The sequence below is a fragment of the Lemur catta genome, chromosome 3 (genome assembly GCF_020740605.2).
Source record: "Lemur catta isolate mLemCat1 chromosome 3, mLemCat1.pri, whole genome shotgun sequence".
NCBI classification, from domain to species: Eukaryota; Metazoa; Chordata; class Mammalia; order Primates; family Lemuridae; genus Lemur; species Lemur catta.
This window is the reverse complement of record NC_059130.1, coordinates 85125191-85413548: the sequence shown is the minus strand read 5'-3', so window position 1 is coordinate 85413548 and position 288358 is coordinate 85125191. Positions and strand designations below refer to the sequence as shown.

Sequence of the window (288358 nt, the reverse complement as noted above, 5' to 3'; positions counted from 1 at the left end):
CTTTTTTTTTTTTTTTGGAGACAGAGTCTCACTCTGTTGCCCTGGCTAGAGTGAGTGCCGTGGCATCAGCCTAGCTCACAGCAACCTCAAACTCCTGGGCTCAAGCGATCCTACTGCCTCAGCCTCCCGAGTAGCTGGGACTACAGGCATGCACCACCATGCCCGGCTAATTTTTTCTATATATATATTTTTTAGTTGACCAGATAATTTCTTTCTATTTTTAGTAGAGACGGGATCTCGCTCTTGCTTAGGCTGGTCTCGAACTCCTGACCTCGAGCGATCCACCCGCCTCGGCCTCCCAGAGTGCTAGGATTACAGGCGTGAACCACCACGCCCGGCCTTTCATGACATTTCTTTTAGGCATGTTTCTAGGCCCATATGCACATTTGCATATGATTTTACAAAATAAGACCAACTCTACATGGACTTTTTAAAATTTGCTTTTTAAAAATTTAACAATATGTTATAGACATCTTTAATGGTTTCTTTGTATTCCATTGTGTGCTTGTACATATGTATATAGGTGTGTGTGCACAATTATACATGTATAGCTTAATTCATTCAATCAGTCTATTATTGAAGGGTATTTAAGTTGTTTCCGAAGTTTTGTTGTGATGAGCAAAGTTTCAGTGAATTTTTCTTATCATCCTTATTTTCAAACTGTCAGCCTAAATAATAAACAGAGAGAGGCTCTCTAAAAAAAAAATTAAGGTTATTAAGTATGAATTGTCTGATTTCCTTAAGTACTAAGTTTGACAGTTCATATCCCAGACACTTTACTTTGACACTCTTGTTTTATTTTTATTATGAAGGTGCATCCTCAGTCTTTCAAACACATGGTCTGGCTTGTGATAATCTTTCAAACTGTTCTAGAGAAATTTTTGTGAAACCATGAATAAGTCAAAAATTCATGTTATTTTTGAATATGAGTTCTGTCATGGAACAAATGCAGCACAGACAGCTCGAAATATCAACGAAGTGTTTGGGAAGGATGTGGCTAATGAATGCACAGTATACTGATGGTTGAGAAGTTCCATTCTGTTGATTTTAATCTTGAAAATGAGCCACGTGGGTGACCTAGACCAAGATAGATAATGATGAGCTGAAAGCTGTAGTGGAAGTGAATCCATCTCAGCCTACACGGGAATTAGCAGCAAGGTTTGATATTACTATTCCAACAATATTGGACCATTTGAAACACATTGGCAAGGTAAAGAGGCTGGATAGATGTGTTCTGCATGAATTAAATGAACATCAGAAGAGAAATCATCTCAAAGCTTGCCTTTCTTTGCTGTCACGACATAAAGGCAAACCATTTCTACACTGCATTGTTGCATGTGATGAAAAATGGATTCTTTTTAACAATCACAAGTGTTCGGCACAATGGTTGGACAAAGATGAAGAGCTGAAACAGTCCAAAACCAAATATTCATCAGAAAAAGCTAATGATGTCTGTTTGGTGGTCTGGTGCTGGTATTATCCACTACAGCTTCATGAAACCTGGTTAGTCGATAACAGCAGATGTCTACTGCAACCAACTGAACAAAATGATGAGGACGCTTGTGATTAAGCAGCTGAGATTGGTCAATAGAGATAGGCCAATCCTCTTGCAAGACAATGCTCTACCACATGTCATACAAACAATGCTACTTAAACCACAGAGGCTGGACTTGGAAACAAACTGTCATCCACTGTATTCACCACACCTTGCACCAACTGACTATCACTTCTTCCAGGCTTTGGACCACTTCTTGGAAGGAAACATACTCAATTTGCAAGAAGCTGTGAAAAACACCTTTCGCAATTTCATAGCCACTTGCTTTCCAGGCTTCTTTGCTGCTGGCATTAAACAATCTACCGTTAAGATGGCAAAACTGTGCCAATAGTTTAGGTGCATACTTTGGTTAATTGTACCGCTTCTTGTTTGAGATATAATAAACTACACTCTTGATTGGAAATCGGACATTTCGTATTTAATGATCTGTAACACTTATTTGGGAACAGAGCATTGCAATGGGAATATGTGTGTCATAGCAAAGTTTGTGTGTATTCAGGGAGATAAAGGAAGACAAATGTTTTTAAAGGAAAAAATGAGGAGGATTACATAAATGTTTTGAAATAATTATCCTTGGCTATCAAGTTCAACAACAAGGGTAACACCAATCCAAGGTTGGACAGGCAGCGCTCGTCAGATGTCCTTGCAGAGGTATTTCATATGGAAGGCTGTGATGGCCTTTGTGCAAGGTTATGATTTCTGTAGAGTGTTTTTTGTTATCAATCACACAAGCATGAAGACCCTCTCTCCATGCCCTTGCCAGTCTCTATGTGTCAGGATTTTCTTAACATTAGTGACTCCATTTTGATTCTGACAACTTTCAAAAAACTTAGAAAATTTTCTTGAAATAAACTTTTTGTATTTTAAAACCTATTGCCAAATCAATCTCTGAAAACACTACCCACAGGATATAAGAATACCAATGTTTCCATAGCCTTACCACCATTATGTTGTCTCATTGTTTAAGTGGCAGGAATTTCAGGTACTATAGCTGGTTGCTCCATCTGGCCTTCCAGTATCTCTCATATCACACATGTAAGAAGTTGGCGTATGAACAGCCCACCACAAAGGAAATTCAGCCACAAATCTTCTTTTCCAGCCCACCATAATGTCCAGTTCTCAGTGCTTTCTAGACAAGAGAGGCTGAAGTGAATGTCCCAGGCTGACCACCCTTGGCGATCGAAAGGCAGTCAGCAGAAATCAGTGGCATTGCCATCTCTGTCCTCGGCGCTGCAGTGGGCCAGAGTGTTTCAACACTTACTATCATCCCCAAGGACGGTTCGGTTCTCGCAGTTTCTTTGTAGCTACAATCTTCTTTGTGCTGAGGTCAGCGACAAACTTTCTGACCAATCTTCTTGAGTGTAGCACTCATTCATTTCAGAAATCAATCAATAAATCATTGACTGTCTATTAAACATCTACAGAATAGTCATAAAGTCCCTGTGCATTAGTTTGCATCCCTGTTATTTATTGGGTTTTTTTTTTTGTGTAGAACTTTATGATTTTAGGAACTCTTTTCATACCCCCCAGCCTTTATCATGGAAGGAAATGTGCAGAACATGGAGACATTTACAACTGGGATGGACAATGGAGGACACCATGCTTAGGGACTTGTGGCTATGCTGTGCTATGAGCCAGGCTCTCTGCCAGACTCTGGGGATAAAATAGAAAATAAGACATTCTAGTTCCTACCCTCATGGAGCAGACTTTCACAACCTCAGCATTATTGATATTTTTGGCCAGTTAATTCTTTGCTGGGGGGGGGTGTCTTGTGTATTATAGGATGTTTTATAGCTAGAAGCCAGCAGCACCCTACCCCAAGCTGTGACAACCAGAAATGTCTGCAGGTGTTGCCAAATGTCTACTGGGTGGCAAACTCTTCCCTGGCTGAGAACCACTTGTGTAAGGGGAAGACAGCTGGAAAAAGCTATCACAAATGTAATTCTCAAGTTGCACAGTAGAGAAACGCAGGGTAGTAAAGCAAGGACTTGCTGAAGTCTAGGGCCTGGATACTCAGAATGTGGTCCTTGGACAGGCAGCATCCCCATCACCTGTGTCTTAGTCCGTTTGAGCTGCTGTAACAGAATACCATAGACTGGGGGGCTTGTCAACAGAATTGTATTTCTCACAATTCTGGAGGCTGGGAAGTCCAACATCAAGGTGCTGGCAGATTTGATGTCTGGTGAGGGCTCACTTCCTGGCCATCTTCTCTTTGTGTCCTCACATGGTGGAAGAGACAAGGGAGCTCTCCTGAGTTTTCAAAATAAGGGCACGAATCCCATTCATAAAGGCCCCTCCCTCATGACCTAGTCACCTACCAAAGTCCCCACCTCCTAATACCATACATTGTAGATTAGGATTTCAACAAATGAATTTTGGGGGGTACAAACATTCAGTCCATAGCAACTTGGGAGCTTGGTGGAAATGTCGAATCTCAGGTACCACCCTAGACCTACTGAATCAGAATCTTCGTTTTCACATGATCTTGTCTAGAGTAGGAGGGATGGTTTGTCCTAAAAAACAATATTTAATCTGCATCCTAAAAAGTGAATAGACATTAGTCAGGCAACAACTAGGGGTAAGAATTGGTCAAGACGGAGGAAACAGCCCCCCTCAAAGGAAGGCCTTGGGCCTGGGAGGAACCACAGGAAAGAGGGCTAGGGAGCGGGTGCTTCAGGCTTGGGGAAGAGCAGTGGCGAGACAGGCAGGGGCCAGGCCATGGGAGTGATTCTGAAGTTTATTTTGAGGCAAGGAGAGCTATTAAAAGTTGTGGAGTGATATAATCAGATTTTCATTTAAAAAATCAGTATCAACAAAGCCATTTCCAGGTTTTATGGAGCCTAAGATTTATACAATTTCGGATGCCCTCTTAAAGGAAAAGAAGACAACATTATGAGGCATTTGATTACTTGTTTGATTTGATTTGATTACTTATTTTGAATAAGAAAAAACACAACTAATTACAAATTTTCAAAAGTTGACAGACATCACAAATATCACAAAATCTAGAATAACATGATATTTTTATCAAATTGCCAGATATACTTCTCTAACACTTTTTTCCTACATTTTGGGGCTACATTCTCTTTTATCATTTCTTCATGTTACAACAATTTTATAATAATAATATTATTTTTAATTTTGAGACAGAGTCATGCTCTGTAACTCAGGCTAGAGTGCAGTGGCATGATCACAGCTCACCGCTGTTCAGCCTTGAACTCCTGGGCTCAAGTGATCCTCCCACCTCAGCCTCCCAAGCAGCTGGGACTACAGGCACACACCATCATGCCTGGCTACATTTGTAATTTTTTGTAGAAATGGAGTCTTGCACAGGCTGGTATCAAACTCCTGGCCACAAGTCATCCTCCTGCCTTGGCCTCCGAAAGTGCTGGGATTACAGGTGCGAGCCACCATGCCTAACCTGTAATATTATTTTATACAGAGAGAATAAAATGATAATTCAGTTTTCCCAACATAGCTGATTAAAATTTGTTTTTTTACTATTGATAGTTTGGAACAGATTTAGGTATACAAATAGTTATTATTAATGCCATTTAAATCTTCTTAGGATTGTTGTTAATTTGGAATAACCTCTTTTCAGTGTCTTTCAATTATGAGCTACAAGGTTTCAAAGCATTTCAAATTTTCTCATGTAGTGAATGATTTCTATTAATACTCTCTGAATTGAGTACACTAATTAACCTGGGCTCTGAGAGGTATTCTTTTCAAGTGAGTATCCCTGAAGCTTAGGCATCTTTAATTTCATGTAAATGCTTTCTGCACACCCAGCTTCAACTACATGCAACAAACGGATATGGGTTTAGAGGATGGAGACTCAGTCCTTGCTGATAGGATGGTCATGGACCAACAGGGGAGACATGAAAACAGCTAACTATAAAGCAGGGCAGTTTATGAGCACTAACAAACTTCATAACAAATCCAACCTTCACTAAAAATGCTTGGAATTTCACATACATGTTCATAATTAAGTAAGATAGGCAATGATCCTTTCCACACAATTTGTCAAGTGACTACTATGTGCCTAGCACTGCGGGGCACAGGTTGTAGAGGAAATACGAATACATCCAGCAGGACCTCTGTCCCATGGATCTTAATTTAGTAGGTAAGATGCATATGCAGAAAAAGCAGTGCCACTCCTGAAAATGATAACAGTTAATATTTACTGAGCATATATAATTTATCAGGCATGGTGATAGTTAATTTTAGGTGTCAAATCGACTGGGTTAAGGGATCCCCAGAGAGCTGGTAAAGCATTATTTCTGGGTATGTCAGTGAAGGTGTTTCCAGAAGAGGATTGGCATTTGAATCAATAGACTGAGTGAGGAAGATCCTCTCTCACTAGTGTGGGTGGGCACCACCCAGTTGGTTGAGGACCCAGGATAGACCAAAAAGGCAGAGGGAAGGCAACTTTGTTCTCTCTTCTGGAGCTGTGACATTCTTCTTCTCCTACCCTTGGTCCTCAGAACTTTAGGTTCTCCATCTTTCAGACTGTGGGGCTTGCACCAGGGCACCTCTCCACAAGTTTCTCAGGCCTTCAGCCTCAAACTGAAAGTTACACCGTGGCTCTCAGGCTTTCAGACTTAGACTCGGACTGAGCCACGCCAGGTTGCAAACAGCATATCGTGGGACTTCACAGCCTCCGCAATTGCATGAGCCTACTCCCACAATAGATCCCTTCTTATCTATCTATCTACCTGCCTGTTCATCCATCCTATTGCTTGTTTCTCTGGAGAGTTGTAACTAATACAGGCACAGTTCTAATTATATTCACATTTAAATATAATACAATAATATAATTAAATGCAATGTAACAGTACATAGTAGAATGTGCTAATTACCTTGGGAGTGGTCCAATACTGTGGAAGTACTGAAAAAGGAGGGAAAATCTTCAGACTTAATAATAATAATAAGTATTGAGCACCTGTTGTGTACTAGGCATGACATACCCATCATCTCAGTATAACCCTCGAAACAACTCTACAAAGGGGACATGCCCTTGATATGTCAATGTTCAAAGAAGTTAAGGAGCTGGTCTAAGGAGAATAAGTGGTGGAACCAGGGGCTGGACGTTTGACCTCTTAGGAAAGATGTCACAAATCAGGCACCCACAGACGGAATGGGTCTTGGCTTTGTTCAACTTTAATAAAAGATACAGCATGTAGTCCAACAGGCCAAAAAAGAGTAAAAGGATTTTAACAAAAATGGCAACGTCCTGCTCCTCCCTTCTACACCCCAGTCCTCCTTTTTTCTCTGGCGGCTGGTTCCATTAGGCTGGGAGCTCCCTGGGGGCAAGGGCTGTCTCCTAACCTCTGTGTGCTCAGTGCCCAACATAGGCCGAGTGTCCTGAAGTCAACTTGTCCCCAGCTTGATTCTTGACTAACGGTCATTTCAGTTTCTGTGGGGAGTTGGCTACGCTCCCCGCAGAGAGGTTTTTTCTTCCGATCAGGCCTTTCAGGCAGGGGTCATCGCAAAAGGATGAAAAAATAGTAGGAAACAGAAATAAAAATAAAATAATGATAATAATACACAGAGCCAAAGATATAGTTTATAAAGTAAAGGTTTATGAAAATAGATGAAAGGAGGGTGTCTGGATGGATATATTTCTTCCTGCAAAAAGTATGTCAAAGACTGAAACTCCACACAGGTATTTTATAGGGTAGATACAGGCTCCTGTTGCCAAGGGCAACGGGATTTACATACTAACAGGCAGTTTGGTTTAGGGGCAAAGTCTTCTAAAAGGCTACTACAGATCCTTTCACTAACTTTATCTAGGGGAACAATGAGTTACAAAATCTTCTTGGGGCAAACTTCTAAGTTTTATGATAAGGCTCTGGTGATTGTGTTCTTGGAGACAGAGAGGATCTCAGAAGTCAACATGAGCTGTGCTTTGTGTTAATTACTCTAACCCCATGGTTCTTTCTGGGCTGGGCTTGGGCATTAGCATATCTATTTGATCAGCTCTCATCTCCGGAGATCTTTGTCGGTTAGCTCTGGCAACCTTTTGGTCCTAGGTGAGGCCTGTCTTGTCTTTCAAAACAGGTGAAAACCATAGGCCCAGTTTACGGCTGTCTCTTTGAAATGCAGCTGTCACTGACCAATGAGACGCCCTCCTGAGACGAGGCAGCTTTTGAACTAACACATTTATTTTTTCTTTAAGGCAAAGCCTTATTTGACTTCTGAAATCAAATCTTGTCTCCAGAAATACAGGGGGCATTTCTATAACTCAATATTCTTAGGCTCAACAAGTTTCTTCTAACAAAGTCAGAACACACCTTATAAAAAAAATAATCTATTAGCAAATAAGCATAACATACATATAATATCTATCTATCTCCACTTAGTTAGTGGTCAGACTTCTGGCAGCCCACTATTGAAAACACCAGCCAGGCCAGGTGGAGTGGTTAGCCGTCGAATTTCACCCACAGAGTTCCTGGTTTGAATCCTGGCTCTTCCCTTTATTACCCTTGGGCAAGTTACTCAACTGCTCCGGACAAGTTCTGACATGTATCTGTCATGAATATCTGTCCATGAATACCTGTCATTACTATTTCCTGACAGAAGGGAGTCAATCTCTTTGCTCATTTACGGAGCCTATGCTCTCATTCCTTGGCAGAGGTAAATGGTCCCAAAGTCACGGACTATTGACTTACATTGATGTACAAAATGAAAGCACTGATTTAATAACCTTGATGGCCTGAAGTTCTTGGAATGTGGGTGGAGGAAGAAGCCCACTCTAGGAGAAGAGGCGCTAATGGCGTGACAGTGAACCGCAGAGGCAGCCGGGTAGCTGCACATGAACAGAAACGCAGCCTGGTGTTTAACGAGAAACAAACAGTCCTCCTTTCTGAAGGAGCCTCCTGGAGGGCATGCCCGTGGGTCTGACAGCTCTTTATAGTAATAGGTGGACATAATGACCACTCACAACATCGCTAAAAGGTCAGATATGTTCAGAGAAAGAATTCAACCAGGCAAAAATGGTGTGTAAGGCTTTTTTAAAAGATACCAGAGAACCCTCGGTTTGACCTGGAAGAGCTTTTTTAAAGAAACCACTCAGTCCAAACTCTTACACGCTGACATGCAGTGTTTCCTAGATTTTAGAAATTCATGGCTTGCAAAGATTATTTTTTTTTAAAATTAAGCCCCACCACAGGGTTGCCAACTTGTTATTTTGGCACATAAAGACACTAAGAAACAAACCACCAGAAAAATCACCATCTACTGTTGTCATCTTTCCATAACAGAAAGGAAATTTTAATGTCAGAAAGAGTAGGAAGATCCCAATCTTGGAATAAAAGATAATTCTTCCAGTTGAATCCATTGAGCATTATTAAAAGCTTGCTGCATGTCATAATTTTTCTGACTTTGCCACAATTTCTGGAAGCATTGTCACGGACAAACCAAATGGACCCTGCGTTTGGAAACTGCTAAGCTCTAGGTTTTCAAAGTGTAGGCTATGGGCCACCAGTGTCAGCATCGCCTGGGAACCAGTTAGGGTTACAAATTCTCAGGCCCCACCGCGGGCAGAATGAAGCAAAGATTCTGGAAGTGGGCCCAGCAACCTCTGTTTTAACAAGATTTCCAGGTAATTCTGACACATCCAGATTTGAGAACTACCACTGTGGTTCCTTCCTTCTAGATGACTTGCATGGGTCTTCTCAGGGGAACCTCCAGCAACAGGATCCCAACACCACCTCCAAACCCTGCTTCCATGTGAGTTACCTGCTGTGGTTGGAAACTCCCAGACTAGCATCCTCGGTCCAAGTTCTGCGCTTGTGAGCCACACAGAGTGCGTCTTCTCTGTCTTCCTGACTTGGCAACACTATAGAGTTGAAGATGACTATTACATCTCCGTTCGTCAGGTAGGCACTGCCAGGGATCTTACATGGTCCTCACGTGGCTTGACCTCTAGTCCTCTTGTCAGCGTGGTCTGGACACCCTTTTACGGTTATTATTAACAACTACCACTTACTGAACATTTGTTACTATGTGCCTTGCACTGCCTAGGAATTTTCTGTATGTTCTCACTTTCAATCTTCACAGCAGCCCTGGGAAGTAGGCTGCTCTCTCCATTTTACAGAAAGGAAATCAGCTCAGGGAGGCCACGGCGTAACCTGCCCAACACCACTTGGCTCATGAGATACGGAGCCAGGTCCCACACTCAGGTCTGTGTGGCACTCAGGAGCTCATACTATTTCCACCAAGCGGCCCTGAAATTTCCATCAACATATTGTTAATTTGGAGAGGCCCGAGCCGGGAAGAGGTGGCCTTCAGGGCTGAATAGGTAGCGTGGTAGGTATGACATGGACTTTGGAGTCAAACAAATCTGGATTGAGCCCCATCTATGCAATTACTAATTGTATGACCTTGGGTGTATTTCTACTCTCGCTAAATCTCAATTTCCTCATCTGTACAATGGGGATAATAATAACATCCACCTCGTAAGGGTGCTATGAGTAGAAAATGAATTAGTGCTCATAAAGCACTTAGCAAAGTGCCCGGTACAGCAAGTACCCAATAAATATCTCTGTTATTGCTACTAAATGTATGTGCTCAGCAATTATATAATTATAATGTGGATGGGTCATATCTAGACACATATACGATGTAGCCATATAAGTAAGCCATCGTCTCCTTTCCAGTCCCACTGGACTCCCACCTATTTCCGGCCCTGGACTACTTTAGCAACCTCCTGACTGATTCCTTCCCTCCAATTCCTCTCTCTTTTGCAGGCCAACCTATATATGTGGACAGGGCAATCTTCCTAACACCAGCTCTGATTATGTTGCATCAGCCCCTGCTGAAATACCACCTTCAAGTTAAGTCAAGGTTTCTCTTCTTGGCTTTCAAGCGTTGGTATATGACATGGCCCCAAATTCCTACTCCCACCTTTTCCCCACTCTTGTTCCCTTTGTGCACTCTGCTTCCAGCTGAACTGAGTTATGGGCCCTTTTTCATATACACAATTTCTCCTGCTTTTTTCCCCACCCAAATGGTGACACATCTCCACACATCTGCCCTCAGATTGGCTTTCTATCAAGAAATTTTCGGTGATCTAGTACTACTTCTCTCATGAAACTTTTCCTACCACCCCCAAAGAGAAGTGAGCAACTTCTTCCTTGGAACTCATGTGGCCTTTATTTCTTGAATTATAATGGTGTTGTGAAAAGAGCTTAGATTTTGCCACCCGATAGGCCTAGGTTCCAATTCTGAATCTTCCTCCTATTGGTGTATCATGTCCCTGAGATTAAATTCCTTGTCTGTAAATTGGGGATAGTAAAATCCTCTTGATATGGTGTCCGCAAAGACTAAATAAGACTAAGGCAGTTAAAAGGTCCCCTGCTCTGAGCCTAATTCATACCGAATTTTTCAGTTTCTGTCCCCATTCCTCTCCCCTGTGTGGGCAACATTATTTATTTCCCCTGTTTGTCGAGAGCAGGGACTCCATCTTCATCACTTGTGTATGTCTCACAGAGCTTAGAATAGTACTTTATACATGATGCTCAGTAAATACATGTTGAACTGAACTCACTGCCACTTACCAGCTAAGTGATCTCAGTTTGCTTAACCTCTCTCAACATCTTCTTGTCCTTAAAGTTAGTGATATTAAAAACAAATCTTTATGTTCCTTCCAGATGTGTCATTCTTTCATTTATTGAACAAACTTTCTATTCAGCACCTACCATGTGTTAGGTGGTCTCCTAGGTGCTGAGGATGGCTGGTGAGTAAGTCAGGTCCTCTATAACTAGAACTCTGCTCCGTGGTAACAAACACTCAGCCTAGCGCTGCTCCTGCAGCGTGGACCAGCAGGGCTAGTCCATGCAGATGTTGGCGTTAGTGGGGATGTGTGTAGGCAGCTCGGAAGAGTTGGACCCTCTAGGAATGAAGGGCTCTTTTATTATAGGGGAAAAACCTATCGTTTCCCTTGGCCTGCTGCTGGTAGGAGGCTGCACATTAGTTGGGTACAAGATATTTTTTAACAGCTTTTTTGAGATAGAATTTACATGTCACAGATTTCACCTGTTCAAAATGTATGAATCAATGGCTTTTAAGTTGTGCATATCTAATATCTAATTTTAGGACATTTTCATCTCCCAAAGAAATCAGCACATTTTATCTTTGTAAAATAGGCTGAGTTTGTGCTTTTGCCCCAGTCGGTCCTGCTTGTCATCACTGGCACAGCAATGTTGCTCAACTACTTATGGAGATGACAGGGTTCAGTAATCGTGGTGTGGAAATACATCTTAATTAGATCGTTGATATTGACTTGGTAAGTCAGCTTGAAACTTACTGTCATCTCCAGAGATCACCTGGGGAGATTTGGTTAAAGGCAAATGCCAGCTAATTCAGTCCTCTCCAGGTACAGCCACGATCCTATCAGCCCCTGGCCCGACCAGCCTCAGTGCCCTCTGCTGTCTAAGGAGCTTCCTTCAGCGGGTAGTCACCAGGTGACCAGGTGACCTCACTGGGGCCCGACCCACTCTTCCTGTTTGTCTCCCTCTCCTGCCACCACATTTGCCCTCAGCCCTTACTTCCTCCCTCATTCAGGATGATCCTCCCTTCTCTGTCCTATCTTCAAAAGTGCCCTTGTGACCACAAAACCCTCTCTGGATCCTGCCTTCCTCCCCACACCCACCACTGCCGCCAGCTCTCACGGTCTCTGAGCACACAAGCTCCGTTGCCCAGTCAATGCCTTTGCCCGAGTAGGGTCATACTTTCCTCACCAGCACGGTCGGGTTGGTCAGCCAGTTTTTGAAGATGAGAAATCATTTTAATTGACCTTTGATATTCATTTGGTAAGTTGGCTTGAAAGGTGAGTGCTCCAGAGACGCCCTGGGGAGACGTGGCTATGGGCTAGCGCCCCAGCTACATCCGTCTCCTGCAGGTGCAGCGACGATCCCATCAGCCCCATGCCCAGCCAGCTTCTCCCACCTCCTCTCACACACAGGCCCCGTGGCTAAGCTGGCCGTGCCGGCTGCCCCCACTTCCTGGCCCCTATCCCCACGGCAACCTCGCTTCGGCTGCTGTGACCCTCTCCTAATCACTGGCTTCTAGACCACCAATGGCTTTAGAATTGCCACATCCAGTGGGCCCTTGACAGTCCTTCTGCTTGCTCTCTCAGTCCCCTCTCTCCTCCTGAAACCTTGTCCTCCCCTGGCTCTGTGACCAGCCACCAGTCTGACCTCCTGCCACCAGTCTGACCCCTCAGCCTCACACCTGGCTCTACCCTCCCCCACCCCAGCCTTGGTGTGGCTCAGGGACCTCTCCTTGGCCCATCACTCTCTGAATGCTCAAACCCTCCGCCCCATGTGACCTCACACAACGCCTGCATGCAAAGGCCCCCACACCTTTCTAGGCAACAGCAGTCTGGCAGGCAGAAATGCGGTTTTCAAGCAAGACGACTTTGATACTCATCTAGATTCTGCACAGGGGCTCTGGAGTCGACCACATTGTTCTGGGAGAAGAGGGTCTTAGCCAACGCTGCCTATCCCCATGATGAGTAGAGGATCTTGGGGGAGCACGGGCCAATTTATAGAACAGTCCCAGCACCCCTGGGCAGACTTCACACTCCTGGGAAGAGGAGGGCCTGAGAGCTGAAGCAGGTGGACCACCATGCATGATCTTGTCTGTGGTCCCAGAGCTGCTGGAAAGGGCATCAAAGGCCTCAAAGGACAGCACACCACAGCGGTCTGGTGGATGAGCCGCCATACAGGATTAGCCGGGGAGGACTGGTGCCTGGGCTGTGCTTAGCTAAGGCCGACAGGCCATTCTGTTTGGGGGATGGAAGGAGTGGATTGGCATTTGAGAGCAGCAGCAGGAATGGTGTTGAACAGTAACACCTTCTGACAGTGGTAAGTAATTGCAGTAGTGAATTGAGGACTTTTCAGTTCTTGGAGCTCTCAGAGTTCTTGAATAGCTGGGGAGGAGACAGGTCTTTTAAGATGAAGATACTGGAATTTCTCTTAACTTCTGTTAAGAGCAGGTAGGGGCTTGAACCATTAATTTGAAAAACAAGGATGTGACCATATTTGTACACTGAGTGGGTAAAGTGGGACTTACCTGGCACACATATACGAACATACTCTGTTCTTATGCTGTATAAGCAATGTCTGCTAGATATCTCCACGTGGAGTCCTACGTGAACCTCAAACTCGGCACACCCAAAGGTTCCTGCCACAAGCTAGTTCATCCTCCTGAAGGTCCTAGACTGGATCATGGCACAATCAGTACACAGGCCTCCAAGCCAGAAGCACTGGAGTCATTCTTCAAATAACCACTACACAAACACCTTTTCATCACATAAGTGACGTTCACTGTGGAAAGATCACAAAACAGTCGCATTAGATAGATGTGAACACTGAGGCCAGCGGAAGAGTTACAATGACCTCCAGGTCACATGACCAATACAAAGCAGTTCAAGAATCATGCCCTTTTTATTGCACTGCCTGTTCAATGTTTTAAAATATTTGACATTTAAAAAAAGTTCCTTCAGATTCCATTCTCTTTGGCGTGTGATGTGTCTGTTCATGCCCTGTGAATTCTTTGAGATCCAGCTTCAGTTTTGCTCCCCGGAAGCCTGCCCTGATTGTCCTGACCCACTCTGATCCTACAGTGGTCTACACGGCACCCTTGTGCCCCTGCTGGTGCTGGGAATATTTGCATACTTCCTTCATTTCGTCCTTACCACAATCCTGTGCGTTTCGTGTAAACTCCCTTCCCCCTTTTTTTCCCTGATGAGATTGAAGCTGAGAGATGCTAAGTGTTGCAGCCCAATTGCAGAACGGGGGATGAACACAGAAAGAAACACATAGACACACAAAGACGGTACAAGACTGCAGTGCCGAAAGCACCAGTCGTTTTATTTTTATACTCTTTTTGTCCAGCAGCTACTTCCTGGTACGTGACTATCTTTAGAGCCCTGAGGCAACATGTTCCATTCCTTCTTTGCTCAAGGAAGGCAGATGTTTGCATCTTAACCTTTGCTCTCATTACCTTTGTGCAGGACAGTGAGACGTCTTGGCTTGTGTGCAAGATCTTACTTAGGCCCTTGGCTATTTGCCATAGGGAACAGTTTGTTTATTCAACAGGCCATTGACCTCTAGCTCCAGGAAGCATTCAACAGGCCGTGTCTGGACCTATTGACTTCTGGCCTCAAGGAGCGTTCAACTGGCCAATCTGGACCTATTGACCTTTGGCCCCAAGAAGCATGTCCAGCTTCGCTGATTCTGGGCTCAAGCCAATTCTTGCCCAGGGATGGTCCCTACACTAAGCAACTTGCCCAGGCTCCCAGGGTGGAACGAGGATTCAAGACAGATCTGTCTGACTACAAACCCCATGTCTTCCTGCCCCATCGCTGAGCTCACCTGGCAGGGCCTGGCTAGGCAGAGCCCCAGGAGCAGGGCTTCTCAAATGCGACTGTACCTGGGCATTTCGCTAAGATGCAGGTTCTGCTGTAGGACATCTGGGTGGGGCCTGAGATTCTGCATTTCTAACAAGCGCCCAAGTGATTCCAGTGCTGCTGCTCTTGTTACCGCACCCACAGGGGCTTCTGGCCTAGGTCCAATAGCTCGCCACGCAGAAAGCCAATTACTGAGACAACAAGGACTGCCAAGGAAGAAAAATGACTTACTGTAGATGACATAACCTGGGAGATGGGAGAACTGCCTCAAATCCGTCTCCCTGACCCGCTGAGGGTAGGAGTTTTTATAGGGGGTTCAGGAAAGTGGCAGCTTGTGTTGGGGCAGGTTGTGTTGAAAACAACGTGTGCAGGAGGTCTAATGCAGAAGTCACAGGTTAGTGACAGATGTGAGCCTCAGCGTGCAGGAGGTCTTATTCAGAAGTCACAGGATGGTGATGGATGGTGAGTTTTGGTGTTTTTATCCTGCAAAGATACTGCCATTTCTGGGAGACAACTCAAAAGGTAAAAGGGTTAGTTAAACAGAAACATTATAATGTTCTGATCATTGAGCCCTACTGGCTTGGGAATCCAAAGCATAAGAAAGCTACAGGGAAAACATATATGGGGGAGAGTGTCATTTTGTGATTCTTCATGGAGCCTATAGCAGTCTGAGAACCGCAACATGAGAAGCAGGAATTTAGGGTATCTGTCTCATTTTGCAGAAGAAATTGAGGCTAAGAGAAGTAAAGTGACTTACTTCAAGCCACATGGCAGGTTAGTGGAAGAGGCAGCATAAGGACTCAGGAGCCCTGGTTTCCAGCCCAGAGCCTCGCCTTTTACCTTGTGTGCCAGGTATTAGGCTGTGGTCCCTCAGCTCCAACCCACCCTACTACAACAGCTTTGGATGCTGGGGCTGTGTGTGGACTAAATGCTTATGTCTTCCCGCCACCCCACCCCCCAATCCATATGCTAAAGCCTAATCCCCAGGAATTAGTGTAGAACAGGACTGAAACAATATTTTAGTTAATTCTGTGATGGCTTGCTTAACTTATAGCTAACAGCCAGAGTCTGCTTTTGTATACAAGGCTTGCTTGCTTAACTTATAGCTAACAGCCAAAGTCCGCTTTTGTATACAAGGCTTGCTTGCTTAACTTATAGCTAATAGCCAAAGTCCGCTTTTGTATACAAGGCTTGCTTGCTTAATTTATAGCTAATAGCCAAAGTCCGCTTTTGTATACAAGGCTTGCTTGCTTAATTTATAGCTAATAGCCAAAGTCCGCTTTTGTATACAAGGCTTGCTTGCTTAATTTATAGCTAATAGCCAAAGTCCGCTTTTGTATACAAGGCCTGCTTGCTTAACTTATAGCTAACAGCCAAAGTCCGCTTTTGTATACAAGGCTTGCTTGCTTAACGCTTGGTTGCGATAAAGAGCTAAAAAAAAAAAAAAAAAAAAAAAAATATAAAAGACCTGTACTCCCGCTGCGCGGGGTCCCTGCCCATAGAAAGAGACCACTGCGTTGGTGCTCGGGGCTTGGACCCTAGTTCGAACTAGTCAATAAACTCCTTTGCCTTTTACAGCCTCAGTGACTCTGTCATTCTGTTCCCGGGGCCGAGGAAATCTGGCTCTAACATTAGGAGGTGGGACCTTTGGGAGGTGGTTAGGTCAGGAGGGTGGAGCCCTCACGAACGGGATTAGGGCCATTATAAAAGACAAGTGAGAGCTTGCTTCCTTTTGCCCTGCAATCTGCCATGTGAGGACAAGCAGATGGCCGTCTGCAAACCGGGACAGTGACCTCACCAGACACTGGATTGACTGACACCTTGATTTTAGACTTCTCAGCCTCCAGAACTGTGAGAAATAAATGTTTTAAGCCACCCAGTCTGTGGTATTTTGTTATAGTAGCCTATAGACTAAAACAGACTGGGATTGTACAAACCACATTTTTCTTTTTTGCCCATGTTAGGATCTGTGCGTGCACTCAAGAGACAGAAGAGAGAGAGGCAGAGAGAGGGAGAAGGCGAGAGGCCACTCAGCTACCAGCCGGATGGGGGAAGAAGGGACCTACCTGCTCCCTCCTGTTTGCTTCCTGAGGACTTCTGTCTAATGTCCTCTTCCTGTGAGCATCACCCAGCACTGCTTCTATTGCAGTGACATTGCCTTTCTGTGCAGCAGCTGGATCCAGTTTGCAGTTTTCTCAGAACTGGCAGAACCAACCTCATCACCCTCAGCCTCAGAGCCAGCCAGGACCCCTTCCCCAGGACTTGGGTCCCAGGCCCACAGGGCCCTCCTCTGGCATTTACTTTTAATAATTCCAACCTCTTCCTTTTGTTCCCCCAACCCTAGGAGTGGAGCAGTTTCTTGCACTTGCTACCTCCATGATATTTAAGTGTTTTCTTCTGGACTTTTCAGCTGCTGAGACATTTTTAACCTAGTTTGCATTCTCTATACTAAATTATCTGTGTTAAAACAACTGGACTTTGACTAAATAGTCTATGACATGTTAATTTGAAAATAAGCAAAACATTCCGCACTAGACTGTGAATTCCTAGAGGGCAGCCACTATGTCATCGTGATGAGCCCAGCATGTATTAAGGTGAGAGCCAGGAGCACGGGAGCAAATACACACACACACACACACACACACAGTGTAGATGAAGCTGTTACATACTTTTCCCTTAATGCTAGAGCCATAGAGAGGCCTGATTATTAAATATTTTCTGGTTGAGTTGAAAATACATTTTTAGCTTCTAGAGGTTGGGAGGAATGAAAAAAGAGTCCAGGTTTTAGAATAAATAGGACTTGGGCTTCTAATCATAGCTCTTGCACTTACTAGGCCAGTTGCTTACACTTTCTCTCCATTTCCCCTCTGGAAGATGGAGATAATAATACCTCCCTTTGGGTTATTGTTGGAATTAGAAGTAACGTTGGGGAAAGGCTGACTACCGTGCTTGGAGCCTGCTTGGGAAAGCTGCCAGCGCACAGTGTGTTAGGAGGAGATTAAGTCGGTGTTCTAAATCAGGTTCCAGGGGAGAGGAACAAGAAGCACATCATAGAACTAGGATGGTTAAATTGTCCATGCAGATGAGATAAATGGGAAGTAATTTTTTGATGAAATAACGACAAAGAGGGAGTAGGGGCCTAAAGGAAAAGGTTTGGGGTTTATGAGGAGCCTGGTGTCCACAGAGGGGCCGTTCAGCTCACAAACACGAGGGCCCTCTATATGCCAGGCCCTTTTCTGGGCACCAGGGGGGCAGAGATGAATGGGACATGGTTGTTGCTCTTGGAAGCGCATAGTACATTCAATCGATTCATTCAACTCTCATTCACTGAGGGACTACTGAGAACCAGGCCCTGGCCAGGGTCTGGAGCTACAAAGATGAATTAAAGTAGGCTCTGACCTCAGGAATTCAGAGTTCAATAAGGAGCAAGTGAGACCAAAAGAATAGCAGGCACCTAAAGCTTGGAGGACACCCTGCTGTTTAAACCACTGCCTCCTGTCTCTCTCTCTCCAACTTATCCTGCTGACTCACTGCCGTCACCATTCATTGCCCTAAAGCTCAGCTCTGCCGTGAAAAAGAGCTTAGCAGTTTAGAACTCTGGTTCAGGGCACAGACGTGTCTGGGTTTGAATCCTAGTTCTTCACTTGTTACCTGTGTGGTCTTGAGCAAGTCCAAGGCTGATTTCATCATCCGATTTCAACTGGCTATCCTATAACCTCACAGGGCCGTGGTGAGGACCCGTGCCGCTTAATGCTCGCTGTGGGCATGACGTTCCTGGCTGTTCCACGCGCTCCTCAGAGACACAGAGCTGTTTATCACCCATGCCACATTCTGTGGGTAGCCACGGAAAGTCCTGTGCGAAACCCACCAAGGCTGTAAGGCTGGCCACCAGAAAAAGATTTACAGTGACAGGTCTGGGGACTCACTGTATTGGGAAAGCTTGTTTCTTTAACAACTGGACACAAGTCTGGAAGGTGGAGAGGGGTCTATGGGCATTCTAACACTTTTGGAATGAACATGAGGTGCAGAGAGATGATGACTGTGGTGGCAGTGGAGGCAGAACTGAGGGAGGCGGTGACGCCGGTGTGCTGGTGATGGTAGCAGCGGGGGTGACTGAGGCGGTGGTAGAGGTGGTGCTGGCGCTGCTGATGAAGCTGGTGCTGATGCTGGTAGTGTTGGTGGGTGACAGTGGTGGTGGTGGTGGCGATTGGTGGCGATGACAGTGCTGTGACGATGGTGGCAGCAGTGGTGGTGGTGCTGATGGGAATAACGGCAGTAGTGACACTCGTGGTGCTGAGGGTAGGGGGGGTGGTGGCGGTGATGGTGACAGTTGAGGGGTGGTGGTGGTGACGTTGATGCCGGTGGTGCCGGTTGTTGGTGGTGTTGGTGGTGATGACAGTGGTCATGATGGCAGCGTGATGGTGGCGTGAGGGTGGTGGAGGTGGTGAGAATATTTTGGTGATTACGATCATGGTGAGGCCACAGGCACGGAAGGTGCGTAAGACTCTGGATTCAGGCAGACTTCAGCCCGGGTCCCAGCTCCACCACTTACTTGCTCTATCGTCTGGAGCAACTTACCTACTCCTTTCTTTGACCCCCAGTTTCCTTGTGTTTCAAATGAGAGGACTGAGCTAAAACTGCTCATTTATTCAATCATCAAACATTTACTGATCAGCATTAGGTGACCAGTACTGTGTAGCTGCCAGGAATTCAATGAAACTGTAGTTCAGTAAAACTCTCAGATGGTATAGAAATGATCGTGTGCATCATCAGTATGAAAAATACTGACGCAGAACACAAGGGTGAGTGATACATATTAGTTCTGGAGTTGGGGGTGGGTGGTGTTTCACAGGGGTGACCTGGGCCTTTCAAAGGGCAAGACCCCTTCAGGCAGAGGAGGGAAAAGGCTTCCGGGGAGCCCTACCTGAGCACACGCACAGAGGTGTGAAGGGCACGGCGAGCTGGGGAGCTTCCCAGAGCGAGTGGAGAGGGCTGAGGCAGGAGAGGGCCCTGAGAGCCCCGACTGGCCCCCAGCAATAGATCGGGTGCTTCTCCCCGTTGAGCAATCTGCGCTAGTGTCAGTCTCAGCCAGTTGAGTTCCTGATGTCCTGAAGGCATACATATAGCGTGCACCTGAAAATAGAATGTCGTCCACTATTAGATGACACACCTGGGGAGAGAGTGCATGTGTGTGCTCCACCTTTCAACTTTACATCTGGCCTGAGATTTTAATCACAGGCATTCAACAGCAAATTCAATTCAGCTGTGCCTGTCAGGTTTTTATTATTTTTTTTTCCTAACTCAGATATGGGTTCTGGCTAAACCCAGGGGAAAAGGAACCTACTAGGAGGATATCAGAAAGCTCCTAGACGTCATGAGTTGGCTTGGGAGCAAGAGCTCAACAGAAAGTAAGAGAAGCCAGGAAGAGCCCACACAGTGTCTGCTTAGGAAGGAAACCATTCTGGCATTGCCACCTGGACAAGACCCAGTCTTCCATAACCCCTGGTGACCAGGCATCTTTTTGTCACTCTTTCAAGGGTCAAAGCCAAGAGAGGCAGCCCGTGGGCTCCACTTGGGATGTATGCTCACACCCGAGCTGCCAAGGCTGCAGGGGCACTCACTCTCTGCCTCGGGTTTCCTTCCCCTGTCCCCTGCTTGGGGCTTCCCACACTATAGGGAGGCTGTTCAGGTGCTGGACAGCTGTTGGGTTTTTAACCTACAGCTTTATTAATTTTACGCTGAATGCACACACAAGGCAGTCTAGGTCAGGTGGATCATAATTATTCAATTAAAAAGCAAAAGATAATCACTTATCTCCCTACACCCCAATTCTTAGCCCTGAGGTGACACGAGAAAGCCAGAAAAATCTCCTATGCATACAAAGTCTGTGTCATAGGTGAGAAATGAACTACAAAAGAACTTTCTCTGCTTATAAAGAGGAAGGAGGCAGCTGTCCCCTGACCCTCCTGGAAGGGTCTCCTTGGAAACCAAGGGGCCTGAGACCTTATTGCAACCCTTTGGCATGTAAATCAGTCTTTCCAGGGGCTAGGTAAACTGAGTCTCTGGTCACCCTTGAAATGTAAACACATTCCTCTAGGATTAGGTGACTCTTTCCAGAGTTCTCTCACTATCCATACAACTGTAAATAACTTTGAGATTTGCTCTTAAGGGAGTCCCAGCTTTCAGGCAAATCTGCCCAGAAAGCCCTAACTGTACAGAAACACAAAAATATTTTATCTACACTCTAGAACCACCAAAGTGACAAATGTTCGCTACATCCCTAAACATTCATGGCACCAGCATTGTGTCAAGCTTTGTGCTGAGCACTAGGAATAGCCAAGGAATGGGGATCCCTGCCTCAACGAGTGGTCACGAGGGGAGCGACAGACCTTGTTCTAGACCCAGCTGTATCCGCTCAGCCCGCTGGCCTTGCTGCCTGGACACTGTGACAAGAGCATCCTGGCTTTAAGACCACTGTCAGGCTGGAGCTGTCACTGAGGTCACTGTGTCCTCTCCTGGGCTCAAGCCATCCTCCAGCCTTAGTCCCACGCTTAGCTGGGACTACAGGTGTGTGCCACCATGCCCGGCTAATTTCTTTCCTTTTAGTAGAGACGGAGGTCTCGCTCTTGCTGAGGCTGGTCTCGAACTCTTGACCTCAATCAATCAATCCTTCAGCCTCAGCCTCCCTGAGTGCTAGGATTACAGGCGTGAGCCATCACACCCAGCCAAGGTTGTTCTTTTTTAAGCATAAAAAAAGGCAAGAAAATCTTCGTCTTTCTCTGCTGCCCCCCCTTTTAATAAAAGGATTTGTTATATAAAATTTGGATTCAGTTCAAAGGCCGCACTTTAAGGACCTAGAAGGCCACAAGTTGCCTTAAGGCCACAGTTTCCCTAATCCTGTGTGGGGGACTGAGGACATGCCCATGTGGAGGTCCCTGGAGCTCTTACTTTTCCCCTGTGGCTCCTGTGGCCTGAAAACCACAATGTAACGTGTCCTCAGATGTTGAAGCGCCACAGTGAGACATGTGATGGTGGAGCTCACCACAAGGTGGCGCTCGTAGGCTTCCTGTATTTTTAATTTCCATCCTTCCAAGACGAGTTTGGGATTGTTGCCGTGCTGCCGAACAAATAGAACCCTGACCTAGTCTTCACCAGTTATGACGCTGACTCCAAGTGCTACACTTTTTCTAGTCTACCATGCTGCGACTACCCCTCAGCTTGGGAAATACAGGCTGGAATTTAAAGGTCCTTATTCCACAATCCAGTGTGGATGGCAACCACCAATGGCAACATAGCGCAATGCTCTGACCAGCTGTGTGGCCTTGGGCAAGTCATTCAAGCTTTTTGGATTCTCAGTTTTCCTCAAATGGAAAATGGGGATAACAATCATTCCTCATAGTGTCCTTGGTGGAAGCGAGAACAAACAGAAGCAGTACTGCGCTTTTTTTTTTTTTTTTATCAGAGCCTCCCAGAATGCAGCCCTGCAGGGCCCCCTCAGCTGGTTCTCCCAGCCCACGTGTACAGAGTCCCGCTCCCTACCTGGTCCTGTGCTGGCTGCTGGGGGTGGGGGCAAAGGTAAGTATGATGCGGTGGCTGCCCTAGGAGCCTGGGGGAGCCTCTGTTGAGGAGGGGTGCTTCCTGGGCCCTGGACTGTGAGCGGCGTCCCTTAGGTGTGGGCCATCCAGGGCTGTACCCTGCGTGTCCTTACCACCAGCCCAAGGTGATGGGAATTCAGCTTTCCAAGGCAGAACAAGGCTCCCTCTGATACCTGCCCAGCATCTGTTAACACATTGGCATTAGGTCTGCTGGTCCTGGTGAATGGAGGCTACAGGGTGCACTCCAACATAGGAATTTACAAGCAAGCAGAGTCCCATTGCTTCCAGAAATCATGCGGTTTCTTGCAGGTCCCGGCCTTTGCAAGACCACAATAGGAGTCATTGTCCACTCAGTGACTCAGGGCCTCCTGGACAGGGGAGCTTGTGATGTATTTCTTCTTTAATAAAGTTCCCAGGAACATCTTGCCTCTGTGCACAAGGTTTGGTCTGATTTCTCTTTTTAGGAAAGTGATACCAAGTGAGGCTGGCTTTTCCCTGGTGTCTGCCCAGTCAGAGAACGGCTGGAAGTTTGATTTGGCTGTGGGAGTTCTCAGATGTACAGTATCATCAGCTCTTCCTGTTTGTTTTCAACTGGCTCTGTCCCATCAGAAATATAGCACTGTGGTTACGAGTGTGTACTCTGGAGACACATTGTTGGGGTTCGAATCCCACCTCTACTACTTGCTAGCTATGTAAGCTTAGTTAAAGGACTTTCCTGTGGCTCAGTTCCCCATCTATGGTTGGGTTTCTGTGAAAATTAAAGGAGTCTATTTTGTAGAGTGCTTACAACAGTGCCTGTCATATGATAACTGCTGTGTAAGTATAAGCTCTTCTGTTTCTTCTCCATGTGCCTTACTTCGCCCTCTTCATGGAGATGCAACAGGGACACAGACATTTATAAAGCAGCATTATATCTGAAGCACTTTACATACGGAATTTGTAAAGCTCTTAATATTTACACAAGGTAGGAATTTGGCCAATGAGGAAACAGAGTCTCGTTGAGGGGGAAGTGCTAGTGCCAGGTCACCACTGCTGCAGAGAAACAACCAAGTCCTCAGCTCCTGGGGTGGGGCATTGTCTTCTGACCCCTGTCTCCTGGCCCCAGCTCCCTAGGCCCTCAGCAATTTCTCGGTCCACTCCTCGCTCTAATCTATCTGGTCTGTCACTGGGAGTATTAGAGTAAATGAGGCTGACTGCTCTGAAAGATAACCTCAGCTCTCAGCACGACACACTGGAGATTTCTCACTCGCATCGCAGTTTAATGAAAGTCAGGTATGGGGTGTGTGCCTGTCAGGGGGGATCCTGCTCCACACAGTTACTCAGGGACCCAGGATCCCTCCATCCAGTGACCTTGCCACCCTCCAAGGGCTTGGAGTACCCCTACCCCAAGATCCTCTGCATGTAGCCAGCCAACAAAGGAAGAGTGAGGGCGTGGAGGCTGTGGGGGGAGGGAGTTATGAGTAGAGACTGTCAGCTTCATCTGAATGTCACCCCTGCTCAGGACACATCAAATGCATGCTTGCTGAACTGAGGGGCTCATCACGGGGCAGCTTGGAGGACACCCAACTCTGCCTGGGAAAGGGGCTGAGTGTTCCACCAAAAAGGGAACATCTGAGTCAGGTCTTGAAGAGTGAGTAGGAGTTCTCTGGACAAGGAGGAGAGGAAGGGCATTCTGGGCAGGAGAAACAGCATGTGCAAAGACACATCAGGAAAGTGCCAGGCATGGACAGGAAAGGCAAGGACCCAGCACGGCAGGGTCACAAAGTGTGAGGTGGGAGGTGGGGGTGGGGGAGCTGTGGAGAAGAGGCTGCAGATGTAACCAGGGCTGGAGTTTGAAGCTTCCTGTTCCTCATTGTTCCCTATCCTTCTAGTCCCAGCCCCAGGTCTCTTCCTCAGGATGCTGAGATGTGGGGGTCCCTCTCTTCTGCCCTCAGAAGCACTGATGTTCAGGCCATTTTACCCTGGAATGATCCCACCTGACCCTCACAGCAGTCTGGTGAGGTGGAAGGGTATAGGTAATTATGGCCCCCATTACTTTTATTGTCTAATTGTTTATTGCCAGTTTATAAAAAAAAGTTGACCTTTGTTTATTGAAGTTGCATATAGTAAACTTGCTAAATTCACCTGTAGATTCTTTTGGATTTGCTATGTAGACAATCATATCACGTGCACATAATGACAGTTTATTTCTTCCTGTTTTCATTTCTTTTCCTTACGTTATTGCACTGGCTAGTATCTCCAGTAAAGTGTGATAGAATCAGTAATAGCAGACATCCTTGCCTCTTTCCTGATCTCAAGTGGAAAACTTTTGGTATTTTGCCATTAAGTATAACGTATAATTATCATAAATTTTTAAAAGTAGGTACTTTTTATTAGATTAAAGAAGTTTTTTTCCATTCTAGATTGCTATTTTTTTTAAATCATGAATTGGTATTGAATTTTATCAAATGCTTTTCCTACATCTGTTAAGATAATCTTATGGATTTTTCTACTTATTCTGCTAATGAGATGATTTCATCAGTGGTTCTCAATTGAGGGTGATTTTTCTCCCTAGGGCATATTTGGCAATGTCTGGAGACATTGTTGATTGATTCAGCTGTGTGTGTGAGTACTACTGGCACCCAGTGGGTAGAAGCCAAGGGTGTTGTTAAACCTTCTACAATGCACAGAACTGCCCCTCGCCCCAACAAATAATTATCCAACCAAAAATGTCAGTAGTGCCAAGGTTGAGAAACTCTGATTTACGTTGCTTAAATTTTTGAGTGGTAAATCAACCTTTTACATTTTGGAAATAAAACCAACTTGGCTGTGATTTAATATTCTTTTTATATATCACTGTCTCTGATTTTCTAATATTTTGTTTAGGATTTGTATCTATGTTCATGAGAGAGATTGGCCTATAATTTTCCTTGCATGTGACGTCCTGTCAGGTTTTGGAATTAAGGATGTTTTGGCCTCATAAGATGAATTGGGAAGTGTCCCCTCTTTTTCAGTTCTCTGGAAGGGTTTGTGTAAGATAGATGTGCTCTCTGCCTTCCTTTACAATCAGATCTGCCTCTGCTCATGTCTTCAATCCTCTAAGCCGTTAATGTCCTTTGTGTGAGTTGAGACGTTTAACTGGACCAGGTTATACCGCTAAGCAGGATTACCGTTTGGTAAAGGTCAGAACTCACCCAAGCCGACAGGACCCCTGCAAGGCCCAGGGCAGGTAGAAAGGCTCACTTTGGCCTCAAACCTAAGTTTTATGATCTATCTCAGACTTTTATGACTCTGGCAGTTACTGGGCACTGACTCAAATCGAAGTGGGCTAGTGATTCCATTTGGCCATTGTTCCTTGTCTCCAGCGCCCTTGGGCAGGAACACTAGGAGAAGAGCAGGGCAGGGCCAAGACAATCCTGGGACTCGCCATAACACTAATCACATGAGCTCCAAAATCTTACCCTCTACCACTATCTCCGTGGTGTCTCTATTGTTAACTAAACTTTTAACTCTTTTCCAGGGTGGAAAACCTTTTAGTTTCTTCTACCCTTTGCCTGTCATGGGGGGTGGGGAGGGCAGAGAGAACACAGGTTTTTGCATCAGACAGACCTGGTTTGAATTCTAGTTGTGCTACTATTAATTTTAACAGTATTACCTGAAATAAGACATTTAGCTTTTCCAGTGAGGCCTCTGTTTACTCATCTGTGAAGTGGGACTTATCATGCCTACTTCCGTGGGTTAAGAAGAAAGGGATTTATTGAGGAGTCTAGATGATTCACAGCCTCAGAGGGCTGAAGACAAGACACTAGGCTGAATTTCCAGCAATGGCTCTCAACACTAGCACAGAGCTGGTCCATCAAGGGACCTGTTGCTTCATCCGCAATCAGGAAGCACCAAATTGGAAGACTGTGCTTACAGTGAGGAAGCCAGTGCTGGACCCAAGCCCACAAAATAACCTCATCCTGCCTGCCTCGTTACTGGACTCAAAATCCCATTCACATGCAGCTGATTGGAGAAACCAAAACCACGTTTGTAGCTCTAGTTGCAAGCAAGCCTGGAAAACACGGTATTTGCTTTCCAGCCTTTGCATGCAGGAAAGGGGCTGGAACTGGTGGTGAGCAAGCCTACCCACCGTGTGCACTGCAACTGGCCATCATATTTTCATTCTTGTTTCCTTGCATGGTTGTTTCGGGCATCTGTGCATGGTGGGGCTTCAGAAAGCCTGGGTTAGAAGGCCCGGGATTCCGGAAGGGCCTCCAGACACCTGTAAGGAAAGCACTGACTCAACAAAGTCCAGAATTTCTGTTAGGTTTGGGTGGAAACTGGTGGATTAGTGAGTTCCGTTCAGAAGAGGAGGGAGGAGAGGAAGGAGAATAAACCCCCAGCTTTTTAAGGATATTGGGAAGTTGAGGGAACAGGGACTTGGCCAGAAGTCACAACTGGGACCAGAACCAGCCCCTCTCGTCCAGCTCTCTTCCCGCCCACCGGACTTTAGTATGTTGAGAAGAATTCTCAACACTGGCAGCAGGGCTTGTGTATCTTTCTAGACACTTTGTCAACAGAGGGAGCAGCTGGCTCTTTCACAGAATCTGAGCCCTTTTGTGCGTCTGCCTGAGCTCCTCGCAGTCACCCGTGGAGTCAAGGCTGTCACCAGCTCTCCATCCACAGATGCTCCAGGCCCTCAGCCCTTCGTCTTGGTTCCCAGACAAGATCCTCCCCACCCCCACTCCCATTGGCACACACCTTCCCCAAGCTCGGGGCTGCCATTCGAGTCTCACCCCGGAGCCCTCCCAGAACAGCCCTGGATGATTCACTCGGGCAAATCACGTCTTCCAAGGAAGCCAAGGCCTTGAGGTTCCTAATCCTTTCCTTACCCATAGACTGCAGTTTCATTTTTTTGAACACGAACTTGGAGGATGCAGCTACTTGCCTCTCCATGAGTAGACGGTCTCCCAGGCACAGAATTCCGGGACCTGGGCCACTAGAGACAACAGCCTCGAGCCTTTCAATGTTGGTGTTGTGGGAAGATTACATCCCTTGCGGGATGGCTGGAGCCAGATCCAAGAGTCTGCAAAATTCGTCCTGGCCCCAAGTCTGACTTGACTCTGAACCCAGCAGGAATCTGGGGGGTTCCCCCCACACCTGCTCACCCAGCTGCATGTCATCCGCACGGACTCAGTCTTTCCTTCCTTAACAGGCACTACTGAGCACCCACTGTGTGACAAGTCTGTCCAGGCACTAGAACTTTTTGGATATAGCAGACCAAACAGACAAAGATCCTGCTCTCAAGAAATGAATATTTTAAGAGGAGAACTGTTAAGAGATCTCTGTACTATTTTATACATACCTCCAGGCAGGAGGTTTTAGAGCTTTGGCGTTAGATGGACCTGAATTGAAACCTGCTCTGTTCTGTGATCTTGGGCAGCTATTTTAACCTCTCTGAGCCTCAGTTTCCTCATTCCTAACATATGGCCACACTATACCTAATTGCCAAAAAGTAGACACAGCTCAAATGTCTGTCAAATAATGAATAAGTAAACAAAATGTGTTCTGTCCATACAATGGAACATTTTCCAGCAATAGAAAGGAATGAAGTACTGCAACATGCCACACATGCATAACCTTGCAAACATTATGCTAAGTGAAAGAAGCCAGACCACATATTGTATATTTCCATTTATACAAAAGGTTTACAATAGGCAAATCCATCGAGATGGAAAGTAGATTAGTGGTTGCTTAGGGCTGGGGGGAAAGGAGGAATTAGGGTGTGATGGTTAAAGCGGGGTGGGATTTCTTTTTGGGGTAATGGAAATGTCCTAAAATTGATTATGGTGGTGGATGCATGACTCTGTGAATATACTGAAAGCTACTACATTGTACACTTGAAATGAGTGAGTTTTATAGTATATGAATTATATCTCAAAATAACTGTAAAAGGACAAAAGTCCTACCAGTAGGGCTCTTTGAGGATTAAATGAACTGAGAATACAAAGTACCTAGCATAGTGTCTGGTATCTGGCAGACAATCAGTAGATGCTGACTTTTATTCTGTTGCTAATCCTTATCAGGCCAGTTTATACAGAAGCTTACAGTTACGTCTGCTGTCCATGTAAGAATGACGTGATCTTTGGTAATCAGTGCTGTCCCCTGAGCAGATGGTCCTTCCTTACCCTCGGTCCCCACCCTTTCTTTGTGGGTTGAAATCCTATGTGTATCAGATGCCACCTCTGTGAAGCCTCCTTGTTGGCCCAGCTGAAAATCCTGGGGCATTCTCTATAGTGTCCCCAACAGGGGGTATTCAGAGGCAAGCTCTTGCCACCATCTGGCTTGTTTACAAATTCTCTGTGAATGCACCATCTGTCCATGTGTCCTGCCCTCTGTGTCTTGCATGGCAGCACCTGGCACAGAGGGGGTGATTCTGGAATGAAAGTGTTCACAACACACACAGCACCTGTGTTGGGAAGAACTCTAAGACAGCCCTCATGACCGTTGCAATCTGGTATTAATCCTGTGATTATGTGATGTTACAGGACAAGAGGAATTTCATAGATGTAATTAAAGTTAACTGATCAGCAGACCTTAAGCTAGGGAGATGGGTGGGCCTAACCTAATCACAGGAGCCCTTTCAAAGCAGAGTTTTCTTTGGCTAGGAGCAGAAAAGGCAGCCAGAGAGGTTCAGAGTGTGAGGGGCCAGAGCAACCCCCCACTGCACAGCCCACACAGGCCACAACGTATATTCCTGGTGGGGCTAATGTGTGCCGCTCGGAGATGGCGCTGTGGGTGGGGACAGGGCACGAGATGTCCAGACCTGCCCTCAAGATGCTGTCAATAGGGGAGCCAGATTTGTAAGCAAGTAATTAGCATGCATGAGCTATGGAAAGGTATTCATGATACATTGTGTTAAATAAAAAACGGTATGCAATGCATGAGCAGAGTTTTGTAAAATATACATGTTTGGAAAGAGTTGTTCAAAATGTTACAGTGATAGGTTGTCTCTGGGTAGTGGTGAGTCTTATGTCCCTGGAAAAGGACACTGGACCCCTGTCCTGGAGGCAGGAAGTGGGGGAGAGAGAGGGTGCTCTTCTAAGAAGGTCATGGGTTCTCTCATAGCTGCTCTTCTACTTACAGATAATAAATAATAATAGCTAATATTATTAAGCACTTACTATGAGCCAAGCGCTGTTGCTAAGCACATTATACAATATAACAACTCATTTAATCCTCACAGCAACCTGCCAGGCCTATCTGATTCCAGCACTTATTTCCTACTGTTTCTCCAAGTACAGCTGCATTTAGGGAAATGTTTTTCCTCCTTCATAGGGTTGGAGACTGTCCTTTATCTGTGAAGAAGGATACTCTGGTTTCTTTTCACTTGTTGATATTTTTTAATTTTTCTGCAACATCCAACCATTTCTTTTCACTGGAAAAAAAAGAAAGCAGGCGCATGGTTTTATTTTTGCCAGCATGCTCAGGGCTGACGGATGACTGATAAAAGCTCTGTGGAAGCCTGGAAGGGAACCAGATCATTCTGCTTTGGCACACAGAGGAGAAGTCACCCAGAGAAGGTGAGCTGTGACCTGAGTTTTAAGGGAAGTGTGTGAACCCACCAGGTGAAGAAAGGACCTCTGTGGCCAAAGTGTGGCATTGTACCGGGAACATGGTGACTGGTGAGTTCAGGAGTGACACTGTGGGGAGTGCAGGAAGTAAGGCTGAGATGGCCAGGGACCTGGTCACAAGGGTGTGGATGCTTAGGAGCCGGGGTCATTATTCTGAGGGCAATGGGGAGCCACTGAAAGGTTCAGGCAGGTGAGGGACTGAGTGGGATGCTGGTTTGGAAGCTCAAGCTGGTGTCTCATGAAGGGGTGGGGGTGGCAGCTTTGGGGCAGAGAGGCCAGTGAGAGGCAGTGGCAGCAGCCCAGGCTGCAGCTGAGGAGGGGACAATGTGACACAAATAGAGATGTGGAAGATTCAGACCGATGTGGATTTCAGCACCTCCTCTCCCCACTCCCCACTTATTAGCTGCAAACCCTGGGCCAGGCACTTCTCTCTGAGCCTCCATGATTTAGCTGAGGGGACAGCTGAATAGAAAAGGCACCTGGCTGGTGACATGTCATAAGTGGGTGCGAGTAGTGGCCCTACCCCCTTGAAGCAGAAACTGGTGACCAGTTTTCCCCTCTGAGTCACCCAGCTGGTGCCAGGGAAAGTCTGAGGCTGCTTGTTCAGAGAGGGTCACCAGCATGGCAGCATGGCAGTATGGCAGGCCTGACGGCTGGGACCAGGCTCTGATGGGTGGAGAAGCGGAAGACAGAGCTAGGAGAACTGGAGCAGATCCCTGGGGTCCAGTCAGCATCCAGGCTTAGCCCCCTCTGGTCCCAGTTTTGCTGTGTCTGGCTGGGTCCTGAGCCAAGTGACACCTAGTTCCTGCCCTCAGAGAGGTCCCCACAGATCAGGGGAGACTCAGGAATAGAGCCCATGTGTAATGTGAGAGCAGACCCCAGCCAGCTCCTCAGGGCCAAGGTCTTATTAAACGCCGATGACGACCCCAGGAAGGAGGCGCCATTCTCCCCATGTTATACATAAGGAAACTGCACCTTAAAGAGAAGGATGTGGCCAGAGTCTTCTGGCCTGGGAGTGGCTGAGGCAGGACAGAAATTGTGACTTGTCCTACTCCGGGGCCTGAGTTTCCAGCCTGGACAGAGGAGTCGGGTTTAAGCAGGGCCTGAGAGGTACGCTAGTGACATTGCCCTGCCCAGGCCTGGACCCCAACCTCACCAACCTGTGACTCACCTCTGTGATGTGGGGAGGAGGGTCCCTCTCGGCCAATGAGGGGCCTGTGCCACACATGGCTACCTCCCCCTGGAATTGAGTGGAGGCAGAATCCTTGTGGCCTCCAGCTTCCCATTCCTATCTCCGCTGAGCCCACAGGGCACTAAGAGGGCTGCTGGTGGCTGGTGTGGTGGCTCACACCTGTAATCCCAGCACTTTGGGAGGCTGAGGTGGGAGGATTGCTTGAGGTCAGAAGTTCAAGACCAGCCTAAGCAACATAGTGAGACCTGTCTCTACAAAAAATAAAAAAATTAGTTGGATGCAACGGTGTGTGCCTGTAGTCCCAGCTACTTGGGAGGCTGAGGCAGGAGGATCGCTTGAAGCCAGGAGTTTGGGGCTACAGTGAGCTATGACCATCCCACTGCACTCCAGCTTGGGTGACAAAGCAAGCCTTGTCTCAAAAAAAAAAAAAAAAGAGGGCTGCTGCTGGCCTTTGGTCCCCGGGTGGATTGTCCCCATTTCCAGAGTGAGCACAGCAAAGTCAAAGAAGGTCTGCCTGGTCTTTGTTGCAGCCCAGCCACTTCTGAGCTCTGCAGCCTTGCACAAGCCTTTGCCCCACTCTGAGCCTAGTTTCTTGCTGTAAAATGGGGGCATTTACACAAATCACACACAGAATGATGAAAAGAGATAATGTGTAAAAGGACTTCTCCTGCTGGAGGAGTCAGTGCTCAGAGAGCTCTAATGCTCTTGGGTGGACTATTTCCTCAGGGACAAAGAGCTCGGGGATCGGGAACCTGGGCCCTGCTACTGACCTGCTCTGTGACTCTGAGACAGTGGCTTCCCGTCTCTGAGCTTCAGATCCCCACTGGACAGGCTGCTCCGACCTTCTGTGTGTCTGAGTGGGAATGGAGTTAGTCATTCCCAGCTCACTGGGAAATCCTTGGCCAGGGCTGAGGGCGGCCTGGCCCCAGTGCCCTAGCTTGCTGGAGCAGCAGGAACAGGCAAAACCAAAACCCAGACCCCAGCTGGTCCGGGATCCCGTCCCCTTAGATCCACATAAGTTTGTCAAGATCTAAGCAGCCTGTGACTTTGTCCAACCTTTGCACACGCTGCTCCTTCTGTCCCAACGCTGTTTTCCATTCTCACTCTTCTAAGATAACTCAGGTGTCCTGCCATAGGAATTCTTAGAAGAATTCATAGAAGAATTTTCACACACACACACACCCCTAACCCTTCCTTGCAGGCTCCCAAATCACCAGTCTACAAAAATTGCCTTTAGCGGACACTTAACTTGTTTGCTTAATTTATGAAATCCTCACAGACCTGTGAGCTAGGGATTCTCAGCCCTTCCTGACACCTGCAGAGGAAGGTTCAGAGGGGGTAGGTCACATCTCCACCCCCTCCAGGCCTCTCGCAGGCTGGGGCAGTGACCTCCGCAGGGGAAGAACTTAAAAGCTGGTCATTATTGCTGAGAACGCCTTCCTTGCCAGGAAGTGGGTACCTGGAGGGCCCGGAGGGCTGGCTCTCTGACCGCTGGGAACAACTCCTTTACGTGGGTACACTATGCGACAAATACGTAGGCAAGTGACTGTCCCCTCTCTGGGCCTCAGTTTCTCTTTCTGTAAAATGGGGTGAGGCGGCCTGGGCCCAGGACTCCTAGAGCCCTCTCCAGCAGAGCGCTGATGGCTGTCAGGGCTGTTTCCATTCCCAAGCCGGCCCCAGAGTGTTCACGGGATGGGACAGAAGGGCCCCCAAGGACCGAGGGTTTCGGACAGTTCCGGGGCAGCTGGGTGAAGAGCAGGCCGGCCGCTGCCCCCCGCCGCACCCCACCCCCGTACCGCCCTGCGCTGGGAAGCCCAAATCCCCGCCAGCCCACTCGCGCTGTCGCTTTAAGGTCAGGCGGGGCGGGCTGGGTGACCGGCGCGGCACCTGGAGCCACCCCGCCCCAGCCAGCCGGGCCACCCCACTCGGGAGTCTCCAGTCTCGGTGGACCCGGCGGCGGACGGTGAGGACGCGGACCCAGGAGAGGTGGGGCGGGCCGCGCCCCTGAGCCCGGGCCTGAGCCCGGGGGCTGCCACATTTGGCCAGAATGGGTCCGTGTGGTCGCCACGGGGGTCAAGGGCGGGCGAAGCCCGGGCTCCACGTGTCCCGGGGCGCCCCGCGGGAGCCGCAGAGCCCCGGGGGCAGCGAGCAGCGCTCAGACCCCGCGGGCGCCGCTCGGCGACCCTCGCACGGGGTGGGGCGGCGGGCGCAGACCCCACTGACCCGACTGACGACGCGGCGGGCGGGCCAGCGCCCTGGACCCCACCCGAGCCCGACCTCACGGTGCTCCTTCGGGCTCAGAGTCGGGCTGGGGGCGGCGCCAGGGCCTCCCCCCAACGGCGCCCCTGCAGACCCCAGGGACGGCAGGTTCGCTCAGCCCCTCACCCCGCGGCCACCAAGCCTTTATCCCCGCCGGGCTCCCCGCCCCCGACCGCGCCCGAGGTGCGTGGAAACGCCCCCCGCCCCTCCCCTTGCGGGAGCGCCCGGCTCCCACCGCCAGCCCCGCCTGAACCCTTCCCGTGACACTGACCGCGGGCTCGGTGCGTGCGATGTGGACACCCGGCTCCACCTGTGTTTTGCTTCGCTGGGTTTTTGGGCACGGCACTTGGTGCCTCAGTTTCCCCGGAGGTGAGATGGGGATGATCTGGGCCACTTCTTGTTCAGATGGATTCTTCTTTGCAGAAAGGGCCACCTAAATAAAGTGCCCTCACTGGTAGCCTGAGGCAGGGCGCCGGCACAGCACTCCTGTCCAGGCCCTGCGGGAAACGAATGCGGGAGGGCGGCCGTCCCCTCCCCGCTCTCCTAACCGGAGCAGGGCCTTTCCCCCAACAGACTTTTACTGCAGACGCTGCCCCCTGGCCAGGGGCAGAAAACAGACCCAGGCTGGCCTTGCTATTGTGGGCAGGTAAGGTAAGATGGAGGGTGGGGGCAGGTACTAAGGGATACTGTGGAAATAAAAATCGTAATAATAAGAGAATAAATGGTTTTCACATATTTTAATTCTTACAAGCAATATGGTGTTATTGTGCCCATTTTACAGAGGAGGGCACTACGGCATGGAGAGGCCAATAACTTGCCCGTGTCAGAGCCAGGGTTTATCCTCTGTCCTGCCCTGTGTCACCGTGTCACAGCTTGCCTTCTCACCATCTCATCTTCAAACCTGGGAGGCAGGGGTTTGAGCTCAGAGATGTTGAGCAGCCTGCCAAGGTCACAGAGGGAGTGACAGGTGGAGCAATGTGCTCAGGGGAGCAGATTGGCAGCAGCAGACATGCTTCTGGAAGGGGTGAAATGAAGTCCCCAGGTGGGAGCAGAGGGCTCCCAGGTGCAGGGAGTACAGGGCTAGGAGAGGCTCTCAGGTGACACGAGTTTGGGTGAGGGTGGGGAGGGATCTGGGGGAGGTGGGGCCAGCCTGGCAGGCCCCGATTGAGTGCCAGGTTGGGGATGGGACTTCTCGAGATTAGGGGAGTCTCCTGCCTGCCCTGGGGCTGGGGTTGATGCCCTCCAGGGTGGGGGCCCTTCCTTCTTCTCCTATCAGGATACAGGGTCTGGAGGTGCACAAGTGTGAAGAGCCAGCAAACTGCCTAAATATTATCTCTCTGCAATGAGTCAGGGAAGTCTTGGGGTAGGACAACCTGCTGGTTGACTCCTCATTGGTAAAATGGGAATTTTTCCCTGCCCTGCCCACCCACCTCAGGGCGGGGAGGCAGACGAGGTGCTGGATGTGACGGGGAGCTGTCAGTGCCACAACTACAGGCAAGGGCTTACTGTCCTGCGTTTGCTTGTGGGGTCACCCCCAAAGCAGATTTCTCCTCTTGACAGGCTCTCCTAGCGGGGGAGAAGGGGTGGGCAGGTTGTTTTTCTCCCTCCACAAAAAATCCTTGAGCTGGAGACAGGAGGCACTTTGCCTCTAAGACTGATTCACAGGTAATTTACAAATGGCATTTCTCTGTGTGTGTCCAGTAGTTTGGGGGGTTGTAAATATTGGGGTCCACTCCCAGAGCACCCCTTTTACATGCATACATTCTCTTTCGCTCTCTTGCACACACGTATTTTTCAAACACATTTGGGAACATGCCCTTTTGAAATCTGAAGTTTTTATGTTGTCAAACTATTTGTAGAAAAAAAAATGAAATCTGAAGTTTTACCTACTATATCTGGAACATTTGCTGTCCCCTTCACCTCACGTAGGAACATGCCTTTGAGTGGCTGCACAGCACAGTGTCATTGGGATGCGCCACGTTTGGCTGGGCAAGCCCCATGTGGAAGGATTTCTGATCACTGCCATCTCCCTTAAGCTCTGTGGCTCCCTGAGCCCCTGCTTCACTTCCCTGGCTCAGCCTTTGGAAGAGAAGACGGTCCCTCCACGAATCCTCCCAGCAGCCTGCTAGACAGCCTGCCCTTTACGATGAGGAAACAGGCCCAGAGCAGTTGAGAGGCTTTTCCCAGGACACAGCTGCAGAGGGGGCCCAAAGCCAGGACTGTTCTCCCAGGCCCTGTGCTGCAGCAGCTGGAACCTTGCGGTCCCTCCTCTCTCCCAGCTCTTCACAACTGCGAGGGAGGATTTTCGCTCAATGAGCATTTATTTACCCAGCAACTCTCCATCATTTCAGAGGATTTATTCAACCAGTGTTTACTGAGCAGCTGTCATGTGCTAGGCACTGGGTAGATACAGCCACAAACAGGGCCAACCTGGACCCTGCCCTCAGGGAGCACACAGTCTGGGAATGGGGACAGGAAGTTAAACACAGAGAATAAGTGCTGTGGTCCAAGAAGGCCCAGGAGATGTGGGAATTTAGAGTGTCATCAGAGAAAGCTTCTTGGTGAGGGCTGAGCTGAGCCTGGAGGGGAGGTAATGGGAAGTTACCAGACAGAGGGGACAGAAGAGACAACAGACTGCCTCGAGGTTGGCTTTGGGGACACCTTGGACCTAGGTTTCAGCCTCTTACTGTCCATGTGGTCTGGGGCCAGGCTTCCTTCCAGGTATTTTTTTCTCTCCCTTGCGTTGATTTCTTAGCCTAATTGGGATAATACTGCATGTATAATTCGGTATACTAAGTTGGAAAAAAGTAAGATATCATAAGTGTTTCCCCCTGTTGTTAAACCTTCATGCTGAGCTTGGTATTTTTTTTAAATGGGTTAATATCAATTATTTAATCTAGAGGTTATGCCATAGTTTATCACCATTTCTGTATAGTTGGACATTGAGGCACTTTCCAAATTATGACCATTGTAAACAAGGTCAAGGTGAACATCTTTTTGCACAAAGTTTTGCTCCATGCCATAAATTTCAACTTGAGACTCTTCAGTGCTTTTTTGCACGCTTGTCCTGGGTCTCAGTGTCTTCGAGTGTGCAATGGAGGTAGCGCTGATCTCATGGGATGTGGGCATGCATAACCCATATGCGTAACCCAGGCATGATGGCCGTGCACACCCAGCAAGCCCCCGTCCTGGCAGGCCTGCCGGACCCAACAAATGTTCACTCCCCTCCCTGAGGACCCTGAGGCCTGGAAAGAGGCCCAGAGTGAACATAGCCACACCTGCTAAGCACCTACTGTGTCCCGGGCACGGTGCTGATGCACTGTGTAGCTGTGACCTTCAGAATAGCCCTGCAACGTCAGGGGCATGGCCTCCATCTCACAGATGAGAGGCGTCAAGTGACCTCTGTAAGGTTGCACAGTGACCTCAGGCAGAGGAGGACTAACCCCAGGTCTCCAGTATCTTTCATTTCCTCTTCTCTCTCCTTCTCCACGTCCAGATGTGTGACAGGGGCTGCGTGGCCTCCACCCTCCGCTATTGCATGACGGTCAGCGGCACCGTGGTTCTGGTGGCCGGGACGCTCTGCTTCGCTTGGTGGAGCGAAGAGAATGCGGGTGCCCAGGCTGGCCCGCGGGCCCCACCCACCGAGCATCCCGGTGCTGAGGCCCGCAGGCCCCTACTCAGGTCGGTCAGCTTCTTCTGCTGCGGCACAGGCGGCCTGCTGCTGCTCTTCGGCCTGCTGTGGTCTATCAAGGCCAGCACCCGGGGGCCGCCCCAGTGGGACCTGTACCATTTCTCCAGAGACCTGTACTATCTCAGTGTGGAGCCCTCGCAGAAGGAGAGATGCAGGTCAGCCGGGCCCGGTGGGGCAGTGGGTGGGGACCACAGGTGGGGGCCCAGTCATACCATCCGGCATTTGCTCAGCGAACGCTCATGGGGTTCCTGCTCTGGACCAGGCCTTGCCCTGTGCCCTGGGGACCTGGAATCTGACCAGTGCCTTCCTAAAGAAGTTTAAAGCCCCAGGACAGAGGCAGATGATGACAAACCAGAGGAATTGGAGCTGTGAGAGAGACACACACATGGTCTGTGGAGACATGGAGAAATCTGGGAAGGTTTCCTGGAGGAGGTGGCAGCTATGCTCAGCATGCTATGGGGCAGAATAGCAGAGAGGTTAAAAGCCTAGGCACAGGAGTCAGACCCACTGGGATCCTGTCCTGGTTCTATCACAGACTGGCAGTGAGACTTCAAGTAGGTCATGCAACCCTACTAAGCCTCAGCTTCCTCATCTGAAATAAAATGGGAACGATAGGAACAGCAGTAATAGCAAACACCTGTATGGTACTTGCCACGTGCCAGGCACCATTCTAAGTGCTTCATACATTGACTCATTCAATCCTTACAGCAGCCCTCTGAAGTGGGTACTGTTACTGACTCTGTTTATAGAAGAAGAAATGGAGGCATGGGGACGTTAAGTAGCTTGCCCAAGGACATCAGCTAATATGTGTCACTCTGGGACCTGAACCCAGGCGGTCTGGCCCTGGAGTCCATGCTGTCACCCATTTTCCACCCCTTTTCCTGGGAAATTTAAATGGATGATGTGTATGTAGAGCCTAGCCCAGGGCCTAGCACACAGTAGGTGCACAGGAAATGTCAACTTTCTTCAAGTGGACATGGAAACGGGCAATTGAGGCGGTGGAAGAGCAAGTGCAAAGGCATGGGTGGGTGGGATGGGGCAATGTGGAGCGTTAAGGAAGCATTTCTTGGCCGGGTATGAGGGCTCACGCCTGCAACACCAGCACTTTGGCAGGCTTGCTTGAGGCAAGGAGTTGGAGACCAGCCTGGGCAACATTACAAGACTTATCTCTACAAAAAATTTAAAGATTAGCTGGCATGGCAATGTGGCCTGCAGTCCTAGCTACTCGGGAGGCTGAGGCGGGAGATTCACTTGTGAAATCCTCACTCATGAAATTTTAAAACCACAGATATACCGTGTATCTGTTTATGTTTTGTATGTGTATCTGTGCTTTGTACATAAAAAAGTATCAACCCTCCCCAAGAATGAGTTTTTATTTTACCTGTGAGCATGTTGAGGATGCATGCGTTACCCACGCCCTTACTATGTACTCATTTATTCAACAAAGTGTGGAGTGTGCCTACATGCCAGGGGCCTGCATACACCATCTCCTATCGCCTCCTATTACTCTACTGCCTCCAAGGTAAGGGTCACTGTTGCCTCTGCAGAAGGGGAAAGTTTATGGCATGGAGCAAAACTTTGTGCAAAAAGATGTTCACCATGGCCTTGTTTACGATGGTCATAATTTGGAAAGTGCCTCAATGTCCAACTATACAGAAATGGTGATAAACTATGGCATAACCTCTAGATTAAATAATTGATATTAACCCATTTAAAAAAAAATACCAGCTGGAAGGTGACAGGTGCCTGCCACGTGCAAAGCTTGCATTCTTCTTCCTGTCCACTCTCTAAGTACTGTATCCAGGGCTGTTAGGGGCTAATCCAGACTTCCCTGAGCTGGCCAGGGACCTGGATATTCCTGTTGTTAGAAGGAAAATGCATTCCCAGTTAAAGAATGCAAGAGTATTCCCACCACTGGCCTCGACTGCCTGAGGACAGAGAAGTTACAGTATTCGACAGAGGCCACTTAGTCCAGTAGTCAAACCTCGGTTTGAATCGACTGTTAGAGGGAAGGGCAGGGCCTCGGGGACTATCCAGCCAAACCCTCACTTCTCAGATGAGAAACCTGGTGACCTGCCTGGTCACACAGTGAGTTAGTGGTCAGTTGGAACCAGGCCAGGCCTCAGGATGCTCTCGACTAGAGCCTGTTTGTCCCCGCCCAGCCTGGCACAAGTGCAGGGGGTGGGTGTTGTCTGTACACACAGCCATGTTGATGCAACAGGGGCCAGGCCACAGCTGCGCCTGTCAGGTGGGGCCCCATGGCCTTTGTTCCCAGTGGGCCAGGGAGGAAGCCACCCAGGAGGCGCAGGGCGCTCCTAGCCCGTCAGGCTCTGAGACCCAAGTCCTAGATTCAGAAACTGGGGTGGCTGTGTGTGGAGGAGGCTGCTCTTTCCTGTCCCTGAGGCTGACCCAGCCCAGCTCTGCGGCCTGTGGGGCCCAGCATCTGGCCCCCCTGGGGGTCTGCTCTGCTGTGCCTGCTCCCAGGCGCCCCACCCTCTGGGATGCCTGCTGTGGGGGACTTCTGGTCCTTTCCCCTCTTGGGCCCCAGTTCCCCAATTTATTCATTTACTTATTATTTCATGCATTTTACTAATATTTAATGAGCACCTACTCTGTGCTGGGTCCTATTCAGAGTACTGACAAGGCAGCAGAGGACAAAACAGACAGAGCCCCTGCCCTCAGGAGCTCCCATCTGACATGTAACCCCCCTAAATGAGGAGGTTGGATGTGAGGCCTCCGGGGGGCGCCACCCTCAGTGAGTGCAGCAGTCTCTGTCGTTCGTAGCTGTGTGTCACTGGGCACACCGCTTACATCCTCCGAGCCATGTCTGACGCCTCCTCTGTCAGCTGGGGTGACACGCCTTTCCCCGCGATCGCGGTCCAGCTCAGATGGGACGATAGATAGGGAAGTGCATGCACCGTAAAGTCTGCGCACACATCAGCTTTCTCTGCTGTTAAGCACTTTACAGTTTACAGGGCACTCCCGTGCCCGCTAACTGATTTGAGCCTCAGTTGCTTATGAGGTTAGTGTAAGGATCAGGCCCATTTTACAGATGAGAAAACTGCAGTGAGGAGAGATGGGTGGCTTGGGGGAGAGGGGTGATGGGTGGAGCGAGCTTGAGCTCTGCAGTCAGACAAGGTTGGGGCTTTGCCACTTAGTTGACACGTGACCTTTACTCATCTGTAAAATGGGTGAGAGCCACTGTCCCCCAGAGTTATCATGAATATGAAATGAGATTAGAGAACTTAAGTGTTGGGCAAATAGTATTTCACCCCTTCTCCCTTCCCCTCTCCCGCTGTGTTTGTCTGACTCAGCTGAAGGGCAGTGGAGCAGGGGCCGGGCCCGGGTCTCCTGCCCTGAGCAGGCTCTGAAGAGTGGGGTGAGCCCCTGGCCCGGTGGAGCTTCCTGTGCATGGAGACACAGTGGCAGGGCTGCCCCCGCAGCTGCAGGGGTGCGTGTGCGGAAAACACCGTGAGCGGAGCCCGCTCCCCAGAAGCGTGCGGCGGGCTGCCCTGCGTGCCCAGTGCCTGGCATTCTGGACCATGACCCTGGAGACTTGGGGTGGGGTGGGCCCAGCTGGCCACTAAGGCAACAGTAGGTGGTGTGAGGCTGTTCCATGTCCACCCTATAAGCAAACTTCCTGCTGCAGACTGGGCTCACCTGGCACCTGTGCCTGCCCTGCCAGCTGTCACCTGCTGGGGTGGCCCAGGCCTACACAAAACCTGTCTTGTGTCCCCAGGGCTCCAAGAGGCTGGGGAGGGCAGGGGCGTAGCTGGGAGGTGAGCAAGCAGGAGATGTGGGGGTCTGGAAGCCTTATTACCCATATTTTTCTGGGTGTTGTCAAAACTTTTTCCATTTTTCCTTCTCCTGAATCTGTGAAAGGGGAATTATTATCCCCATTTTACAGATGAGGAGAAAGAGGCTCAGGGAAGGTGTGAACATGGCCCAGGTCACACAGCAGTAGAACCCAACTTGCCTGCCTCCAGGGGCAATGGTCTTTGCCCTGCTGTCACCTGGGAGGATGTTAGGAGTTCGAGGAGGGTGAGGCCCTGTTGCCTTCCTCAGCTGTGGGGCTCCCGGGCTGTCTCCAGGGAGGGAAGGAAGGTTTGTGAGAGTTCACAGGAGCACTGGACAGGGAGCCCCAAATCTGGCTCCTGGCTGGTGCCCTGCATCAGACTGGCCTACAGGCTGGGGTTCAGATCCAGGATCCCCATCAACCTGTCTTGTCGCCCTGGTCTGTGAGTGGGAGCAGTGAGCCTGCCTCCCCAGTGGGCCGCTCTGGGGGCTGCAGTGGTCCTGGGCTGAGAAGACACAACACACTGCCACAGAAGGGCCCTGTCCCCAATGGGTGTCGGGTGTTCATCTGAGGGGCAGCAGCAGGTTCCCAGTATCCCCCACCCCAGCGGCCCTGGAGCTAAGTCCCATCCACTACTTCTCTGTCTTCCAGCTGGCCTCCACCATTGGCACCCTCCCCGGTCTACACAGCAAGACCACTGGTATGGATTAAACTGCTTCCCCAGCAGCTCTAAACCGCCCACCCTGGGCGAGTGACTCAGTCTTTGGGGGCCTGTGTGGGGCCTGCCATATCGGAGACCTGCGATGAGCTTTGTGTCCCCCACCCCTTCCTTACGGGAGACCTTCGGGATTCTGTTACGGCTCCCACTGGTCTAGCATGCAAGTGGTGCTTCCCTGCGCTACGTCATTTAATCTTCACTCTGGCCTGTGAGGTAGTGCCGTTATTGTTACCCACTTTATAGATGGGGAAACTGAGGCTCTGACTGATGGAGTTACTGACCCATGACCACCCACCAACATGGGTGAACAGGGAATGGAACCAGCCAGTGCCCAGACTCTTAAGCAGCCCTTGAGTGACTCAGTGTCAGAGGGGACCTTCAAGATCACCTAGTCAGCTCCGTATCTGGCAGGACCACCACCAAAGCAGTGGCAGACCCGACCTGGGATCAGGGACTCTCTCACCCAACAGGGTCCCAAGAGGGGTAGGGGCACTGACTCCCTGGAGATGGTCCACCAGGGATCTGAGAGGGCTGAGGGCCAGTCTCACTCCCAACAGCCTTGGTGGAGCTGGGATGTAGGTGGCCTGTCTTGGAATCTGCAGAGCCTGGTCAGTGGATCCTCAGAGGATCTGGTCTCTGCCTCAAGTCCCTGCAGGGCAGTTCAGTTGGCCAGTGTTGGGGGTGGGGGAAAAGTCACAGGAAAGCCAAACTGTCCAGAGACAGAAGTGGTTGACTTGGTAGGTAGTGAGTTCTCCATCCCTGGAGGTATGCAAGTAGAGGTAATCACTTAACAGACTTACTGAAATGTCCGATTTCCTTAAGTACTATGTTTGACAGTTGATATCTCTGATATTCAAAAACTGAACATATATCAAAAAAAGCTAGTGGTATCTGTTTGGTGGTCCAGTGCTGGTATTATCCACTACAGTTTCATGAAGCCTGGTCAGTCGATTACAGCGGATGTCTACTGCAACCAACTGGATGGAATGATGAGGATGCTTGTGATTAAGCAGCTGAGATTGGTCAACAGAGATAGGCCAATCCTCTTGCAAGACACCACTTGACCACATGTCACACAAACAATGCTGCTCAAACTACAGCAGCTGGACTTGGAAACTCTCTGTCATCCACCATATTCACCAGACCTTGCACCAACTGACTAGCACTTCCTCCAGGCTTTGGATCACTTCTTGCAAGGAAAACTATTCAATTCCCAACAACCTGTGGAAAACGCCTGTGGCGATTTCATCACCATTTGCCCTCCAGGCTTCTTCGCTGCTGGCATAAACAGGCTACTGTTAAGATGGCAAAACTGTGTCTACACTTTAGGCGCATACTTTGATTCATTGCACTGCTTCTTGTTTGAGATATAATAAACTACACGGTTGACTCAAAGTCAGACATTTCATATTTAATGTCCTAACTGAAGGAGAATTGATGTCTCCATCTTGCCCTGACTATCACGACTCTGATCTTGTAAAGGATGTTTCAGTAAGCTGGGGATGTTTCTGTCCATGGACCATCACTCAGTCTTTCAACAAACATCACCAAGCACCTGCCCTCTGCCCCTGGACACTCAGAGTCAGTCCCTGCCCTGGAGAAGACTAGGCAGGGTCAGTGTGGTGACAGAGAAGAGCACTGTGGGAGCCCAGAGCAGGGAGTGGGGATTTTGCTGGGGAGAGACGGGTCAGGAAAGCTGCCCAGGGGAGTCTCAAAGAACAAGCGGGGAGTGACCAGCAGGGAAGGGGTGAGGGAGGGGGCTGGCACCCGGAGGTGTGGTGGGGGCCCTGGGACTGACTGTATGGGGCAGGGAGAGGGCTGGGAGAGCAGGCAGTAGGCTTTTGCCTTAGCCCCTGCTAACAGCCTCTCTCCTGTTCCTGTAGGACCCCAACGGTGGCTGCCATCCCCACTTATGAGGAGGCCACGCGCTGCCCTCTGACTGAGGGGCCCCCGACGCCACCTGCACGCCCCACGGAGGAAGACCCGGAGTGCGGTGCCTCAGGGGATGCCCTGCTTGGGACCCAGCCCCCCTTCCCCCCACCCGGCTACGAGAGCATCGCCCTTGCTCTTGGAGCCGTTTCTGGGGAGACAGCAGCTGGCGCTGTGTTCTCCTGCCCAGGCCTGGTCCGGACGGCAGCGGGGGAGAGGTGAAGGCTCCTGGCAGGCCCCGAAGTGAGAGACGGAAGTGATGAGCCCCTTCCAGCGGCTCCTGCAGCGCCTGGTGCACAGGAGGCACTCAACAAATGTTTGCTGCTGAATGCTGTTTTATTTTTCTATTGCTGCATAACAAACCACCCCAAAATTTAGTGGTTTCAAATAAATCCCATTTTATTACATCTCATGATTCTGTGGGCTGCCTGGGCCCAGCTGGGGGGTGGTTCTGCCCTATCTGATGTTGGCGAGACTGCAGTCGTCAGGCCAGAACACCCAAGACGGCACACTCGCATGGCTGGCCATCGGCGCTGGCTGTCAGCCAGGAGACTGTGTGTAGGTGAGAAAATTGGGGCCCCCAGAGGCAGAGGCAGAACTGGCTCAAGTTCACACATCAGGTTCATAACCGAAAGAACATGGACTCTGAATTCAGACCACCTGTGCATGGCTTCCACCCTGTACCATCTCAGTGACCTTGGACAAGTGGCTTTCCCTCTCTACAACTCAGTTTCCTCATCTGTAAAATGGGAATTGGGGACTATGGTGACACCAGCACCTCCCTCACAGAGCTGAGTTGTGAGGATTGAATCGGACGATAGCAGTTGACATTGTGAGTTCACTGGACCCTACAGTCTCAGTGCTGACGCATCAAATAATAAAAGCAGGTTTCTTAGCCCTGAGCCAGGAGCCCAGTGAGTATGCAGTGATTGTCAGGCAACTTTCCTCCACCAAGAGCAAATCTGGCCTCTGCTTCCACACCTCCCGTGACAGGGAGCTTCTACCTTCCCTTGCTTTCCAGATGTGGCAGAAATGTCTGCTTTCTGTCCAACTACATTCTACACCCCTACATCTCCATCCCACCCTGTTTCAGAAGAGAAAATCAGCTCCATGAGGTTAAGTAACCTTCCCAGGGTCACAGCAAGCAGGGGGTCACAGGCCTGGGCCTCAGTCAGCTGGATGAAGGTGGCACCCCCAAAACCTACTGTGTGCTGGGCCAGGCCCCGTGCCATCATCTCAGCCTCAAAGCCGCTCTGACCAGGTGGTCGTGTCCCCATCTAACAGGTGAGGAAACAGCCTGGGAAGGGAACAATCCTAGGAAATGAAGTCAGAGCCAGTGTGCGATCCTCGCAGCCGGGCCTGCAGCATCACAGTAGCCGCCCGCTCCCTGTTCCTCCCTGAGGCCCCTGAACTCTCTTCTCAGCCCAGCAGCCGGCGTGAGCCTGCTCAAACCCAGGTCAGATCATGCCAACCCTGGGGCGCACCCTGTGTGGCCCCCAGCTCTCTTGAATCAGGAAAGCCCTTGCACTGGCCTGGGGTGGGGCTCCAGGGTCTGGTCTGGGTCGGTCCCCCCATCACTCCCATCTCCTACTGCGCCCCCTGCATTGCTCTCCACTCTGGCCCATCTCACTGGGGCCTTTGCACTGGCTGTTCCCTCCTCACCAACCTGCGGGCTGGACACACACAGATTTATCAGACTGTGCAATTCCTAAAGGGGTTAACGGTGGGACCTCCTAGGTGGGAATGCCCAAGGTGAGGCATTTCCTCCTGGGCAGGGGGGCTGATGAGTTGCAGGTGTGGGCAGGGACAGGTGCTGAAGGGAGTGGGGAGGGCTGCAAGACCAGAAAGACTCATCTGTGTCCTAACCAAAAGCCCTCAGGAGGGGCAGTGACTGGCTCAAGGTCATCTGCACCTTGGAGGAGGCCAACTCAGAGCCACGGAGGGAGACAGTCTCCTGACCAAGGCTAGTCGCTGTCCCCTTCCGAGCTGCAGGGCCCTCGCTGGGAACTGGGGCTCCTGACCAGGGAGCTGCATGCAGGCCAGCCCTGCCCCTCTGCGGCCCCGAGGAGGCACCGGTTTGCTCCCTGGTCTCTCTCCTCCCGGGCCCAGCTGTCCAGGTTCTTCACCCGCTATTTACCCATCTCGTGCTGGCTGCCAGCGTCTCAGATGTCAGGGATCCTCAGAGCTCAGGCCTCTCCTGTGCTTTCCTTGGGCCCTCCCAGGTCTCTGTCCCCTCTGGGTGGCTGGTGACCCCTTCCCTGGAGCTCTCCACCTTCCATCAGCCCATCCCCGTCAGGAATCTCGCCGGCTACCCCCCCAGCTGCTGATTACTGCTCAGTTGACCCTTTCTCTCCCTACTTGAAAAATTAAAGCCTGATTCACACCTCTCCCCTGCATAACCTCAGGAGATGCTCCTCCCGGGAGGTTTCCTGCCTGTACTTCCCTCCCCGGGCACCTGTAATGCCATCCCTCCATCCACACACATGTATCGATGCCACCCCTCCCTTCACACACATGTATCGATGCCATCCCTCCATCCACACACATGTATCGATGCCATCCCTCCATCCACACACATGTATCGATGCCATCTCTCCATCCACACACATGTATCGATGCCATCCCTCCATCCACACACATGTATCGACGCCATCCCTCCATCCACACACCTGTATCGACGCCATCCCTCCATCCACACACATGTATCGACGCCATCCCTCCATCCACACACATGTATCGACGCCATCCCTCCATCCACACACCTGTATCGACGCCATCCCTCCATCCACACACATGTATCGACGCCATCCCTCCATCCACACACATGTATCGACGCCATCCCTCCATCCACACACATGTATCGATGCCATCCCTCCATCCACACACCAGTATCGATGCCATCCCTCCATCCACACACATGTATCGATGCCATCCCTCTATCCACACACATGTATCGATGCCATCCCTCTGTCCACACACATGTATCGATGCCATCCCTCCATCCACACACCTGTATCGATGCCATCCCTCCATCCACACACCTGTATTGATGCCATCCCTCCATTCACACACATGTATCGATGCCATCCTTCCATTCACACACATGTATCGATGCCATCCCTCCATCCACACACATGTATTAATGCCATCCTTCCATTCACACACACGTATGCAGAGCCACCTGTTCTGGCCCCTGGGACACAGCAGCAAAGAGAATAGAGTCCCCACCCTGCGGAGGCTTGAGTGCTAGATAGGGGAGACAGACAAGAGTCAAGAACGAATAATGTGTGTAGTACGATAGATGGTGATGAGTGCTGTGGAGAAAAAGAAGCTGGGATAGGAAGACCCGGAGCCCCTGGGGCAGGAGGTCATATAGTTTTAGGGTAGGGTCAGGGGCAACCTCCCTGCGAAGGTGCCATTGGGGCAAAGGTTTGAAGGAGGGGAGGGAGGGAGCCATGCAGGCATCTGGAGGGAGAGCACTCCAGGCAGAAGGAACAGCAGGTGCCAAGGCCCTGGGGGCCCATGAGCTCCTGGAGCGGCCTGCGGCCAGGGCAGCTGGAGAGGAGTGGGTGAGAGGAGGAGGGGTGACGGGCAAGCAGCATGGACAAATTATCGAGGGCCTTGCGGGTCACCTCAAAGCCTTTGGCTTTACTCTGATGAGACAGGGAGCCATGCCAGTCTTCTGCGGAGGAGTGACATGATCTCACTCAGGATGGGGGTTGCAAAGAGACTTCAGGGGTCAAGGGTGGAAGCAGAGAGCACTTGGGCGGGGAGGGATGCTGGGGGCTCAGATCGGGCGACGAGCAGCGTTGGATTCTAACATGGTGGAGGGAGGGCCTGCAGGAAGTGGTGAGAGGGGAGGGGTATGGCAGCTTGGATAACTGCCCGAGGGAGGGGTGGAGGCGGGCGGGCCAGGGTTGGGGAGGAGCATGCAACGCGGACCAGCCCGTGCGCAGCGTTGGGAGCTTCACCTGCAGCCACCTGGCGGTGGGCACTCGGCTCCGTGCCCGTGCACGCGCCGGCCTTGCCTGGAAGGCATTTCCTGCCCATCAGGACCCCACTGCCTTCTCGAGGATCATGTCTCCGCCCCCGTCGCCCGGCCCCCTCTGCCTGGCGCACATGCCGGACCTCACACGGCTCGCAGAGCCTTTGCCACATGTGCCATCCGTCCCTGCCGCCCGGCGTTCCCAGAGCGCTCACACCCCTGCGTGTCGGGCACACAGTAGGGGCTCAAGCAGAGACCGGCTGCGGACCTGGTTTGGCTCCCAGCTCTGCTAGTCACAGGTTCTGCCACCTGGGGTCGCTCACCGTGCCCCCGGGCCTCAGTTTCCCCATCTGTCCAGAGGGTGAGGTCCGTCACCGGCACGCCCGGGAGGGCGAGCATCCCCCGCGGTGTGAGCGCGCCCCCTGCTGGGGACGCCAGGCGGGACCCGCCGGCGGAGTCCGGGCGAGAGGACCCGGGGGGCGCGAGCCGCGCGCGGCCGAACCCCGTTCTCTCCTCACCGCTCCATGCAGGAGGTCGGAGTAGACCCCTGTACTGGGCACCTGCTTGTCCCAGAGCTGCTTGCTCGTTGTCGCTCCTGTTTGACCGCGAGGCCTCTCGGGAACGGCTGAAGACCAGATCCCTCTGCGCCGGGGCTGGGGTGCGGCGGCCCCGGTCCCGCTCGGCCGCCCGCTCGCTGTGGGAAGCTCTCGGCCAGCCCCTGCCACGCCAGCGGTTCGGGGCCCGGTCTGTGCGGTGGGGTGAGCGCCGCCCGCGCGCCTCGCGGGGCTGCCGAGCGGAGGCCCCGCCCGTGGGCTGTGACGGCCACGACGGCCACCAGGGGGCGAGAGGCGCCTGCTGGAAATACTCCAGGGCTCCAGGACCAGTCTGAGGTCCTTCTGGGCCTCCGTCTCCTTTTCTGCGAGGGCCACCAGCTAGGTGACCCCGGACTCCTCGCTTCCCTTCTCTGAGCCTCTATAAGATGACGACAATAATGTTTCCTTGGAGGGTCCTGCCCTGTTAATAAGCACTTTCTCCTCCATTCTGTCCCTTCCCTGCACAGTGCCTGGGAGGTGGCCTAATAACCACCCCGATCCACAGGTGACAAAGCTCCAGCCCAGAGCAGAGCCACCTAAGTTCACCCTGAGAATCACACCTGGACAAGACCTGGTGACTCAGCCTTTTCCTGACCCCTCAGCAATCTCTCACTCAGGGTCCCCTGAGCTCTGTTCCAGGGCAGGTGTGAATGAAGAAGCCACTGCCAGAGAAAGGGCCAGTGGGAATGACTACCAGGCAGAGGGTATGGTGTGCGCATGGGCAGGGTGTCCAGGCATGGTGTGCGCACGGGCATGGTGTCCAGGTATGGTGTCCCCAGAGGCATGGTGTCCAGGTATGGTGTGCGCACGGGCATGGCGTCCGGGCATGGTGTACACATGGGCGTGGTGTCCAGGCATGGTGTGCGCACGGGCATGGCGTCCGGGCATGGTGTACACATGGGCGTGGTGTCCAGGCATGGTGTGCGCACGGGCATGGCGTCCGGGCATGGTGTACACATGGGCGTGGTGTCCAGGCATGGTGTGCGCACGGGCGTGGTGTCCAGGTATGGTGTGCTCACAGACATGGTGTCCAGGGATGGTGTCCACATGGGCGTGGTGTCTGAGTATGGAGTGAGCACAGGCATGGTGCCGGGTATGGTGTGCGCATGGGCATGGTGTCTGAGTATGGAGTGAGCATGGGCGTGGTGCCGGGTATGGTGTGCGCATGGGCAGGGTGTTATGGGGCAAGCACAGCTGTGCTGGGGAGGAGGCAGAGGGTGATGACCACGAAGAGGAAAATCTCCAGCCAAGCAAGTCAGGAAGCTAAGTGAGAGCCTTTATTCTGCATCAGCGATTTAACCCATAAAAACTCCAAGTGAATGTTCTCTGTTAGAGACACCGATGGTCCTCGTTTTCCTGTAATCCTGTAAAAGAGTCTGATTTCAGCTCATCACAAATGGGTCCAGATGGTGCACAGAGGAACTCAAGGAGGCCAGGCTTGGAGACAGTTGCCTTCCTGGGAGGTGCTATTACTATCCCCATTTTACAGAGGGGGAAACTGAGGCACAGGCAGGTAACTTGATCAAGACCATGCTGCCCCACAGTAGAGGACCAGATTCCAAACCCAGGCGGTCTGCCTTGCCGTCAGAACTTGCACCTTTAACCCTCATGGTACGGTCGAGCAGTATTGCACTGTGGCTAGGTGCATGGCCTCTGGGTTCAAATCCCAGCCACTCTGACATTTCTAGCTGTGTGACCTTGGGCGAGTTACATGTCTGTGCCTCAGTGTCCTCATCTGCAAAATGGGGATAGTAGTACCTGCCTCGTGGCATTCCCCTTAAATGAGTTAGTAGCTGTAACATGTTTAGAACGGTGCCATGCATGTAGTCACCGACCAGTAAATATGGACTAGTATACCTGAACCCCAGATGGTCACATGTCCTTGAAGAGTCTAGAATTCTTCAGGATTCTGAAATGCCAGCGTATGGGATCCTCTAATCCTCTGGCGACATTCTAACGTCTTGTGGCTGCAGAATTACACCCTGCTTCCCAGGGTAGATGGTGTGGGGCCGCCTGTCCAGCCAGCTCAGCCCCACAGTAGGCAAATGAGGTGATGTCAAAGCCTTGGCTGGGGCCCAGCCCCGTAGCCTCCCCCTCTCCCTCCCCTGCACGTTCCCTCCCTCAGATTCTCACACACTCCAGGCCTGCAGGGCCCAGAGGGAAGGTGACAGGGCCAGGAGTGGAGGTGGCTGGCAGGTGCTTGGGTCCACTGAAGCGTGCCGCCTCTAGCCGTGTTGAACGGGTGGGCCCAGGGACTACAGCTGGGCCCGAGGGATCCTGCTCTCCCTTTAACCCTGAACCTCGATTTGCAGCGATCCCAGAGCTTCATCCCTCCCTGTGAAAGCCTGCTGGGTGTTCACACTGGACTGCCCGTGTCCCCTCTGCCGGGGTGCACAGGCTGGCAGCCATGGCTGATGAGAAGACCTTCCGCATTGGCTTCATTGTGCTGGGGCTTTTCCTGCTGGCCCTCGGCACGTTCCTCATGAGCCACGATCGGCCCCAGGTCTACGGCACCTTCTACGCCATGGGCAGCGTCATGGTGATCGGGGGTGTCATCTGGAGCATGTGCCAGTGCTACCCCAAGGTAGGTGGTGGTGGGGCCGGGTGGGGCCGGGTGGGGCCGGGTGGGGCCAGAGGGCTGGAGATGGTGCCTTTGCTCCACACAGCAGCCAGTCCCTATCCTGCAACCGTCTTCATTCTTCTCACGTTGACTCCCTGTTTTCTTCTCTCTGCTCTCCTGAACATCCATCCATCCATCCATCACTTAGCGTAAGGGTTGATCCGAAACCCTCTGGGTCTGGAGCCTTGAACCAGGCACCATGGGGGAGACACGGTGAAACACATGATCCATGAGCTTGAAACAAAAGTTAACGCGCGCTTACCCCCTGCTGGGCACGCCTGCGCTCAGGGTGCAGTTCGGCTCTCGTCCTGAGCTTTTTGCACAACTCTCACCTGTGCTCTCATTTTGTAGTGGAGAAACCTGAGGCTCAGCAAGGTGAAGTGACAGAGCTTGGATTGGAGCTCAGACCACGTGTGTGACCTAAGCATAACCCTCCACCCTGGGTCCTCCCTGCTCCTGGGCTCCCAGAGCTGCTGAGAGTCCCGGGGAGGTCACGTCTAACCGCGGTGGCATGCATTGGGCGGTGCTCTGTCTTTCCAAGTCTTAATGTATTTCTACCTTATGTGTGATTTAGTGAAGAGCACCTGGGTTCTAGTTCTAGTTCTGTCCCAAATTCTTGTGTGAACTTTGTCTTTCTGAGCCTCAGTTTTTTCATCTGCAAAATGGAGTCGAAAGTCCCTATTTTTTAGAGCCTTATGGGGTTATTATAAAGATCAGAGAAGAGATGGGATATAGCACTATTTTGGAATCTCAGTGGTGTTATATGTAGGGGAAGCCTTGCCAGTCTTACTGTTATTGATCCTCCCAGCAACCCTGTGAAGGAGGTATAAACCTTCAAAGCCCAGAGAGATTGTGTGACTCTTCCATAGTTGCACAGCTGGTCAGAGACAGACCAAGGGAGACGAGGAGAGAAACATGGATTCTAATTTGGGCTCTGTCTCTACTGTCTGGGAGATTTTGCTCAAGCCCCTGCTCTCTCTCAGCCTCAGTTTCCTCATTTGTACAATGTGTGAGTCAGGAGGAGGGGGTGGGGAAGGGGGTTCATCCAGGGGCTCTGTTGGACTGACATCTAGGTCTCCAGGCCCAGGCAGCCCCCACCACCCCCAGGACCTTCCTGTCCCCCACTGGGTGGCTGTGGCCAGGGTTCAAGGGAGGCGTGGCCCGGGGGCCTGGGCCAGGCTCTCCCCAGCCCTGCCCCCTCCGTGGGCCAGCCCCGGGCTGTCGGCGTGTGTTCAGTGTTGGGGCGGTCTGGGCTGGTTTGCAGTCATTTACCGAGCAGTTTACAGTCAACTCGCCTCTGTCTGTGCCATGTTCTGAGCGGAGGTCACTGGGAGACAAGGTCCTTGGGTCCAGAGCCACCCATGTCACCACCACCATCGTAATCCTCCTCCTAGCGAGGAGGCTGGACGCTGGCGGATGGCAGGGGGACATCAGGGTGTGGAGGGGAACGTCCTTCCTGCCCTCCCCCTCAACCAGAAGTGGCTCTGGGGCGGTGGGCAGTGACCGGAGTGGCAGTGGGGGTTGAAGAGGGAGGGAATATTGCTGGGCATTAATGAGTAACTGTTGATAGATTCACGTGTTCATGCGGAGGCAGCGTGGTGGGGTGGAAACAGTACACACTTTGGTGGCCTCCAGGCCCAGCTTCAAATCCCTGCCCCCTCGTGCCCTACTTCTGTGACCTTGGCAGAGGGAGTCCCCCAGCTCTGAGCCTTGCATGGCGTGCTGGAGGTGGGGGGCGTGGCATTACACCCGACGCAGGGCGAAGGCATTGCTCTCAGGGTTGGTGTGTGTGGCACTGGGTGGGTCCCCGCATGCGTGTGCAGGTGTGTGTGCTCTGGTGTGGGTCTGCGTGAGCGAGTGCTGCGCTTCAGGATGTCACTGTTGGAACCAGCACAGGTTGACGCCGCAGAGGGGAGGGAGGAACGTGTGCTGTGCACCGGGGAGACCTGGGGCTCCCTGAGTCCCACGTGGTCTCCTCGGTGCCTGGGCCATCGTGGCTTCCGGCGCTCATGCCTGTGCCCCCCTCAGGCTCCTCCCTGGCCCTCACTACCTGACCTATGGAAGCTTCAGTAAATGGAACAGTTTTGGATTGGAAGAAATATAAATATGAGGGAAGAGAATTGGCTGATGAGGATACAAGGTGAGAGGTAGCCAGGACCATCATGGGTTAAGGCGTCCCTGTTTCTGAGGGGCTGGATGTCTAGTGGGAGAGACCGTTTGCTGCCTGATGAGGGGGACGTAGGCTTCGCAGAGAAGGTGAGCTGGGCTTTGCAGGTTAGATAGAAGTTCACCAGGCAGAGAAGACAGGGAAAGACCCTGCAGGCAGAAGAGCGGCGTGATCAAAGATCAAAGACACGTGGTGGATCTAAGGAGTGAGCGGAGGGCGGGGAAGGTGGAGAGGGGGTGCAGTCAGCTGCTCGGGGCCGGGGATGCTATGCTAAGGAGCTGCGACCTTGCTCTCTAGTTGACAGGACGAGAGAGGGACATGACCAGCTTTGCAGTCTGAGAAAGTTATCAGGCTGACCTAGGAGGGAGGAAGGTCCCGGAGCAGCCAGACCAGCAGGGAGGCTCCTTCTCTGTCCAGGTGAGAGGTGATGGTGCTCTGGGCTGAGGTGGAGTTGGGACCCAAGGCTGTGGGCACTGAGAAGTCACTGCCCGTTCACCAGAGCACCCACTGCGGCTGGCATGTGCAGCACGTCCACCTGGGTTATCACGTCAGATCTCTGAAGGAGACCTGGCCTATTTGGCACCTAACTGGGCCTCAGGTGCAGGAGAGGAAGAGGCATCTGTGCACCTGTAGTGAGTGGGGCAGCTGGGCATGCTGAGCCCATTCTCTGAGATGCTACAGGGGAGCTGGGAGCGGGGCCTCCCCAGCTGGCTACGGCCTCTGCCCACGAGTCCCCCCGCCCTCACTCCTGCCTGCTCTGCTGGAGCCCAGGGCCAGGACCCCGACTGGGGGTTGCAGGCTCTATCCTCTCCATTGGCCTCCCTCCCTCTGCTTCCTCTCTCTGGGGACTGCTCAATGTTCTGCCTGAACACAAAGCTGTGTACTCTGCTACCCAGAACTCCCCCGGGACCCCCACTGCTTCTAGAGAAAGGCTGAGCTTCTTCATTTGATGTTTTGGGAGTTTCCATGGTCTGATATCCCCTCCCCAGCCTCAACTCTGCCTGTGCCTCTCGCCAAAGAGCTTGTATTTTAAGATGCTATGTCCCCTCCTTCTCCTTCAGGCTTTTCATGATGATGATGTTGCTGTTGATGGTGAGGATGGTGATGATGAAGATGGTGATGGTGATGATGATAGTGATGAGGATGAGGCTAAGGATGATGGTGATGATATTAATGGTAATGAGGAGAATGGTGATGGTGAGGATTGTGATGGTGATGCTGATGGTGATGATGATGATGGTGATGATGATGATGGTGATGATGAGGATTGTGATGGTGGTGGTGATGCTGATGGTGATGATGATGATGGTGATGATGAGGATTGTGATGGTAGTGGTGATGACGATGGTGATGATGATGATGGTGATGATGAGGATTGTAATTGTGGTGGTGATGATGATGTTGATGGTGATGTTGATGGTGACGATGATGATGGTGATGATGATGATGATGGTGATGATGATGATGATGACGGTGATGATGATGTTGATGGTGATGATGATGATGATGACGGTGATGATGACGTTGATGGTGATGCTGGTGATGACGATGGTGATGGTGATGGTTATAATGGTGGTGATGATGATGATGATGGCACTAACTGGGCCATGAGGTGGAGGCAGCTTCTAGGAAGTACAGAGCCAGCTGGGAAGTGCAGGGCATCCTTAGCGGGAGTGGAAGATGCCCGGGCCCTTGCCTTATTTCTAGACAACTGGAGGGAGCTCACCCCTCACAGAAGTTCTAGAACTCCTCCATCCATCATTCCCTTCTTTCTCCCCATCAGGACGGAGATTTTTGTTGCATATAAGTGTCTTCTACTCACTGCACTCTACGGGAAAGGGAAAGGGGGGTGCTATTTATGAACCTGGTATAATACAGTAGCGTCTCATCAAATGTTTATGGGAAAACTTTTAGCTGAGGAGAGCAAGACTCAGAGAAGTCAGGTATCAAGTTATGACTTACTGAGCAGTAACTATATGTCAGCCACCTTGCGAGGTGATTCCTTATATATTATCTCATGAAATCCTCACAGCGACCCCAGGAGACGGGCATAACTAGTCCCATTTTTAAAAATTGTGGATACATAGAACATAAAATTCACTGTTGTAACCATGTTTAAGTGTACCGCTCAGTGGCGTTAAGTACATTCATAGTGTTGTGCATCCAATCTCCAGAATGCTTTTTATCTTATAAAACTAAAACTCTGCACCTGTTGAGAACGACTCCCCTTTCCCCTCTCCCCAGCCGCTGGCAAGCACCATTCTACTTTCTGTCTCCATGGGTTTTACTACTCTAGGTAGCTCAGAGAAGTGAAATCATACAGTATTTGTTTTTTGTGTCTGGCTTATTTTGCTTGGAGCAATGTCCTTCCTCAGGGTTCATCCATGTCACAGCATGTGTTAGAATTTCCTCCCTTTTTAAGGCTGAATAGTACTGCATTGTATGGATGGACTGCATTTTGCGTATCCATTTCCCATCAATGGACACTTGGGGTGCTCCCACATTTTGGCTCTCGAGAACAATGTAGCTCTGAACACGGCTGTGTGGCATCTCCCCAGGGCAGCCCCATTAAATGAAGAGCACAGAGAGGCTCTGGGAGGGGGCTGAGCTTCCCAGGGCCCTCAGCAAGGACCTGGCAGAGGCAGGATCCTCACCCACCTCCCAGACCCCAGAGGCAGGGCTCCTCCCACCCCATCCCACTGCCTCCTTTATGCCCTGCCTCCCCACCACCACGCAGCGCCCAGCCCCGGTGCTGCACCTGCAGAGACCTCCTGATCCCTGAAAGCTCGGGGACAGGGACTGGTGGGTGCAGCCACAGCCATCTATCTCCCCCACTGCAGCCTCTGTGCCGGGAAACACATGGACACTCACTACCAGATGTGGATGAAGTGCCTACTACGTGCCAGGCGTGTGCTGGGCACTGGACGGAGGGAGACCTCTGGGAGATGACGAGATGTGCCCTCCCCGAGGGCAGGGTTGTCTCTCATTCGCTGCTGCCCCCTAGTGCTAGAAGAGTGCCTGTATACAGCAAGTGCTCAATAAATGTTTGCTGGGTGAATGAAGATCCCAGAGGTCTGTCCCTCCCTGGAGCTGTGCCCTGAGCAGGCCCCTCCCCTGTCAAGCAGGGAGGCCCCGTGGTGCAGCCTCTCTCCCAGGGTGTGAGAGGTTTACTGACGCCCCGGGGAGAGCAGCGGCCGAGGGCATGTGGGGGCAGCCGCCTACCCCGGCCAGCTGCAGAGAGGCTGTCTCCCTTTGCCCTGCAGGTCACCTTCGTGCCTGCTGACTCTGACTTCCAGGGCATCCTGTCCCCGAAGGCCCTGGGCCTGCTGGAGAATGGACTTGCTGCAGACGTGAGGAGGTGGGTGCTGGGCCCTTGTGGGGGGGGGGTGGCGGTGGTGGGGCGGGGGCCGGGAAGCCCCTCAGGCCAATCCGCCCTTGCCCAGGAGAGGGAGGGAGAGAGTGGGAGGCGTGGGCGGTGTTTCCTCGTCTTGACCAGGTGCCCGCTTTGCCCTCCCACTTACTGAGAAGGAACTACTAGAAATCACGGATTGTTTTGAACTCTCAGTTCTGTGAGTTAGGTATTATTATTCCCATTTGATAGGTGAGGAAACTGAGGCTGAGGGACAAGATGAAGTCTTACAGTGAATACAGGTCTCAGTGACACAGGAACCATACAGTGAAACATACTGTGGAAAACACAGTGAAACAGAGTCACGGAGGGACTGCCACGGCTGCTACGGACAAGCAACAAGAGGCACAGCCCTGGGGCTCTGTCACTCACTAGCTGCGTGCCTTTGGGCAAGCAGCTGACCTCTGTTTGCCCCGTCTGTGAAATGGGGTTACTAATGGGACTGTCCCCTAGGTTTCAGGTAAGGGAGATAATATACGCGGAATGCTAAGAACAGGCCCTGGCACCCCGTAGGTCTTCTGTGTTTGTCACCATTAGCAAGTGCCTTCAGTGTGCCAGAGGCTGGGCACGCACTGTGCACCCATCACACCTTCAGTCCTCACAGAAGCCCTGTGAGGTGGGGCTGTTAGGCCCTTTATACAGAGGGGGAGACTGAGGCTCAGAGATCAGGGCGTCAAGTGGTTTGACCGGCCACTCCCTGGGGGTGTCAAGCCCCGGCCCGACAGGGCACTCACTGCCAAGGGCCGGGCTGCGGGTCTAGCGTCTGTCAGCTGGGCCAAGGATTCTCTCTGTTTTGCTTGGGGAAGGAACTGATGGTGGCATCTTCTGCTCCTGGCACACAGGGTGAACAAATGTCCCAGTGGGCCTTAAGTGGGTGGACTCCAGAAGGCGTGGGGCAGCCCAAGCTCTGTTACATGCTGCCATGACAGGGTGGGGGCTCAGGCCACCCCGGGTTCTGGGCTCTTCCCTGTCACTTCCCAGCTGTGTGACCTTGGGCAAGGGACTTAGTTTCTGAACCGCACTTCCCAGGGGGACCGTAGCACAGTGATAGAGAACATGACACCTGGAGCCCCAGTGCTACCACCTAGCGTCCATGTCACCTTGCGTACAAGCCAGGCAGAGGCCCTGTGCCTCAGTTTCTTCCCAGACTCTCCTGGAATTGCGGTGAGGCTCGGCTGGGCTGACTGCAGAGCCTGGCAGGAAAGGAGCGTTCAACAGCTGCGGCTGTTACCGCTGTCCTCACCTGCGGAACGGGATGATAGTCCCTGCTTCAAGGCGTTGCTGGGAACGATAGGATGACTGGCCCACCGCCCGGGGCCCAGCAAACTCTCGGTGTTAACCGGTCTTCATTTTGCAATTGCACCCTGTGGGTAACTTCGGAGACATCAAGTGAGGAGGACACACTGGACTGAGAGCCAGACTGGGGGCCAGGCCCGAGCTTTGCCACTTGGTGTATTCACCTTGCTGGGCCTCAGCCTGCTCATCCCTGAAATGGTACAGCGACATCCCCAAAGTCTTGTGAGATCAGGGAAGAACACATGCCCAGGGCAAACAGGGCCAGGGGAAAATACTGGTGTTTGTTGAATGACTCGTTGACCACCTGCCTGTTCTCCCTCCCACTCTGCCTGCTGTGCCCCTGCCAGCCCCCAGCCCCCCTACGTCAGGCTGTGGGAGGAAGCCGCCTACGACCAGAGCCTGCCCGACTTCAGCCACATCCAGATGAAGGTCATGAGCTACAGTGAGGACCCCCGCCCCCTCCTGGGCCCCAAGCTGGGAACCAGTGGTGGAGAAGGTGGCCCTCGGGACGTTCAGGCCTGGGCGGAGGCTACTGTCGTCGTCCACAGGGGCTCCGACGAGAATGAGGGGGAGAGAGACCCGACTCAGAGCAGGCCCAGGTGAGTGTGCAGAGAGTGGGACTGGGGATGCTGCCCAGTTCCCGGATAAAGGAGGAGCGGGTGGGGGGCCACCGAGGGGTGGCTGGGGACATTTGGGAGTGAGGAGAGGGCAGTGGAAGGTGCAGGCCACCCTGAGAGGCCAGCCAGGTGAATATGGGCTTAGGAGTCGGGTGGGCCCGGGGTCAAATCCCAGCCCCTCTGCTGGGTAACTTTGGCACGTTCCTCACTCTCCTGGGCCTCAGTTTCCCCACATGGGAATGATCATTCCCGCTACACAGGATGTGGTGAGGATTGGGACAGTGTATTTAGGTGCCGTCTCTGAATCTCTCTGTGAGTAGCGGAGGGCTGGGAGCCAGAGGGACCCGAGTGCAAATCTTGGCTCTGCTGATGACCTACTCCGTGACCTTGAGCAAGTCACTCCCCAGCCCACACCTGTCCCTATCTGTCTGTGAGCTGAGTTCCTCGTCCATCCGTTTATTTATTCATTCCATCAGCATTACTGGGCACCTACTCCCTGCCTGGCCTGGACTGGCCTCCACCCTGAGGAGCTCCCAGTCCAATGGGGCAGGCAGACAAGGAAACCGAAGGTGGCCCCAGTGTGACTGGGCCCATGAGAGACCAGAGGAGGACCCTGAATGACTGGAGAAGTGCACGCGTGACCTGGTTGGGATAATAACATAATAATAGCCCTGTTTCTTGAGCACCTACCAGGTGCCAGGCATTGTGCAAAGTGCTTTGTGCATATTATCTGCTGTAAACCTCAGAAACAGCTGCAGGAGTGAATACTGGTATTTCCCCCACTTTACAGGGGAGGAAACTGAGGCCCACAGAGGTGAACTAGCCTATCCCAGGCCTTGCAGCTAGAGGCTGGGTTTGGGACCCAGGCAGTCTGACTCAGAGCTACCCTCACCCTTGTGGTCTTTCCCTGCAGCCCCCCAGCCTGTCCCCAGGGCCCTGCACCCTTGGCCTCCTTCCAAGATGACCTGGACGTGGGCTCCAGCGACGACAGCAGCCCTGATCCGTCTCCACCTGACAGGGAGGAACCTCGCCCCCCTCCACAGGAGCCCCAGGCCTGCTGGTGCCCGCTGGACCGCTATGGCGACTTTGCCCTGATCGACGCCCCCACAGGGCAGGATGTGCCCCAAGCGGGGCAGCAGCAGGAGGTGGTCCCGCCCAGCAACTGGCAACGGTCCCCAGGGACAAAGGAGGAGGAAAAGGAGGCTTCGGACACAGGCACGGAGGAGCCTGAGGAGGAAGAGGAAGACTTGTACTATGGGCTGCCAGACAGCCCCGGGGACCCCCTTCCAGACAAGGAACTGGGCTTTGAGCTCAATGCCCAGGGCTGAGATGGAACTGGAACCACTGCTAACCCCATGTGACCTCATAGGCCTCAGTTTCCCTATCTGTAAAATGGGATTCCATAGAGGTTCAAATGAGACAATGGACCTGAGAGCATTTTGAGAACTGTAAAGAAATGCACAAGGGACCGGTGGTGGCTCACACCAGTAATCCCAGCACTTTGGGAGGCCGAGGTGGGAGGATCGCTTGAGCCCAGGAGAGTTGGAGGCTGCAGTGAGCTACAATCGTGCCACTGCACTGTAGCCTGGGAGACAGAGTGAGACCCTGTCTCTAAAAATAGAAAAAGCACAGGGAGGGGATGATGCCTACCCATGGCCCAGTGCTCTCCCAATTGGTAGTTCCCTTTGGCAAACCTTTGAAGGTAAAATATGACTCAATGAGAAGGTTTGCAGCTGCTGAGATCCTCAAAAGTTCTTTCCACCTCCCCTCACAGTTGGCCTCTGACAGGGACCCTCCTTGGTGCTACCCCTGGGCCCTGATCTTGCGAAGGCCTCTCGGGGCTCCCATTCCTGTGGTCTTGTAGTCCACCTGGTAGGTGGGGTGACTGTCTTCCCTCAGAGCTCACCACACCTCTTCCTGCCCACGTCCTCCTGCAGCTCCCATTGCCCCTCCACTGGGATCCCAAACCTCCGTGGCTGACCCCTGCTATCCTCCCAACTTTATCCCTGGACGGCCCCCCTCATTCTCTCTGCTCCTCCAGTTCCAGCCCCGCCATCCTGCTGCTCATGCTCTTGCCCAAGCTGCCCTCCTCCACCAGGCTGCCCCCGGCTCCCTTGCCAGCTTGGCAAACTCCTGCTCATCCTTCAAACCCCTGCACAGTTGACCCTCCTCTGAAGGCTTTTCCTGATGTCACACTCCTGGAATAAAGCAGCCTTGCTCTGCTGCGCTACCTCTGGGCCTTGTACGTTTATCACTGGCATTGCCCCTGCTCCTGCCCAAGGGTGGCCACATGACCTTGACCCTTACCTCGGCATCTCCTGTGCCCAGCCAGGACTCTGACCTGGCCCGGAGCCCTGGTCATTGAGGGTAGACAGAACTCACCAGGACCCAGGAACTTCTGCAGACGACGTCACCCTCTCCCACTTCCCCAACTTTTAGACTCACAGCCCTTTCCCTCTCTGGCATTCAGACTTCTAAGTGGCCTGTATACAGTCACAAGGCCGGGCAGAAAGGCCCTGCAGGAACATTGCCCTGCCCCCACCTGCGGAATACATTTGCATTGATTTAGGATTGCGGGTGAAATTCAGCTTCCCGCCTTAATTCAGCTTGAATCAGGTGGCATTTACTGAGCACCTGCCATGTGCCAGACACCAAGCTGGGGTCTCCAGGGGGAGAGAGAATGAACCACTGATACGGTCCCCGTCCCAAAGGGCTCACGATCTAGCGAGCTTGATTTCTTGCAAGTTGGAGATGGAGCGCAGAGCAGAAGCTGAGGCTGAGGTGGGAGCAGAGAAGTGAAAAACTGACACAGCAGAGGCAGCGGAGTGACAGCCACACGGCCATCTGGGGCACATAGCTCAGGCCATCTCAGCGGCCCCTGGAGAGGTCACTGTATCTGTAGCATCTCAGAGTGACACTTGTCTTACACTGATCTCTGCAGAGCCCCTGTGTGCCCTGCCCCAGCTGCAGAGAAAAGGGCAGTGATGCCACCTTAGACCAGGAGCACACACTCACAGCTTGCACCCTGGAGACCGTCACCAGGTGGGTGGGCCTCTGGGTCGCGGCTGGGGTCGTGGCTGGAGGAAGGAGATGCCCCCTGTGCTGTGTCAGAAGGGCATGTCCTCGGAGCACACTCCCTCTTCTTCTGGGTCACTTCTGCCTCTGGAGCAAAGGGTGCGCCCGGGCACATCCTCCCTGCTGGTGTGACTCAGGGACAGGTGTTCCTGCTCATAGCCCGAGTCCTGCATGAGGTGAGGTGTAGCGAGCTCCTGTGCTCTGCGGACCAAGGCAGGGAAGCCTGTGACCTGCATCAGAAGGAACGCCAGCGCCAATGGCTAAAATAAACCAGTTTTCAACTTTACAGTGGTCACCTTCATTCACCTGCACATTCTTTCCTGTCCCCCCTCAGGGCAGGATAAATGAGGTGTCATGCCCGCAGGCCCCAGGGGGCCCCCTCTAGGAAGCGAGCACCCACCGCAGTGGCCAGACCACGGGGGCAGGATCTCAGGAGTGGCCCCCGTGCCCCCGAGCCACACCTGCAGGGCCTTCGACGTGAACAAGAGCCTCTGGATGCCGGGCCTGTCCCGGAGGGGCCTGCAGGGGGTCGGGGCAGTGAGAGAGATGGTGAGCGAGGTCCAGGCTTGGTCGCCCCCCACCTCGCTGCGTGTCGGGGAGACCGCACGGCTGACCTGCCGGGAAGGTCCTGGGCGTTGCCGCCGCCTCTGCTTGGTTAGGAGCGGCGCCCCGTCTGCCCGTCAGAGCTTTCCCGTCCGGACAGCCCACTGCGTGTTCACCGTCCCTGCTCCGTGACCGGGCAGGTCCGGGTGCCTGTGTGGACCTCAATCTCCTCCTGTGCAAACGGGACACGATGTGCCCTGTCTCTGAGTCTCGCAGGGTTGTGCGGTGGGGTATGTCACAGGCTCCGTCTGTCAACGTCCTGCAGCACAAGGGCGCCAGGCGCACCTGCACTCAGCAGGGTCCCTTGTTGCAGCGAGGGGGAACGGGAGCTGCGGGGAACCACGGGTGTCTCTGAAAGAGGGTGTCAGAAAGGACCTGCTACAGGCTTCGGGCTGGCGTCAGGTGGTTTCGGGGCGGTTTGAGGAAGCGGGCCTTGGCTCCAGACGGCACGACGTCAGGAGGTGGGGCTGATTCTAGGACTGGGCATCTTCCTCAGTGCATCCAGAAGGAAGGAAGACCAGACCACTGCTAAAGCTGTCATTGGCGGGAAGTAGCGGTCACCCTATAGGCAGGACGGGGATGTTTGGTCACTTCTGTTCGTGTTTTGCCGGCGCTCAGCCCTGGTAACTACCGAGTGGTCTTGCTTTGTGTTGACCCATCATGGTCGGAGTGGCCGTGTCTGATGATGCTGGCATTCTGTGACATTCACATCCAGCGGGAGAGCACCAAGGACTGCCGAGAGGGCCAGGCCAGCGCCCGCTGGCAGGTGCTGTGTCCCTGCCATCTCACCGCTCGGCAGCTCCTCCTCTGAGCCTCCCACCAACGGTGGGCAGACGGGGACTGTGCTGTGGGTTTTGTTTGCAGCTGCAGCTTTTTAGAAGCTGGGGCTTCGAAGATGGGACAGGGGACACTGACCCTTTTAGCTCTGGCCACCATGAGCGCTATGACTTGTCCCCTTAACTTCCCACACCACCTGCCATCCCACTGTGGCTCCTCACTCCCTTCTAAGAATACCAGTGCCTCTGGGGTGTCCCCTCTCATTGGTTGGTTGGCTGGGAGGAGGCAAGGTGCTCGTGAAGGACCCCGGGGGGTGGGGGCGCTGAGAGGGCCTGGGGGGGACTGCCTTGGGTGGCAAAACCTGGGATTCCAGCTTTCAGTCCCCTGGCTCTGGATTCGTGTGCCAGGGTGGAAATTCCTGCTCTTGTTCACTCTCCGGTCAGGTCAGAGGAACTCTGGAAGTTTCCACTCTCTGGGGAGGAAAGGCCCTGGAGGGGCAGCGCCTGTCCTTAACTGGGAAGGGGTAGGCAAGGGAAGACAACGGTCCTGGGCTCTGCCGACTGCTTGCCGTGACCTTGGGCGCATCACAGCCCTCCCTGGGCTTCTGTTTTCCCGGTAAGATTATGTGGAGGTGGACAAGGACAAGAATCCACTTCTACTACCAGTCCTCAGGCCCTGTGTGCCAGACGCCATCACACCTATCACCCCATCTGTCCTGGGAACAGCCCTGGGGGACAGATCTGTCCACCCCACATTGCAAATGTTTGTTCTAAATCCTGGACTCTGGAAGCAAAAATGCCTGGCTTACCCTCGTCCTCTGCCAGATACTTGCTGGGTGACCTTGGACAAGTCAATGCCCCTCTCTGAACCTGAACATCCACATTTATGCAGTGAGGAGGATAAAAGCTCCCTCTTGGGCTGTTGAGAAGAACGAATGGGTATAATGTCTCTGGTACATGTTTGGCACTCAAACAGTGTCAATTTCCTTCTTTCCCTCTCTGGGTCTCTGTGTCCTCATCTACACGATAAATATGGCAATAGGTGAATGCAGTCACCAGGAGGAAGATGCAGGTAAAAGCTCCTTGCAGGGGGTAAAGGATGTTGACTGGGTGCCAGGTGCTGAGGGCAGGTAAGCTGACAGCAAGCAAAGGGACTGTGGTGTCTAAAATGCTGAGCAAGGGGCAGCAGCATCCCAGGAGCTTGGAGGGGGAACAGGTGGGGACCAGGTTCTCAGGCACCTGCTGAGTGTTGGGTGCTTCTCGTGTCCCATCTCACAGAATTTAATCCTTCCATCAGCCCTGAGAGATGGGCTTCACCGGGGGTGAAACTGGGATTCCAGCATAGGTCCTCTGAGCCTGTGCTCTTTCCACGATGCCATCTGGTCCACACGTGACAATGTGACTCAGTAACACACCTGCTATGCTGTGCACACCTGACTTCATTTCATCCTCACAACCTGCAAGGTTGGTGTATTGTCAAATGACGAAACTGAGGCTCCAAGAGCCTGAATAATTTGACCATCCTCCTGGGGAAGGGCCAAATGGAGGAGAGGAGGTATAGCTGTAGGGCTTCAATTCCTGGCAGGAATGTTCCAGTGGCTCCAGGCCATTCCCACCCTAGCGTGGACGGGAGAAAGACACACATTGACAAGTCAGGCAGCAAGGTCCACTGAGCACCCACCTGTGCTGTTCCCTGTGCTGGTGCTGAGGGAAACACACCCCTGCTCCCACACCTTCCATGACTCCCTACGGCCCACAGCATAAAAGTCAGGTTCCTCAGGCTGGCATATGGGGTCCTTTCCAGCTGAATCATCCACCACGTCCCCCAGCGCAGCAGCACGGGACACCTGACCTTTCATGCCATGCTGCCTTTGCCCAGGCTGTTCCCTCCACCTGGATGCCCTTCATACCCTTCTCTGTCACCCCTCCAGGCCTGGCTCAAATTCTCTCTGCTCCCTGGAGCCTGAACTGGCCCTGCTCTCCCCTCCCAGGGCAGAACCCTCCCCACTCCACCCTGTCCTCTGAGTCTACCCCAAACTGTGCGCCCCCCTGTTCCCAGGAGTTCTTACATTACCAGTCTCCCACCTGGACCAGGAGGCCTTTCGAGGACAGGGGCCCCTTCCTACCCATGCTTCTATCTCTAGCACTTAGCAAAAGCAAGGAATAGTAATGCTGGGGAGACAGAATGGAATTGAACTGAACCAGGTGCTTGCTCTGAAGGCTCGCTGGCCCCGGGGCACAGACTGCTAAGCCCAGGGATGAGGAGCACTGGGTTTGGAGTAATCCGTCCTGGCTTTGAGAGGCTTCCCTGCTGGGCAGTTCTGTGACTTTACCCAAGAGACTTAGCCTTTCTGGCCCTCCATTTGATCAATAAATTGGGGTTAATAATATCTACCCAATAGCCATGTTGTGAAGATGAGATGAGACAATGCACACTGAGTGTGCAGCACATGCCTGGCGCCTGGTGAGCCCTCAGTCAATGGTAGTTATCATGAATATTATTATCATTTGCAGAGATGATGGGAACAAGGCATAGACATCAGGAGCCAGTGCAGACGTGGGGCTGTCCAAGTCTACAAGCACTGTGTCATCCCAGCACTTTTACGGTCCAAAGCCTGCATCATCAGCGCTTCCCAAATGCAGTTAAATGGACCTGGCTGGGCTGGTGGCACCAGACTCTCCTGGGAAGCTTTAAAATTTCACTGAACCAACCTCGGGAGAGGTCTGGGATGGTCTGGATTTTGAATAAGCAAACTCGATGATTTTAAAATGCAGAAGGGCTTTGGCTTAGTTTTTTGTTTTTTTCTATGTGGATTATCAAGAATTGGAATAGCTGGAAAGCAACCCAGGGGAGGTGGGAGTTGCAGGCCAGGATTTGAAAAAGTAGAATGAAAGGGCGAGGGTATCTCAGGCGGAGGGCATGGCATAGGCCCAAGGAGAGAAGGAGGAATGGGTGCTCCCCCAAACCTGGAGACTGGCCTGGCTGGAGAGGTAGAGGACAAGGTGAGAGAGGGAGGCCACAGCTTGGTCATGAGGCTTCTTGAATTCCTACCAAGAAGCTCAGATTTGATCTGAGGGGCAAGAGGGATCCACTGATGGTTCTTGAGCAGATGAATGACTTGAAGAAAGAAATGTTTAGGGCATACACTGCTTAATAGATATAAAAGGGAATGAGGGAACGTATTGGTGGCAAGGAGGCTGCCTTGTGCCCTGCGCAGGGATTCAGATCTAAACCTGCCCTGCAAAAAGATTTTACCCCCCACCCCGTGGCACTGAGTGGATGCAGGTGGGGACTGAAGCTGCAGCCAGTGTCCTGGGCTCCTCATTGCTGACCACGAGCCCAGCAGAGCGGGGCAGGGAACTCTGTGGCAGAGGCTGGAGCCTCCCTCCAAGATACCAGAGCCCTGGCCAAGGCGGTAAGCAGTTCAGAGGCAACCCAGGGCCAGGGCAAGTGAGGACCCCAGTGACCCAGAAAATTGGTCAGACCACAGGTCCCACTGGTTGATTGTGCAGACGGTCGGAGTTCTCAAGCCCCTGCACATCCCAGAGAAGAACAGACCTGGGGTGCTGGGTAGGTGGGCATTAGCAGGCTTTGGAGGCCTGGTCAGCCAGCCCAGGGGCAGGGAGGGTTAGATTTCATTCATTTACTTGTTCCTCTGTTTATTCATTTATTCTATGATAGCTACAAACACTCTCTCAGCACCTGCTTGGTGCCACTCCCTGTGCTAGGCACTGGGGACAGAGAGATGCATCTGACCTAGGCTGTTTTGGGTGGGGGGTGAGTCCCCTCCCTGGAATAACTGCAAAATGAGCAGTGATGGGTCAGTGTGGTCAGTGCTGAGTGTGGGAGGGTGGGGGGGGAAGCACAGCAGGGATCTGACCCACCTGGGCAGTCAGCAAGAGCTTCTCAGAGAGGTGACAGCCACCAAGCTTGTCCTGGAGGATTCTCTGAGAAAGAACAGGGAGAGAGGTCAGCTTGGGTGAAGGTTAGGGGCTCCAAGTCACCCCACCATATTTGAGGGTTGATCCAGGGGTAGATGTGAACGTTGTTTAGGATAGGTGAGGAGAGGGATGGAGAGGACACGGACAGACAGGTGGGGACAGACCAGGGAGGCTGTGGATGCTGCCCTGGAGCACATGGGAAGGCCCCAGTGGGGTGGGTAGAAAAGGACACAGCTGTAGTTTCCATGGTAGGAGGATTTTGTAACATGCAGAGCTGCCCAAAGAATGGGCAGGAACATATATGACAGAGGGAGGTTACAGATCTTAATGGAGACAGAGAAAGGAAAAGAAAGAAAAGGAGTTCAGCCGTAAAGAAGACAAACGAAATCATAGTCAACCTCAGGAATAATCAGAGGAACGCAAATAAGGCATGTGCTTCACATGTAACACTGACAGCATTTTGTAAAGATGAGAATAATAAAGATCGTAATAGGTGGTTTTGGCAGAATGGGGAGGAACAGGGCTCTTCCTTACGTTGCTGGTGGGAATAGAAATGTTCCCGGAAGCTGTTAGGAAAGCAGTGTGGCAGTGTGCACAACAGCCTTCACATGTGGGCCACTCTGGTTCAGTACGTCCACATCTAGGAATTGCTAATTTATCCAAGGAATTTATCCTAAAGAAAAAAATCACACAAGTTTGCCAATATGTACTTACAGAAGGGTGTTTATTACTGCATTGATAATGGTAGTTAAGATGTGAAAAGACTCTAAATGCCCAATAATAGAAGATTGGCTAAATAATTATGCTACAACTATGCAAGGGGCTACCATAGTGGGCATTCAAAATGGCACCCCCAGCCAGGAGTGGTCGTGCACACCTCTAGTCCCAGCGATGTGGGGAGGCTGAGGCAGGAGGATCACTTGAGCCCAGGAGTTCAAGAGCAGCTTGGGCAACATAGTGAGACCTCCTCTCTAAAAAAAAAATCTCCTATCACTGCTCTCGCAGCGCCGTGTACCTTTCCTTTGTACACATGTTATCATCATAATTTCACATTTCTTTCTGAATTTCTTTATAAATTTCTGAATCTCTCATTACATGCTAAGCTCCATGAAGGAGCTATTAGGTTCATTATTGTGTCCTCAGTGACTAGTAAAGTACCTGGAACACAGTACACTCTCACTAAGTTGTTAAATGAATGACTGAGTCTCTTCTTTCTTTTTTTTCTTTCCTTTGAGACAAGGTCTATCACTCAGGCTGGAGTGCAGCAGTGCAATCATATGGGTCATTAAATATGAAATGTCCAATTCTGAATCAAAAGTTTATTATATCTCAAACAAGAAGTAGTACAATGAATCAAAGTATGTGCCTAAACTATCGACACAGTGTTGCCATCTTAACGGTGGCTTGTTTACGCCAGCAGCGAAGAAGCCTGGAAAGCGATGAAATCATGAAAGATGTTTTCCACAGCTTGTTGAGAATTGAATAATTTTCCTTGCAAGAAGTGGTCCAAAGCCTGGAAGAAGTGGGAGTCAGGTGGTGCAAGGTCTGGTGAATACGGTGGATGACAGAGAGTTTCCAAGTCCAGCTTCTATAGTTTGAGCAGCGTTATTTTTTGTGACATGTGGTCTTGCAAGAGGGTTGGCCTGTCTCTGTTAATCTTATTCACAAGCATCATTTTGTCCAGTTGGTTGCAGTAGACATCTGCTGTAATCGATTGGCCAGGTTTCATGAAGCTGTAGTGGATAATACCAGCCCCGGACCACCAAACAGACACCATTAGCTTTTTTCTCACAACTATTCAGTTTTGGACTGTGTTTCAGCACTTTGTGTTTATCCAACTGTTGGCCAAACACTTGAGATTGTCAAAAAGAATCCACTTTTCATCATACATAACAATACGGTGTAGAAATGGTTGCCTTTATGTCGTGACAGCAAAGAAAGGCAAGCTTTGAGATGATTTCTCTTCTGACGCTCGTTTAATTCATGCAGAACCCATCTATCCAGCTTCCTTACTTTGCCTGTTTGTTGCAAATGGTCCAATGTTGGAATAGTAACCTCAAACCTTGCTGCTAATTCACACATAGGTTGAGATGGATTCGATCCACTACGCTTTCAGCTCATCATTATCCACCTTGGTCACTCACATGGCTCATTTTCAAGATTAAAATCACCAGAATGGAACTTCTCAAACCATCGACATACGGTGGGTTCATTAGCCACATCCTTCCCAAACACTTTGTTGATATTTGGAGGTGTCTGTGCTGCATTGGTTCCATGACAGAACTCATATTCAAAAATAACATGAATTTTTGACTTATTCATGGTTTCACAAAAATTGTTCTAAAAAATATTTGAAAGATAATCATAAGCCACGATATGCATTTGAAAGACTGAGGATGTACCTTCATCCTCACAATAAAAAAACAGTGTCAAAGTGAAATGTCAGAGATATCAACTGTGAAACTTAGTGCTTAGGGAAATTGGGCCTTTCATACTTAATAATCTAATAGCTCACTCTAGCCTTGAACTCCTGGGCTCAAGAGATCCTTCTACCTCAGCTTTCTGAGTAGCTGGGACTACATGTGTGTGCCACCATGCCTGGCTAATTTTTTATGTTTTGTAGAGACAGGGTTTTTACCTTGCCCAGGCTGGTCTCAAAGTCCTGGCTTCAAGGGATCCTCCCATCTGAGCCTCCCAAAATGCTGGGATTATAGGTATGAACCACCATGCCAGGCTGAGTTTATATTTCTTGATGTGGAAAGATGTTTGTAATTTATAATTACGAGAAAGAGAAGATTATAAAACAGCATGCATGCTGTTGCAGCCTTCGTTAATTCCCTCCTTCCTTGATTTTGTTTCAGGGGTACCACATGCTCACACTCAGTTGATAAATTATGATTGATCTGGGGTAAAAAAAAATATTATTGATCCAAAGCCAATCAGGAAAGTCCTATTCACTGATGCTAAGAATGGCCATGAGATCCAGTTCTGGCCAATGAAACCTAAAGAAAAATCGGTTGGGGGTCACTTCTAAAGTTTTTGCTTTTCTAATAAAAATGCAGAAGTGGCTGCCTTTGCTGGCCTTGACAATAGATGTAGTGCCTGGAGCTGCAGCAGCCACCTTGCAACCATGAGGGAAATTCCAAGAGACTCAGAGATGCTGGACCTAACATTGTTGAACCAGTGAACCACAGCCAGCAACCACAGGTACTCTAGCTATGTCAGAAAAATGAGCTTCTATTTGTTTAAGATGAATGCACTCTCAACAGATACAGAGCATGATCCCCCATAATCTGTATGTGCAAATATGAATAGAAAAAAATTAAAGTGATTATCTCTGGGTGAGTGGTGGAATTCTCCTTCACATATTTTATTTTATGAAGTTTTTACAATAAGCATGTAAATAATGATCAGAAAAATAATATTTTACATTCAGAAAATAGACAATGATGCTACTTCTATTTTTTAAGAAATAAAATATTGGGTCCTTAGGAAGAAGTTCACTCCCATCTGATGAGTGAATTCAAAGGAAGCTAGGTGACCACCGGTGGGCCTCCTGGAGAACAGATTCAGGCACCCGTGACAGGCTGGACTTGACTTTTGAAGGTCACCTCCAAACAGTGTGCGGGAGGCAGGCAGTTGGAAGCCAAGGCTCTGAGAAAAGGGGTGATGTCCCTCAGCTCCCACAAGGACACCAGGCCTTCTCCGCTGGCCAGCCTGCCTGGCAGGTTCTCAGTAGCACCAGGGCGATGGCCAGGCGGAAGGGGACACCCTGCCAGTGAGGTCCCAGGAAGCAGGGGCAGCTGTGGGGTCTGCAGGTGGGGCTGAGTTGGCAGCACCTGTGTTGGCTATAAACACAGATTTACAGGAAGTGGTGGCTGCCGTCTCTTCCCACAACAAACCCAGATTATCTGTGTGAAAGTGACCCTAGGGAAAAGCAGAGGAAAGAAAAAAAAGTGCCAGCAAAGAACAAAAGGGAAAATGCACCCCAGGGCTGCCATGACAACAGCAGCCGGCGTCCACTGCCAGCAGCGCCATGCTCAGCCGTGTGCACACGGCAGCGAGTTTGAGCCTCACTCGGTGAGGCAGGTGCTATCAGAGGTGAATCCCGCACGACACTGCTCTGCGGGAGAAGCAGGGGTCAGAGGCGAGCACAGGTGACAAGGATCACCTAAGGGCAGTAATTTTTCTTCTGGGGGGAGTAGGCTGGACCATGAGGGATGTTTTTACAGCAGCATCTGCTCCAGTGAGGAATCGGGGACTTAGCTGGGGTGCCCTCACCCTTTCCTGTCGTTTAGAATGGGATAGGCCAGTCTGGAGCAGCCAGAGGTCCCGTAATGACTCCAGTTTGCTTATCTTCCTTCCCCCTGCCCTCTGCCTCCTCTGCCTCCTTCACCCTCTCAATCAGGAAGCTCAAGTCATCTGCCTGAGCCTCGGGTTTCTCATCTAAATACGGGGTGCTGGTCAGTGCCTCCCTACCCGTCCCTGGGGAGCAACTTCGATCTTCCCTGCCTGGGCTGGGGGGTCTAGACCCTGCCCCTTACTCCCTAGGGGTTCCTCCCCAGCCCCGGTTTCCTCACCCCTATAATGGGTAGCAGTCCTGCCTGCCTGCCTGCCTCGTAGGGCTGATGCAAGGCCTGGGAACCCGGTGGGGACCTAGGTCGCTACTGCTGTGCTGGATTGCAGAGCTCCTCCTTGCAGGCTCAGACGGCTGACTTCCCTGCACCATTAACACCCTGACCACGAGGTGATGGAAATATTTCAGCCTGGGGGTGAGGGCTAGTGGACCCCTGAAGCTGCCCATGGCACATTCCTCCTTGCCCTGGGGCCCAGGGTTGCTGGGATTTCCTTTCACCCTAGACCCCGGAGTGCTTGATGAAAAACGTGGAGTGCAAGCCCTGGGGCCTTTGGTTGCAGCTCATCAGTCTGGGCGACACAGTTGGGTGCCTGTTTGTGTGGACGGGTTAGGCTGCCACCTGACCGTCTACAGACCCGCTGCTTCCTCTCCCCCACGCTTGCCTAACATGAATCCCTCTCCTGTCTTTGTGCCATGAAACACACAGCATTTTCAGATCTGTCGTTTCATTTGGCCTCACATCTCCTTGCTGAGGTTGGAGTTATTGTCACCATTTTACTGATGAATAAATGGAGGCTCAGAGAGCAGCAGGTTGTTGCCCAGGGTTGCACCATGGGTTTAGTAGCAGAGCTGGGATTAGAACTGGTGTTCTGGATCCCAGCTGGGCTCCGTCCCACCTGCTGCCAAGGCCTGACTGGCTGCTCCACAAGGCCCCCTTCCCCACTCCTTCCCTCCCCGCACAGCCACTGTCACCACCGCTTTGGCCGTGTGCTCACCATCACATGGGCCCTCGCTGGCCCCTGTCTCCAGCTCGACCATCAGGGGAGCCCCCTACCTGGTAGTTGGGCTCTGAAGCCACCCTCTCCAGATCGACACAAATTGGACTGAAGGTAGCTTTGGCTGCAGGAGCTCCTGCTCCCAGGGGGGAGATGGTCACACAGAAATGTCTGCATCCCTTGGCAAAGAGGACAGAGGGAACACCAGGGAAAGTTCAGGGAGTGCTGCCTGGAGGAGGCAACCCTTGAGGTGGATCTTGAAGGATATGTAAGAGTTATCAGGAGAAGAAAGCTGGGAAGGGCATTCCAGGAGGAGGGAACAGCATGCACCAAGGCTGGGACCCACATGGTGACTGCAGAGTGGGGCTGGGCATCCTGGGCTATTTGAGGCAAAGCTACATTTTCAGGGAGCAAATCTGTGGTTCCCACACTTTGGGCTGCCTCAGAGTCTCCTGAGGAGCTTCTGAATGCAGACTCCTGGGCCCAGTTCCTAGAAATTCGAGGCCAGAGGAATCTGCACTTCTCCCAGGCTGGCGCTGTGACCTCACCCGTTTGTGATGCAAGGGGGGGTCCCTGGACCACTCTTGGAGAGACACAGGCAGGACCAAAGCGGCTTTGGCCAGAGCACGGAGGAGGCTGGGGTGGGGGTGGAGGTGGAACAAGCGTAGGAACTGCTGTAGGGGCTGGGCCTGCTGAGACCACCCTGTCTAAAGTTGTAGCCTCCCTTCCCTTCCCCTCTGGCACACTTTATCCTCCTTCCCTTTCCACTTCTCTCCCGTGCTCTTACCACCATGTCACTTGCTGAGCGTTTACTAGTTTGTGTATTACCCGTTTCCCTCTGTCGGAGTGAGGTCTGCACAGGAAAGGGATTTGGTCTATCCTGTCTGCTGCGGTAACCCAGCACATAAAGTGACAGAGGGAACTTTTGCTCTGTTTGGTTTTTTTTTTTTTTTTTTAAGGTGGAAGAGACCTGAGTGTGCTCAGAGGCTGGCAGGAAAACGAGAGAGCAAGCCTTGGTGTGCACAGAGACAGAGAGACCAAGGATGAGACATGTCAGAGAACAGTTCCTGAAGGAGGTGAGGGAAAGGTGGGGTGGCTGGGAGGGGTCCCCTCAACCTGCTGCACATCTCGTCCCTGTGAGCCGGCAGGGAGGGAGGAGGAGGACGGTGGGGAGGGGGTGCATGAGACGGGTGCCAGGAAGACCCCGTTGGCTCCTGCTTTCTCTACAAGGCAGGCAATGGGCTTTTGGGGAAGAGAGGGGAGGGCAGGAGGGGGCCTGGAGCAGCTCCCGAGGGGGTGTGAAAACATTACTAAGGCTGTCGCTCTGGTCCGGCCCTCTTTTGTTCAGAATCTCCCAGAACCCTCTACCTTCAGGACAGGGCCATACCTTGCCTTGGCCTCAAGAGGCCTCAAAACCAGCCTCCAGTCCCAACATCCCCAGCTGGGCCACGTGCTGCTCCCTAGATATGCCACCTTTACAACTAGACCACAGATCCAGAGTTGCCTCCTCCAGGAAGCCTGCCCGGATCCAGTGCCCATCTGACTAGGCTCCCGCAGCACCTAGCTGGTCCCTTCCTGAATGACTTGCCTGCCCCTGCCTCTTATCACGGACACCTGTGCTCTTACCTGCTTCCCTGTGGGCTCCTGAGGGCGGGGCCGAGGCTGATTGAGCTCAGGTGACAGAGATTGTTGGGCTCTGCCCCACCTGGTGGCATCTGGCCATGGGTTCCCATGACGGGCACCAGGCGCCCTCTGCTGGCAGAACTGAGTATGGCCACTGCTTCCAGGTAGCCAGAAGCTTCTGGGCAGAGGCCTGTCTCTCCCCTTCCCTCCTGCCTTTCCTGACACCCTTCACCGTGTCCTCGGAAATCCTGGTCCTGCAACCCCCTGGTCCTCGACAGCCTCTGGCCACATTTCCTTCCCTTTCCGGCTCTGCCTAAAGTCTCCTGTCCTCTAAGGACACGGCGTCCTTGGTTCCTCTCCCCCAGCCCTTGACGGGGGCCTGAGGTAGGGTGGGGCCTCCTCCCCTCTCGGCGCCTTGCTCTTCCGGATCACGGCCCTTCTGTCCTGCACAAACACAGCCGTGCGCCTCGTAACCACGTTTGTGTCCGTGACAGACCACAGGTACGAAGGTGGCCCCTAAGATCGTGACGGAGCTGAAAAATTCTGGTCACCTAGCCTAGTGACGTTGTAGCTGTCGTAACGGCTTAGCACAATTACTTGTTTACAATCAGTTAGTGTGGCCCAAGTGTACAGTGTTTCTACAGTCTACAGGAATGTCCTCAGCCTTCACAGTCACTCACCGCTCCCTGCCTCACCAGAGCAGCTTCCGATCCTGCAAGCTCCATTCACAGTCATCGCCCTGTGCAGGTGCACTGTTTTTTAATCTTTTACTGTACCTTTTCTATGTTTAGATGTGTTGAGATACACAAATACTTACCACTGCGTTACAGTTGCCTACAGTGTTCAGTACAGCAACATGCTGTGCAGCCTGGGTGTGTAGCAGGCTATACCCTCTAGGTTAGTGTAAGCTCACTCTGATGTTTGCACAACAACGGCATCGCCTAATGGCGCATTCACGCATGGCTGTTCTCAACGTTGAAGCCCCTGTCATCAGATTGTACCCAAAGCCACACCCCTTATGCACCGAAGACTTAGCTGCTGGCACACGATCACTTTCTCCTGGTGGGGGGACTCCAGCACGCATGTGGAGAGCCCGCCTCTTGCTCTGGCCTCTCAGTCCCTCTGCCCTCCTGCAGCCACCCACTCCCACCGGCATACTCTTGCCCTTGGTGCTACGGGGACTGGAGCTCCTGCAGAACTTCAATTTTAAGCATCCTTTTTCTGACCACCGTTTCCATTCTTCCAGCTGCCTCCCAACTCCGACACTCCCCATTGACACCAGCTTAGATGTCAGGGTGCAGCCTTCTATCCACCCCAGGTACACCTCTGACTCCCTTGCCCCACTGTTTATTCCACTCACAGGGCAAAACCCCTCTCTGCTCAGACCCAGCCGTCCGCCCGCTCTGCTCTCACACCCAGGAGGCTGAATGCAGCCGGAGAGAAACGCATGAGCTTCCTGGTCTCACTTCATCAGCAACGGCAAACTCCCAGGGGCCCTGGAGGCTGTCCTACCGGCCCACTTGTTTCCTGAGTCCATAGCTCTGCCCAACTTATTTACTGTATTTTTTATCTTTTTTTAAAATTCCAAAATATTAAGGGGGTCCAAATGTTTTTGTCACATCGATAGTTTTTATAACGCTTGAGTCAGAGCTCTTAGTGTGCCCCTCACCCAAATAGTGTCCATCGAACCCATTATATTCTTTATCTTAACAAAAACTTGGATAATCATTATACTTTGCAGGCAGTATTCCAAGCATGTTATGAATATCAACTCATTTAATTTTCATGAAAGTCTGTGAATCTATAATTACTGCCATTTAAAGATGAGGCAATGCTGAGTGACTGGCCCCGGAGCCCCCTACCCCTGTGCAATGCTGCCTGGCCCCGACAGCTCCCTCATGCCTTCTCCTTCCTTTTCAACCCCCCAAACTTTCCCCGTCCTTCCTTACAGCCGACGCCTTGCTTCCTGTCTCAGTGAGAAATCCAGGCAATGGAGACAGAGGCTCCACTGGCTCCACCCCCACATCTACCCAGCGACCTGCCTCCTCCTCCACCTCCCCGTCTGTCATGGCTGAAGCTCTGTGCCCCTGTCTGAAGGCTGAAGCCTCCACACAAGCACTGGGAAACACCCCTTCTCGCCTTCCTGGGAGATTCTCTCCTCTCCAACACCGCCAGCTCTGCCCTCTCTACTGCATTGTCCCCACCAGCCACCACCCATTTTCCTCTTCCTTTCATAGGGAAATTCCTTGAAGGAGATGTCTGTACCGCCTGTTTGTCTTCGTTCCTCTTCCTGCGTTCTCTCTGAATCGGGCCATTCTGGTGATTCCCACATCGCTAAACCTGAGCACCAGACCCCATCGTCTGACCAGTCTTCTGTCCTCACCTTACTCGCCCTATGGGCCACATTTGACCCAGTTGGTCACTTTCTCCTGCTGGACTCACTCCCTGGGTGATCTCCCGTCTTTGAATACGGTCGATGTGCCGACAACTTCCAGCCCAGCGTCTCCCCTGAGCTCGGCGTGGCGCCTGGGGACATTATGGTGAGTGACTCAAACAGGTGCAAGCAGAGCCCTCAGCTCCCTGCTAAGCCTCTTCTCCCTGGGCTTCCCCAGCTCTGTAAGTGACAACTCTGTCCTTACAGTCGCACAGGCCGAAACACTCTCATGTCTCACGCCTCAACTGTGGGCAAATCTCACTGCCCCTCGGCTGCCCACCGCCACCCCTGGTCTGAGCCGCTGCCGGTGTGGCTCACAGTCTCCCGCTGGCTCCTCTGCCTCCCCGCCCCTCCCCCCGCACACTGCCGTCTATTTGCTAAACAGCAGGCCCAGCAGCCCTTTAAAAATACAGGTCAGATCCTATGACTCATCTGCTTAAAACCCGCCCTCAGCTCCCCAGAGAAGGGGTTCCCAGAACGTGGACAAGCTCCCTCCAAGTCTGCCCCACACTGGCCTCCCGCCGGCTCTTCCCTGAGGCTCCCTCCGGCCCTGGCACAGCCCCTGCCTGGCGCTGCTCCTCTGCTTCCTCAGGTGCCCCCTTCGGAAGGTGCAGCTCGCCCTCTGTGCCCCGTTCATTCTCTCCACAGCGCTGTCGCCCTCCCACATGCCGCACGTTTGAGCGACATTGTCTGTTCTGCTCCGCAAGAGCCAGGGCTGCACAGGGGCAAGTCTGTCTGTCTCGCTCACTGCGGGACCCAGCACTAGAACAGCTCTCGGTGCATAGTAGGTGCTCAATAATTATGTCGGTCATTAAATATACCTGTCAGCTCTGGCCTGGTGCTGGGGACATCTGGTGACTCAGACAGGATCTCTGCTTATACGGAGGTCACAGTCCCACAGGGGAGACAGACGCATTACCCTACAGATTTGCAGTCAGCCATTTATATTTGTCACTTTCCGAGGCAGCCTTTATTGTACCAGGGAGGACAGGTGCTCAAGCCAAGAGCTGCAGCCCACCTGCCCCTCCCACTCCACCCTTCCCCACTTGCCCACCACCTTTCCAGAGCAAAGCAGGAGTGGGAGCCCTGGGCTCTCGGAGGCAGCCTGCCATAGACTCCGCCCTCCCCCTCCCGTGTCCGGGGGCTCCCTGGACTTTAGGAAGCAGTTGGAAAGGGAGTCTGGGTCCACTCTGACTCACAGCTGTGTGATGTCAACAAGGTGCTCCCCCTCTCTGGCCTCCAGTTCCCTTGTCTGTTAAACAGAAATGACAGGCCCAGCTCAGCACGCCCCGCGGGGGTTGGCGCAAATGAGACAGGAGGGTGAAAATGCCTTGGGAACAAAGGCGAGGAGTTCCAAGTGGCTGTGGGAAAGGAGGCATCACGTTTATTTTACAATTCCAAACACAATAGAACTGTAGCACGCAGGCATCAAGACTGCCCTATAATTCAGTTTGGGGTCTATTCCTTAGATTTTGCCTTGTCTATGCAGAGGCAAACATTCTATTACAATTGTGGGCACTTTGTTGAAGTGGGATCATAACATGCTGTTTAAAAGTTACTGCTGTTGGCCATTGTTCCATATCAATGTATAAAAATCTATTTCCTTCTTTTCAACAGCTGCAGAATATTCCAACGTATGAATAGACCAAAATCTGTCCCAATCTGGCTATGTGGATTGCTGAACTGCTGGAAGAATTCGGTGAGAGCAAATAGACATATGTGACACCCTGGCAGAGCAAAGTGAGGGTTTTGTCACAGTGATGCTAGAAAGGGAGGAGGCTAAATGAACCAGCAGGTTATAATCGAAGCCCAGAATCCCACCCCGTGCTGGCAGAGCCCCCGTGTTCCTGGCAGCAGGGCCAGAGGCAAACTCCCCACCCAGACACCCAGCTTCTTGTACCCTCACAGTCCTTACTGCGTCAGAGGCTGTTTTAGGAGCTAAGCACACCCTTCATACAGCAGAGTTTCCTATAAGTGAGTACACACCTGTCCTCGACCTCTCAGCGTCCCGTGGGGCCATTGGCCAACTCAGGCTTTTGAAGGTCAATGAACATCACTGGGGTCCTTGCTAGATTATGTTGAGGCCTCCACACACCTCAGTGACTTTCAATTTTGCACAATGATCATTTTTGTACCATTAGTACCTCTTTGTCCACTTGCCTAATTTATTTCCTTAGGATAAATTCCTAAGAAATAAAATCGCTAGGTCAGTACATATACACATTTTCACAGTTTAGTACTGAGGAAAGATACTAAAGGAACAAAACAGAGAGCCAGAAATAGATGCAAAGCCATAGGGAATTGAGTTACTAAGACATCATTTCTAATCAGTGGAGAAAAGATGAGTTATTGAATAAATGGGATTGGAGAAATAGGCTAGCCATCTGGAAAAAATAACCTCATTTCTTGTACAAAAATAAATTCCAGCTGAAGTCAAAATGTTAAAAAAAAGTTTAAAAGAGAGAATTTTTATATGATCTTGATTAGAGAAGGCCTCTCTAAGCACAGCACAAAATCCAGAAATCATGAAGTAAAAGACTGATAAATTTGACTCCATAAAAATTAAAATTTTCTATGGGAAAAAATACCATGAAGTCAAAAATTAATCAACAAACTGGAAAATAGATCTGCAACATACATAAGAGATAGCAGGCTAATTTTGATACTACATATAAAAAGCAATTACAAATCATTCAACAAAAGACCCTCAGCCAAATTGAAAAAATGGGCAAAGGACATGAAGAGACAATTGAAAGAGAAACAAATGTAGATAGTTTTTTAACCCAATAAAAGATCAAAATGTTCGGCAACTCTCTGTGTTGGCCTGGGTCTGGCCGCGAGTGGAATTCACTAATATTCCTGTTTTCCTCCTTCCGGGCACTTAGTGTGACCGCGGGTCCCCGCCTTTGAACCTGGGTGTGGTCGCGCAGCGTGTTTGGGAGGAGGAAATGCGAGTGGAGGTGGGGCGGGCCGCTTCCGGGTGGGAGGCCCCTGTGATTCATCTCGTTGGCTCCCCTTCTGCCCTCCATGTCCGGCCATGTTCTGAATGACAGTTGCTTCCTGTGCCTGGTTCCGGGCTGAGGACAACGATGCGGTGAAGCAAAGCCCTCGATGGACATGTGGTGTGAGAAAGAAATGAACCTTTGTCATGTTAGGCCCCTGAGACTTTATGGGGGGCCGTGAGGGAAGCAGAACCTAGCCTGTTCTAATGGATTCCTCGAGCACTGCTGGTGGGCCACCATCAGTCTAAAGCATCCATGCGCCTTCTATCTCGAGATTTTACTGCTGGGAATTTATGAAACAGATATGCTCACGTACGCAGAGAGGTGTGGATGAGGATAGCCACTGCAGCTTTGATTGCAACGACACAGGACAGCGAAAACCTACACGCCCCGATCAGTAGGAAATTGGTGGAAGACGTTGTGGAACATGTGTAGGATGCAATAATCTGCAACCAGAAAAATCAGGAAGCAGATGCAGATGTGCCCATGTGGTCTTTATCCCAAGATTAGGGCTGGGTTAAGATGTTAGAGTCCTGGGATTTGAAAAGATTAAGGTGTCCCCGTCCTCACCTCAGCAATATAAATAAAACATTAAAAATAAATCATAAATAGATATTAAAAAGCCCATTTTAGATATTTTTATAAAAATAGGGTATCTCTGAAAAGGTACCCAATAAGTGGGTGTATTTGTTTTCTAGGGCTGCTGTTAGCAAATTACTACAAATTTGGTGGCTTCAAACAATAAAATTGTATTGTCTTGCAGTTTTAGAGGCCAGAAGCTGAAATCAGGTGTCTGTAGGGCCACGCTCTCTCCAGAGCTCTAGGGGAGAAAACTTCCTTGCCTGTTCCAGGGACTGTTGGCTCCTGGCTTCCTTGGAGTGGGGTCCTCCCACCTGTGCCTCCATCCTCACCTGCCTTTGTCTTCTCTGGGTCTCTCTGTGTCTGAAATCTCCTGCTCCTTTCTCTGGGGACACCAGTCATTGGATTTAGGGCCTACGCTGAACCCAGGAAGCTCTAATCACGAGATCCTTAGGTGAATCACATCGGCAAAGACCTTATTTCCAAGCGAGATCACCTCCACGGGTACCAGCGGTTGGGACTGGACTTATCTTTTGGGGCAGACACTAACCAACCCACTACAATGGGTAACAGTTGTTTCCCCTGGGAAGGTCCCCACGTTCCCAGATGAACTTTTCACTGTATATTCTTTTGAACTATACACATTTTAAAAAATATTTTCTTGCAAAAAAAATTTTTAATTGAGTATATGTGCAAAAGATGGCTTCCCTTACCCCCTAAAAGGGTATGTACGTTCAAAATGCACATACTGCTAAATTGCCCAAATTTATATGCACACCAATGGTAGCTGCAGAGACCAAGCTTCTGAGGTGGGAGAAGGTGGTCAGGGAGCATTAACGGTGAGCTCAGTCTACTCATTCAGGCTGTGAATGCAAGTCAGGGGCTAGAAGACCATTTTGAGGGAGTGCCAATGTGAGGGAGGGCATTTGTAGAGTGGGGAAGACTTGAGGATGCTTGGGGGGTGAGGGGAAGGAAGAATGGGGGACAGGCATTTGGAGATAGGGCAGGGAGAGGAGAGAGTGGAGGGAGGCAGGTGATCCCTGGGAAGGTCAGCTAGGAGCAGGGGAGGGTCAGCCTAGGGCACAGAATGGTCCCCTTTGCCATAAAAGAGAAAGGAAGGCGGGGGAAGGATGGGTGTTGACCCAGAAAGCACTTGGGGAGGGGAGGCCCTGGAGGGGGCTTCTGACTTACCCTGACCACCTTTACCCCTGGAGGGAGCAGGCTGGTTACCAGCTGGCCAGGATGTGGGGGACCAAAGCCCTGGCAAGTGGCAAGGGGCCCAGATGGGGCTGCCTCCACCCAGGAATGCAGTGGAGGATGTGGGATGAGAAGTGACTGCCCCTCTGGTTCCATCTGTCACAGCACCCAGGGTGCCTGCAGGGCTTCTTTTCTCCCCCAACTCCCTCCAAAAACACCCACTGCATGCTGGACAGCAGCCCCTTTCCTTAGCCTGGGGACAGCCCTGTCCCTCATCCCCTGGGAACATGTTAAGAAGCCCTGGTAGGTGGAAAGCCTAAGACTCCAAAGGGGAGCATCAGGGAAAGTTTGCTCCCAGCTAGTCTCTTTGCAAGAGTTACCTGTCAGCGAACAATTAATGAGCTCCCACTTTGTGCCAGGTTGGTGGGCTATTCACTGGGGGACCAAAGAACAAAGGGTGGCTCTGACTTTACCTCACGAAGGTCACTGTCAACCCACAGGTTGCTCAGTCTTTGCTCACTCAGCTCTCTGGAGTGAGGTCTTGGCAAACGATGTGGAGAGGGCAGCAACTTTGGACTCCAAGGCCTAGATGCAGACAGAGCAGGTCATCTCACCGAGTCTGCTGCGCTTCTGCAAGGCAGGCACACAAAGCCTCCTTTGTGTCTTCCCTGGGTGGCCCTTCCAGGAAGAGTGAGCCTCAGGTTATGCCACATACACACCACACACACACTCACACAACACACACACACACAGACACACGTACATACACACACAAATACACGTAAACACACACGATCTGAGGCAGGGAGCTGCCTTCCCCTTTGGATCCTGCCTGGCACACAGTAGGTGTTTACTGGATTCTTGTCCAGTTGAGTTCTTGGACGTGGTGTGTAAAAGGAATCTTTGCAAACTGAATCATTTGGAACACTGGGCTTGCACCTAGAGTGGAATTCTGAATGTACCTACATTACATCTTCGCAGATTTAAAGCCCGAGTCTTTGTGGAATAAATCCCTTGAAATACAGGTAGGCTATAAATCAAAAGCAGGCAGTATCTTCAAGGAAGGACTAGTTGGCGGTAAGGTGGGTGTGCAGGGTGCGTTAAGGGCAGAGGCCGAGGAGGGGGCCGGGCTGGGTGTAGAAAGATGCCAAGTTAGGGCCGGTGGAGAGAGTTCGGTGGGCAGCTAGGAGTCCGCGGTCGGATTGATTAGGGTCACCGGTCGCGGGGAGGAGGCGGGCCGGGAGGAGGTGGTTTAACATCATTCGAGCGGGAGGAGGGGGTGGCTGGCAGGTGGCAAGACAGACAGACCCCAGACACACTGACGAGGTGGGCCCAGTTGAATTCCGAGTTTGACGTCCCACGCGGGGCTGAGGGTGAAAGGCGGAGAGGAGGCGCCTCCGGAGCGCTGGGCCGCTTTCCAGCCCAGTTAGGATTTGGGTTGGTGTTTTCTCTCTCTGAGCTAATGTGACGCTGTTTGGGGAGGGCGAGGCCAAAACCTGATCCTCCAGTCGGGGGCTCCGTTAATGTTTAATCAGATAGGATCGTCCGATGGAGCTCCGGTGGCGTGATCGCGCCCAGAGTCAAGCACCCACACCCTAGGTTTCCCCCGCGGCGTCGGGGCGCTCACGGCCGCAGGCGGGAGCCGCGCCGCTCAGCTCGAGGTCGGATCCTGGAGGACTGAGCCAGGCAGAGCCTGTCGGGCCGACCCGGCGCCCCTTCGCGCGCCTTGTCCCCGTCGGGGCCGAGCTCCCGCGCACGCACCCTCCCGCTCTGCAAGGCACAGGGCGTCGCCAGCGTGGAGCGCGCGCGACCCCAGGTCTCCCCGCCGGGACGCCGACCTCCGCTCTCGCCCCGATGGGCCCCGGCAGTTCCAGGCGGCCGTGGGGGCCGCTGCTGCTGCTGCTGCTGCTCCTGGGTCCCGCCGGCGCCCGCGCGCAGGAGGACGAGGACGGCGACTACGAGGAGCTGGTGCTCTCCTTCCGTTCAGAGGAGTACGGCCCGGCCGACCCGGCCCAGCACACGCTCACCGCCACCTTCCACCGCTGCGCCAAGGTGCGGGCGTGAGGGTGCGGGGCGGGGGACCCATGCGGTTGCCGCCCCCTCCCCGGCCTCAGTTTCCTCCCTGTGAAGGAGGAGCTGGAGTGAAGGTCTCCCTCTGCTCACCTGACGACCGGCTTGGCGCGATCTAGGGGACTGCAGGCACGGGGCGGGAGCCATGGGGACGGCCGGCGCTTTGGGGACGCGCTGGGGCGCGCAGCTGCCCTGTGCGGTGGGAAGGTTCTCGGGGTGGGAGACCCGGGGGCACGAGGTGGAGCGAGCAGAGCACGGCCGGACCGCCCGCCCAGGTCCCGCACGTCCTGCACCACTGGGGGCCGGTGGGCGAAGGAGCTAAAGCCTGGAACGCGCTCGGAGCCCACCGCGCACAGAGGAAGCAGGCTTGCGGCCGCCGTGCGGTGGGAGCACGGCCTGAGACGCGGTGTGGTGGCAGGGACCAGGGACGCCAGACAAGGCAATTTCTTCCTGCCACGGAACTCACACTGTAGCATTGCATTTTTTCAGCTGCAGAAAAGAACAAACTAAGGGGAAGGGGCGGAGTTATTCTCGAGGCCCGTCTCGGTGTCCTTGGGAGCTCAGGCAGGGAAGGCCCTTGGTGCTTGGGGCCCGAGGCTGGCGCTCCTGGTAGCCGGGACCCCAGGCTGAGCCTGGTCTGGGTCTGGCGAGGCAGAGAGGGACGAGTTTCCCGAACAACTCCCGCCAGCACCTGGCCCTCCCGCCCGGCCCGACCTCTGGTTTTCTCCAATTACCACCTTTCCGCCGCCCCAGCCTGGAGTCAGACCTGGGTTGAATTCTGGCTTCCTCTCACCAGCTGTGTGGTGCCTGGCAAGTCACTTAAACTGGAGCCTCCATTGCTTTATCTTTACAAGGGAGGTGACACTCCCTCCTCTAGGTTTCTGTGAAGATTCAGTGACAGCAAATGGAGAGGATGAAGGGAAAGGACCTTTGTTGAACACATGAGTGATCTCACGGTGTAAACCCGGGAAGAGATCACTTGTAGAAAGTAGTTATGTCCCTGGCTTCAGTGTGACCTGCTGGTGACACCCTCTTTGGTCCACACTGCAGCTCTTGGGACAGAGGGGAAATTTCTGCCACTAACAGCTGCTCATCTGCTCTTCTGCTGGAGTGTGTTGGGGCCGCAGGCAGTCAGGCCCTGGCTCAGCTCAGAGCAGCCTCTTCCTTGTTCCCTGAGCCTCTCACCTCCTAGAGAAATGTGGTAAGAAAGGGCATTTCAGGTCACCACTGCCCCAGAACAATGGTTCTGAAAGTCGTGAGTAAGCAGAGGCTGGACAACCACCTGAACCAAGCGCTTGAGGGTGTTTCTTCTCTGGTGGAGGTTTAGAAGCTTATGTATTCATTCATTCAATGGATACTTTGTGGAAATCTAATTTAGAATAATTTTTTTTTTTGCAAGCAGAAAAGGATTCTAGTCTAGTCCTTTTATTTTAGTCGTGAGAAACTGAGACCTAGTGAGAGGAAACTGAGACCTAGGCTTTCAGAACTCTCATTCCACTGTACAGAATACCCTCCCAATTCATTAGATTTTCATTTAGCAGAGGGCATTTTAGATGGGTCTTGAAGTATAAATAGGAGTTCAGCAAATGAAGGTGGCAGGAGAATTTTATTCTAGGCATATGGGGTGGCATAAGCAAAGGTACAGAGCTGGGGAAGCCAGAGGTGGAGAATAAGGAGCACAAAGTTCTTATCCATCTTCTGACATGTAGAATGTTCCGAAAAGCAAAAGGCTTTTTTGTAATTTATTTGATGGTAGCACCTGACCTGACCTGAGGTTATTTATAGTCTACTTATTCCACTTGCGAGAACGTGCATATTCATGTTTTGCTGCATAGGTTACAGTGTTCAGCGCCAGACTTCTGAGTATACTCCCCGATGGCCCATTCCTGCCTTTCTAAGAACCAGACACGTTCTGAATTTTAAAACCCATTTGGCCCTAGGATAAAGGGTGTGGACTCCATCTACTCTAGCTGGGGTTCGAGGTGCACATACAGAGATGTGGAAGATGAGGCAGCAGAGGTAGGTTGAGGAGCGGCCAAAGAGGAACCTGGAGTTTGGATTTTATCCATTAGTGACCAGGCCTGTAAGTCTCACGTTGGAATTTGATCCCCAAATTGAAGGTGGGGCCTAATGGGAGGTGTTCGGGTCATGGGCATGGATCCCTCATGAATGGCTTGGTGCTGTCTTTGTGATAACGAGGAAGTTCTCAGTATTTCCCATGAGGGCTGGTTGTTCAAAAGAGCCCGGGGCCTTGGCCCTCTCTCTCTTGCTTCCTCTCTTACTATGTGATCTCTGCACACACCAGCTCCCCTTCCCCTCTGCCAAGCAGCTGGAGGCCCTCATCAGAAGCAAATGTTGGCACCACGCTTCTTGTACATCCTGCAGAACGGGGAGCCAAATAAACCTCTTTTCTTTATAAATTACCCAGCCTCAGGTGTTCCTTTAGAGAAACACAAAAGGACTAAGACAGTGACCTTCACTCTTTTCTCCCTGTTTGAGAAGTGTTGCCTTTGCTCATTCAGTCAGCCCTTCCACCTGCATTTGTGCAGATCCAGCTGGGAGCTTTACACAACCCTCTGTCTTGGCCTTCCTAGCAGGTCTGTGCCATAGGTATTGCGGTCGCTCTAATACAGAGGAAACATCTGAGGCTCAGAGAGGTTGAGTGACTTGCTCACAGCCACACAGCCAGTAGATATTTGAGTTGGGATTCAGGTCCACATTTTTTGGCTCCAAAGGCCCTGCATGTTCCCCTCTGGACTGCCTCTGGAGGGGACTCATGGAGGTCCTAGAGTGGGGAGGGAGAGATTTATCCTGATTTGGGGATGTGGAGGGGGTGGCTTTGGGCAGGGCCTCCAGGGGCGACCAGGCCTCGGTTGGGCCCACAGAGAGCAAGATGCAGGTTCAGAGCAGAGCCTGTTGCTGAGTGCAGCCCGTAGTTCCCATTTTTGCCTGCCTGCCAAATTTGAAAGTATTATATAAACTATGTTAATACTTAGAGTTGACCTATTTGTGGCGTTTTGATTGCTTTTGGGTCCTCATTTGGTAACTTCTCGTTATAGTTTACTATGCTCTATTGCGTCTCTTTTCTTGTAATTCTAATTTGTAAATAGAGATGAGATAAGGGCACGCTGGATTTGTCGGGCTTTTTCCATGTCATCATGTGCCTCCTTTTTTGGAGCCAGGACGCCTGGAGGTTGCCGGGCACGTACGTGGTGGTGCTGAAGGAGGACAGCCACCGCTCGCAGCCCGAGCGCACTGCCCGCCGCCTGCGGGCCCAGGCCGCCCGCCGGGGCTACCTCACCAGGGTCCTGCATGTCTTCCACGACCTCTTTCCTGGCTTCCTGGTGAAGATGAGCAGCGACCTGTTGGACCTGGTGAGAGCACCCTCCCTGGGCCTGGCACTTCCTGATAGGGCCGGGCCACCCCATACACGCTGGGGGTGTCCTTAGTGTGCCCACTGCTGAAAATCAGAAGGAGATAGCAAACATTTATTGAGCACTTATTAAGTTCCAAGCACAGTGACTACTGGCTTTATGTATAGAATACCTTTTAAGCCTGGCCATGCCCCAGTGGCACATCCACCTTCATTTGAAAGATGAGGAGACTGAGGTTCAGAAGGGACCACACAGACAGACAGTTAAGGGCAGAGCCAAGATCAAACCCATGGTCTGCCTGCCGGCCATTCCTGTGCTGATGCATCTGCTATCTCTGGACACTTGTAGGAACAAGGCCCTGGGACATTCAGTGGAGCCTGAGTATTTTATATAAGCAGGACTCAAGGGTCCAAAATTCCTTTAAGGCTGATGCTATACTGAGTAAGGTTCCTCCTCTAGGATAGGGTGACTTTTCTCCCTCCTGGATGTCACATCTTTGGTGTAAGGGCAGAAAGGGGACTGGGTAGTTGAGGACTTACCCTGGCCCTTGGGCTTCAAATGCAAATCTTAAAAACCTTTTTTATCTTTGTCTCTGCCCTCACCTCCCAGCCCACCCCCTTCCCTGTCCCCTAACTTGCTGAGAACACATGGTTCTCATTTTCACACTGATTCTCTACGTGGCTGGGGTGCTTCTCAGCTTCCTGCAGATGTTGAGGCCCAGAGTGGGACAGGGTCTTGCCTGAGGTCACACAGCATGTAACTAGCAGAGTCAGAGTTTGGATCCAGGTCCCCTAGCTCTGCCACACTTTTCTGCCCCATGAGTGGATCAGTTCAGCAACCAGTGGCCGAGCAACTACTGTGTGCCAAGTCCAGGGGGGCAATGACAGGGATTGACAGAGCCTGCCCTTGGGTAGGGGAGACCAACGAGTAAATGCCTCCCATCAGTCAGCTCAACACACACTTGACCAGGCCTACTGTGTGGTACAGAGGTGAAGATGAGGCAGCCCCAGGCTGTTCTCTTGAGCTGACAGCTGGGGAGGAGACTGACCAGTGATAGCCAGGACAGTTGACGTGGGACAACATGCTCAGCACGGGGAGGGACGGGGAAGTGCACTGGATGGCAAGCAGGAGCCCCACAGGCAGCTTCTCAGAGGAGGGGAGGCTGAGTAGAAGGCTGAGACATTTGCCATGGAGAGCAGGGCTCTGGGGTCGCACCAGCGTGGGTTTGAGTCCCGCTCACCCCTTACTACTTTGTCTGACCTTGGGCAAATTCCTTCACTTCTCTGAGCCTCAATACCCTCCCTGCAAACCAGACACAATAACGGGAACAGTCAGTGAAGGACCAAATGAGATCATGAAGTATTTCAGCAGATGCTAAGTACAGAAACTCACTGAGGTGTGGGTAGGTTAAGGAGCCCCTGGGAACCCTGAGGCAGCCAGAGACTAGTTGTGGCGAAAAGATGTTACCATCTCTAGGTTAGAAGGGCGAGGAGAGGGAGTAGTTTTTCCTCTGCCCAGTGGGAGCTGGCAGCGTGGAGGAGGGGCCGCCCACAGGCGCCACCCAAGGGTGTAGCCACTGCTGGAACCCTGCGCAGAAGCAGGGAGTGGAGCAGACACTCTCGTCCCCAAACTGCTGCTGGTGCCTCCTGTGGGCCGAGCCCAGCTGGCAGCTGCTGCGAGGGGCCTGGCGCGCAGGCCGCAGGGTCAGCCTCCTGGCACAGCCTGGGGCAGAGGAGGCGGGGCATGGATCTGGGGACAAACGGAATTGCTGGTGCTGTTATGCCAGGATTTGGACGTGAAATCTAGGACCTGAGTTTCACTCCCTGTCCAGCCTGCCAGCCCCTTGGCGCTATCTGCTTCCACCGACGAGATGTCAAATTCAGAATCCTTCCTGGAAGGACTTCGCACTGGGAGTGTGGGACGCGGCTGCAGAGACCTGCGAGTGCTGGGCTCCCAGCCTGATGGGGCGTGGGGAGGCCCCGGCTCCTAGTCTGTCATCCAGGGCACCAGGAGGGAGTGCACTGGGCCAAGGTGGGGGGTCCTGGGCTGGGATGTGGGCATGGGCTTGGTCAGGTGGGGCCACAGGGCTGTGGCTGTGTTTGCTGCTGGCCAAATGGCTCAAGCAGAGTCCCCTGGCCTCTCTGGCGTCTGCAGGCCCTGAAGTTGCCCCACATCGAGTACATCGAGGAGGACTCCTCTGTCTTTGCCCAGAGCGTCCCATGGAACCTGGACCGGATCACCCCTGCGCGGTACCAGGAGGATGAATACCACCCCCCCAGTAAGACCCCGGTGCCTGCCCCTCACCATCGCAGCCGGATCCACCTGCCTCCTCCCCGCGATGCCGCTCACCTCGAGGGGGCTTTGGGGCTCAGCATACTCCACTGACCACTTCTCAGTCCTACCGTCCCCCCTTCCTGCCTTCCTGATGCTCCATGGAGAACTCAGGGGTCTTTCCTTAAATGATCTTCCACCTTCTAAAAGCTCTTGTTCGCCTCTCCTCTCTGTCTGGGGGACCCAGCAGGTTGCACTTACCTTGGGGGAGGGTAAATCTTACTGTGACTCTCCCCGAGGGCCCTGCAGACAGGATGAGGTCCGTTAATGGGACAGACACAGTCCTGCCCAGACTGCCCCACCTGTGTCTCTCACTTCCTGTCTCACTCTGTTCCACCTGCTCTGGCACGTTGGCTTCCCAGGGCCCCCTGCATGGGCCACGCTGTGTGTCCCCTCCAGGCCTTTCCTCTGCCTGGCGTGGCCTGGCTATGGGCCAGGAGGGAGGAGGAGGAGAAGCCAAGGAGAATGACCTGGGTTCTAGCAGGGCCTCACAGGTGGCATTCATTGAGTTGGAGAGACTGTAAGCACACCTGCTGTGAGGAGAAGATGGGGGTTCTAGGTGGACCACGTTGAGGTTGGGGTGCCCATGGCCTGGGGCCTGGCGCTCAGGGGAGAGACGAGGCACGTGGCTCCGGGACTCAGATCCTGGGGTAAGCTCAGCCTCCATCCCTTACTGGTTCCTGTGGGGTCTTGGGAAGCCACTTTCCTCTTTGAGCCTCACCTTTCTCATCTGTAAAATGGGGACAATAACCCCGTCCCTGTCCTCCCTGTAGGTTGTTGTGAGACTCCAATGAGGTGAGGGATATGGAAATGCTTTTGGAACTGGAAGGTCGGGTGGCTTCTGAGCCGCTGTCATTGTGACAGTTAAGATCTGGCCGCCAGGGTGTGGAGATAGGGGCGTGGTGCAGTATCCGTCAAGGGTGGCAGCGGCAGAGGTGAGGGGCCCAGTCAGGTAGCGTGTGCTGACCTGGTCTGGCAGCCTGTGCCCAGGGAGAGGACACATGTCCTCTGCAGGAAGAGCCTGCCCTCCCCACCCCAGGCCGGGCCTCTCCACGTGGAGGCCTAGAGCCCCCGCATCCCACGTCGGTGCCTCAGGGACCCCAGGCTAATGTCAGGAATGGGAGGGACACTGGGCAGGGGGTCAGAGAGACCCCAAACCAAGCAGGAGAGTGTGAAGATCATAGCCTCGGAATTATTTTCCAAGCATTGCTATAACAAAGTATTAATATACAAACTCAGTGTCATAGAACAACAGGAGTTTATTCTTCCCAGTTCTGGAGGCCAGAAGTCTCAAATCAAAGTGTCACAGGACCACACTGTCCCGGGGGTTTCCAGGGGAGAACCCTCCCTTGCCTATTCCACCTGGTGGAAATGCCCGTGGCGGCAATAGTCCCATCTGTGTGTGTGGCGCCCTCCTCTTCTCTCTCTTAAAAGGACGTTTCTTGGATTCAGGGCTCCCGGGGTAATCCGGGACGATCTCTGGAGAGCCTTCACTGATCACATCCGCAGGGACCCTGTTTCCAGATAAGGGCACAGTCACAGGTTTGGGGCTTAGGATGGGAACGGATCTCCCCGGCAGCCGCCACTCGACCCACTACACTCCCCCAGGCCAGAAGCAGACTCGGGGCCCGACCCCCCACCCCCACGGGGATGCCCGTGGGTTGCCTGACCCCTCACTCACTCCCGCGGGGTGTGGAAGGCAGGGGCGTGGAGCCCCTTCTGGAGTCACATCAAAGGCTTGGCTGAGGAGTCCCGCCCAGAGCTGCTGGGCTGGGGTGGGGCAGGTGGGCCCGTGCAGGCGGGCACAGGCCCAGCAGCAGCCTCTGCGCTTGTGGGGAGGCCACGTGGCGCAGGGTGACTAGCACGGGCTCTGGAGCCATTCCCAGGTCCTTTTGCCTCTGAGAGTGATGGTGCTTCTTCAGGCTGCTTTGCCTGTCTGTGACAGGGGACAGCAATAGTCCCCACCTCACACAGGGGTTTGTGTCCCATCCGAGCTGGGTCCCTGGCCTTTCCGGCATTTCACCGGAAGCCCACGGATTTTCCTGCAGGTGCCTTTGGCTTGTGATTTGCTCAAGCAGTGGCGGGCATGGCAGGAGCTCCATGCTGGGAGCCTCTCTCCTGGCAGCTGTCCTTCGCCAGGGCTACCTGCTCCTCTGTGGGCCATGCTCGCAGCCTCTTGTCCCTGTCCCGCAGGACAGCAGGCGGGGTGAGCTGGAAGGAACTGCCTGTATTTAGAAGGGGAGAGCTGCCTCCCGGGCCACAGACCACTGCTGGGGCCACACCCCAGGCCCCTGGATGTGCAACGTCACTTCACCTTGCAGTGGGCCCCAGGAGCGAGGTGGTCCCAAGTGAGGCGGAGGAAGAACTCTCACCTGGGTTAGCACAGCAGCATCCTCACCCACACCGAGGGGCACGGACGAAGCTGTCCTGCATGCGCCCCCACCAGCTGTGCGTTCCGTGTGGGCTGTGTCTGGGGAGAGAAACAGCCTCCATGCCGGCCTCCACCAGCTGGGCTGGTTGCTTCTGTATCCATCTGTCCCGCCAGCCTGGAAGCTCGGGCAGACCCTGGCCTGATTCCTGAGCGGGCAGCCTGGGGCCTCTGCTCGGAGCACACTGACCGTGGCTCACCGGCCCTGCACCATGTGGCCTCTGCCCACCTTGCTGGCCTTGTCACGTATCTGCTCCTTTGACGTTCCACAGCCCAGCTCAATATCTAGTGGGTTCCTCCAGGGCAGCCAGCACCCTTTGGTCTCCAAATGTCTTCAGATCTGGGTTCAGAGCCCTCTCAGCCCTTCCCAGCATGGCACCAGGCACGTGGTAGGTGCCTACTGACAACGAAAACTGCAACATGCTTGGAGGAGGGGCCTGGGGCGCAGCGAGGGGAGGCAGACCATCGGGCACCTGCCCCAACTGGACACAGAGTAAACACAGTGCTCACGGCCCTGACCAGCCCAGAGTGGGGCTGAGGGCAGTGTGGGCAACGTGTGGCAGGTGGGGGCCGACAGCCTGGGCCCAGCCCAGCCCTGCGGGCATGGTGGCTGGGAGGATGCAGGACTCGGGGCCGACCTTGCCTGAAATTAGCGTGGGGTCTCAGAGCAGCCACTGAGCCACTCCGAGAAGGCTGAACAGAGGCCCCTCGGATGTGTCCACCCAGAGCCCGCACATGTGTCCTGATCTATAGATGTAACTAAGGATCTCTGCATCATCCTGGGTCTTCTGCGGGTTATGAATCCAGTGACGTGTCCTATGGGAGAAATTCTGGGGAGGTGTGAGACAGAGGAGGAGGCCGCGTGCAGACAGGGGTGGAGACTGCAGTGATGAGGCCATGAGCCGAGGGACCTCAGTAGCCACCAGAAGCTGGAAGAGGTGAGGGAGGATCCGCCCCTGGAGCCTTCACAGCTGGGTTTGTGGCAATTTGTTACAGCAATGAATACACGCCCTGGGCCTCCACTCCCTCCTCTGTCCTGAGATGGGAATCTCTGCAGTGCAGGACTGTCTCTCACTGCTGCGCCTCAGGGTGGTGTTCAGATGCAGAGAACCTGCCCCAGGCGCAGGCTGACTGACAGCCCCCAGGGCTGCCCTTCGGTCCTGCTTCTTTCTCCAGGGCTGCTCCCAGACAGTGCCAGAGCACAGCAGGGGCGCCAGAGCCGGGCCATGCTGCTTGTGCAGGGCAGCCTGGGGTCCTCCCTCGGCCTGGAGGAGTTTCTGAGAACAGAACCGAAGCCCGAGGCTCCTCCTTCCTCCTCCCCTCTTCCTAGCGGGGCCAGCCCTGCTTGGCATCTGCAGGCTCTCCCTCCTGCTCCTGCTCCCCCCGCCTTTGCCCTGCACGGGCATCTCCCCCAGGAGCCTCTTGCAGCTCTCGTCCCATCCTGGTGCCTGCTTCATGGAGAACCCAGACCGATCCAATTGGAAATGGTGAAGTCTAGGGTAGGCTGTCAGGGAACTTCCAACGCAGCTCTTTTCTCCGAGGCTGCAGCTCCTGTCAGGTGGAAACAGCCCCTGTGAGCCTTCCTGGCACCTTGGGGAGTGGAGAACACTTGGACTTGGAGCCGGGAGGCCCAGACTCACGTGTCCCCTCTGAGCCTCGGTTTCCCGTCTGTGACATGCACTGGCCAGCTTGGATGCCAGACAAATCCTGTTCTGTCTCCCTCTCAGGTTTGGTGAGATGTGAAAGGCTATAATAGGGACTTGGTTTATTTTACACTGTAGAATTTATTATTTTTTGAATGTTCATGTTGTTAGTTTATATTGATGTTAATATTACAAGCCCGACACTTGGTTCGCTTTCTGGCTCTGTTGTTTTCCAGCTGTGTGGCTTTGGACAGTTACCCACCCTCTCTGTGCCTCCTTTTCCTTGTCTGTAAAATGAAGATATAATAGCCTGTAGCTCTCGAGGGTTTTTTGAAGATTAAATGAGTTAATATATCTAAGGGGCTCACAAGAATGCCTGGAATGTGTTGCACTGTCCCTGTGTTGACTACGATGTTAACCTCATGGTTTTTCTGTCCCCTCCTGCAAATGTCACCTTGGAAAGATGGAGGCAGCCCTGTGGAGGTGTATCTCTTAGACACCAGCATCCAGAGCGGCCACCGGGAAATTGAGGGCAGGGTCACAGTCACCGACTTTGAGAGTGTGCCCGAGGAGGACGGGACCCGCTTCCACAGGCAGGTAAGCCCGACCCCAGATGGGAGGAGTCCCCAGCCCTCATCCCTGTCCTGGAGGTGGGTGGGGACTGCTGGTCTGGCCCCCCAGTTGTCACTCTCCTGTCCCTGCCATCAGTTGTGGGGTGGGGGTGTCCATTCAGCCGGCCACCTGCAGATGTATTATGGGATGGGTGGGCTTGCCCACATGGCACTTGTGTTGGTCGAGCAGGCGAGCAAGTGTGACAGCCACGGCACCCACCTGGCAGGGGTGGTCAGCGGCCGGGATGCTGGCGTGGCCAAGGGCACCAGCCTGCGCAGCCTGCGCGTGCTCAACTGCCAAGGGAAGGGCACGGTCAGCGGCACCCTCATAGGTGAGTGGTGGCTCCAGGTGGCACTGGTCTCTCTCCGTCTGGACTTGCTATGGGAGGTGGCTGGAGTCCAGGGAGGAATAAGGTCTCCTAACTGAGGTCTCCTAACTGAGACAGCCTCTGCCCTGAAGCCAGAGAGTCCCAGAGTGTCAGAGCTGGCAGGACCCCGGAGGCCCCCAAAGTCACACGGCTTTGACCCTGGGTCAGTGGTCTTTCCACAGTTCTACACTGCTCCCCTTTTCCAACCCGTTAACGTGTTTATGCCTTTTGTCATGCTTTCTTAGATTCGGGTGGCCCCTTGCAGTGATCTAAGCAAACTTTTTCCACCTTCTGCTTGCCTACCTCTAAGACTAGGGGACTCACTCGCTTGCATGACTGATGGGACTTGCAGGTCACCCAGGCCAGGCAGCCTTGGTGGAGGAACTGACAGAGGACCTTTCCTAGACTTTTGCAGGTTGCTCTATCCAGCCCACTCGGTGGGCCTCCTGTGAGGTCCAGCTGAGAGCCGGGCCTCTGGTGGCCTGTGGACAGAGAAGAGAGAGAGTACCGACTTCTTCCCGTGCCCACACATTGAGCAAAGGGCTTTATATACCATGCCCTGGAGCTGGCATTGTGTTATCGGCTAAACAGTTGATAAAACCAGCACAGAGAGGGGAGGTGACTTGCTCAGGGTTACACAGCGAGAGCTAGTGACCGCAGTGGGAAGGTGCCGGTGGCTTGACTTTCACTGGCTCTGGAGCCGGCCCAGGCGGCCCACAGGCCTGTCTGAAAAGCCCAGAAGGCTGGGAGCCTGCCTGCTGCCCCACGGGCTCTGCCCTAAGGCTTTCCTGTCGAGCACGGGCTTTGATGTTTGGTTTTAAAGGCAAGAATCAATAACCTCCTGCCCCATCAGGTGACCCCTGGTGCCTGTCCCACTCCGTTATTGACTGCCCCGGGCTCAGGAAGGCCAGTTCCCGAAGGTCAGTGTGTGTGGGAGGAGGCTGCTCGTTCTCCGAAAGGCCCTCCCAGGCCTGGCGCTCTGGCCTCGGGAGGGCTTCCTGGGGAGACCCCTCTTTGGTTCTTGTGGGGGCTGCAAGTCTGAAATCTGCAGGCCAGGCGGGCTGGACGTTCCGGCAGGATTTGAGGTTGCAGCGTTGAGTCTGAAGGCAGTCTGGGGGCAGAATTCCTCCTTCCTCGGGCCCTCAGTCTCAGCCTTTTGTCTTGAGGCCTTCAACCGATTGCACGAGGCCCACCCACATGACAGCAGGCAGTCTGCTTTACTCAGTCTGATTTAAATGTTGGTCACATCTAAAAAATATTATCACTCAGCATTTTGACTGGTGTTTGACCAAACGTCGGGGCACCGAGCTGACACACAGAATTAACCGTCACACCGTGCCTCTGAGGGAAGAGGGGGGAAGGAGCATGTTTCCGTAGAGGTGACCTTGGCTTTGTCCTCCCAGGCCTGGAGTTTATCTGGAAGAGCCAGCTGGTCCAGCCCGTGCGGCCGCTGGTCGTGCTGTTGCCCCTGGCGGGTGGGTACAGCCGGGTCCTCAATGCCGCCTGCCAGCGCCTGGCGAGGACTGGGGTGGTGCTGGTCGCAGCTGCCGGCAACTTCCGGGACGATGCCTGCCTCTACTCCCCAGCCTCCGCTCCCGAGGTAGGTGCTGGTGCCGGTGCCCCCAGAATGGCGGGGAGGGGGCAGGTGGGCCCCCTGTGGCTGCGCATGGTGTTCCCCAGGCTGGGCCGGCCGGGCTCTGGGAGAAGCTTGAGCTTCGAGTCTGACCCACAGCGAGTTCCAGGTGGGGGTGGCGGGAACACAGAGACGGAGCCTCTGCCCTGGAGGAGCCGGCAGTCCAGCGGGCTGTGTCTGTCCTTCGTCTGACTACTATCCTCAGGGCACCTACTGCGTGTGGGGCTGTCTGGGCACTGGGGGTCCTGAGAGGAAGGAATCTTGTCCCACTTCTGGTCTGTCTGTGTAGGGGGTGCGGGGTGGGGATGCGTACCTGACAGTGACAACCCAGGCCCTCCTGGCCATCAGAGGCTCCCCTGGCTGAGCTGACAGGTGCCTAAAGCAAAGCCCGCAAGTCTCTGCCTTGCCCTCTCTTGTTTGCTCCCTAGCGATTACAACCACCTGGTATACCACGTAGTTTCCTGTTTACCTGTTTATTGTCTGTCCCCTACTAGAATGTAAACTCCACAGGGCACTGGGCATGGTGCCTGGCACTTGGCAGAGGGGAGCACCAAGGTGGGGCAGGGGGTCCCAGAGTGCCGCCTGGAGAGTCGGATTTCCCCCAGGAGGGGACATTGGAGGGGACCCTAACAGGTGTATAGGAGTCGGTCAGCCCAGCTGGCAAAGCCTCAGTCTGTCCCCGCAGCCCCTCTCCTCAGCTCCGTTCTCTGCCACTCACCTCACCTTTCCAGGTCATCACGGTTGGAGCCACCAATGCTCAGGACCAGCCAATGACCCTGGGGACCTTGGGGACCAACTTTGGCCGCTGTGTGGACCTCTTTGCCCCAGGGGAAGACATCATTGGTGCCTCAAGTGACTGTAGCACCTGCTTTGTGTCACAGAGTGGGACATCACAGGCTGCCGCCCATGTGGCTGGTGAGTCACTGCCCACGGCCTTGGCCACCACGCAGCTAACGGCCCCTTTGTCAGGCAGGGTCTGTGCCAGAACCTCCCTGTGCCAGGCTCTGTGCTGGGCACAGGGACCAGGGATAAGGCAGACCTGACAGAGCCCTCGGGGACACCCAGTCTGATGCGGGAGGCAGGTGCACACACAGAGGGAACACAGGTAGTCAGGGCTGCGTCAGAAGGGACCCAGAGGAGCCAGCTGCCCAGCCTGAGGGTCAGTGAAGGCTTCTCGGAGGAGGGACATTTGATCTGGGCTTGGTGGATGAGTAGGAGTTCACCTGGCAAACAAAACAGCAAATTCCCATGGTGTGGAGGTGTGAGAGCGGGACGTCTTACTATCTGGCTTTTGCTTAGCAAGGCGCCGTACCCGGCTTACCTTCGGGAACAGAAACTTGGTGTCCTTGCGTGTGTGCATGTGCCCCGGCAGGACCCCCTGGTGGGGAGGAGGGCCGGGCCGCCCCAGCTCTCCCCCCTCGCCCTAGGCATTGCCGCGGTGATGCTGAGCGCCGAGCCGGAGCTCACCCTGGCCGAGCTGAGGCAGAGGCTGCTCCGTTTCTCTGCCAAAGACGTCATCAACGAGGCCTGGTTTCCCGAGAACCAGCGGGTGCTGACCCCCAACCTGGTGGCCGCCCTGCCCCCCAGCGCCCACGGAGCAGGTGAGGAGGATGATGGGATGGGGGGCAAGTCCAGGCTGGGGCTGGGGGGGCCTCTGTGGCCTTGGCAGTCTCCCCCCTCTCCCTCGTCTGTCCAGGAGGATTGTGCCGCCTTTAACAGGATTAAACGAGAATGGGGCTCTGACAGGGCTTCGCAACACTTTATAACATGTTTTTATGGAAAAAGTTGAGTGTGTTCTTTAAGCCTCCCTACCACGGACTAAAGATTTTTCTAGAGTTCTTGGTGGAGGGTCCCCCTCTGCCCTGCACCCGTCCTCAGCCCGGGCTTGTTGCAGGTGGGCAGCTGCTCTGCAGGAGCGTGTGGTCGGCGCCCTCGGGGCCTACGCGGATGGCCACGGCTGCGGCCCGCTGCGCCCCGCAGGAGGAGCTGCTGAGCTGCTCCGGCTTCTCCAGGAGCGGGAAGCGGCGGGGCGAGAGCCTTGAGGTGACTGCACCCCCCCGCCATGTGTGTGTCGGTGCACGGAGCAGGAGTCGCCCTTCTGAGCCCTCAGTGACCCCCAGCAAGCCCCTCCGTCCTCTGGACTCCGGTCCCCTTAAAGGGTCGGCCAGAGCAGGAGTCGGGCACAGTTCGTGGCACCAGGCTGGGCGCTGTGCAGAGCCACGCGGGGAAGGGCTTCCTGGAGACTGCAGGGCGGTGCTGGGTCCACTCGCGCTCGGGGCTTTGCTGCTCCTGGACTCAGCCGTCCCTAGGGCCCTTTTTGCTCTGATGTTTCCTGGTCCTGGGCGCTGAGAAATCTCAAAGCAGCAAAAAAGGGGCTTGATGTTAATGCTGCAGGTGGCATTTGGCAGAAGGGCAGTGCCTAGCCGGGCGGGGTGGGGGCAGGTGGGCATTTCCAGCCTGGGAGATGGAGCCTGAAAGCTCATTTGAGAGGCGGAGTGGGTCAGTGCTGCAGGCTGGGTCCCTGCTCAGGCCTGCTGGGCTTCCCTGTATCTCTGTTTTGAAGCCACTCCACTCTCAGCGTCTGCAAGAACCTTTGCATACACATAGCCGCCCACTGGCCGGGCAGTCTTCCTCGGGCAGGAGTGAGCACCTTGTCCCCAGAGGGTTGGGGGCCGGGTCTGGCCTGCCCCTGGCGGGACCTTGACAAGGGTTCCTGGGGCTTGGAATAGGTGCTTGAGTCCATCCCATCCAGCCCCGTCCTGGGTTTCCGAGCCCATTCTAAAGCAGGTTCCCGCTTCTGTCTTTGCCTCTCAGGCCCGAGGGGGCAGGCGTGTCTGCCTGGCCCACAACGCGTTCAGGGGCGAGGGTGTCTACGCCATCGCCAGGTGCTGCCTGCTACCCCAGGCCAACTGCAGCGTCCACACAGCTCCACCAGCCCGGGCAGGCGTGGAGACCCGCATCCACTGCCACCCGCAGGGCCACGTCCTCACAGGTAGGCGGCTGGGCCCTGCCCTGGGCTAGGGAGGAGTCCTCATCCCCTTAGGCACCCAGCACCTACAGGCTTGGTCCTCACGAGTGGCACGCCCTGGCTCTGCCACTTCCATGCGTGTGACCCTGGGCAGGAGGCTTTTCCTTCCTCCATAAGAGAGGGCTGAAGGTTGTACCTGCCTCCCTGGGTTGTGGGAGCTGTGTGACGTCTCAAGCATGGGCCTGGCACGCGGCTGGTGCTTTGCCGAGGCTGTGCGGTGCAAGAGAGGAGGTTCCAGCAGTGACTCCCAGGCTGGATCTGAAAGTGCGGCAGACCTTGGCCTGACTCCACTGTGCCGCTCGACAGCTGTGTGACCTGGGCGAGCTACTTAACATTTCTGTGCCTCAGAGAAATATGTCCGTTTCCTCATCAGTGCATGGGGATGTTGGGTGCTAAGCACTTAGTTTAGTGCTGGGACACTGTAAATTCTATCTAGCATTATTATTGTTATCACCTGTTGCTTTAAAATCTGTTCTCTGGTATAGGTAACTATTGATCAGCTACCCTGTGTCAGAAACACGCCCAGGCAGGGCGCAGGAAGCTCAGGTGGAGGCTTTGTGGGCACTAGGGGATGGTGCTCCTCAGGTGGGGAGGAGGCCGAGCTTGGGTGGACGGGAGGCGTTTGGGATGCAGCCGGGAGGCACTAGCTCGGGAGCTGATTCTCTAATGAGTGTGCCCGGGGGAGCCGCTGCAGGTTAGGCAAGGAGGGTGAGGGTGAGGACCTGGCTGGGAAGAGCAGGCTGGCGTGCAGGAGGGCTTGGGGGTCAGGAGCCGGTGCCCTGGTGCAGGGAGGAGGCACAGTGAGGTCCAGCCGCCAGCCACGCTCCTGGCTTGGCAGGGAGTCTGCTGTGTTCCGGTTGCTCTCTCCTTGGGAAGCGCCCCGCAGGTAAGCTTGGGGGCATGTGCCAGGTAGAATCACAGGGTCTCGCTCTCCAGGAAGCACATCCAAAGGGGCCCATTTGCAGCTAAGGCAGCTGCAGGCCTGACAGGCTGAGTGACTTCCCCAAGACCTCATAGCTGGGCCACAGAACGCTAGTGACTGTGACCCTAATGTGGACAGAGCACTGGCCACACACCAGGCACCACGCTGGGGCTTCGTACATGTGTCCCTGTGAATAGGTGCTCTTACTCTTTTCATTTTACAAATTGGGAAACTGAGGCTCACTGTAGTTGAGTAACTGCTATCTGAGGTTTCATAGCCAGAGGGTGTGTCTGACTCCTAAGCCCATGGAGGGTGTCCCCGGGTGCCCCAGACAGACCCTCTCAACTTCTGCCTGCTGGCTTGGCTGGGGATGAGGGACCAGGGGGGTCAAGCACCTAAGGCCTTACAGCCCCTGCCTCATTGCCTCGTCTCTGGGCAGAAGGGACATGATGTTTTCCCTGGAAGCTAAAGCTCAGAGAGGTTGAATACTCTCCTAACGTCACACAGCAGGTCAGCAGCGGAGTTGGGCTGGGAACCCAGGAGTCCTGTCGCTCAGGCCAGCGTCTCTTTTCTACCTTGAGTTGTTTCTGGGTTTCCCAGCTCTCGCCTCAGACCCTAAGAGATAGGGTCCAGTGGGGTGGGGAGTGGAGACTGAGGGCCCCCCGGCAGTCCGCTGTCTGAGCTGGCCCTCCTCTGCCCCAGGCTGCAGCTCCCACTGGGAGGCGGAGGACCTTGGCACCCACAGCCGGCCTGTGCCAAGGCCACGAGGTCAGCTCGACCAGTGTGTGGGCCACAAGGAGGCCAGCGTCCACGCTTCCTGCTGCCACGCCCTGGGGCTGGAGTGCAAAGTCAAGGAGCACGGGGTCCCGGGCCCTGCAGAGCAGGTGAAAAGGCGCACAGGGTGGGGTGGGTGCCTGGTGCCCACTGCAGGGTAGCATGTGTCTGTCCTGTGCAGCTTTGCTGTCAGTGTTTGTGCTGCCACCACCGTACCATCACGCATCAGGGTGGCGGTTTGTGGGGCAGGTGCTGTGGGCAGCTTTGCCATTGCGTGGACAGCACATGCCTGTGTGTTGTGTGTGGCTGGCCTGTTATTGCTTTTTTGCAGATCAGTAAGGTTTGTTGTCTGGGCAGCCCACTGCCCTTGGGGGAGAATAGGCATGAATACGGCATAAAGAAATGTGCTACACATGCACGTGTTGATGGATCCATTTAACAAATCTGCTGGGAGATTGCTTGGGGCAAGGAGCTCCGGAGCTCTGAGGCCAGAGCTGACTCAGCGTGTCCCAGAGCGGGGGCACCTGAGCTGAGTGCAGCAAGGCAAGGAAGGGCCCTCGCCGGAGGGCGAGGCAGTGCCAAGGCCTGGCGTGTGAGAGCCGGGCCTTCCCGAAACCTGGGTGCAATATAACCACCAGTTGCTCTGTAACTCCTTTTTAAAAGCCGCAGGGAGCTTCTCAACGGGAGACTCTAAGGAGCCCACTGTTAACCGAACACAGACTAGGTTTTAAACGTGCAAGACTGTGGCGACTGAGGTCAGGGCGCTGCGTTCCTCAAGGGCGAGGACAGACTCAGGGCCACTCGCCGCCCAGCGCGCACCGAGGGCTGCCACGTTCCAGGTGCTGTTCCAGGCGCTGGGGAGATACCAGGCCCACAAACGTCTTGCTCTGCTCTCCTGGAGTGTCCTCTCTAGTGGGGGAGAAGGACAGGAAACAAAATGAGTAAATTATAAAGTGCTGAAAAGCTGCTATGGAGAAAAGCAGAGCGGGGAAGGGAATGGGGGTGGTCAGGAGCGCCATGAGGACACCACAGGGAACACGCTCCAGGCAGAGGGACCACCCGGAGCAAAGGCCCTGCGGTGGGGGTGTGCCCGGGGGTGCCAGGAGCGGCCAGGCGGCCAGTGAGGTGGGAGCGGAGTGAGCGGGGGCAGAGGGGTGACACAGAGAGGCCAGGTGGGGGGGGTCTGAGGGCCACAGGCAGGAGTGGGCTGGGGGCCACGGTCCGACCTGGGCTTGCAGAGCTCACTCCACCGCCGAGCTGAGGAGAGGCTGCAGGGGCCTCGGGCAGAAGCAGGACACGGGAGGGCGGTGGCCCAGGCCTGGCCGGGAGACGCGGTGGGTGTAGCTCTGAAGGAGCAGCCCGCGGGCCTGTGGGGGGTGCACGGGGAGGCGTGCAGACGGCTGCGAGGCCCCCGTGGAGCCCCTGGGCAGACGGACTTGCCCAGGTGGGACGGGGAGGCTGTGGGGGGTTGCGCTCTGCGGGTCGGTGAGCTTGGCATTGGCATGCTGGACACGTGTCTGTGCCCACGCGCCTGAAGACTGGGCGTGACGCAGGAGCAAGTGGTTTGGTCAGTGACGCTACGGAGCTGCTGGGGCAGAGGTGTGGGCGGTGGCCCAGGTGGCTCAGTGGCTCGGTGGCGAGGGCTGCGCTTCGGCACGCACAGAGGCTTGCTGGGAGGGAGGAGCGGAGGCCGGGAGGCAGGAGGGCCTGGCCCACGCCGTGCTAGACACACGCTTTCTTCTCCTCCCGGCTCTGCAGGTCACTGTGGCCTGTGAGGAGGGCTGGACCCTGACCGGCTGCAGTGCCCCCCTCGGGGCCACCCAGGTCCTGGGGGCCTATGCCGTGGACAACACGTGTGTGGTGAGGAGCCAGGACGTCGGCCCAGCAGGCAGGACCAGCGAGGAGGCCACGGTAGCCGTTGCCATCTGCTGCCAGAGCCGGCCCCTGGAGCAGGCCCCCCAGAAGTTCCAGTGACAGCCCCGTTCCTAGACAGTGCCTGGGGAGGGGACAGGGGCTGGGACTGTGCTTCCAGGGCTGGAGCTGAGCTTTGCAGTGTTCCTACTCGCCCCTTCCTCAGTCCTCCATGGCCTGGGCCGGAGGGGACAGGGATACCTCTACCTTCCTGGAGCTGCTTCCTGGTGCTGGCCCTTGGGTGGGGTGGGCTCCTTGCCTGGGAGAACGTGGTGTCTCCCCTGAACCCCCTCCCTCACCGTGGGGCCTGTGTCTGGCCTTCCACTGCTCGAACAGGTTAAGCTATGCTCAGCTCCCTCCAGCTGTGCCCAGCGTGCCTGCACCTGTGGGCAGAATTGCCTGTTACTGAGCTCTTGCCACGTGCTGGGCGTTCAGTCCTCAAGTCTCCACAGGGGGCAGTCTTCTCCCCTTGGGCAGGTGGGGAGGCACGTGGGGGCTGGAGGGGGCCAGGTGTCAGGGGACGTGAGTGGGAAAAGTGCTGGTGGCCCCTCACCGCCTGCTCACTTGGGAGAAGCCCCTTGGGCTCCTGGATGATGGAGGATCAGTTGTCCACACCTGCTGGACTGCAGTGGGGAGGCCTTGTCCCAGGTGGTCATGGGGCCGTGCCTTTGTTTCCCCAGCTGCCCTGACTCTGCTCTAGGCCAGGTTTGCTAGTGCCCAGGACCCCCAGCAGGGTGCCGTCACCCAGGGCTGACTTCGGTTTGCTGTGGAGGGCCACATGGTGCACACGCCATCTCCCCCAGCCCTGCCCACCACCCTGCACACTACAAGGTGGCACCCCCACTTGACTGAGGAAGAAACTGGGACCCAGAGTAGAAGTGCCCACTGAGTTCACACAGCCGGGAAGCGAGGTGGTGCCAGGATGGAACCCAGATCGGGCTGGCTCTGAACCGAGCCTGTGTTCACTTTACCAGGCTGGGCACCCCCTTTACGGGTAACAGTGAGGCTGGGAAGGGAAGCAGACCAGAGAAAGCACAGTGAGCCGATGCCTCGCCCTGCTTGCTCCCGGGCTGCTACGCCCTGCGGTCCTGGCACTTGCCCTGTTCTTACCCTGGCCTGATTCAGTGTGGCCCGGGGACGCCTCTGAGGGATGGTGGGGGGCACTGTCCCTTCCTGAGCACCACCCCCACCCCACCCAAGCAAACAAGCATGCATCTAGCTTTTTGGTCTGTTCTCTCTGTTGTCTTTTTATAGCAAGAAGCTTTTCTAGACTTTTTTTTTTTTTTGCTTTTGTAACTTGAAGATATTTATTCTGGGTTTTGTAGGATTTTTATTAATATGGTGACTTTTTAAAAATAAAACCTTTTTCCTGACTCTTGCCTGGATTGACTACCTGGTGTGATGCCTTGCTTATACGAGGCACTGGATACGCTTACTGACTGGCTGAGAAAATCAAGTACAGTCGTCCCTTGGTATACTCGGGGGATTTCTTCGGGAACCCGTGTTTACCAAAACCTGCACGTACTCAAGTCCAGCAGTCGGCTAAATGGAAAGTCGGCCCTCTGGATATGCAGGTCTCACAGCCTGTAAATCTGCATAGAAAAGCAAACCCTGGCAATTCAAACCTGTGTTGTTCAAGGGTCAACTGTATTTGATGAGCACTTGTATCTTGAGTACAAGTATTTGACGGGTGCCGTCAAATACTGGTAATGTGACTTTCCTCGTGCCTGTCCTAGGAGTGAAATGAATGTCTTCATGTAGCTTCCCTGTCCTCCAAGAGCAGTCAGGTGCCTCCTCCTTGGCACGGTGTCCTCTATAACCTGCGAGATGCTCTGCTGTCCGCGTTCACCCCAAGCTCTGAGCTCCCAATGCCCCTTTCATTCTTCCCTCCCCAGTACCTGGCACAGGACCTGGCGCAGAGTGAATGTCTACAGAGTCAGTTAGTTACCTGGAGGCTAGATGCTTCTGTAATGAGCGGTGCTGTGCCCATGATTGTTTTCCATGATTTGCAGTTAGGAACAGTCTCAGATCTCTTTCCAGTTTGCAAAGCATAATTATTCCATTCAGGGAGGGACTCCCCAGACCCCTACTCTGAAGTTGGTGAGCACAGCTGTCTTGGCAAGGTCCATCTCTACACAGCCCACGTCATAAATGATAAGGGATCTGCCTGCAAAGGCAAAAATCCTCCCAAAACATACTTTCTGACAATTTAGTGTCACATACGCAAAGTGTCAAAGAGTGGACAGATAGTAACGACTGCAAGGCCAGAACTGTGTATCCGCGACACTGGCACCTCTGCCTGTTGTGCAACCCGACTCCCACTCCCATCCCCCAAGGTGCCACAGGATCGAGTGTCAGTGGTGAGATGCCCACACCCTACAGCTCTGTGACTCGAGGGAAGGGAGCAATGTGGTTCTTGCGGATGTTGGCAGGTGGACACAGGAGTTGGGGAGGAACAGGCATGGCCTGTGGGGAGGAGGAAGATCTGGACTGGCAATCAGGGCAGGGGACCCACGTGACCAACACAGGACACAGGAATGAAACAGACCAGAGGGGTCTAGCAAGAAGCCCAGCTTGACCAGGGGACACGACTTATGCTGGGACTACGTGGGAGAGCTGAAAGCTTTGGGGAGGTGAATGTAGGCCTTTGACCCAAGTTCAGCGTCCCAGCTCAAGCTATGCAGATGGATCCTAAAATGGTCAGACTATCCAGAGGGGGAATAGCAAAAGGCTTAGAAGACTCAGTCTCCTTACTAGTGTAAGGTTTTAAAAGGAATCACAGCACCAGGGACAGGCCCATGCCGGCCCCCACCCCAATACAGCTGTACGGATATATGGAGAAAAAATGTCTGTGCCACTCCAACTCTACATTTTTGAAAAATTTATTTTATACTCTTAGAAGCTAAGAATTCTGCCACGCATGAAACAAATTTAGAATTAAGAGTCTTCCCTAGTTTATCTACTTCCTTTTGAAATTTTATAAACAAGATTTTGTACACAAGAGGTAGCAGAGGAAAATTCCAGTCTGCTTGTTCCAAGCTCAAAAGGTAACTGCACACACCTCAATGTTAGCGGGAAGAGTGGGGCAAGACAGGGTAAGTCTGAGGACACAGCGCCCTAGGTCCTACAATGCATTCTTGTTGTCAGTGACCGTGTGAGTACTCCAGAAGTCACAGTGAGGTGCCTGCTGGGATGCTTGTTTGCTTTCTTTCCCAGGCATCAGCCATCCTAAAATCGGCCTTCACTACAAGGAGCTTCTTGAGAACACACAGCATTGAGTTAATTGTGCAATTCCTGCTCGATTTGCAGACCATTTTGAAAGATTTATAAAAACATCTTCATCCAAAAAATTGGCAGTAAAAATGACAACTCTTCCAAGATAAGCCTGTCATAATTGTCAGTTGTTGTACTACATTAAAAAAAGTCATCAGCAGGTTTGTTGACTGCAGCCGTTGGAAATCAAGTGGTTACCAGCAAAGTGAAGACGATGTTCACTGTAGCAACAACGTAAGCAAACGAACCAAAGCGTATGGTGCACACGGTGACAGGCGATCCTGATGAAGCTTTCGTGAGGACAGCAGGTGCTGGGCGTGCGGAAGGCGTTGTTTCCATAGGAAATAAGGGGACTAGAAGTGGCAATTTCACTCCTGAATTTGGGCTCCTGAGAGTGCAGCAGCCAGCGATGACTTCCCAGCGTGGATCATCGCCAGCGTGTCAATGTCATGTCCCACACCATCTCTGGGAAAGGGTGGGGGTGGAGGGGTGAGAAGGGGGTCAGGGAAACAGTAGGTCATGGAGTACGCACGAATGCAAAATCAACGTTACAACATCACATTCCAAACTGCAAGAACATCGGAACCAGCTAAAGTTGGCCACTCGCCTCTGTCCGTTCTCCCAGGGCACAGTTCTGCTCCTAAGTGCTGGCCTTTCCAGCTTCTCATCATGAGCCCGCGGCAAGTCACAGGATGACAAAGATGACAAAGTGAAGCCTGACCGCACAGACACTCCCGCCGCCAGAGAGTGAAATGACCGGGCCATGAAAGGAGTACAGCGACGAGAGCCGTCTGCCCGGCCAAGTGCCCACACAAAATGCCCAAACAGCCAGAAAGGCACTTTGGGGCTGGCCTCGCCTCTTCGACTTGGCAAGTGTGACAGTGGCAACCTGGCACTTCCTAAGGCTCCTAGTTCTGTGCACGGTGAGATGAAAATAAGGCAGAACATGTAACTGAAGGCAAAACAGGGCTGAAAATGTGTGTGAACAATTCAAAATACAAAAGGTACAAAATATATGAAATACGTTGGTGTAAACCCCCCATGGCCCCCCACAAAAGGAACTGGTATCTAACCTGAAATGACTGAATGGTGCTATACTTGGCAAATACAACTAAATGGATGGTTGGTAAATTGCTTTCTAGTTAAGTCTGGGAAAATAAATCTTAAACCTTGCCTGTCTTTTCAGTGTTAACTAGTCATGTTGAGGAGAAACAAAGTCTCAGATTCTTTCTCTGCATTAAAATCACTAGGAAACTCACAAGCAGTGTCTCCCAACTCAAATATTCAACTACACATACAACCAATACCAAGGGGTTTCAGTAATTATGTTTTAAGCAAAAGCAAATGATTGCAGATCACATGATTTAAGACTACAATTTATTCAATATGTCTCCAAGCATTAAATAGATAATTTTATGAAGTCAAACTCAATAAAATTATATCTTAAAGTGCTGTTTTTAAAATTTGTTTTGGGAACAACTCATGACTTCTTTAGTGATTGATGTCAAAGAATGCACCCTGTACTTTTAGAAAACACAGCATTTTTAAATGTCTTTTTTTTTTTTGCTCTTTTCAATCTCAGTTATATCAGAAAAATACTTATTTAAAGAGCTTAGTAATTTCCCAATTTTTGATCCTGGTAACATTTCATCAAGATCCAAGCTTGTGCCCAGGGCTCTCATTCAGACTCATCTGTTCTAAACAAACAGGGAGACATATTAAATACAAAGGTCTGTGTAAACTGAATTAACTACTATTTTACAATGAAAAGGAATTTTATCACATATGTTTACATCATTTTAGATTGGATATTTCTATTCAGTGCTACCACAAGATTAAAAATTTGCCCCCACATATCTAAAGGCAGCTTGCTTTTTTTTTCTTAAAATATAAAAACCGAAGGAATTTCTTTTGTAGCATCATAGAGAAAGCAACAGCTTTACGTTCACTCTTGTAGATTCATGTAACAAAAAAGTCTGCCACCGGCTTTATTTCCTAAAATCTTCACAAAAACGTGAATGCACACATGGACCGTGCTCCCGGGACAGCGGATCCACATGCCGAGTTCTCCCACTGCCAACAGCTCCCTGCCTTCCAGGGCCCAAAGAACACGTGCCTTGACGCTCCCGAGTCACGGCAGCTCTCCCAGTCCAACCTCCAGGCTCTTCCAAAGCGTCCAAGGACGAGATTCTGGTTTCCAAAGGTGCTGAGCATCCAGTATCGCGGCCTGACTCCTTGTCGCGCTGGGCTTGTGCCACTAAGGGTCAACATCGTCAAGGTCACTTCTCAGCTCACCAATCACCATGGGAGATTCTGAACCCTGTGAAAAGGAAAAGGAAGTTAAAGTTCACATGGTTTAACAGTTTTCTAGGCCAACTGATTTGTGTTCTGTAATATAAACATATCTTCATTCAGCAACTTAATTCAATGTCTATTAAAGGGCAATAAAACACACTGATAACTATTATACCTCATATCTGACAATTCATGATTACGCAAAACACTTTCACGTCTATGATCTCATTTAGTCACTGAAACACCCAGTGACTTGCCTGAAGTCACAACATTACTCCGCACCAAAGTTAGAACTCAGCGTGGTCCATGTAGTAAAGCAGAGAGAGGGACTAGGGCCGCTGATGCCCACTGCGTGCGGGCACTGCACTTTGGTTTATGCACGTCAGTTTTGCATCCCTACCAGGAGCTTGGGACTGACCTAGCTGGCAGTGGGGTGAGGGAGGAGCAGTGACACTGCGGAAGTGACACGTGAGCAGAGTGGGAGGCAGGTGGGGAGAGGGGGAGGGGCATGCAGAAGGAACAAAGTACATTTGAATGAACTAAGATTCAGAAAATGGGGGGGGTGCGGGTATACAGAGGCCAAATCAAGCAGGACTGCACTGAGGATTTCAGCCTTTCTCCCACAGCAAAGGAGAGCCAGTGACTGACAGGTTTTAGCAAGCGAATGAGAGAGAAGCAAGAACGGAGGATCAGAGCCAGGAGACAAGGGGCTTAGGACAGATGGCAGTGATGGACGGTGCTGTTTAGAAGGTCCTCTGAGCACAGCATATCCGGATGACTCCTAGGCATCTGGTCCAATCCAGGTGCACAGGGTGGCATGTGTGACGTGAGGAACACTGACGATGACCAGCTTCGGAGGGGGCAGAGAGCAGGAGTAGGGCATGTCAAGTTTGAGGGATCTTTGAGATAGATCAAGTGGAGATATCAAGAACAAGAAAGCTGGATGTCCATGTCTAGAACTCAGGGCAGCCCACTAAGATGAGCACTGGAAACCGGGGGCCACCTGCCACCCCAACTATTGCGTGGGAGAGAAGGGAGGGTCGGGAGGAAAGAGGCTGAAGAGAGAGCGAGAGATAAGAAAACGGGGATAGGGTAAGTTCAGATGATTCTTTGGAGAAGTTTGGCTGTGAAGAAGAGGAAAGAAGGCAGGGGGTAAGGGAGAGAAAACTAGTGTGCTGAGACAGACCAGGAAGGACCTGGCAGAGACGGAGAACTCTATATACCAAAGGCACACACACTCCCCCCACCCCACCCCGCCAGATGGGAGGGGAGGCAAACTTCCTCCACCGTCACAGGGAAGGAGGCCAGGATAGCACAGACGCAGGGGGCCGTAAGTTTGCGAACCAGCAGCTGCAGGAGCTCCTGTCTGATAGCTTTTGTTCTCTCTGCAAATAAAGCAGGTGATGAGCTAAACTACAAGAGTGAGCTTGGGTTAAGTCATGTCACTATGCTGAGCCTCAGTTACCCTCCTGTCAAACCAGAGTAATAGCTACCTAACACGGTTGTTATGAGGATCTGAAAGATAACACTTAAAAAAAAAGGACACAACATCAGCAACATTCACTTAACTGGGGCCTAGCCTGTGCCTAGCACTGAGACAGGCCCACAGAGGAGACCAAGGCTATGGAGGGGCACAGACCAGCGGAGAAGATGCAATAAACGTAACTACACTGATGCTCACGTATTTTACATGTAGTACGTGTTCAATAAATATATTTTTTTTCTACTATAGTGATCAGTACTGAAAATATATATATGTGTATATATATTTAATAAGCTTAAAATTATCCTTTGACCCCTGGCCAGTGGGTCAATAGCATGAATAGCATGAGGCCTTTCCCTTCAAGGGTCCACATTTCCAGGAAGGCTGGTGAAAGCAGATGAGGAATTTTTAAGTAACCTGGTGGAATGAAGTGAACAAGCTGGAACAAACACGTCGGTGGCCTGGCTTCATCAGGACTGTCCCCAGGCTGAGTGAGTGGCCAGCCACAGACAGCTCAAGGCCGTGTGTTAATTTCACACTGCAGCACTGTGCGGCTCTGTGAGCACACTGTGAGTTCCGAACCGAGATCACTTCGACGGTGGAGCTGGTGTCTCTTCAGACTCACACTGGAGAGGAGGCATCCTTTTTCCTTGATTCCAGAAACTCTTTCTGGAAAGCTTAAGAGGAGGGTCACCCTTTCACATGGGGACATGCCCTACCGTTATACCTGCTGTAGGTGCCTCTCTCCGTTCTCATTGGCAGGACTGCTCTCTGACCCGTTGCTGCTTCCCGATTGCTCTTTTTCATTCAACAGAGCTGTGGCATATGCCAACGTGTCCTGCAGGAGATTTAAACGTAAAAAAGAAAGGTCAGGAGCTGTTCAGCGGCAGCAGCAACCACCAGGGAAGACCCCCCTCATTTGGCCTCCAGTGGCACCGGGAGCCTGAGTGGGACCTGCATTGTGGCCATCAGAGAACCCTGCTCCCCCTCCATCCCTGCTGCAGCTGGCCTGACCGACCTGTACCACTTTGCTACTCGGCAAACAATCTGCACAGATGTGCACAAGTGCACACAAATCTGTTGTCTTTTCACAGGAATGCAATCATTTCTTCTGCTTGTTCTCATTTTTCAACCCATACCTCTCTTCTCCGCAGCTGCAATTTCTGAGAAACACACTGGGAATCGTCCGTCAGGGGTTCCGAACCACACAGAAACAAAAGACAACCCTCACCTGAGCGGAAATGGTTCGCTGAAAGGTTTTTCCAGTTGATGTTTCGTTAGAGACATTACTCTGTGGTGTCCAATAATGTTCTGACATCTGAAATGTAAGGTCAAAAATGCCATCAGAGATCACAAATAAGCCCCTGTGAGCCCACAGTTTCTACCATTAGACATTTGCGTCTAAAATGCAACCAAAACAGGATGTGAGTCTACCCGGGCCTTCTATCACATTAGGAGGTGCATGGAAGATTTCAATTCCACTTTTAAGACCTTACTCAAATACTGCTTCTTATATAATCATCCCTACCTTTTCACCTACAAAGTTAAGACACATGTATGAAAACACAAATTTAATGCATACAAGCAGGTATCAGCTGTACCAAGGAAATGTTTGAAGTCCAAAAATACCTTGAGGTCGGTCTCCAAATTAGGTTTAAGAGATGCTTCCTGAGGAGATGGGCTGTTACTGCTTCCTATGGTGCAGCTAGAAAAAGTCAAAGTTCAATTACCTTTTTCTGCAGCCACTGTACAGCCCAGCTCCAGTGATGGGAATTCTCCTTGAAATACTCTTTAGCAGCAGGGCACCTGGTGATTGAGGAGATTTTTATTAGCGAAATGCCTTTTGGCAATGCACTTGTTTAATCTACAGTACCTTTTTATAGTTTGAAATACAAATGCTTTCATTAAAATTCAGTTGCCTTTATATTACATTTTTACTCTTTTTTTGTTTGGGTAAGTAATACATTCACGTGTTTAGACTTCAAAAGGCAGTAATACAAGGTAAATACGTAGTGCAGAGTCTCTTAACCACTCAGTTCTATTCAAAGTTAGAAGTCAAAGAATGTAACAAAAAAATCCATAACAAATTGTACATTTAATAATGACCTCTTGATATAATCAAATTAGTCTTTAATTTTAGTGATTTGAATAAAAAAATGAGATTATGGGAAAAACAGTTTTAAAGCATGGTCTTGGAGTCTCCTCTCTCTTTCCATTTGTATTTGGCTATGTAGCAAGCTGTCCTTCACATTTGAAGACAGGACTGAAGGTGGTATTGCCACTAATGAGCGCATCAATGGACGTGTGAAGGATGCAGAAGTACAAACGAGCACACTGGTGTCTGGACAGAGCATCTGCTGGCTTCAGACATACCACGTGGCCCCAGCAGTATTTGGAAATGCCACTCTTAGGCAAATATTTATGATGACATGCTGCCAATATCAACGGTCATTACTGAACCCACAATCGTGGCAGGACAATATCCATCTGTGTCCACAATACCATGTTATCTGGGAAATGCATGTGCATGTATTATTTTAATTGGGCTCTAATTTGTATCTGTTTAGGAAGCTTAAATGCAGCAGATTAAGCCCAAGAGATTCCCCATTCTTATTATGGTACAAGTCCAGGGACAGTAATCCTGAGCCCAAGAATCAGCAAAAATCTGGAGCAAAATAAATGAAGCTGTAAGGAAGGCTTGGTGCGAGACTCAGTGATGGCAGTGTAGTCTGCTCAATAACCCTGGGCATTACACTGTCATTCTGATCTTTTGTTTGCCCGCATACTGTATAAGGCAGTTAAACTAGCAAATCATTAAGGTTTCTTCTAACATTAAGAAATTTTGCTTTCCAAATGCCCATCAACAGATGAATGGATAAATAAAATGTGGTATATACATACAATAATATATTATTTAGTCTTAAAAAAAGAAACTCCGACACATGCTACAACATGAGTGAACCTTGAAGACACAAGGCCAGACACAAAAAGACAAATACTGTATGATTCTACTTATACGAGGTACCTAGAGTAGTCAAATTCATGGAGACAGAAATTAGAATGGTGGTTGCCAGGGGCTGGGGGAAGGGAAAAATGGACAGTTAGTATTTAATGGGTACAGAGTTTCAGTTTTGGAAGATGAAAAAGAGTTCTGGAGACAGATGGCAGTGATGGCTGCATAACAATGTGAATGTATTTAATGTCACCAAACTGTATACTTATAAATGGTTAAAATGGCAAATTTTATATTATATATATTTTACTACAATTAAAAATAAAGAACTTTCACTTTAAAGTCAATCGACTTGTGTTAAAGTCTTATGTTAGCTCTATGATTCTAGGCATGTCACTGAAACCACCCAAGACTTGAGACTAATAACTGTGTCTAATCTTATGAGGGTGTTGAAAAGATTAAATAAGGAATACAGGCAAAGTACCTGACACACTGCCTGGGTTCATAAGTGCTCAATAGCTACATGTGACATGATTTTGTCTCTTGAGAGGCTATTTTGAAATTGGGGACCTAGAGCCTGGAAGAGTTGGCAGTTCAGTTACATCAGTGAACATGACCTCACGTGAAGGGTGTGTGAATCTTGGTTTTAAGGTCTCTAAATCTAAATCTGCCTCAATTCCTGACCTTCTGATATAAGGCCTGGTGGTCTAGCTTTTTTGTTTTTTGGATTCTATAAGATCTGCTACTCTTTTAATATTCCCTGCTTACATTTTTTTAAAAGTATCATTTAAATAGGTTTTTATACCTTCCAAGCAAGCATTCTCTAACTGAGTCAGATTCTCTAGGTACCAAAACAAAGGCAGATTTTTTTTTTCCTGGTCATATTTGACTTGTAATTAAAACACCATTTCCTCTCTGCATTTTAAATCCATACTTACTTTTGAGCAAGAGTTACGAGGAATTTGACACACTGGTAGCAGCGACTGCTGTCCACATGATTACTGTGGTGCATCAAAGCTGAAGGAAAAGAAGAGGGCATTTTAACAGTAAAGGACTAAGCTGGACGTGGGTCCAAGTAATCACAAGGTCTCTGGTTCTGAAAACTGACAAACAATTTTCAAAAGCAGATAAGGAACAACTGAACTAAAAAGCATGGTGGTACCTGACTCAACAGACTCCCCCTAATTCTAACACAGAAATGCTACTTTAAATGGAACCAAAAACCATACACGGTGGCGAAAGTTTGACTTTCAGAGGAACCGAAAAGGAATTAAAATTTACACCGGCTGATTATTCACCCAGAGACTTTTCTACACACCATACTACTGTGAAGAGTAGTGATGACACTTAGCTTGATAAATGGAAATTTATACTAATTCAGTTCACCAAGTATTTCTCGCTCTGTGTTTCAGGGGTTTAAAAATAAATAGTAGTTGGTCCCTGCTCCTGAGGAGTTTACAGTTTTTAAGTTACAGAGAGCCTGGGTACTGCTCTGGCTAGAGCACACTGTTCCAAAGGGCTGCCCTGGGAAGCTGTAGCTTCTGACCTTCTTAGCTGAAATCTCCTTTCTGCAATAAAAGGAGGCCCCAAATTTCCTCTTAATATATAGCAAAATCTAAAAGGACTCAGATTAACTGGAAATATAAGTGTATGGTGGAAGGTGAATAACAATATTTTGAACTAAGCTTTTTCTAATAAATAGCTTATTAAAGCCAATTTAGCCTTCTGAAAAAGAAAGCCTTGACAGAAAACATCCATGAGTTTACAAGGGAAATTTGGTCACATTCCTATCATAGGAAAAAAGACAATCATATTTCCTGAGCTTGACAACATCCTGAGTCTGAGGTTTTAGTGTTTTCCTCCCCAATGGCTATGGTGTGGAATGAAAGATTTCCTCCATCAGAGAGAGACGTTCAGCTTGTAAGTCGTAACACCCCTGACTCTTACCTGAGCTGGGAAAAGGATCTCAAGCCACACTTTACTGAAGGTATGAGAGTGTCTAGGGTGAAAAGACCCTTGGGTTTTAATTCTCCCGAGAATGAGGGAACCCAATGTCCCTGACGGGACATCTAACCTATCACTCATTGATCTAAGCCAAGGAGAGCAGAGGAGGCAGAACCAGCCAGAATAACCGGTATCTACATATTTACTGTACACATTTGTTCACAGGCCAGGCATACTTGCCTAGTAATCCATTTTCTGTCTCAAACACAAATTTGACTCGCTCTACTTGTATGGGATCTTCAATGACCTGTGAAAGGAAGGAAATAAAGGTTGGTGAATGAAAGAAGAAGCTTGTGTCATAGCCACTGGGTGTCTTCTTTATAAGCATCCTACGATCAATCACATTTCAGTTTAGTAGTACACATACAATAAATGGTGTCTAAGATTTGATAAACTGTAAAGCCAGCAACTTACCTCTGCAGGTAATCATGAGGTTTAAACATGGTAACATTTGTGCTTAGCACAGTGCCTTACCCATTGTAAAGACTCAGTAAGGGTTACCCAGCCCTGCTACTGCCCTTTGCTCTGTGCACTGTAACTGCCATGTACCTGTCCAGCTCCCTCACGTAACTGTGAATTCCTAAGAGGCAGAGCTTCGTAACTGCTCACCTTTAAATCAGTAATGCATGAAGCACATGACTGACATGAATAGGACTTGATAAATGCAGACCAAATGAATGGGGAAAACAATAAAAGGACATACAACTTATTATTTACAAATACACGCTGACTAATAAATGCCTAAATACAAGCTAATCAGAACATTTATGACTTACCAATATCTCATGAAGTAGTTGGAACGTATTCTTCAACTCATGGGGTGGAGCTGTTTCTAACTGGTTCTGAAATATATTTTAAAAGCATAAAAATCTCAGTGAATGCATACTGGAGTGGCAATCAACACGCTGAACTAAGCACTAGTTCTACCACTATCTGGACCTTGGGCAAGTCAATTCCCCTCTCTGGGCCTCAGTTTCCCCAAGTGCTAAATCTGGGAAACTAAAATAAACAATCTCTAAGGTCCTTCTAGCTGTAACACTCTGTGACACTTTACTATTAAATTAGGAAGGAGGAGAGAGGATGAAAGGAAAGGGGAGAATGTAAGTCACTAAACAGACCCGAATTTATTTATGTACATATCCTATTTTGTTTTCTAGAATATGATGGTATAGCTATGAGAATGCGCTAAGCTCAGTATGCTAGGAGCGAAGTATGTAAAAAAGTCAGTTTATGAAAGAACAATCTACCAAGATACACTAAGTGAAGAAAGCAAGGTTTTATAAAATGCACGCTCCTTTGGACATTTTAATAAATTCATACATAATGTAAGGTAGAAAAGGACACTGTGTTATAATACCCTACTCCCAAGGTGTCGGGTGCTCACTAAATCCTCACAACCTGTGCAGTCAGTCACATTTCCTCCCATTTTGCAGAGGAGGAAACTGCCCCAGGTCATATAATTAGTAAATAGCAAAGACGGGAACTTAATCACCTCTGATACAGGTCTGTACAAAAAAGGCTGAGGGTAAAACACATCGCAATAAGAGCCTAAAGACATAATCCACTAACCACCTGCTTCTTGTCAACATCACTATTCTAAATACTGGTGCAGGCAGAAAGGTATGCAGAAATTCTGTGGGCAGAAGCTAACATGTGTAGTATAAATTCACACCAAAAGGTCTGGAAGGAAACATGCCAACATGATGGTATTGGCCCCTGGGGTAAAGTGGAAGGAGGGGACGAGAACCACTGGTGGTGGTCAAAGGAGACTGTAGCCTCATTTGAATGCTTAAGTTTTTCACAAAGAGAATGTAGTAACATATTATCTATGTAATTAAAAATAATAAAAATAAGCCTATACTACTTTTATGATTAGAAAAAACAATTTAGGCTACTAAAAGTAGCATACTGCCGGGAGCAAAGGAATGCTCTCCTAGAGCCTCCACTGAAAGCCATCTGGCTACTGCTGGGTTTAACTCAGGTCCTACCTTAATAAAATGCAGCATAGTGAAAGAAAAATGCTCATTGCAGAAGCAGCAGTAGACGACCATCTCCATGAGCGCCAGGAGTGAGCCTGTCAGCTCTCGCAGAGCAAACATCACCTGGTAGGAGGAAGTAACAGGGGTGAGCTCTTTTTATATCACAGTTAATGATGAATCTGCTGTTCCTGACTTTAACTGAAATTTACTCACATTTAAGATAATCAACACCGAATCAAAACAGGGTTTCTTAACTACAAATCTATGGACAGATTTCAAGGTGTCTAGGCCTGTCTGAAATTTTACACAACTTTGTGCAAATGTGCACTTTTGTTCAGGAGACAGTGAGTCACTTTCATCAGATTTTCAAAGACAAATGCTCTCCCCTCCAAAATTGAAATAATCACTGATGGATCCAAAAATAATATTAAGCTAAGAGAGAGAGAGAGAGAGAGAGCGCGTGCGAGCGAGCAGCACTGTGGATGTGATTTTAAAAACCAGAATGTATATTGTTCATAGAATCATATGTATGTAAATCAAGTTGTGGAAGGAGGGCTGGAAAATCAAGTCCACACGAGGGCAGCTCTGGGTGGAAGAGGAGGCTGGGATGGGGCTGCGCCACACAGGGAGAGCTGGGAACAGCCCAATTCCAAATGCCCGAGGTTCAGAGTTGCAGCATTCCAGGACCAGGGATACACAGAAGAGATGGGGGAGGAAGCCCTCTCTAACAAACAGTGATTCTGATTGGTGAAGTGTCATCTGCTTCTCTAGGGTAGCCGGCCGGGCTGGGCCTAGAGGTCCAGTTCTTGGCAGAAGAGAGGACTAATAATATTCTCTTCCACTAATTATTTCTTTTTGATTTACACACAGAAAGAAAAATCAATTTGAAAGAATCATTTCTTCTCTTAATAATATCCCTCTTCATCAGAGCAATATGCAAAATATAACTAATAAAAAAGGGTGTTTTTCTTCAAATAGGAGAAGTAACTAAAATAAAAAGAAAATGGCTTTAGAATAACAAGTACATACCTCTAACAGGTAAGGATTCCCCTCGGACAGAAACAACAAGGCTCCCACCTCCTCATGCAGGGGCAGCAGAGGGCTCGAGGGAGCAATGCTAACAGGTGGTCGTTGTTTAAATATGCCAGGAGCTTTAGGAGATCAAAGAAGCAAAGCACAAAACAAAATCTGTCTCACTTGGTGTTACTCCACAAAACAGGCGTAAGGCAACATGACTCTCTGGAGATTCACACACAATTGCTGAGAACTTACAAGCTGGTCCCTCACGGTCTAGCGGGGAAGCCAGTCATGCAGATGAGAGACAATGTTTGCCCACTTCCTTCAGTGTATGCCTATAGTGCAGCTGTGGACTCCCAGTAACTCCGCTCAAGATCATCTTTCAAAGAGGTAAAATGTAGATAGATAGTACACGAGAAAGTGCCCAAGGCTGCCACTGAGGATACAGTGGACAGGACACTTTCGCTCCTCAAACAACTGTCCTCAAATAATGGCCGACACCACCTGTGCTAAGCAGAATCAGCCCATATGGAAGGCGTTACCTCATTTGCTAGAAAAATACGAATGCACACTTTAATTTTCTTTTACAAAATAGTCTGAACTCAAGAAATTAGGTAGCTTTGTCTTTTTAGATGAATGAGTTAGAGTTTAGTAAGCAAACTCTACTTACAACCATATCCTTGTGTTGCCCTAGCATTCCTTTAGAGAATCAGTAAGCGTTTCTCTCTTAGAATCATGGGCTGTGATATTTACCCCATGTCCTGCCTTTAGATCTTCCTAGCCAGGGGACACTAAAGCGCCACCTACCGCAACCCCAGGGGTCAGAGCTCGGATTCATATCCTGGCTGCTCTGCCACCAACTAGCTTGGAGACCTGTGAAGCGACTAAACCTCTCTGTATCCTAGTTTCCTCACCTACACAAGGGAATAACACTCTCTCAGGTTTGTTGTGGGGATTAAACACAATACATTTAAAGCACCAAGTAAGGCACAGCACACAGAAAACGCTGAATACATTTCAGCTGCTTTGCTGTATTATTACTATTGTTGCTACTGTCATGACAAGGCCTAGAAACAGTATAAAAACATAGCACACACATAGGTTAGGAGTTTGGATAATCATATAGGACAACTTGCACCTTCATTATATTAAATGATGACTATGCTATTGGTTCTGGGTGACAAAATAGGAAATGCGACCGACTATACCTTATATTCAAATATATTTCAATGACATAATTTACATTTGAATCCCCTTTGGTTTTACAAAGTAGTTTAACATATTATCTCATTAATCCTTATTACACCTGGAGAATTATGTTTTCAATATTTTTATTTTGTATTGAGGATCGGAAAGGTCAGGTGGCTTGGGCAAAGTTCACACAGGTAGGAGGCTCCAAGCCACACCTTGGGTGCTTTTCCCACTATAGTAATTGCTCAAATTCTGGTGATGAATGAACTCTGAATTACCCTTTAATCCTAGTGTTTTTTAAATAATACTCATACATCCTCCCACCTCCCCAAATAAATGATTGACTCACTTTCTCTTGTGACAACCTAGTAAAATAAGGTGAAGCTTAACATGATTTAAGACAGAAAGTTTAAGTGCTCCTCAATTATCAAATACCCAAATGAGAAACAGGTAATATCCATTTAATTGCTAACATTATTACTCTCCATGCTCGACAAATTCAGTCTCTTCCTTTTTCTGTTGTATGTAAGCTATGTTAAAGCTTACCAACATTCCTTTGGGAAGAGACATCTGAATGCAAAACAAGTAATGCCACTGTATTGTGAAGATTCCCAAATTCTCGTGCTTGTGCTGAACTCCATCGACGTATCTGTCATCAGAGAAGATAAAGTGGACATTAGTGTTGTGGTTAGAAATAACACAAAATGAGAAGATTTGCTGGTTCATGATACTCTGGGCCTCAATTATTTCTCAATGCTTGACAGAAGAGGTCAAAGTACAAAAAGGTCACAGGTTTTAAGCTAGTTCAAAGGGTTTTCCCCCCAGACATATTAACTCATATTCTAAAACCAATCCATTCATGTTTTCACCTTAGGTACTGAGTGCTCAGGACGTGCCAGGGAATCTTCCTGTGCCTTAGTATACTAGGAGAACCCCTCAGGCTGGAGGTCTGGCCCTGCTGCTGCCATGCACTGGGCTGTACAGCTGTGGGCACGCTGGCTACCAGAACACTACCACCTGACCTCTTCGTATCATGGCCAAGATAAGGCTACCTGTTCTGCCTACTTTGTGATTTTGAGGACCAAATAAAATATTAAAAGTGAAAATGTTTTCACAAGTGAAAATGTGCTCTATAAATGCAAAATAATATTGTCTATATAGATGTATAGCTGAATTACAGTAAATTTAAATCAATCGCCAGTGTCAGTGGAGTCCCACATAGGAAAGAGATTATAGAGGAAAAGGGATATTGTAAATCTCAACATAGTGTCAACACACAGAGCATGTTACGGTGTCAGTACGTGATTTTAATAATAAACAGGAAGATGAAAGGCCTGGGTGGCAAGTTTGTCTCCCTTAACAAAGACAGGAAAACTGCCTATGTGATGTATCACATACAAGGGAAGGCTCTGGCTTTGAAATCGACACAGCTGGGTCTGAATCCCGGCTCCACCTATACGTTAGCTTTGTGACCTTTAACAAGTTACTTAACATCTCTGTGTTTTAATTCTTCCCTGAGAATGGGGATGAAACTACCTAATTTTTACTGAATTGTGACTATCAAAAGTATATCACCATAAAGTGATCAGTTGTATCTGGTACATATAAGTGCTCCATAAACAGTACTTATCATTACTGCATGTTAATATTTTATGTATTTTAAATTTGTCAAACAAAAAAAATGTAGTAGATGGGAGAGACACATCAATATAGGAACTTCAAACGGAAGAGCCATTTTTGGATATATCCAACCCTATTATTACAAAACAACTTCCCTTCATTTGAATAAGAGTATTTTTTGTGCAACATCATTCAGTTTATAGCAGTACAACTTCACATTTGAATTCTGGCTGTTTTATCAGCACTGGACTTAGAACAACCTGTCACTACCAAAATAGCCTTGTTCACAGCCCCAGAGAGGAAGCAGAGGACCCCAACACCACCTATTCCTTGAAGGCTTGTGAAATCTCCCATCAGAATCCATCTTTCCCTCCTGTGACATGCACAATTCACATTTTGACTGAAATTCTAACTAGTCATTTCCATGGGTTATTATACTAAATTCTATGAAGAAGTTGTAAAAATAACTAAACTCCGAAGACTTTTAAAGTCTGTGTAGCACTAGTACCTGGACACTTACAAAATTAAAAATATTTATCACCTACAAAGAGAAGCAAAGTGGCAACAAACACTACGACCATCCCCCCAGGAACACCAAAGCAAGCAGCATCACCTGATTGTTCTGCCGACTGGCCCCAAGGAGAAAGCTGATCATGTGTCGCAGAGCTGAATGCCTCAGAAGAAGGTCCCCAGCCCTGATACCTTGCTGTCACAAAATATTGACAATGACAAATTATATTCCTATCCAGACAAAAACATGTTTTAAAAACACAGCTACATGAGATGTTTTAAGGAGTCAACATATTTTTAAATGCCATAATTTACATATAGAAAGTACTTGTTAAAATCTAACCAAAAAACTCTTGAGCCTCGCATTGCTTCACAACGGCTACTGAACAACTAACACTGTTTTTAATGAAAAGTGTTCTACTGCTATCAATGAGTAACTATACCTACCTGTATCAGAATTCTTGCAAGTAATACAATTCACAAATTAAGATTTTTAAGAAGAAACACTCATAAAACCGTATCATATAGTCTAAAATTTTTCCATGTATAAAATTTTAGACTATAGATCTGCTGTATTAGGAAAATATATTAGAAAAACGATACTTACCTTTTGTACAAAAGTGTTGAACAGGAAAAAGTACTGAGCACAGTTTTTACAATTTTCTGGGACATCTTTATCCAACAGAGCAAGTAGTACCTCCAGTAACTGATGAAGGCTTTTTAACTGGTTAGAGAAAAGATAAAATTACATAAAGAAAAAGAATACAAGACAGACATTTGTTAATTTGAAGTAAACCACCATAAGAACAAAAGCAAAGTCTGATTGATACAATCCAGTCTCAAGATTCAGATGGACTTATGCTTTGGAGAGCAAAAACAGAATCCTCAGTTTTACCTTCCAGGGAAAGACTGGTGCTGGCAGCAGTAATTATAAGGAAAGTCTAGTTTCCTAGATTTCAGAGTCAAAGGCATGATTCTACTAACAGTCACATTTTCTCCAGAGCAAATTTCTGTCTCTTAAGAAAAGGCGGGGTGTCGGGGGAGACATGTTTCGGAATCCCGCCCTCCACTATGCTGCTTCTTCACATAGTCACAGATGCAAAGAATAAAAAACACAGACACAGGCATAGGTGCTAGAAACCAAGCCGATGGAGCAAATGGAGAGCAACAGCCTGACAGAATGACAACGGTGATATCCACTCAACCGTGAACTTACTTGAGAGCCCGCTGACGCCTCATGGAAAGCTTTGAAAAACATTTTATTTGTTTAGAAACCGTTTTGGTTATGACATTGCTTCTTCTTTCCCTCCCGCCCCAACTGCTTTTGGACAAGTCCCTAGAAATCCATCTGTGATCTGAAAATTAAGACCAGGCTTACTATTCTTATTAGTTCATTTCCTCTGAAGGTGGTATTCATAGACTTTTGAAATATTCCCATCCATCCTGTCATACCCATCATAAATACAGTAAAATCTAGCATTTATATAGCACTTCATTTTCAAAGTACTGTACAATATAGGGGAGTGGCAAGAGGCACCGTTTCCATTATGGAGGAGAAATAGACATGAAAACACATCAGCTGGGTACCAGGCAGATGCTGAGCAAATGGCTTCCACGCTTACATCCTCCACTGACTTCCCTCTCCACCCCCGTGTCCTGCCTTTAGAGGCTGGTGGGTGATATGCTACGGCCTTACCCCAGCTGTAGGGGGACTACACTAATGCTGCCTTTATCCTTTGTTTGAGCTGGTACATGGGAGGAAGGAGGAGAGTGAGATGGTCCTTATGTTAAGGATTCTTGATGCAGCTTAGGAAATTTCTACAGGGGGTGGAGCAATGGTATTTAAACTGTCCTAGGCAACTCCCAGTGACCTATTTTATATATTCTGCATCCAGGTAAGGTTTTGTTTAAAAAATGGCTCTGCTATTTAAGCTGATCAAAAACCACTGTCTTACAGTAAACCTCAACTTCCTAAGAATTCCTGGAATTGAAAGATAGTCTTTTTCTAGGACCTTCCTAAAGGGCATATTTCATCTCCTTGTTCAAAGAACTAAGTGCTTGGGTGCCAGGCACTGTAGCTGGATCAACATCCTCCTTAAAGGACTTGTTCAAGGTTTCACAAGCAAAGTCTACATCCAAATTTGAAGCAGTAATTCCTAAAATTTGCATTTAGTTTATTGAGACACACTGCCTTCAGCCAATGTTTATAAGGAGCCAATTTGTTCTGAAAACAACATTTTTCAAAGTTTTCCATGTAGTGTCAGCTGTTTGAAACAGCAAACTTGGGAAGTAATTGCTGAATTTGCTAGGACTTAATAACAGATCGAATAATCAGATTTACAATGTATGTCATTTATTTCCCTAAGACTTAAAATCTTTGGGGATTGAGGATGGCAATGAACACCAAGGTTTGTTTTACCACGTGTATATGTGTAGTTGTGAACCAGAAAATATGTTGCCGAAAATAAGGCCAAAAGTAATTCAGAGAAACAGGAACAAAGATTAGGAAATAATGGAGACCCATGAAGGGACCATTCATTTTTTCACTATTTGGTCTGGTTGCCATCTGCAGGGTTAGATCAGGAAAATAGCTTACGAGGAAAGAGACAAAGCCAGGGGTGGCTCAAGACGTCTGTTGGTCTAGACCAGAGTTGCTAGACCCACGTTAGTCTCAGTTCAGAGAGATATAACACCAATTCTTGAGAAAGGACTCTGAAAAGGGAGTGTTCTAGAAAGAAAATCCTGAAGCAGACCAAAGCAGACCTCAATTCCTAGCCTATCCTGGTTTCTGGGATGTAAGGAGGAAGGCACAAAATGACTTCTACCCTGGTGTGTACCAGAAAGTCAGTTCATAGAAGGTGCATTTCATGTGGCAAAATTACCAGACTCCAATCCTAGGCTCTCTTTCTTATGACCTGCAATTTAAAACATTTGGTAAAAACAGAATATATAAATACAATTTTAAACATGAGACCGACCTTATCCTGATAGAACAAGGCACTGTCTAGGGTTTTCTCCAGAATGGTGGCCACAGCGACTCGCACTTCTCTCACATTGCACTCCAACAAGAAAATCCTAAAAGAGAGAGAAATGTGGTGTGAAAAAGCAAGTCAGACTTCCGTAAACCCAACCTTCCCAATACAGGTTCCACCTAATATGCAAGAAACAAAATTACTCCACGATGTTAGTTAGAGTCTCGGAGAGCATTAGTGCTTGCTCAGGGGCCAAGCAGGGCTTCCTGAGGCACTGTGCTCTTGCTCATTCCACGTAACTGTGAACGCTATGTAGCAGCTGTCTAATTTTAAACAGACACATGGGGCAATATTCCAAGTCCAATAATATTCTAAGTGACAACTAGAAAAAAGTTTAAAAAGATAACAAGCACTCCCACAGTATCTAGCTCCAGAGGCTTGATCCGATTCAGGTACAATTCTTTTGGGAAGAAAACCTACAGGGGAGTGCCGCACATGCCCTCCAACAGCACGTTAGGGGCACCGAGAGGATGCACAGATCCAGAATACGGCAGTTCTACGGGGCAAATGGCCAGTCTCCTCCCAGAATAAATGGCTTAAAAAAAGGGGGGTGATGGGTCAAAGGAACTAGTGAATACTGAAGACTGAGAGTCTTAAGAGACATATAAACCAAGGGCAATGTGTGGACCTCACTGGATCCCAATTTGTACAAATTTAATGGTAAAATGACATTTCTGAGGCATCTGGGGGAAATCTGAACATGCACTAGTATAAGATGATATGAAAGAATTAATTTTGTTTGGTATGATAATGGTAAAGTGCATATTTTTTAAAATTTGAATCTGTTGGAGATATATGCTAAAAATTTATAGTGAAATTGTATGTTGCCTACAATTTACTTTAAAATACTTCAGAGGGAAAGAAAGAGAATACTCACATGCATGTGAGTGTGTGTGTGAGACAGGTAAGACAAGACTGGCAAAATATTGACAACCTGAGCTGGGGAATGCATACAGGAGAGGGTCCATTCTGTCTACTTCTGTGTATGTTTAACACTTTCCACAATGAAAGTTCTTAAAAGATGTTAAGTACCCTTCATGTTAGGAGTCTGAATTCTTTGGATCAATTTGTAAGTAATATTAACAATTTAATTTTTTACAATTATAATTGTATTTTCAAAATTGCCTAAAAAAAGGACTATACTGAGGGGCTGATCTAAAAGACAGTATCTTCTTCACATTTACAGTTACTAAAATATTAGTACAGTATATATATTTTTAGTTGTAACAATGACAATATAAGATATCTTAAAGGTTCTAAAGAAATAAGTGATTAGAGAAAAAGATTAATTCTTCAAACATGTGAAATCATAGCAATTTGATAGTGATACGTGACTGGTGTTCATAAAGAAAGAAACAAACTATAATAAACTCTTATCAGGAAGCATTCAGATGAAGTAATTCACTGGGATTCTTGACCATTAGGAATACTAAGAAATCAAAACATATTCCCAAAGAAATTATAGAATTTCTCCGGAGATATTTAAAAGCAAGCCTCCTTGGATACAGGGAATGAACAAAATATATGCTATGTTCCTTCCAAATGGATGATGATTCTATGACACTCTAATGCCTAGCATAATACTTGGGAGTCCTATTGGGAAAAGATTTTGGAAGTGAACTGGAAAAATGGGTGAAAGGTCATCTCTAATGCAAACTCTAAAGGGACAGGCATACAATACTTCAAAGAAATGTTTATTACTTCTATCTTCATGAATACAAAGATAAATGGATATATGCATGCGTGCACAAATAAATATCTGAGTGCTTACTATTTGCCAGGCTCTTTGCAAACAAAAAAGAACCAAAGAGACTTGGCTTCTGCCCTCAAGAGGCTGGAGTTCAGTGGAGGAGATGCGCAGGCAAACCTCACATTAAGTAGGCAAGTAAACATCTGGAGCTTAGGCCCAGAGATGAAGGGGACAAGATCGGGGCTGTGATCAGATCTCTGACGCACCACCAGACTGTGACTGCCTTGTGGGAAGGGACTTGCATTTCCGAATTCCCTATGTGTTTAAGTTGAAAGATACCAGAGCATAGCTGTATGCTGACAGAAGTAACCTGATAGAAAATTCTACAAGGTAATAAGGAAGGAGGAATAAGGAAGGAGGAATAAGAGTGAGATAATTAAAGGGCCAACTTCCTGGAGAAGGTCTGCATGTGTAGAGAGACTCATTTTGAGAGGAGAGGATACTTTCTTCTGTAACAATATGAGGAAAGGGCAAGATGGGACCAGACTCTGGTAGGTACACGGACCTTGGGCCGGGGGCTGGGGGTACTCATTTGTTAACCTGTACTATCTCAGGGAAGTCTGGGGCCAGGCCACTCAGCAGAATTGGGGTGAGTTGACATGCGAAGTCAGAGGGGTGAGGAGAAGGGACGGCTGGTGCAGCGTGAAGGAAAAGACTGCTGGGGAGAAAGGAGACAAGACACTGAAAATCAAGGCAGTGCTCACGGGGTCTCCCAGAAGAATGCACAACTCCCCAAGGATAAGAGAAGCTGACTTGATGAGGACGACTGGAAGTAAGGCGCGAACATTCACAGGGATTGGGGTATTTTGAATTTTTACCAGAAAAGGCAATTTTTTAAATGATAGGTACATAGGTAAATATACTATCATAACTAATATACTATCAGTAGATTTGTGAAAAATAATATTTTAGCTAGAATCCAAACACAGGCAATATTGTGAACTGTGCAGTAACCTCTTGCCACCAGACTGTGAGTCCCTAATGAAGGGACTTGCATTCCTGACCCCTCTGAGCCATAGCAGGGGTCTAGGACCTGCCAGTGAGTGCTTAGTGGGTGAGCTGCCTCACATGTTCTTGCAACGGAACATGTGCCTGAGTCTAGTCCAACACAGATGATTTTCGAGTGACCTGAATAATTTCTTCATGACTTCAGGGAAGAGAGTTTAAAATTGACTCTGATCAGAACAACAGTTTCAAGTTGAAATAAAAAGAGTTATAAGAAACCTCTCTAAATCATTGGAAGAGACACAAATTTCTCTTACTTAAAAGAACTTGACACTTACTTTATCAATTCTCGTCCTTCAGAACTAATAAAATATTCAACTAGCCACTGACAAGCATCGTAACTTTTTGAAAGTAATGCTTCAATAGTAGCAATCCATTCTTCAGTGTCAACCCTTTAAAAAAAGCAGACAGCAATGTTAGGAGTATGACCCCGGCAAATAACCCCATGGAGTGCCACTGCTATCCGTCCATCTGTCCGTCTGCCCGTCCATCCATCCATCCATCCATCCATCCATCCATCCATCCATCCATCCAAGCTGCGTGGGGTGGAGGGATAAGAAAAACTCAACGACTGCCCACTAATGGGGCTCAGCGTACCCCAGAAGCCAATGCTTTGCATTCTTCTGTTACCTATGATATGAATCGTCCTCCCCTCTCCTGCCAAAAATGTGAAGAAGCTTAAGTCTTAGACTTTAATTTTTATCTTCTGTATCTGCATCAAACAACTTCAGCTGGAAAAAAGGCCTGACTTGTAGCATTTTGTTTTGCTCAATTAATTTACATTCACAAAATGCACACTTTCAGAATAGCTTACATTGACATTTTATACTTTATTGCAATAATCATTTACATCCTACTTTACTGAATAAAAATATTCAGGCAGAAAAAAGGTGTAATGACTATAGTACCCGTAATGTCACACCACCTCCCTTAAGTCCCCCAATGCCCAGTATGATGAGTACAAACAAAATGGAAATCGTGCAATGTGTAAATACCATGGGCAAATTTCACAAAGTAACCAGCTAAATTTCCTTAGTTAATCCTACTCCAGGTATTAAAAGAAGGGAACACATTATTTCTTTTTTTCAGTCAAATACTAAAGACTGAGACCAGTTAATGTCTTTGATTATCACACATAAAAATGAAGTTGACATTATATATTTTTTTCTTCTCAAGAGCATCCTGACTGTAAAATCTGTCCCAAAACCTCTCCATACTTATAGGAGCTCAACTAGTCTCCTCACCCCAAGTCTCCCCTCACTCTGGGTATATCCTACAAACCACTGCTCAACTACCTCCCATCTGTCACTCATTTATTCACAGAACAACTACCTACCCAGAACCTATGTGTCAGGCACCTTACCAGGTGCTGAAGATAAAAACCAATAATCAGTCAGATGTAGTCAATGTCTGGAGTTTCTAAGGCATCACTCTGAACATACTTCCCTGTTCAAAAACCTTCACTCATCTCCCATGAAAAACCCCAAACTCCCTGCTCTGGCACTCAGGGCACTCAGTGAGTTCCAAACCCAACATCCGGTCTCAGTTCAAATGAGCCCCTTACGTGGACTAGCACAACATAACTAGTGGTTCTTGGTTCCTCAGGCAAGTCTCATCTGCTACTCAGGTTCTTCCCTCTGCCTAGGATCATTCCTCTGTGTTTCTCTATTTTTGCCTTTCAGAATCCTCTAAGAACATCAATGTCTTTAAAGCCTACCCTAATCTCCATATCTGGATATGATTTTGCCCACTTCTCAAAGACATGCAGAATTTATGCCTGCATCACAGGAATTTCTCTATCCTTCCCATTAGAGTAGAAGTTTCTAAAGATAAAGATCATGTCTTAGTCATTTGAATAAATTCAGAAGCTGCTTTCACAGTATTTTGGAATTATAAATTCAACTTTAATTGAATTAACCAGTGTCTCTTGTCACAACAGACTATCAAAATATATCACTTCTCACCTGAGTTTTTTCTTTGTCCGTAGATAAGTTTGAAAAAGGAATTGAATAGCAAGCTGTAAGCTCACCTTTGCCATGCAGGGATAATACGGGTGCTTTAATTTAGTCTAGGAGAAAGGGAGGAAAAAAAGAGGACATTTTTCATACAAGTTTTATAGATTATTACACATTGCTACGAACTGAATGATACATGATAAAGTTAAATATTAAGAAGAAAAATCCAGCCAGTTCATTATGAAAAATTTCCATTTACATTTTTTAAAAGGTTAAGGGAAGATATCCTCTTCATTTCTATTATCAAATCTTCTCAAAATACAGCCTTTAGACCACAGGATGTTAAGAAATCAAGAGACTTAGAACATTTTTTTTCCCTTACTGGCAAATTATAATCCAAAATATAAGTACCATTATATAATTATAATCGTTGGTACTCAAGTAAAAAAAGTACTTGAAGTCAATCTTGAGTCTAGTGATATCTGATTATAAATTAAGAAAAATTAATCTCCACAAAGCCCTGTATCCATTGACATGAACTCACAGCTACTCAATTTCATAGCTACTCTTAGATTCTTCATAAAAATGGAAACAAGGGCACTAAAAGCCAGTATGTGGAAACCCACACACACTCAGCATCTACGTTACACATTCTGAATGCTGCCTGCAGTTTAATATCACCCAATAAGGGCACATTTATGGGAGATTTTTTTTGTATCTAACCTGAAGGCTAACAAGTGAGAGTGAGGAGGGGTCACTGAATGCTTTAGCTAAAAGATATTTAACTATAATCCTTTCTTATTTCTTTACTAACAATCCCACTAGCTACTTACAGCATTCAGTGAAGCTAAAGACAAAACAAAACTGAAGTAATCACTACTGTACACATCTCTGTTCTTCATAAACTTGAGGTTCTCATCTCTCACCATCTACAAAAGAAAATTAGCAATTAATAAAGAAACAAGGCAAAACATTCAATACATGGAGGACATGTTCAGTGATATAAGTAGGTAAAAGGGTTTATAATTCCCTTTTTAACACATTGCCACACTAGAAAAAAAATTTTTTCCTCGGGGCCATGGTGTTTTATTGTAACAACAGAATAAAAACTTTGAAAATAAAACAATCCTTTCTAATTTAATGAAAAACAAAATTTATTGACTTCTATTCATTTAATCCACGTTTTTAGAATTAATTTGTCACTACTAATTATAACAATAAGAACATCAACAAGTAAGATTTTCACAAACAAACTGCAGGGTTTTGTCCAGGTTTTGTGTCACGAGGCCCTGGGCTCAAAACTAGCATGAGTTAAATACAACTCACAGGGCAGTTACTGTGTTAAACTTTGAACTTTTAAAAAAGGAGAGAGAAAACCTTCCTTTCAAATATAAGATGCTATAAAAAAGAGTATTTATTAAAACAAATCATTTTGAGAAATTGAGGAAAACCACCATGTGAAGGACAAGTGAATTCTAACCTGATATTGTGGGTAGAAAGGGAAAACAGGGCTTTCCCAAGCACAACCACCTCCATGCTTCCCTTGTATCAGGTGGCTTAACTCTCTCTTCCTTCATGGAAGACTCCATATTTTTCTTAAATTCTCTGCTTCTAGCTACTTAGCTTTTGATTATTTAGTATATAAAGTTGGGACAGGGTAGACAGTTCTGGATTTAAACCCTTACTCTGTGACACAGGCAGGTCATTTCTCCTTGTCTGAACCTGTTTTTCCATCTGAAAAATGGGAATAAAACCTACTACTCCAAAAGAGTCTTTTAAGAACTAGAGATTTGGCCGGGTGCAGTGGTGGCTCACGCCTGTAATCCTAGCACTCTGGGAGGCTGAGGCGGGAGGATCGCTTGAGGTCAGGAGTTCGAGACCAGCCTGAGCAACAGCAACACCCCGTCTCTACTAAAAATAGAAAGAAATGATCGGGACAGCTAAAATTATATATATAGAAAAACATCAGCCGGGCATGGTGGCGCATGCCTGTAGTCCTAGCTACTCGGGAGGCTGAGGCAGGAGGATCGCTTCAGCCCAGGAGTTTGAGGTTGCTGTGAGCTAGGCTGACGCCACGGCACTCACTCTAGCCGGGGCAACAGAGTGAGACTTTGTCTCAAAAAAAAAAAAAACAAAAGAACTAGAGATTTGTTTAAAGCATATACCACAAAGTAGGTATTCAATAAATAATGGCCATCACTGACATATTAGTCTTAGGGTTGTGAGCCTTAATTTGTTATTCTCTCCAGATAAATTTACTGCCTATTCCCCTCAACTCAGTTTTTTTGTGACATCACACGAGTGCACAGCAGGTCAGTGACAGGGCTGGCCAATCCTGAGTGTGTATTCACATTTACGTTTTTAGCACCCTGGCACTGAAGCCAGCTCTGTAGCCTAAGAAATTCATGAGACAGGGTGGGTAAGATGATACGGCACTAGAGGTATGGTGAATCTGGAAGGTCAAGGAAGAGTAGTATTTCTGGGCTCAAAAAATAAATTTTGACATCTACCTTCATTTTCTCCCTTAGGATTTTTTACACGGTTCTTACCTGGTATATTCGGACAGGCATTTTCTCCACAAATAGTCCTTTCTTCTCACCTTTTTTAACCAGCTTGGTTAGAATAGAGAGCCGGTCGTTGTTAGGCCTGTGGGGCCGAGGAGATGACTGAGGTGAAATTTCTGGCGAAGACGGAGCTGACCTAAGAGACAGAATCAGAAAACTTTGTCGAGTATGAAGTGGCTATTGGTTTAGTAGTTATTAAAACTTGCCAAACTCACATAAACAGGGTACTAGACTTAAAAAACTGTACCCCTTAAATATGTGCAATTATAAGATATCAATTAAAAATGTAACACCTTTTAATTAGTCTTGACATTATAAAAGATGAAAAATTATAGGGCAATTTTAACACAAATTGTTACTTAACTGGTATATGGGATTTAACACTGAGTTCCATAGTTTAACAAGCACAGAAGTGACTTCTTGCATATTACTGTGAGGTGTCTTTTCCAGTCAGTATGGCCATTAAAAAGCAGTGAAATAAACTGATCTTAGATCCACACATTCAAAATCTTATAACAAAGTATTGAACCAAGTTCTCAAATTTAATGAACCATATTTAATCACATTTCTTACATGAAAAAAATAAATTGTATACTTTCCTGATCCAATAAATTAAAAGGTGAATTCACTGACAACAGGACCTTTAAAAAACAACTTTCTGAGCACTGGTATAGTACTATGCTTTGGACATAAAGTGTATTCAATAAATGCTGCCAACATTAAAAAAAAAAATCTTAATTCTAAATTGAAAAAAATTTTAATTCTAGAATGAAATAACTTATACGCACGTTCCTAAACACAAAATAACTTCTTGCCCAGGAAATAATGACCAGGGAGAAATAAAAAAGAAAAGGTATTTACTTACTTTCTTTTTGGAACTCTTTTTAGAATTTCTGTTTAGCTTAGCTAATTATCTTTGAATCCCAAATAGTATATTCTCAAAAGATCACAATATCACCTACTGAAATCACACAGCAAATTATATGGAAGAAACACTCACAGAGAGAGATCCTCAGCTTCCTGCCGTACAACACTGACTCGACTTTTCTTTGGTAACACTGGGGAGTTCTGATCAGATACCCTTTGGTAGAAGAGCATATAGGCATTCCAGTATCTTCGACGTACATCAGTGTATGGGTTTGCTTTAAAATAAGACATTAGGAAAGAAGTCTTCGTAAATAAAAAAGTTCTTCTTGTCTTGACAATTGAAAACAAAGGGCCCATAAATCCAGTAAGTAACTATTACTAAATTTGTTGAATGCAAAGTATAAGTCAAACGTGGGTCTTTTTAGAGTACTGTTTAGAACAGAAGACAGGATACTTCAGTTCTTAAACTAAAATAGATCCTGCACTTAGGAGGTGATACGGGGGCAGGGAGTAACTCAGCTGTACATATGGTAATGGAGTAAAGAGGGTAAACATCCTAGGGAAGTCTTAAGTTCAAGCAAAAGGAAAGCAACATTAGAAAGATGTTCTGTAGCACACGATGGGATCTTAATCGGCCTCACTTAAGCATTTCTGCAAAGATCGGCCAAGTCTAGGTAAATTATGGCAATCATGTTATTACATTTAAACGTTACCAGGATGAGAGATGCATGACTACAGTGGCATGGTATCAAAATCTAATACAGTGAATCTAATGTAAGTAGATATTTAGACATGCCCCTAGAAGATTTCAAAATCTAGTTTCAGAAATGCTAAGGTCTCTGCAAAATGGCTTTTTTCAGATGGCAAATTCTGATTGGGTTTTGTGAAGTGCTTTTCCTCATTTTTTTTTTTCCCCTGGGGGTGGAGGTTGTAAAGAGAAAGATTGCATTGCCACACTGCATAATAAATATGGTTTTAAAAGCACAGGTGCTAGGAATGTCTTCTCTAATTATTCACACCTTTATAAAATTGGAAACGAAATTAAAGAATTTTAGTGGACAACTATTTCTTCTGAAACTATTTTCAGGGTTTAATTTCTTTATTCATTAGTTTCTCTTTGATATTTATTTCATCCTCTTATTCCTCCTCTGCCACTTACCCCCCAATGCTAATGTCACGGAATTTTTAGTTTTTATTTTTATAGATTTAGGGGGTGCAAATGCATTTTTGTTACCTAATTAGATATATTGTGTGGTGTTGAAGTTTGGGCTTTTACTGTACTGACCACTTAAATAGTGTACACTGTATCCAATAGGTAATTTTTCATCACTCTTCACCTCCCCCCCCCCTTTTGGAGTCTCCATTGCCTTTTATTCCTGTTGTAAGGAATTATTTAAAAAAACTTTTTAGGAGCAGCTTGAACACTTTCACTCTGGGTATTTTTTTTTTTGAGACAGAGTCTCGCTCTGTTGCCCGGACTAGAGTGCCATGGTGTCAAGCTCACAGCAACCTCTCAAACTCCTGGGCTTAAGCAATTCCTCTGCCTCAGCCTCCCAAGTAGCCGCGACTATGGGCATGTGCCACCATGCCCGGCTAACTTTTTCCTATATATATTTTTAGCTGTCCAGATCATTTCTTTCTGTTTTTTTTTTAGTAGAGATGGGGTCTCACTCTTACTCAGGCTGGTCTTGAACTCCTGACCTTGAGCGATCCTCCCGCCTCGGCCTCCCAGAGTGCTAGGATTACAGGTGTGAGCCACCGTGCCTGGCAGACTCTGGCTATTTTTATATAAAGAAAACTACTTCCAGTTTTATAGAAAACTACAAATTAAAGTAATAAAATTAATGAAAAATATCCATTTGTAAATACTTACTTTGATCATAAACTTTTGGTCTATATTCTCCTCCAAAGCATTCATACTCCAGGGTCTCATCATTTAGGTCAAATTCTTCTATAATTGTGTCATTAAATTTATACCACTTTCCTTTTCCACACCCCCTAGATACCAGAGAGCAGACAAACATTATAAGGTTAAAAAATAAACATCCTCATGCCCAGTATTTGTCTCTATGTATTGTCCACAAATAAAGCAGGTGAGTACTACTTGAAAATCTTTAAGAAAAATGTAGCAACAGTTATTTCAGTTTCTAAAACAACTTTTCAAATTGAAGGGGAAACAAGTTACATCAAGCTTTAAAAATTCAGAATGAAGTTAAGATCAAAGAAGAATGCAAAGTTCCTTTGCACCATAATGATAATAAGTACGATGACAAAGGAGGGCAGGAGAGCAGAGCAGAGACACTGGTGGGGCAGAGCGAACGAGTGCTGCCTCGAGAAACCCTTACCGCCTGTCCTTGATGAAGGAATAGTAGTGGCCTGCGTGTGCCTGCCCACTGTGGACAATGACACCAACCAGTTCATAGTTTTCTGTGAGGGCAACTTTTTTCCGTGGGGATCCTCCACCTCCCTGATCCATACTTCGCCCATTTTCACCAACTTCTGAAGATGAATCCTGGCGAGCCATTCCTGAAACTGTGTAGGGCTCCATGTTTAGCATCCAAGGAAACTATGTAAAAGCAAAAAGACCATATTAATGCTGATTAGTAATGTACACAGCAGTGCCCAGTCAAGTCAGGTACAAATAAGAGGATGTGTTTTCCTAACTTAAGGTAGGAATAACTACCTCTCCAATTCAAGTACAAAATCTCAGAGAGGCTAAGTCTGGGGAAGTGTAAGCAGCCACTGGTTTGAGCATTAAGGGAAATATTTTCTTTCACAGCGATCACTAGGATGCCTTCTAGAAATGAGGGCTGTTATTTACAGATCTGCCAAGTCTACTCGCAGCAGCTGCTTAAGACACGGGGCCGTATTCCTCACAATGCTGAGCTCATACCCCATACATGGTACATGAAATTTGAAAACAGAATCAAGACAAACAGAAGAAGTGAGTGAGGTAATGACTGTGAACAAGTTCAAAAACAAAAAAGTTACCCTTATTTGTTCATCATATTTAATGGAGCGTCCACTCTCCCAGTCAAATCCAAATCTCATCAGATGAATTACCAAGACACTAGGTAAAGACTTAATACAGGTTCTTTTCACTGTTATTCTCTAAAGAAAAGCAAAAAGTCAATTATTTCCATGAAGAAAATAAAACAGCAAAGTAATTAACACAAAGGCCTTTCCCACCCACGTGAGAACAAGTAATGATACAATCTACTGGAAGTCACAACAGGCGCTCAATACCGATTTGACATAAAACACGTGAATACCAAATTAATCTTGTTTTTTAAGAAGGGCAAATGTGATACCTTTTCTTTACACTTTTCACAGTAGTATGCATTGCTTCCCTCTAGAACTTCTCCTCTAACAAACTGGTCCAAAGAAATTTCCAAACTCTGACAAGACGTAACTCCTAGATTGAGAGCCATGAATGCTTCTTCACGTTCATATCTGATTAGGAGATAACAGAGAACCCCTGATCAATGAAGAAATTAAAAACTCCTGAAATTATCACGACCTGAGCTTGAACATTCTTAATCACTGAAATTAACACGTTGTCTCTCAACCTTTTAAAAGTACACTCCAAATAAAAACACCAAATTGTGACAATTTAGAATTGCTCAAAATTATAAATCTCAACAAATATTTTCACAAGGCCACAATAAAATTCTGGAAACAGAAATCAGAGAACTTTAATTCATTAAATATTTATAGATCCACCGAGAGACAGATTTATAGGTCTCTGAACAAATGCACAATTCACAACATACTAGAAAAATCATTTAAAAATGATGATCATTTTTTATGTCAGTCATATCTTCACTAACCTGTGAGGACAGTCTTTACAGATCTTCTGATCAGAATAGATGCCCTGAAAAGTATTCTTAAAAATTTGGTCTCTCCCCATTTTCTGTTGGAATAAAAAGTTAAAATTTTAATTGATGCCCCTAGAACTTACAGGTATATAGAAATTTATGTAGGCCTGAGCTAAAACACAGACTTCTATTTAACCACCAAAATAAAATGAGCCTTTGGTAGTGTCAGCTGGGACAAATGGGGTTAATGGCCCATTGTCAGACCACTGTCAGAGCAATGCAAACAATCAGAGAGGAGGGAGGAAGGAGGTCAGGCAGGGCTGTCGGCAAGAGAGTTCTCCATGATGGTTCCTAATTCTTCTCCCTGTGCCATAACCACTATGCAGTCTTCTCTTTTTTTCTTGTAGACAAGACACTATAAATTCCTAACTTATTCTAAAAACAGAAGGGGAAAAATTGTGCCTACTGATGAGAGGCCAATGCTGACAGTGGTAACAGGACATTTAGAAAGTCTGCCACATGTTTTACCAGGTAGAGGTAGAAAGTTTTGGGTTTAAACATCACCACCAATAACTTTTTAACCTGGTCCCCTCATCCCCTTTGCCAGAGGATCAGCTCACGGGTGACTGAGGCACTCTTGGCTGCACTGAAGCAGTCCTTCAATGGATACACAGCAAAAATATGTAGGTACAAAGGGTTACTACTGTGTAGTATAGATTAAGAATTACATACTCTATCGAATGTTAGATAAATTTAGAAAAGAAATATACAATTCTAGTGATCCATGTATGTTTAAACCCAGAAAAAACGAATCATAGTTGTGATGTTAAAGACAATCACTTTCTGATTTGTCAGTTTCACAATAACCCGAAATCCTAAGGTATTGTTATTAAAGTCTGAGGGAGTCAGAGAGAAAGTAAAACTTTTACTACCTTGAGATATTCATCCATCTGATCAATGAGACTAGTAAAGAATTCATACGCATCCTGCTGTTCTCTCACATACAGTTCTTTGTTCCACATCTTGAAAATCTATATAACAAAAATTAAATATGTTCTTAAAGGAAAAGTTAACAATTTCTGAATGTAGTAGAAAGGGAATGTGGAAGAGTACTTAAATGCTTCTAAAACCAGGTTCACTATTAGGGCGTGGAAGTTTTTACTGAAGTGAGACTAGCTTGTATTCAGCCTTCTAAGCTTTTCCCTGGTCCCTCTATAATCATAACAAGTTTCTGAAACCAGAGATGAGTATGGGGTGAGAGCTAAGGCCAGGAACAGACAGTTTCTCTCTTAGAAACTAACCAACCCATTGGGGAAAACACAAGGTAATCCTCCAGTACGTGAAACGTAGTAAAGCAATGTTTACAAATAATGTTCTCTATTTAAAGGCATTCATGAAGTTGGCACAGGTTCAGAGGAATGATTTGAACAAATATTTCAAAGACCTAAAATAAGAATTATGAAAAATATTCAAAACAATTAAGATAGAAAATCTGTAGGAGTTATGAATGACTATTCTCAACATTCTAATCCTATGACCAAGAACTAATTTCAAGAACAATGGCATACCCAATCCTTTCATAGGCTTTGGTAATGGGATTAGTCTAGAGTTAATAAACATAAGAAACCATATCACTAGAGAAAAAATGTAGCCAAACTCCAAGAAACTAATATCTTTAAAGAGTTACTGGATGAGATACCTTCCAAAAGTTCTCAGGTACATAATACTGCAGCTTGCTCTCCATCAAATGTCCAAAGAGAGACTGTACTTGGTAAAACACACTATCGTCTGGGTTGTCTGTGTCATCATCTACTGAAAGTAATGCCTATGAAGAAAAGAAACATATTAAGTTAGAAATACTTAACTGCTTCCCAGGAAATCTTGACACATGTGCACAAGAGTATGCACACTGCTTTTTTCAGAATGCTATTATGTTCGGACGTGGCTATGACTATGCAGATATTTAGCTTCAATACTTGCTAGCTGGTGTAATTATGAACAAACCATGTTTTTAAGCCTCCGTGTGATTACGCAAAACTGGCCTAGTAACATCAAGATCTCTAAAAGAAATAAGTGTGACAAGGAATACTCTCAAAACTGCTGCTGTATCATAAGCTACTATTATATTATTATAAAATGTTGATGATAGAGCCTGCATATTTCTAAAATACTAAAAATGTTAGTAATTTTATGGAATAGAATTTGAGAATAACTTTGGAGTTCAAAAAATCACAAAGGTCAGGTCCATCTGTAATACAGGCAGCTTATTACAACAGATTGATAAAAATATGTGACTGGGAACTATATAAAGATTTCAGAAGCTACTAAAGAATCCCTAGTTATATCTAGCTTTAGCAAACCATAAAAGCAATAAAAAAGTATGAGCCAATTTTCAGGCAACACATATATCTTTCACAGCAAACAGGACAGAGGAAGGAAATCACCTCCGGGAGCCCAGGTTGCATATACAGCTGCTGGAAGACTGCATTCATGTAACAAGTCGCGCCACCATTCCTCAGCCCCACAAACCCTGAGCTGGACCTGCTATCCACTGGGGGGAGGTACTGGGAAAGAGAGGAACAGAAAGAGAATTAGCATCTCTGCCACAGGGACATTTCCACTACAGCTGTGTGGGGTGTCTAAGAGGGAAAAGAGATACACTCACGGATTTATCCATCCAGTGTGTTATGAAAGTTATGCTAGCAAAACCCATGTTCACGAAGTACTTCTGCAGATGCTAATACAATTAAAAAATACTACTACTTCAATGTTTCTTTTCCTTCATAAAGTACTTGGCATATAGGAGGTATTTATTTCTTTATGTAGTAACTTGATTATCATTCAACAAATATTCGTTAAGGGCCTACTATGTGCCAGGCACTGTGCCAGGGATATAAGAGAGAACAGAAATGCGCATGATTCTTGATCTCAAGGAGCTTACAGTCTAAGAGGGTAGACAGGCATTAATGAAATAAATATGCTAATAAATATTTACAAATTGAGGGAGTTCTATGAAAAAGATGTGTTTACCATGAAGAACGACCAACCAGTCTGGATGGTCAAGGAAGGCTCATATTCATTCCCTTCTTTTAGAGAAGGTAACATTCTTTTATTAAACTTCTTCTAATGAACATACAATTAAATAAATAGGCAAATTCCCTTCCATTGCACTTACAGATGTTTTGAAATACAGACACCATTACAGTGCTATTCTGGTCAGAAACAATTCAGAAGAGACATCTTGGATGAGGTCCAACATAGCACTTCTCCAAGTGGAAAAGGATATTGTAACCAAACACATTGAAGTGTTATTACGGCAGAATCTTGGTTCCTATGCCATGACTAGAATCATGTTATCTACACATATCAAGGATCTGTGTCCATTTAATAACCAACTAGCTGACAAAAACCTGTAGGTCTTTTAGACCTCGAGGAATTGCTAACTATTGTTAGCAATTGTTCATTTAAATATGATCATTAAATAAATGCATATAAAGCTAAAACACAGCATAAAATGAGCATTATAAACTAAAGCATTAAAGGCTACCTGTTTTGGTAAGTCAAACAGTTCCCAATTTACGTGCTCCCACATTTCTAGGTATTTGCAAGTGCTGTTTCCTCTATCTAGGACATCTGTCTCCACTTTGTTTCCTGCCTAACCTGTATGTTCCATAATGCTCAAGGCATCCAAAGGGTAAGTCTGACTTTCTCTGATGTTAGAGGAGAACACAAAAGCAGCTTTAAAAGTGTCCTTCTGTTCCTGGTCTGGTATTCAAGTGCACCTGCAATTTATTTCCCTCTTGCAGATCCCAACATACATTAAGCTGTTCCATAGCTTTGCTTATATTCTTCTCATTGCTGTAATGAAATGAATTTCCCAGGGCTCTATTTTAAGTTCCATCTTCTCTAGGAAGCCTTCTAAGACACTATCGGGTGGTAGTGAAGTCGCTCCATGTTAGTAGAGCAATCAGGACATACCTCTATCTTATATTGTATCACATTACATTGAAATTATCTGCTTATGGGGCAGCCCCTTCCACTGTACAGTGACCTTCTTGAAGGCTAGATATTCTCATTTTTGAGCTCCAAAAGCCTAACACACTTCTTAGCACATAATAAACTTGATAAATCTGTTGAATTTAACTGAACATAGCCTGTCATATGGCAGAGCCGATGTCTGACTTCGTATCTCCAGTGCCTGGCACTATGCCAAGCATACAGTTACTCAAAAAATAGGTTGGAATGCTACTTTTTATTCAGAATAACTATCAACCAACTTGCAAATGCCTCTCCTCTTTAATTAAAAGGGTACCATTTTATAATATACTATAGGGTCTTAGAGTGATACTGTAGTTTATAATTGATTTGAGTATGTAAATACAGTATACAAAAAATAATACTGACTCTATTTATAGAAGAATGCAAACATAGTTTTAAAGTTATATGTTGAAGAGACCATTCTAAAAAAAAATTAAGTGCATCAAGGTTTACAAAACTTACATCAAACTCCTTGGTAAGAGCAGGGTCAGGCTGATGATGCATAGAAAGTAGTTCTTTTATAATAATTTGAAGATTTGAAGGTGAACTATCAGCCAACATTACAAGGACTTCGTAGGCTGCCAATCGGCTATTCACTGTACTACACCTAAAAACAAAGGCAACAAGTCGATTGCTCATTAAACTAAATTAACATTTGAAATGAAAGTATAAGAGCTGCAATTACTCAAATATAATTAAGTCTGATCTAAACTCAGAGAAATGTAGTGATCTATAGGTCATGAATTATAGGAGGGATGAATATAGCTTAGAGCTAAATATCTTCTTGGCTTGATGATAAAGTAGGAAAATTCTTTCACTTAGGATTCCAGAGTATTCCTATCTAAGGAATGGATCAGTAAGAATGGAGAAGAGAGAACTGTGTAATAAACATAACATGGAATAACTATCTTTCAATTAAAATAGGTAAGAAGAAAGATTTTATGGCTATCATCCTGAAATGTGAATACCTTACTGGCAGAAAAAGAAAGCTACATAAATCAGAATAGATATCCATAAACATCATATGTGCCTGAAGATCAAAAATTCTTCAAGGACACTAATCAACTTTCCATTTTGCTGAAACAAATGGAGGCAGAAGTAGTTTGCCCAATCAATTCTTTTAAAGTGACATAAAAGGTAACTAGCAAGCATTCTGCAGGAAATCAAAGGCTTCCTATACTGCCTGCCTTTCAGTAGAAATTGCTTTGGAGATGGACAGTAATTTCTCACTGGAACCTAGGCCAACCTTACATTGCTGAGGGGATCACAGGTTAGGAAGGATACACAGAAAAGAGGAGATCCAACCTCTGAACAAAGCACTTATGGAGTGTAGGAGGTATTTAAGAGGGGGCTGCAGGGCTCTTGGGTCAGCGCTGCACCAGGCACGTGGACAATGGCCCTGGAACTGGCATCATCCTTTGCTTCTTGTCTGGACTTATGGGTTGCAAAGGACAGGTAAGAAATAAATAGGGAGGTACCATACACACAGGCTAAACATTAAGAAGTTGTTTTGTTATTGTGGTATAAGAATAGCATTACTTCTGAAGTGAGTTTCTGGGTATTTCAAATCTCTTTCTTGTTTAAGGTTTTGGTGGAAAAAGGCTGGGAGTCACTGTCATAAATGAACACCATTTAGTATACTGGGGAGGGATGAAACAAATGTCTTCTATTCAAGGCACTGTATATGATTTTTAAAAGACACTCCTTATTTATGAAGGTATTATTTTTAATAAAAATAAAATTGCTGAAGATTTACTTTTTGTTGTTTACTGAAAATCAAAATTTTCATGTATTTCTGCTGCTCTAATAACAGATTCCCATGGACCTAGTACCAAATCATCCAAAACAAGACTAGGGTAGGTATGAGGATGGGAGTCAGAGCCTGAGGGACACCCCAAGGTTCTAATGAAGGCCTTTTTTTAACCTAAAGCAGATTTTGCTAATAAGGAATCTCTAGGTAGAGAAATACTTATACACTTTAAGATACCTCTTAAGGTTCCACAAAACATTGCTTATTATGCCTTGCCCACTTCAATAATCACTGAAATTGTATCTTTTTCACTGTAAATACCAAATCCTCAGTTTCTTTAGGATTACTCAATTAACTCTGGTTTTCATGAGAAAAGAACAAAGTAAGTCAGATTCAGAGCAAATGAGATGGCAGCTTGTAGCTGCCTCTTCTTCCTATTTCCAAGAGTATAAACATCACTTAAGTAGGGTCAACGTTATTATACAAAGAGATCTTTCAAATTTGTACCCATAACAACTGACACAAAATTTGATTCCAAAATTACTACTCTAATAAATCACTAGTGATTGCAGTTATCAGAACACAGTCAATACTCAGCACATGACAAGGTTCATGCACTAAAGTATCTATCCTTTTCTCCTAAGAAACCCTCAAGATTTTACTCAGAGCCTATTTACTTTTCCCTTGTATATAATTCTTATAATCTTCATTTGTTACTGACCAAGTTAGCCACATCACCAATTCTTCTTCCACTTTGATAATAATGGTACCAGCATACTTGCTCCGTGCTTACTATGTGTCAGGCAGGCTTGATGTTAAGCCCCTTTACAAGTGTTTCTTTATATAGTGGAAAATATCTTACAGGATACAAAGACTCACAGATGAGAGACAAACTCCACGTAAAGAACATCTTTTTAGACCAAAGTTTCGAATTAGAATTTTTACCAAAACTGAACACAACGTGCATTTTCCATACTTTGGATGAAAGTCCTGTTGACTGATGGCGGCACTGCCAGCTGGAGAATGACTATTTAAAATAATTCTAGAAGCTCGGAAAAGGAAGTCATCTAACAATGGTTTAATGAGTGATGAACCTGGAACAGAGCATAATATTCATATTGAAGATGAACACATATTTTAACTCAAAGATCCTATCATGCACTTCCCTATCAGAGCAGCAAAGGCACCCAAGGCCACCAACGCAGGGCATTCAGTTTAATGCTTATTGTTTGAGCGCTTACATGGCAAAGCTCTGTGGGGTGGGGGGGGCGGGGGGAGGGATGAGTGGGACGGGATACAAAGACAAGTGAGGGTGCTTTCCTTTATGAGCCTACACTACGGTGAACGGCGTCAAGCTTTCACTTAGATACACAAGTGCCAAGAACACCACAAGGCAGAATGGTTTGAATGTATAATTAATTCTTATTCTGGACACAAGGAAGTCCACACAAGGGTTTTTGAAACCTTCAAAATACTGCCTTCTTTAGGTAAAAATGATATGCCTTTCTCTCCGTGGTTAAGAATCACTCTTTTCTATGTATCCCCAGTAGCCAAGAAGATTTTGCAGAGCTTAGTTTGTGTTATAAAAGTGACAGTTAATTTGAATATGCTTTTACAAATTACATGTGTACCCTAGGAGAATCTCACATGTACCCCATCACCAGGGGATGGTGGTTAGGGGCTGCCTCCCCAGATGAGAATCACCTTTTAAGGAAGTATGATATATAACAGATTATACATAATAAAGTATGTAGCAGCTAAAAAGAAAAGCCTACTTTTAATTATAATTTTTACTTGATATTAAGAAGTTATGTGATCCAACCACTTGGAACATTGTAAAATTCTCTATGTGGTTTAACAACACAGGTAAGATACACCTTACGTTTGTTAGCCACTGAAATGCCAGATAATTTCCTACTACCTGAAGGGTTAATTTTCCATGGAACACTTAGCACCTATCTTATTTTCCCAATTACACACAAGGCTATGGCAGTAACTGAGAACTGAGGTCTTCTGCCACATGATACAATGAAGCAATAATTACCAAGCATTTCCTTTTCTGCCCCACAGAGTGAGAGGAGGGTCTTAATGAGGCGTAAGTGTCCTGCCAATAAGATGTTGTCCGCTTCACTGGTCTCACATTCAGCCGTGCGATTGGGTTCAAAGTTATCCAGCCAAGTAATCTCATCTTCAAGCATGGTAGCTGGGCTGATTCTTAACTGTTCCATTTCTGAAGCTAAGGAAAATAAATCCATTATAAAGAAAGGATTTCACTTCATGGAGCCAAAGTCCCGAATTAAAGTAAGCAAAGCCAGGTCCCAATCCTTCACGTCACACATCTCAAAAAGACTGTCGTTAATAAATAGCAGGCTATGGCTGCAGTGCATAGGGACCATGAAGGCTCCCTCATTCGTAAGTGCACACTAATTGGCTGCCTCCTCGGTGCCGGTCACTGTGCTACATGCTGAGGATATACGACGAAGGGGACATCCTTGCTCTGAAGAAGCTCCTGGTTTGGTGGATGTTAGCAGCTATCCCAGGAACAAACTCTCCTTGAGCAGGAAGGGATAGAAGGGTATGAGGAGAACCACTGCTCCTTGCTCCTGCAGTTACCTAAACAAAGGCAGGGCTGAGTTCTGCAAGGGAGAAAGAGGTCACAGCAGCCGGAAACCAGGTTTCTAAACAAGGAGCCAAACTCCTGAGAATTACTCTGTTCTTCTGTATTAAGCATCTCACTTTCCCCTTTGAATAAGGATTTAAAGTGCAATTCCATACTGGAAGCTGTGACTGGGGAGAAGAGCAGGAGTGATCATGCTCCTCTTCCACTGCACTGAGGTGAGAAGCAAGCAGGGTCCCTGCACGATGAAGACACTTCAGGTTGGACAGAGCTGGACTGGCACCACCACTTACTCAAGGTGTGACCCTGTTTCCTTGTTCATGCAATGGAGCCAACACCTACACTGCAGGGAGCTGTGCATGAAGTGCCAAATATAAGCACTGGCTTATGGAAGATACTCAAAAATTGGCAATCATTGTTTCAAGACATACTACCTGAAGATTAATTCCTCTCAGCCCCCAAGATCCTAATGAGACCCTGGATCCCTCATTTACCACTCACAACACACATCAATAACTTGTTCATTCATTTGTAAAGTTGCATGTGTGTAGCCAACTCATGACCCCAGTCCTCAAACAGCACGGCAGAGGGCGGAGCCTGCCGGCCAGCTTTCTCTGGAGCCTGGCTGGAGCGCAGTGTTCGGCTGGACTGCTAGGTGAACACGAGTCCATTCACTCTCTAGACCCAACAGAACTCCCTGACCAGCTTTCTCTGGAGCCTGGCTGGAGTGCAGTGTTCGGCTGGACTGCTAGGTGAACATGAGTCCATTCACTCTCCAGACCCAACAGAACTCCCTGACCAGCTTTCTCTGGAGCCTGGCTGGAGCGCAGTGTTCGGCTGGACTGCTAGGTGAACATGAGTCCATTCACTCTCCAGACCCAGCAGAACTCCCTGAATCAGGATGCACACTCAGACTACATTATTAAATATCTCAGTCTCCACAAAACCAATTTCACTGCATAGCTCAGAGCACTGCATCCTCAGTTTTTGAGAGACACTTCTGAAACCGATGAAGGCATTTTTGTTGCCATAGAGATGTTGCTAAGGATGAGCAGTCACTGTATCTTTGTGTGTTCACTACGTGAAAGACTTTATATAATATTTCTTTTAGACTTAAGTACCAGGAAAAAGATTTGCTCCTTTTGAGAAACTATTCTGTTTCTTCTTACTGGGTATTGAGAACAACTCAACATGCTATTCCCTTTTTACCTTTGACCTCCAGGAACTTCACAACCAATTTCTGACTGTGTGGGGCTTTAAGCCTGCATGTATGCAAGGTATGTTTTTTCCTCCTGGCCATGACATTCTCTTCCAATTAATATTTTTGTTGATCCTGATTTTTATTTAATTAATTTCCTATAAGCGGAAGCAAATTCTTTGTATAAAGTGTGGGAAATAAACTATTAATTACAAACTATTATCTGCAACTAAAATTTACAGAGCATTCCAACATACATTTACATTATTTAAGGGTAAGTACAAAAATTAAAATCTCAGCACGCTAACAAGAGAACTTTTAACAATGATACTTAAATCGTTTAACACTAAGTAATTACCTGATTTTTGTCACTATCAACATGCCTCAATAGAGAGTCCCTCTTTCCTTCAACGATCAACCTTTAAAAATTGTCAGAATAGAATCTGCTAGAGAAGACCCTTTACAACAGTTCTGTGTTGATGTAATTAAAATAGGAGTCTTTGACGATTTTTAAAATCAACAAATCTTCTCAACACATTAACAACTGGGTACATAATAGAAGAAGAGCTCATTTGTACATGGATTTACATGCTATTTTCACGAAAACAAAATTCAACTTCAAACAATAATTACAATTTCATTTACACCTGAGATACGTAAATCAGATTTAGAAATGTCCATTTGGCTTTCTCTTCTACTCCTTCCCAGCCCCTTCTCCCCACAAATCAAATGCTAAACATTACTTACTTGTCAGATCATCTAATAATTGGCACCTCAAATCAAAATACTCCATACACTGAGACAATAGTCTAAAAAACAAAAAAGTTTCAGTTATGAAAATGACTGATTTGAAAATAAAAACAGTTTCCCTGTAAAAATAAGTTCATGAAAAAATTAAGCAAGAAAATTTTCCTAAGCATAAAATAACTACCTAATCAATACAAATTAATACTTATTAATAACTACTTATTAATTCAAATTCTGTAATTTTGCAAAAAGCACATTAATGATTTTACTAATGCAGATACAATACAGGAATAATAGTGTAAAGAGAAGGCAACTTACTAAATCTATCACATTTTAAATAATATATGCATTGACTGCATACACAGTACACTTATCACATTCATTCATTTAAATATTAACTAATACCTACTAAGCACCTACCAAATGCCTAGAACTGCTTTAGTGGAACAGTGAACAAAAGAACAAAGGAGAAAGATGACAAATAAAACGTATACACATATGTCAAGTGGTGATAGGCACTAAGAAGAAAAATAAAGGAGGGTAAAAGAGAAAGAGACAGGGAAATTATTTTATGTAGGATAATCAAGGAAGCTTTTTCTGCAATTACAGTAGTTAACAGCACAGGTTTTAGAATTAGACAGCCATTGGTTTTAATCCTGGTTCCACTACATACAGCTGGGTATCCCACAGAGAACTTATTTCACTTCTCTCAGTTTTCTAATCTCTAAAATGCTTATTATAGTATTAAGAATAAAAATGCATGCATATATACAAACATACATTAAAGGCTCAAGCATGGACTAATGATGAGACTATATAATGAACCAAGAATTGTGGTTTTCAAAAATAAAGATAACAAAACTACCAAATTCATACCCATCCTGAGGATTAAAATGTAAACACATGTAAAGACGCTAGCATGTTATGTGGCACACAGCCCACGGTAATTGCTGTTATCATCATGATTACTAAGGGAAAATATGTACTCAACTTGGGCTTTAAAAAAAGCTGTGAGATATAATTTTCAAAATTATGCAAACATATAATTAATGATTAAGTCCTATGTGAAATTAAACATGTACATTCATCATATTTTTAAAAGAGATTCTTTGAGAGTATATGTCAAAAATATCATCTAATACTTCCTGCTTCTTTCCCAAAGTTTAGAGAAACTTAATATTAAGTCAAATTCTTAAAATTTAGGGGTGGGCAGAGGAGATGGGTGTATAACTACATGATGAGTGCCTTGCGCACCGTCTGGGGAATGGTCACGCTTGAATGTTATGTCTCGGGGGGATGGGGGGTGGGGAGAAAGGATGGGGGTACAACTACATGATGAGTGCAAAGCACACTGTCTGGGGAATGGACATTCTTGAAGTTCTGACTCAGGGGGATGGGCGGGACACGGGCAACGTATGTGGCCTGAACTTCTGTACCCCCATGATGATAAGCTGAAATAATAATTAAAAAAAAATTTAGTTATATTAAATTGACTCTTACAATGACACGCACAACAGTTTTATTAATAACTTCTTAAAAAATGGCTTATGCATTTCAATTAAAGACTCATTGGTCTTTCAAATAAAAGGAAACTTTTGGAATTCTAAAGTAAAAAATGTAAGAGTGCAGAAAAAGAAATTTCTCTAGCTTTTAATTCAGATATTTAATAAGGGAAAACCGTTCTCTGAAATTTGGATTTATACCATTAAAGAATTATTTTTCATTACCAGGAATACAGAGCTAATTCCTAATTCAGGTTATGTCTTGATGGAAAACAGAAACATAATTGTAAGTTTTGACTAAAGTTTTAATATTTATAAATTAGTCACCCACAATGATCTTGTCTCAGAAACCAAAATGTTGACTTCTTCCTTATTTAGACATTTGGAATGTTAAAACAGAAGGTTAAATGCTTCAAAATAATATTTATGTTGAGGCTCACAGAAGGTTAAATGCTTCAAAATAATATTTACGTTGAGGCTCAGTTATGTGGGCCAGAAATCTCCATATATTAGAAAGTGCCTGAGAATATAATGAATGCTGTACATACATTTAATCCTGTAATGAAGACTTGTAAACAACAGACAAATCATAACTCAATTAAAGAAAATTCTGTCGATTATACATCTTATATCTAGAAAACAAAGGTATTTTTAAAAGTCAAGGACGGATCAAAGAGGAAATTCCAAGGGAAATTACAAAGTATCTTGAGACAAATGAAAATGAAAATACAACATACTAAAAGTTATAGGACATATTAAAAGCAGTGCTGTAAGAGGGAAATTTATAGCTATAAATGTTTATATTAAAAAGCAAGAAAGACATCTAACCAACAACCTATTATTACATCTTAAGGAACTAGAAAAAGAAGAACAAACTAAACTCAAAGCTAGCAGAAGAAAATAATAAAAATTAGAATGGAAATAAGTAAAATAGAGAATACAATACAAAAAAAAATCAATGAAAATACAAAAAAAAAAAAAAATCAACAAAACCAAAGTTTGGTTCTTTGAAAAGATCAACAAAACTGACAAACCTTTAGCAGACTAAGAAAAAAAGGGGTAAGACTGAAATCATTTCTTTCCTAAATTCAGAAATGAAAGTGGGGACATTACTACCAATTTTACAGAAATAAAAAGGACGTAAGAGAGTACCATAAGCAACTGTATGCCAACAAATTGAATAATCTAGATATAATGGACAAATTCCTAGAAACACAAAACCTACCAAGATGGAACCAGGAAGAAATGGGAAAGAATAAACATATACTAGCAAGCAGAGGGGACCAGTAATCAAAAACTTCCCAACAAAGCAAAGCCCTGGACCAGGTGGCTTCACTGGTGAATTCAACCAAACATTTAAAGAAGAATTAACACCAATCCTTCTCAAACTCTTCAAAAATATCGAAGAGGAGGTAATATTTCCTAACTCATTCTATGAGGGCAGCATTACTCTAATACCAAAGCCAAAGATACCACAAGAAAACTACATATAAATGCTGATGCAAAAATTCTCTACAAAATACTAGCACAAACCAAATTTAGCAGTACATTTACAGGATTATAAACCGTGAATAAGTGAGATTGACTCCTGGAATACAAGTATGGTCCAACATATGAAATTCAATGTAATACCACAGTAACAGAAAGAAGGAAAAAAACCAGAAAAAGCATCTGATGAAATTTAACACCCTTTCATGATAAAAACACTCAAAAAACTAGGAACAGAAGGAAACTACCTCAACATCGTAAAAGTCATATATGAAAAATCCATAGCTAACATACTCAGTGGTGAATGACTAAAAGCTTTAGAGCAGGAAAAAGAAAGCAAGCTAGGAGGATACCCCAGCTTCCTCTAGACATGGATCTATGAAATATCTGAGCTGAGAAAGTGATGCAGAAGACAGGATCAGTGTGACCTGGCCACATAATTCTGGGCTCCCACCAACCAGGTGAGCTCCTCTTTCTGTCTGGGGTAGGTGAACCTGATGGGGTGGAGCTGGAGCTGGGGACAATGGAGAAGAAATCTTGGGAGTGTTTCTTTTTAACTTTCCTGTCCTCAAGGGGGAGAAGAACACAAACGTCCTCTTTCAGGGTCCAAATGTTAGAAGAAGAAAGGACAAATTCTTTTATCATCTCAATAATGTACTGTGGGCTTTAGGGGAGCGGTACATAAATTATCATTTTCCTTTCTCTCTGTGTAAACTGAGCGTCCTCATTTTTATGACATACCTCTGATTGACTCCTCTCATAATACTAGTTGGGGACCAGAGAGGCAGCTGAGCCGTGAGAATGACACCTAGAAGAAACTGATTTGGCTTCTGTACGTCTGGATGTGCTGAAGTGTCCGTCTGACTAAGAGTATACAGTTGATCACAGGCAACCCGGCGAATCTGAAATTACATGATTAGTGGCAAAGGACATATATCAACCAATATGTAGAGCAGTAGTCCCCAAGCTTTTTGATACCAGGGACTAGTTTCATGGAAGACAATTTTTCCACGGATTGGGGGACAGGGTGGGGGCAGAGCTCTGCGGCCCGGTCCCTAACAGGCCATGAACTGGTAGAGGTCTGCAGCCTGGAGCTTGGGGACCATAGACTTGGAATAGCTTAAAAAGTGATTTTCTTCTAATGGCTACATTATTTATTCACTCATGTTACTGAGGGATACTATAAAGTATGAGTATTTCAGTTGATAAGAGTAAAGTTTCCACTGAATAAAACTAGGGCTAATTAAAAACAAGTGTGGTTTGGGAACAGATTTCCCAAATTATTCTACTATTCCACTCTAATCAATAAGTTTATAACTTGATATAAATGAAAATGAAAAAGTGTTTAAAAATTTAATCCTCAAGGTCATGTAAGGAAGTCAGAATTATAAAATCTATTGAAAGTTCATGGCTTGAAGTTGGTCTTTCCTGATTTGAACATACTGATGCTTAATGCCAGCTGCCCTTGCAAGCTACGGATGCTGAACAAGGGGTGTAACATTTTGTTTGTTATAAACAAATAGAAATTAATTATAACACCGGTCTCATAACTTTTGGTGGAATACGGAGGAGGTATTGGAAGGGAAGGGAGCCATAGTCCAAACGGTCACTTTTCTTTCATGGTCTGCAGCCCCTTTGTCCAACTCCCTGAGAGGATTAAGTACCACTCCTGTATTCCCCAAAATGTCACAGGTACCCAAGAGAACCCACAACACAACAGGACCAAAGGAGTTTTTGTGAGAAATGTAACAAATCCTTACCTCTGCACTTGGTGATCCAAGCAGAATATCAATGATAAAATCAGCAACACAGGGCAAATTATAGAAAGATGCTAATAATAAGAATAAAGAGAATTGGGGGAGGGGGGAACTAAGTTAGGCAATGTATTTTCAAGATTTTGAAAATTTTGATTAATTTCTTAAGCTCAACTTAAACAGAAATTTCATCCCTTCCACATGGAATCAGAATTTACGACCTTCTATAACTGCTTCTATTTCTGCCATTCACCCCCTTAAAGTTTAAGGAGCTCAAGAGAAGGAACCGTGTGTCTCAGTCATTTTTGTACCTCTTATTTTAGCACAATGCCTTGCACATACCAGTTACAGAATAAATGTCTTGTCTTGGTAAACTATCAATACTTACAAACTATGAAATGTACCCTAAAATAAACTTACAAAAAATAATAGATAAAAGCTTGGAAGGCAGCTATAATTCTTTCATCTTGATTTGAAAATAGCTCTAAAATAAACAATTCTAGTAAAATCAAACTAAATCAACAGCTAAGAGTAGTGTTCCTACGTGCTGGTACACTTTTTACAAGTGGAATTGCTAAAACTTCATTTCTGAATACTTATTTGTTGAGGGCCTACTACATATTAGGCAGTGTTTGGGTGCTGGAGATACAGCAGGGAACAAAATGGACAAAAGTTTCTGTCCTCATGGAGCTTACAATCTAGTTGGGGAGGGGATGATGACAATAAAAATGATAAATAAGTGGATTATATTGTATGTTATAAAGTGATAAATGATATAGAAAAAAATACGGTAAGAGGTTTGGGTAGCGCTGGGGCAAGGGGAGGGTTGTAATTGTTTTAAAAAGGTGGTGAGGGAACATCTCACTAAGAAGATGACATTTGAGCAGAGACTTGCAGGAGATGAGTAAGAGAGATCCTGTGGAGAGATGGAGAAAGAATGTACCAGAAAGAGGGAACAGCCAGTGCAAGGGCCCTGGGGCAGGAATGTGTCTTGGGTGTTGGGGGATTAGCAAGGAGGCCAGGTGGCTGAAGCACGGTGAGTGAGATGGAGAGCAGGGGAAGGTGAAGGCACAGGAGTGTCACAGGGTAGACTGTGTCAGCCTTGAAGGCTTAATAAAGATGTGGCTTTTACCTTCGGGTGAACTGAGAAACCACTGGAAGGTTCTGAAAGAGGAGTGACACTATCTGACATACAATTGAGAAAGTGCCCTCTGGTTACTCTGTGGAGAACAGATTGCAAGGGTGGGAGCAGGGAGATTGGTTAGGATGTGCTACTGCTGCGACCCAGGTCATGGCCATCAGAGGGTACTAACAGTGAAGTGGACACTGAAGGGTGCAATCTAGACAGAGTTTTAAGAAGGATGTGTTAACAGATTAGAAGTAGGGTGTGAAAAAAGATATCAAGGATGAATCCAAGGTTTCTGGCCAGAGCAAATGGAAGAAAGAAACTGCCTTGAAACAGGTTGAGAAAACTCTTAGGTGACATGGGCAAGATTAGGAGTTTAGTTCTGGATATGTGACGTTTGGGGTGTCTATCTGATATCCAAGTAGAGACGTAAGGCCAAGACCCAAATTTAGGTGTTGTCAGTATATACATGGAATTTAAGGCTGTGAAACGAGAAGAGATCGCCAAAGCCAGCAATCAAGACAAAAGGGCAAATCTTAAGTTTCACAATTTTTTTTTTTTTGAGACAGGGCCTTGCTCTGCCACCCAGGCTGGAGTGCAGTGGTGTTATCATAGCTCACTGAAACCTCCAACTCCTGGGCTCAAGTGATCCTCTCGTCTCAGTCTGCCGAGTAGCTGGGACTATAAGTGTGCTATCATGCCTGGCTAATTTTTTTATTTTTTGTAGAGACAGGGTCTCACTCTTGCTCAGGTTGTTCTCGGACCCCTGGGCTCAAGTGATCCTCCCACCTTGGCTTCCCAAAGTACTAGAATTACAGATGTGAGCCACCGTGACTGGCCAAGTTTCACAATTTTTAAGACTGGAGTCCTTATCAGGAATTGATAGATAATTCTAATTCTGTAACTTAAGTTATTTACCCAATTAGACAGAAAGCTCCTGGAGTGCAGACACATTGCTCTGGCAACAACTACTGAGGAACCTTGTATACAGAAGGTGCTCAATGAACACTTCATCAGAATGAACTACTCCAGCATTATTCTTACCCACTCCGCATGCCAACTTTTGTTTCATTTCTATAAATAGGACCTTATCTAGAAGAAACATAAATAATTCCTAACAGAAACCTGGCCTTTCCCTAAAGAGATTAATCACAAACAAGCTTCCTGCATACCCAGTTGCTGGCTCCGAAGCTGCAGGCATGTGACAAGAAGAGACAGAGCCTCTCCAGCAATCAGTGAGTCTTTGGTGGACACAGACTGCTGTCGAACACAGATTCCTGCATGCAGGGCTACTGGTTCTCCTTCACTCCCAGAGCTGCAATTGCTTCCTAAAAAGAGGCAAGCAGAACTTTACTGTGGATCCTACAGGAACTGTTCACTAGTTTAATACCCTGTTAATATATGTTCTAGAATCCTCACATGACATTAAATACTTCAATAAAACAGTTCAGTCTAAGAAACGAGAAATTTAATCACTGTATTTGAAATACCCTGTTTTATCCTTAGAACATATTTGTAGGCACTCAAAATGTGTTCACAAGGCAAAACTAATTTCAAGTGATAGAAGTAAGAATACTACAATTTTAGGAGCATCAGGAAGCCTTCCTGGGATATCAGAAATATTCCATATCTTGTAACTTGATCTAGATGGGAGACATGCATACAAAAATCCTAAAAATCCCATACACTTTTACTGTCTGCACTTTACCGTATATCATTTTAAAAACATTATTATTATTGAGGTATTTATAAATACATTGACTAAGCAGGAAAACCAAACAAAGCTGAGAAATACAGGTATATAAAAAAGGTCTAATTAAAAATAACCTGTCAAACCAAGAAAAGAACTGTTTTCCAGGTCAGTATTCTAGATGAGTTTGTATTACGGCCACAATTATCAGCTTCGTGACACTCTTAAACTCAGCTAATCAAAAAACTACTTGATTAGGTTTCCCCATTTGCTCTATGTGTTTGCAAATGCTTTTTTTCTTAAATGAAGTATGACACACATACAGTAATGTGCACAAATATTAAGTGTGTAGCTTGAAGAATTTTTATTCATGCTCAAAAGCACAAGAGCTCTTTCCCTTTGTGATTCTGATAAACCTACACATAGATAATTCTTACTTATTTCTTGTCCAATGTTCTAATTACACTCCCTTTTCAATCAGTACCTGAACTGCTGAGTCTGTTTCGAATTCCAGCAGGAAACAGGGAATTACTTTCTTTAATTGGTTGGCTACTCCCAACGAGGTCAAGCCGTCCTGCAGCCGCAGCCCAGGACAATCTCATGAAACAAGCCACAGTAGAAGTGAAATCACTTACTTCCATTGTCTAAAGAAGTATGGAAAGATTGTGATGAGAAAAGGCACTACTTATACCCATCCCACTGACCTCTGTAAGCTTCTTACTGATCCCAACTTTGTGAGCCTCTTTTCCTTCCAAGACCATTCAGAAGACAGCCTTTTTCATGTTACCCTACTGTACAAAGACTTTCAATATCTCTCTCTTACCTGTAAAACACAGACTCTGATCTCCATGCCGTGGCTTCAAATGAACCCTTTACCGATTTTGTTTTTACCTTCCCCCTTTCTCATATACTTTGGTCTACATAAACTACCTCGTGACCTCCCATATAAGCTGTGGTTTTGTCTCTAACTTTGCACATGCTCTCCTTTTTAGTTGAACAAATTTCCTCTCCTACTTTCTAAGTACTTATCTCTATATATCTAATCCCTATCTAATCCTCAAGGCCTAGCTCAAATGCCACCTCCAATATAAAATCATCTATGATAGCCATAGATGAAGGGAATTATTCTACTTACTTTGAAGGCCCACAAAAGGTTTTGCCTTTGTGGTTTTACAGCCCTTGATATTTTCTACCTAAAATTATAGTTATTTCTGCAGTAGTGGTCGCTTTCTTAGTTACCATAAATTTTTTGAAGGCAACATTCATACCTTAATCATTTTTATACCCACATAGCCCCCCTACCCAGGAGAAGTACTTAAATAAGAGGTACTTAATGTTTTTTGAATACATAAATCACTTACTTGTATTGCAACCCGAGCAGCAGGGATGATTTCCTCCACCCTAATAGAAGACCTATCAGACACTGACAACTGTCGGTAGGATGACTTTTCTGGGGTACCACATAACGACATCTGTCTGCTTGTTTGCCGGCTAACATTTCGGAACGGGCGAGAAGAAAGTGCTTCAATTCCATCTTTGGTGAGGTCTTCATCTAATAACGTGGGCATTGTTTGCCCAACAAGTAAAAATCTTAAAAAGAAAAAGCTAGACTTACTCCAGATCATGTCATACTATTTAAAATTATATGATTTTGGGGAAAAAAAAAAAACAAAGTCAAGTATCACCTTATAAGACTAAGGCAATATATTTACATACCTTGCAAGTTGTAGGCAGATAGAATAAACACCCTGCCTTGTTTCATAGTCTACTTCTGATGGGATGGAATCCCTCTGCATGACATTCACAACCAAACTTCAAAGAAAAGAAAAGAAAAAAAGGCAGGATATTACAGACTTCTATTTCTTTCATAGGAAATTTTCTGTAAGTATAGTAATGTAATTGCTCATAAATGTTATCAATTACATATAGTTTCTACAAGATTCTTACATATAAATGGACCACACATATTTCTATCACAATGATTTCCTATGATACCTATCACTCTCCAGGTCTATTTGAATGAGACTACTGGCTTAGCCAAAAAGGTACCCAAGACAGAGTTCAGATGGTTCCCCTTCTCACTAACTCTGGCTTGAGTTCACAGAACAATTGCAATCTTGGTACTAGTAGAACTAGCAATTCAAAAATACATCCAGAACTGATGCAGTCAATCAAGCCTGTTTTTCACATCCATGACACCCTGTATTGCTACAAAACCTTCCTAACTATTCTCCCTGCTTCTACTGTTTTGACCTTCCACCCCCCAAATCTATTCTCAGAAGATCAATCAGAGTGATCCTCTAAAGATACAGGTCAGATCATGGCACTCCTCTGCACAAACTCCTTCAGTGGCTTTCTACTTCCTACACAGAAAATGGCAGCCTCTAAGATCCTACCTAACCCCACTGCTGCCTCACTCACTCTGCCCCAAACACACTGGCCTCCTGGGGTCTCCGCAGGCACCACGCAGGTGCCCCCTGGGGTTTCTGCAGGCTGGTCCTCTGGAAAGCTTCCCCTAGGTTTGCTTCCTCATCTCCCTCAGGTCTTTGTTGAATGTTACCCCACCAGAGAATCTTTTCCCCTTCACTCTACTGAAAATTACAACCCTCTCCATTCCTGCTCTCCCCTTATATTTTTCTTACAGCTCCCATCACCATCTGACATATACTTCTACTTATTTACTGTTGGTCTCCCACTCTAGACTGTGAGCTTCATGGGGACATAGACTTTGGTCTAATCCATGCACTGCTCTGTTCCCAGTGCTAACAGCAATGACTGGTATGTGAATTAACTGACATGAGCAAATAAGCCAAAAGTAAATGCCTTTATTATCACAGCCCTATAAATGGCTGAGTGATCTGAAAGGAGTTTTGAGAGGAACACCTCTCCAGTGTTGAGCAAAGAATAAAATTACATGTGTACCAGACCTTCCACATTGTGTGGGAGTCCCTTCCACCCTCATTCCCCATTTCCCATCCCCTGGATCTCTCCTCTCCCTGCCAGTTCCCAGGAACTGCTTCCGGCTTCGTGTCGGTCCCCACTCCTTCCTTGCCCAGGGGAAGTGGCATCCTTCTTCCATCTACAGCACACCTCCTTTCAACTGCAGTACAATTTAGCCTCATCAATTATCCCTTTTTTCTTTTATCTTTATTCTTTTCTCCTTCATTGACCCCTTCCCGTCAGCCTATAAAGAGAACCAAGTCTTCCATAAGCTAAAATCAAAACAGAAAAGCAACTTTCCCCTCACAGTTATTCTTCCCTCTACTTCCTGTGCCTCCTTTTTCCCTCACTCTTCTGAAAGCAGAGACTTCTACGTACTGACTCTGCCTTCCTACTTGACACTGGGCATTCAACTCTGTGACAGCTGGATGCTGCCCTGATGGCTCCACTTACACTCCCAAATCTCTGAGCCATTCTCCACCTTTCCCCTGAGCACCACATCCAAACCACCCCTTCACAGGACTCACCTCCCCTACCTCCTCCTCCCTCTGGTTTACTTCCGGTATTGACTGACCTCTCACCATTCAGCCACTCTCCCAAGCTAGAAATCACAGGCCATTTTATAAATGTCCCTACTGTCTATCTAACTCATCATAAAGACTTGCCTATTTTGCCTTATAAATGCCATTCTGCCACTGAGGTGCCATCCCTTCTGCGGACCACTGTTGCAGCTTTTAGCACTTCTCCCTCCCTCCCTCCAGTCTCTCCCACTCGCGTTCATCTTCTCCACTGCTGCCAGAGTAATTGTTCTAGGTAAGTCTTAGCTTAGGAACTGCCTGTTTTTCCGTGGACTACAAGATAATGTTCAAATTCCTCAATGTGACCTTTCTTTACATATTTCTCTCTTTCACTCTTTGCTCTAGCCTCCCCAGGCAATGGTAGTTCCCTAGACAGGGGCTACACGTTCATGCTTTCACTCACCCTTGCCCCTCCACCCTGGCTCAGAGTGTCCTTTCCCTCCTTTTGTAACTAGGGGATTTCTACTCATTTCTCAATTCCCAGTTCAAAGGTCATTTTCTGTGAAGTACTTCCTAACCTATGACTCCAAGCAAATTTAACTAGTTTAACCACTACTTTCTTGCCCTTCCCAAGCACTTTTTATATGCCTGTTTTAATATTTGTAATATGGTTACCTGGCTGTTTGTTATTCTTGGTTAGACCACAGCCTATCAAGGGCAGGGATGATATATAACTCACCTGTGCATCCCAGCACTAATGCCTTCTGCAATATGGATTTATAGGGAATCAAATTCACCTTATTTCTAACTGATGCAGGACTCAGAAGAAACAGATATAGCCTCCTCACCTCTACTCTTTTTGAGAATTTCCCCCAATACCAGAGGGAAAAGAGATGTACTTCTGCAAGTTTTTCAAATAATGAAAAGTTACAAAATGAATTAAAATATTCTAAAGGCCTGAAACATCATTTCTTCTTATCATAATCTGCATAACGTTTCAATACCTTGTAGGAACAAGCAAGGGTCTGAAAGAGAAATTAACTAAAATAACTATCTTCATTTTCTTCAACTCACGTAACATTACATTGAAACTCTAACCTCAAACCTCCTGCTTTGAGGAAGTTCTCACAGAAGGATTTAGCACAGCTTCTGGCCATGTCGTCGTCAGCTGTGGGCATGAGTTTGGAGCTTAGAACCTAGGAAACAGATAAGCACAATTATTCATCCCAACATTTTCAGCAGAAATTACTCCTTTACTAAATAAGACATTCAGACAAATCGAATTAGAATCTCTTTAAATGTTGTATGCTGTTTCTCCTCCCACAAGTATATGAAGACTGATGTTTCACAACAAAAATAATCAAATTTTCCATATTCTACTTACTTAGAAAGAAAAACCTTTCTGTTCTAAGGAAAGCTGGTGTGTTCTTCTTTTCATGAAACTGGCAAATGTGAAAGTCTCAGGCCAGCAGGCTTAGATAAGAACAGCTAACTTTATGTGATATGCTAGATATGTTCTTTTTAAAGTATATAAACCAAAGTTTTATGAAATTGCCCATATATTAAAAATGTTGGAAGAGTTCCCCAATTATGGATTCTAACTCCTATTTATTGAGCATCTACAAAGTATGGCATATGTATTTTACTTTATAGGTGAGGGGACTGACACTTGGGAGATTAAGTGACCTCCACTCAAGGTCACATGGTTAGTATTCAAATCCAGATGTGTCTCACTCAAATACCCATGCCCTTTCTATGACACTGCACTACCTACCTAAAGAAGAGTTTAACTGAATATTTTGGTTGGACAGAATTTCACATAAACACACTATAGTATAAGTACAGTATAAGACTATAAATCTAGTTCACACTCTAGTTTTACCACCTAATAGCTGAGAGTCTTTAGGCATGTAATTCCCATCCCTGCCCCCCACACTTTTTCTTTGTAGAGATGGGGTCTTGCTGTGTTGCCCAGGCTGGTCTCGAACTCCTGGTCTCAAGCGATCCCCTGACCTTGGCCTCCCAAAGTGCTGGGACTACAGGCATGAGCCACCACACCAGCCCTAATTTTCCCTTTGCCTCAGTTTTCTCAGCTAAAGGAGGCTTGTATTACCTTTACCAGAAAGTTTACTGGATTAAGTGAGATAATACAAGCTTAAAGTACTTAATGCAAGCACTGGCATAAAACAAGTGTTCAGTAAACAATTGCTTATTTAGTTGTTATGATTTAAAAATTTAGAAAATCTTACTGCCTCAGTTTTAAACTAGATGTAGCTCAATATACTCTTCTATTCTAAAATCTGCTTCTATGAACCTATGAGCTTTACGGGTTTAGATAATTAACGTGCGATTTTTGTTAAAGCTGCTTTCTTCCTAGCTTGCTGTTGGGGGACACAGGCTTAGCAACCTTGGGTGCTAAGCATTACACGGGAGACAGGGGAACCCCTGCTCTTCTACACGTTCTCAGTATATACAGCTCTTCATCTCCGGGCACACACTCCCATTCTTAATGGACAATTTAGTGAAGACGACAGGTTTCTTCAGAGAAATGGGTATTTGGAATATCCACTTTTAAGTTTCCTAGTGGGCAAACATAGGTTAAGGAGCAAAATGCAAAGAAATTAACCTTTCAGGTGACAGCAAAAATAGGTGCTTTGGGGGAGGATTAGGTTTTTCAAATATTTTGTGTATCTAAAACACAACCAATCAAAGGAATTCATGGTTACTCAGAAGTCCTAAAATTATACTGGAGATATTTTACTACTATAGCGCTTTGGCTTTAAGATAATGTAACTTAGGTAGTTGATGACAAGCTAGACAAACTGTTGGACCATTCTGTTTTTCTAGGTGCTCTCAGACATGAGTTTTAAGAATTACACCTTAACTTTTGTGAGATAATCATTCAAGCAAATGATAAATCTGGCAGCAAATTCAATATGCAAATTTTATAAGCTTAAATTAGTAAAAAATTTCTAGGCAATTTTCTGTTTTGGAGTATTCTGGATATTTTTAAATGTCCATATTAAATAAGAACATGCTTTATTTTAAAAATATTGGCTAAATATATTTTCCTTTGAACCCAATACGTTTTTCCACAAGAATGATTGATTACTTTAAAGCAAACATAAAATGTTATCATATCTTGAACATACAAGCAACAAGTGGAGTATGAAAATGAGTGAATATAATTATATACTCCAAATTAGATTGTCAGATGAAATAAAACTTGGGAAAAATGCAGGTACTCTCTTAACAATTATGACCTTTGTGTGCTCAAGAAACATGAAACAATAATTAAGATGCTTAGGCATTTATATCGATTCTTTCATGAATAACTAACTGCCTGGATATACCTTCCTAAGACAAAGCAAAATCACTCAAGGCTTTATTTCTCCAGACTTAAAGTGGCACAGGGATCTGACCTATCGGTCTCCAAGAATAAAACTGTTTCCTCGGTCACTTTCTATGTGGTTTGTTTATGCTTTGCAGTATATCCAGCATCTCCTAAGTCTCATTCATAACATCTTGGAGTAAACATCTTGTCTTTTCAGATCTGATCCCTTAAGTACTACAATGACTTACAGATAGTAAACAATTTAGCAAGTCTCTTTTGAACTCAATCAATTAGTTTAAAGCTATTTTGGGGGAGGTAGTTACAAGAGATTGAATGTTTGTATCCCTCCAAAATTCATATTTTGAAAGTGACGACACAGTGAGAATATCGCCATCCATGTGCCAGGAAGCCAGTCAACACCAGACATTGAATCAGCGGGTGTCTTGATCTTAGACTTCCCAGCTTCCAGAACTCTGAGAAATAAATGTTTTCTATGATAATTTATTATGGCAGCCTGAATGAATTAAGACAATAATAATCTTTTGCTTTAGTTCTTCCAATACCACCTTTTTAACTTTGAAATAATAATATTAATGTGCCTCCTGATAAACTCCTCATAAAGCTTCATTAACACCAATAAATGACAATAGCTTCAGTCAAGAATGATGAGGATTAATAATTCATTTTTATAGACTTACAAAACTTCTAAAGGATGGTAAGGACACATTTTAATACATCATGTTTCCTAACTATTTATTTAGATGTTATTTTGCAAGCGTAACAACGTATGTAGGAATAAATTGAAAAAAATCAAGCATTTTCAAAAGCAAAGAGTTTCAAATTATATTTTATTTTTTAAAAACCAATCTTCTAACATATCTTTCCATAATAACAGAATCCTGTTTACTGGTTTTTGGCATCTAAAAGCATGAATCTATAACCCAAAATGGATCTGTCAAAATGAAATGAAAAGAAATCAGGTTTCTTACTTCTAAGTTGTAAAGCACTCTGAAGGTGGACATTCCTGGTGCAAAAGATCGAAACAGACTTTCTAAAATTGAACTGGCACTTGGCTGATGCTGCTGCTTTGAAGACAGAGACGGAGATTTTGAAGACTGAGAGCTTGATTCAGATAGCAATGTTTTCTAAGTTTAAAAGAATGAAAAAAGAAATACACATCTTCAAAGCACAAATTATAGAGAAATAGATCTCAGTACCTATTCTAATATTCTTTTCCTCTTCAATACTAAAGAAATGAAATTTTCTAAAAATTAACTTCATAAAAGCACATCACTGTGATAATTAACAAAACATCAAACTTCATCATACAAATTCTAAATGTTAAAGGATATTCAAATACTACATGAATGCGTTTGAGAAGTATTCTAAGCCAGCGGTCCCCAACCTTTTTTTGGCACCAGGGACTGGTTTCATGGAAGATAAGTTTTCCATGAACAGGGGGTACGGGGTCGGGGGAAGGCGGAGTTCAGGCGGTGATGAGGGTGATGGGAGAGCCTGTAAATACAGATGCAGCTGCACACCCTGGCCTGCAGCCCGCCTCCTGCTGTGTGGCCTGGCTCCTAACAGGCCAGAGACCGGTACTGGTCCACAGCTCAGGGGACTGCAGTTCTAAGCAATCCTAGCTAGGTCATTTTAATTTGCTTCTGCATTTAAAAGCTGTACTTCTAACTATTGATAAGGAAATTGTAAGATTGCTGAAGTGGTAATCTTGAAAAATTTTTAAAGCTAATACTAGGTGATGTATTTCATAATTACATTAGTTCTCTTCTTCCTCAAATTAATATATAAGCCATAAATGATATGACTGAGCTGGTCTAAATTTCAACCACTAAAATATAAAATACAAAACTTAATTCTAAGAGCTTTTTCTAAATGACTTTATTCTGAGAACATGATTAAACAGTATTATAGATAAAACACAATTTCACTATACAGAAATCTCTTACGGAGCACCTTCTAAAAATTAAACAAAATGAATGCCAAAAATCATTTGTGAAAAAAAATTAAATGATAATCCATTTATACATGCAGCTCAGACATATGCAACAATCAGATTCAGAGAAGTATCATGACTGAAGAAAAACATCTTAACTGAAGCAGAACTGGAGTCTGATTCTGAACAAGTAACTTCATCTCTTTAGGCGTTGGCTTCCTAACATGTAACATGGGGGGGTGGGGAGTGGAGGTAGTAAAGTATATTAAAGGCTTTTCCACTTCTAACATTTGATGTCATTATTGACTCTCTATAGATACTTTAAAAGCCAACGTGAAGTTCTGATCTCCATTTATGTATGGCAACGGTATTTTTCAAAAGAAGAAAATAGGCTATGGAAAACATACATCATAATGCCTTAATGTGATTTTAGGTTGTACTGTCACTGAACTAAATTCCCACGCTAGCTAAATAAACATCAAATATACTTATACCTTTCTTCCTAAAGAATCAAGTTGATCAAGGGCTTCCTGAATGGCCGGATCCGTGGGTATCAAAAGCAGAAGCTTTCGTACTCTGAGAGTTATCCTGAAATTTTTCAAATACAAAGTTTTTTCACATAAGCCACAGTTGAATAACAAAGTCATTTCGTATGGGATGTAAAGTAAAATACATTTCAAGAGAAAAGTTGATCAGTTCCCAAACCTTAATTTTCTTCCAAGCCGCACAAGTATTTATGTTTACCTTGGCTCCTCCAGGTTGGCAAGCTGGTAAAGCATGTCAAACACGTTGCACACAAGAGCCATCACAACACCGGGGAGGGATTTCTCCTGAGGGAGTGAAGCAAAATACGGATTCAAGTTGACAAAATGAATCTTCTTTTCTAATCAAACTTACAACTCATAAAAATACTAGTTCTGAAAGGCTGCCCACTACCAAGCTCAAGGGACCACAGTGCTCATCCTCCCTGATGCAGCCCCCATGGGAGCGAATGAGAGTGAGGGCTCGCTGCCTTCCAGCATGTATGACCTGGGCTCCCTTCTCCCGGCCACCTGCTGGTGAAGGGGCCAGGGCACCGAGCGGGCAGTGGCAGAGAGGTCAAACAAAGGGCACGAGGAACAAAATGAAGTATGGGCAGCAATGAAGGCTAATCATAGCTCATCTGGAGCAAACAAAGTGATGTGAAAGCAAAGGTAAAGTAGTATATTTATATGTACACACACTCACACACAACACATAGATGTATGTAATTTGAGAAAGAAGTTACCCTGTTTTTTTCTAAAGTTCAGAAAAGACAAAATGGATATAACTGAATAGAAGAGATTCATATGTGATTAAAGTACTTACTTCTAGTTATAAGGGATAAGAAACTAGACACCATAATACAATGTATTCATATGGGGGAAGATTTTTAAAAAATTTATTATATTTATATATTATTTTTAAAATAAGATAGGGTCTTGCTCTTGCTCAGGCTGGTCTCTAACTCCTGAGCTCAAGTGATTCTCCTGCCTCAGCCTTTCACAGTGCTGGGACTGCAGTTGTAAGCCTGGCCTATATGGGAAGATTTTCAATAAATTCAGGGTAAACATGAGATACTTTAAAAACGTTAAACTCGAAGATGCTATTGTACTTTGTTTTTGTTGTTAATTAACTGTCATAATACCACTGAGTGGGATTTCTTTTCTGAATCCTTGTTACATATGAATTATAGTTACCATTAAAAAAACCCACAATAATAATATACTTATATAGGTTGAGCATCCCTAATTTAAAAATCTGAAATCCAAAATGCTCGAAAATCCCAAACTTTGTGAGTGCCAACATGACAACCCAAGTGGAAAATTCCATACCTCACCTAAGTCAAAATGAAGTCAAAAACTGTTTCATGCATATAATTATTAAAAAATACTATATAAAATTATTTTCAAGCTATGTGTACAGATGTATATAAAACATAAATGAATTCAGTGTTTAGACTTGGGTCCCATCCCCAAGATTTCTCATTATATATATGTAAATATCCGAAAATCCTAAGGGATACTCAACCTGTACTAAACCTGAAGAGTTCTTTTATATCTATGGCAAGGTTATACTCTGTAAGTGAAAAAGATACAGTCACACAAAGACCTTACATTTGGAGTTAAAGGTCCAAAATAAACTGATTGATTCATGAAGTCATCCAAATACTAAGTACCTACTGCATTCTAGGTACCACTTTAGGTTTGGGGATGCAGCAGTGAATAAAACAGACAAAAATCTGCTCTCATGGAACTGACATTTTGTTGGGGGAGACAGATTAACAAGATAAATAAAATATATATTATGTTAAAAAAAATAAAGTAGGGAAGGGAGGGTTGAAAATCTAGACAGATAGTCAAAAAGGCTCACTGAGAAGGCATCGTATGAGTAAGAGCTGGAGAGCGTGAGAGTGGGCCAGCTGCACGTCGGGAAAGGACATTCTAGGCACAGGGAAGAGCCAGTGCACGGGCCCCGCTGTGTCGAGGACCAGCATGGATGCCAGTACAAGTGGCGTGTGAGGAAGGGGAGGTCAGAGGAGATGACCTCGGAGAGGTTCCAGAGGGGCACATCAGGTAGGCTCTGAGGGTCCCCATGAAGAATCTGACTCTTATCCTGAGTGCAACGGGAGCCACTGGAGGATTTGAGCCAAGGAGTAGCATGATCTGACTTATGATTAGTTAGACACGGGCTGCTGGGTACCCCACAGGGGGGAGGCTGAAGTGGTGTCAGAGCAGAAGCCATGAGGCCAGCTTGGGCACCACTGAAACACTCCAGGTGAGGGACGACGGTTGCTTAGATCAGTGTGGAAGCTGTAGAGGTAGAGAAAAGCAGCCGGATTCTGGATGTTTACTGAAGGTAGAGTCAAGGATTTGCTGACGGATATAGGTGTGAAAGAAGGGACCCAAGGACTCTGGCATAAGCAACTAGAAGTCAGAGCAAGACTGTGGGAAGAAGAGGTCCAGGGTGGGGGTAAGGTGTTGGGAAAAGGAAAAGCAGGAGCTCAGTTTTGGATAAATTAGGATTGGGTGCCCAGCGGACATTTAACAAGAGATGCTGAGTAAGTAGATGGATCCATGTACCTGAACTTCAGGCTAAAGATAAAAATTGCGGAGTTATCAATGCACATATAATATGTAAAGTTTTGAGACTGGACGAGATTGCTAAGGACATGGAGGTAGACTTAGGAGGGTCCAAGAACTGAGCCAGGGAACTGCTCCAGAGAGAGGTCAGGGAGATAAAGAGGAACTGGTAAAGCAAAGGGAACAGGCAGAGAGGCAGGGGAAACTCAGGCGAGGCCTGAAAGCCAAGCGAAGAAGGTATTGCAAAGGCAAGAGATCACACATATCAACTGCACTGAGAGGTCAAGAAGATGAGGATTGAGAGGTGGAGGCACAGACTAACTTGAATAGAGTCTGAGTTTTCAAGAGATAGCACAAGAGAAGTTGCAACAGGCTTAGGCAACTCTTGCAAGGAGTTTTGCTGATTTGGAAGGAGAGAATGGGCTGAAACTAAAGGTGGAACTGGGATGAAGAGTTTTTTTTTATGATGGTAGAAACAACACAACATGCTTGAATGCTAATAGGATGACCTAGTAGAGAGGGAAAAATCAATGAATCCATGAAGAGAGATGTGTGAGAGGACACTGAGTGGCCAGGCAGAATGATCCGGTGATTTGGAAGGTTGTATGACTTAGAAGACTGATAAATTAGATATCTTTTCCCAACTGAAACCCAACATCTCTGTCATACAGTTCTCAACAGTCAGTACTTGTCTAAGAAAAAAAGGACACAATCATCCAAATCTGTAGGGGCTGAAAGCAAAAAGATAATGATTGTTAAATTCTTGTTTTTAAAGTGCAATTTATCACCTCGTACCTGCTCCATGACATACGAAGAACTAAAAACCCCACTGCTGCTGCTGCTGGAGCTGGTTGAGGAATCTGCGGAGCTCCCAGAGGGGGTCCCACTGCCAGAAGTCTTCACTGTAAGCACTTGCTCATCCGAAAAGCCCAGCTGGTGGAGTAGCTTTTGATCTTTATTCACTGTCAGCTGCAAAAAGTGATTTCTTAATTATTGAGAGGGAAAGGAAGAGGAAATTATTCATACCAGGCTAAACAGTCAAATCGTATCAGCTTATTATTCATAAAAACTGTTTATTCAAACCTACCAGGCTATCATTTGTAAATATCTGTATATTATCCACAGGAGAGCACAACTGCTTGGCTATCTTCCATCGGACACTCCCTATGGTTTCATTACTGTGAGCCTGTGAAACACAATTGAACGCTGTTGTGAGAGAACTCATTTACTTACTGTTAGTGGGCATCTACTATGTACTGGGCACTGTTCTAGCAGCTGGGAACACAGCAGACAGCCCAAAGACAAGAATTCTGGCCTTGTGAGGTTTCCCTTCTGCTGTCTCTCTCCCCATATCATGCATGGAATAAAATCTCAAGTCTTTCTTCCACTGCAGCGTCTTCCACTCTTCCTCCTCCTCACTGTGCTCGACCCACACCAGCCATCATACTTGTCTCTGTACCTCTGCTCCCCTTGCCTGGAATGCGTTTCCAAGCAAACATCACTTACTCTGTCACTTTACTCGAGTTTGTGCTCAAATGTCGCCACCTCAGAGAGACCTTTCCTGTTCATCTTTATCTAAAATACTTCATGCATAGCCATCACCTTTTACCAGCTGACCCTGCTTTGTTTTTATTTATTCTCTATAACATTTATCACCACCTGACATTATATTATATATTTATTTATGTACCTGCTTATACTCCATAGTTTCCTTTCATTGCAGGTCTTTATTCTAAATTTGTTTACCGAACAGCTTTTAGAAACATCATTCATGCAACTACCTCAATTAAGACTGTTCTTAGGAAAATAACAAGACAACATGACAGTGGCTACAGAGCTTAATGCAAACCTACCTCGACAGTAAAGGTATCTTTGGTAGACTCATAAGTAACATTAAGAGTTAAAAGATGTCCATGAAATGAGGCACCATGAGGTAGAATAGTTCGTGGAACAGAGTAAAAATCCTTGAAAAAAAATAAGTGAAACAAGTCAGATGCACAGTGCCAGTATTAAACATATCAAAAATACACAACACATTTTGTCTAGTAATATGATGAATGAAATTGCTTTAAAAGGAAGAGAGGCTTACCTCTATAGTGATCACATAGCGTTCTGCCAGAAGCAGTAATCTCTCAATTATTACAAGTTTAGTGGATCTATGGATTAAAAAAAATGTTTTCTGAATGTATGTGAAATGAATTGCTGACTTGAGCTCAATTCTACTGTTTCATCAAAACCACAATCATAGTTAGCACACACTGGTAAAAGACTGAAACTTGCTAAGGTTAAACTTCCCTTTCGCTCAATGGAAGGTGGTTTAACCAGCTCACAGCTGTAGTTAGTGCACAGAAGGAATGGGGAGGAGAAGCCTGCCCTACCCCACGTTCCTTCCCTTTTCTTTCTTCTTCTTTTTCTGTTTTTAAACAGTCACTCCAGAAACAGAAGACCTGGATCTCCAGGCCTACCTGTCCATCAATCCACTAAGGATGCAGAATCAGTGAGTTTGACTCTCATAATCTTGTAACTAAAACATGTCACAAAATTCTGTAAACACAAGAAATCTGATGAAGTTCTTAACTGCCTAAAAATTAGAAGACAAACGCAAACCACAAATAAAAGCTGCTGTTTGAAAATGAGATCTGAGCTGTCTTTTGGTAGAAGATTTATAGAATCTTATCATTTGAAATATTCAATAGTAGGACTGTAATATTCAGCAGCTTATACAGCACATCTCCATCCTTTATTAAAGAGAATACTACATGTATAATATTAACATTAAGAAATAAAAATTCAGGTGCCCCATTTAAACATTTGTTATTCCAGATAGTTTAGATATTTCAAATACGTATATTTCTAAAACTGAAAAGAGGTACTATCATTTCATAACAATTGGCCTCGGATGCTGATTAACAGTTCTGAAAATATCACTTTAAAAACAATTGGTTAAACACATTTTAATAGTTCTACTAAATACATTTAACAGATCTAAATTCTTCCAGTCTATGGATGAGAACTAGAACTTGAAATTCAGATGGAATATCTTTAGGAAATATCCAAGTGCTATAATAAGTAAGTGAATTGTTGAGTGAACCGTTTTAATTATGCCTCAGTAATGAATTAAATTACAGATAGTATTAGAAAACACTGGACAGATGAGAGAAAATCCCTTCCCCCATAAGTTGGAATAATTATGAATATTGAAAAGCTCTTTGAAAACTAGTGAAATGAGATAAATAACATGTTCTGGTTCAAATTCAACTTTGAAATCACACATTTTTATTAACTCTATTTAGAGTTTTTAGTAAGAATATTTTAAAATTATTATGTGGTTTTTCTCTGAAGTCAGCCAAATATGAAATGATTCAGAATAAAAAGCACTTAGTAAAGAAAAAAAAAACTAAAACAAAAAACACACTCATTTAAAGAAGTAGCAGTTTGGAAATCCCAATCCAACAGCTCATAAATGCACTTCTATTCTGATTCATCAGATAAATGGACTGCTAGCTAAAGAACTGAGTCACACAAAGGCACTACATCTTACAAACATGTAATTAGAAACTTACTATACATTCTTAATGGAAGTCTATTTGAGACATACTTCCAAGAACGTGGACATGTGGAAGTCATGCTAGTGTTCTATTATGAGTTGAATCTATAATTACGTGTGCCGTTTGAAAATAAAGTCTGACAGGGCTGAGTTTTATTGGCTTCCTTCACATTAATAATATGTATAGTGACATAGTACACACCTCATTTTAAAAAAGGTAAAAAAAGAAGAATGTGGGCAAGGACCCGTTGCCTTTATTCCCCCTTTAAAGGAAGGCTTTAAAAAGCAAAGGAATATCCCCAATTGTAAATACAAATAAAATAAGTAAATACATAATGTCATTCCAGCAAAGACCCTATGAGTACCTACCACTAGAGGGCAGCAGAGTGATGTACAGAGAACAAGCCCTTCTCTGAGCACCCGCCAAGCTTTCCTGATTAGGGGCTGCTTACCGAGAAATAAAGGCTCAAATTTGTATGAGTACAAAAGTAGTTTAGTTTCTTCAATCTAATGTTCCAAAATATGCACTGTTTATCTTTACTATATGAAAAAATTACAGCAAATACTAAACTCAGCTTTCACTGATAGTATCTGAAAACTCAAAATAGCAATGTGAATAAGAAACAATGTCAGTTCAAAGTTTCAACACAAATATTTGGGGATAAAATTCTCACTAAAAATTATTTTGAAAAGTAATTTTAGTTAAATAATATTTTAACAGACTATGACCATAGTATAATGCATAATTTTAATTAATCATCATCTTCCACTATATTTTGTTTATTCTATTAATGCCCTGGGTTTGACTACTCAAAGAGAAAAGGTGTATCTGATAAGTTATTAAGTATTTCAAACTTGAAAAAAAATTACTCCATGTACAATGAATACATATTTATTTCATCCTAAAGAGTAGGTTACTCACGCTACACACAATGGAAGTAAAATGAATCAAATGCAAACAACAAGAGCACTTGTCACTAGGTAGAGAGGTGGGGATGGAGCCACACTTGAGTGGTTCTGGTGATGACCTACATACAGATCTTCAAATGAGACACAGATTTAGGGATGTAGGATGGGAAATATATAATCCCCAGGATATTACTGCTTACAAATATTATGATATAAAATGAGGAAATCAATAATTGAGGAGGATCTACAAAGGAAAAAAGATACCAATCATTTTTTTAAACTGATCTATATTTATGCATTGTGCATTTCTCACTTCTGTAATCACTTACCTATATGGAGACTGAACTGATGTTGCTACAGTTGGCATAGCAGTTGCCGTAAGCATTTTTGTGGCTCTGGTCACAGCATGTGTTAGAGTGGGGCCACCAAGTGCTGAACTGGCTGCCTAAAAAATATGAAATAATCATTCTATATCAGGGTCTCTCAACCTGGACTCTAATGACATTTTGAGCTGGATAATTTTTTGTTGTAGAAGGCGGCAGTGGGCACTGTACGATGTTTAGCAGGATTCCTGACCTCTACCCACTAAGTAACAGTAGCATTTTTCTAGTTATAACAACCAAGAAGGTCTCCAGACATTACCAAATGACCACTGGGAGGCAAAATAAGCCCCAATTGAGAACTACTGCTCTACATAGGGTTTTTTTTTTTTTTTTGAGACAGTCTCACTGTCACCCGGGCAAGAGTGCCACGGCATCAGCCTAGCTCACAGCAACCTCAAACTCCTGGGCTCAAGCAGTATTTCTGCCTCAGCCTCCCGAGTAGCTGGGACTACAGGCATGTGCCATCATGCCCTGCTAATTGTTTTCTATATATTTTTAGTTGTCCAGCTAATTTTTTTCTATTTTTAGTAGAGACAGGGTCTCACTCTTGCTCAGGCTGCTCTTGAACTCACTTCTGAGCTCAAACGATCCTTCCTCCTCAGACTCCCAGAATGCTAGGATTACAGGCATGAGCCACCACGCCTGGTCCTACATATGTTAATTTTTTTTTTTTTTTTAGGCTGGTCAAGTGAAGCAGTGGAAGTGTAGAAGGAACAAAGGAATCTGTAATTGGTTGTGATCAATTAGTTGTAAACACCACTGCACTTGGACTAATGATACACATATTAATACTTACATGGTACCTCATATAGGGGTACTTGAATACTTGAATGTTTTTTATGATGATGTACTTGGATGGGAGTCACAATTAGGGAAATGCGGTACAGATTCTAGTGCATATTTATCACCAGAAACTTTAATTTATTCACATATGGCGGCAGTAGAGTTTTATGCTTTTAGAATACTTTTTTTTTTCCTTTTTGAGACAGGGTCTCACTCTGTTCCCTAGGCTAGAGTGCAGTGGCATCATCATAGCTCACAGCAACCTCAAACTCCTGGGCTCAAGTGATCCTTTTGCCTCAGCCTCCCAAGTAGGTGGGACTGCAGGTGTGTGCTACCACGCCCAGCTAATTTTTCTATTTTTTTGTAGAGATAGCATCTTGCTCTTTGCTCAGGCTGGTTCCAAACTCCTGGCCTCAAGTAGTCGTCCTGCGTTGGCCTCCCACAGTGCTAGGATTACAGGTGTGAGCCAATGTGCCTGGTTGGAATATTTCTGATTAGATATAAAATTTAAACAAACATAAATTTCAACTGAAAATGAATGTTTAATGCTTTAACCATCATGCTGGGAAAAAAGGCATTAGAAATATGATGAGATAGTATCACACAGCAGGCTTTTGATAGACAAAGACAACTAATAGCACCTGAGTGTCCTGCTATGGCTTTTAATGGCATTTATGATACAAACTAGAGGAAACATGGAGAAGAACAGGAAAAGAAGCAAGTGCTTGCAAAAAATTCTGGGACAGACAAAAGAGAAAAACACTCTATTAGAAATATGGAATGTATAGTAGATCTGTTTTCTGAAGACAGTTCCTATAACCCCTGAGAGTGGGTGGGTGGAGTAAAGAGGTGGTAGGAGGGAGAAAGAAAGATTTCCTATAAAGTACACTTCTATACTGGGGCCATGATGGCAAATGTTTGCTTTCTATGCCACAAATGGTACTGTTGACAAATTCTTCAATAGGAACAGCCACAAACATCAACATTATACATTATGTAAAACTATAAAATTATAAAAGAAACAAAGCATTTATTTCAAAGACACATTAATAAAATTTGCTACTCACTTCTAGTCTGGTATAGCAATCAGCAATGAATTTCTTATGTAAAGATACTGAATCCTGAAAGTAAAAGGCATATGGAAATTAAAATCAGTTTGTGACATTTAGTTGTAATCACTCTTCAGGACAAAACAGCAAAATAAAGAAGCTAGTTTTTGGGCTTATCAATGGAAAATATATAATTTTCCGCTTTTCTGTGTATGAGTAACTTCTTTCCTAAGATACTCACCTTCTTTAACCTAGGATTTAGATTAATGTAACTATAGTTTATGATTAAGTGAATAGCTTCATTAGCAATTTCTTCATCAGGTGATTCCATGGCTATTTTCCAAATGAAATCCATTCCTATCAATTCCAGCTTTTCTACATACTGTTCAAAAGAAAAAAAATAAATTATGTATCACACTGGATCACAGAATTGCAGACAATTATTTTCTGTTACATCACGAGTCCATATCTCTTCAGTTCAACATGAATTAAGGCTGCAAAAACTCAGCTATATATAAAAACACTATTGTGCTGATATGGAATTTTAAAACAAAAAACAATCAACCACAGAAGCACTGGGCAACCTCCATGGGAACCAGGATAGGTATGGAGATATTCCTCCAGATAACCCTAAACCCACACTGAACATATACCCACACAGGCTACTGAAGCAGAAACAGAGGGGTGAGATGGGCACTATCTTCGCGAGCTTTTCTTCAAAAGGAAACAGAGTCAAGTGAGAAGTGGTTAGTAATTCCTGGGTCTCAATCTGGTCTTCACATAGCTCAGTTAGAAATAACAGGATCTGGGACTCAGGAGATCTTGTAAAAATTACCACTCTAGGAAGCCAGGTCCTGAATGAAAAGGACTGGGAAAGAGATAGCTTTTGCCTTTTCTTTTTACGGGGCACGTGTATATATAAACATAAGCTATATACATTCTACAGATCCTCATTTTCCTGCTTCACTGTCTATTCCTACATTTTTCTCCTCAAATTCCTGCCATTGTTATCCTGGGATTGAAGACTGTGCTTACTTTTTAAGGTATGTGAATTGCTAGATCTGAGGAGTTCAAAGCTTAGATGAACCATCCCCTCTCTGCATTTGCCTAGCCACCGGAAGCCACTGGCTATTGCAAGATTAGCAAGAAGCAACGAGAGTGATCTAAGAAGTGAGTTGTGTTCTCCCTGGCGGTTAGTGAGGTGTGGCAGCGCTGCAAAGGGAGCCTCCGTGACACTCTAAGAGAAGCTCTGCCGTCAATGCAGGAGCTGGCAGTCTAGGAGATCCCGTTCTTTAAAAAGTCCATGTTTTCTCTCAGTTATAACACTTTTTTTTTTTTGTGCTGAATGTCAAGTTGTACTAGATTATCCAAATCATCTAGATTTGAAAATAATGTACTTACCAACTGAGCTCCTTGTCTTTTTAATCGATGGTCACAGAGATTCACATTTTCAAAAAAAGTCTTAAATAGGTTAAAACCTAAAATTAGAGAATGTCAAGTAAATTCATGTACTCTAAGTAACACAGATAATCATCAATGAAAAGACTCAAAATGTATCAAGAGCTAAAACCATAAAACTCTTAGCAATGGTTTCTTAGATGAGGTACCAAAAGTATGAGCAACAAAAGAAAAAGATAGGTAAACTGGACTTAATCAAAATTAAAAATTTTTATGCTTCAAAGGACATTATCAAGAAAGTGAAAAGACAGCCAACAGAATGGTAGAAAATACTTGCAAATCATGTATCTGATAAGGAACTAGTATCCAGAAAACATGAAGAACTTTTATAACAGTAAAAAGACAACCCAATTTAAAAATGGGTAAAAGATTTGAATAGACATTTCTTTAAGGAATATATATACAAATAGCCAGTAAGTACATATGAATAAATGCTCAAAATCATTAGTCATCAGAGAAATGCAAATCAAACCCAGGAGATACCCCTTCATACCTGGTAGGATGACTAAAAGAAAAAAAGGTACTTTATAACAAGTATTGGTGAGGACATGGAAAAACTGGAAGCCTTACAAATTGCTGGTGAGATTATAAAATGTGCAACCACTTTGCAAAAGAGTTCTTCAAATTGTATGTCTCAGAAATTTGACCCCCTGATGTATATCCAAGAGAAATGAAAGCTTATATCCACACAAAAGCTTGTACATAAATGTTTATAGTGGCACTACTGTTAACAGCCAAAAAGTGGTAACAACCCAAATGTCCATTCAACTGATAAATGGATTAACAAAATGTGGTATATCCATACAGTGGAATATTATACAGCTGTAAGATGGAATGAAGTACTGATACGTGCTATAATCTGGGTGAACCCTGAAAACATTATGTCTTAGCATAATAAAAGAAGCCAAATATACAAGATCACATATTGTATGATTCCACTTATATCAAATGTCCAGATTAGGCTGATCCATAAAGACAGAGAACAGAGTCAAGGCTGGGGGAAGGGAGGGATGAAAAGGGACTATTAATGGGTACAGGGTTTCTTTTTGGGGTGACGAAAATGTTCTGGGTTAGAAAGTAGTGAAGGTTGCACAACTTTGTGAATATACTAAAAGCCAATGATTGCATACTTAAAAAAAATGAATTTGATGGTATGTGAATATCTCAATTAAGAAATTTAATAAAAAGAAACACTTGAAACGACCATTTCTATACTTTGATAAACGTTTTCCTTAATGAATCCTTTTGTACTAAGGAATGTCAAACAGATAATTTGGCAATTTGACCTACTGGGCCATACAATTTAAAAATTAATTATAAGATACCATTTATATAAACAGGAATTTATTTGTGCATATCTAAATATGTCTTTATATGTATAAGGAAAATTCTAAAAGACTATTCCAAACTGTTCAGTTGCTTCTGAGAAGCAGGATTAGAGGGAAAGGAAAGAGTAAAATTTCTTACTTAAAAGTACTGGGAAAAAATGATTTTAAGTTTTTTCCTACCATTCATAGTGATTTCATATGATTCCAATTTAAGGATTTTCTCCTTGAAGAGCTGCTGCTGAACATCACTCTCAAGATCATGCTGCCCTTTTGTGAACCATTCAAAACACATCTGTGGATTAAGGACAAATATTTACCCTGTGACTAAGATCCCATTCCGTCAACTATGTATTTCAAATTGAGAAAGTAAAGATAAACTATTTTAATACTTCAAAAATTTATATTGCCAAAATACCACTCAAAAATGAAATGCTTGAAACTTTGGAACTAAATGAAACATTACTAGCAATCTTTGCCCTAGATAATGAAAATATATATACTCATACTTTTCATTGGATTTTATGCTTGGGTTTTTAGCATCAACATTTATTAAGCCTTGCTATGTGCCAGGTATTGTGCTAGGCAGTCACATGCTTAGTCCTTTCAACAATCCTATTAAGCAGTTAATGTTATTCTGTAAAATGAGTTGACAAAAATGAGTTTCACTATTAGAAAACGTCAAAGTAGGTATTTCATTCCTGGTTTAATCTATTTTTGGCTATTTAATCACAGTTTTAAAAATCTGTCCAAGCACTAATTCTTCTTTAGTGTTTCTGGGGGAATATATCATAGGAACTCAAATTTTTCTGTTAGTAACTTAAAATTAGATTCATGGGAGGGAAAAAAATTAAAATATACCTAGAATTTTTAATCTGTACTCGGTTGAATTTGGTATTTTATCCAGAATGGTATCAAAATTATCAAAAAACTCACACATTTATTTTTACTGTGAATATACATTATATAAAACATCTTTCAGCACTTATAGTTCCTGGCCCATACTATTTATGCTTATGTAAACTGAGAAGTATTTAGAATTGAAGATGTGAGACACATTAAAAAAAAAGTGAAATATTTAAATATTTCTGCTTTACTTAATCCACAATACCATCTTCTTACCTCTCTATCTAATTCACAAACATCCTGGCCAGTCACAAGACACTCCCATATTTCCTTAGCACGATTCCAACCCAGATACAGAGTAGCTTCTTGCAAGAAAAATGCCAGAAATTTTAGATGTGCCTCTAAATACTGCAAAAAGAAATAATGCTAATTAGTTAACTCCAGGCATTCATAACTAAAAGCAACATGAAAACAAAACAAAAGTTTTAAATTTAAAAAATAGTTTTACTTAATGCTTTTTGAGAAAAGTTAGGCTAAAGTAAATGTGAGAAATCTGTTTACAAGTTGACAGTACAATATAATAGAAACTACTTCAAGTCTATTACAAATTCAGTTGACTTTAGATGTCAATAAAATATAATTTCAGCAATCTCAAAGTAAAACATCACAAACTGACAAATGGTAAATGAAGATTTTTTTCTAATTTTTTAAAAACAATAATACTACTAATGAACTGATTTTTAAAAATCCATCATCCACAGAATTAACAATTATTTCAGATCAAAGACCAAAAAAAAGTTTTTCCTTTATCATATGAAAGATTAACCCACAAATATGTTTCTAAATTTTATTTTAAAATAATAAGTCAAGATAACAAAACTGTTTCATCACTATAAACATACTTCCTGCTACCTCTTTATAGTTACACCCAACAAATATTATTCTTATAGCTCAAGTATAAGAAGGTCAAATGACTGCTGCAGATCACAAAGCAAGAACACAATGCCTGATACCTCCCGGTAAGTGTATCGGCCGTCCACTAGCGTCAGGCCAGTCAGGCCTCCGGGCCCAGCCACCGCTGCTGCAAGTCGATGACAAGCTATCAAACTTCCCGTTACCAATTTCACTATTTCGAAATTTTTCTTCAAGTCTTGAATAATGCTCTTGGCAAAAACAACAAAAAGAAAAGTGGTATGAGAATTTGCAGTAATTCTGTTGGTTTAACACATGCTGCTATTTTAGGATGTAGTGCTAGGTGAGAGGGAGCAAACATGAGGATTTCCTCATTCGTATTCCCTACATAAAAGTCATACTAGAAAATTAATAAACTTCTCTACTAATTTTTTGCATCTAAAAGAGATTCCATTTTTATAAAAAAGAAAATAAAAAAGTCTTTACAAAGAACTCTTTCACTTCCTATGTATTTTTCCAGATCTTTCTTCTGGAACCTGAGGAAGCTCTAGCTCCATAAGCAAACTAATCTTTTTGCAATGCAAGATAAACTACTGAATTTTTTGAAACCTACTTTTAAAATACCAATATAACTTTTAAGAATTGGCTTATTTCAACAAATTAAGCAAATAAAAGGGAAATGAGTGAAGGAATACATGAAAAAAAAAAGTTCCACAAAAATGAAAGCAGAATGATGTTTAAACTCAAGATTACTAAATGATATAATGAATTACTTCAACAGCCATCAAGATATAAGACAGTGATTATAAACTCAGTAACTTTAGCCATATTTTGTTATTATAAAAGGTTATGTAAGTACTGTATAATAATTAATTACTCTTACCTTGTCTTGCTTTTGATAGGTTTGTTTTATGAATGAGCGAGTGATTTCATGGAGCTGGCGCAAAGCTGGTACCACCCATACAAACTGGGGATTATTAAGTTGAGATGACTAGAGTTAAAAAGAAGTCACATTAATTAAATTTAGAAATAAATGGCAGATTCATTTATTAGCTATAAAAAATTTCCAAGTCAATTAGGTTTATTGTTACACTTTCTATTATTTTCCTCTTCATATTGCTCATCTATAGCTTATCTCCATGCACTCATAATTCAGTCTTCAGCTTCTTACTCTGCATGCAATTTCCTAAGGCCAAGAGCTGCAAATAGGAGTGGATGTGAAGTGACAGTAAATGTATAGGGGTGCATCAGCAAAAAACAGACAACAGGGAATTAGCAACTTCAGAGGATAGATTAAGTAGCATAGGCTGCTAAGACATGTTGACACGATGAAATAAATTGATGGCAAAAGCTTAACTTGGATAACACTGCTCTGGCTGGTAAGTAAAATGGAATAGAATATGGCTTTCTATAATTATGTGATTAAGATACCAATGATAAGATCACGACACTGATCTACATGTTAAAGAAAATATTCATGATCTGTTTGTATTTCCTAATTAAAACAATTTCATAAGAGGTAATTCTATTTTTATTATTACAGACACTTTACACTTACACTGTAGTGTACATTTTTCAAAACAAATATATTATTTCTGAAACTGACATCACAATCCACATCTTCATAGTATAGATCTAAAAAGTCTGATGTTCATGTAGGACTCTTTTAAAAGAGAATTGCTTTTTAATAAATAACATCTTTAGAACTTTGAAATTTCATAATAAAATTTGGTAAGAATATCAGATTAAACATTATTACTCAATTGATCGATTATTAAATCTCTAACCAAAAAGCTTCTAAGTACTTATTTTAAAGGCTAAATTTTTTGTTTTAAAGCCTTCTTGTTTCATTGAGTCTTAGTGTAAGATGAAGACCCCTGTGGGGAGGAAAAATACTTTTGATGTCTTTTGTAGAAAAAGATCTCACTATTGGATGTGTAAATTTGAGCAAGCTACTGCCAAAACAATATTGTTTTCCTTGCCTCATACAGATTAGCCAATGAATCAGCAAGTACCATATTTCCTGGATTCTAAGACACAGGTTTTATAAATTTTAACATTTTTGAAATTGACATTTCTTACAATTATGTCAAAAGAAACTCACCACCCACTAGGCATAGGAATAAGTTTTGATATAGCTGTCCTTACCAAAGTCTGCATTAACACAAACTTAGCTGCCACAAAAGGCAGATGTTCATTTACCTGTCATTTTAGTTGTTACTTCGTACAAGTATCAAACAATGACTTTTGAATTTAAATTTGGATCACTGATGTCTTAGATGTTTTCAGATGGATTATACTATGATGCAGCACTGACTGGTCTGTCATGTCCATCAATGCAATTAAAAGCAAAGAAAACCATCAGTGGTCTCAGACTAAAGAATTTTCCAAAGCCAGGAAAAGTTGGCGTAACAGACTCATACTCTGTGAAGGGCTATATCACTCTGCACTAAATGTCCCTCTGTCCTAAGTCGCACCTTAATTCAACAGAAGCTGTTTAACTTGCAGTATACATAATTCAATTAAGGAATAAAGCAACTTGAGTTTTACAAAAGAGGATAAGCACACAAAACTCTGTATTCTTCAACATGCCTCAAAATTATACAGCCAATCTTAAAGATTTCAGAGAGTTCCAAAGCACTACTATAGATACTGCAAGCAGTGTGCCATGGTGAAGCTGTACATAACTGGTTGAAAGGAGGCTTCGACTCAGCCTCTGACTATGATGGTCAGTAAAAGCAAATTGTACTGCATCTTTTTTTCTTCTCTGAAAACTTATCAAATCTGCAATGCATCTTAGAATCACAGAAATAAGGTATATGTTAAAGGCCAACTGCTTGTGATACTATTTCTGCTACACTATAATAGCTGCAAAATGATAATAATCAAAACTGTAAGGTTTACGTCTAAACTGATACTTTCTAAAAGGACTACAAAAATTAGAATATAAATATGGACCCTTCAGCAATAAGCAGATATATTTTTAAAAGTACCATTATGACCAATTAAGTCAATTATGGTTAGAATGCTTTTATTTAACACTGAAAATTATCCTTTGAAGGTAACTCATTATATAATGAAATGAAAGAAAAATCATATGAAATTGAAATTTCAGAATTATTTCTGATATGGCCTTTCTAAAGTGTAGCAAACAGGAAAGATGTTATTTATTCCATCCAATTTTACATTACTCTTCTTCAATTACAAAAGGGGCAAAAGGCTGGTGAATAATCAAAATGAAGATAGATATATGATAATGTCATGGGGTTGAAGTTTCATAAGCAGGAGTTAATGGGATATCCAAACTAGACTCTTAAAGTTAGATGAAGGCTTAGAGGTCAACGGGTTTAGCCTGTAAACGTACGCCTAAATTCTCTTTATTCATTTTTTATTGAATGGCTGACTGCTCTCTGTCTTTCCAGTGATGAGGAACTCACTACCTCAGAAGGCAGTGCATTCTGTTTTCAGACTGTTCTCAACAGAAAGTTTGCTGACACTGAAACATGCCTCTGCATAACTTCTTAGGAGACATAAAAGGTAAGTTGAATCAAACTTCTCTATAACAATCCTCTAAGGATCTGAAGAAAGCTTTCATGTTCTTTCTTGAGTTTTCTCTTCTCAAAGATGACATCCCCATTTCTCTCTCTGCCTTGTTTTTCCAGACCTAGCCATTTATTCAAATGAACCAAAGCAAAATTTTTTGCGTGGGAGGAAAATTTTTTAAAGTATTTCCTCCTGTACTAACCACATCACCAAGAGAGTATTTGTACTGAGGAGCTCTTGCTACTTTTACTTTCTGTTACATGCTTTGGCAAGTAGAGGCAAATCAGCTACGTGTAAGTGAGGCTTCCGCATAGGGTCCTCACAAGGTAGAGGGGAGGGAGTGAGAGGACGGGAACCAATGTTTACTGAAAGCCTGCCAGGCACTGTGCTAGGAGCCTGAAGATAACGACTCAAGGAATGTGCGGATACTACTAATTGAGTAAAAATGAGGTTTTTTTGGTTTAGTAATTTTTTTTGAACGAGTACATTTAAACTTTTTAATTGAAGGAAAAAAAGAAGTGAAATAAGAGGGAAAGGGTTGGGGCAGACAGTGGAAGGTATAAAGGAAGCAAAGGAAAGAGGATCATGGGAGCTGAGGGTAACCTGGCAGAATCTACAGAAATAAAGTTAAGAAATAAAGGCTGGAATTTCTGAACACAACAGTGGAACTTGGGAATTTTAAGAGTGTCAGAAGCAGAGGGAAGGGGAATCAGTTGGGGAATAGAGGTAGCTGAGGGCGGGAGGGGAGTAAGAGGTGGGTGAGCTTGTCTTACCCTTTGCTTAGTTTCTGTGTAGCCTGGCAGGGAGACATAATCCCCAGTCAGCCCACCTTGCTGCCTGGCAGGAAAGGGCATAGCATAGAAAAACACCTTTAGTGGCAGTAAATAATTCATCCCCCTGCCAGAGCCATATCCAGGGGGCTTCGTTCTTCCCACTGCCCCCCTTCAGCAACGTGCACTTTTAAGAGAGTGTCTGTGAAAGCACTCAGTAAACTAAAAAGTGCATATAAAAATGCAAGAGGTTACTGTTTGGAGTGAAATAATGGCACACCAGAATTTCTTTACTGGGAGCAGTGGGGAACTAAAAAAGGGCGAATAGTCCTTTAAGGTCTCACAAAATAACTCCAAAAATCGTCCTGTTACTTTTCCGGGTTTTATTATAAAACCACAGACAGGAGTGAAGGGACTGCAAGGAGAGGCAATGAAGATGCAGCGATGCACCTGACTAGTGAGCTGTGGGACGCGCAACTGCAACAAGGGAGGACTCATCAGCGGCCAGGAAGGATTTTCTGGTTTCAAAAGCCATATCCCTGGAGGGAGAGAAACGTCCCTTCAGCTTTGACCTTCATCTCTTCAAAGAAATGTGTCTGTTGCTGAGAAGAAATGACTATTTTTCTACAGCTACCCTTTTCCTCTTACTATTACTATTGAAGGATCTAAACTTCTGCAGTAACTCTGGATGAATTTCAATAAGGAGAGGTTGCTAAATTATCTGAATTGCTGAGCTGAGAAAACTGGAAAAATGCAAATTGCATCTGAGTAGAAAGAAATTTTGTTGAATTAACAGAATAATTCCTCATAACCTGAGCATTACCAACTCCAGTTTGCGAATGCCTTTTAAAATCTCTAAAGCTAGATTATATGTAGAAAGGTCACTTGATCAAATTTCAGCATCAGAAATATAAAATATAAAGTTCTTAAATGCCCCCAACTAAACTTCATGACCAAATACAACTTAAGAGAATAAAAGCCCATTAAGTCACCAAAGCCTCTTAACAAGAGCTAAGAGTCTCTGTATGTACCAGTGAAAATTAGTTAGCAATATCTTACTTTACAGATCCATTGAAGAAATACTTATCAATGAAAGTCAATTTACCAATGAAATTACTAAGACACTAGCTATTTTACCACAAAGTGTTTTTATGTTACTAATAAAACGAAATGCAGAAAATGAAATTCCTTCCACTGCCAGACTTTAAGTGTGGTCTGGGCAATCTGGTGGCCTGAGTGAGAGGACAGTGCTGCTCCGATCAGGGCCACTGCAACCACAGAAGCACTTCCACTGAGCTGGCCACTGTGACCCAGAAGAGAGACCTGAGGTGTAAGGAGCAGAGTGACAGGAGAGCTACACTCATTACTGCTTTATCTGCTAACCATCACTTCCAAGGACAGCCTGTAAGTTCACCGTAACCTGGAGGCCAGAGTCCTGAAGGGAAGTGCCCACCTCTGCAGCCCGGGTCCTGCTTGCAGTGACTAGCCAACCCTGCCTTCTTACATCGAGCCCCAGCACCGGCACTCACGCGATGGCTGTCTGCCTAAGCAATCACTTTAGGAAGATATCTGAATGAAGAACCTGACAACTGTTACGTTCCAGCACTGAATGAAACCCCCTTGGTGTCCCCGTCCTTCTCTTACTCTATGAATGTTCCTCCATTTCTCCCTCAGGGAGAAAAACAGGCACAGTATTTATTTAGAATCCACTGTACTTTTAAAAATTGTGCATATTTTAGATTTAATTTTTAAAAACTAAAGTGAAAGTCTTATAATTTTAAGAAAATTACAAAATAAAACTACTCTTTGAATGTGACTCTGGAATTTTTTCTCCTTAAGAGTCTGTAACTACCCAAGCTTTAAATAATGAAGCACAGGATACAAATGAATATAATGAATATTTAAATACCAAGTTTAAATATGAACATTACTCTAAGAAACACTATTAAAATTGTGATGCAGTTTATGAAAGGAAATTATTAAATTAGTATACCTTTTAGTTGGTTCCATCTGCAAATTCTTACCTTGAATCCATCCTTCTTGTTTTTTTCCAAACTTGACCATTCCCCAGGCTGAAAATTCATTTGAAGAGACATATGAGTGACTTGGTAAAAGCAATACCTATAATTTCCCAATCTTAGACTCTAAGTTAAGTGCTTCCAGATAGGGCATTTAGCTTAATGTATACAATAGGAGAGGAAAATTACTTGGCTCTAATTACTCAGGCTATACTGTTGCTCTGACAACAAAATGAGACCAAAGATAAACTGACCCTTTTAATGTCTTCTATGCACTTAATGATGTAGCTCCGCTTGATTGCCTCCTTCACTGCATACGCGTCACTGAGGATTGTCAGGTGTTCCTCCAAGGCTTGCTGAATAAGGCTACTGGGCAGTGTTGGAAGATGAGCCAGTTCCCAGAGTACATCTAACACCTACAATAATATCACATATGGTAAGCCAGCCAATATGCAAACAAAACTGCTTTGAGCATCTGTAGCTAGAAAAATCCATTTGATTCTCCTGCCTTTCCAGAAGTGGTCTCAAAGCGAGCTTCCCGGCCTATGCGTCCAATCAGGCTCAACAGCTTCTGTCTTACTCTGTCACTCTCAGTCTCCCAGCTCTGTAGGGGGAAGAGACAAGACACAGGAATTGCTTCATAATAAATTGGGAAAACAGGCAACAACTTTACATTTGAGCTAAAAAAATTTAATGAAGGAAAGTACATTTAAATACTGCAATTTGGGCAGGACCTCAAAAGAGCTCACTATAGGAAAATTTAAAAGCAAGCAAGTTTGACTGAACACATACCTTCTGAATGAGAACAAACAAATGATTGAGCTGATCTGAATTAAATTTCACAGCTGCTGCAGCAATAATAGTATGAATGTTCTCGATCACGGTAGATGATTGTCCGGACTAGAAAAGGGGACATTGGAAAAAAGTTAAGTCTTGGAACTTGGTCAAACCTAAATCTTCTGCCTGGCAATTTATACAGGCAAAAGCAAAGATATAACAAAGATAAATTGATTCTAGTCTAATGAGCATTCACTTGCATGATAATATTGACAAGACTACATGAAGCAACCATTATTAATAGTCATCAGCTGGCCTTATTTAAATTCCAAGCAGCACTAATTTTTTAAAAGGAAAATGTAAAAAAAGATGAGAATCAAGTTCTCAATATGACATATTCACTTTAAGAGGAGAACAAAATATTTTCAACGAGCTAAAAAATTCAAACTGATTGAATTATGAGATAAGCATACTCACTTTTGGCATTTTATAAATAATCCTGAGGGCCTCAGCTGACAGTATTATCTGTCTCATTTTTTAATTTTGCTCATAGATATTTTGTGACTTCAGTTAGTATTTATTTATCCCATAGGCAGTTAAGTCTCTGCTTCAGAGCTACAGACCCAATTGTCAACCTTATGGTTGAAACTCAATAACCTCAATCATGTCACCATCATGCCTCATCGTTCATCATGTGAGAGACTTGAAAGGCAGGGGGACATTTTTAGATTTAGTTCTTTAAGAATTTTCTCAGTATCTACTATGTACATAGAGCTGTTCATTGAATATAGTAGGGATATACAATATATACATCATAGTCTCAAATCTTCAACCTTGTATGGATTCAAAATTTATACTCACAAAGCGAAATTATATGAGGATATTCTACTAAGGCCAAGACATATAAAGTAAAATCCATGGGCCCTCAGACTGTTTTCTTTTACTCCTGAACTAAACTTTCTATGGTCTGCTCTGTAATGCTGGGCTGGGAGCCTGCAAACTACATCTCCTACACTTCTCTGTCAGCTGTCTTCCTGCTATGTTCTGCCAATCACAGGCAGTGCTGGGGGACCAGAGACAGGAGGAAGGAAGGTGCATTTCTGGTTTGGGTTCAGAGGGTGGATGCAACAAGGGATTCCAGAAGCCTTGGTGGTAACAGCACCAGCACTTGAAGTGAAAGCACCTCCAAAAACAGCTTCCTTTCCTCAGACTTAATACTCCTTCTTCCTTTTTGCTCCTCCAGCATTCTTTCTTCTCAATTTTTTTTCTTTGCTTCTCCATCTCAGCAATACCTTTGTAAACAATCCCCTATAGTCACTTCCCTCTGTTTGTAAAACCTAGCATAGTTTCTGTTTCCTGACTTTATTTAATAGTATTAAATGGACAAAAACTGTTAATGAAAATTAATAAACAACAGAATGGAAAGAACAATGGATTGATAAACAAAAGACATACATACACCTATTCCTAGCTCTGCCACTAACTGCTATATAACCTTCAGGAAGGCTTTTCATTTTTTAATCAAAAAAGGAGAAGAATGGACTAGATCAGTACTTTGAAACGTCTTGTGGGTAGTGGAACCCTTTTTATATAAGCAATCTTAATAAAAACCCAAAGCTGTTAAATGGATTAGGTATGGCTGCTCTGGTTAAAGCAAGATAAAGGTCCCATTTCTCTGCTCACTCACCACCCTTTTCCCTCTCTTGTAGTTTAAAAATGCCAGGAAAAGGCAAAAATAATTCTCATCAACTTACCTGTATCTTCCAAATTTTAGTGAGCTCATCTAAAGACAATTTACTGCCCAGAAGTTCAATAATTCCCTTTATACGATCACAGTATTGTGCTTGGTCGATGTTACCTAATAGAAGAAACACCAGAGAGGACACCAGATATAGTGAACACTGACTCTCTAAATACTAATTCAAATTAATCCAAAACAATAGTAACTTGCTATAAGATTATTTAAAGGTTGATACAGTCAAAACCATAATTCTGTACCTTTTATATAAAAATATATTATTTAAATTATGTATTAGGTAATTTTTTGAAAGCAACTTACCTTCCAATGCAATTGATAGAACTGAGTTTTCAACTAGCCAATCTAATAATCTGTCTGTATCTATAGCATTCTTCACAGACTTGGATAAAGTGCTATCTTCTATTAGTTTGGTTACCTAGAAAGACAGGATTATTGTGACTGAATCTAATATACATCATCAAAATCTTCATATATAATTTGTAATTTTTGTGGTGTTACAATGTGGTCTGATAATTAGCACATATATATCAAAGGCCAGTTACAGAAATTAACAGACTACTATTTGAGATGTCTCTTTAAAAAGGACACGGAGCCATTCTTGTAGCTCTCACTCCCTGGACTACTGCTGACTGGCTCAGGGATAAACCTCTAACTCAAATCTCAATCACGGCATTTCCTCCATATTTTATACTGGGGAAGTATACAGAAAGAAAGCGTCAGAAAGACACTTTATATACAGAAAGCAAGCGTCAGTCCCTCTCTGGTGATGGGAATCACAGGATGGGAAACTTGGGGAAACTCTCCATGGCCACACTCTCTACCATATGACAGATGCCACACTCCACATAGAGAGAACGAGGCCAACATGCTCAGAAAAGCAGAGACAAGACTTGGACAGAGTCCTGGCAGTGATCAGCTCTCAAATTCTAGTTGTTCCTGTTGCCTGCATGTATCATTGTCCTTTCTTGGTTTGGCTATTCAATCCTTCATTCATGTGAAATAGCCTGGCATCCTTCCAATAAATTCCTCCTTGGGCCTAATATGGTTCAAGATGAATTTATTTCACTTGTAATCAAGAATCCTAACTACTACAAAACCAAAGGAAAAATATCTGGAATGATAACAACTGTATTGGTACCGTTTGTCACTCACCAAAACCAACTGTGCTGTTTCTGTGCATATGATACAAATTTAGGAAGCTACAGAAAATTTATTTCCATCATTTTGCTTAGACCAACACAACTGTAGTCATTTTGTTTTTATCCCAACCCCAGTTAGAAGATTTGTTGTAAGTAAACCAATATCTGAAATAAAAGGAATTGTACCCTTAGAGTAAAAAGTAAATCTCAGACTATATATATATATATATTATAAGGGATTACATTCTAAGAAATTTAATAAAAACACTAAATATTTCAGAAAATGAATTTTGAGAGTAATACATATAAGAAAGTGGTTTTTCTAACAAACAATTATAAACACGTACACCATTTTATATATCTCTTTTTTATAGGACAAGAAATTCTTATTTCTCAACATTTTTATATATTAATAACCACAAATTTTGGTAGAACTTAGTGTCTGTGCTTAAGTCTTGTAGAAACAAATGCAAAACTTACTTCTTTGAGGGAATTCATTTTAGCACTAAAATGTGGTGACTTCAGCATGCGCAGTAGGATGTCTAGTCGAAGGTCATCCACAATTGTCACCAGATCCGGTTGGAAGCGCATGCAAAGTAACTTAATGGCAGACAAGAGCTCAGGGATGCTAACCAACCTCTTTTATTTAATCAAAACAAAAACACAAAAAAGGAACTGTAAAAACATTTTTATCCCATTCTTACAAGACACACAAGAACATACAGTAACAATGGTCTGGTGGTATCTGATATTCTAGACGGCCAATTAGCTACATTTCACTTCTAAATAAAAGCACATGAGTGAGCAGCAAAGGAAAGGGAATGGTCCTGTGAGAAATTCAAGGCAAAAAAAAAAAAATAATGTTAAATTTAAATATTAAAATTGCTTTGAATAACTTTGGTTAAGTTTTAATACTGTATTCTTTTAAAGCTTCTATTCTACACCAATTGCGATACTATCAAAATCACGTTAGTAAAATTCTCAATGTTATCACTTACTGAGGACACTATATTCATTCTATTGACTGAGGTAACACCAACTGCTGGTGCTTCAGAAGTAGCACTAATTTGATGTAAACCGTATGTGACCAGAATCCAAAGAGCAATGGTACAGGAACCTTGCCAAATCCTGGCTCTACTTCCACGGACTAATGGGCGCTGGGGCCTGCCTGGTTGGACAGCAGTTACCTTGTCTTTGAGGTCCTTCTCTTCCACACTCCGCACATCCTGGATGGTGGTAAGAATGACTGGGTCTAGCATGGGCTGTAGAAATAAAATGCTATAGTTAATAAGAACTCCTGAATGCAGCCCAAAAGTAGAGAAGAGATCCATCTTCATTTACAATTCACAAAGAAGAGGGTGCATGAAACTAGCATTAGAGCCAACGCCAACTAGCTAACACTGCCGAGTAAACCCTTAACTGACTCTGTGCTTCAGCTTCTGTAATGTAATATGGGTGTAATCTCTGTCATTACCATCTTATAAGGGTAATTTTGAAGAGCAACTCAAGACACATGGACTAACTTTTAAAACATTAAGCATGAGTAGTATTTTTGAAGTAAATATTTTGCATATGACTTTTTAAAATGAACACAAGCACATACCACACAAAATGTTATCACATGAACCACTTTTGCTTGCTGATATGAATGGGGCCTAAACATGACTGTTTCAGAATGGTACCCAGTCAGATAACTAAGTATAAAAAGTATGTGTGAAGTAGTAAAAATTAGCTATATCTAAATTACCATTTCAATCTAAGTAAGATAATTTTTATAACTTAGCTGATGAGAAAAGAAGATAAACAATATTTGGCTATCAAAGCCAAGAATACATTAGCAATGAGTTACAATGACATCAGGCAATTACCCAGATAGATTTTCTTCATTTACGTTTATGCCATTTGCACAGTAAGGACTGAGGGCCATTATGGTTATGAGGCGAGTCACAGTGCTCTTATCAGTATGTGCCAGGCCCTGTGTAATCCTCACTACAACTCTGTGAGATAGGTATTTAGTATTATTATGATGGTCTTTCTACAGATTAGGAAACTGAGGCATAGAGGTTAAATAAGTCTTCCAAAGTCACACAAGTAGCCAGTGGTGGGGACAACTGTTATGTCAGGTAACATGTATTATGCTATGAATTTATTGCTAAATGAATTTAAGTTTAGATAGTTTGACATAATTAAAGTTACACACGCTTTGGTTAGAAATTCAGATACTTCTTACTCTCTCTTTAGAGTATACTCTGCTTATATACAGAAAATCTGTAATTTCTAAAGACCTATTAATTAGCAGCTGGAATATTTATGCTGAATTTCTTCCCCTGAGCAATGCATGAGTAAAGAGTATGTATTTAAAATTAAAAAGGCAATTATTAAATTATTAATAAATATCAATAAGTCAAATCATTTAGCCTCTTTATGTCTTAGGAGTTTCGGCCACAAAATTAATGGTTTATTTCTATGCTCAAGAAACTGAAAGAACACTAGTTGTTTCTGAAAAGTTTAATGTACAGAATGAATAAATATATAAACAGCCATCCTATTTCACTTAAATATCTGGCACTATTACCTTGACATTGAAAGAAAGCATTTAACAATTAAAACTAGACATTTCTAGAACCTACTAAAAAAAATCCTGTCTTCCTTATTAAAATGGCCCTAAATAAATTTGACATTATAAAGAAGGAACAGTACATGTAAAAACATTGCTCCAGAAGGACACTTCCTTCAAACCACTTATGGTGATTTTTAAAAAGCTCTGTAAAAGTCAGAGGTCTCACAGACTTATTCATAAAGAAAAAAATAAATAGAGATATTTCGATATGACATTTTGTTCAGTAAAACTTATTAATTGAAAAGGAAAGAAAATGAGAAAATGTAATAGGCTTTTAGCATTAGAAAACTGAACAGTCACATGACCTGTTGACTTAAAATTCTGCAGGAATTTTAGGCAGGGAATCAGACAAGACGTGCTGTTAAGCTGTTATTCAAAAGTGAGTGACTGAGCTAGTAAGTGAGCCTAGCCAATTGCTCAACACTGATCTACTGTAATACATAATGGCACTGAAGGCTTACACAATCCTAGGAAGCAAATAGGGATAAGGAAATGAAAAGTAAATAAATAAAAAGTATACTTGATAAAATGATAATTTGAAAAGGTAAATACCCTTCTAAAATATTAGAGGTCTCCTAAACTTCAAATTATTAAACATTGGTTTATCTTCTGAAAATATTTTATTACAAGGATAATTAATCTGAAAAAAAAGAAATTACCCTGGATTAGGCACAACTCTGAACAACATGATGAAAAGAAAATGACTGCTGTTTGCATGTCTTGGATCACCCTTCTGCAGTAATGGGAAATGGTTTAATCCTACCTGCACCACTGAGGAATTCAGGTACTCTGCACACACTCCTAAGGGTTGCACCAATGCGGAGACGGCCTAGAAAAAAGACAGTGAAGGTTAGAAATAGATTTGAGAGGATTTTTTCCTGTAAAAATGAAACAAATCCCTTTTCATATATCAGAGAAAAGTTTAAATAATGATTTGATCAAGTCATGAATGAAAGACTAGACAAACTAAACTCTTGGATATGAAGAATTAATATGATGATGTCAACCCATTTAAATTATTACAGAAATTTAAAGTAATATAAATCAGAGTATGTCCATAAAACTTCTTTGGAGAACTGGATGAAATGAAGGAGAGGATAGTTGGGGAGGGTATGAAATATGCCTTTAAATAAAAAACACACAAGGCTAATTTGAAGAAAATTATAAAACTTTACTAAAATACATAAAAGAAGGCCCAATAAATAGGGAGATACCATGTTCCTGAATGAAAAGACCAGTACTATAAAAATGTCAATTCTCTACACTCCGACCTATAAATTTAATGCAATTCCAAATATGACATGAGTGGAATTGTCTGTAGGGAAACCTGATAGGCAAACTATATCTAGAAGAGTAAAACTATGAGAAGATTAAAAAAAAATTTTAGAAAAGAATGTTACTGGGCAGAACCAGTGCTACCAATAATTAAAACAGTAGAGCAATAATACAGAAATGAACCAAAGAATGAATGACTAGAATAGACGTTCAGGAACAAGTCCATATATACACATGGGACTTTGATCTATGACAAAGCCAGTAAATGTGAATAATTCAATAGAGGATCTTATAACAATCGGTTACCTATTTGGAAGAAAATAAAACTGAATCCCTATCTTATACAACATATTAAAATAAATTCTAAATGAATTCAAGAGCTAAGTTTAAAAACTAAAAATATAAATTTACAAAAAGAAAAAATATATTTTTAGAACTGTGAGGTATGGGAACATTCCCTAAGCAAGTTAAAAAACTTTTAAGCCATTAAGGAAAAATTTGATTATATAAAATCTTGAAACTTCTGTAGAGCAAAAGACACTCTCAATAAAAATGAAAGATTGTTATGTAACTTCTGGTTCCAACATGGTGGCATAGAGGCAAGCTGGCTTTACTCCCCTCAACAGGAAACAAAAAACAAATACCTAGCACCAAAACCTGTATCAGCAACAACCCAGAGCTCAAGCATGAGGATGAGACAGTTCAGGGCCACAGAGAAATGGAAAAACTTATGTTGAAAGATGTCCCTGACATAATGTTAAAGGAAAATATACTAGGTATAGCTTGATTACAATTTAGTTTTTAAGAGAGAAAGAACATGTACAGATTTATATAAATTAGGAAAAAGTCAGAAAGGCTATGCACTAAATTGTTAACCCCTACCTAGGAGGTAGGCATGTGTGTCAGATGGGGTGGAAGGACAGGCAACTTTCATTTCTTACTTTGAACAGATATTTTCAACTGGTTGGATGGTGACTGATATTTTCTTCCCAGTATTTTTCAAATTCAAAAATATGTGACTTGTGCTCAAGTCTTATAATATGGCCTAAATTTGTTCTGGGACACAGTCACCTTCTTAACTGGTCTTCTAATCAGGCATTTATCAGGAATTTTAATTATACTTTGCTAAAAGAGTCTCAATCTTTGGAATCTCTTTGATGCCTGAGTTTTAACATCTCCTCAATAAAACCTAAATAATACAATTCTACATCAACTGCAGCAACCACCTAAGGGAAAAATCTTGAAAGAATCTTTAACCTTAAGACATCTGATAATAACAAGGGGTGAGCCCAGATTCCTAAGTATCTGTCCTTGGCCAATTTTCATCTGAGTACAAATTTCAGGCTACTCTATTTTTTGTTTTATTTTGTTTAATAAATTGACTCTGCAGGAAATTAGTGTTTCAACATTTTTTAAAAATAAAGTTTATTTCTGATATTGCCCAATGACCAGTTATTGAGAAACAAGTAAGTTGGATAAAACCTTAGATCTGAAGAGGGCTTTCTTTTGTTTTGCTTTTTAAATCACTACATATTATTTCTCAGGTCAATAAAGTCATTTCCAACATACTTAATCTATTCAACAGGGATCAAAAGGACAGTCCAACAACCTAATTAACTTCCAGGGAAAGAAGAAGAGACTTCTGGATCAGTGTCAGTAATCTGACAGACATGTGATCTGTAGGATAAACACTGGGTGGCAAGAAAGGGCCGGTCTATTACCACACCATCAGTCTCTCTGCTTGCCCACTACTATTTCCTTCATCCAGAGGGACCACGGGAGTCGATGAGTCATGGTCCCACAGAAATAGCTGCTACTGTAAGCACAATTTGCATCGCTTAACTATATTATTATATCACATCATTTTCTGCAGAGATCAAATTACAGTAGTTAGCACAGTGTTTTATACATGCCAAGGACATAATAAATAGTTTTTAATTGAATGATTAATTAACTAGAGAACAGAATAAATTGCTCTCAGCTACAAACAGGTCAGCAGTTGTGTTAAAAATTAAGGATTAGGTTATTCTCCTTACCACAGGTTAAATTTTTTTGAAAAAATTAAGTTGATGTAAAAATGAGGTAGATAAAAAACTACACTAGAGGAATGATTCTAATTTCCCAAGTTACAGCCCTTTGTTACTTATAAGTTTCTTAACACCAAAAAGCCTACTAAACAACCTTGTTAAAATATTTTTATTGGTGCCTGATACTATAAAATAAATTCTAATTTATATAATTGTTTAACTGAGTCATAAAATTATGTACATATTATTAATAATATATACTTGTCACATACAGCAACTGTCTTTAAAAAGTAAAATAATTTCATGTAACCATCACAAATTAAGAGAAATATACCATAGGCAAAGGAAAAATAGTGAGGTACAAAAACACCAGCGGGATGTGGTGGCTCACACCTATAATCCCAGCACTTTGGGAGGCCTGGGTGGGAGGATCCCTTGAGGCCAGGAGTTCAAGACCAGCCTGTGCAACATGGTGAGACCCTGTTTATAGGAAAAATTTAAAAATTAGCCAGTCTTGGTAGTGTGCACCTATAATGCCAGCTACTTGGGAGGCTGAGAAAGGAGGGTCGCTTGAGCCCAGGAGTTGGAGGTTACAGTGAACTACGATGATGCCACTGTACTCCAGCCTGGGCAACAGAGCAAGACCCTGTCTCTTAAAAACAAACAAAAAAACCCACACAAACATTCTAATGGAAATTTGGTTATGATTAGGAGTAAACATTTCTCTGGCTATCAGAACCATGAAATCTGCTCCTCTAAAGATTAATTTTTAACTTAACATTTAACTTACTATGTCCAGACTGTGTCCCCTTGGTGTATACCAACCCAAATAGAGTGACATTCCACACTGGGCACATACAGTGGTTGAACTTACCCCAAGTTCTATATCTTCTGAATGGAGTTTGGCTTGGATTGCTGCAAATCCACCTAATTCTCCAAACTGAGAACAAAAAGGGCACAAATTAATTTTAAATTGCTATATATGAATAATTTAAACAAGGAACTAAGGCTAACATTCTAATCTCTCACTGTGCTCTATAATATTGGTCTTGAGTGAGCCCCTATGGAATCATTCCAACACTCCTGTGGTACCCAGCTGGAGATGTGCTAAGTCCAAAAGCTCATGTGCATCACATACATGGTACATACTAAAAAAGGAAGGAACTATGAAACCTATCTCCTTAAAAAAAATTCTGATTATTGTCTGTAGCTGTCATTTGCTTAAAATACCAAACTTTGGGAAATCTCATCAGAAGATGGAAAATATACTATACGACATGACAACAATAATAAAAGTTGTATACCTTATTTACCAAATCCACAACCCATCCATGAGGTTCCTATGAGGAAAAAAAGAAACAAAAAAAAACCCAAAGTTGAGATGGCAATATAAAAGCTTCCCCATTAACCCTTATAATTCTTTTACCTGAAAAGTTAGAGAAAAAATGTCAAAATTTGAAAACTATTTTGAAAGTTTGTTTTCCCAAATGTTTCCTAATATGAGTATTTGATATTACTATATATAATTTTGGGAGTCTATGAGTTTATATTGTGATGGAATTGCCACACTGTGGAAAATTTATGCATTTTGGGGTAGCTGAGATCAGTTGTTTAAGCTCTCCAAGGTACAGGATAACTTGAGTTAAATTTTCTAAGACAGTTCTGTTTTAGAAATTATTAGTCCCAGCTGCATCATTAATTAATACTCTTAACTAAGTTCTTTATTTTCTCCTCCTTTTCTTCCTTTCTTTCCTTTTCTGAGCATTCACTGTTCTAGAGGCTGGATATAGGACAGTGACTAAGAAGAGATGCAATACCTGTTTACATGGAGCTCTTATTTTAGCAGGGTCAACAAAATCAAGTAAATCAGCATATTCGGGGTGGTGTTCATGAAAGACCTCTCTGAAGAGGTAGTTTTTAAGCCAGAATCTAAAGGATGAGAAGGATTTAGCCATTTAAAGAACAATCCTGGCAGAGAAGCTGAAATGGCAAAGGTCCTGTTTGAGGAAGGAGAAAAGAGTGTTCTACGTTTAAGAAACGGAGAAAACTCTCCCAGCCATGAGGTGCTGAGCCAGGAATGACACAGATGAGGCTGCAGAGAGAGGCAAAGGCTAGATCATGCAGAAACTTGCACACTGATTAGAAGCAAGCAACAGACACATTGTTTTTTTGGTTTTTTTTTCTTCTTTTTTTTTTTGAGACAGGGTCTTGCTCTGTGGCCCAAGCTAGAGTGCAGTGGCGTCACCATAGCTCACTGAAGCCTTGATTTCCTGGCTCAAGTGAACTCCTAGTTCAGGCAATCCTCCTGCCTCAGCCTCCCAAGTAGCTTGGACTACAGGGACGTGCCATGTCTGGCTAATTTTTTTTTTATTTTCTGTAGAGATGGGATCTCACTATGTTGCCCAGGCTGGTCTCGAATTCCTAGCCTCAAGTGTACTCCCACCTTGGCCTCCCCAAGTACTGGGATTATAATTGTGAGCCACCACACCTGGCCAACAGAAATGTTTTAGCAAGAGAGTATTTATGTTTTAAGAAAATCATTCTTGCAGTTCTGTGACAAATGGAACAGAATGGATGAACGGGAAAGTGAGAATTAGTTAGATAATCAGTTAAAAGACTAGATAGGACATGGCTGTGTGTGGGTAGGATGGTAGCAAAAGAGAGAGAGAGAGAAGTCAACCAGAGACATATTTGAGATTAAATCAAAGGACTTGTTTATGATTTAGATAGGAAGAATAAGAAAAAGGGTTGAATCATGGCTGATTCCTATGCTCTTGGCTTGAACACCTAGGTAGATGGTGATGCTATTTATTGAAAAGGAGAACAATGAAGGGTTGGGAGGCAAAATGAAGTTCCGTTTTAGGCATACTAAGTTTGAGAACTCTGTGTGGCAACCAGGAGGACACAGCTGACTCTTCAAATCTGGTGTGCTCAGAGAAGAGGTCTGTGCCACAGAGATGTAAGCTGGAGGGCCATCAGTATAAAGATGACATTTAAATCCAAGAGAATGGAAGATATTTCTTAGAGTATGTGTAGTGAATAAAGAGAGGAAAGCCTTGGGTCAAAACTGTGTGGAGGTGAAGGAGTCAACAGAGGAAACATGGCAGAAATGCAAAGCACTGTGGTGCCCTAAAAGCCAAGGAGGAAACAGTTCCGCAGAGGGAGCAACTGTGACCAGTGCTGCCAATGGGGTCAAGAGACATTTCCTTCCAACCTGGAAACAGAGAGGGTATTGGTGCCCTAATGAGAGTGGGATGGTGGAAAAGAAGGCAGAATAGAATACTGAAGAGTTAATGGGGACTTCGGTGTAGTTGCCCTAAACGGCTTTCCAGCTGAAAATAACTAAAACCAGTGGATAAAAACATTAAAAAATGATTTTTTACAACTACATGCGGCTAAGTGGGCAATAAAGCATTCAGAAGTTTAAAACAAAGAGAAAGCAGGAGGCCTATGAGGTAGACAGATTTTGAAGCCAGCTTTTACTTCACAGGCACCTGAGGAATCCTGGTGACCTCAAGCTTCCATTTGCAGGACAAAAAGGACATAAAGCCAAGGTGGGGCAGGGAAACTCAAAGAGACTGTTATACAAAGCTGGAACCTAAAAGGCTACATCTTCAGTGCAAGGTGAACTGAAATAAATTTACCCGCAGAAAGGGAAAATAATGAATCCTGCCTACTTTGATTTGGGTACTGGATGGAGGGGAGAAAAGAATTCTCCAAGAATTTGTAACCACAGAATTGCCTTCCTATGGCTTTTCTGCTCAAATTCACACTTTTTATGGTCTGAAAAACCTTAAGCTGAGACTTTATTTCACAGTGGTCCCAGATTTTAGTGCTTCAAGGCACTGGAAGAAGTAAAAGTAAAACCTTTCTGGAGGAAAAAATTTTCGACTTAGGCTTCAAAAAATCCCCCTAGATTAAATTCTAAGAAATATGAATACAGAGAAAAACAACAAATAAGTATAAATATATTTCTATACACACACACACACACACACACACGCACAACAAGTAAAAAGCCAGCAGAATCAGACCTGTAGATATCAGACACGGAATATAAAATAGCATTAAACAAACCAGGGATTGAAAATATGAGTCAAGAACATGAGACAATAAAAAAGTGACTAAACATGAGTCAAAAAAGAAGCAAATAATTTATATACTGAAAAACTCAGTGATGAAATTAAAGACTCAAATGAACAGGTTAAACAGCAGATTAGATACAAACAGACAAGAATAGTAAACTGTACATTAGATCTGGAAAAAGTTATCACAACGCAACACAAGGAGACAAGATGGAAAATAGGAAAAAATATGAAAGGGGTTAAAGGACATGGAGGACAGAATGAGAAGTGTAATATGTATCCAAAGTTCCAGAAAAAGACACTAATGGGGAAGGGACAATACTGAAAAAGATAATGGTTGGGAAATTTCCAGAATTGATGCATGACATTAATTTTAGATTCAGAAGCCCAGTGAATCTGAAGCAAAGTAAATAAAAAGAATACCTTGGTTATTTGCATGAGAGTCAAACTGACAAGCACCAAAGAGAAAAAAGAGATCTCAAAATACAGGCATGGAGGGAAGGCAGACATCTCTAATGAAGGAACAACAGTCAGACCAACAGCCAACTTCTCAAAAGCAATACCCAAATCAGAAGACAGTGAAATGGTATCTTTAATATTCTGATGGGAAATAGTTATCAATCTAGAGTTTCAAACGCAGTGAAAGTATGTATTCTACAAGGAATGGTAAACAGAGTTAAGTTCAGGCCATCCAAAACAAAGACTTAACCACCAATGGGCCTTTACCACAGCACACTTTATACGATGCACTTACCTACTTTATGGAGTAAAAAAACATAGGAGACTAAGACAATGCACAATAAAGACACAGAGATAATAAATCAGTCAGGAGGGGAGTGATCAGGTGAAACATTCTAAGGCCTTTACATATTGCTCAGAGGAGGATAAAGATATTGATGAAATTTATGTTTTGTTTAGTTAGTAAGTTAAAATATTAGAGTAACCACTAAAAGAATAACTGGGAGAGAGGACATGGAATCTTTCAAAAGGTATGACTGTCAAGGGGAGCAGAGGAACATACTGAAGCTAAAGAGGGATACAATACTAAAAGTTTATTTAATATTTAAAGATGTGAAATACCAGAGCACATTGTATACAAGGGTAATGATCTGATCGTAGGGAAAAGATTGAGGATACCAAAGAAAGAATATAAAACCTAAGGAATGATATGCTTGAGTAGGCAAGAGAAGAGGGGATCTAGAGCCTTCGTGAGAAAGAGAACCCCTCTGCGGTAACAAAAGGAAACCCAAAGACCAACCTTTCTGGGTCTCGGTTGTTGCACATGTAAACTGAAGGGAAAAGAATGACCATCTGCTGCGTATTTACTATAGTGAACCACCACGTTCAGTGTTTGTACATGTATTTGTCATTTAATCCTCTGAACAAACCGAAAGAGGAGATTTTGACATTTTGGGAAGTAGTACTGCGTATGGTTATTATAGAACACGGACTCTGTGGCTGGACTGCATGGCTTCTTCCTATAACTAGGTATGCGGACTTGGCAAGTACTTAACCTCCATCTGTCTCTGTTTCTCATCTATGAAATGGGGGTAAAAATAGTACCCAACTAGAAGACTTGTTGTAGGGATTAAATTCCAAAGAACATATACACTGGCATTTCCACTCAGCTCTTACCCCTTTCTCTGGAGTATTGCCTGACCCATCAAGGTGGCAATATCCCTGCCTCTTCTGAATTCCATGCATAGTACATATTATTATAATTGCACCTAATGTTTATTATGTTGTAATTTTTTGTATTCATATTTTCTCCACTATACTATTAAGCTAGGAATCACGTCTTATTACTTTTTATATAAAGACAGGGCAGTTTAGTTATATCTCAAAAAAACTGGAATAATGCCAGACACATAGTAAATGTTAAATAAATGATTGTTGACCTAAACCTTTGCTTCTATGAATGCAATGGACAAGTTTTCTTTCCACTAAATTTGACTTCTTTCAACTATTTCTCAAAAGCCAGTGTTTGAACTAAATAATTGTTTGATTATGTACTCCTTGTGGGCAAAATGTTATTTACATACTGTAGAACTCTGAATATAAAATAAAATATTGGTTCTGGGCCTGAAAAGGCAAAAATGTTAATGCTTAGGGAGTCTAAAAGAAAATTATATAGGAGACTAAGTACTAGATTATTGATTTCTATGTACAATTACTCATCTTCAGTCATTTCAAATGCTCTAGTCTCTTAAATATCTCTACGAAACTGGGACACCCATCAAACTGCGGTTCTGATAATCCAATATATGGGGCACTAAAGTCATTTCTCACTTCACTAGATATCATTTCAAATCTATAAAATTCTTCATGATGCTAGTTAACAGCTATGGAAAAATCTGCAATGTCTGAAAAAAACTTCAGGCAATTTTATGAGCCATATGGGACATTTGTCATTTTTCACAGATTGTCTTACTCCGAGTAAATTGTCATTTCTATAGCACAGAAAATCTTTTTCAAGATGAAACAAAACTATACTATGTTTACCTTTTGGAAAGTAGATACAGGTGAAATAGCAAACATATTTCCCTCTCCAAACACTTCTGCCCAATTCCTTTGAGACACTTTCATTCTGTTTTTAAAATGGTATTCATTATCAGGATTGAAAGCCTAGATTCAAAGAGAACAGAGAAACATTATTATCTATTTCTATAGCAACACATATTAGCATTAGAAAAGCAGATAAAAATATAGCCTTGGACTCCTTCATTAATGGAATCTTTCAAGAACACCAACAAAGCAGCACACGCCGTAGCTAGTGCAGAGGAGCAAAGGACTAATGTGGTGCTCTCCTGTCCTGTTCAATGTTTGCTGCGAGACAAGAGTAGGAAGTAACAGGATGAGAAGTCTGACTTAAGGCAAAGTGATACCAATGCTCCAGATGTGCTAGGGCGGCCTCAGGTAGAGCTGGGCCACAGGTAGAGCTGGGCCACAGGCAGGGCTGGGCCTCAGGCAGGGCTGGGCCACAGGCAGGGCTGGGCCTCAGGCAGAGCTGGGCCTCAGGCAGGGCTGGGCCTCAGGCAGACCTGGGCCATAGGCAGACCTGGGCCACAGGCAGAGCTGGGCCACAGAGACAGTGAAGACAGAAATTAGGAGGGGAAAACAGGAGGGTCTGTCTTTCATGCAGCTACTGCTGCCTGTTGGGGGAAAAGGCCAGAAATCTAACACACGAACACTCCGTATGATAGTATTTAGGATACAAAAAATTGGGGAGAGATAAGAGAAAGGCATTTCATCATTTTACAAGCTGTAAAATACATTAACATTATTATAGAAAGGTACTTCTTCCAAACTAAAACACATGATGGTTGCTCTGCTTTTTAAAAATAAAAACCAAGGACCCTAACAGCTAAGTTATTATCTTTAGTGATAAAATCATTATCACTCATCATTAACTAGAAGTTAGAGAATAACAAGTATTTATTTTAAACAAAATGAAAACACAAAAGACTTCATTTTAGAGATACTATACCATTGTAAGCACACCCAGGAGCCCAATGGGAATTGGATCTTGTTTTATTCTCTCTGCAACCAGTTCTATTAATAGCATCAACATGTTGTAGATTCCTTCATGAATTTCAGTACCCCACTTGTGAACAGCACTTGATGTCAGGAGCTACAAAAACATAAACGGCAGACTAGAATCTAACTTGAAAAAAGAAAATAAATCTATAGTTTATCAGGTCAATTTCAAATAATGAAGAGATTATGACCAAAATACTTTTTTTATGCAGATGACTTGCTGTTAAAAGACCCATACCTATAGTCCATCTACTTGGTCATTTATTTCAAAGTCAACACAGAGTTTTGTTTTTGAATTTTAATTCTCTTGCATTAAAGCAGTTTCTTTAAAAGAAAATTTTTATTTGCTTCTCTATGTGTCATTATTACCAGGGGAGGTCAAGTGGTGTAGAACAGGTAAAAACCCGAGAGCAATTCCTGGTACTACTGTTTTCTAGCTGTGTGGCCTTGGACAAATTTACCTGAGTTCTCAGAGGCTCAGTTCTCTCATCTCTAAAGAGGCATAACTCCTATCCCCTTCACACAGATGTTATGAGGATCAAACGACAGAATAAACGTGAAAGCATTTTATAAATGATAAGGCATTATTAATATATCTTGATGGTTGCCTGTCCTTATTAATCATTATTTCAAGAACCTGAGAAATGGATGTTATATTTAATGGATTCTAACATACATATTCTTTTCACATTTTTTAACATCTCAGAAATAGAATGGCGCCTTTCCACCTGTTGACCAGATGACAGCAGGGTTCTGAATGTGAAAAAATTTTAGAAACATCTTACCAATAATTTATTTTGCTTATACTTTCCTTTTTAGTAAGTACAAAAGTAATACTTAATTTGTTAAATGTGTAAGAAAATCTAAAATAGCTCTCAGTGAAAAGACACTGTAACACTGTTTACTTAGCAGCTATTTTTCTTAAATATAAACATCAAATATAAAGTAGTGGTACATCTTATAATCAGATAGCTTCTTAGATTCGTTAAAGAGTGGAGAAACTGGATTCCCCTGATCCTCAGCCTTGTAGTCCTTGAGGAAGTCTAATTTAGGAACAATTGTCAGAACAGGCAATGAGAAATCAAAAGATTTCACTTAAACTTGTATGGTGGTTTCATGTTTTTGTAAGATTTCCCTCCAAAGGGAAAATACCAGGCAATTAAAAATTTTTTCTTGGCCACATTGAAAACCCCTTGAAAAGAGCAGTCTGAAGGAGTCCAAACTGCAATGGTTGCAGAGAAAAGACTCAGCTCCAGATTTTGTAAGTACCAATTAGTGGCACTATTTGCTCAAATGAGCAAAAATCATAAGACTGATTTTATATAAACCAGTGAGTTACCATTTTTTACAAGAATTTTTTTGCCTGACTATATATTTCTCCTACACCATAACAAAGCAAAACAAAGCAGAGATCGATATTTAAGAAGCTTTGTATGACTGCAAAATAAAAATATATGTGGATTAAGCACCACTTCCTCTGGTGCGATTCTCATTTGTTCATTTTTCACTTTGAAAAGGTAATTCTGTCTACCTTCTAAAATTCTGAGATGGGGAAAGACAGGCAATACCTTGTGAGGAAGATACGCAGATGGTTTAAACTCAACCATATACTATGGACAAACCTAAATTATTTTCCCTGCCTGAACATACTAGGAAAGAATACAAGGCTGGCCTGAAGGTAAAAGGTGAAGAATGCATAAATGACAACAGAGCTCCTTTTGTGCACCTTATTCATGCAATCACTTATTATTCATACCCTTACTTCTAAAAAAATGTTAAACGGAAGCTTGTGAGAAAAGCCTGGGGAAGAGGGGATGGGATGCTCCTTGTCCCAGGAAACGCAGTGAGGAAAGTAGTACCAATTATGTCAAATCCTACTGAGTATTCTGGCAGCCAAGCCTAAAGGCACACAGAATTCTGTAGCTCTTCTGATTTAATAAAAGAAAGTATGCCTAATTGATGGGGAGGAGAATCTTTTTAATAGCTCTAAACTGTAGGAGAATTTAACATTTTTACATTAACAAAATTGAATAACATAACACAGGGTACCTTTGAGCTCGTAGTTTTACAAAAAAAAAAAAACAACCAACCAATCAACATGTGACCATTTATTATGAGGGCATAAAATAAAACAGTTCTCTGAAACATCTCTGCACAGAGTTAGACTATTATACTCCAAATATGCAACTTGCTGGTGAACTTACTTGATACAGGGCTTTCTGGGTCTGGAGCTCCTTAACCTAAAGGTCCTTTCCTTTCCTTAGACTAAGTCCTTTTCCATGACTCTGAATAAACTTGTATTTTCCTTCTCTGTAAATCTGCACATATATTATATGTCACCGTATGTTACATTATAAAAATTTTGCTATTTTTTAAAAAGGTACTATAATTCTTAAAAGAATTCTTAAAAGTTTAAAATTATTTTAAACTACAAATTGGTAGATGAATTAATCTAAAATGAAGATAATTCATTTCATATAATCTCTGCCCAAATGACAATTTAAAAAGATTTCTTTTTTGAAAAAAGAAAGAAAACTTCTGTTTCTAAAATTCATTTTGTTAGTTTTTAAGCCTTGAATCAAAGGAGATTCTGTCTACCAAAATGGAGCTGGGAATAACTGTTTGCAAATGAACAGTTTGTTTCACTGGGTTTTAAGATAAATATAAACTTTACCCATTTGTAGTTCTAGTGACTTACTTACACGTAGGACAAAACTGGGTGTCAAAATCCAGAAGTTAAGACAGCAGGAGACTCACTCATTCATTCAATATTTACTGAGCTCTTTCTACAAGCTAGGCACTTGGTTGTATGCTGGGGGAGACAGTGGTGTCTATGACAGACACAGTGCCTGCTCTTGTGAGGATTCAAGGCTCATGTGGTGAAAGGGGAATCATCCTGAGTCAGTCTGCTTTCAGAAACACAATTTCTGTGATCTCCTATTCCCATTGTTAAGAAAAATTGCTTTCTAAGAGACGCAACCAGAATGGGAGCATATCATTCTGGCTCTGACAGAGATGCTGCCATATGCATGCCATTTTGCTGGTAAGAACATCCAATCTAACCTAACCTAACTTTCAGTAGCTTACAATGTCTGCTTCTGCCTCAGTAAAACAGTAAATATAAAAAGGCTCACATTTTGATAAATAAATACTATACTATCTAAGTGCCACAATTCTTACTTTACTAAAGTGTGCAATTTCCTAGTATAATTAAGCCTTAACCTATTCTTTAGCAATTAAATATTAGGAAAAAGTTAAATTCGACCAAAGATGCATGCAAACAATTAAAGTAGTAAATCATTTATAAGCCCTAAATTCAGAGCTACTTTTTTTCATATTAGAGGATTCCTCAGCTGACCAAGATTCATAAACTGGTCTTACACATGAAAAAACTAAAACTAAAACAAGACGCTTGTCTACTTCACCACCATCAAAAAAAAATCAGATCAGCACATTTTTCTTACCTTTTTAAATGCTTCAGGCATACACCTATCCATAAATCTTTTACAATTCTCATCAGATTCAGAAAGACCTTAGTAAAATAAATGAAAGAATATACCTTATTTAGATCTTAGGTAGTTTGTAGAAATCATATATAACATTTTAAACTCATACTAAATACATATGGAACTATCTATTATAAAAACCTTGATTCTTAAGGGGTTATTAAAAGTAGAATATATACCTTCTGATGAGGGAACAGGCTGAGAATCACGGTATTAGACTAAATAAATACTAATTAGAACTGAAATGGTTGAACTTAATGTTTTCATGTCAGAGTAACTTCAAGGATCTGATTAAATAGCTAGTAAAACAACAACAGCAGCTACTTCCTAGCCATTATTGTTTTTCTAAACAGTTCTATAAAAACACAAATATTTCAATAAATGCCAAAATCACTCTTCTCCCCTAAAACAAACTGACAAAATGTGTGTAATAAAATATACAGAATTGTGTCTGGCACAATTTACACATCAAGTGATAAATACTAAGTGAATGAATGAATCTATTATAAAATCACCCTTTGGAAGAAATGCATTTCCTTCTTAAACTCAATAATGGGTTTTGCTCATCATTGGGAATACTGCTGAACAAATTTTCTATTTTTTAGATCTACTGTATAGCATAGTACACAGATCCTTCTTTACAGGTGCTCAACAAATGCTGCTGTTGAGAAGCCAGTCATAAATGCACCACAAGAGCCTATCAGGATTAAATCGAATCCCAGTCAAAATATTTCCTTTTGATGTGTCTCATATTTAAACATGGCCAGTAAACTATACATAGTTTTAATAAGGAAAAAAACTCTTACTCTCTCTTGAAGCTAGAAGAAAACAGTTGATTTAGTCAAAGACTACGAGAATAAACAATCTGTCCAAGATCACACAGCCAGGCAATAAGAGCTAAGATCAAACTTAGGCCTCCTATGAAAAAAAAGTCCTCAGGTGTTCTGAGGTCTGGAAACTTACCAAGTCTTGCCAGGTAGGTAGAGGCCAATAGGCATTTGCCTAGTGATTCTTCTCGCTTATAAGGGATGGACCAATGATCCGTTAAAACACGGCTTTCCAGTTCGTATAAATTTGTTGTAGGGAATTCAATTCCTTCCCCTGAGCAGTTTCCATTTTCATCATTCTTCTGACAAAAAGGGATTAAGACAAAAAGCAAATACACTAATTAGAGACTATTCTAAAAATTTAGAATTGAACACAGAGCAAATGCTTAACCAATGGTTGCATTAATACCACCAGTGTGGATCCCACCTTTCTTTCTCCTAATCACATCTTTCACCAAGAGTACCTTAAATATTCTCATCTTTCATCATTCTGGCATTCCTACTCTCTGAAAAGGTAACTTCATCTTTTTCTTCAAAAATGAACTTCATTTCTCATAGTAAAATATCAAACCTGCCTTCAATGACAGCCATCCTGTCCTCACCTCTTTTTTTCTCACTGAGAGAATAAATCTCTTCAAAGAGGTACCTCTACTTGCCATCTCTTTCTCACACTGACTCAATCCTGACACCACCCCAATCTGGATTCCAGAGTCCCTACTCCCCAAAGTGGCTATTGTTAAGGTCACCATTGAACTCCATATCACATGTTTCAGTCCTTATCTTACTTCTCAGGAGTATCTGACCTTCTGCTCACTCTCTCCTTTTGAAATGCGATATTCTCCCTGCTACTTCCCAGGTTAGCACTCTCTCTTTCTCCTCCCGTGGGTCTGGCTGTTCCTAGTGTGTCTGGTACAACCTGCCCTCCCAGTCATCAAATATTTGAGCTCCTCAAAGCTCAGTGTGAGGCCCTTTTCCCCTCTCATTCCAGTCTACCTCCCTGGGTGACCTCATCCACACTCCAACTCTCAATTACCTCCTATCTGCAGATGATTCATAAATTTCTATCACCAGCTTAGACCTTTCCTCTGAGCTTCAGACACACAAATGCAACTGCCTACTTGACATCTTCTCTCATTAAATGTGTGCCCCAAACCAAATTCATGATCCTCCCCCCTCAATCCTGGTCCACTTCTCATGTTCCCAATCCCAGTGAATGGTATCAGATTCATCTGGTGGCACCACCAAAAACCAGGGAATCATTCTTAACACACTCCCATCCCCACCCCCAACACCTGGGGATCATACCTCCCAAATTTCTCTCAAATCCCTCCACTTCCGTCCATCTCCACAGCCACCTCCTGGCCCAAGCTGCTGTGGCTTATGCCTAGATTATTTCACCAGCTTCCAAACTGGTCTCCCTCTACCTCATTCACACATTGGCTTTCCACTCTGATCTTTATAAAGCACAAATCTGATGCTAAGTCTAAAAACACTTTCATGGCTTGTCTTTGTTCTTAAGATAACCCAAATCATTTTTTAAACGTCTAGAAAGCCTTGAAAAACCTATCCCCTACCTCTTCGTCTCCAGTTTTCTACACTCTGGGTGGTTTCTCTGGGATTTAGCTTCTTGACAAGCACAATGCTCGCTGTATCAGACTAAGTTCCCAAAAGGCCTTAGCAATGTTTCTGATCCTACATGCTCTTCCAGAACCTGGCCACTCTCCATCAAAAGGTAGCATTTACTCCCCGTGTCTCTGAACCAGAGTAGGACTGTGTGTGTGCCTGCCTCAATGAACAGAATACAGCAGAAGAGACACTGCATGATGTCCAAGCCTCAGTCATGAAAGGCAATACAGCTTCCTCCTGGCTTGTCCTCTCTCGGGACACTCACTCCTAGAACCCAAACACCATGTCATGAGGGAACCCACACTAAATGGAGAAGTCATATGCGGCTGTTCTGTCCAACAGTCTCACTAAGGTCTCAGTGGACAGCCAGCCCCTGAAGGCCAGCGAAGGAGCCTTCAGATTAGTCCAGCCTCTGGCCATCAAGTCATTCCCAGCCTTAGTCTTCCAGCTGAGGCCCTAGGCATCATGCAACAGAGATAAACTGCTGTCTGAATCCTTCCCCACAGAATCAATGAGCATAAGAAATGGTTGTTTTATGCCACTATTCCTGAACTCATCTTTCTGTCCTCTTTAACTTACTTAACTCCTATACATCCTTGATTCTTTCAGGGAAACACATCCTTTTGTTTCAGCCTCTTTGTAATTTGAATCTAAAGTGTGTCCACTGTAGACAGCATATACTTGTATCATATTTTAAAAAATCCATTCTGCCAACTAAACCTAAACCTTTCTAGAACTTCTAAACTAGGTCAAATTCCTCCAGTTATTATGAATTATTATATACTCTTACCATCCTGAACCTCTCCTTTATAGCACTATTCACAGATATAATTTGTATTTACTTGTGATTTATTTTATGTTTGCCCTCCACTAGACCAAGCTCCATAAGGGCATGGACATTGTCCACTTTTGACCAACTCTGTATTTCCAGAACCTGGTCCCTAACACAAAGTTGGTATTTAGTAAATACTGTTAAATGGAAAAATAATCCATGCGAACAAAGTTTCAATTAATAATGAGGTAACTGCCAGACTTTCCCTCAGTTCTCACCAAAATAACTACCAGAACTGATAAATGAGTTCAGCAAGATTGAAGAATACAATATCAATATACAAAATTCAACTGTATTTCTATACACTAACGATGAACAATCCTAAAATAAAATTAAGAAAATAATTCCATTTATTATAACATCAAAGAGAATAAAATACTTAGGAAGTATGAAACTTGTACACTGAAAACCAAAAAACATCACTGAAAGAAATTAAAAGAAGAATTAAAAAAACAGAAAGACATCTAAGTTCATGGATTGGAACTTAATATTGTTCAGATGGCAATACTTCCCAAATCGGTCTACAGATTCAACACAATCAGCATCAAAATTGCAGGTTCTTTGCAAAAATTGACAATCTGATCCTAAAATTCACACAAAAATGCAAGTAACCCTGAATAGCCAAAGCAGTAAGATAAAAGAAAAACAAAGTTCAAGAATTCACATTTCTTAAACTACAAAAATCTATTATAATCAAGAAAATGTAGCACTGGCATAAAGATAAATATTTAGGTCAATGGAATATAACAGAAATTCCATAAATGAAACCTTTTATTTATGGTCAATTGATTTTTTCAACAAGGATGACAAGACAACTTAGTTAATCTTTGACAAAGGCATAAAAGCAATTCAATAAAGGAAGGACAGTCTTTTCAACAAATGGTGCTGAGACAATTGAATATACACAACCAAATGAATGAAACTGGACCCCACCTCACACCATAAACAAAATTAACTCAAAATGTAACACAAGAATAAATCCTCATGACCCTGTATTAGGTAATTATTTCTTACATAAGCACAAGAAACAAAAGAAAAAGTAGGTAAATTGAACTTCATCAAAATTAAAAACTTTTGTGTATCGAAGGGCACCAATAAGTAAAAAAGAATCTACAGATGGTGGTGATGGTTGCTCAACTCTGTAAATGCACACTTTAAAAGGGTAAACTTTACAGTGTGTGAATTATATCTCAATAAAGCTGTCATTAAAAAGAGTTGATTAACAAAAATGAGTACTAAACGTGAGTATATAAATATATCTAAGAATTCCAAAACACAGAGCTGTACTTAAGAATCTACAATAAAAATATAATATATATGGCCATTAAACAGTTTTAAAACAGCAACTTTTAAAATAATATATTTAGGACTTAACAGGTAAAAAATATCATGCTGCCTCATAAGTAGTTAACATTCTTGGTCTTGAAGGAGGGAACAGACAGGTTATACACAAGGGTTAAGGAATGATACTGAGCAGCATTACATTTTGAGGAGGGTGCTGCTAACACAAAGAGATAAGTAATCACAGAGGGGGAAATAGTGACATGAACCCATATTTAGGTTGATTTAATATTTTGAGTCATCACTGCGAGCAGAGCCTGTCCTTGGCAAGAATTACATATTGAGCAAGAGAACACACCCAAACCAGCTCAGTCCTATTGCAAAATAGCTCCCAACAGACATAATAGACTGGGCTTTTCATAAGAACTCTGGAATGTAACATACTATTTTCTCATTAGATGACAAATCCAAATGATACAAAAGTAACCATTAACGATCACTGATTCTAAATTGATTAGAGACATATTTACCAAAGTGTGCTATGCTCTAGACAAGGTGCTTAGTGCTGGGGACAGAGACAGAGACACGTTTTTTATCTGTAAAGAACAGGACAATGAAATAGTGAAGAAAAGGGGAGAAGGGGCGCCAAGCCAGCCTGTGGGTGCCCCTGTGTATGTTCAGCAAGAACAAATATGTATATGTATAGTAGTTGAACAAGTTTAAGGGAAATAGTGTTCTAGGCAGAAAGTTACAGATCATGTTATTTTAAAACCAGTACTAATTTATTTTTAAAGTGTATTAAGTAATAAAATCTCAACATTTTTAGACTTTTGACTACTTCAGGCAATGTCTTTACCGCTATTTATGATATTCCACCAATTTCATTTAAAATTAATTTTTGTAAAATATTTTATAATATTAATGTAAGTCAGGCATTTGTTAGAGATGTACAATTCTGGCACTAAGGCAGAAGAGAAATGAGCTTGCCAACAATTCCTGAATGTCACTTTTAACCTAAAAAATTTCTAGTAACACTAAATCTTGTGTATTCAGTTGTCCAAGGAAAAAAATGAGCTATGTGTTAAATTATGACTTCTGAATTGGCCAATTTATGATTAAAATCAAAACAATTAACTTTGTGGGATAAATACACTTCCTCAGTATTTTCAGTTATTTCCTAAATATGTAATCTTTTTTTACGCCCATACATATGAATGAAAATAGAAACAAGATCTCTATAACTTCCATAATACTTGATAGCATCATAAATATGCTAGGAATTCAAATAGTTGTGATTATAACTTGTGATTATATTATAATAATAGTTGTGATTATAATCTATTTGCAAACTGTTCAGACTAAGGCTTATTATTAACCTACTTATAAGATCAACATATTAATAGTACTTTTAATTGTTGGAACTTAAGTTTTTGATGGAATTGATAAATGCTGTTCCTATATAGTGTGAATCTACCCCCACAGAGTTTAATGAAGATATTTAGATTTAACATATAGTTTATTTTGACAAAAATATATTCCTGCATATCTTTTATAGTATAAATTGTAATTAGACATGTTCATACATGTCACCACCCATATCCAGAAACTTGCCCCTTTGAAAAATGCAATGAACAGGCAATATCTTAACTGGGGACTGAGTACACAAAAATATTTACCTAACCCTTGCAAAATGAGCTTTAAAATATCATCATGTAAGCTTCTGAGTTAATAACAGAGTTTAATATTTATTTAGAAAACTACCTTCATTGAGTTTTTTAAAGGGCTTGAACTCAACAAGGATACATTATTAAAATGTAAGTCTTCCTTGTTGAAAGAAGCAAAACTACCGGGGCAGTATCTACCACCTGCTAGCATAGAGATTAAGTGCTTGTCTGCCCAGTGACTCAACAAATGCAGATAAAGAAAATTATTCAACTTAATGGATAAGAGATTGTCAATGTTGCTGGAAGTTTAATACTAAATTCAATTACTGAACTATCCTATTGGCCAACATGTACTCAAAAGGACTTCTAAATATCTGATCAATGCATAGAAAAATGAACATAGACTGATTTCTCCATGAGGATTTTAAACAGGCTTGTCTATTACCTAAAATAAACGACAATTAGTACCATATATGCATACTAAGGAAAAACATGCAAATTTGAACATTTGATTCAACTGTCACTAATTTATAACTTTCATTAAATCTTGAGATTGTCAGTCTTATTTTTCAAAGCAATTCGAGAACAGTTATATGTAGATATGATATTTCTTCTGTTATTTCAGATTAAAGAAAATAAATCCTAAAATACTGTTTCCTAGAAAAAGAAGAGATGATCGCAGTCTCCAAGTTACTAATACATTGTGTCTCAAGTCTGTTTGCAAATTGTTTTCCTAGAATGCACTTTCATTCCATGTTATGAGTAGTAAATAATTTCTTAACTATTCTACAAAAGCTAGTTTTTTTTGTAGTCCCCTGCATTAACCTTTGCTGGTTATTCACGTAAAATCAGCCCTCTGCATCCATGGATTCAACCAACCGCGGACTGAAAATACTTGGAAAACAAAAATGGATGGTTGCATCCATATTGAACATGTACAGACACTTTTTCTTGTCATTATTCCCTAAACAACACAGTTTAACAACTATTTACACTGTATTAGGTACTATAAGTAATCTAGAGACAATTTAAAGTATATAGGAGATCTGCATGTCCTGGTTCAGAAGGAAAATTTAAAAAATAAAAAAAAAGAATAAAGTATATAGGAGGATGTGTTTAGGCTGTAAGCAAATACTACAGCATCTACAAATTTTGGCTTCCAAGGGGGGCCCTGGAATCAGATCCCCATGGATATTGAAGGATGCAAGAATATACAGAGACAAGGTTTTCATGAGAAGGGGTTGTCTTGTAATTCCAAGGTGGTATCTTAAACATAGGGTGTATACTTTCACTTAGATTTAAGGTTTGGAACTTACAGATCATTGATCCTAGGATCAAAAAAGTAGGTAGTGGTTCCAGTCCCAGTTTCCTTAGGACATCCCCAGTGACTGGAGATATGCTGGACCTTCGGTTTTAACAGACAGCAGGAAGAAGGGGAGATATGGTGAAGGGGATTCAGATAAATGCAGATAAGAGTAAAATGAGTGTATGGAAGGGAGAACTAATACATCTACTGAGTACCTAGCTACTATGTGTCAAGAATTGTGCCAGTTACTATGGAAAAGTATATATACATATGTATTATCATTTAATTCTTCACAAACCCCGTGAGGTATGAACTGTCATCCTTATTTTTTAGATGAGCAAACAAACTAAGCCTCAAATAAGACGAAGTTACCCAAAGTCACATTTTTTATGGTCCCTTGCCTCACACCAACAGTCACTCATGTGTTCAGAATGCGATAAAAATTTCAGTCAACATTTCTCCAAATCTCATGCTCTAGATTAATTACATGTGGATGTATTCCAATTCCTCCTAAACCTGGTAGAATGGCACGGTCTCAAAAAGCATCACTGCAGAATGGAGGCAATATGTTTTTACAAAAACCAAACATTCCTCAATGTTCTGTGGAGGCTATATAAGAAAAAAAAAAAAAAACCCAAATAGAACTTATATAATGTACCCAAAACTAAGATCTGGGAAGGTAAGAGAGAATTACCAATTAAAATTTCTTTCCTTCCAAAACACTAGTATTTTTCAATCCATTAAAATTAATCTAAAGTTCTAGATAAGCAATTATTAATAGCTTTCATTATTAATGTTGTTGAAATTTCATTTATTATGTATTCCTGTCCAACAGATCTAAATGTAGATTCTATCACCACCACTTGCCACCTGTGTTATCTTGAATAAGCTTCTTAACCTTCTATGTCCCTTAGTTGTCCTCAATGAAAAACAGAACGGTGCTTGGTTTGCAAGATTACTACACAGATGAGAGATAATCAACAGAGGGCCCACTATGGCAAACAGCAGCATAAAATACAGCAGGCCAGATCTCTTTTCAAGCTTCAGGTGACTCTCCATCTCTCTCTGACGCTCTCTCCCTGCTACACTCTCCAACCTTGGTGCCTTAAATTAGGCACTTCAAATTTACCATATCCGCAAAGAACTCAGTGTTCTGCCTCAAATGTGTTACTTCGCTAGTATTTCTAATCTCTGAAACTTTGTCATCTTTTCTACCAGTTGGTCACCACATCACAATGATTCTACTTCAGAAATTTCTCCTGAACAGCCTCTCCTAGCCAAGCAGCGCTTTAGCTGAGGTCCTCGTCATGTGCGGAGTGGGCTGCTGCAACGCTCTTGTAACAGCTGTCCCTTCTACCATTCTATATCATCCCAAAGTGCCACCAGAATGATTTTCCTTAAAAAAAAAAAAAAACCAAAAACCTAACCCCAGCCCCCCACCCCGAAAAAGGAACCTGACCCTATCATCTCTTGCCTGCTCAGGAACCTCCATTAGCTCCCAGCTGCCTAGAGGTATCTAGAGAATAAAAGCAAGCTCCTTGTCTTGGCAAGGCTCTTTACCATCTGACCACAACCTACAAACAGAACCTGATCTGCCACTTTCCAAACCCGTCTGCTCTAGCTACACTGAACTTCTCAGGCCCCTGTGTACACCCAAGGTCCTCTCATGGAACCATGCATAGCTGTATCCTATTTCCTCTACTTAGTTTGCCCTAGAATGCCCTTTCTCAGCTTAAAGAAATTCCTACTTCTTCTTCAAAACCACTTCAAGCAACATCTCTTCAACAAAATGTTCAATATTTCTTCAAGCAAAGTAAAATACTTTGTCTTCTTCTTTTTTTTTTTTGGTACAGACAGGTTTGCAGAGGCTATGAATACACTGATGAATAAGACAAACATATTCTGCCTCTGAAGCTTGGAAATACCCAGTCCATCAGGGGAAAAGACAGTAAGAAATTACAATTTCTTGTAAAGAGCATGTTATTCTTACAAAGTACTATGAAAGTACATAAGATGGGGACCCATTCAGCCTTAAAAAGGAAGGAAATCCTGCCACATACTATCACATGAACAAACCCTGAGGGCATTATGCTAAGTGAAATAAGCCAGTCACAAAAAGAAAAATATTGCATGATTCCACTTATATGAGGTATCTAAAGTAGTCAAAGTCATAGGAACACAAAGTGGAATGGTAGTTGCCAAGGGTTGAGGGGTTGAAGGAAAAGGGAGAGTTGTTGCTTAATGGTTATGGAGTTTCAGACTTGCAAGATGAAAAATTTCTGGAGATCTGTTCCACAATAATGTGAGATACTTAACACTACCAAACTGTACATTTTAAAAAGATTAAGATGGTAAATTTTATGTACGTATTTTTTACCACAATGAAGGAAAAAAAGGGGGACCCACCCTCAGTCAAAAGTATCCTACTAAATGAAATAATATTTGAAACCTAAGTAAATATCTAACTTCTTCACCACAACCTCATATATATGGTTAATTCTTATTCCTCATTTTACTTGACCCGTCAGCAACATTTAACACAGCTGATCACTTCCTCCTCCTGGAAATACCTCCTTTGTTTGGTTTCCAGGACAGAGCTCTCGCCCAGTTCCTCTCACCTTACTAGCCGCTACTCAAGCTCCTTTGCTAGTTCATCCTCATCACCCCAGTCTCTAAACACTGCAGAGTACTTCTGAGCTGTCTTCAGTCCACTTCTTTACTTTTCCTATACCCACTCCCTTGCTGACCTCCTTGAGTGGAATCAAATGCAGTGTTTTTCAACCCAGTTTTCATTATCACCCCTCCAAGGAGATGTTTTAGACATTTTTTTCTGAATCACCCCATGACCCAAGAAATTAAATACTAAGGAATAAGATTGTGTTGAGTAGGGTTGAGCTTTGGAGCAATCCATTGTAATATCCAACATTTTTTTTCACCTCTCCCAAGAACCAATTTTTGCCTCCTGTTGGAGTGGTATTACCCCTGTTGAGAATGCATGCTTTAATGGTTTAAATACCATCTCTAAGCTGAAGACTCAAACATTTTAGCTCCAGTACAGACCTCTTCTCTGGATGCTAGGCATATATCCAACTCCCTTTCTGATAACTAAAGTCATCTAATAGGTGTCTTAAATTAAAATGTTCAAAAACAACACCTGATCTTTCCCATAAGATCATGTTATCTCCCTGTTCAAAACCCTCAATGCCTTCCTTCTTGATTCTGACAAAAAGTTATTATTACAGTTGCCTACAAGGCCCTAATAAGCTGTCCTCTCCCCTACCCCCTCCTTCACTGTGTTCTAGCCACATTGGCCTCCCTGATACTGCTCAAACATGCCAGCCCTGCTCCTACCCTGGGTTTTTGCATTAAGTATTCCTTCCACTTAAAGCAAGAGTTGGCAAAGTACTGCCCACTGCTTGTTTTTGTAAACACAGTTTTATTGAAACACAGACCTGCACATTTGTTTACCTATAGTCTATGGCTGCTTTCATACTATAGTAGATGAGCTGAGTAGCTGCAGCCGAGACTATATAGCCCATTAAGCCTCACACATTTACTCTCTAGCCCTTTATAGAAAAAGTTTTCTGACCCCTTAGAATGCTCTTCCCTCAGATAACCACAGGTTGCTTCCTTACCTTCTTCAGGTCTTTGCTCAAATATGACCTTCTCAGTGAAGCCTTCCCTAAACAATCTACTTAAAAAGCAGCCCTCATCACACCCTGCCCTCAGTCTAGCATGATCTCTCCCCTTGCCTGCTTTATTTTTTTTCCATAGTACTTATAATCATCTCACATTCTACATTTTACTTATTTGTTTGTTGTGTGCCTCACCTCGCTGGGATATAAGCTCCACGAGGGCAGAATTTTTGTTTTATTTGTTCCATAGTAACAGCCCCCGAGACAGAGTAGGTGCCCAATAAATACTTGGTGAATAAAAAAGTGAATACTAAGCACCTAATAAATACTTCTGAAAGAGGAAACGGATCCTAAGCAGAGAGATTTGTATGTGTAGACAGGCACTAAAGAGAGTATGGCGTATTTAAAGCACTTTCGTCTATCTCCATAACATAAAATACTGAGTTGTATTAAACTTCATCTATTTTCAGGTTTGACTCCCCAATAACATTGTGTTACTCTATAAGAGGAGCTGTATCTAATTCTCCATTCTACTTCCAGTGTCTGAAGTTTTATCTGATACCTAAATCCCCTGTACAATGTCTCCAGCAATATCCCAGAACCCCTTTCTAAATACATCTAGTGACCAGGCACCTAGGACGTTTTTGAGATTACCTGTTTATTTTTTGCAGAAAGGTTCAACTGAAATCTATCTCCAAGTAATTCTGACTAACATCTACCTGACCATAATTAGACAGGATGTTATTTTCTATGAACCTTTGTTTCCTCACTTGTGAAAGGTGAATGCTATGTGCTTTGTTTATTAACTACAAAAGGGTTTTGTGAGTACTAAATAAGACAATGTATGTGAAAATGCTTTATAAACTCAAACTTCATATAAACAAAAGTAAAGTGCTATTATGGCTATCTAAAGTGCTCTTAAATAGTTATTCTCCACAAATTTTTACTTTCAGGAATAAAACTTCACAAAAATACTTTTATATTTTTCTTTGTAGAAGGATACTCCATGTTCTCTCAAGCAGTAAATTCTAATTTGTCTTAATCCTTAAAGTCATAAAATAATTCATTAGGCTTAAAATTGAGGAGGACCGCCCTGTACATTGTAAGATGTTTAGCAGCATCCCTGGCCTCTGCCCCCTAGTTGCCAGTAGTAGTACCCTTCTAGTTGTGACAACCAAAAAGATCGCCAAACTTTGCCAAATGTCCTGGGGGGAGGGGACAAAATCACCCCTGGTTAAGAACCACTGTCTTTGAAAAGACTTAACATCTCCATATCTCAGTTTCATCTATAAAATGAAAATGTTTGCCTATAGATCCAAGATCCCTTCTACCTCTAAAAGTGCTAAAATTCTATTAAAGATCAAAATAAAGATATTAACAAATGCAATCTTACTAAGGGGGAACAAAGTAGAGAACAAATTATGTCATGAAATAAATATTTTTGTTCAGTTTTCCTTATTACCTTAATAGATAATAAAACCTCTCTGGGTATTCAAAATTATTCAATCATAAAATCTTTTAAAAATAATGTAAGAGAATTGGATTAGACTTTTCAAAAGCATCAGTATGAAAAGACTAAAACGATGGGAAGACCATTCTAGAATCCAGATTAAAGGGATATGATAATCAAATGTAATGCATACTCTTTGATTCAATCCTGTATTATTTTTAACAGCCTATAAGTGGAGAAATCTGAATATGGACTAAATCACATATAATATTATTGTATTAATTTTAAGTTCCCTTTGTGAGATAATGGTATTGCAGTTCTGTAGGAGCATGTCTTTGTCCTTAGGAGATAAACACTGAAATATTCAGAAGTCAGGTGTGATGATATTTGCAATTTATTTTCAAAGGTTCAGAAAAAACGTGTGTTTATGTCTCTTTAGAGACAGAGAAGAGAAAAAGCAAATGTGACAAAATGTTTGCAGATGTTGAATCAAGGTGAAGGGTATGCAAGTGTTTACTGTATTATTCTTTCAACTTCTGTAGACTGGGATTATTCAAAATAAAAACTTGGGAAAAATACATCTAGTATGCAAATCAAATTATACCCACTTTGGATTTGTAGCTGACCATTTTCTAACATTTTACTAAGTACTTTTTCTCAATAGTTCCCACTCTGCCAGAATTTCCTGGGATAGCTGGAGGTCCTTATAGTGACAAGCTATCCTGAAAAAGCAATCCAGGTGATTCTGATCTACTGCTAGCCGTCCATACACACCCTTCAGAAACACAGGCTATGAACTTAAAAGCAGGGGCTGTATCTTAGCTGAAGCCAGAAGTGAGCCAAAGACATTCAATGGATTGTTCCGTGTTGAACAAATGGTTACCATACTACTCTTTTCCCCCCTCCTACTCCCCCTCCACGCACATTTTTATTTAATTGGGATGAGAAAGGTGGAGAAAAAATGAAAAGTGTCTCAATAGCTTTATTTCAAAATAAACTCACTTGGATTAATAGTAACATCATTATAACAGAGGAAAAAGAAACAAATGTGCCAATCTGAAACAAAACCAACAACACTAAAAATCCTGCTTTAATTATACAGTAGCATGTTTTCTCTTTCTTCTCTAGAAATGACAACCTCTGCAAATAATCTCCTTACTGAAGTTGAGCTCAGCTAAGCCATGTAACAAAACTATATAAAAACAGACTGGCAAACAGTCCTTCAAAAGGCTAAAAAATGTTTGTTTCTTTTAGCATCCATTATGTTCTTTCCTGCGTACAGTATTTTTCTATGTGAGCTAAAAAAAAAACATAATGCAAATGGAGTGGTACTGAATACCAAACTTCAAATTTAATATGTTATGTTCAAAATTGCGTCTATAATAAAGACACTGGCAACAGTTCAAAACAGTTCCTTCCCACAAACTAATACAAGGTAAACACCATGACAGAAATCTGCTAAAAGACTACCAAAAAATGTACGTTTGCCTTCAAGCTATAGAGTAGGGTATTTTAGGCAAGATTACCTTTAAGAGACTATTTGATACACACGTGAGTTGAAAGAATGTGTTCCAAAATGGTGATGCAAACTAAATATTTTCCAGACTTAGCACCTACTACATCAAGGGTTACCCTCGACTTTATGGGAAATACTGAAGACCAGACCCTGCCCTCAAAGGACTCAAAAATCAATATGGGGGACAAATAAAGAACAACGTCAATACAATGGGATAAATGCTGTAACAGAAGTTTGTAAGGGTTTCTATTCAAACTCAAGAAGGCACTTTTAACTAGTAGGAGAGGAAGAATGAATGGGAAGAAGTGTAATGGCAGCTACCAACCTCTGATAGAAAACCATTAGCAAAAGTGATTAACAGGACTTGTAGCATGTTAGCATTTGGAGTCTCTTGGGACTTGCCGGACTGAGATAAGAAGGATGTTCCTACCCTATCTCTGCCAACAGCAAGCCTGTGTTAAATCTAATTTGTAGAGAAAGGATCAAGTTGATGCCAGATAGTGCTATGGATTAACTCTTAGGTCCAACATGGCAAGAGAAGGGGGGAGACAGAAAGAGAGAGAGGAGGGCATGCCAGGTGGGAGAAAAAGCATGTGCATAGGCAGGAAGTCATAAAAGGAACCGGCATTATTTTAAGGCTGATTTTTTTAAAGTATCCTTTAAGAGTTCATCAGTACACACTGTGTTTTATTTCCGTATTCATTAAAATACATATAATCAAAAGGAAGTGTTATATTTTCAGCATATTAACACCTTTCTAAGGTATCATTGAAAATGCTTAATTTCAAATCTACAAGTGTACAATACATCCCAGTTGATACTTGTTATAATCACTGTGTTTGATACATAGAGAACAAAAAGGGTAATTTTAAGGAACAAAAATGTCACACATCTGAAACAATTATTAAATTAGGTGGTACACTGTTTCAAGAGATTTGTATACTGACTCCTAAAGCTTATTTTTAAGTACTCAGTACCATGACCAACTGTGGAAAGACTTCGGCAGGGGATCAGGTGTTCAAGGATGCTAAGTCTACAGACTGGCACAGCACCTTTCCAAGCCACAGCAATTGCCTTAGCCTTTCCTGTCTCAACTCCCACCATCTTTAAACTCACGAATAACTGCTGAAGTTAAAAAATGCAGAATGAGAGAGCAAGATAACCTATTGGAATGTATCCACCACAGATAAGGGGAAACCAACACTACTATATAGCTAACAAAGGAAATGGTGATGATTAAAATGTACAAAGTTTATAAGGCAGGCTACATTAAAGATGACCGACAGTCAAAGACTTCCTCATGCCAGAAAGACAGTATGGTAAAGTAAACAAAATATATCTTAGGAGAGAGAAGGCTGGGGTCTCTTCCTGACTTTGCTAATGAGCCAAGAGTCAAGGTCCTCATCCCTAAACTGACAAGATTTAACACCACCAGATCTCCATGGTCCCTCCCAGCTCTGAAATAAATTTTCAGTTTTAATCCTTTAGTTTTATTTGCTGGAATAAGGAGAGTGGAAAGGCAGGAAATATTCTCAGTTCTATAGATAATTTTGCTGTTTTATGAAGTGTATCTTGCTAAGTAGTCTTAGTATTTTTCTCATACTATAATCACTATGAACTGGGTGAATCTAAGAGTAACTACATCATTTCTGATCTTTGATACTTCTTAAGAAATGCTTAAAATTCCTTTACCACAGACATGTTCTATATTTCAACCATATAAAGCTCAAAGTAATGAAAAGCAAACAGGACTTGCTCATTATTCTCTACAGATGTCAGTGTACTGCACATCTATCATGAACCAATTGTATGGTACAAAGTATAGATATTTGGCTGGCTTACTTCCAACACTGAGAGGCTGGCTGCTCAACAGAGACCTGACATTTTCTCAAAAATAAGTGTGTGCATGTATGTAGGGATGTGTGTGTGTGTATGTGTGTGTGTGTATATATATATATATATATATATATATATATATGACACTTTAACTGTTAGTGAAAGGATGATTTGTTGCTACTATAACTCACCATAATATTTCAAAATGAAGCAGACATCATGAGAAGGAAACCTCACAAGAGGAAAATTACTAATATTTTGTAAGTATTATTTTAGCACAGTCCACTCCAATATAAAACTGATCACAAAAACAAAATACTAATAAACTAAGGATCCCTAATTTTACTAATACCAGACAGGTTTTCATTTACAGAGTTATTGCTATTTCCACCAAGTCTTTCTATTATAAAATTACCAACTTTCCTTTAGCTTTAAAATAATTTTTTTTTGTATTATCAACAGTCATAATAGATTTTTAGCCACAAGACTAGTTCCTAGAACAATTTCTCTTTCCTGGGAAAAACTTATACATTCATACTTTTAGGACAAAAAGTAATGCCATTTCATTAAAGAAATTAGAACAATTCTTTAAAAAGATACTGGTTGAAAGAATCATCAACCTACTAATAGTAAACATCTCACAAGTAAATAAGTACAAATTCTGTACATTCCATGACACTAAAGAAATATTGCTTGAAAAAAATATCATTTGGTTTCTTGGTAACAGATACCACTATAGATCAAATTATATCACAGAAAGTTCCTAAGCACTATCCAAATGCTTTTGATAGATCTAAGCTCTTTCATATTTAACCCACAACTCTTCAAGAACTTTAGTTTCTGAAATAAAATAATTTATTAGACTTAGGGCATAAAAAAATCTACTAACCTCAAATCCATAATAGAGAAGGGACTATGTCTGGTGTGTTCACCATTGTACTTCCTCCCAACATTTAGCTCAGAAACCAGCACACAGTAAATTCTCAATAAAAAACTTAGTGAATCAATGGCTGTTTTGTTAAACGGGCCATTAGCTGTTTTGTTACTCTGACATCTTCAGTATAATGCCTGTTTTTACCATTGGAATTTGATCCAAACCACTATTTAATTTAAATGGAGAGTTTTTTTCTGAAAACTCTTTAATTATTCTCCATTTAATAAAAACAACAAATGTAGCAGTCCCACCCTCTTAAAAATGTGCAAACACACATGAGAGAGAGTACAGTAAAATATATAAATGACAGAAAGAGTCAAGTGAGTGGAATCCTTCTTGAAAACAACAGATGAAATTGTGTTTGGAGGCTACCAACAGCCCAACAATTGTGAGTGACACGGCTACAGGTCACAGAAACAGAGGTCACAAGGGAAGGCTGTGATAGCCAACTGTGTTCATTTGTATAATGTCCTTTTGGAAAAAAAAAAAAGTGGTCTAAAGACAGCTGTTTTAAAAATAGTCACAGACCTTTCAGAGTCTTAAAAAGCTGGCAGGTAATCTAAAGATCAATCAAACACACAGTGGAAGCACATATAACAATGTCCTAAAACCAATTAACAAGGCAAAATGCTGTGAGATACTGAGGTTGGTTGGGAGAACATGAAGAACAGAACAGAAAAGCAGGAAAAACAACTAAATACAATCTCCATTAAAGCTTAACCCAGGACTCAATTTGAAAAGTCCTGCTGAATTGCATTTTCTTTGCCACAGTTTTCTTATAGCTAGAAATAACCAGAAACCATATAATAGCTAGATAATCAAATATGTAGTCTAGATTAAAGAAAAATCCTCCCTATGATATGCTAGGAAACAGTATACTTTTTTCCATACTTCAGTCAGATAAAAAGCAAATTAAATCTTTTTTATATTTCATTTTCCTTAGTAATAAAGTTTTCAAATAATTTGGGAGTCAAATTATTTTCAAATAATTTGCAATATTTCCTAAGAATTACAAAATATTTTAGTCTTTTTAACTGTGGTATCTCATCTTAATGGATACCACAGTTTGGTTTGTCTTTATTTATTTTAATAAAGTTTGTATACTTTTTAAAAGCTCATTAAATAAAATTTTTTAAACTCAGAAAAATAGGGAGAGTATAGCCCTATCACTCCAAAATAACAGTATTAATATTTTAGCACCAACTTATTTTAAAAATTAAGTGTGCAAATTTACATGTATACATGAGAGGCCCCATAGCTTCTAATTTCTCAAAGGGATCAATGAATGAAAAAATTTAACCACAGGTCTAGTCTAAGATGCCCATTTTATAGAGGAGAGAATTGAGGCTCAGAAAGGCAAACTGAACAGAAATGTATAGTCTTCCAAATCCCTGGTTTAATATTCTTTCAAATACCATTTGATTTGTCATTTCATTTAAAATTTTCTTTCCATCCATCCATTTAGTCATCTCCCTATCCAATCAAATATTTTTGTAAGCCAGGAATATTAGGGACACAGAAATAAAAAGAAACAGTCCTAGCTCCTCAAGCTTAATGGGAAAATCGATACATATATGTAAACACATCATTTTTTAATTGAAATGCCATCATTGCTTTCCTTGGTATACATGGCAAAACGCAGTGGGAGAATGTACTGGTGTGAGACAAGTATACCTTAAAGAGCAGTGGCATTTGAGCTGACCTTGGAGAATGACTTAGTGTTAGCCAGGCAGATGAGACACTAGGGAGAAGGGCTAATAGCAGAGAAGTAGATGGCACCTAATCTGCAAGGAAAGCTCAGAACAGGAAGGTAGGAGATGGGACCAGGTAGGTAAGTTTAGAGAGCTTGAAAGAAATGGAGTTTAGATTTTACCTATAGGAGATGAAGAACCACCCAAACACTTTTGACCAAGATTATCCTATGATTAAAATCTGCATTTTAGAGAGAGAGTTCTGGTGCCAGTGTGAGTGGCACAGAGAAACAGTTATAAAAAGGACATGAAAAAAACCAGAGCAGTAACAACGGAAATAAGAGAGAAGGGGCAGGAAAGATATTTAGGGTTAGAGTTAATAGGCTGTTCAATAAGAGAAGAGAGCAAGGAATCTAGAGTAACAAAGACAATTGATAGATGGATGGTGTGCCACTCCCAGTACAAAATATCTTCATATTTACTAGGATCGGAAATACATTTTAAATTGCTAACAAAATGCTTTACTGTAGATTTCCAACTATGGGTTTCAAAAAGCAATTCAATTTTCAACCAAAATTGACGATATATGAATAAGAAATGGAAAGGAAAAAAAAAAAGCAAAAGAAATGTTGGCCTGTTTATGAAAAGCTGAGTTCTAACAGCACACTAAGCAGAAATTGCAAAGTCTTAGCAATACAATGTCTGACCAACAAGTCTTTCTGAAAAAGACTTTAATGTCAGAAACCATTTTGGAAACCCACTGATAAAGATGGTAAGTACAGTTGGCCCTCCATGTCCATGGTTCTCTATCTGCGGATTCAAGCAACCATGATAAAAAATATTAAAAATAATGATAAAAAATATAAATATAAAACAATGCAGTATAACAACTATTTACACAGCACTTACGCTATATTAGGTATTGTGAGTAATCTAGGGATGATTTAGAGAATACTCAAGAATGTGCAAAGGTCATATGCAAACACTACGTCAGGGACTTGAGCATGGAGGAAGGTGTTCTGGAACCAATTCCCCTCGGCAGGTACCAGAGGGATGACTGTATCACATTGTTTATTAAGTTATTGTTTTATAAAATATTCCTAATATAAACTTAAGTGAAAGCATAATAATAAATAATGCCAAATGAATTTTGCAATACAAATAACTAGCTTGAAAGCAAACTGTGTGCTAGAACAACTATACTTAGCTTTAGAAGTGGGAGAACTTCAGTGAGTACCTGCAATATTACTTATTTCTAAGAGGACAATCAAATCTTCAACTCAGCCCTAGAAAATGGTTTGATAGACTGCTGCATCACAGCTGAAGCATTTTAATTTCTGGAAAGATTTTCAGAATAAAATTTTACCTTAATTGTGTTAGTTCTTTTCTATAGAATAAATAAAAATAAATCAAGTCTGTGGTTATACATTCCATTAACTCACTTAGGGTAATCATCTCTAACACAGGTAGAGTCTATTTCCTTCACACACACACACACACACACACACACACACACACACACACACACACTGAAACGAAAAATGCAAGGCATCAATGGTAGGAACCAGATTTCTCACTGCTGGACAGACAAATGAACCCATAAACATAACATAAAAGCAAAATAGTTACAAAATACCTTGCCAAAAACTCACCAGAGATTATCAACAATAAACAAATAATGTCACCTACTACCAACATGAGCTTAACAAAAAATTGTTATAAATCAACTGTGACTAAAAAAAGTGACAATACAAAATAAAAATTCCTATGATAATAAATGAGAATGAGAAATACAAGCTTAAAAAAGAAACTAAAACTCTCTAAAAGGAAAGTGAGAAAAAAATTTTATTCTTTTGAAAATGAAGTACAACTTGCTTAGTATCTCTGCAATCTAGTATCCTCAGGCTGAAATGTCCTCATATCTGATTTTACTAGGTATCTGAAGCTGACTTTTCTGTGTTCAACTTTCTTTTTCTCCACTTTTTTAAAATGAAAACCTTACCAAAATATATTACACATTCCCAACCCTTCTTAAACAGAGCATATGAGAACCTTTCCTTGATGGTGGGTGGCATCATTAAAAATACAGTTATCCTCTCAAGGGTAGGGAACGCATACAGCTGGTTCAAGTCACCTCATACAAACTGCCAGCCTGCTGGGTTGAGTCTGCTTTTAAGGTTTTCCCATCCCCTCCTTTACCACTGAGCTGCTAGTGTCACTTCTCGCTAACGGCAAATGGGCTTGCATCTAAGAGCTCATCAGCTCACGTTAGGACGACATGAAACCATTCTAATTTGACAGGAAACATAATGTTAAAACTTGTTTGGGCCGGGCGCGGTGGCTCACGCCTGTAATCCTAGCCCTCTGGGAGGCCGAGGCGGGTGGATCTCTCGAGGTCAGGAGTTCGAGACCAGCCTGAGCGAGACCCCGTCTCTACTAAAAATAGAAATAAATTATCTGGACAACTAAAATATATATATAGAAAAAATTAGCCGGGCATGGTGGCGCATGCCTGTAGTCCCAGCTACTCGGGAGGCTGAGGCAGTAGGATCACTTAAGCCCAGGAGTCTGAGGTTGCTGTGAGCTAGGCTGACGCCACGGCACTCACGCTGGCCCGGGCAACAAAGTGAGACTCTGTCTCAAAAAAAAAAACAAAACAAAAAAACAAACAAAAAAAAACTTGTTTGAACTGTGTTTTTTTTTAAAAAAAAAGTTTAAACAAGAACGAAATACATGAGCTATGGTGCATTAAATTTATGGGGATGTTTTGAAATGGTTCAATTGTATGTATTTATGTGTTCATTTATTTCTCTCTGGGGTCCCCAATATGAAAAATATCCTGGAAAACTGAACTCCAGATTTGAAACATTCTGCTAAATCTTTCTTAATACTTTATTAAAAGTGAAAAATTTTCACCTTCACATTCAGATTCAAATAAATGTTATATAATATTTTGGGCAGTAAGTATAAAAATATGTAAGTATACTTGATGTTATTTTTCTATTAAAGTTGAAATCTTTTCCTGAAATTGTTAAAACATTACATTTACTTTTCTAACACTGAAATTGGTTTCAAATTTTAAGCTAACAATATTATTATGTTGTATAAAGCTGTCACAACCTACTATGATTTCACTAGAACCACACACCCACTGACACACAAAAGGCACTTCCTTAACGCTGAATTACATTCATTCCAAAAATGAATGGTCAGGTAATTACAAGGTGATAATCCAACTGTTAGATGAACTCTCAGACCTAACTCCCAAAGGAGACGCATATAGATCATAAAGAAATTCTTATTTCAAAAACTAGACTATGCTGATTCATCTTTAAGATTCCCTATCTTTATTTCATTTACTTTCAACCGATTTTGGTTCTTCTATTTTTCACTCTAAAATCTTTAAATGAATTCTTTCTTTTTTAACTTACTAAATCATGGTAAATCACAAAGTATTGGTTATGTATTCAAATCACTAATATTTAACTAAGACTTACTCACTTGATATTTACTCCACACTCAAATGTACTAAGATTGTTGTCTTTTAGGAAAAAACAAACATGAATTTTAATATAAACTTTAATACGCACATTGAGGGTATTATAATTTCAATTCATTTATAACTACCGCTTACCACCAAAGGGGGAAAACAGAGGCAGAAATGGGGTAAGTTAAGGAACTACAAATTAACGTGATTTTTATTTTTATGTGATTTAAGATATACATAACAGGACCAACTTTGGGGCTCTTAACTTAAAAAACAAAAAGCAATGAAATCTTGCAAATACTTCTCACAAAATTCCTCCAGAAGGATATGTTCACATTAAAACAGGAACAAAACAAAGAGTTCACAATATTTGTTAGATCATAATCTTAAATATCACTTCTGGGAATATTAATCAACAGAACTAGACAGCTAAGAAAGGTATTTCCTCAATGAATGTGAAATCTCCTTGCAAAAAATTCCATTTTAGTATTGTCTAAAGACAAAATAAAGAGACTTAATAACAAGGTACATTTTATAGTTAAGTTTCGTAAGATGCACACGATACCTGGTTCTATTGACCAAAGGACCAACTCTCCCCACTCTGTGGAAAACAGAACAGGGAATGAGCACTCAGTAGTGATCAGCAGGGGTTTACATTAGCCATGTAAAAAACTGCGAAGAATTGGGGGGGTGGGGTAAATGTTAAACATCAGGATAAGTTATTTAGAGAGCTGTGAGATCTCACTCTCTTTAATAACAGAACAGACTCTTGTGTGCTGTGGAACGGTTTTGAAGTAATGCAAACTCAGAAACCAACACTATATCTACATCCAACAATACTAGTGAGAACCAAACACAACTTTTCTGCAAAGCATAAAATTGGAAGACATTAAAAAGGTGGTTTTTCTATGCAGTTTTATGGGTTTGCTAGTTTTCTGGGTCTTTTTTTTAATCTGCATTCTCTCTTGCTTCTACCAGACCAGAAGTTAATTGCTTGTACTTTCCAAATTGTAATTTTTAAACCAAATCCTAATTACAGTAGGGCCCCAAATTACTAAACTGATTTACCTAACTAGCTACATGACCTTGGGAAGTTACTTCTTGTAAAATGAGAGGGTTGGACAAAGACCCACGAGGATGTAAACTCCGCGTTCTGTTTACCACTCTACTCCTTGCCCTGGGACCTGGAGGTATTAAAAGAGAACCATTTCTATCTCCAAAATACAAATATAAAATAAACTTAATCATTTTTGCTTTTTAAATCAATTATATTTTATTCTGTGTTTTTCCAAACATTTTTAAGAGAATGCAAACTGAAATTTCAGGGACTCAGTTTTGAGAAATAAAAATGAATTATACAACAGCTGACAATCTTCACCCAGGTTTTATTCTTTCCTTTTCTTCTTTAACTCATAATCCTGACCCCTCCCTTTTTTCTTTGAAAAAGAGGCAGCTGATAGGGACAAGGAGACAGTCTTAAAGCCAGAGGGCCTGAGTTCTAGCCCCACCTGTTCTATTAGCTGACTCTGAGGGGACAAGCCACTTCCCCTTTGGGGCATGAAAGGCTACATTTGTAAAAGAAGGGAGCGGAACTAATTATTAATTTCTAAAGTCTTCTGCTTAAAAAAAATTGATGATCTTTCTTTCATTCTACCCATTATTCTATTCCTAATGACTTGATTAGGCACTCACCACATCATTCCTAGACTTGCACAGTAGCTTCATAATTTCTCCCTTTCCCTTTATTTTTCCTTGTTATCTATACTACTATCAAATGAATTCAATCCTAAAACCATGTAAGCAGAGTGAAAAGCACACTGGCTTTGAAGTCAAAGAGACCTGGGTTCAAATTCAGTTTCCACCACTAACTACATAATCATATTCCTAAAATGGTAATGTTATAACTTTATCACCGAGGATTAAACTGTATGAAGCCCTGAATACATGGCTTGACACACTGTAGATACTCAACAATAATTAGAACCTTTCCCTATTTCCCAAGATCAAAAGCCTCAGTTTCCCACTGTCTACATCAAGGATGACCAACAAGCTGCACAGGTAGCGAGCATGAAGGTTTTTACAAACAGGCAAACTTTGGGTTAAATGGTCTCACCAGGCTCCTGTGTGTCAGGAAAGTGTCAGCCTGCCAACTTCTGCCAATATGCTTGATGGGTAAAGTAGCATCAGTCACCAGCCTTCCCAAACTCTCAAAAGTAAATTGTGCAACCTCCCCTAGGCCAAATCCACAGGTCAAAGAGAAATAAGGACTTGACACTTTGCTTCAAAAAGATGGACATTCTCTGGATTTTACCTGAAAGCAAACTCCTGGGCCAGCCATTCGTTCGAAAAGAAGCCACTCCCAATTCTTTGTACTTAAATGTACAGGCAGTAAGCTAAGGTTAATGCACCAAGCATTATAATTTATTGATTTCTCAATCACAGGAAATTAAAAGCTGTGACAAAAGAAAAAAAAAAGAATAAAATTTTTCACATAATGAGGATACACTGAGGTTTGCAGAGTTACACAAACACCATCAAAAAGGCCGGGCGCGGTGGCTCACGCCTGTAATCCTAGCACTCTGGGAGGCCAAGGCGGGTGGATCGCTCGAGGTCAGGAGTTCGAGACCAGCCTGAGCAAGAGCGAGACCCCGTCTCTACTAAAAATAGAAATAAATTATCTGGACAACTAAAAATATATAGAAAAAATTAGCTGGGCATGGTGGCACATGCCTGTAGTCCCAACTACTCGGGAGGCTGAGGCAGTAGGATCACTTAAGCCCAGGAGTTTGAGGTTGCTGTGAGCTAGGCTGATGCCACGGCACTCACTCTAGCCCTGGCAACAAAGTGAGACTCTGTCTCAAAAAAAAAAAAAAAAAAGCCAGGGCTTTTTTCTTGATTTCAAAACTGGGTCAAAACTGGAAGGAACAAGGGGAGGAGTGATGGGAACTGGCAAGGAGAAGCTCATTTCTTAAAGTGACTTAAGTACAGTTACTTAATTATATCGGATTTTTTTTTTTTAATTCCCAAACTAGGAACAATAACAATCTTTACTTCCACACATTAGTCAATGATACAGTTGAGTTACTGGTAACATGGCAATCTAGCAAGTGTGTCAAAGCCTGGAAACCAAAGAAATGTTACACAAAAACCTGTTTTTTTCTGAAGTGCCACCTTCTTTCCTAAGCTACTTTTTAGCCCAAGCAACTGCTGCAAAAAGCATACAATTAAAAGGATATACCATTACTCAGGAAGAATTCTTTCAGAAGGCTTAGCTAAGAATTATACAAATTCATACACCTATCTAAAAACACAATCTCATTTATTTGAGATCTGTGCTCTTTCTGTGGTCAGCCCAAGCTGCTCTACTGGTCCCAAGCTGCACTATCCAATGAATCTGACCAAAATTCCTGCCATGAGCTGCCATTTTTCTGCAAAATAATTATTCACAAGCACTACTGCTTCTGATCAATCTTTTTTCTTTATTGTATGAAAAATCGGTTTTCTTCCCCGTTCCTTGCTCACATCCCAAACTAAACAGGCCTAATTTTCTCCACCTAGTCTTGAGACCTCCCATGAAAGCCACTAGCCTCAACAAACTCCTGCTCCACTCCCATTTATCTCCCACCCTGTTCCCTACCCGTTTGCACAGCACCCTCAGTACTACTGCCATCCCTTTCCCCATCTGGTTTTCCCTCATTTCTGACCTATGACAAGTACTCCCCAGTTACCCAGAGTTGGTCCCAGCTTCATCCTCCAATTCCAGTTCCCAACCCATGTCCAGGCTTCTTACCTTTGGCCTCTCTCAGTCCAGTCTCCACTGCTTTAAAACCTGACCTTATTAAAGTCCAGCCCCCCACCCCAGACCTTACTGCAGCTGAAATCCCCCTCGCCCCCTTTAGATCAATTCCTGTCATTCCTGGTCCACGTCCAGACCCTTCTCATTTTAGACCCTGCTCAATGTCCCCGCTTTCTGACCCTTGGCTAAAATCCAAAACCCATTCCTAACCCCAACAGTCCACTGATCCTTGCAAAGACCACCACTCTGGCTGGCCCATCCCACTTTTTCTGAGACTCCGAACCTGGTGCCTCCCCCAATCCTTTACTAAAATCTGGTGCCGAGAGATCTCCGACCTAGCCTAGTCCACTAGTACCTCATTTCTGACCCTCATACACACATCCTCTCCAACATAGCACCAGGCTAAGGTGTCTGTCGTCCCATCTCCGCTACTGCCCCGGACCCTCCTCCCGATCCCGGCCCGCCACGTCGGCGTGCTTAGCCGGAACCCTAAGGGACCCCTCCTCACCCTGACCCGCAGCCCAGTTCTGCACCCCTAACTCCCATTCGGACCCCTCCCCTAAGAGTCGCTTTCCCCGCTTAACCCCAGTCCGGTGACCTACGTCCCCGACTGGAGCCTGGTGCTCCATTCCCTCTCCGTGCCCCCCGCCCCACTATGACCCCCGGCGAATACTCTCTCCGCAGGGCAAGCCCAGTGGGGTGTGTCTCCAGTGGCCTCTCCCGCGGGGTCAGGGGTTGCCGCTCCTCACCTCCGCGTCCACCACCTCGTGGTAGGCGGGCGGGGGGTCGAAGCCACCCCCGCCTCCGGTGCTCCCGCCGCGGGAGGGGCCGCCGCCGCCGCCGTCACCTCCGCCGTCGCCCCGCGGGCCCCCACCGGGCCCGGGGCTGGGGCCGCCGCCGCTGTCCATGGGCTCGTAGCCGCCGTAGTCGAGGCCCGGCCGCTCGTTGGTGAGCAGCGCCACGGCCTCGTTGATGTCGTTCTTGGCCAGGCGCAGGGCCTTGCGGATGGTGGCTGGGTCCGAGAAGCCCATGCACAGCAGCGTGGTCATGTGCTGCTCCTCCTCCGATTCCATGGCTCGGGCCTCCGGGCTGCGCCCACCGGCGAGCCGCGAAGCCGCAGGTCCCGGGCCTGGCGGGCCGCGCGATGCTGCCTCCGCGCCGCCCCCGCGCCCCGGCGGGCCCCTGCGCTCCTGCCCCGAGCGCTCCGCGGCCGCAGGGCCAGGGCGGGTGCGGGCGTGGGCGCCGCGAGCCGGGCTAGGGCGGTGGGGCGCTCAGGCGCGGCGGCGGCCCGGCCCTGCCCTGCGCGCCGCCATGTTGGCCTCCCCCCCTCCTCCTCGGGCCGCGGGGCCGCGCCTCCGCTCCCGGAAGCGGCGCGGGAGGCGACCGGGCTCGCCGTGCCGAGTGGTGGCGGCGTTTTTTTGTTTGTTTCTTTTAAGTGAAGGAGCGGAGGGAGGGGCCGCGCCGCAGAGCGTGTCTAGGGTGAAAGGGCTGCCGAACGCCCCGGCTGAGGCGAGGGAGGGTCCTCCGTTGTCGCCACCGCCCGCGCATTTCTCCGGCAACAGGTTCCCCCGGGACGGGAGGGGCTGCAGCGCGGCGCAGCTCGCCGTGCCCAACGCCGGCGAAGTCCCCGTCCCGCCGCGGCTTCTCGCCGCCCGCGCACGCCGAGCCTCTCGGAGTCCCCCCGGCCTCCCTCTCCCGACCGGCACACCCCCGCGCGGCCCGAGATGCCCCCCACCGAGATGGGATTCCCCACCGAGATGGGACTCCCTCCGCCGCGGCTGCAGCCCACCGCCAGCCCTGCCTGAAATGCTCCGCAGTCCCGCAGGAAATTCACCCGCACCGCTGCCAGAATACGCCTAGCCGCCCACATAAATTCCTGCCCCAGCCAGGCACGTGGACCACCCGAGCTGAAAGGGACCCGCACGTACTCTCGACCTGAGTCCCTCCAGCCCTCGCTGAAATCTCCCTAAACCGGATGAAATTAATTCCCAGCCCTGAGTTTTCCTTTCGACATTGACCAGCTGTCCCACCAAACCTGACTGACCTCTACCTATTAGGCTGAAATCGCCTCTTGGGAGTCTAAGATATATTTTTCCAACCCCAAATCTAAATCCTAGTTGTTCTGTATGAAAACCTCCAGAAAACGCAGACTGTGCTTCCTCATTCAAACACCTTGGACATCGCCTGCCCACATTCCTACTGCAGTTTTGGCTCGGGATTCCCTCTTCGTCCCTGCCCTTTGGGGAGCACCCCATCCCTGTTCCTTTCTACCTCTGAGCGTTCCTCTTGCCCTTTGAAGGCCTGCTTTCCTTGCTGTCTCTTTCCACCTTTAGCACTGGCACTCTGGGGACATACCCTTAGTCCCCACGACTCCACCATCTAAGCCCTGGCCCTTGCTATTTTCCTCTTCAATTCGTGCTTTTCCTAGGTTCTTCCCCCCCCCATCTCCCAAGATTCTGATGCCTTTTCCTTCTGTCGCTACATACTTAATAATTTAGGCTAAGTTAGTTCATCTCCTAAAGTCCTCATCCCTTCCTGAACCTGATGTCCACCAGTTAACCTCTCTCATCCCATCAAACTCCTCCTGTTGCCAACCCAGCTCTCATGAAGATCTCCATATACCCCAAATCTTAAATTAGTGGCAGTACCCTGACATTTTGTCTGTACTCTCTGCTGGCATCTCCGCACCCCCCCCAGCACCATGAACCCTTCTTGCCTAGTAACTTGCCACATAATTTATAAACACCAGCAATTCAATTTACAGTATGAATTTATCACTTTTGTTTACATTTAAATGAAGTTACTATATTTGTTGTTCCAATTAAAGGCTAGATTATGACTGAAGACTAGGCCTTATATGTAAAGGAAGTAAAGTCTCTTAATTTGTGACAAACTAACAAAAGGAATCCTTCTTCTTACATTTCTGAACAACATTGACAAAAAAGAACCTGCTAAGGAAGAATGCTTATAATTGGATTGGGTCACAAGGTATATATATATATATATATATTTATCTTGAAATAAAATTTTATGAAGTATTATAATAAACTTCTAGATACTCAAGGAAGTTGTAAATATTTATCTGCAACATAAGAACAACAAAGTAATTTAAATTGAGGTAAGCAGCCTGCCATAGAGTACATGCCGAGGTATTTAATTTATTCAACAAATATGTTCTATTTACCAGGTGCTAGGTACTGTTCTTGGCACTGGTGATGCAACAGTGAACAAAACAAACAAAATCTGATGATGTGAGGGCACTCAGTTCTACCCTGAGTTTGAAGAGTTAACTCAGTAACTAAGAAATGAATTGCAAGGAGAGAGAAAGTAACAGGTAAAGAAAAATTGGTTTGCCACTAAAATCTGAGATGGAACTTAAGAGGTCATGAGACAGAGCCCACTGATTCAGAAAGCACATAAAAAGACTCATCAACAGTGGCAGGTTTATAGAACATGACAGAGGAAGCTGTACTTAGCTAAGAAGAGGAAGCAGAGAAGGAAGCAGAGAAAAACAAAGTCTGTGATAAAAACTGGAAAGAAGCCACAAAAGGCTACAAAAAACAAGGAAGTCCATTTTTCAACTGGATCCTGGAGTGACTGCAAAGCCAGAGTGTCATTTGAGGATGCAAGTTAGTATAATCATACTTTTTTGCATGTAAGAAAGCAAGTGAGCACTTTAAACCCTGTGGAATTGGGAAAGCAGGGGTGAGGCCCATGGTATGAATATTCATACTTTTCATTTACATTTTTATTTTTATTGCAGTAAAATCAAGAAAATGTTAAGAGAATTTTTAAAAATTTGAATTACATTCAATTCACATATATCCTTCTCTAGAAAGCTTTTAAAGAAAAAAAAATGCCTACGTCTAGAACTGAGGTATGATGGACTATCTTGAAGACAAGTCATGAGGATTTTCTAATGTTAATTAATAAGTACTTTTTAAAATTATTTATGTCTATTTTGAACCAGACTGAGGACTAGGGAGACAAGTGTGAGCAAGACATGCACAGTTTCTGCCCTTTTGGAACTTTCTGTCTGTAAAGGGAGATATTAATAGACAAATAAGCAGTAATCATAAAGTGTGATAGGTTCTTTGATCAGGGAATTTCAGGATATAAGGGGCAAATTTCTTGCCTCTGTGGGGGTAAATCACCAAGTCTAGGAAATCTGATAAGTTTCCCAGAGAAAATGACATTTAAAGTATAATCTGACAGAAAGAAGGAAAGCCAAGGAGAGATAAGGAGAGAAAGTTCCAAGGAACAGAAACACCATGTGCAAAAGCCTTGCAGTGGATGAGAGTAAAGCAATTTAGAGGAATTAAAAGCCAGTGGAGTATAGCTGGCATGTAGGGTTCTAGAGAGATACAGGTTGAGCATCTCTAATCCAGAAACCTGAAATCTGAAATGCCCCAAAATCTGAAAATGTGAGTGTCCACGTGATGCCACACATGGAAAATTCCACACCTGACCTCATGTGATGGGTCACAGCCAAAACGTAGGTGGCCACTGAAAGCCTGCCGCTGTTTGTTTTGCTATTGTTCAACAGCTGATGCAGGGATTCTGGTGATGCTGCTGTGCTGCCTAGTTACCCGGAACACATTATTTTTTTACTATATTAATGGTATGTCATATTTTTTACTGTTAAGTATTAATACTTATGTATGAATAAGGATAAGAAAATGATAGCTTATTGGTAGTGTCAACTGAAGAAATGATGAGGTTAGTAAATTTGGAAAGGAGAGCTTTATTTCTCATAAAGGGTTACAGCCTACAGGGTGGCCATTCTGACAGGCTGGGAAGCATAGCCTTGGGCAGAAGCTGAAAGCATGTACTTCGTGGGAGGGACAACTATACATATTTAACAAGCTAGAGGAGGAGTCATGAATATTTATGAAAGCAGAAATATGCACATGAGCAATGGAGCTTCATGCCCCTTCATAGGTCACATGTACAAAAAGATGGCAGTGTTAGCATAATCTGACAGTGGAGTTTTGGCCCTCTGACATCAAAAGGTGAAGCGGAGGACTCAAAAACCCTTACTGCGCATCCTCTGTAGGCTGGTCAGAACCACTCCATGGTAGGGGGCCCTTTATCAGTTGTAGTGGTGAAACCACAAAAAGGGTGGGGCAGTATTAGGCAGTTAATTGAAATCAGTGGTGGAGCAAGTCTTTTCCAAAGGCTGGTTCTGTTTAACTCTTAGGGAAGAAAGCCTAATGGAGGTTAAGGAGGGAGGGGGTATAATGAGGTGTGTCTGACCTCCAGTCCCGCCATGGCTCAGTTTTAAGGTTTCTCTGGGGTCCCCTTGGCCAAGAGGGGGCCCATTCAGTCAGTTGAGGGGCTTAAGGCTTTTATTTCTCAGTGGTATATAAATTCAGAGTCAGGAATGATGTTCATGCCAAACAACCACAGATCTTCTTCATGGGTGGCTGAGATAGTTACACCTTGGTTTTCTGATGGTCCAATATACACAAACTTTCTTCATTGCATAAATTATTGAGAAATATTATATAAAATTACCTTCAGGCTATGTGTATAAGGTACATATGGAAGATAAATGAATTTTATGTTTAGACTTGGGTCCCATACCCAAGATATCCCATTATGTAGATGCAAATATTCCAAAATATGAAATCTGAAATACTTCTAGTCACAAGCATTTCAGATAAGGGATACTCAACCTGTAGTAGTGAGAAAGGAAGCTAGAAAGGCAGACAGACACCAGATCCAAGAGGGGCTATGCAGGAGAGAGGTGATGCTAGTTAAATTGCAGAAAGATCAATCTAACTTCAGTGTGGAGAGTGGCTTAGAAGGGAGGAAGAGTAAAGGAGGAGAACTCAGGAAACAAAATCAGTTAGCCTTCGTAGGTAACTATGTTGAAATAAAGAGCTGAGTTTTGTTTTCTTATTGTCTACAATCTTTGTCTTTTTGTTCTTGGTTTGAGGCAGTTTTACAATGATGTGTTTAGATGTAGTTTTCTCTATATTTATCTTTTTTTTTTTTCTCTAGAGGCAGGGTCTTGCTCTGTCACTCAGGCTGGAGTGCAGTCATATAATCATAGCTCACTGCATCTCAAACTGCTGGGTTCAAGTGATCTTCCTGCTTCAGTCTCTTGAGAATCTGGGAATACAGGCATGTGCCACAATGCCTGGCTATTTAAAAAAAAAATGTGGAGATGGGGGTCTCACTGTGTTGCCCAGGTTGGTCTCAAACTCCTGGGCTTAAGCGATCCTACTGCCTCAGCCTCCCAAGTAGCTGGGACTACAGGCATGTGCCACCATGCCCGGCTAATTTTTTCTATGTATATTTTAGTTGGCCAGATAATTTCTTTCTATTTTTTTTTAGTAGAGACGGGGTCTCGCTCTTGCTCAGGCTGGTCTTGAACTCCTGACCTCCAGCGATCCACCCGTCTCGGCCTCCCAGAGTGCTAGGATTACAGGCGTGAGCCACCGCGCCAGGCCTTTTTTTTTTTTTTTTTTTTGGTAAAAGCTTTATTGAGATGTAATTCACACACTATACAACTCACCCATTTGAAGTATACAGTTCCATGTTTTTTAGTGTATTCACAGATATGTGCAACTATTGCCACAGTCAATTTCAGAACATTTTAATCACCTAAAAAGAAACATTGTAGCCTCTAGCTTTCACTCTCCAATCTATTTTCACCGGTCCCCCCACTGCTAAGAAACCGTTAAACTACTTTGTTTCTATAGATTTGCCTCTTCTAGAAATTTCATATAAATGGAATCTTATAATAGGTGTTCTTTTGAGTCTGGTTTCTTTCACTTAGCAAACTTTTCAAGCTTTATCCATGTTGTAGCATGTATTAGTACTTCATTTTATTGCTGAATAATATTCTATTATGTGGATTTTTAAATATTCATTCATGATGGACATTTGAGTTGTTCCCAACTTTTGAGTATTATGAATGATGCTGCTGTAAATATTTGAGTAAAAGTTTTTCTGTGAACATATGCTTTCATTTTGGGGGAGTATATATCTTGGAATTGGATTGCTGGGTCAAATCTTAATTCTTTGTTTAACTTTTTGAGGAACTACCATTTCTAAAGTAGCCTAACGATTTTACATTCCTAATAGCAGTTTATGAGGGTTCTGATTTCTCTGTATCTTCTCTAATACTTATTATCTGACTTTTATTATTATAGCCACCCAAGTGGTATCCTCTTATAGATTTGATTTGCATTTCCCTGATAACAATCGATGTTGATCATCTATTCATGTGCTTATTTGCCATCAATATATCTTCTTTGGAGAAATGTTTATTCAAGTCCTTTGCCCATTTTTGAACTGGGATATTTGTCTTTTATATTCTAGATGCAAGTCCCCTATCAGACGTATAATGTACAATTTTTTTCCCATTCTATAGGTTGTCTTTTTCACAAAAGTTTTGAATTTGATTCAGTCCAGTGTATCTATTTTTTCTGTTATCGCCTGTGCTTTTGGTGTTACATCCAAGAAATAACTGTCAAATCCAATGACATGAAGCTTTTTGCCTGTGTTTTATTCTAAGAGTTTTATAGTTTTAGGTGTGCTTAGGTGTTTGATCCATTTTGAATTAATTTTTGTATGTGGTGTGAGATAGGATCTAATTTCATTCTTTCACATGTGCCCATCCAGTTTTCCCAGCTCTTTGTTGAAAAAACTATTCTTTCTGCATTGAATGGTCCTTGCACCCTTGTCAAACATCAATTGACCATAGACACATGGGTTTATTTCTAGAATCTCAATGCTATTCCATTCATATACATCTATCTTTATGCCTATGCCACTGTCTCAATTACTGTTCCTTTTGTAGTAAGTTTTAGAATCAAGTGTGCGTCATCTGACTTTTTCTTTTTCAAATTGTTTTGGCCATTTTGGATCCTTTGGAATTATATATGAATTTTAGAATCAGCTTGTCAGTTTCTACAAGAAAGTCAGCAGCAGTTCTCATAGGGATTGCACTGAATCTATAGATAAATTTGGAGGGTATTGCTACCTTAACAATATTAAGTTTTTCCATCTATGAACACAGGATATCTTTCCATTTATTTAGATCTACTTTTAGTTTCTTTCGGCAATGTTTTATAGTTTTCAGAGTACAAGTCTTGTACTTCTTTTGCTAAATTTGTTCTTAAATATTTAGTTTTTGAGGCTATTATAAATGGAATTGTTTTATTAATTTCATTTTGGATTGTTCATTGCAAGTGTATAAAAATACAATTGGATTTTATATATTGATTTTGTAACCTGCAACCTTGCTGAATTTGTTAATTAGTTCTGATAGTTTTATAGTGGATTCATTAGGATTTTGTATGTATAAGATGATGTTATCTATGAGTAGATATAGTTTTACTCCCTTCTTTCCAATCTGAATGCCTTTTATTTATTTGTCTCACCAGATTGCCTGGGCTAGAACCTCCAGTATAGTGTTGAATAGAGGTAGTAAGAGCACCCATCCTTGTCTTGCTCTTGATCTTGGGGAGAAAACATCCAGTCTTTGACCATTAAGTATGATGTTAGTTATATTTTTCATAGATGCCCTTTATCAAGTTGAGTAAGTTCTTTTATTGATTTTTTTGGTGTTTTTATCATGAAAGGTGTTGGATTTTGTCAAGTGCTTTTTCTTCATCTACTGAGACAATCATGTGGTTTAAAAAAATTTTATTGATATGGTCTATTGCATGAATTGCTTTTCAGATGTTAGACCAACCTTGCATTTCTGGGATAAATCCCATTTGGTCATGGTATATAATTCCTCATATATATGGTACTGGATTCAGTTTGCTAATATTCTGTTTTAAAGTACAGTGATAATTTTGGGGAAAGAGAGCAATTACTTTTAGAGGAATCTAGATTCTGAGTATGTACTGCAAAAAAAACCAAAATCAGTATGTACAATGGAGAAAGCTGGAAGAAGGAAGAGGAAAGATAATTCTTACGTTCACCTATCCCTCTGTAAAGACAGTATTTGCCAAATGGAGAGTCATTTAGAAGTTAATGCGGTGTTGTCCTTTGTTTAAGATGATGTGACTGACATAATAACAATCGAACATTAGCTTTTGGTTATTTTTCTAGCAGCTGCAATGAGTTGTCCTGAGCTCCTATGACTAACAGGCAGACCTGTCTCCCGAGCACAGCAAATGGGGTCCATTGCCTCCACGTTGGAAGGCCTTTTACTTGTAGCAGATAAGCTATGAATCCAGCAGCCCACAGCATTAACAAATGCAAGATACCGGATTGTCAAGTAGAGAGGAGACATGGGAGCCAAGATCAAGGTTTTGACTGCAAAACCAAGGACTTTTCCTTGATTCATTAGGCAACAGGCAACCATTAGATGTTTTGAGTCAGGGAATGCCATGATTGAAGCTATGCTTTAAGAAGATTAAACTGGCAGTAGTGCATTGAATAAAGAGACCAAATAAGCAGCTGGGGGATGACAATGAAAAAAAGCTTGCAGAAGTTAGGTGAATTGCTCAAGATTTGACAATTAGATTTGATGATCAAGGGAAAGGAGAGACTCCTAGATTTTTAGGCTGGGTGATTGAGAGATTAAGGGTAGTATTTTCCAAAGTCAGAGTTTGACCAGAAGGAAAGGTGATGACTTTGGCCTTAGATGTGTTGAGATTTAACCGGGAAAGTTTGCCTGCAGACTTCCACAATCATATCACATGTAACTGGGAATAAAACAGTTAAAGCTGATAAGCATTTACAGGGAAAGGACACTGGGGCTATTTAATTTAGGAAGTGAAAAGATTTAACAAAAAAGAGAAAGATGAAAGGACCCATTTATTTCTCTGATGACCTAGTTCCTAGCCTTTAACTCAGTGTACTCACCTATCCAATAATACTATATGCAGCTGAAGAAAGTTCTGGAAGAAGTGCCCCAAGCATACACTGCCCATTCTTATTATACCCTACTGCTCCTCATTTTCATTTCCCCACTCCTAGATAGCTGGCTCCATATTCCAGCTTTCCATATTGCTTTTGATCTGCATATGGTATCTTGACTTTAGTAACTTTTGACTCTCCTTCTGGCTGTCAGATACCTCTTTCCATGGGCTCTGAGGGTGATCAGATTTCAGCAATCTCAGTTTCCAGCAAAAGATTTCCTCTGCCCCTGGAAACCCTCCTGCTCAGAGTGACCCCAGAATCTCTGCCAGAAGATGGAGACTTGAGCAGTTTTTCTTTTTTCCTCCTCCTTACTATTAATCTTGGCAAGTTTTTCTTAATTAGACTAGCAGGTAGAGCTTCTCCAAAGCCACATTCTTAAAAGGAATATACGTGTCGTCATAATGTAACTGCTTGCAATTCTCTTTCCTATCCCCTAACTGATTGAAAATTCTAATAAAGAGTATGTTTATCTTGATAGCAATGTTGAAACTTTTCAGTTGAAAACAGAAAGATGGACTTGCCTATATTTAGCTGAAAAATCAGGGTTTGAGGCCTTTAGTTCCCTCTGAAACCAGGAGGACCTAGCCCTCAGGCTTCAGCTTCATTCTAACACGATTTAGAAGCCTGTTTCATTTCCCTGATGTTGAGTCACCAGGCTGGATTAATTTTCCAGGGTGTTGTGCTAATTATAGGTTAGTGGAGCTAATGAACTAAATCAAAGTGGCAACAAGTGAAAAAGTAGCAGAGCACTCGGTTCCGCTCAAATGCAGAGCTATTTATAACTTCACAATTGTACGGTTACTATTAACTAGTAACATTGCAGTGACCCTCAATTTTCAAAGGCATCCACCATCATTTTCTAGTTAATCTTTCCCATCCATTACTGCATTCGTTTTATATGAAGGGCGGAGCTGATGAATTACTTGCCTGAAGTCATGTCTGTGGTAAAGCCCAAATTATATTTTAAACGGATGAATAATAATAAAAATCACATATTTGTGGAATGTTTTGCAGTTTTCAAAGGATTTTCTCCTTCGTTATTTCATTTACACTTGCTAAGCTTCCCCCGGAAGGTTTTCTGTGGGTTAGTGGACGACAGCATGAACTTCCTCAGAAGAGGGTTCAGTTAATAGCTGTCATGGTTAAATTTGAACTGAATAAGAAAATAAGGAACACAACGTTGTTGTTCAGGAGACCAAAGGTCTGAATTATATGATCTTCACCCCTCATCACCTCTTTTTGTTAGGTTTTCTTGGCCTTTGAGGATCCATAGAGCAAATATTCAGTCACATTAACCTTTTGTTTTATAGGTTTTAATTTTGTTCCACCCAAACCTGAAATGTACAAACCCACAGGATTTGGTGTCATCAGAAGCCTCAACGTAAGAAAGCTGGGCTAATCCACAGATTGCTTACACTAGAATATTGGAATAAAATCTCCAAAAAACTGAGCTGGTTCTAGTGACTACTGTGAACCTTCACTGCAGTTTACTGTTTCTGCTTAATTTTTTATCATTTAACACCTGGGCCTTTCTTGACTCTCTTAGGCCCAGAGTATCTATACACTACATTCAGTCCTTCCAGAACCTTCTATAACTCCACAAGCAAAGAACTGCACAGTTGCCCTGGTTCTCAAAGGTCATGGAGTCTAACACTGTCAGCTTAAAAATAAAGAAACTGAGGATTAGGGAATTAAAGTGACTTTTCCAAGTCTCACTGCCAGAAATTGTCAGAACTGGGGTAAAAACCTGTCAGACTTTTGCTCAAGTAGAAATGGAACTAGACGATGACAGTCAAACTCTGACTGCAGGAGTGTTTGCCAAGCAAAACTACTGAGTTAGCCATACAGAGGGCAGTTCCCAAAATCTTCGTAGATGTTCATTGACATAGGGCTTTGTGGTCATATTACTTTGCCTCGTTGGGAATTCATGATGCAAATTTGAAGACTGAAGACGCGGGAAAGTCCCTTGGGAAAGAACTTTTTTCGCCAAGCATTTCTCAAATTATTTCATCTGAAAGAAAACCTAGTAACAATCTGTGTAATAGTCATCTTTGGTGATAGTGACACATTAATGAACAAAGAAATGATATCTGTTGAAATGGGGCAGTCACAAGCAGGGTGAACTGCTAGGTCCTTTGGTGCATGTTATTTTATCTTCACAGACTCTCAGGAGTGGAGATTACTGTCCTACTTTATAGGTAAGCTCATGACTCTGGCTGTATGTGACAGAAATTGAACTCAAACTTGCTTAAACCAAAAGGGATGTTTATTTGTTCATGTAACTGAGAAGCTTGGAACATTGAAGCCAACAAAGTTCTTTATCCTATCTCTGCTTCCATGTTTGCCAAGTCTAGCCATCCCTTTTATAGACAGATGTCCTTACAAGAATGAGGACATGGCTGTGCACAGCTTAGGTTCACTCCTTGACCACTCTGCCGCTAGAGAGGAAAGGATCACTCCAGCCAGCCCCACTTAGCAAAATCCTGGACAGTGACTCTGGCCATCAAGGCCAGCTCCTCTGCTGTCCATCTCTATAGCCAGGAACATGGAAACCATGATTGGTTTAGATGGAATCTCATACGCTATCCTGTGGAAAAGGGAGATGTGTCTTCAGATAACCAGAAAGGGACTCAGACAAAACAAAGTCAGTCTGAAAGTTAAGTAATCTGCCTCAGGTCCATAGCTAGTAAGTGAGATTTGAAGGCAGATCTATCTGACTCTGAAATCCATATTTTGTTGTTGTTTTTTTTCCTCTGTAGTTTGTTGTTTCAATGAGCTACTGTCTCCACCCTTAATGAAGTAATAATCTGGTAGGAGAGATGATAACTCTTCTAGTAAAAAAGTGGCAAAAGGTACAAGCCACTGTGGGCATTCAGAGGAGGGAGAGATCATATTAAGATCACATCGTATTCTTTTGGGGTATGGGCACCTTTGAATGAACCCTGTGGACTCTTTTTCACCAAAACACACACACATGCATACATAAATAACACACAGTTTTGCATGCATTTGGGGCATGCATTTAAAGGTGTTCGTGAAGCTTGTTCTTCAATGTACTTAAAACTTTGAGTTAAGAATTACTGTTCTGAAAATGTACTTATCTAGAAGAACCAGTTCAAAAGATCTAGCCTTGCTGTAGCATGTTGGTATGGCAGCAGCAAACTGATCAGCCTCAAATGCGGGTGTCTCAATATTAATAAGGATGGCCCAGAAAGCCCGAATCATGTAGAGGAACACATCTGGGGACACAATGGCACTTGTTAAAATGGGGCAGTCGCAAAAAAAGCATGGTGAGAGCTATTCTTAGAAGTTACCACTACTATTTTTAGTATAAACAATAAAATCATAATAATCTATTCTGATCTTATTTTAAAGAAAAAGAAACATCGAGAGGGTAAAGAGATTTACCCAAGGGCACACAACTTAAAACTATTCGTACCTGAACTGAACCGGGGCCGCCAGATGCTTTTGTCCCGTGCGTTTTCTTCATTCCATCTCACCACGTGATACCATAAATAGAGAAGAGGATGGATATAAATAATATCATATACTTATTGTATCAATAACACTTATCTCACTTTATTGCAACTTGTTTTAACTGTCTATTTTCTCCGCCAGACTGTATACTTCATGAGAGCAGGAACTACGTCCGCTTAATAATTCACTGCTACATCCCCAGGACTTTGCTCATGGCAGACAGTCGATAAACATCTCCCTCCTCTGAATGACTAAGGAATGGCTGAATGGCAGGAATCCCACTACTGGAGACAGACTACGTTCTTTGCTGTTTGTATAGTTTCTATGATGTGGCTTCTGTCACCCTGCCCATTCTTTTCTTCCTTGTCACCCTCTGTAGTTTCCCAGTTCTCCTGACTCATGCCAGGGAAGTCTCTACCTTCCATCTATAATGAAGGCCCAGTGACTTCTACCTCCTGGATTACTGGCTGACTAAGCCCTGGAAGGGCATTTGTCTCCTCCATTTCCCTTCTTACTCTCACCGAGAGAGTCGTAGACCCATTTGGGAAACACAGCTCTCTGACCTGCCTAAGAGAGCTCACACCGCAGAAACTCCTACTTCCCCTCCTCCTCAGTGGATGCTACCACCCAGCCCCAAGGGGGACAAACCTTTTCCTTAATCTCCTTGAAGTCCAGGCGAACTTTGACAAAAGGAAAGGTGTTCCCAGGGTGTTTGTTAAACCAAATGTCCTTGGTTGCTTGACAGAAGGTAGGTATGGAGGCTCTGTCTGTCAGTGTGCAGTTTGTGTTTAATTTATCCAAATTATGTGGTGGACTTTTAATTTACTGCAAAGGATAAGTGTTCAAACCTTTGCAAATTTATACTGAAATTAATTTTTCAAGGTCCACATAGTTGCAGCACTGTTAAATCTTCCTTAAAAACAAAGTATGACTAGCTATGATAAATGATACATTTTTATAAATGTCATCTCTCATAGCATTGTTGTGAAACTTAAAGAGGATGAAGTGTGAAAACCGCCCAGCACTACGCTTGGCATATCAGTTGCCTTTCCTCTTATTCCCTTTCCAGTACTCATGGTATTGGAAGCCAGAACAGATGAAATGACTATGTGTATGGGCTAGGAATGGTTTTGGCTGTAAATAACAGAAAACAGAAGAGCACAAAGAAGTAAGAGCTTTTTCCCTCACATAACACTAAGTCTGGTGTTGGAATCTGGTGGTTTGATTTTTGTCTGGGAGCCTACTAAACCTACAGCCAATAGTTGTTCAATTCTTTTGGCCATTTCCTCATGCATATTGCCTCATAGTTTCAAAATGGCTGCCACAGCTCCAGATATCATATTCATATTGGAAACAGGGAGGAAGGGTAAGAGACTAGTCCTTTTATCAAGAAAGTAAAAAGTGTTTCCAGACCACTATCTATCTCCCATCACTTCTTATGTTCATTGACTACTCAGCCCCATGGGAAGTTGAGAAAAAGTGTTTAGCTTTTCTATCCCATGTAGTAGAGGCAGACAAGGGCGAAAGTGGTCAGGAATGGGTCTTGGGTCAGCTAACTTGTTACATTGCTACACTGAAGCTTTCAGTGTGACACTCAGCTGTTCTGCAGAGCTTGGGGAGGGAGTTGGGGTTCAGTAAGCAAGATTCAACTTTGCTTCCCCCTTTTGTATAACTAAAGACCCAATTTAGCACAGTTAGATCCCATCTGGGACACATACGGGTCTATTAAGCTGCACGGTCAGGGGGGAGCCATCTCTTGGGAGGCAGTTGTTAAATTTCTAGGGATTTTATGTGCCAGATGATTAATACAGCTATTATTAAAAGTTGAATTATATTAACTTATAATTAAAGTACATCCAAAAAGATAATAACTACTCAAAATTTATTACTTCCTGATATTTTACTACTAACTATGCTCTTGAGGTTATTTATGTCTACTGTATCTGTATGTCATTTTAAAAATGTGTTGCTATGCATTCCTTCCCATCTTGGCATTTGGTAATAGTAGTTGATAGCTTTAAATTGGCAATGGGAATATTTACACCACAGAAATTGGCAAATACTACAAATCTGTTTCTTTGTTTGAGAGAGTCAGTTAGTAAGTGTTTACCAGCACACCACTGTGCATGGTCCTAAATAGCAATAATTTGGAGAGAGAATGGAAATGCATGCACATTTGGGGCAAGTATGTAGGCATTTCAAAACAATTTTCAAATCCCTGCCAGAGAGAAAACACACAAAGAAATGGTTTCTTGTGTTTTAAATCAAAACAGTGAGAATACATTCTGTAGGTTGCTTTCTTTTTGCAGGGATGCAAGAGAAGTACAATTCCTTCAGTTCCTGGCACCTGCGAGTCATCCCCAAACAATGCTGCTTTCCTTCATTGCCGCTATCATCATCAATAGGCACCCACTGCATATCTAGTATGGGTTAGATTCTGAGTTTAACCAAGTGACATACAATACGGTCTCTCTTTTTTAGGAGCTTAAACTAGAATATTCACGGAAACAAATGAGAGCAGTCCATCCTGAATGCTCCATATTTTCTCTTCATAGCACTTATGTTAATTTGTAATTATATATATATAAATTATATATATACACACACATACACACATATAGCATATACTTATGTGAATTTTTGTTTAAAGCTATGTCCTCCATTAGACTACACGTTCCATTGGGGGCTACAAGTGTATTTCTTTTGTTCACAGCAGTGTCCCTGTATCTGTTTGGTGTCTGGCAGATAGTAGGTATTCAATTAATGTTTGTGGAATGCATAAATAAATGAAAATGAGTAGTATGGACAATAAGAGCTGTGGGAGGTTAGAGGAAGTCTCTTACCAATGACCGGAATGATTGGAAAAACTTTAAGGAGGTCGTAGGCCCTGAGCAGGACCTTGAAGGAAGGGCAGGGCAGAAGTTAGGTATAATACATGGCACATTCACCACTAGACTTGAATAGCTGGAGTAGAAAGTTTATTCCCTTCTCCTGGGGTTGGAGCAAACCTAGCGGAGCTGCTGGGTTAGGGTCACCAGTGTTATATTCAATTGACCTGTGGTGTTACCTGGACTCAAAGGACGTAGTTGCAATTTGAGGAGAAATTCAGCTCAAGGTTGAGAAGGGGACTCAAGGTTGAATGAAAGGCGAAATATCCATTCTGAGATCCAAGGAACAATTCTGAGGTTGCAACCAAGAGACTGTTGAAGGAAAAAGTGCAAGATGGTGTGCAGTGCTGGCTTAGGCAGGGTCTGAGCCTGTGCCCCCTTTTTTTCTCCCCCCCCAAAAAGTTTAGTTTATTAGAACATAACACAATTTAAGCTTATTAGAAACGTATACATAAAATAAACAGGGCTTAGAATATCTTCTTGATAGTTATCAAAATAAGAAAGAAAAATATAGTTTTGTTCCCCTACTCTTTTTCCCATTTCCCTCACTCCCTATTTGGCATTTGATATATAGCTTTAGATAGAATAATAAAAAATAGCTCAGTATCAGACCAAGCTACAGAAACTATTCAAAAACCATTTTCTGAACAAAGCTAAACTAAAACGTATTTCTCAGATATTCCAATTAAAAAAACAACAAATAAAATCAGTAGTATTATTAATAAATTTAAATACAATGCATATCTTGTCACATGCTGCATTTTAAGAGACTTAATTCAGACATACTAGAGAAATTTTTGGAAATGCAAAAAAGATCAATAAATAATGCTAAAGGAGGAATTATGAATCAATGCAGAAATGATACTATGGAGGCTCAGTACAGGAACCAAAGTGGGAAAATGTCTAAAGCACGATAGTAATTGTTTTAGAACTAGGTAAGTCAAAATGACAAATACCAGAAAAAAACGCTTTTCTTTTTCAACTAAAATTTGCTGTTAGGTTTTTGTTCAGTTATTCACATTGGTTGACAACATTAAACAAAATAGACTTAAACTGTAATATGAGATATTTAGGTTGTATAAGATTAATATCACTAAAGACTGCTAAACAATAGAATAGAATAGTGATAGAATATAAATGTCTTCTTTGTATGTCTTTATTTTATTGAACAAATATAAGAAGGTTGACCACCTATCAAATTCTCTCCTCTGCTTTTTGTTTTAGGTTATTTAAGGTCAATATAGGGGAGATAGTGTGTGACCTAGTTAACAGGGTTGTTTTCTCTTTTTATTTATTCAATAATAATTAAAGACTTTACCTACAGAAATAAATCACGTGAAAAAACAACAGCAAATCTGAACAAAATTGATTCCTTCCAAATGTCATTTTAAATAACGAGCATTCTATCTTATGATGTGTCACAATATATTATGGCAAACAAAGGTAAGATGATAATTCTTTCTTTTCTTTCCTCTTAGATCACAAAGAGTAAGCACAACCAACAAATAAGAATTGTCAATGCAACCCGTATTTTCTATATCCTGTCCTGCACCTGGATGCCAAATAACAAAGGAGTGAACCAAAGGGGAATTATATTGATCCAAAGAGCAGGGAATGAATGTTTCATAGAAAACTTAAAATAATTTTAGAGAAAGAGAGAAATCAAGTTTCTATAAAAAGAAAATCTAAAACTAGAATGGCATAAAAGATTACTGGGACAGGTTGATAATATTTCAAGTGATACCAAATACATATTAATAGAAACCTTTTCCTCTGTAACTCTGCAGAGTTGCTTCTACGCAGGAGAGCTGAGACAATGAATACCCACATTTACACTTTATATTAAGACAAGGGAAGAATGAAAGTCTGGCTATTTCTTGTACTTCTCTGATTTTTTAAAAATGTTAACAAGGAAATAAAATGGAAAGAATGATTTGGAATGGAAAAAATTGGGCATTGATTGATTGAGGATCATGAAGTTTGGTTCATTTGAGGAACTGGTATAAAGACAAGTTCTTTCAGAGCAAACAAGAGGAAGTGTGCTATAAAATAGTACTTCTTAAACTTTTATGTTCCTATGAAACACTTGGGATTCATAAGATGCAAATTTTGATTGCATAGGTCCTGGTATTCTGCATTTCTAATGAGCTCCAAGGTGAAGCCATGCTTGCTGCTAGAACAAGGCCAACACTTTGAGTAGTAAAGCTGTAAAATTAAGGTTAATCTAAGTCATAAGGAAAACAAATGGAAATGCCTGAGAAGTTGGTCCTGGGGAGAAGATCTAAAGTCCTAGAAATTTGGGGATAGGAGAAGTGGGTTCTTACGTAGTTTAGAAACTAAAAGGCCCACAGACCAAGAGAGCCCTATCAAGTCACCTGGAGTTAAGGAAGATTTAAGTATAAGTCTGAGGGGCATGAAAGGCTGTTTCAAGCCTTTCAAGGCTAAAATCTAGCTTCTCCTCTGGTTCTGAACTCAACTCAGCAGTAGCAAAATTCTTGGAAAAGCTTAAAAATCAGCTTAGGGATGCATAAGCTAGTAAAAGCTCTGCCTAGAGTGCAGACATAAAAGCATAGCAAGAACACTGGTAATGTATGTCTTTAATTAGTCTGAGTTCAATGGAAGCCTCAGGTTTATATATTGCCCAAACCCAAAGAATAACCAAATTGTCATTAATAAATACTTCTATATTCAGATGAGATGCCCTGTTTATTTTTCTATAATGTCTGCATTGATCAAAGGTGGCTAGTGTGTCCTCAGCACATAGTATGCACTTCTTACTGTAAGACTAGTACATGAATTAACTCTTTAAAATTTTCATCCACCTTTTCTACTCCCAACACCCATTTACAATTGAGAAAACTATGAATTGGTACTTATGACTTGTTCAAAGTAACACACATACTAGAACATGGGTCCCCAACCTGTTTGGCACCTGGGACTGTTTTCATGGAAGACAATTTTTCCACTGACAGGTGATGGGGGAGGCGGTGCTCGGGCAGTGATGCGAGCCATGGGGAGTGGCTGTAAATATAGGTGAAACTCTGCTAGCTCACCTGCTCACCGCCACTCACCTCCTTCTGTTCCCCCCCTTCTAAGTTTCATGGAAGACAATTTTTCCATTTTCCGTTGGCGGGGGAGGGGGTGGGGGTGGGGGTGGCAGGTCAGAGGATCTCTGCAGCCTGGTCCCTAACGGGGGGTTGGAGACCACAGTATTAGAACTTATAGAGCTAAGATGATAACCAAATAATAGAGTAATTAATAATTAATTGTTAAAAGAGACTTGCTCACAGTTTAACCTTAATCTCTACAGCAAACCTTGAGTCTCCTCATTGTGTGTCATTGTGTTTGATCGATTTTCTGACTGTAGCAATACTGTGCAGCAGCTACATGAATTACAACTTGTGGTATTAAAAGATCAAATCAAATTTAAGATATAAGCTCTAGACTCACACTGTCCAATACTGTAGCCTCAACAGCCCCATTTGATTATTTAAATTTAAATAAAAAATTAATTTCCTTAATCACATGAGCCACATTTCAAGTGCTCAGTACCCATATATGGCTGGCAAATACTCTACTGGACAGCATAGTGTTCCATATGAACATTTCCAGCATCATAAAAAATTCTATTCCACAGTACATTTTCTTCCTAGCACCTGCCCTTATCTGAATTTATCTTTCACAGTTGTTTATAAGTTATCTTCTTCTATTAAAATGTATACTCTGTAGGAATTCTGTTTATTCATAGCATTATCTCCAGCGGTTTAGACAGTACCTGGCACTGGATTCCAAGGGACAACCAGCCTGCATGCACACGTGTGTGCATGCACACACACACACACACACACACACACACACACACTAAGACTCTTATTCCTCCCTTAAGTTCTGTACAACTTCAATAAATATAATAAAAGAGTAAAGACAGAAGTGAAAACATCACCTTTGTTATGGACAGGGGCTAGTTTGGAAGTGTAGCTTTGACAATGCTCATGGTGAATTAGGCAGCCTTACCCATTGGGTTCCAGGCAGCTCTGGACTAGACTGACTCCTCCTTTCCCAACTCCAAGAACATGAGTGCATGCTAAATATTCTGTGAATGAAAGAGGGAAGGAGAAAAAAGGCTGTGATGCATTCCTGAGGCCTCACTCATATGGGGTTCTAGAATAAGGCACAGAAGCAAGTCTGCCGATTTAAAGTTCCAGGGCTTAAAGATAAGGGCTCTGATGGAGAGTATGCTGAGGAAGGCTAGAGGTATAGGCGGGAGGCAGCCTGCTGAGACTCTCAAATGCCAGGCCACAACACGAGGACGCTGTGCTGTTCGAGGTGACGTTGGGGAAGGTCATACATCTTTTCATCCACGTCTGTCTCCTCATTTACCTAGGCGCTATTTTCATTGTTTGGGGGAGGTGTAGTGATAGATCTTCCTATGACTAAGCTCTCTTCAGTACTCAATACAGGTACAGTATTAAGCAATCCATCAGCCTTAATAGAGTTTACGCCTTTATCACAACTCTCTTGTCTCAAAAATAATAAAAGCACGCCTAACATGTCTACTTGTCAGCTATTATAAGGTGCCATATTAATCAGAAGTGGAATTTAAAGAAAAAAAAGATAACCTATGAGTTACAAACCACCACCACAGCATTTCTTTTCATGAAAAATGAAAGTTTTGTGGAGCCAAATAGATAGATAGTCTGGAGCAGTCTGGCTATAGCTGTGAATAAGACACAAAACAAGGTAACTGCAAATCAGAAGAAAAAGCAAGAATATGGGTTAGGCAGAATATGAGTTATACAAAAGTATGAGGAATAAACAATACCCCTAATTCCAGCCACCTTTAAGAAAGATGAAATGCTGTTTCTACTCTGGGCCACCACCACCAAATTATCACACATGTTCAACGCACAGATCCAGTACCTGGAAACAGATGGATATAATATTTATGCATATTTATTATATTTATACACAGTTATTGTTTGACGCATATTGCCATGTAACTTTTGAACTGCTTATCCCTTGTTCCCCTAATTAACAGGGGAAAAGGTGGGTTGTCAGTCAGGGCCCTGGCAGGAAGCAGGAGGCACATTCAGGTGGAATTCTGAAGAGAAGTGAACAAAGGACTATTTACAGAGGTAAGAGCAGGTTAAAGGAACAACCAGAGCTGAGGACACACCAGGACTAGCCACAGTGAGATGTCTGCCGCCTGTTGACCTAAGGGGGCCTTGTGGGAGGTGGAGTCGTGAAGGAGGGGCTGCCTAGTGGGACCCTAGGGGGTCTCAGAGGGGATGCGTTGCCAGAACTGCTGTGCAGAGGCAGGGAGGGACGGGGGAGAGGATATTGACCCACGCTCCTCTGGCTCTCCATCTCCACCAGTGCCTCTGCTTAGCCAAACCCAAATGGAAACCAAAGGGCAAGGGAGCCCAAGGGATATGGCCCATGGCAATTCACTTCTTAGGGCACAGAGGGAGGACAGCATACTTGAGGGGTGGCAAAAAAGAGTGACTTTTGCCAATTAATATCAGTGCCTTTGATATTCTAAGTGAAAGAAAAATCAGACTCAGGAGATTCCCTCTGGATAGGATCATTCAGGAGAGAAGGTAAAAGTGGATGGGATACTTTGTGGTTGCTTTTTTTCTCATAATGAGCAAAGAAATCACCCAGATTTGGACTATGCAAAGAATGAAAGGGAAATAGAAGATCTCACATTCTTACACTGGTCTCCAGAGGCAGCAGGCAGCCCGATTTGAAGCAGCTGCCCTAGGTCTGGGATAATGTATGGCCCATTCCTGCCAGAATGTTGCTCTGTTTTGCAAGGAATTCAGGCGAAGGTTGATTTAAGAAGTCCAGGTTCTCTAAGAAATTGTCTTGGTCAAAGAAGAGCTGACTTAGCTCACCAGGTCTCCCACCCCCAAGGATGAGCCTTGGTAGCACCACACCTCATCCTGATGCTCCTGGCAGAGCCTGCTGTGCACATAGTACTCTCACGATGTATTGACCAGAAGTCATACTGCGCAAGACAGGGCTTATCTTGCCACCAGCTCATTCACCCACTAGCTTTGTGGGTGAACGTACAGGTGGGTGAGATTTGGTGGAAGGTGAAAAGTACCTTCCAAACCCCAATGTTCTTTTTCAGAGGCCCTGTTTCTAATTTGTTTGCTTGTCCATTAATTTGATAAATATTTATTAAATGCAACGTGTCAGGCAGAGCCAACATATAGCTCAACGCTAGCCCACTCTGACTTATGTCATGCCATAGCCCTGTTAGGCTCTGTACTTAGCCCAAGGGACATAAAGATGAGTAAAATATGGTCCTTACCCTTTAAGAACATACAATGAGTAGTGAAAACAGGTGAGCAGTCACAGTACAACACTGGAAGTGCTGCAACAGACACTAACCGACCACTGGTGCTCACAGGATAGAACAGTTCACTTTGCCTGGGGCAGTGTGATGATGCCAGAAAGTCCCACATCACTTAGTACTTGGATTAAGTCATCAAATACCCATATAAAAACAATATTACCTGGGAGGTGGGTGGTGTTAACTCTACCTGTTAATAATTTTCAGATCAATTTTATAGAAAACATTCAACCTCTTTTTTCCTATGTGTTTCTTTTCAGCATTTAAGGATTCTCAAGCCTTATACACCCTAAAGAATTCTCCCTGGACCCTGCTTCTCTCACTACTCATACCTCCCCTTTTTCCTGCATAGCAAAACTTCTTAAAAGGATTGTCTTCTTCCTGGGAGGTCATTTTCTCATCTTTCAGCCATAGCTCATCTCCCAGCTCACTTCATCCTGGCTCACACTACCCTCATGCAATCAAAATGATTCTTACTAAGGTTAACAATAGCCACCGTGTTGCTAGAACAATAGGCAACTTTTCCATCCTCAGCTTGCTCAACTTTCAGCAACATTTCATACTAGGGACACCAGCTTCTTCTCAAAACACTTGCTGCTCTTGGCATTTGTGAAACACATTCTCCCAGCTTTCTTCCTCTTTGTTTGGCTTCTTCTTAGTATTGTTCGCTGGATTACTTTTCTCTATGTGATCTTTAACTGTAATTCCTAAAGTCCTTTTCATAAATCTCTTCCTCTTGTCCCTCTATTCTTTCTTCCCAAGTGAACTCATCCCCACTCATGGCTTCAACGATCATCTGAACAACAATAACACTCAAATTTATTCCTTTAGCCCAGTTTTCTGAGACTCAGATTTACATATATATAATTTTTTCTTTTTTCTAGCCACAAGACCACCAGGGAAGATTCATGTATATTGACATTTCCATTGGAATGTCTAAAAGGGATCCCAAACTCAACTTACTTAAAACCAAACTCATGATCTCCCATCTCAAAACTGGCCTTTCTACTGTCAATAACAGAACCACCTATCCAGAAATATAGCTTCATTCTTAACACCTTCTCTCCAATCTCCCCAAACTCCAAGTCCTGTTTATTTTACCCAAACATCTCTCCAGTCTGAACATATCTCTCTTTCACTTCCATCACCTAAGTCTAATCTACCATCGCCTCTCCCTTGAATTGTGGCAATGTCTTGCTAATTGGTTTGCAGATGCTCCCACTTGCCTCTTCTCCAATTAATTCTACATAGAATACTTACAATGATCATTGCAAAATTCAGTGTAACCATGTCATCCCTCTGCTTAAATCATGCAGTGGCTTCCTGCTGCCCTGAGAGTCAACAGCAAAAATATTTCATGAGGCTTGTAAGGCCCTAAGTGATGTAGGCCCTAAGCGATCTAGGCCCTGGTTCCCCACTTTAGTCCCAGCTCTTTTCATTCTTCCCACTGCTCAGTCACAGCCACACTGGCTTTCTGACAGATATTCCTCCTTTTGTGCTCCTCCTGCTTCAGGATCTGGGAAGTGCTAGTCTCTCTACCTAGAAATCTCCCTCCCCTCTTTTCACCAAATTAACTTAGCCAACTCTTAGATCTCAGATTAAATGTTCCATCTTCAGGGAATCCTTCTTGAACTCTAGGGTAGATAAGGCCCCTCAGCTACATGCTGTCATAAGAGCCATAGTTTTTTTTTTTTAATTTTAAAATATTACACGTGTACAAATATTTTTGGTTACATGTATTGATTCTGTTAGGCTCAAATCAGGGTTATAAGTGTGCCCATCACCCAGATAGTGTTCATTGTACCTGTTAGGTAGGTTTTCACCCATCCCTTCCTCTCCACTCCCCCCTGCTTGATTTCCACTGAGTTTTCCTTCCCTCAGTGCCCTTGTGTGCTCATCAGTTAGTTCTAGTTTAATAGCGAGTACATGTGGTGTTTGTTTTTCCATTCTTTAGATACTTCACTTAGGATAATGGTCTCTACTTCCATCCAAATTGTTGCAAAAGGCCTTAATTCATCTTTTCTGCATGGCTGAGTAGTACTCCACCGTATGCTTATACCACATTTTGTTAATCCATTCATGAATTGATGGGCACTTGGGTTGATTCCACATCTTTGCAATTGTGAATTGTGCTGCAATAAACATTTGAGTGCAGGTGTCTTTTTGATAAAATGACTTCTTTTCCTTTGGGTAAATACCCAGCAGTGGGATTGCTGGATCGAATGGTAGGGCTACTTTTACTTCTTTGAGGAATCGTCATACTGTTTTCCATAGAGGTTGTACTAATGTGCAGTCCCACAGCCCATACTTTTTTCTTAGTTATTTTCAGCTTGTAATTATACCCTCGTATGATTATTTGACTAATGTCTGTCTTCCCCTCTATACTATAATGTTCGTGAGGTCTGAGTCCATTTCTGTTTTCCTCACTATCCCTAGCTCTTAGTGTAGTGCCAGACACATAGTAGGCATTCAATAGTTTTTGAAAGGAAGGAAGCCTAAACAGACTTTGTAACCTGGAAGGGCCCAGAGGGAAAGTGACTGAGGGTAGGTAGGTTATGACCTTTGGAATGACTCAGGAAAGATATAGATAATCAGGTGGGTGGGTCATGAGAGTGGTGTACCCTGAGAAGGAGAGAACTGAAAGGGCTTTTCAGGGAAAGAGCACCATGTCTAGGGGCACCCTCTGTGCCTCTGTAATGCTGCACCATGTGGGACGAGCACACTGTGAGTCCTAAGACCTGCTTTGTAGGTCTGGATTTGATGCTAACTGGTTGTGTGTTCTTTCTCTCTTGTTCTTAACTTCATCTGTAAAATAACAGGGTTGGATTATTATAGCAGTCAGGGCTTTTAGTTGCAAAAACAAATATTGCCTCTGGGCAAGTGAAGCAGAAAATGAACTGAAGGAAAGGATATTGGCCAGCTCACAGGATTACCAGGAAGCCCAAAGAACAAGACCTAGAGAACAGGCAAGAAGGAAGACTGCACAGGCAAACCAGGGCCAGAATCTCAGTGAGGGGCCAGACTCTAGCCAGGCCACTGCAGCCGCTATGCTGTGGCATGCTGAGTGTCACAGCCTGCACCTGTGCCAGGAGTGGGCACCAAACATCCCTACTGGTACCATCAGCCGTGTTGCCCTTGGGAACCAGGTATTGCTGCCTTTACTGCTACCCTTGGAAAGGATCTGCCACTCTCTCTCCTCCTTTGCATCACTAACTCTTGAATCAAAAGCCTGAGAAGGTGCATCTGACATAGGTCATATATTAGAGCCCTAGCTGCGGGGGGAACCGGGAAAACAGAGCTTTCTAGAGAAAGAGCCAGGCTGTGCCCCCCAGCCACACTCCTAAGACAGAGAGTTCTCCAGCATAGGAATCAGAGGGTTCAGATACTGGGCAGCCATGCACATCAAGTGTACAGTACCAGGCCATCTCGAAGGCCCCTCCAGTGCCAACAATCCATGTCTCTACCATCACAATGAGAATGGACACAGTCATCACATCAACGTCCTTTCCTTTAACCTCAGCAGCCTATAAAAGCTACAGCATTGTCGCTTTGCCACAGAAAACTGGGTTCTGTATTACAAACCCCTGTTTCTAGGTACTTTGGAGACATACTGTGCGTGTCATTGCAGTCCGTGTTTAATTGAGCTGCTGAAGCCAGCCTGTTTTTGCTGGCTCCAGAGCCCTAAAAATAGGGCATTATTGAATAGCCCAATAACCTGGTCAGAGCTGTCAGCCTGCAGCGGGCCTGTGTGTTGATTCATATTTTCAGTGGGCAGATGCTCTTTCTATTGGAGTGTCTATTTTTAAACTTGCCAAATGTCAATTCTCTTTCAAATGTTGATTCCCATTCTCAAAGACATGCTGGTTTGTTTGTTTTCCTGGCAGAATTAACTCTGCAATGTAAAAGACACATTTGTCACTAATGGTTCTTTCTGGACTGAAGTAACTTTTTTATTCTTGCCTATACTCTCTTCTTTTTTATTTGACTGAGAGCTAGGAGAATTGATGAGAAAGGGATTCTGGAAGTACAGGGTCCAAGATCTTGGAGTAATTTATGTACCTCGTTTTAATGCAATTTCCCCCATATCTGCTTCCTTTTTTTGGCATTCAAAGTAGCCAAGCTACAGGAGCGAAGCACGCTTTATAAAATCATTCAGTGTGAATAGCTAATTCCGGTTTAATTTGTTACTACTCCAAGGTAACACAAAGGTGTGAATATAAAGTAATGTGACTAATGCTTTAAAAAGCTCCAGAGATCTTACGTGTCCAAATGAATGCTGAACTCCACAAAGAGTCTCCTCTGGAAGGCACTGCATTGGTCTAACAATGTTTTTGCTCAAAGCATTTTTGGGACAGTTTTTTCATAATTATCTTCCTAGGTGTGGATCAGGCTCTCGAATGTCTTCAGTGCTTTGGGAGTGTGGGGCATTAGCTCAAGAGAAGGTGCTTCCCACTCTTTGGAGGTGGGTGTGGGAAGGCGTAAATATGGTCACAGTGGAAAAAGTGTGAGCTTTGGAGTCAGATGACTTGGGTTCAAGTTCTCTCACCCCCCCTTACAAGCTTGGTCATGCTACTGGATGGTGCAGAGCATCAGATTCTTTGTGTGTAAAATGAAGGAAGTGACACCTTCCTTGAAGAGTTGTTGTGAAGGTTAAATGAATTAATGTGGGCAGGGTTCTGGCACCTGGTAAAAATTCAAAAAGGGTTAATACTCTTCTTTCCTCCACTATTCTTCTTACTGCACTTTGTCTCCAGCCAAATCAAGCTGCTTTACTGTCCCTGAATCCTTAGCAATGCTTCTCCCTAAAGTTGGCCCCGTCTTTAATGCCCCCTTTTCCATCTCTGTATGTCCAAGTCCTATTTCTCCTTTAAGGTCTGGCTCAAATGAAAATAATACTAATAAACAGAAAGGTTAAGCAATGTACCCAAGGACTTACAACTCTCATGCGAGTGGCAGAGCCCAACTTTGGGCTCAGGCTGCCAGAGGCTAGTGTCTACACTCTAGAATGTCTACCCTACAACATTAAGCTACATTACCAACTTGTGTAAATGCCTCTACAAATTCTACCTTCTCCATGAAGCTTTCCAGAGCTCTCACTTAGAAACACCCTCTTTTGCCTTCGAATTCCATATGTTCCATTTACAAAGGTTTTCTTTGTAATGAAACATATATCTTTCCACATGATATTACAATCATTTGGTTACTGATCTTATGTCCTCGCTAAACTGAATGTCCAATAGTGTTATTTTTTTTCCTAGTACTCTTCTTAGTACCTTGTATAACCTTCCTGTAGGTTCTTAAGAATAGTTGTTGAGTGAATTACTTAAAAATACAAATCTGATGATATCTCTCCTCTGTTTAAAATGTTCCATTTCCTTTAAGATAAAAACTAAAATTCTCAACATGGCTACAAGCCCCTCAGCAATGAGTCTCCCACCCGCTGGCTTCACCTGGTCCCACTGCCCCTAGCTCACAACTGTCCGGCTATCAGTGGGTTCCTGTCCACTCTTTGAGCCACTTTCCCTACTCAGGACCTTCCCACTCACCTTCCCTCTCCCTGGACTCGAGACCTTGGCTCCTGTCATGACTGTTCTGTGATCTGCCCTTGTTGCATTGCATCTGGGTGCCTCTGCCTTGTTTGGGAATGGATGTGTTACTTTTGGGCAGGCCTGCCCAGCCCCGTGAGAAGGGACCAACCTGGTGGCCCTGTCTCAGCACTCACTTTCCTGGTGGGAAAGGCAGGCTGGCTGACGTTTGGGGGCCTGGGGCTGACCTCTGCAGGGGACTCTGGGGCAACAAAGGCCTCTTGTCCTGTCCAGCTTGCCCTGTCGTGGAGGTGAGCTCTGACTCCACACCAGAGATTGATCCTGACAGGGGTGTTTTCTGAAGGGACTGGTACCCTTCATCTCTCCTTGGCTCATACACTCTGACTGCCAGCAGGCCTGGCTCAAAGCCATCTTGGCAAAGAGGAATTTTTATAGCCTGGTTGGTTTAATTTTATTTTCTTCCCACCTAATCCCAGGCAGAAATATCTCCTAACAGCTTTTATATCATGGGAGGTAGGATGGGGGAGTTGTGCAGGGAAGGAAAGAGATCAAGGCAAGGACAACTAAATTGGGAATAGGTCATTTCTTCACTTAATAATAATATGTTAGTTTTATAATAATAGGTAACATTTACCAAACATCTAGTAGGTCCTGGGTACCATACTAATAATTTGTACATATATTAGCTTATTTAATTTTCTTAATTATATCCCTTTGAGTTAGGTCCTATTATTACTCCCACTTTATAGATTAGAAAGTTGAGGCTTGGGAGGCTAAGAAATTGCCCAAGGTTAGTAAGCAGCAGAGGTGGGTTTATAGCTGAAGATAGGGGAGCCCTTGCTGAATTTTTTGCCTTGGGAATGAGAATATAAAAAAATCACATTGTGGCTTCCAGTGCAGGGGTCCATCAAAGAATGATCATCAAAACAGCAGATTCTAGGGAGATCCACGCATGACCCTTGGTATTCCCCGCTGTCCACATGTCAATGATTCCTTTTTAGACGCTTATTCCAGCTCACTGGGCAGCAGCTTGGTGGAAAAGAGAGAACGTGAGCTTTGGAGTCACGCAGACCTCAATTTGAAACAGAACTCAGCCTCTCCTACCTATGCAGCCCAATACAATTTATGTAATGTCACCAGGACTTAGTTTTCTCATCTTTAAAATGGTGCTGTGATTTATGACTCATAGGGATGTGAAGATTAAGTCAGAAAACACAACAAAGCATCTTGCAGTATGCCTGTCACATAGGTAGCGACCAATGAATGATAGCTCTTAATATAGTACCAATGTGGAGAAATGCCCCAAATACTCTTATTAGCCTCCCTCCCATATTTTATTATAACTGAGAATTCTATCATTAACATTTGCCCTAAGGTACACTGTCTCTGGAAGGCCCTATTAAAAAGAAAATACTATCAAGGGAAAATACATTAAACTAAGATCAATCTAAATGATTACATCTTAATTCATAATGAAGCTATATATATGGTCTCTGATTTTACGATGGTTCAACTTATGATTTTTTTACTTTACTATGGGGTGAAAGTGATACCATTCGGCAGAAACTGTACTTTTTTGAATTTTAATCTTTTCCTGGGCTAGTGGTCTGCGATTCAATACTGTCTCGTGATGCTGGACTTCAGCTGGGAACCGCGGCTTCCAGAACCATGCACCATCACGAGAGGAAACAGACAACACTCTGCAGTGTACTGTGTTGCTAGTGTTGTTTGGGTATTATGTTTTCACATCCCATTATGTCTACAAACATCTGTGTACTATATTCAACACCTGATTATAAAATAGGCTTTGTGTTTGATTATTTTGCCCAGCTGTAGGCCAATGGAACTATTCTGAGCACATGTAAGGTACACCAAGACAAAGCTATGATGTTTGCTAGGTTAGGTGTATTAAATACATTCTGACTAAGGATATTTTCCACCTACAATGGGTTTATTGGGACATAACTCAATGTACATTGAAGAGCATCTGTGTATTGTGTAAGCTTTCTGGAAAGTAAGACGGTAACTTGCAAAAAAAAAAAAAAGAGCCTTAAGTTAGTAATACTAACAACAGCTGCCTCCATTTAGTTAGGGTCTATTATGGTTCCATGTCTTTTATTTTATTGTTAATCCTTGTACCTGCCCGGTGGGAATGGTATTATTATCATTCGATTTATGAGGCTTACGAAGAGATTAAGCGACATGTCCAAAGCCGCCTGAGAGTAAGCGGCGGAGAGAGGATTTAAATCCAGGCCTCACTCCAGTATCTGAGCTTTCCCCACTAAGCCTTTCCACTCTCAGCCTGGCAGTCCCACATTTGGGAAAATATCCTCCGTAAATAATTTAAAAAGAAAAGATCATTTGTTAAAGCAAAAACCCCCAAATATTCATAGCTACATTATTTTTACCACCCAGCTCTATGACCCCAGACTGGAAGGGTGAGCGGCCAGCACCCAACACGTTCACATCCTGTGCAGGCGGCAACAGACACGTGCGCGAATGACATCCACAGTGAACACCTGAAACTCTATCTAGTGAAAGGATGAAATTCAAAACAGTACCACAGACAGTAGGTACATACGTCTCAGAATTAGGCAGAACTGATGTCTGTATACTAATAAGGATCAGAAGTATTGATAAGGGTATGCAAATGATTAGAGTATGAACCTTCCTTGCTGTTTTATTTTGGGGCAGAGCAGTTTAAATATTGTATTCAATTAAAAAAAAAGGAAAAGAAAGAAAGCATATTGATCCAAGTTTTAAAAAAGGAGATTTTTTTTAAACTCTAGATTTAAGCAGTAAAACCAGCTTCTTGAAAACACTGAAACAAAAAATAATTACTATCTTACAGAGGGTTGCATTTATTAGATAGTGTTTCCTTACCTGGAAAATGAGAATTCTTAGGGGTGTACTAAGATGGCGGGAGAGGGGCTCCAAATTTTCACTGTATTTCACAAAACACAGTGGAAATTGTATGCCTTACCTGCATGCTTAATCACCTTGGCAATAGTTTGATATAATGAAAGGACATAAGAGCTTGGGCTTTGTTATCAGATCACCTGGGTTTGAATTCCAGCATTGTTACCTACTTGCTATGTGATCCCAGGCAAGCTAATCTCTCCTGTCGCCTTGTCTGTAAAAGGGGATTAATAATAATGCCAACCTCAATGGGTTACTACCTGGCAAACGGTAAGTTTTCCATAAACATTAGCTGTTATTTAATCATAAAGCTGCTTAGCTTTGATCTGGAATTATATCAATTCAGCACGAATTTTATCTCAAGCAAATAAGAAGTGCTGATTGACAATTACACAAGCTTTGTTGCCAGAATGTGGAAAAATAAATTAACTGTGAATAAATGCATTTTGATAAATAAAATCTTTCAGAAATATGGGTAAGAGGAAGGAGAGAGAGGAGAGGTTCTGGGAATCCTTGGCCACACAATCTAAGGATGAATACACAAGACGGATAAGTTTTCATAAGGGCAAGAGGAACGGGAGGCCTGGGCTGAGAACAGAGGTGAAAGCCGAAGCCACAAGCCGAAGCTACCACAGGCTTTTGCCAGAATCAGAGAGAGAGGCTGAAGTTTTGTTGAGGCCTGACCTTTCTTGAAGATAGATCATTGTCCTTCTCAACTCTCCGTGCTGTGGTTAGATTGCGACACCTGAACCCAAACCAGGACTTGCAGGGGTGCAAGTGTGTTTTAGGAAGCAGTTGTGCAACCTAGAGGCCAGCTGGGGCTGCCTGTCCCTGGGAAGTTGGGTTCACCTTGCCCTGAACCCAAACACCACAGTCCATGACGTCACAAGTCCTCTGGGGAATTTCCCTCTGGCTCTGATCTCGTCCTCTACCTCTCTGCTTTGTGCTGCCTGCCCTGAGTCAGTTCAGAGGCAAAGCTTCAATCCACATGCACAGATTCTTCCATCAGCTTGGTTATGTGCTGAAGAGGGACAGGGGCAGATACTGCAGGTGGGTGGCACATCCCAGCCACCAAGCTTTCTGCTTGCCCCCAGTTCCATTTCCTCCATTCTTCTGGCCTCTTTCCCTTTCCTCCCTCTGGCCCTCACACAAACTCCTCCCCTATCTCATTCGGGGGAGCCAACCCAACCCAAGTACTTAGCCATGTATTTTGCCAACTGAGATAGTTTACCCATCCTAAGAGGAAGTCTGTTCAAAATGCTTTCTCATTCACATAACAGTTAGGAGCATTAGGCCAAAACAACATTGGTGGGACTATATTTTATGCAAAAAGTGTTTAAAAACAATAATAATTATAAAAAATATAAAAATACTTACAAATAAACAGTGGCCTATCAGTGGAGTTTTGCTGAACGAGAACCCCAGTGGTCGCGGGGACCTAGGACTAAGGGGAAGGCTATGGGTAGCCGTTGTAGAATCTCAGTAGATTTACGCCTCTAGACATGTGTCCTTTGGAAAGTCACTCTATACCTGGGGAAGTGATGGGGGGTAGGGGGGATGCAAAAGTGGATGCAAAGGAAGCACAGGTGGGAGACAAGAGGCTCTGGGATGAGGCTGTGGGTGGCCATGGAATGGAGAGATGGATTCAGGAGGTGGATCTTGCCAGTTGTAACACCGAAAGTCCTACGTGCTGTGAAACCAGCACACGGGATGGTTGTTGTTCTCTAAGCTTATGGCTTGAGACAGCAATGACTTGAGGGGTTAGCAACACCATTCAGGAGAATGAAGAACACAGAAGGAAGCTGTTAGTGGTGTGATAGGGTGGCAGGGGAGGTGGTGTTTGTTGATAACAGAGTCTTAAATAAAATGTGTCTGTGGGGTATCCAAGTCAACATTGTAGCCTTGTGGGCAGATGAGAGGTCAAGACGGGTGATAAAGGCTTGATGATAATAAACCAATGATCACAGCTGCCATGTAAAAAACCCAGCCACGATTACTGAGTGCTTACTGTGAGCCTGGTCCTGGTCTAAATACTTGGTTTCATTTCATCCCCAGAGCAATGCTATGAAGCGAGAATTATTATCTCCATTTTACAGTTGAGGAAACTGAGGCACAGAGATGATAAGGAACTTGTTCAAGGTCAAAAGTCAAAAAGTTAGTCAGTGGAGGAGCTGGGGCACACATCTCTGGCCAAAGATATTCTTCTAGACATGTTTTACAATAGCAAAACATTAGAAACACCCTAAGTAGGGTGAATAGTTAGAAAATTAGGATGTACCCATTAAGAGATAGGCGTGTGCTTTGTTTGTCCCCTGATCCCACCCCAACAGAAAGAATGCCACCCTCCTCTTGTTGTCTGTCCCTTGCAGAAGCTCTAGCTGCACCAGCTTTGTTTTTTCTGCCTCTGAGATGTCAGAAAGGTCCAGCAAAGATAAGGGGGAGTATTGATGACACGGGCACTGAAGCAGCTGTGTCATCTCAGGGCAGAGGAAGGGGAGAAAAAGGGAAACTTTAAAAGACATATCCATATAGCGTCAATCCCCTTCACAGTGTTAGAAAACAAACAAAGGGCTTGAGTTCTTTACCAATCACTTTCTTGTTGCTAAACTTGGTTTCTCTTACAGTGGCAGCACTTTGGGACAGGGCCAGGTGATGGCTTTACTTATATTGCCAAGGCATTGTCACAGCATCAGAGGTGACGCAGCAGCTAGGCAGAGGGGGCTCTAGAAGCCACCTGAACAGGAAGAGCAAGGGAATCACCAGGTGCTGAGAACTTACTGTGTGCCAGGTGCTGGAATCCAATTCAGACAGGGATAAGCCACAGCCCTGGCATGCTGGGAGCTTTGAGCTTAGTGGTGGAGACAGAAAGATGCAAACAGTTTCACTTTAATGCAGAATATGGACAGGGCTGGTCTACACAGCAGGATGCACAGGCAAGGAGGAGCTCCCCTTAGCTTTGCAGTGGAGGGGTGAGGCTGTCAAACAAGGCTTCCTAGAGGAAGCTGAATTAAGTCTTGAGGGAAGAGAGAAGGCAGGAAGGGGAAGATGTTCCAGAAAAAGGGACCCGCATGGGCAAAGATGGTGAGGCAGGAAAGAGCCTAGTGTGCACCAGGAATGACCAGCAAGTCAATGTGACCAGACGAGCAAGTCTAAGGCAGGGAGAGGAGCCCATGGGGCTGGGGTGGAAGGGCCACACCAAGGACCTTGGCTGGCATCCTCTGGGCCAGCAGAGCCCCAGGAGGGCTTTTAAGCAAGGGTGCAATCAGTCAGATTTGTGCTTTAAATAAACCACCCTGGAGGCCAGTGTGGGGAGGAAGGCGCACCCTGAGAAACCGGCTGGGGAGCCTGTGTGAAGTGGTGGAGAGAAAGTGAGCTCAAATTCTGGCTTGTCCATTGTTTCCTTGGGCAGCTCAACATGTCTGAGCTTCCATTTCCTTGTCTCTAAAAAGGAGGTCACAAAATCTATTTTGAAGTGTTTCAAAAGAACAATTGTTAAGTTCTTTGAAAACGCAAGTTGATGATAATGCCAAAAATAAGTGGTTTAATGGAGATGCAGAAGAGGGGTTAGATTTGAGAGGAGCTGTGGAAGAAATCCTGCAGACTTTTCAGTGGGGAGGTGCTGGCACATGGGGTGAGGGACAGGAGGACATCTCATTAGACTCTATTTCTGTTCTTTGGTTATTAGCAAGAGAAAAACAATTTTGGCTAATTTAAACAAAAAGTAAAGTTAGTAGAAACAAATGGCCCAGCTCTCAGAGTCTAAGGAAAAGCTCATTTGCCAGACTTAGAAAGTACAGACAGGGGGTGGCTCTGGACTCCAGGTTGCAGGAAGTGATGCACAGTGTCAGGATGAACCTGCACCACCTGTGCCGTGTCCTCATATCCCTTCACCTAAGAGTCTAGTTGGCCTTGACTGGATTTGTCCACACAAACCACAGTGAACTGAGCAGTAGAGTGTCCCGCAAAGAAAATCAGGTGCTGTTATTAGGAGAAGAGGGTAGTGGATGCTGGATGGCATCTTGGATGTCATGACATTCCTCACCGTCATAGCAATCACCACTGCCACTCACACAGTTCTAGAGTTGGCACCCTTAGCCAAGAAAGAGACATGGATGATGGATTCTGTGGTGAACTTGTCGAGTTGGATTTTCTACATAGACATGTAAAGTAGGCTGTTGTACAGTTTACAAGAGATTTAGGAGGGAGGTATAGAATTGGAAGTTATCAGTTTACAAGGGTTGAGAGTAGATGAGATTGCCCAGGAATAACCCCTAAGGAAAGAACATCAGACTGAGAATCAACCCCTGGAGAAATACCTGCTGGGCAATAATAATAATAATAATAATAAAAATAAATGTTAGAAACTGAGCAGGAATAGTCTGAGAGACAAGAAGACCCAGCAGAGAATGGAGGTAGACTTTCAAGAGGCAGGAAGCCAGTTAGGGTGACCAATCATCCTGGTTTACTGGGACTGTCCCAGTGTGAGCACCGAAAGTTCCACGTCACGTGAACCCTGTCGGTCCCTGGCAAGCTGGGGTGATTGGTCACCCTAGAGTCAGTAGTGTTGCAGAGTCAAGTGTAATAGCAAGTGTAGTATGAGCACTGAAAACAGCCATCAGAATTGACAATGAGGGAACACTGACAGCTGTGGCCAGAGCTGTTCCAGTGGGCAGTGGAGGCAGAGGCCAGGCTGCAAGAGTTGAAGAATGAGGGCGGAGGAGGAGGCAGAAGTGGAGAGTGCTAACAACCCTCTTGAGAGGATTCACCAAGAAGGGAAAGAGACCCAGGGGATGCTGGCTGTTGGGGTAGGCAGGAACAGCGGAGATTTGTTTGGTTTGTTTTTAGGATGGAAAAAACTTGAGCAAGTTTATAGGCTTATTTAAGGTAGAAGCGAGACAACAAGGTTGAAGACTGCAGAGAAGAGGGTACCCTCTAAGGAGCTGGGCCCCTAGGGAGCTGAAACTTATGGGGTAGCAATTAGAGGGGCAGAGGAAAGATGCAGCATCTGGGTGCAGATGTAAATTCTCTTGCAGGAGGAGAGGACATTTAGGGGGTACAAACATTGTGGTCTCTATTTCCTTAAATAAGTTGTCCAGAGTGTGTGTATTATGGGGTGGGCAATGTGAGGGGAAGGGGAGGAGAGCCAACCATGAATGAGCAGACAGCTGTCAAAGCCTGGGTCTGGGTCAGGGGAGGGGGAGGCCATGACCATCTGCCCTGTGCCATTTTCTCCAGCAGCACCTGGTGAGCTGGGTGCAGGAACAAAGATGACCAACTGAGGCAGGTGAAGCAGGAGTGCAGGGTTGAAGAGGAGGCGGAGGAGAGTGTCTCTCAGGCCAACCAACCACTGGGCTGAGCTTGAGTAGCAAGGTGGGGACAGAAAGGCAGTTGCTAGATTGGGAGATAATGGGGGAATCAAAGGCAAAGGAAATTATGGTTAGACCCGTATTTTTCCCCCTGTGCCAGAATGGCCTCTAGTGGCAGTACTACTGTGCTGCTTGGCCTTGAATAAGTAATGTTACCTCTCTGGGCCTCGGTTTCCCCATCTGTAAGATTACATAATCACTATGACGTATTCTTTAGCTCTAACCATGAATGATTGTGCAAACCAGCATATCAAGCCTCTTGGGCCTCTGGGTAAGGCACTTTCGGAACCTTCTGTACTGTAGCTGCTGAGCCACTGGGAATCATTTTCTGCTCAGAAGGAGCCAACCCTGGGGAACAAGATGTGAGATTTCAGTTGATCAGGGCCAGGTGCCAAGCAATAGTTCCAACTGCCATTGGCCAAAAGTTCACATTCAGGTTACTTTGCCTCAGGGGTCTCAGTAAATATTAACCAACACACTGGATGACCTTGGTCAAGCTACTGATATAATTCACCACTTGGTTTACTCAACCAAGGAAAAGCAAGTGGTTATATGCCGAGTGTAGCCAGGTATAAGTGTGACTCAGAATGGTTGTAGGAACAAAGGTACAAATAGAAATGTTTATTTCTGGAAAGGCCACTGCCTTAGGTTGGGTTCCCTAGGAGCAGAGCCTGAGATAGGGATTATTCTTGAAGATATTTATTGGGAGAATGTTCCCAGGAGAAGGGGAGAGAGGAAAGAAGTAGAAGGCAGGGAGAAAAGCTAGGCAAGAGTGTGGTCAGCTCCCATGGGAAGCTCTGGAGTACGACTGTGCAGAGTTGATCTCACCTAGGGTAAGGGTGTGGGCCTTTTACACCCACATGTCAATCAGTCACTGGCTGAGGTCTGTGGACAGGTGAAGCTGGGGGTGGGTGGGAAGTGGTGGAGCCTTTCTGGTGAGGGTGCTCTTGTTTGGCCCAGGGCAATTCTGTGCAGAGGAGGGCAGCAGAATTTTATCAGCAGTATTCACATCTGCTGGTTGGGAGAAAAGGGTACCAAGAGGATCCACTATAGCTATCCTACAAATAATAAACAGAATTTATATCTTTAGGTCTGTAGTGGATGGGAAATGACATATAGGGAGATGGAAAAACAAAACAAGGAAAAAACCAAAGGAAATGCTGGTCCTACCATTCATGCAGATTTAAAAGCTATTTGAAGGTCCCATATATAATCAACCCATAAACATCACTCATTATCTCAGTGACAAACAGTAGAACTGCTCTTACCCCTTCTACACATATTTATGAAATTTCACACTGCCAACAAAGAATTGATATCCTTAATATACAAAGAGTTCCTATAAATTAATAAAAATGAAGATCCCTATAGTTACCTAGGTGATCCACCAGGGAGGACGTACAAATAACAAATAAGGAAAATTTAAAAAAATCCTCCAACCTTGCTGATGATCAAAGAAACACAAAGGAAGGAATATATACATTTTCAGCTGTCATATTACAAATACTTTATAATGAGAACACACAAAACTGGCAAGGGTGAGGAGACATGGGTGCTCTCTACATAGTTGGGGGAATATGGATTGGTCTAACTCTCAGAAAATAATTTTATAGTATGTTCATGAGATTTAAAAATGCTTAAACTCTCTGATTTATACTTTTACTCCCAAGAATCCATCCTACAGAAATAATACAAATGTTTTGCTGTCATCATACAATGGCATTGAGAAGTTGCTATGTGCTAGGCATTGTGCAGAGTGGATTAATATACATTATTTCATTTAATCCAATACAGTTACCTTATGAAGTCTTTTTTTATAAGAGAGAAAACTGAGGCTTACGGAAGTTCAGTAAAGGTTATATTGTGAAGAAGTGAAGAAGCTGGGATTATTGGACTCTAGTGTGTGGGCCTTTAACAACTTTGCTTATTCTATGGGCTCATTAATAAATGGGCCCAAGAAGAGGGAGAAAGCTAACCTTTTTACAAAATAATTAAATCAGGCAAACTGTTTCTTGCTCCATCGATCAGAGAGCCTCTACAGTGTTTGGATTCCTAATTAAGTCAGCCAGATTTAATTAGGGTTCCTAGGGCTTTCACCTAGTCCTCTGGAAAGTTTTGTGATGAGTTTTACAGGAAAATATAAAACAGCCCTAGACTCCTCTGTGCACACTTATGAAGTCAGCTATTGTGTTTGGCACCTTTTTGGGTTGGGGTTAGCAGTAAACTGATGGGAGTTTATAACAACTCATTAGTTTACTTGTCTATCTCTTTCCCAAAGCTGTGAGCTATAAACTCACAGAGATCATGTCTGTCTCATGTATTAAAATAACCTTAAAAGGTGAGAAATGGATTATGAAAGGTAGGCATTCAGCAGTGTTTTCCAAACTCTCACATGTGACCAAGAAGACATGTCACAAGAATGGTTATCACAGGGGTATTATTGGTATTTGTAAAACATTTGGAAGGACGGTGGGGTTGTCTCCAGTTTTTGAGTCTTACAAATACAGCTGCTGTAAACATTTGTATACAGGTTTTTACACGAACTTAAATTTCCATTTCTCTGAAATACATGCCCAGGAATGCTATTTTGTGGGTTTGTATGGTAGCTGCCTGTTTAATTTTTAAAGAAACTGTGAAACTGCTTTCCAGACTGGTTATACTATTTTACATTCTGATCAGCAATCCGTGAGTGATTCAGTTGCTCTGAACCCTCAGCAGCATTTGGTGTTGTCACTATTTTTTAATTTAGCCATTCGGATAGATGTGTAGTGATACCTCATTGTGGTCTTAATTTGCATCTCCCTACTGGCTAGCAGTGTTAAACATCTTCTCATGTGCTTATTTACCGTCTGTATAGCCTCTTCAGGGAAATGTCTCTGCATGTCTTTTTCCCATTTTGTACTTAGGCTGTTTGATTTTTTAACTGTTAAATTTCAGGTGACGTTTATATATTTTACCCATTTGTTTGATATGTAGTTTGCAAGTATTTTTTCCCAGTCTGTGGCTTGTCTTTTCTCCTCTTAACAGGGTTTTTCACAGAGCAAAAGTTTTTTATATGGGTAAAGTCCATTTTATCCATTTTTTCTTTTACAGATTTTAAAGATTTTCCCCTAATTGTGTTATAGTTTTACATTAAAGTCCACAATCCATTTTGAGTTAATTTTTGTATAAGATGTGAGACTTAGGTTTAGGTTCACTCCAGCCCCCTCTCAATTATTCCAGCACCATTTGTGGGAAAGGCTATTTTTCCTCCGTGGGATGGCTTTTGCATTTGGGCATGCTTGTGCGTGTATACCTCCAAGTTCTCTACGCTGTTCCATTGATCTGTGTCTGTCCTTCCACTGATGCCACAGTCTTGATTACTGTAGCTACAGACTAAGTTTGATTCTGCCCATTTAATTCTTATTTTTCAAAATTGTTCTATCATAGTTTCTTTGCTTTTCCATATAAATTTTAGAATAAGCTTCTTTAGATCCACAAAAGTTTTTCCAGAATTTAGATAAGAATCATATTTTGGGGAGAATTGATATTTTTATTCTGTTGAGTCTTTCAATCCATGAACACCATATATCTCACACTTATTTAGAGCTTTTTTGATTTATTAGCATTTTGTAGTTTTTAAGCATATGTCTTGTACATATTTTGTTAGATTTATACCCAAACATTTCATTTTTTTGAGTGATTGTAAATAGTATTTTGTTTTTAATTTGTTAGTTTATACAAATACAATTGATACCTCTTGTATTAACCTGTATGGAGCTGGAGACCATTCTTCTAAGCGAAGTACCACAAGAATGGAAAAACAAACACCACAAGTATTCATCATTAAATTGGAACTAATTGATCAACACCTATGTGCACATATGGAAATAACATTTATTGGAAATCAAGCAGGGAGGGAGGAGGACGGGAAGAGTAAAAATCACAACTAATGCATATTATCTGGGGGATGGGCACGGTACAAAAGCAATTTATATAACTAAATCATTTGTACCCCCATAATATTCTAAAATTAAAAAAAATTAAATGATGAATTAGCTGGGCATAGTGGCTCATGCCTGTAATTCCAGCACTTTGGGAAGCCAAGGCGGGAGGATTGCTTGAGGCCAGGAGTTCAAGACAAGCCTGGGCAACATAGTGAGACCCTGTCTATACAAAAAATAAGAAAAATTGGCTGGGCGTGGTGGCACATGCTTGTAGTCTCAGCTATTTGGGAGGCTGCAGCAGGAAGACTGCTTGAGCCCAGGAGTTCAAGGCTGCAGTGAGCTATGATGATGCCACTGCACTCCAGCCTGGGTGACAGAGTGAGACTCTGTCTTACATAAAAATAAATAATTAAAAAGCGATGAATTATATAAAAATAATAAGATGAATTAAATCATAGGGCTAGTCAAATGATTATTTTATATTGGGTAAGGTAAGGTACTTTGTACTTTTCAAGCAATTGATCCATTTAATCTAACTTGTCAAATTTATGTGTGTAGTTCATAGTATTATTTATTATTGCTTGATATCCACAGGATCTGTAGTGGTATCTCCTGTTTCATTCTTAATATTGGTAATTTATGTCTTCTCATTTTTTCTTTGGGCATGGTGGCTCATGCCTGTAATCCTAGGACTTTGGGAGGCCGAGGTGGGAGGATTTCTTGGGGTCAGGAGTTCCAGACCAGTCTGAGCAAGAGTGAGACCCCATCTCTACTAAAAATAGAAAAAATTATCTGAGCATGGTGGTGCACACCTGCAGTCTCAGCTACTTGGGAGGACGAGGCAGGAAGATCACTTGAGTCCAGGAGTTTGAGGTTGCATGTACTATGATAAGGTCACTGCACTGTAGCTGGGGTGACAGAGTGAGACTCTGCCTCAAAACAAACAAACAAACTCAAACCCAAAGAACCTGTCCTTTGTTTCACTGATTTTCTCTACTGTTTTGTGTTTTCAAGTTCATTGATTTCTGCTCTTATCATGATTGTTCTTCCTTTATTTCCTTTGGGTTTAATTTGCTCTTCTTTCTCTAGATTCTTGAGGTGGGAGCCTAGATTATTGATTTGAAACTTTTACTCTTTTCTAAATATGAATTTAGTGCTATAAATTTTCCTCTCAGTACTGCCATAGACAATTTTCATAAATTTCTGTATATTTTCATTTTCTTTCAGTTTAATATTTAAAAATATTTAATATTTAAAAATTTTCTTTGAGACTTCTTTTTTGACCTATAGATTATTTAAAGGTGTGTTTTTAGTCTCTAATTGTTTGGAAATTTACCTCTTATCTTTCTGTTATTGATTTCTAGTTTAATTCCATTGCGGCTGGAGAACATACTCTGTATGATTTTCCAATTCTTTTAAATTTGTTGAGTTTTTTGTTTTTTAAATGGCCTAGGATCTGGTCTATATTGGTATATGTTCTATGGGCTCTTGAAAAGAATATGTATTCTGCTGCTGTTGTTAGGTAGAGTATTCTTTCTATGTCATTTCAATTCTGTTGGTTCACAGTGTTTTTGAGTTTTACATCCTTGATGACTTTCTGTCTAGTTGTTCTATCAATTGTTGTGAACGGTGTTAAAGTGTCCAACTAAAATTGTGGAATTGTCTATTCCTTTTTTCAGTTCTATCAGTTTTTGCCTAATATATTTGGTAACTCTGTTGTTTGATATGTGCGCACTTAGGATTGCTATGTCTTCATAGTGGATTGAATCTTTAATTATTATATAATGTCCCTCTCTGTCTCTGGTAGTTTTCTTTGAAGTTCATGTTATCTGATATTAATAGAGCCACATCTACTTTCTTTTGATTAATGTTTTCATGACACATCTTTCCCCTCCTTTTACTTTTAATCTGTCTATATTGTTATATTTGAAGTGAGTTTCTTGTAGACAGCATGGAGTTGGCTCATATGTTTTAATCCACTCTGTCAATCTCTTTTAATTGGGTACTTAGACCATTTGCATTTAAAGTAGTTATTGAGCTAGTAAGTCTTTCATTTTATTTTTTCTTTTCTGAGTGTACTCTGTTTTTTTGTGTCTCTGTTTTATTTTCGTTTCCTTGCTGTAGATTACTTAAACTTGTTTTTAGGCTTCCATTTTGATTTATTTATAATGTTTTTGATTTTTTGCTGGATATAAGACTCGGGGTTGATATATCTCTTTGTACAGCTTTTCAATAGTTGCTCTAGGTATTGTATTATATGTACATAACTTATCACAGTCTATTGGTGTAATCATTTCACCAATTTAAGAGTTTTAATCTTACCTATCTTTATGTCCCTTTAACATCCTCATTTATAGTATAATTGTCTTAAGTATTTTCTTTATATACATTTAAAACTACATCAATGTAGTATTTTTTGCCTCAACCATGAAATATAATTTAGAAAACTCAAGAGAAGAAAAGTATATTGTATTTACCCATCTTTTGTTTATTGTATTCTTTCTTCCTTCCTGATATTTCAAGATTTCTTCTTTCACCTTACTTTTCTGTTTAGAGAACTTCATTAGCTATTCTTTTAGGGGAGGTCTGCTGGAGACAAATTCTTAGGCTTTTTTTTTTTTTTTGTCTGAGAATATCTTGATTTCCTGCTCATTCATGAAGGATATTTTTGCTGGACATAAGATTCTGGGTTGATAGTCCTTTTATTTCAGCACTTGAAAGAAATGTTATGCCACTTTCTTCTGGCCTCCATGGTATCTGTAAGAAATCTACTGTTATGGAATTTTTCTTCCTCTATAGGAATGTGTTATTACTTTCTTGATGCTTTCAAGATATTCTTGCCTTTCATTTTCACAAGTTTGAATATGATGTAACTTGGTATGGATTTCTTTGGGTTTATTCTGTTTGGAATTGATTAGGTTTTGAATCTATAGGTTTATGTGTTTTTTTTGCTTTTGCCAAATTTTGGAAATCTTCAGCCATTATTTCTCTTCAGTCCTGTCTCTTTTCTTCTCTCCTTGTAGAACTCTGGTGACATGAATGTTAGATCTTTTATTATAGTCCCAAATGTTCCTGCTATGGTCTGAATGTTTGCGTCTACCCAAAATTCATAGGTTGAAATATTAAACCCCAAGGTGATGGTATTAGGAGGTGGGCCTTTGGGATGTGATTAGATCATGAGGGCAGATCCCTCGTAAATGGGCTTAGTGCCTTTGCTTATAAAAGGAACCCCAGAAAGCTGCCTTGTTCCTTTTACCATGTGAGGACACAGTGAGAAGGTACTGCTCTATGAACCAGGAAGTGGGCCCTCACCAGACACTGACTCTGTTGGCAACTTGATCTTGGACTTCCTGGCCTCTAGAACTGTGAGAAATAAATTTCTGTTATTTATAGGGCACGTGGTTTGTGGTATTTTGTTATAGTAGCCTGAAGAGACTAAGGCAGTCCTTGTGGCTTTCTTCTTATTTTATTTATTTATTTATTCGAGACAGAGTCTCGCTTTGTTGCCCAGGCTAGAATGAGTGCCGTGGCATCAGCCTAGCTCACAGCAACCTCAGATTCCTCGGCTTAAGCTATCCTCCTGCCTCAGCCTCCCGAGTACCTGGGACTACAGGCATGCACCACTATGCTTGGCTAATTTTATCTATATAGATTTTTAGTTGGCCATATAATTTCTTTCTATTTTTGGTAGAGACGAGGTCTCGCTCTTGCTCAGGCTGGTCTCGAACTCCTGACCTCGAGCGATCCACCCGCCTCGGCCTCCCAGAGTGCTAGGATTACAGGCATGAGCCACCGCACCCAGCCTTCTTATTTTAGTCTATTCTTTTCTCTGTTATTCAGATTGTATAATTTCTACTGTTCTATCTCTAAGTTTATACTTCACTGATCCTTTCCTCTGTGCTCATCATTATGCTGTTGAGTCAATAACCATTGATTAATGTTTATAATTTTGGTTATTACATATTTTTAAAAGTAAACTATTTTTTAGAACAGTTTTAGATTCACAGCAAAACTGAGAGTTACCATATGCTCCCCACCCTCATACACCCACAGCCTCCCCCACTATCGACAACTGCACCTGAGAGTGGGACATCTATTACAATCAGTGATGCCACATTGACATGTCATCATCACTCAAAGTCTATAATTTACACTAGGGTTCACTCTTGGTGTGGTTATAGCATTTTTTAGCTCTAAAATTTCCATATGGTTCTTCTTTATATCTTATCTTTCGTTGGTGAGCCTTTCTATTTGTTTGCTGGGATTTTCTATTTTTTTCATTTGTGTCAACTGCTTGTTGAAGCATTTTTATGATGGGTGCTCTAAAATCTTCAGCAAATAATCCTAACATCTCTGCCATGCTGATGTTGGCATTTATTGATTGTCTTTTTTCATTCAATTTAAGATCTTTTTGTTCTTGGTAAGATGAGTGATTTTCAATTGAAACCTGACATTTTGGGTATACTGTTATAAGATTGTGGATCTTATTTAAACTTTTTGTTTTAGCTGCCTTTCTTTGATACTGGTCTAGCTAAGAAATGGGGAGTGCTGCCTTGTTACTGCCAGAAGTCAAGGTTCCCCACTCAGTCTCTGTTGGCACTTGGGTGGGAGGGGGCTCTTTGTTACTGTGGGGCAGAAGTGGGGTTCTGGCTTCCCACTAGACCTCCACAGAAACCTTCCTGGCTTGTCAGTGCTCCCCATGTGGCCTCACTGATATTACATGGGGAGGGGGCCTGGTTACTCCTGGGAGGTGGAGACTCTCTGCTAGGCCTATACTGATACCACTCCAGGGAAAGAGGAAGGGGTGTCTTGTTAGCGCCAGGTAGGGTTTGAAGTCCAGGCTCCTGTGGTTTCTACTGACACCCTGATGGTACCATGTGGCAGGGATGAAAGTCCTAGTGCCTTACCTGGCCTTCTTTTGTACCATCCCAGTGGGGGTCTGGGGTGTTTCATTACAGGTTGTCACAGGTGGAAATCTAGGCTCCTGGTTCCACCTTTGCTGGCATGGGTGTGGGTAGGGTCACAGCTTTTTTCTCTGGTGTTTGGTCACAGTAGAGTGTTTCTTATTTAAAAGTTTTCTGTCCTCCTAGGCTGCCCCTTTCCTAGTCCTTTGGCTGGAGAGAGCAGGCTTTTGTTGGGGATTTTTTGGTTTGCACCCATTGATGTTTCCAGGTCAAAGGCATCTTCAGCTCTAAGTCTGGGATATATGAAGCAAAAAGAAAACCCAGGGAACTCACCATTGTGTTGTTCCTTGGGTCCTGAGGTCCCTAGCTGGTCTGCCTTCTTCTGCCCACCTTTCAGTCTTCTTATATTTGTCATATATTTAATACATACATACATATGTGTGTATATATGTATACATAATGTCAGGGTTTGTAGTTGTTCTTAGTGGGAGGAATAAAAAAAAGTTTGTCTACTTCATCTTCTCAGAAGTAAACTTATTTTTACAAAGGTTAAAAAACTGGCTCTGGGCAATCTGCATTACTGTATGATTTCAACTATATGACACTCTGGAAAAGAAAAAACCATGGAGATAGTAAAAAGATCAGTGGTTTCTAGGAGTTGGGGGGAAGGTGGGATGCACAGCTGGAGCACAGGGGATTTTTAGGGCAGGGAAACGATTCTGTATGGTACTATAAAGGTGGCTGCATCTTAGTACACATTTGTACAAACCCATCAAATGCACACTACAGAGAGTGAGCCCTAATTTAAACTATAGACTTTGGGTGATCATGATGTGTCTATGTTGTTTCATCATTGTAACAAATGGAACTCTCTGTGGGAGATGTTGGGGTGAGGGGTAGGCTATGTGGGGGGGGGGCCAGGGCTATTGAGAACTCTGTATTTTCTGCTCAGTTTTGCTCTGAACCTAAGACTGCTCTAGAAGAATAAAAAAACCTGTTAATTAACACAGCAGCAACTGGGCTGTGTGATGGTAAAATGTGTGCTCTGACACACTGCAGAACCGCTAGTCTCCAGCTCAGACGCCCACTGTGCTGCATTCAGCTGCCCATTCTGTGGGGCACTGGCCATTTTCCCTAAGCCTGAGGCTGCCCTAGACTTACTCAAGTCTGATCAGGCATCCCTTCTTCCTCCCTCTTCCCCATGGCTTAGAAGTTCTTGAACTTGGAACCAGATAGACTATCCCTCTAAGCCTCATTTCCCTCATCTATATAAAAAGGAAAATGCCAGCAGACTATTGTGTAAGGTACTCAGGATGGTGCCAGGCACAAGGGAGTTGGCTTCCCCCTCCCACCCCCCCGCCCCCGGGGGCTGATGCTCTGGAAAGGTGGTCCTTTCAGAGGTCCCCATAAGAAGTAAGGAGAGAGGTGAGGGAAAGAGAGTGAAGCAGGAAGGCCTTCAGGGACCTGCACATAGCTGCCAGGCCAGCCAGCCCTGCCCTGCCCACGACGGACACACACCTAGAGACACATTTGTTTCCTGGGTCCTCCTGGGGGGCGGGGTGGTGGGAGCAGGGAGCACACAGGGTGTGGGGGAAGGATGTTGTTTTTCAACTGACAAGAGTGACTCCATTTCCGATTCTCACAGGCGACCTGAATGCCCATCACATCAGGCAGGGAGAGCTGCCCAGATCTGACACTAACCCCTTGTGGAAGTGGCTGGCAGGCCCCTGGGGTGAGGGGGGCCTCCTGCGGGGCGGCGAAGCTGAATGAATTTAGCGCCTGTGAATGAGGCGGGATTGGCAGCCCTTGAGACAAACTCGCTCTTTGTTCCTGGCTGTACCTCCCAGACCAGGGCAGCGCCAGCTTTCTCCACTCCATCCTGTCCACATTCTTTGGCCCAACTCAGCTGTGAGGAGAGGCACAGAGGCACCCACGTTTTAAGCCCTAGAAGGAATCAGTTAATTTGTGTCTCAGAGACCTGCAAGCAACCCACAGCCTGCAGGGGTGGAGTCTCAGAACTGAGAGTCGTCAAGATAGCAGCTTTCAAACATTCGTGACTACAGTCTACAGTGAGAAATAAACTTTGCATCATGACTCAGTGGCGTGCGCGCGCGCGCGCACACACACACGTACACTCCCACACACAACTTCAGCATTTAAAAAATGAAACAAAATAGACAGTATCAGAGTGCAGTAATGATAAATATTGTTTTGTGAAACCGTGTGTGTGTGTGTGTGTGTGTGTGTGTGTGTGTGTGTATGTTGGGTCATGCATGATATAAATTATATTTCTGATTGTGGTAAAAAAATTTTGAAAAGAAACTTGTCTAGATCATTGTTTCTCCAACTATATATTAAATCAACAGCTTGGAGATTGGCAAAACATGGTAGTGTATTAAAGTCCCCCCAAATTCCTGCAGTAAGGAAAACACGTTGAGCTTTGCTGATCAAGTGTGTGGCCGTGGAACCCACACTCCTATCCCCCCCAAATGCTTATACTACTAAGTCATGGAATTAATATTTCATAGAACGCAGCCCTGGAAGGAATTTAAAAAAGCCTCTAGAATATCCTCAGGCGTTTTAGGTACAGGGTACGGGGAGGCCTGCTTCAACAAGCACAGAGCTACTAAATCTGCTGTATTGTTGGTTGCCACATAAGATTTTGTTTGTAAAAGTTCTGCTAAAAAATATTTGAAACCTACAAGTCTAGTCCAACTCTCTCATGTTATGATCAGGGAAGCGAAGCCCCAAAGAAGGGAAGTGACTGGGCCAAGATCACTCACTAAGGTCATGGTGGAGCTGAGACTCAATTTTCCTGAATTCTTAACTGTAACCTCCTGATTCCACCTCCAGGATCAGATCCATACTCTGATGCATGGCACTTAGGGACAAGATAATGTATATGAAATATATACAAAACGTCTTTGAAAAGGCAGGCATGGTATAATAAATATAAGGAACATATTTCTTCTTTTCTAAGCCTCAGAGAGGAGATTGTATAATTTCAAACAGTAAGTTACCAAATTTACTGTATCGTAGCCTAGTGAATATTTTTTCCTAGTGTCCACTTCTAGAGAAAGTTGTTCATTGTTATATTAAAACAAACCCAAGAAGTAAGGATATTTACAAAGCACTCTTTTTCTAACTAAAACTTTATTATGGTTTTTCCAGAAGTGATTTTTTTCTATATTGCATTCAAACCAGCAAAAAATGTCTATTCCTCTTCCACAGAGGTGTAAAGTGAAGTTGTTTTGCACGCCATAGCATCTGTTTAGAGTATTACCCATTCGACTTTTGTGGAATGGACAAACCCTTGAAAAGTGGTCGCTTGCACGTCTGGATCCACTTTCTGTCCTTTGCCACCCTGTCCTGCACCCTGGGAGGCTGACCTCTAAGGCCTCCCTCAGTGGTGGCCCTGCCTTTTGGCTTCTGGTTGAGTTCGGCCTGGTGAGCAGCACCGCAGGAACCCCAAGCGCAGGGGAGCGTGGGTTTGGGTGTTTACCCCCTTGGCTGCCTCCCTCCACTGAGGGTCACAACTCCCGCCAGGTGACCCTACGGCCCACCTGCCTTGTCTCTAGGTTCCCATAACCACTCCCTCCTTGCGCTTTGGCCTGGGGGTCGCCGTCTCTCTGCATCCTGACTATACTTGTGTAATTCCTTTGTTAACGCTTCCCAACTGAGTAGGACGTCTGTTTGCCGGGGCCTTGACTCACACTGTTTCATATACATTCTCTCCCATAGTATCGCGTGTTTTATCACCTGATTTCCACGGAGTGTCTTGGGACTTGTTACGGTAGAGAAGACTCCTATTTCTCTCTCTTGCCTCCCTCGTGCTGAGAAGCCGCAGTGGGTACGGCCGGACTTCGTATCCCTCGGGTGCTGTAGAGACCCCCGGGGCCTCAGCCACGCGGGGAGATTTTGACCCCCTCGGCAGGAGGTCTGGCTCTGCAATTTGCCTTCGTGAGACTGTGGGCGAGCCCTCCTCCCTGGCCCTCGGGTGCGTGCGTGTGCGTGTGTGCGTGCGTGTGTGTGCGTGTGCGTGCATGCGTGTGCGTGCGTGCGTGTGTGTGCGTGTGCGTGTGTGTGCGTGCGCGCGTGCGCGCGTGCGCGGTGGTCCTCCGCCCTCTGACTCTGGCCTCGCACTGCGGTCCCTAACTCGGATCCCCGCGCCAGGGGCAGGGTGAGAACGTGGGTGCTGACTGCACACGCTGCTGCCCTCTTGTGGACTCGGGCGCAGCTGGGAGGTGGCTGCCGTTGTTCCTTGTCACCTCAGGTCAGGACTGAGCCCGGCTTCAAGGGACCATTGGCACAAGGTAGGAAAGGCTGCGTTTAACCATTCCCCCCAGGATAGCCGCCCCCCTTTACGTGTAACGTCTTTGAGTGAAGACTTCCTTCTGTGCATTCGTATTTTAAGACTTGGTTAATTTGTTTAGAATGAGCTTTCCGTGATGAGGGAAGGAAGTGGATTAATTGCTTTGCAGGATAACCATGATTAAAAAAAAATAAGGCGGAGCATTTAGGAAAAAGTAAAAAAGACCATAAATTAGCCCCTGGGAGACGCAGCTGCCGAGCAGAGTGGCCGAGAATCCTAGGGGTGAGGAAGCTGCTGCGGATGTCCCCGTCCCCGCTCCCGTACGCCCCCTCCTCCGTCCCTTTCCTTCAACAGACTTTTACTGGCCCATTCACAAAAAAGAAAAGGTAGCAATCTGTTAGCTGTTGTCATCAATTTATGTGATATACTGTGCATTGATTATTAGTATATTTATATCATATTATTATTGTTAGGGATGATGTAAAGGGAAGGGCATTGTATATTAATTATAGGTATATTTTGTTATATAATTTTTTATTATTTTTATTGGTAAAGATATAAGAAAAAGGATAAATGTGTTCCTAAAAATTTTTATTTAATTTTGAGCATTTAAATTTATATGAAACAAATTTTTGTGCCCTATTTGGACAACTTTTAACCATGATTTTGGGTTACCCACAACCCCTACTGCCACCCTGTGCTGCCGTCATACGGATTAGTGTGAGTCCGTTCACTCATTCAGTAGTGTTTCTCCTGAGCAACCACTCTGTGCCAGGCACTGTCTGGGTTCTAGGACACAGCAGGGAATGAAATCGTCTCTTTTCTCATAAAGCTCAGATTCTGATGAGAGGTGAATGTGTATGTAGTCTGAGAGGATGGATCTTACTTTATTTGCTGCAACAGTTCCTTCTCAAACTTTGGAAATGGAAACAAGTCGCTAGGTTTCCTTTTCTTTCATCATCTCCAACATATGGTCTCTTTCACATCAACTTCTGGGACTGATTTGCTATTTATTGGCAACTTCTGATGGTTGAGTTCAATGAACTATTCAGGTAACTAATCTGGTAACTTTTCTAGTGCAGGCATACAAACTTTTGTTTCACCTTACCGTGCTTTGCAAATATTGCATTTTTTTTTTTTTAACAAATTGAAGGTTTGAGGTAACCTTGCCTTGAGCAAGTCTATAGGTGCCATTTTTCCAACACCATGTGCTTACTTTGTGTCTCTGTGTCACATTTTTGTAATTCTTGCAAAATTTCAGACTTTTAAATTATTATTATATCTGTTATGATCTGTGATCAGTGGTCTTTGATGTTACTATTGTAATTGTTTTGGGGTGCCATGAACCACACCCACATAAGATGGTGAACTTAATTGATAAGTATGTGTTCTGACTGCTCTATTGACTGTTCCCCCATCTTTCTCCCTCTCGTTGGGCCTCCGTATTCCCTGAGACACAACAATGTTGAAGTTAGGCCAATTAACACTACTATGGCTTTTAAGTGTTTAAGTGAAAGGAAGAGCCACAAAATTTTTCACTTTAAATCAGAAGCTAGAAATGAATAAGCTTAATGAGGAAGGCATGTCAAAAGCCACCATATGTGGCAAGCTAAGCTTCTTGGGCTAAATAGTTAGCCAAGTTGTGAATGCAAAGGAAAAGTTCTTGAAGGAAATTAAAAGTGCTACTCTAGTGAACATGAGTGATAAAAAAGTGAAGTCTTGGCCAGGCACAGTGGCTCATGCCTGTAATCCTAGCACTCTGGGAGGCCGAGGCGGGTGGATTGTTTGAGCTCAGGAGTTCGAGACCAGCCTGAGCAAGAGTGAGACCCCATCTCTACTAAAAATAGAAACAAATTATATGGACAACTAAAAATATATACAGAAAAAATTAGCTGGGCATGGTAGTCCCAGCTACTCGGGAGGCTGAAGCAGGAGGATTGCTTGAGCCCAGGAGTTTGTGGTTGCTGTGAGCTAGGCTGACGCCAAGACACTCTAGCCCAGGCAACAGAGTGAGACTCTGTCTCAAAAAAAAAAAAAAAAAAAAAGTGAAGTCTTATTGCTGATATGGAGAAAGTTGTAGTTGTCTAAATAGAAGATCAAACCAGCCACAGCATTCACTTGTATAAACCAAAGCCTAATCCAGAGCAAATTCCTAACTCTCTTCAATTCTGCAAAGGCTGAGAGAGGTGAGGAAGCTACAGAAGAAAAGTGTGAAGCTACTGAAGGTTGGTTCATGAGATTTAAGGAGAGAGGCTGTCTCCATAGCACAGAAGTTCAAGGTCAAGCAGCAAGTGCTGATGTAGAACCTGCAGTATGTTTTCCAGAAGAGTTAGTTAAGATGAAGGTGGCTACACTCAAAAACAGATTTGCAGTGTAGACAAAACAGCCTTATAATGGAAGAAGATGCTATCTGGAACTTTCATAGAGAGAAGTCAGTGCCTGACTTTAAAGCTTCTGAGAACAGGCTGAGTCTCTTGTTAGGGGCTAATGCAGCTACTGACTTTAAATTGAAGCCAACACTCATTTACCATTCTTAAAATCCTAGGGCCCTTAAGAATTATTTTAAATCTGTTCTGCTTATACTCTATTAATAGAACAACAAAGCCCGGTCCACAGCACATCTGTATACAGTATGGTTTACTGAATACTTTAAAACTACCATTGAGACCTACTGCTCATCGACAATACATGTGATCATCCAAGAACTCTGATAGAGATGTACAGGGAGATTAATGTTTTCATGTCTGACAACACAACATCCATTCTGCAGCCCATGGATCAAGGAGTAATTTCAACTTTTAAGTCTTATTTTTTAAGAAATACATTTCTTGAGGCTACAGAGGCCATACCTAGTGACTCCTCTGGTACATCTGGGCAAAGTAAGTTGAAAACCTTCTGGAAAGGATTCTTGATTCCAGATGCCATGAAGAACATCCATGATTCAGGAGAGGAGGTCAAAATATCAACCTTAACAGGAATTTGGAAGTCATGGATGACTTTGAGGAGTTCAAGAATTCAGTGGAGAAAGGAGCTGCAGATGTGGAAACAGTGAGAGAATTAGAATTAGAAGTGGAGCCTGAAGATGGGACTGAATTGCTACAGTCCCATGAAGAAACTTGCATGAATGAGGAGTTGCTTCTTATGGATGGACAAAGAAATTGGTTTCTTGAGATTGTATCTACTCCTGGTGAAGATGCTGTGAACATTATTGAAATGACAAGAAAGGATTTAGCATACTACTTAAATTTAGTTGATAAAGCCATAGCAGGGTTGAGAGGATTGACCCTGTTGTTAAAATTTTTATTTTGTAGAGAGGGGTCTTTCTGTGTTGCCCAGGCTGGTCTCAAACTCCTGGCCACAAGTGGTCCTCCTACCTTGTCTTCCCAAAGTGCTGGGATTACAGGTGTAAGCCACCATGCCTGGCCCTTGACTCTAATTTTGAAAGAAGTTCTACTGTGGGTGAAATGCTATCAAACAGCATTGCATACTACAGAGAAATCTTCTGTGAAAGAAAGAGTCCACTGATATGGCAAACTTGATTATTGTCTTATTTTAAGAAATTGCCACAGCCAGGTGGGTGTGGTGGTGAGTGCCTGTAGTCCCAGCTACTCAGGAGGATCGCTTGAGCCCAGGAGTTCGAGGCTATAGTGAGTTACGATTGTACCACTGCACTCTAGCCTGGGTGACAGAGTGAGACTCTGTCTTGGAAAAAAAAAAAAAAGGAAAAAGGAAAAAAAAAGAAATTGCCACACTTACTCCAACTCTCAGCAACCACCACCCTAATCAGTCAGCAGAGCAGCCATCAACATCCAGGCAAGACTCTCCACCAGCAAAAAGCTTACAACTTGCTGAAGGCTCAGATGATCATTAAAATTTTTTAGCAATAACATATTTAAATTAAGATATGTTCTTTTTCTTAGGCATAATGCTATCTCACACTTAGTAGGCTACAGTCTAGTATAAACATAACTTGTGTATGTACTGGGAAACCAAAAAATTCGTGTGACTCATTTTATTGTGACATTCATATTGTTGCCGTGGTCTGGAACTGAACCTACAGTATCTCGAAGGTATCCCTGTAAGTTGAAGTCACAGTACAAAGAGGAGGAAAGGGATGCCACTAGTTGAACTAGTTCTCACAGGGCCCCTGGTTCGTGTCCATAGGTGTCTGTGTAACCCATGCTGCATTGAGGCAGCAGAGCATCGTGGTCCACAGCTTGAGTTCCAGAGACTCACAGACCTAGACTCAAATTCTGGTTTTGATACATATATACCTGCATGGGTTAGGACAAATCCTTTAACCTCTCTAAGCCTCATTCTCTGCCTGTTCCCACCCTTACCTCCTACAGAATGAAGAAAGTGATAATCATCACCTAAGAGGCTGGGAGTAGTCATTAAATGAGATTTTATGTGTGTGTGTGTGTGTGTGTGTGTGTGTGTGTGTGTGGTTTGTATAGTGCCTGGAACAAAGCTCAATAAATAGTACTGTTATTATTAAAAATAATTTAGTGTTTCTTAATTTCCACATGTTATGTGGACTTCTGGATTAATTCCACTGTAATCTTGGAACATATTGCAGATAGTCTGACAAGTGCTGAAACAAGGGAAGTACAGGTTGATATTACCTAACAGTTTAGGCAGGCTGCTTGGAAGAGTGATTTATAAGCATAAAACTGAAGGATAAGTAGAATATTCTACCCGAGGAGGTGTGTGTGTGTGTGTGTGTGTGTGTGTGTGTGTGTGTGTGTGTGTGTTGGCCAGAGTAGTGGCTGAAGGACCTCAGCCTTGCGGGGAGGCCCATAAGTGGACAGGATGGTTTCAGTGTGATTTAGTAAATGTTATAATGGAGGGAAGCTTGGGAATTTTGGGAGTACAGCAAAACTTAATGAATCTGCTTCATGAAGTTATGGGTACATAAAGCTAAACAGTATGCCCCAGTGATTAAGCTTGTTGGTATCAGACCTAGATTTGAATCCTCTTTCACCTCTTAATAATCGTTTTTCTTTGGGCAAGATATTAAACTTCTCTAAGTCTCAGTTTTCTCTTCCATACAATGGGGTTAAAAATCTCTGCCTTGTACAATTTATATGAAGTTATCAGAGATAATGTACATTGAGCAATTAACATAAGCAGGTGTCAGGGCTCCATTAGTGGGAGTGGTTTTAATCTCGGGGTATGTGTTCTTACAATGTCACACTGGGTACCTGGCCACCAAGGGACTCGGAGGGCCTGCTGCTACTGCAGAACACCCAGGAGGCAGCAGGTGGGGAGGCGGGAGGACGGGACCATCCAGAAACCCTTACCAGAAGGAGCCCCTGGACGCAGCATGCTGTGGCCAAGGCAGAGCTCAACACGCTGGTGATTGCTGAAAAGCTGCAAGTGCAGAGCACCTGTCCCAGAAGATTGGAACCCCCCCCTCCCCCAGCTCTGCATAGGCTCTTCAGTGAACTTTCCCTTCCTGGGTCTTATTTCCTTAAGTGAAAAACGCAGAGGGAGTTTGCAAGGCAAATTGCATCCCTGTCCCCCTATCATCGCAAGTGGAGAACTAGATTGAGAAGAATCCAGAAGCTTTGTCCAGATTCAGTAGGAAAGAGTGTTCAGATTACTCAGTGGGCTTGGCAGTGAGTGACAAGGGAGTGAAGGCCATGGATTTCTCATCCCTGGACCACCAGGTGGCCCCTAACGCTTGCTGTGTGCTTATTTTGTACCAGACACCATATTAAGTGATTTACATGAATTATATAACTCTTTTAACAACCTTATAAAGCAGGACTGTTATTATTATCCTCATTTTACAGATGAGGAATCTGGGACAGAGAGGGTAAGTCAGTTGCCTTCTATCACCTAGCTGCTAGTCGTGGCCAGTGTCTCTTCCAGCTCTATCTAGACTGGAAGCTCTTTGAGAGGAGAAGGCTTATCATATTTATTTTTAAACCCTCGGGGCCCAGAAGGCTTTCAGACAACGTTTACTGCTTTGCTCAACTGAGTGGTTGTAGCAGAACATAGAATCACCTTGCCCATGCCTGGGCCCAGCCTCAGATCACCTGCACCCTGTGCCCCGCGTGTGTGATGGAGAACCACTGGGAACTATTCTGCTCCTTCACCAAACTGCTAGCCCTTCTTCCCTCTTCCTGCTTCTTGGCACTGGGGGGTGCTGTTGGATAGTCTAAAAAGTAGTGTTTTTTCTACCCCAGGTTTGGTACTTCTTTTTGTTTTCGAATTTGTCTTGTGTATTCCTGGTGGTGGTGAGTTACTGATACGGGACAATGGCCTGGCCTAGACTTCCCATGGTCTCTTTTGAATGTTAACCATTGGCATTTAAGCGGCAGATCTATACAGTTTCCGGCAACTCTGCAGTTTTATTTCTTTTTCAGCCTTCCTTCCTTCAGTAGCAGTTTGTCTTTGTTCAGGAGGAAGATGTTTACCAGGAACCATGTGAGGTGTAGTAGGCTGAATAAGGAGGCCCCAAAGATCTTTCCGTCCTAATCCCCAGCATCTATCTGTGAATCTGTACCTTATGTTGCAAGGGGGACCTTGGAGGTGTGGTTAAGTCAAAGATCTTGAGAGAGGGAGATTACCCTGGTTGCCCCCATGTAACCACAAGGGTGCTTAAGAGCTGGAGGAGAGAGGCTGAAGGTGAGGGTAAGAGAAGATGTGAGAATGGAAGCAGGAGTCAGAGTCAGAGATGTCTGAAAATGCTATGCTATTGGCTTTGAAGACGAGGAAGGAGCCACATGTCCCAGAATGAAGCCAGCCTGTGGAAGGAGGCCCTGGGGACACCTTGATTTTAGCCCACTGAAACACATTTTGGACTTCTGACCCTCAGAATAATAAGATACTAACAAAAATTTGTGTTGTCTTAAGACACGAAGTTTGTGGTAACTTACTGTAGCAGCGGTAGGAACCTACTACACGAGGAGTCTCTGGAACAGCCCCTGTGGCAGACATTACTGGTTGGCTGTCTAAGGGCCATTCCTAACATCTTTCTCCCCCACCTTCTTCCCAAGTACTCACATTTCCAGCCTGTCGTGTACACAGGGACAACCACGTGGCCCAATGGGGCATAAGGAAAAGCCAGCTGGGAAAAGCTTCTTCCTCCCTGATAAAAAGAGAGAAGTACTCACTGAGAGGTCTTCTCCTCTTGCCTTTATTACCACCCCCTGCTTTCTTACTTTGACACACACCTGGAGAACGTAATGTCTAGTGCTCCAGCAGCCATCTTGGGGTGTGAGGTAAAAGTCCATGCATCACACTCTCGACTGTCCTTAGGATTTGAAAACCACTGTTGGGTTATCCTAATGCATCCCAACAGTCATATTTCACCTTCCAAAATATGTCCCCAAGTTCTCCTTTAAAAGCCACATAATTTCCTGCAGAGAATCATTAAATCAACAAATATTTATTGAATTGTCCCAGGCTCCAGGCTGAGGATTGAGACGGAAACATGAATCAAGCGGTCCAGCTCTGGAGCAATTCATGGTCTGCATTAACTGGCTCTTCTTTGATTGCAAGTGCCAGGAGCCCAACTTGACAGCGGTGCTGTGAGAATTAAATGAGACAAGAAATAAATGTAAGGTACCTAGCATGGTGCTTAAAAAATGTTATCATACTACAATTATTAGAGGACTTGCAGTTTATAAAGCTCATTCACGTGGTTTTCATTTTCATTTTCATCTTCCCAAAGATCCTAAAAAAACAAGAATGAAATTATTACTCTCAATTTACAAATGGGGAAAGAGAGACCCAGATTTTTAGTTACTTTCCTTGGTGGCACTGAAAACCCAGGGCAGGGTGGTGATGAGGCCCCCGGTTTCCTGATTTCTGCTTTGGTGCTTTTACCTCTTCACTAGGGCATAGATGGTAGAATGTCGTAGCAGGTAAAAATCCTTAGAAACCATCTAGCTCATGGATGGCAAATAGATTTTATGAACTTCATGTGGCAGCTCTGGCCTACCAGTGGCAACTTCCTGAAGCACTGTTTTGTGTCCTGTTTACTAGAAAAGGTGCTATAATTGATCAGTAATGTCTGCATGGGCTCCAGGTGGGTCAGTGTTCCATGGCAACATGGGTGGTGTGTATTTTCTATACCTGAACTAGTCCAACCCTCTCATTTCACCAACAAAGAAATTGAACCTCAAGGAGGGGAATTGATTTATTCGAGGTTATACAACGAACTAGAGGCAGAAGTGGAATAATGGTTTCTCTCACATACCGTCCAACTCCCAAGAACACCAATCAGACTTAAATGTTTTAACTTTCTTTTTCTTACTTTGACAGGATTTCCATTGTTTAAATGGATATCATTGAGGCAGCCTAGAACTACTAAAAACAATAGCCTCTGATCTCAGCTATGATGCTGTATAGTATTAAACAAGTTGGCTAACTTTTTTGTGCTTACAGATTAATCTGCATCCCCTAGATGGCTTCCGCCCTCTAATTAGATGTCGCCTAGGAACTTTCAGCCAAGAAAGTTAACGTAAAAGAAGCACGTTGGCATAGAATGTATGAAGACCTTGACAGCTGCCTGATTTGATAAATTGGGATCTCAGAGTGTTGCAAGGCTATGGGCCTGAGAGGAAAGAACGGCTACATCTGTACTTTGCAAGAAATAAAACAAAAGAAGCAATCCTTGTACCTATCAGGTTATAAAGCCCTGGCTTGATTTTTACATGGGACTGGGCATTTGAAAGGGTCCCATTTCATGTGGGAATTTGGCCCTTTTGGGATCAGACTGGGTTGCTCCCCGGTTTTCAAGTAATGAGCTTTGAGCCCTTTGGACTTGGCAGGAGAGCAGTGACCCAGGGCTGACACAGAAAGTTCTTTTTGGCTCTTCAGGCCAACTGGGTCTCCTTAGGCCCCTGGTGGGATGTGTGAATGATTTATAAACTGTAAAGCACCTTGCAAGTGAGAAGAAGTAGAACTTCCATTGTCTTAGCAACAACATAAATTATTTTTGCATTTTTCAGAGTGGGGCCTGGGGAGAAAAAAATAGAGAGTCTATGGAAATTCTGCTAATCAGTGACATGAATCCTCTTGGATCATTAAATCAGTACGCTGGCTTTTCCAGCAGAAAAGTTATAGACCACAAAAGCAGAACCAAATCATAAAAATTTAGTTTTTATGGCTTAGTATTACTATTTCCCTAAAACTTTTTAAAATTACTTTTTTATTTCAAAATATTAAGGGGGAACAAATGTTTCTGTTACATGGATAGCCTTATAATGCTTTAGTCAGGGCTACATGTGTGCCTGTCACCTGAATATTGTGCATCATACCTGCCTAAAACTTAATAGTTTGTCTTTTTCTAACATTCCATGGCATTTTAGGACTAGCAAAGTTCTTTCACGTGTATCATCTTGTTGACTTTCCACAACAAGTAGAAGAGGGTATTATCCCTCTTTTAGAAAAGAGGAAACAGAAGGCCAGAGAGGCCAAG

General features: G+C 44.2%; 4 protein-coding genes across 10 annotated transcripts; 3 read left to right on the top strand and 1 right to left on the bottom strand.

Moving 5' to 3' along the window:
- The first annotated feature begins 33266 nt into the window (after positions 1–33266).
- On the top strand, positions 33267–44146 carry TMEM61 (transmembrane protein 61). Of its 2 annotated transcripts, none has more exons than XM_045546441.1 (3): positions 33267–33317; positions 37110–37459; positions 43702–44146. In XM_045546441.1, exons 2-3 carry the CDS (start codon positions 37110–37112, stop codon positions 43967–43969), a joined length of 618 nt encoding a protein of 205 aa, XP_045402397.1. In that variant the 5' UTR covers positions 33267–33317; the 3' UTR covers positions 43970–44146. The 2 variants fall into 2 exon arrangements, with proteins under 2 accessions (XP_045402397.1, XP_045402398.1); XM_045546442.1 differs by having other exon boundaries at positions 33287–33340.
- A 6586-nt stretch (positions 44147–50732) lies between these two features.
- Positions 50733–59781, top strand: BSND (barttin CLCNK type accessory subunit beta). The gene is made up of 4 exons (XM_045546440.1): positions 50733–50909; positions 56376–56470; positions 58165–58416; positions 59348–59781. The coding sequence occupies exons 1-4, from the start codon at positions 50733–50735 to the stop codon at positions 59760–59762; spliced, it is 939 nt and encodes a 312-aa protein (XP_045402396.1). The 3' UTR covers positions 59763–59781.
- Positions 59782–82506: 22725 nt separating this feature from the next.
- On the top strand, positions 82507–103483 carry PCSK9 (proprotein convertase subtilisin/kexin type 9). 2 transcript variants are annotated; one of them, XM_045547932.1, is made up of 12 exons: positions 82507–83069; positions 86270–86461; positions 88616–88739; positions 93327–93460; positions 93665–93806; positions 95246–95442; positions 96207–96390; positions 96903–97076; positions 97370–97518; positions 98290–98467; positions 100128–100309; positions 101958–103483. In XM_045547932.1, exons 1-12 carry the CDS (start codon positions 82872–82874, stop codon positions 102171–102173), a joined length of 2070 nt encoding a protein of 689 aa, XP_045403888.1. In that variant the 5' UTR covers positions 82507–82871; the 3' UTR covers positions 102174–103483. The 2 variants fall into 2 exon arrangements, with proteins under 2 accessions (XP_045403888.1, XP_045403890.1); XM_045547934.1 differs by lacking the exon at positions 100128–100309 and having other exon boundaries at positions 101958–102065.
- Positions 103484–104976: 1493 nt separating this feature from the next.
- On the bottom strand, positions 104977–230655 carry USP24 (ubiquitin specific peptidase 24). 5 transcript variants are annotated; one of them, XM_045547928.1, is made up of 68 exons: positions 230082–230655; positions 204415–204580; positions 203410–203477; positions 199896–200039; positions 198911–199033; positions 193628–193663; positions 193198–193263; positions 189785–189850; positions 187589–187663; positions 186882–187040; positions 185563–185677; positions 185258–185361; positions 183519–183626; positions 183235–183330; positions 182981–183142; positions 182733–182780; positions 177279–177386; positions 176497–176646; positions 175760–175891; positions 174821–174932; positions 173256–173332; positions 172096–172236; positions 171873–171926; positions 169969–170084; positions 167273–167339; positions 167037–167147; positions 166271–166369; positions 165979–166152; positions 162827–162912; positions 162577–162670; positions 161118–161273; positions 157893–157990; positions 155053–155148; positions 154698–154926; positions 153821–153980; positions 152819–152974; positions 150527–150597; positions 149508–149668; positions 145777–145838; positions 143259–143450; positions 142191–142308; positions 139927–140071; positions 137871–137990; positions 137126–137251; positions 136359–136457; positions 135439–135521; positions 134920–135061; positions 134600–134719; positions 133954–134174; positions 133482–133606; positions 131742–131883; positions 130727–130877; positions 129011–129106; positions 128187–128290; positions 126501–126614; positions 123414–123510; positions 121043–121159; positions 120539–120631; positions 118852–118954; positions 117127–117248; positions 116107–116220; positions 114895–114960; positions 114299–114365; positions 113053–113131; positions 110892–110967; positions 110393–110479; positions 109889–109999; positions 104977–107703 (listed from the first exon to the last, which is right to left on the bottom strand). In XM_045547928.1, exons 1-68 carry the CDS (start codon positions 230403–230405, stop codon positions 107641–107643), a joined length of 7863 nt encoding a protein of 2620 aa, XP_045403884.1. In that variant the 5' UTR covers positions 230406–230655; the 3' UTR covers positions 104977–107640. The 5 variants fall into 5 exon arrangements, 4 of the variants coding, with proteins under 4 accessions (XP_045403884.1, XP_045403885.1, XP_045403886.1 ...); XM_045547929.1 differs by lacking the exon at positions 230082–230655 and adding an exon at positions 205064–205229; XM_045547930.1 differs by lacking the exon at positions 230082–230655 and adding an exon at positions 205082–205229 and having other exon boundaries at positions 204415–204577.
- Between the last annotated feature and the right edge of the window lie 57703 nt (positions 230656–288358).

Bases quoted from the DNA above. Each gene is read 5' to 3' on its own strand.
- TMEM61 (XM_045546441.1), top strand. From the start codon at position 37,110: ATGTGTGACAGGGGCTGCGTGGCCTCCACCCTCCGCTATTGCATGACG. The intron at 37,460-43,701 runs GTCAGCCGGGCC...CTGTTCCTGTAG, and splicing joins TCGCAGAAGGAGAGATGCAG to GACCCCAACGGTGGCTGCCA.
- BSND (XM_045546440.1), top strand. From the start codon at position 50,733: ATGGCTGATGAGAAGACCTTCCGCATTGGCTTCATTGTGCTGGGGCTT. The intron at 56,471-58,164 runs GTGGGTGCTGGG...TGCCCCTGCCAG, and splicing joins CTTGCTGCAGACGTGAGGAG to CCCCCAGCCCCCCTACGTCA. The intron at 58,417-59,347 runs GTGAGTGTGCAG...CTTTCCCTGCAG, and splicing joins CCGACTCAGAGCAGGCCCAG to CCCCCCAGCCTGTCCCCAGG.
- PCSK9 (XM_045547932.1), top strand. From the start codon at position 82,872: ATGGGCCCCGGCAGTTCCAGGCGGCCGTGGGGGCCGCTGCTGCTGCTG. The intron at 97,077-97,369 runs GTGAGGAGGATG...GGCTTGTTGCAG, and splicing joins CCCCAGCGCCCACGGAGCAG to GTGGGCAGCTGCTCTGCAGG. The intron at 100,310-101,957 runs GTGAAAAGGCGC...CCGGCTCTGCAG, and splicing joins TCCCGGGCCCTGCAGAGCAG to GTCACTGTGGCCTGTGAGGA.
- USP24 (XM_045547928.1), bottom strand. From the start codon at position 230,405: ATGGAATCGGAGGAGGAGCAGCACATGACCACGCTGCTGTGCATGGGC. The intron at 200,040-203,409 runs GTAAGAAAAATG...ATGTTTTTGTAG, and splicing joins TGCCTGAAGCATTTAAAAAG to CTCCTGACATCAAGTGCTGT. The intron at 143,451-145,776 runs GTAAGTAATGTT...TATTTTCCTTAG, and splicing joins ATTATTAGATGATCTGACAA to CTTCAGAAATGGAACAGTTA.